Source organism: Diadema antillarum, unplaced genomic scaffold (genome assembly GCF_040938485.1).
Source record: "Diadema antillarum isolate AM-2024a unplaced genomic scaffold, OU_Dant_1.0 seq00000622_RagTag, whole genome shotgun sequence".
Taxonomy (NCBI): Eukaryota; Metazoa; Echinodermata; class Echinoidea; order Diadematoida; family Diadematidae; genus Diadema; species Diadema antillarum.
In genome coordinates this window covers 20,953-270,938 of record NW_027271545.1, presented here as the reverse complement: position 1 = coordinate 270,938, position 249,986 = coordinate 20,953, and the positions used below count along the sequence as shown (strand labels likewise).

At 39.5% G+C, this 249,986-nt stretch overlaps 2 protein-coding genes across 4 annotated transcripts; both read left to right on the top strand.

Annotated features, from left to right (window-relative positions):
• The first annotated feature begins 50,914 nt into the window (after positions 1–50,914).
• LOC139736118 (uncharacterized) lies at positions 50,915–161,889 on the top strand. Its single transcript, XM_071646850.1, has 10 exons — positions 50,915–51,214; positions 67,237–67,370; positions 74,581–74,666; positions 76,458–76,544; positions 105,097–105,245; positions 132,311–132,404; positions 146,080–146,173; positions 151,517–151,609; positions 154,920–154,998; positions 159,879–161,889. The coding sequence occupies exons 1-10, from the start codon at positions 51,212–51,214 to the stop codon at positions 159,966–159,968; spliced, it is 909 nt and encodes a 302-aa protein (XP_071502951.1). The 5' UTR covers positions 50,915–51,211; the 3' UTR covers positions 159,969–161,889.
• A 40,512-nt stretch (positions 161,890–202,401) lies between these two features.
• On the top strand, positions 202,402–244,620 carry LOC139736117 (ras-related protein Rab-9A-like). 3 transcript variants are annotated; one of them, XM_071646849.1, is made up of 2 exons: positions 202,402–202,454; positions 240,179–244,620. In XM_071646849.1, the coding sequence occupies exon 2, from the start codon at positions 240,357–240,359 to the stop codon at positions 240,978–240,980; it is 624 nt and encodes a 207-aa protein (XP_071502950.1). In that variant the 5' UTR covers positions 202,402–202,454; positions 240,179–240,356; the 3' UTR covers positions 240,981–244,620. The 3 variants fall into 3 exon arrangements, with proteins under 3 accessions (XP_071502950.1, XP_071502948.1, XP_071502949.1); XM_071646847.1 differs by lacking the exon at positions 202,402–202,454 and adding an exon at positions 202,676–202,740; XM_071646848.1 differs by lacking the exon at positions 202,402–202,454 and adding an exon at positions 222,827–223,169.
• The last annotated feature ends 5,366 nt before the right edge of the window (positions 244,621–249,986 follow it).

The following is a 249,986-nucleotide window of genomic DNA, read 5'->3' as shown; positions in this document are numbered from 1 at the left end:
GAGGAGCTCCCCCCACCCCCACACACACACTAAAATGTTCCACTCTTTTCCATGCAAAGTGGGAGGGAAGTGTTAGCAAAAACATGAAGATTTTTGTTCTTTTTTTTCGTTTGTTTCTTTCTTTGTTTTTTGCTTGTCAGCCAACTTTCGGTGGAAAATCAGACCTTAAAAGTATGAAGACTTTTTTGTTGTTGTTTCTCTTGTCTTTTGGTGTTTTTTCTTCTTGACTGACAAGCGATTTTGACACCCCTCCCCCTTTCAAAAACGTAGCGCAGCCCTGATTAATGTCCAAATAAATTAAATAAAATGCTAATAAGAATATCCATTTCTTTGTATGGAATAACGTAGTAGATATTTTCCTGTAGCTATTAATTGTATTTTCAATCAATATCAATTTTCTTGATTTAAGTCAGTAAAGCAATCATCCCAGGGGCATCGTTCCGTTTTAATGATGGGGGGTAGGGGAGGGACTTTGAGTTTGAGTATCTGTGCGAGGGAGCGGAGCGGCCTCGCGGGGGGAGGGTGTGGGAGGGGGGTATCCCCCTCCCACACGAGAAAAATTTGACATTTTCAGACCTGAAATTCAGCGATCTGGTGCACACTTTTGGTGAAATTTGGGTTTTTTTTCCTATCAAAAAACAAGTGATACAAAGAAATATTCATAGATAATTGAATGACTACATCGTGGTATTTCAGCTCTTGCTCCGCCTGTGCGACATCACTGTGAAGGCCTATATACTAAATAGTGGGGTCGATATCACCGGCGTAGCCAGGATTTGATCTTAGGGGGAGCGGTTAGATGGGAGAGACCGATGCGAGCGGGGGGGGGGAGGGTATGGGAGGGGGGTTTCCCCCTGCCACAGTGAGAACTTTTTGCATAATGATGTTGTAAATGGTGCAATTTGATGCATTTTTTTGCGTGTTTTATCGACTTGAAACAGTCCAAGATGTTTAAGTTAGCAGTACATTTTATGTAGATAGGGCCTATTGAACAATATTTTGCCTATAAAATGGTATCATTTACAGAAACTTCTTGTATTAATTCTCACACTGAAGATCATGAACGCGATCATGAATTTTGACATTGTACAGTCCAAAAACGGCCGTTTGTAGCTATATGTTTTCGCTTGAGAAATTAAGGGGGGGGGGCGCACCGGGCGCAACTGCTGTCAATTACCCGGCAGCAACATCAGGAGAATGACATGACGATTGAATGCGAGCGAGCTTGAAAATTTTGACATTGTACAGTCCCCAAACGGCTGTGTGTAGCTAATTTTTTTTTTGCTTTGGAAATTAACGGGGTGGGGGGGGGGGGGCGCCGGGCGCAACTGCTGGCAATTACTGGCAGCAACATGAAGCCCCCGTTCCACTATCACGATCTGGACCCCGATCTGTCCCGATATAGCAGATCGGGAGAGAGCGGTAAAATCGTACGGGGATCGGAAGCATATCAGCAGCGTGTGGAGGTCGGGGTTGGAGCGGGCATTTTTTCAGATCGGGAAGAAATTTTGAACTTGTTCAAAATTTCTTCCCGATCTCCCCGATCAAAATTGACCTATTTTTAATCGTACGGCAAGCGGGGAGAGCGTAGTGACAGCGTAAACGCCGCGGGGAGAGCGTAGTGACAGCGTAAACGCAGCGTGATGAGCGTAACAAGGTCTTTCTGAGCGTAGTAACATCGGCACAAGAACGGGAAGAAAACTTGCACAAAAATGTCTGCCAGAAGAAGATCAAGGAGATCGAGAGGCACCACTGTTGAGGAGGAAGAGGGCATTGTTGCTACACCTGTCAGGGCAGAACATGAAGAAGAAGGAGCTCAATTTTTCAAAGAAGGAGAAGAGATGAAGAAAAAGAAGAGAAGAAAGCAGCAAACCAGCTACCCAAAAGGCGAAGAAAGAGAGACTGCACGTGATGCTTAAAGAGGAGGAAGAGGACAAAGCAGAATTTTTAAGAATATGAAATCATCTGCAACTGGAGGAAGACGGACTATAAAAGCAAGGACATCAAGAAAAAAACCTTGGAAAAATCAGCACGTCTTTGTTTATAACAATGCATTGCTGCAAAAGAACCGTGAGTTGAGGAGCCTCTTCGAGGTCCACAGTATATTTCTTCGTCGGTTCTGCATGCTAATAAGTTGACTGACTGCAGATTGACAGTCGAATCGGGGTACATCGGTGCACATCGGGCACTTTTCAGCTCTCTGAACGGTGACAGCGTGATAAGATCGTATAGATCGTTCAGAGCGTAGATACAGCGTGCATCAATCGGATAACATCGGCAACATCGCACTGACAGCGTAGCTACATTGTTCTAGAGCGTAGCTGCAGCGGCAGGGATCGTATAAATGCCTCATTCCCGATCATCGTAGTAAGAGCGTAGCAAGCACGTGGTAATCGTAACTGCAGCGTACTTAGAGCGTTCTAACATCGTACTGTGTCCATCGGCTCAGGTTTTACCCGATCCTTCCCGATCTGAGAAAATTGTCAAATCGTAGCGAGAACGGCATAGTGGAACAGGGACTTGAGGAAAATGACATAACGATTAAATGCGAGCGAGCGAAGCGAGCGAGCTCGAAAATTTTGACATTTTACAGTCCAAAAACTGCCGTTTGTAGCTATATTTTTTTCGCTTAGGAAATTAAGGGGAGTGGGGGCGCACCGGGCGCAGCTGCTGGCAATTACTGGCAGCAACATCAGGAGAATGACACGACGATTAAATGCGAGCGAGCTTGAAAATTTTGACATTGTACAGTCTAAAAACGGCTCTTTGTAGCTATTTTTTATTTTTTTTAATTTTTTTTTGCTTTGGAAATTAAGGGGGGTGGGGCGCACCGGGCGCAACTGCTGGGAATTACTGGCAGCAACATCAGGAGAATGACATAACGATTAAATGCGAGCGAGCAAAGCGAGCGAGCTTGAAAATTTTGACATTTTACAGTAAAAAAAACTGCCGTTTGTAGCTATATTTTTTCGCTTTGAAAATTAACCCATTCCATACTGAATTCTGAAATCTGCATAGACTTAATACACAGGCCACCAGGTTCCCGCATGGAACGGGTTAAGGGGGGGGGGGGGGGGGGCACCGGGCGCAACTGCTGGCAATTACCCGGCAGTAACATCAAGAGAATGGCATGACGATTAAATGCGAGCGAGCGAAGCAAGCGAGCTTGAAAATTTTGACATTGTATATACAGTCCCAAAACGGCCGTTTGTAGCTATATTTTTTTTTCGCTTAGGAAATTAGAGGGAGTGGGGGCGCACCGGGCGCAGCTGCTGGCAATTACTGGCAGCTACATCAAGAGAATGACATAACGATTAAATGCGAGCGAGAGGAGCGAGCAAGCTTTAAAATTTTGACATTTTACAGTCCAAAAACTGCCGTTTGTAGCTGTACTTTTTCGCTTTGGAAATTAAGGGATGGGGGCGCACCGGGCGCAACTGCTGGCAATTGCTGGCAGCAACAAATATCTCGTAAACACATTTATGATGTAATCTGAGGAAATTTCAATCCCGGAAGTGTATACTATTTTTTTAGGGGGGGGGACCCTCCGTTAATTGAAAGTATCTAGATATCTCCTCCCATCCAAGGAACATTTGCATTTCTTTAAACTGAAATAACAGACCTGGTGCACACTTTAGATGAAACATTTTGAAATCTGTCAATCTAAAGTGTATTAAGTAGAAATGACTGAACGGGGAGGGTATTGGAGGGGTTAGGCCTATCCCCCTATTATACGCGCGAGGGAGATTTTGTATTTTCAGAATTGAAATTCAGCCATCTTTGGGTGAAATATTTAGACAGTTTTCTATCAAAAAAGTAAGAACATTTCCACATCTCGGGAGTTACGAGGAGGAGCAAAATGATCTGTTTGTCCCCAATACTTTTATGGGGGAACCATCCCCCCCCCCCTCCATCGACGCCTCTGCATATGAGGGAGCTTTTGTAAGTGAAAGATCTGCTGCATACTCTTTGATAAATAATTATAAGGAAATAAAACGTCAATCTCAAAAGTGTACAGAGTCTATCGAAAGGGACCCAGTATAATATAGCGGAGCTTTTGCATATTTATGATTGCAATTCAGCGATCCGGTGCATAATTCTGGCGGTAGTTGTCCAATTTTCCATAAAGAAAGTTCGAGATTTGTCCTCATCTCGGGAATTGCTTGGGGGACAAATGATTTGTCTGCCCCCAACATTTCCGTAGGGGAGGGGCAAATGCCCCTTCCCCCCCCCCCCCCCCCTGAGATAGATTCGACGCCCCTGATCATCCCTGGGTATGCCCATGTATCAGAGTCATCATCGTTTCAGCTTATTCAGGAAATGGAGGGGGTTCAATTATGGCGGTATAGTTTTTGTTATTGTTTGTTTGTTTTCGTACATAATTTGCAGATGGTCCCGAGTTGGTCGCTTCATAGCATGTTTACATGTAAGCCTATGCTATTTTACGTTGTGTCACAAAAATGTACACATCAGGCCCGTAGCCAGGGGGGGGGGGGGGTGCGTCGGGTGCGTACGCACCCCCCCCCCCCCCCAATTCTGAAAGGTCCACTTTTTCATAATAACGGTTTTTAGCAATTCTCAAGATAACAATCCAAATAAATATAAAGACACATTATATGCTACGTAAATGTGGAAGAGTACGTTTAACAATGTTAAAAATAATTGTACGAAACCCTTTTGTTGTATGAACCATCGGATCGTCCCCATGCACACAAACACAAATTTATGTTATGTATCAATCTGTGCGAGCTATTATTATATTGGCACTGCATGCCATGGCCCTTGGCGCGTGTGACCGGTGTTTTTTTTCCACTGGCCGCCCGAGTACGTGCGATTCGTGGATGACATTGAGGTTGACACTTGCATTTTTTTCACAGGAACAGAGGTAAGTGGATGAAAATCTAATAGCCTCAAGTTTACATATATGATAAAAATTAAAGAAATTTCCTCGAAATTACTATAATCGAAAACCTGAGACATTTTATATCTACGTCTCACAAAGATATAGTACATGTATATATAAGTACATGTTGGCATGATAATGCCTGGGGATAGATTATTATGTCAACTATTTTCCATTATGAATGCATGCTCCAATCAAATTGTGGAAAGGTGGTCATGAATTAGCATTTCTTACGAACGATCAGGAGAGACAAAACAAAATGAAAGGCCTGTCTTAAAAACAAGACGTATTAGTACAAACGATTTCTTGAGCCTGCACCGTTTCAGGCTCTGTTCTGGATACGGCGGTAGAAACTCATTCTTTTTTTTCTTTTTTTTTTGTTTATTTTATCATTATTTACTAATCTCTTTTCTAACTTACAGGTAGCGGATTTCTTTGCAGGACAAATTCGGAAATGTACTGTTGATTATTACTTATACATTTTCTCATGTTGTGACAGTTCTATTGGTTCTCATTTTAAAGTGAGCCAAAACCTAAGAACATTCTCACTTATAATTTCCAAAGAGTATTATGCAGGCACGCAAACTCATTTTAGTTGTATTTCATTTAAATGTAATGGGTAAGAGGGGAGAGAATGGAAAGTGCTGAGCTATGAAGTAAAATGGTAAAGTAAAAAGTTTATCAGATAGTATTACAAAAGAAACTCATTCTTTTTTGTTTGTTTATTTTATCATTATTTACTTATCTCTCTTCTAACTTAAAGGTAGTGGATCTCTTTGCAGCCCAAATTCGAAAATGCCTAGAGACAGCTAGTAACCAAATATGCTACTATAATTTAAGAAATAACCATTCCAGTATGTATCTTAGTGTGCACAGTAAGACAAATCAAATCAAATAGGAAAACATCTGAGCACTAAGCCTGAGGTCTGAATTTGCACTCAACTTCTTCCAATGGCTAACGGATGTTTAATTTTTGAATTTCACTGACCTCCAAATTTCACAAAGAAATCCTTCTTAGCATGATGGTTAGTTAATATGACATTTGACTGATATTGGAGATGTTTGCGAATCGGATCTACTACCTTTAATATTATTAATTCTAAAATGATTATTTGAAAGTTCGGAAATGCTGGAAATATCCTACCACAAGGAGGCAAAATATAAATGGTTCACATTTATAATTCATTTTGTTTTAAAAATTTTCTTATTTATTTTCGTTTTTGACAAACTCGCATACCAACGGCTGATATACTGTATAGTAAAGTGAATGTTTCATCTTCCAAACAGCATCCAATGGGATGGAAAACTCCACCTGAAAGGTGGACACCGTGACCATACTCGCTAAAGAAAACGCGTAATAGGGGTCGTTTTTTCTCACGGATTAGATGGAAAGTGTGATGTACGAGCGTATATAATCAAAGGGTATCAAAAAGGCCGAAATTTGGGAAAATGGTATATTGTTCAATCACGATGAAGTACTTCTTTAGGGTGCAGGAAACATTTAAGGAATACTTGTTTTTAAGGCCCGAAAAAATCATATGATCATTACTCGTTTAGGGGCCATTTTGAAAGTCCATGTATGAGCATGGTGTCCACCTTTTAATTGTCGCTACCCCTCCTGGGACAGTATCAAAGGACCGTTTTGTTAATTAACGCAATCCCCCCTTCCTTTAAAAATCCTGGCTTCAGGCCTGCTAACGCGGGTATACAATAGAAAAAATAAAAGTTAAAACAACGCCAGGAAAATCACTATTCTCAATTTTGCGGCGCGCTACGCGCGCAGAGTCTCGAACACAATTAAACTTTGCAACTTCCTGGCAAAATGAGTTTTTACTATTTCCTAGATGAAATACCGTAACGCGATTGCATGCAACAGACAAAAATACAAATTTCCTCGAGACTTTAAAACGTCATTAAAACAGTCAAAATTCACAATTTGCGGCGCGCTTCGCGCGCAAATTCTTGTACAACATTTGTAGTTCGGTCGTCCAAAGAATATATATATATATAATTGTGTGTGTGTGTGTGTGTGTGTGTAGTGTGTGTCATCATTGGTATTGGTACCGAAGGTCCGTTTTTTTAGTGACCGCACCCCCCCCCCCTTGAAAAATCCTGGCTACGGGCCTGCACATTAGTAGTTATGTACGTATGATGTACTGCATGCATGGTTGTTTTAATGTGTATGAACACAGGTTGACCAGGTTAATGGAGAACATTCTATTTGGTATAGTTATAGTACATACAGGCTGACCAGATCAGTGGAGAATTTTCTACGTGGTATACAATGTAGCTACAGTAGCCTACATGCATGTAACAGGAAATACATTACAGCTCATTCAGTTTAGAAAGGTATTTCACTCAATCCAGAATGTTCTAGGAAGTGCTTACATATTTGGCTGAGTCATGCACTGTCCCTGTAGCCCAATGTGATTGGTAGATAATTTTGGCAAAGATGTTATGCACAAAGTTAGGCAGTGAGTCATCCAGGATTCCTGGAACTTGAACTTGCTAGTATGTTCAGGTATGTGGCCCCAGGTTGGAGAGAGTTACAGAATGTGCTAGAAAGGGGTGAATGGATATAAAAGCCGGAGAAATTCTGCAGTATGCAGAGTACTCAACACCTCTGCTCTGAGAGTTACGTCACTTCTGGCTCTGAAGCGACTTGTTATAGTCAGTCCTGTGTTACCTGCTGACCTGTTATGTTTGTGGAGATACTTGGCCTGGGAGACATTTTGCCTGCAGATAATTAATTTGCCTACATTGGAGAGAGACTCCATTTTTGTAACAATGGACATTGCTACGGCAAAGCTGTGACGGGCTGGATTTCTATCTGAACATTATTGAGCGAATCATCATTCACCGCATCGACTGGACGTGGTCATCATAACGTTGGATTCTGCACATTTTGCTGTGAACATCATACCGTGGACCTATAACGTGGACATATACCCTGGATCTATACCGTGGAGTATTGTAACCTGCGCCTCTGGATTTACATCGGAGGTCTCATTCATCGGTGCATCGCGGATCATTCATCTGTGCATCGAGCATCGTATTTGGACTTTTCCAGGGATATTGCATGTAATGCGTGTAAGTGATTCTATTACTGATTTATAATTGTTTTTATTGATCATTATTGTACTGATGTGAAAACCGATTACGAGTCTGTACCCACAATATCACTGTTAATAAACCGCCTGAACATTAGTTGATTGTTTCTTTTGTGCGATCATTCTCGGAGTGATTTTGGTCGTAACAGTTGTCGTGCGTCTGGACCATACATTATGTCGATATTACTTTCTTCGCGAGCGAGCGAAGCGAGCGAGCGCTTGAGAAAATTATGTATACATTATCCTACAAGATAGAATACTGTTCAGCTCTGTTACCTACGGAAGCTTATAAGTGCCAACCAAATGACGAGATAAGAAGACGAGAAGACGAGTTAAATACCGAGAAGCCGAGTTATTGGAACTCGGCATGTCGACTTGTTTGGGTCAAGAAGACAAGAAGCCGAGTTATTGAAACTCGACACGTTGATTTGTTTTGGACGAGAAGACAAGATGATAAGTTGTCGAAACTCAGCAAGTCGATTTGTTGGGGAAAATAAGACAATATGATGGGTTGTTGGATCTCGGAAAGTTGACTTGTTTTCGACATGAAGACAAGATGACGAGTTTTTAGAACTTGGCTTGTCTACTTGTTTTGGACAAGAAGACAAGATGATGAGTTGTTTGAACTCGACAAGTAGACTTATTTGAGACAAAATGACAAGATGACGAATTGTCGGAACTTGGCAAATCGGTTTGTTAAGGCAAGAAGACAAGAAAATGAGTTGTAGGAACGCAGCAAGTCGACTTGTTTTGGATAAGAAGTAAAAAAAAAGGTCCTTTAACATTTATTTATTTTTTATTCATTTTATTTTTTCAACATATTTTTACAGGATTACAAGATCAGCAGGTGAGTGCTGTTTTACATCAAGGTCCTGTACATTCCAACTATATAAATATAAGCATAAAAACCACTACAAACAAGCAATCAGAGTTGAAAGGAGCAAAACGTCTAGTTAAAATCAGTAGTAACCAGATCAATGTACGATATATGACAAAACAATTTGATAGAAAAGGATATATCAAAACAGCGAATAAAATTATGCAAGATTATATACACAATCAAACCATTAGGTGTACAAAAGGAGTTTAAAAAAAGTACAACGAAAGTTAACATTCGTTAACTTTGTTTGTACTTTCGCGGTGAATTAAAAATTGCTCCGTTCTGGTGGTTCTTTAACGCTTAATTGTGTGTGATTCTAAGCTTTTCTTGTAACCATTGCCTTCTTTTGTGCAAGGAAGGAATGATGGAACTATTATGGGGGGGGGGAGGAAAGTGATATGTTTGTCGGTTGTTGATGTGTTGGCCTTTTCCGCGCAAAACCCGTGTCGAAATTGCCCTGTTTTAGTTGTGTTTTAATGCTAGATTAGTTTTAATCTTTTTGTAATTCTAAGCATTGCTTTGTAAATATTGCTATAATTCTCATTTTGGAGGGAATTACTGGGGGCCGTGGACAATATTTTCCCCAACATTTTCATTGCCAACTTCCCCCATCCATCCCCCACCCTTCACGAGGAAAAATCAGGCGATTTATCATGAACACATATCTATCTCTAAAACCTGCGGGGGATGATTGTACATACCACCCCCCCCCCCTGCTATCTACGCCCCTGCTTGGTGGGGAGGGGTGCTCTGGGGATGGGAACAATATGTTTGCGAAATATGGTATTGCTGTAGAAGTAAAGGAACGACCATAATATAAATAAATGACAGGTTTATGAACTGAGCTGCCTTCTCCCCTCCACCTCCGTAAATCGATAATCTTGACTCTGTTATCTTTTTTTCCTAGTTCTTGCAGCTTGTCAAAAAAAAGTTAGTGCAAGTGGCCGTAGATAAATATGCCCTCTCCCAAGTCCGCCCTTGGTAAATCAATGCTATGTGTTAATATCACATTGTGTTGAGAAATGCTTATGATATTACTTTTGTCAATTGTTTGTAGGTTGAATAACTCACAAACGCTTATTTAATAATTCTATCTGAAATTTCTAGAGTGAGTGGCTAAATAGTGCATGTCTTTGACTTGATTTTAATCCCAATTAGTTGCATAATTTATTTTCAGTTTTTCCCCAAAATTTCAAAATCTCTAATGAAGAGGCTTGAAGAGAAAGGGATATAGGTACTCGTACGTATCATTTACTGTCGCAATTTATTCCTAGTTTGATATAATTTTAGATAGTTTCATTTTTAGATAGATTCTTTAAAGAGCGAGTTGATGCCTTCTGTCTGTCAAATACGTATTCCAGTACTATTCTTTTCCATGAAAACAATTTGTGGAATATGGCAAATAGCTTAAAAATCAGGAAGGATATCGTGTGGAAGAGAAACTCAGTATGCAAATCCACGACGCAGTGAGGTTGCAAATGTCGCAAAGAAATCTGTATATTGACTTGCCGAGTTTCAACAACACGGCTTCTTGTCCCGTTGTCCACACAACTTGTCATCTTGATTTCTAAACAACTTCTTTCTTGAGTCCTAAACATGTCGACTTGGAGAGTTCCAACAGCTCATCATCTTGCTTTTATCCCCCCAAAAGTCAATTTCCGAGTTTCAACAACTCGTTATCCTGTCTTTACGTACCAAATAAGTCGACTTGCTGATTTTCAACTCGGCCTCTTGTCCCAAACAACTTGTCATCTTGAAATCCTGTCCCAAACAAGTCTACTTGCTGAATTCTAACAGCTTGTCATCTTGTCTTCTTGTTCCAAACAGGTCGACTTGCCGAGTTTCAATAACTCGGCTTCTTGTCCTCTTGACTTCTTGTCCCAACAACTTGTAATCTTGACTTTTTGTCCTTAACAAGTTGACTTGCCGCGTTCCAACAACTCATCATCAAAACTTCTTGTCCCAAACAATCCAACTTTTCGAATTTCAACAAAAGGTAATCTTGTCTTCTTGTCATAAGCTAGTCGACTTTCTGAGTTCTTACAACTCTTCACCTTGTCTTCTTGTTCTAAACAACTCGACTTGCCCAGTTTCAACAACTGGTCAGCTTGACTACTTGCCCCAAACAAGTCGACTCTCCGAGTTTCAACAACTCGTCATCTTGTCTTTTTGTCCCAAACAAGTCGACTTGCCGAGTTCCAACAACCCGCCATCTTGTATTTTTGTCCAAAGCAACTCGACTTGCCGAGTTTCGACAGCTCATCATCTTGTCTTCTCGCCCCAAACAAATCGACTCAACAACTCGGCTTCTTGTCTTCTTGACCCAAACAAGTCGACTTGCCGAGTTCCAATAACTCGGCTTCTCGGTATTTAACTTGTCTTCTCGTCTTCTTGTCGCGTCATCTGGTTGGCACTTATAAGCTTCCGTAGTTACCTGTCTGAAGGCGGGCGTACGAACGTCATGCAATATGCCAAAATTGATACAATCACATTTCTGCTTTCTCCATTTTTCTTTCCTCAAATTTCAGGGAGGGGGGGGATGATTGTATCGGCCATCCCCCCACCCCCCACCCCCGAATTTACGCCCATGGTGCGGACGCTCGCAAAAATAAAAAAAAATAAAAAAAAAAAACTCGAGATATGGATCGCGATCGTCATCCCGCTATTTTGTACGTGTGAACCCGGCTTATGTGTGTGTGTGTGTATGTGTGTGTGTGTGTGCGCGCGCGCACGATGTATGTATATGCGCTCGGGCTCAGGCAACTGCAACTAAGAGCTCCACGTAAACAACAAGAACAACACTCCACTACGGTGACTCTGGTCGACAGCTAGCTCAACTTTGGCTTCGATTTTGTTTACACAACGAGATACGGTGTAACTGTTGCATTAATGAATAGCATATAAATCAATAATGATAATCACTTTGCACACATTAGTTCTTTGGGGCTCTCTATTTTGTATTATAATAATATTATTATTCCATACTAATCCATTGTATAGGCCTACATCGCTGAGTAATTTATCTAATGATACCATGGGAGCGCATGATCATTCGGGTGCACGTCACGAGACGTCGAGACCGACACCCACGAGTCATACAGCCCACAAGTCATACAGCTCACAAGTCATACAGCCCACGAGTCATACAGCTCACAAGTCATACAGCCCGCTAGTTATACAGCCCACGAGTTCGACACTGAGTAAATAAAGCCCACACGTTCGACATCAAGTAAAATAAGCCCACGAGTTATACAGCCCATGAGTTTGACACTATGCAAACAAAGCCCACGAGACCGACACTACGCTCAAAAGGCTCACGAGACCGACACTAGGCAAACAAAGCTCACGAGACCGACACAAGGCAAAGAAGGCCCACTAGCCCACGAGACCGACACAGTGCCGTATACTGGACCGACAGGATGAACAGCGCCACCTATAGACCAATTAATTGTATAGGGTGTCCAGATAATGGCATTGGATTTTAAGGAAGATATGAGAGATGGAAAAGGAGAGTTGCTAGGGGATTACCCCGTCAACTGCCCTCCCTCGCCCCTGAACTGTTCAAGATTTTTAATTGTGTTTGCGTGTTTGACTGTTTGTGAAAAGATAAATTAGATTCATGAAAAGTGCATAAGATATTTCAACATTAATTTCGAAAATGTCCAAACACCCTCGTTTCCCTTTCCGCAAAAATATTATACCAGTATACACCTGCTTAGAAATAAAATGAAATAAAATGATGTGGACATTCAGATCAACTAAATAGAATAATACCCAGGTGTGAAATGAAGCTTACAAGAAAATATTTCACAAAATGGTTAATGTTGCAGTGCATATTTGCTTTGCATGATATGGAAGGGGAGTATAGTCATCTGCAAAGCTGCTGATTTAGTATAAATTCGCAGAAATAGAATGTTATCATCTATAATATCAAGGTATCGTTCTGGATTCGGAAAAAGAACGTGCATCCATGAAAACAGCCATTCTATACATGAAAAATAAACCGTTTTGAGAAGAATGATTTTACAAATACAAGCCACAAATCGAGGTGAATCGCTGCGATATAAAACGTTTTCATCCCTTGAAATGTCATATATACATTATAGTTACAGAAAAATTACAAACTGAACTCTAAACAGGCGGGTATGAGCAGGACGATAGGTTATCTAATAAGGAATACTTAACTAGAGAGGCGAGAAAGAAAAGGGCGAAAAAAAACCCCAACTTACAGCCTGTCCACCGTCTATCTATAAATTTTAAGGCCTATTGAAAATAGCACGGTGGCATCTAAAATCAAACCATACATCGTTCTTGTCCTCTATTATTTTTTCATACATTTTTTTGGAGGGGGTCCCTTGAAGAAGACAATTTTATTTTTTTTTAAGAGATAAATTGGTAACAATTTCTCTCCCTGTAGCGTGACAGACCTGCCCTCTAAAAGCCACACGTGTAGAAATACAAAGTTACTTGATGTCGTTCATATGTAGATGGTGCTGTTCAATTAGTTATAATCTCTCGCTCGATAGTGTGACGAAATTGCACCCGCCCGTATGTAATTTTCCCCTTAATGGTACACCCTGTACAGGTAATTGACACGTAGATGGCGCTGTTCATCCTGTCGGTCCAGTGCCGTATATTAACCCGTTGAGGACGGACTGATTTTGCTACAACACGCATTTCCCATAGACCCCTGCCCGAGTATACTCGGGACTCGTCCTCAACGGGTTAAGAGAGTCTGGCCAACTCATGAATTGGACGCCATGTCGTTACCCAGCGGACAGTGCGCTTAAGGTTTTAGCGCGTGCGCTTGGGGAACTAGCGTGTACGCGCAGGCGTCCCAAAGGCGCAAGGGACATACTGTCTGCAATGCTTAACTTTTTTTTTTTCTTAGAGAGGGAGAGAGAGAAAGGGGGGGGGGTAGGTTGGGGGAGGGACATTCTTTCATTGCAACCATGTTGAACAAAGCCAACTGTCATGGCAATCATTCTTACACATTCATATGGACACAAACACAAAGGTACATAAACTTGATGAATAATAGGCATAATTCCTTTATAGGAATATCATGATAAATTGCTGTAAATAAAAAGGAAGTTACAATGGCGGGGTCATTATCTGTCACCAGACTGTATGCTATAAATATATTGTATTTAGCAAGTTGTCCAGGTAACAAGATTGTTGTATAACAAAATGATATATAAATTTACAATTCTAGCTGTGCACAGACGATAGACGAATTCCACAATTGTTAATGATTCGCACGTACATAACCATCAATTACCATCCTATTTACTCCCATATGTATGAAACTGGCATGAAGGCCTACTAGTACACATTAGTATGTAATTCAAAAGGAATACACTTATGTACAATGTACAACATGGCAACGTCATCGATAAGTGCGTATTAAGGTATGTAAAATGATCTCAAATTGTTTAAAAATAATTTAAAGAGAAAGATCTGAAATTGAACTAAGCACAAGACAGTACCTGGATTATGTTATGAGGGATATCCTCGGTGGCATCCGCACCAAATTAGAACTACACTGCCATGATCATTGAATAGATATGTAGTAAGTAAAAAAAACAAATGAAAATGTCCTATACAAGATAACGGCGACTGGTATACCTCCGCCATATTGTTCTCTTAACAGGTCTGGAGTACGTCTTTCCAATGTTACACGAAAGTTTCACATACCTGGTAGAAAAAAAAATGGCGTGTTTGTCACAAAATTTAATGCGTCGAGTGTTTACTTTCCTTAAACTAGGTGTGAATGGATGGAATTTTATTGTTAAAGACTCGCAGACTGAGCAAGTATTAAGGAATTTGAGCATTTTTACTTTGACTAATCTATCTTTATGACAATTCAAATACTTTGAGCGGTCATGTTAGTATTTCACTTGACCTTTGACCACCATAGCCAAAACCTTTCCGTACGTGTCAATTTGGAGTGATGGTGGCATGCCAATACTGTTTTTTTTTTAATATACATTGGGTAATCCCCAAGGTATGGAGGAACTATGTAATAATATTTCAACAATAGATCACACCTGTAGATAGTAGAATTTCAACATTTTCCTAACTTTGATCCTTTGACCTGTAAAATGAATCTCATCTGGAACAGAAACGAGTTGCTACTCGATGACCAGATTTCTGGTCGCACTCTCATTTCCCACTTTTTCCTTCCTTTTGTGTTTGGATCTGCTTTCTCGTCGCACTCCGATTTCCCACTTTTTCCTTCCTTTTAGATCTGTCGGAAAGCGGTGTGCAATTACGCTTGTGCCAGGTTCTTTCATGCAACGCCATGCTGCGCAGGAAGGCATGACGAATCTTCAGTTTATCCAGGGAGTCACCTCCCTAGTTTATCGCGGTAAGATAATAATATCAAAATATCTTTCGTGTATACCTTCTACTTCAATAAAGTAGACAACGGCAATGACAATTATTATACCCACTGCACCGTGACCAATATTGGGGACGTCCTAAAGGCAAGCAACATTAGCGCGTAGCTGCGCGAAATGAACAATGGGCACTGCGTGTGAGCTATGCTCGCGCCCGCGTAATTGACTTTGGTAACGACATGGCGCCTGTAGATCATGGGACCAGCTTTTGACCAATCACAGGCTTCAAATCTCATATGCCGAAAACCGAGTTGGCCAGACTCTCTTTATATACGGCACTGTGTCGGTCTCGTGAGCCTTCTTTACCTAGTGTCGGTCTCGTGGGCTTTCTTTGCCTAGTGTCGGTCTCGTGCGCTTTCTTTGCCTAGTGTCGGTCTCGTGAGCCTTCTTCGCCTAGTGTCGGTCTCGTGAGCCTCTTTTGGGTACTGTCGGTGTCGTGAGCCTTTATGTGTAGGCCTACTGTCGGTCTCGTGGGCTTTCTTTGCTTAGTGTCGGTCTCGTGAGCCTTTTGTGCATAGTATCGAACTCATGGTCTGTATGACTCGTGAGCCGTATGTAACTCATGGGCTGTATGACTCATGGACCTATTTTTGATGTCGGTCTCGTGGACCGTATGACTCGTGGGTGTCGGTCTCGTGGACCGTATGACTCGTGGGTGTCGGTCTCGTGGGATGACCCCGATCATTCATGTATCTCAAATTGCCACACCATGATTTTTACTCGACGAGACTTTCAATTTCTATAGTTTTCTACGCGAGGGACCAATTCAGTTCTTACTGTGCTATTAGAACAAGTATCTCTAGAACGTTGAATATCATTAATGAGGTGATTCAACCTTTGAACGGGTCGGGTGAACAATAAATAGAAAGTCTTGTTATAATTTGTCTTAGGATCGTTTTGAAAATATCGGTATAATGCAGAGATAAGAATAATGGCGTCGTGAGGTCATTTTATATAATGTAACCATTAAAAGTAGGGAAAGCAAGCGGGCCAGACGGAATTTCTGCTCGTATAATCAGAGAGTTTGCAGTTGAATTTGCCGAGCCGCTGTGTAAAATTCTCAACGCGTCTTACCATGCTGATGTTGTCCCTGTGCAGTGGGAAAATGCCGTTATAGCCCCCATCCCCAAAGTATCAGGATCCCGTAGCATTGAGAATTTACGACCCATCTCACTAACTGACCATTTCGCGAAGGTGTCCGAATTCTTCATATCAAAGGCCCTCCTCGCTGATATCAACGGAAATTTAGACATGAAACAATACGGCAGTCGTCCATGTCTTTCAACAGTCCACTACATGGTAGATCTTATCAATTACCTCGTCAAAAACGCTGAAGTGCCCCGCAATGTTTCAACGGTAGTTTGCACGGACTTTTCAAAAGGGTATGATCGGGTTAATCATACTATTGCTGTTCAAAAACTTGTCTTCCTTGGCGCCCGTCCGTCTATCATCCCGTGGATATGCGACTTTTTGACAAATCGCATGAGCTGTGTACGTTACCAAGGGACGCTCTCATCTTGGCAACGTATGAAAGCAGGTGTGCCACAAGGAACGCTATTGGGCTCACACCTGTAAATAAAATGGACTGTCCCAGACCCCTTCACAAATTCGTACCAAAGATACCAAAATAAATGAAGAAAAAAATTAATTAAAAATCAATGATGTAGTTTGGCAAAAAACTGAATAGCTGTAGATATTGAGTATGAATTCCTCTACAAACTGCATTTTGGTTGGAAGATGAAAGCTTTTCTGATGGAATTTGAGGGGACTATATTTCATTGGGTATACGTGTACGGAAAATAGGTGATTTTTTGAGTGACAAGAACTCGTAGTCTGGCTTTGCGGACCCCTGGACAGAATTAGAGCAGAACAACCCACCCTGGTAATCTGATGGATGAAAGGTAATATCTCACTTATTCAGGTTAGTGAAGATGAAACACCTGATTTCTCCCAGCTATTTTACAGAATTTTTTGAAATTTGAATTTTAACACACGTCTCTATGGGGAATTATTTACCCGTGTGAGCCCTATTAGGACCGTTGATTTTTTTATCACTTGTTGATGACGCCCTCCGCGACCAACCTGTTATGCGATGGAAATATGTAGATGATATGTCAGTTGCCGACAGCCGCAAGGCTCCGACCGAAATTAGTAGGGATTTGCTTGATTCTCTACAAATCCTCGAAAATTGGTGTGATGACAATTATGTCAAATTGAATCCGAAGAAATGTTCTGTACTCCAAATTTCTTTCTCTAAAGTACATGTTCCCGAACCAAATGTTTCTTTGTGTGGCCAAAAACTCAGTAATGTGAAACACATAAAAATTCTTGGTGTTGTTGTCCAGGATGACTTAAAATGGGATTCTTAAGTAGCCTCTATGGTTTCCCGAGCCAATCAACGTTTGTTTATGTTGCGAACTCTCAAGACCTTTAAATTTGCCAGGAAAGATTTGTTAACTGTTTATGCAATTTTTGTTCGACCTTTGCTTGAATATGCCTGCCCTGTCTGGCACAGTGCTTTAACTCAGTCTCAACGAAATAAAATAGAGAAAGTACAAAAACGTTCACTCCGAATAATTCTGTCGTACAATTATCTCTCTTATTCCCAAGCATTAGAACTCGCAGGACTTCAGTCACTTGAGGAAAGACGTCAGTACTTTTGTTTAGAGTTTGCCCGGAAGGTTTTCAAATTAAATATGTCAAATCAATGGTTTTTGCCTGCAAATCTATCGAGGAGTCTAAGAAACAATCGATTGTGTTTTGAACCAAAGTGTAAAACTGACCGCTATCGAAACAGCTATGTCCCATATCTCACGAGATTGTTGAATATGCACGGTGTATAATTGAATAATTTGTTGTTCATGATGTAATTATTGTCGTTTGTTCGTCGTCGTCGTCGTCGCAGCATACTCTTGTCAGAGCGTAGCTTCCCTCACGGCAGCATGATACAAACGTCTATTTTGAGCCATTCTAGTTGCTTCTTCCGTAGAACCAAATGTCTCCCTCACCGTTCTGTCCCATCTATATCTGGGTCTCCCTCTACTACGCTTTCCAGGGAATTGGGCCATAAGGACTCTCTTTTCCGTCCCACTGTGTCTCATTTATGCCCAAAGTATCCCAGCTTCTGTTTCTTTACATACTTCAGTAGCCAGTCACTAGGTACATTGAGTACCTTTCTGATGTCTTCATTTGTTCGTCGTTCCACCCACGGGACTCTCAAAATTCTGCGATAACATTTATTTTCAAATGCACAGATTCTTTTCTCAGCTGCCTTCCGTAGAACCCAAGCTTCGGATGCGTAGGTTGCAATTGGGAAAATGCAGGCTCTGAGAACTTTGAGTTTTGTCTCCTTGTCTTGTCCTTGCCACAGTTTCTTCATGGCATTCAATGCCTTCAAACCCATAGCTAGTCGGCTTTTAATTTCCCTGCTGTTATCACCATTTTGCTGCATTCTCACCCCAAGATATTTGAAGTTGTCAACAGGCGCGCCGGAAGCAGTTTTGGATTGGGGGGCAAACATTGGAGCGGCTCAAGATTAGACCATGCATATGTTACACAATATACACATACACACACACACACACACACACACACACATCTATTATATATATACATATATATATATATATATATATATATATATATATATATGTAAAGTGGCGTACGGTGGGTCGAAACATGGGGGGAACCATCATAAAAAGTAATTTTGACGGTCTGTGTGATTGTGCGTGTGTGCGTGAGCAATAATGGGACTACAATACATTACGGAATGTGATACATTCAACAACGCAGTCATTGAGGAACATTGTAAGTTTTCCTTACATGGATTATGGAATGACGGTGTGAACCGATCAACAAATTATATACTGTCAGCAACATAAGGTGAATGGCATAACAATAAAATGCGAGCGAGCGAAGCGAGCGAGCTTGAAAATTTTGATGTTCTACAGTTCCAAAACTGGAGTTTTAATTGTAGCTACATATTTCGCTTTGAAATAAATGGAGGCGCATCGGGCGCAACTGCTGGCAATTATTGACAGCAACATTAGGAGAATGGCACAACGATTCAATGCGAGCGAGCGAAGCGAGCAAGCTTGAAAATTTTGACATTCTACAGTCCCAAAACTGGGGTTTGTAGCTTTATCTTTCACTTTGGAAATTAATGGGGCGGCGCATCGGGCGCAACTGCTGGCAATTACTGGCAGCAACATTAGGAGAATGGCATAACGATTCAATGCGAGCGAGCAAAGCGAGCGAGCTTGAGAATTTTGACATTTTACAGTCCCCAAACTCCCGTTTGTAGCTATATTTATCTTTCGCTTTGGAAATTAAGGGGTGGGGGCATCAGGCGCAACTACTGGCAATTACTGTCAGCAACATTAGGAGAATGGCATAACGATTCAATGCGAGCGAGCGAAGCGAGCGAGCTTGAAAATTTTGACATTCTAGAGTCCAACAACTGCCGTCGTAGCTATGTTTTTCGCTTTAGAAATTAAGGGAGAGGCGCACCGGGCTCAACTGCTGGATGCGAGCGAGCGAAGCGAGCGAGCTTGAAAATTTTGACATTTTACAGTCCAAAAGCTGCCGTTTGTAGCCATATTTTTTTCCCTTTTATTCATATGTATACATATTTATTTTCTTTTCTTTGTTTATTCATTTATTTTTATTATCATTATTATTATTTTTTTTTTTTTTGGGGGGGGGGGCTTTTTGGGGGGGCAAAAATGCGTTTTGCCCCCCCCCCCACTTTTTGGATGGGGGGGGGGGGCGGCCCCCCCCCCCCCTGCCCCCCACTTCCGGCGCCTATGGTTGTCAACCTCCTCCAGTATTGAACGATCAATGCTAACTCAATGCTAATGTTGTTTGTTAATGCCATTTTTTTTAGTTCTTATCAATTATGTTATATCTTATTGCCAGTATATGTTCACGTTAATGCTCATTTTATGAATTTATGCCTTTACTGTTTTATGTGAATTAGATAGTGGTATTTTGTTGAGATATAATGTGTTTCGTAGTTATGGGATTGGATTGTACATGGAGTTGTATTGCGGAGGAGATAGTAGGGATTATGAAATAGGCGTTTATATGGGGGAAATAGGTGAAATATAGTTATTGTGAGATGAGGTTTTGTGATATGATATGTAGATTTACAGATTGGGTATGCTGTTAACATTACATCATAACAAAAACACAGGTGATCAGCGTTTGGTATTCACACTCTCTCTTTCAATACCTCACTTGCACTCCTTCCCCCTCTTTCCCTTTTTGTCATTTTCACTTGCTTTTTCTGTCATGTTTTTTTCATACACACCATTACGCCCACTCAACATACTGGTGCATTATTAGTCCTGCTGATTTCCCACTTTGCTACCCACCAGTGATCACCCTTTATAATGTAAGATAGAGATCGCATTTTGCCATTAAATGTACAGGTACCTCATGTGTAGTATACTCACCCTCATGAATTTATATTATACGGTGCTTGTGCAATAAGAAATAATTTATTAGTTTGTGTATTTGTATTGTAAAGTATTCTTTGTTTTGTATTTTCTGTAATAATTGATATGAGTAATTGGATTTGGGGAATTGACGTTAAGTTCAGTTAAAAATGAATGTAAACACAGTTATTTGAGTATCAAAGTGTTAATGGTTAATGAGGGGTTTTTTGTTTTTTTAAACAGATGATATGCATAATATATCTATTGAATTTTTATATTGCATTGAATCAATCATAGGAAAATGTGGTGTATTTGTTATTGTTAAAATGTCTATATAATGTCTGTTGTTTGATGTAATTTATACGTTTTTCATGTGATGCATTATAATTTAGCCTTCGGACTATTACTTTGCATGTTTGTTCCAATAAACCATTATCAATCAATCAATTAAAAGGTGTGATTTATTTCAAATATTCATAAACCATGTCATTAGTCACGGATAGTAGATCTTCATGTCGTCAGTAAGTGAACCTCGTCGACCATGCATGCACTCCGTCTCTGAATAACTCGCAAAACCTCGGGTGCGGAGAAGGACATGCGCAAAAACCTGCGCGAACGATAAATTTTTGATTTCTTCTTCTTCGTCTTCGTGTGTATACTGTCCAACACCCCTTAGTAGGGGCCAACCGGACAGGGGATGCGATGGTGTTAAATTAGTAGGCTTGCTAAGGGCGAAAAAAGGGGTGATCGTTGCATTTTATAGTACAAATATCCTATTTGGCACACATGTTCCTCTGTACAATTTGAATTTTTTCATCTAACGAGACAATTTGTATCTATGCAAATAAGCCTTAATTCGCATAATTTGTGCAAAAATACGGAAATACGTAATTTGGTAGAAGTATTCTATAGAGTAGGGGGAAACAATTCTTGCAAAAATTGATTTCATACCTATGTAAATAAACATAAAATTTGCATAATTACGCAAGTTCTTGTGCAAAAATCTGCATTTTTAAAGAATTTCTAAACTATTAAGCACTGGATCTTGCAGTACAAAGTTTGAACCTGGGATGGATGTTCCTTGGGTCAAAAGTAAATGATTCATCTGAAGAGATAAACTGTCTCTATGCAAACAACCTGTTATTTGCATAATATGCATATCAATACCTACACATCTATAGATAATCAGAACAAACAAAAAGCCTTAATGTGACATGTCTTAAATCGCTTTGAACTTGATATCCGAAAAGCTAAAAGAATAAGACAATATTCTCACAACAACATTTTTCAGTTGCATAAATTGTTTCCATATTATTTAATTAACTTAGGCATTTTATGCATAAATTATGTAATTAAGTAAACAACCTGTTATTTGCATAATGTGCATATCAATACCTACACATCTATAGATAATCAGAACAAACAAAAAGCCTTAATGAAGCCTTAATGAAACTCCCCTTAAATCTCATCCTAGATAGATATAACCCGTTAGAAACACTTTATGAAACAAAATGAGAAAAAGAATTTGAGTAATTGAACCATCATTACCAGCTAATTTACATAATTACTAAAGAAAGTAAAGTAAAAACATTATTTTCAGAGTTTTTCTTACAGTCTAAGAACTGCATTTTATGATGAAAACTTTGAAGTAGTATGCATTTCCTTTGGTCAAAAGGAAATGGTTTATAATATCAAAACACTATTTGTCTATGCAAATACCACCTAATTAGCATATTGTGCATATTAATACCCGAATGTACCAGAAGTCAATGGTCAAGGTCGACTTAAGAAATTGTATCAGTTTACGCGATAACTCAAGACTTGATTATGCAAATTTCACCAGACCTGGTCCAAAGATGACGTATGATGGGGCAAGTGATTAAGCAGTTTTTAAGTAAAATCGGCAAGAGGTCAAAGATCAAAAAGTTCAAGGTCAATGCTAAAATTTCATTATTTTCCCCATATTCTATGCAATGTCCGAAGGTACTTTCTTCAAACTTAGTGACTGCATACAATGTACTACCAAAATATGATTCGCCAGAGAGTTTCAGGTCAAGAGGTCAAAGGTCAAAGTTCAGGTGAAAATGTTAAAATTTCACTTTTTTTCTCTGTATCTCGCAAATGGTTCAAGGTGTCTTCATGGAACTTGGTACTGGCAGGGATTTTCTAGGGAATTTAGGGGTCATTTGTCAAAGGTTAGGGGTCCAAGATCAAGGTAAAATTGGGCCCTCAAAATTTCACTATTTCCCTCATGTTTTTGCAATGCTTGTAGGATTTTTCTTGAAACTTAATAATTATATACATGTATTACCTAATGGATATTCTCTGTGAAATTTCATGCCAAAATGTCAAAGCTCTGATGAAAGTGCTATATTTCACTTTTTCTTTCATATCTTGAATTTGAATCAAGGTAAGATATATAACTTAGTAAGATATATATTTGTGCATGTTCTACCTGACAGTGATACTTTTGTTGATTATCGAAAAAATGTTAAGCCCTCCCCTCTCAAGTGTTTTTGTTTCCTCTTGATAAGTAGGAAAGGACATGGAATTCAGTGACATGGTATAGCCATCACAATCATTACATTTAATGTATGGGTCGCATGGAAGTTAATTTTGAGGCACACATGTATAACCTCTGACATCCGCCTTTTACATTTTTACCTGTGTATTTCTTTTAATTTAACCTCTGACATCTTAACACTAAACCAGTTAACATACTTATTTTTTGGAAAAAGCTTCAAGATCATGTAGGTCATGATCATCTACACAGATATTAGCTGATATGTGGTGGAATATAACATTCTTTGGACCGCCAGGGAGTTACATTATCCAAAGGGAAAACAATCACAACCAGGGAGAATATGACATTTACGATCCTCGTAAACAGTAGCCCGTGACGATCTGTTGACAAATCACATCCTAGTAATTGTAAGAGCCATCGAATATACTCTTTTATGGCTATGAACATATATTTCTGCTTTGATTTATGGTTGAAATTAACTGATTTTTAGTCAGAGACTGAGATTATCCCCTATATTGTTCACATGACAATTTTTGCATATTATTGCCTTATCAAAATGTTGTTGTGTATAAATTTCTTAGCATAGTTTCCATGCCATAGTAGCTCATAGTATACTGAGTTAACTTTTTTTTTTCCAGAAACAGACTTTGTTTTTAACTCAAGCTTGTAAGTTCTTAATGTGTGCAGATACCCCTGCATCCACATACTTTGCACAAGTTTATAATAAGTTTGATGTAAAAAGCCTCTTATTTGCTTGATTGCCTACAAAATACAATGAAAATCAGAATTCACACTTTCACTATGGTAGTGTTTTTTGTAATGATTTTCTGACCATAACCTCAGTTATGTACTGTTTGCAAGGGAAAAAACAGTCCTTTTGTTCCGATTTGCATCTGTTCATATGTAGGCCCTACTCTCAAATTTGCATAATCATATTTAAAGAGTGTCACTATCGATTACTATTTTTTCCACCCTGCAAAGCATTTATGTAATGAGGGAAAATTGATGGCTAAAATAATTTCAAAGATCAATATGTTTCGAAATTTCACGCCTGGTGTACTTATTTACATAATTTATGCATAAAATGCCTAAGTTAATTAAATAATATGGAAACAATTTATGCAACTGAAAAATGTTGTTGTGAGAATATTGTCTTATTCTTTTAGCTTTTTGGATATTAAGTTCAAAGCGATTTAAGACATGTCACATTAAGGCTTTTTGTTTGTTCTGATTATCTATAGATGTGTAGGTATTGATATGCATATTATGCAAATAACAGGTTGTTTGCATAGAGACAGTTTGTCTCTTCAGATGAATCATTTACTTAGTTATGACCCAAGGAACATCCATCCCAGGTTCAAACTTTGTACTACAAGATCCAGTGCTTAATAGTTTAGAAATTCTCTCAAAAATGCAAGTTTTGCACAATAACTTGCGTAATTATGCAAATTTTATGTATATTTACATAGGTATGAAATCAATTTTTGCAGGAATTGTTTCCACTTACTCTATAGAATACTTCTACCAAATTAGGTATTTCTGCTGGATGCACATATATATTTTTAATAATTTTCATAATGTATTTCTGCATAAATTATGCAAATTAAGGCTTATTTGCAGAGATACAGATTGTCTCTTTAGATGAAAATTTTTCAATTGCCCTAGGGAACATTTGTGCCAAGTAGGTCATTTGTACTAAAAAATGCAGCGTTTACCCCTTAGCAAGTCTACTAAATTGCGCGGAGAGAGAAGTGTGGGGTCTAGTTGCTTTGCTCCTGGATGTATTGTAGGGTTGCTGCCTTAAAAGGGTCCTTGTTTGTGATGTTGGAAACTGTTGATAGGAGTGAGTTCCAGTCTATGATTGTTCTTGGAATAAACGAGTATTTATAGCAGTTTTTGTTCGTGGCGATTGCGAACTCATTAACAGCCGCGCTGCGGTCTGACTGTGATTAACTGCGACCAGCCCCAACGCTATAGCTCCCCGGGGTTACTCTCTGATGAGAGGCTCCTCTTTGCTCGTGCAAATTAAGTCAAAACTTGTGATCAGAGGCTACTAACTCTGCACGAGCAGAGAAAAACCTCTGATTAGTAGTTTTAACTCTAAAGGCCGTGTCACACCATAACGCGGGCTTGTGGCGAGGAGGTAGTTTCCAGCACGTAGAAGATTTTCAGCGGGCGAACAAGAATGTTTGCAATTTTCATTCATGCCTTGTCATACCGTACGGGGGAACTTCTGCGGCTTGACTTGCGGGGAAACAAATTTACTCCAAGGAGCTCTCCGCAGTTGGTCCGCACCTGGCAGTATCTAGCGCGTAGTTGCCCGGAGGTGCTCACGCAAGTCCGATTTAACCGCAGCCAAGTTTTGAGCATGACCAAAACTTTTTCCGGGTGAGTCGCGGGAATGCCCGTAGAGGTCCACGCAGAACGCCAGTAGGAGACCCTTAGCGGCAGTACTTCCCAGGCAATTCCCACGCAGGTACTTCGCAGTCCCGTATGCAGCCAAGATAATGAAATTCTGTGAGATTTCAGCCATTCCATTAGAGGAATTCCTTCACTAAGTTGTCAGCCCCCACGCGACTGGTACGAAGGTCACACAGTATACTCGCAAGTATAACGCGTCCAGCAAGTAAGACACATGCGCTGACTCGCACAAATCCTTTTCCGCCCTCAGGAATGTCCGGTATGCTAGAAAATCCCTACACGTAACAAGCCCGAGTAGCTTGCCCGGAAAGGTGTGACAGGGCCTAAACACGATTGCGGGTAAAAAAAAAAAAAATATGCGTGCGCACCTCCGGGCGACTACGGTTGAGATACATGCTAGGTACTGTCATGTGCGGATCATCTACGGGGACCTCCGGGTAGTCAAAATTGTTCTTTGCAAGTCGCACGCAAACCTTGCCCGGAAAGGTGTGACACGGCCTTAAAGGCACAGCGCGAAATCTGCGATCAGTAGTTTTGAACTTCAATGATCAGAAGTTTGCAATGCACGCACACCTCGAAACCTTTAATCAGTAGTTTTAACTTTGCATGCACAGCTCGAAACACGTGGTCAGTAGTTTTATTTCTTCAGGTGCGAAGAAAACATATGTTTGAGACAGATGCGTCTTATCATGGCCGGCGCCACGTTTTTAAAAGTGGGGGTGGGGGCAGTTTATATAATTATTTCTGATGCCAGCTGACAAGGAAAAACAAACAAGCAAACAAACAAGCATTACTTTTCTTCGCTTCTTTTTTTTTTTTTATTCATCTGCGCACAGCTAATTTTGTGTAGCTGTTCACATTTAAAGGTGCATGGTCCCCGTGTTTTAGTCAAATGCGTACGCGGGCGCACGGCGCAAGTTTCCTATAGAGACCTACGCTATCGACTTCTTTTGGCGCTTACGCTTTGGCCCACTTTCCCGAGTCCGAAGAAGTCCGATTCTCTGTAGTCAGTGGTCCGATCACACTTCGGCTCATGATTCGGCTGAGGGGGATGACAGCTTTAGCAAACTTCTTTTGTGATGTCATAATAAGAAGCACATATGCACGCACCCTGGCATTACTACAGACTGCGCGATGCGCAGAGAAGACAACAAAGGCAACGTTACTTAGCAACACCTACGCACTTTACTCTTGATGACAGCTCTACTTCGGTAATCTTCGGCAGTATCATCAACAGCGCCATCTACACTACCGGGACTATGCCCCTTTAAATGATCGTTTCCCAACAGAAGCGTTGATTCTGTTCAGTTTTAGCGTACGGGTACCCCCTTGAATTACGAACATACCGGCCTCATATTTTGAAAAAAAAAAGTGCTTGCATCGTTATAGATTGCAGTAGAGAAGAGAGTCACGTCCTCTTAACCGCGAATATATTAATCTTCTAGAATATCTTACATTAACATTATAAGGATTATCAAATTTGTATATGACAATTTCTCTTCTAAATTTGTCAGAATATGCATTTTTTGCTCTTGATGGATCTCTTTGCTCCGCTGAATAATTTCAAGTGCTGTACAAATTCCCGGCTTCTTAAACCACGCCTCCTTTTGTTTTTGCCCCCCTCCCCCCCCCCCCCCCCCCCCCCACTTCCCCTCTATAATAGTCGTCACTCCTTTTGGAAAAGAAAAAAAATTGAAGTGTTGCTAGTCTTCCAATAGATCTACTTGAAGAATATGGCTATCTATATGTATGGCGCAGGCATTATATGCAGTCTCCAGGCTGCAAGTATATATGCCTGCGCCATGAATAGACATTCAAGTTCAAGTTGATTTATTTCACTTCCAACAAACAATGAATAAGAAATACAAAGAAACGCTCATATACACAGGCGTCATGAAATCGGTACCACAATGCGATGAACAGAATAACATTGTAAATTATCAACAGAGATACAAACTGTTACGTCAGTGTGGTAAATGCATAAACAATATTGCTGGAAATGGAGGGGACTGCTAAAAAGCAGAGCTTGTAGAATGCAGTCCCCTCATAGAGAAAAAAAATATATAATTGCAAAACAACAACAACAACAAATTTCCCTAAGCGGTAGCAAAAAAAAAAAAAGACAGAGTAATACACACATACATGCACCCATACGGACGCACATTAACAAACACATGGCGGCTCTCTTGTAAGGAAAAAATTGATGAGAGGATAGAAAGATATAGTAGTGAAGAAGGTAGTAAGTCCGAGGTGGACAAGGGGGGGGGGAGGAGGGGAGAGGAGAGGGAAATGGTAGGTCATAACCAGGGCACTGGAGGCACAGAAGCACGGGCTCGCTGATGAAGAAAGAGTAGTGAGAATAACGAAGCAATAACAACTTTGAAAATCAAAGGTAAAAAAAGAAGAATGAATTATTACGCTGCGTACGAAGTTTTTAGATGATTCTTTAACTTTAAAGAAAATGTATAAAAACTTAAAGCTTCTTTTATATTATTATCCAGAGAATTCCAGAATTTTGGTCCAGAAAAGGAGAATAAAGATTTTGCAAAAACCGTCCTAGTCAAAGGCAAATGATATTCATATAGGATTGACGGGTTGGATATGCATGAACAGTTTCATTCTTTAAAAACATGGAAACAAACACAAGGGGGAGAGAATGGTTGGTGAGTTTACACATGAATTGTCCTAATTGCAAACGATAAAGGTCATTAATTTTCAAATATTATTTTCGTGGAATAAATTATTAGTATGACTTCTCCACAATTCGTGACAAATGATACGAAGAGCTTTTTTCTGTAATAATAATATTCTTTCTGTATAAGTAGAAAAAGCGTTTCCCCATGCGAGTATCCCATAATTTAAGTAAGGTATAGTATCAAAGTAGAATATAACATAAAAAGTGCATTTTTGCGAAGATGAAATTTAATTTTGTTTATAACACCTATATTCCTTGAAATAACACGACATACAGAATCAATATGCGAACCCCAGGTAAGTTTATTGTCCAAGATCAAACCTAAGAATTTGATGGAGGAAACTTCTTCTATGACCGTGTCTTCCAGGAAAATATTTCTCGGTAAATTTTCCAGCGAATTACTGAACAACATGCATTTGGTTTTTTGCAAATTTATTGATAATTTGTTCGCTCTTATCCACTGAAGTACCTTCATTAACTCACTATTTAGAATATCAATTAATCGATCAGAATCAGAATCAGATAAAAACACATTGGTATCACCCGCAAATAATAAGAAAGAGAGGATGTTTGAAGAATTTGACATAATCATTAACATAGAGAATAAATAAAAGGGGACCTAAGCTTCCTTGAGGAACACCACAGTTAACATTTTGTGTAGTCGATGCATGTCCGTTGATAAATACAAATTGTTTTCGATTAGTAAGGTAACTCCTGAACCACTCCAAGGCCTTTCCTCTGATAACATAATGTGATAATTTGTGAAGTAGTATGCTGTGGTCTATGGTGTCAAAGGCCTGGGAGAGGTCCAGGAAGACTCCAATAGTATGATGAAATGTATCTATCGCTTTTGAAACCCTATCAAGGAAGGTAAGGATTGCATGAGATGTGCAAAGCTTTTGCCAAAATCCGAATTGATGATCAGAAATAATTTTATGGGTGTCTAAGAACTTTAAAAGCCTGGTGTAAACAACCCTTTCTAATATTTTCGAAACAGAGGTTAGCAGGGATATTGGTCTATAATTGGAGACATCTTCCCTTTCCCCTTTTCTATGGACGGGAATTACTTTGGAGACTTTCATAGCCTCAGGGACAACACCATTACTTATAGACAAATTAAATACAAGTGGATCAACAATATAATCAATAATACTTTTTAAAAGGACATTATCAATGCCGTCATATTCAGAGCTTTTTTTATTTTTCAAATTCTGAACTATATCTAATAATTCATTTCTATGCAAAGGCGCGAAAAACAATGAGCTTGGATTGGGGACTTACTAATGATCTCGAAAATTCAGATGACTATGTGGAATATTTTGGGCAAGATTACTTCCTATTTGTGAAAAATACTGGTTGAAAATATCAACTATTGAGGAAACATCATCAACAAATACATCACCATGTTTGATTGATGTAATACGGGGTTTGTCCTTATATTTGTTGATAGCCATATTGATAACTTTCAAAGTATTTTGAATATCATGTCTAAACAAACTTATCTGAGTAGTGACATATTTCCGTTTCTCATAACGTAATATTTGTGTGAGGTCGTTTTTATATGAAGTGTATTTATGATGAGATTGCTGGGTACGTTTAATTTTGTCAGCATAATACAAATTATTCTTTCGATTGATTGATCGCGGTAAGGACTTAGATACCCATGGAAGTCTAGGGGATCTTTTATAATTTCTGGATTTCTTTTTAACAACAGGAACATGCTTATCCATAACTGAAATTAAAGTACTCATAAACAAGTCATAAGCCTCATTTGTATTTTCGGTATTATATACAAAAGACCAATCCACATTACCGAGGTCATTTTGCAACCTCTCTATATTTCCAGGTGTCACCTTCCGGAAAGTTGACACCGGGTCGTTTATGGTGATTTTTTCCTAAAGGGGTATGTGAGTGAAAATAAGGTAATGATCTGATAAATCTGAAAAGAATGATACCAGAGACCGGTAAGGGGTTAATATTACAAAATATATTATCAATAAGAGTTGCCGAGTGATTAGTTACACGAGTTGGTTTGGTTATAAGGGGTAAAAAAGATGTGGACATCATAATATCAAGAAAAGATTGAGCAGTATTCATTGTTTGAAACTTAGATAAATCTATATTGAAATCTCCCATAATATAACAGTCTTTATTATGAAATATTGGATTATGGAATAGAAATTGCAAATAATCCAAAAAATCTTGGGTGTTAGAATTAGGAGGTCTATACATTATAAATACAAGTATGTTTTTGGCATGGGCGACCTTAATTTCAACACATAATGACTCAACGACTCCGTTCATACAAATTAAATATTTTTGTATAACGTAATCAAGGTTTTGTTTAACGTATAAACCAACACCTCCGCCCATTCTATCGCGTCTACTATTCTCTATAAAATCATAGCCTGGAAGAGAATATGCGGAAGCAGAATCCTGAGTAATCCATGTTTCAGTAAGACCTATCATAGAAAAAGATAAGTCATGAGTATTGTCCAGAAAACAACAGAATTTATCAAAATTCTTGTTCAAACTCCTTATGTTCAAATGCAATAATGAAAAACAATCGGTGAGTCCGGTTAAAGATTTGAATTGATTCATAGTATAACACTTGGAGCTTAAATATTGTTCATTATTCATTGTTATTATCCTCATCAAATTCTACATCTGTTTCACAGAAATCGAAATCATAAACAGCAGGATACTCATCATTTTGGGAATCATTAATTGTGTATGATACTGGATCTTGATGAAACATTTCAAAAAATTCGTCGTTATTTAGTGAACTGAAAGCGAAGTTTTCAATTCGCATCATCTAAAATATAAAGGATGAATGGCAAGACCGAACTCGAGTTTCAGCGAGAACCATGCAGAGTGTGTTCGAGTGCACAAGGCAATGACCCAAGGAACAGAAGAAAAGGGATAACGGAAGAATGCGAGCAACGCTGCGAAAAGAATGGAATAGTAGAAGGGGGAGAGGGAAGCAGGAGAAGACAAGGTGCATGGGTTACAAGAGAGCAGAGTACCGACGATAAACAAGGACAACACAAAGACAAGAAAAAAATACAGCTTGTTACACATAATTCTATAGCTCATATTCATGAGTAGTGAACAACATGCAATAAAGAGAGCCCTTCCCACCCCATCAAGGTTTGCCGAACCCAAACTATAAATTCAATAAAAATCAAATTACACATATGTATTCGCCAACTCAGAGTTGAACAAGAATTCTCCTAACAAAGGAGAAGGGACGAATTAAACCAATCCTCGGGGAAAAAACGCAACAAAATAGCAAACATCCATTACATTATAATATAATAGAATCTGGAAGCACCTCATCTTAAATGAAACAAGGCCTGCAGTTTGGTTACCCTAATTTCAAAAGGAAAATGAAAGTAAAACCGAATTCGTGGCGTGCCATTGCATCTTAAACAAAAGCATTAAGTCAATGCAATTCAAATTCAATTTGTTGAGAGGAAAGAGGGAAAATAAGTAACACCCAGTATAAAGACATGACACCTTTCCAATTGAACTCGAGATTACAATACGCAACACTGCTACCTTCCATTCTGTAGGATTCGTATTATACGTGACATAGTTACGCTACATTCACAGTTCACTGAACTGACAGGCGATTTCACGCCACCTTTTCAGAGGATGAACAAAGAAAAAAAAATCCTATCTCATGTCACAAGTAACCGTCACGAAGATCAGTGATCATGGTCATAACAAGGTGCAAAAGAACCATTCAGATTGTCAGCTATTTCTTCATGAAAAGGAAGAGAGGGAGAACGAGAGAAAGAAAGCACGAACATAGCACGCTACATTGTGAATATCGTCTTGAAAAAAAAGGCAACGAAATGAACAAACAGAGGTATTTGGGTTATCATGCATGACACATTGCTGGGCAAACACGAAAATAAGGTCCAAGTGTAATTGACCCATCAAAATAACAGAACTGCAGATCATCTGTCAAATATACGACGTGCTTCAAGTCGAATTAACACATTCTAACAACAAATAATGCCATGCAAATCAGATACGTTGTGCCGGGAGTAAAAGTAACACCTAGCAACAGACAAAGCAAAACAGGATCAGTCAGAGCGATACCCCGCTCCATCAGGCTCGGGATTACATAACGTGTTAATTGAGTCAAACCTAGACATAATATATTCTTCCAATAGATCTACCTTATTCATTTTCCGATGATAGTCACGATTTTTGTAAACTGAAAACGACAAATCAGTCAGCCATTTCGTTTCTTATTCTGATATGACGATCTGCTTTGAATGATTGGTTTTGATGCATTCATCAACCACAAAATGAAAAATATTGTTGATAGATCTCGAAGTTCAGCATTTGTTACACATAAAGGGGCAGCTCTATTGGTCTTCTAATATAGTTTGGCAAAAAAGAACTGACAATAGCATGAAGGCTAGTCGAGGCCAGTCCTTTCAATGATATAGATTATAACGTAGTTACAATATTCACAGAAGAATTGTTATATGTACATAATACATGTTTTCATAGGGGATCATTATCATATTGATAACAGATAATTTAGCAATGATATCCAAAAAACATTATGGGTGTTTATCTTTTTGACATAATGAGGAAATCCTCTCCAAATTATACTGCCTTCATATGACTAGGCGTGTTAACCTGTTTCAGATCTGATTCTTATTGATTTATAATTCACATTATTTTTAAGCCTTGTATCATAATTATGGTCAATTTCAAAGCAATAATCAGAGATATCGTGCGGTAAAGTATGATGGATTAGGTCAAACATTACAGTTCCAATTACAAATTGGTATAGTCTGTAAACATCTAGCATTTGTCAACGATGAAATAAAGGGCCAGTATGTTCCCTAGGTCCTTTGAAACAGATTGCACGCACTAATTTCTTTTGTAACAAAAATATAGATTGAAGATATGAGTGGTACGTACATCCCCAAACTTCTAGTCCATAAGACATACGCGGAAGGATATAGGGTGTTATATAATAATTGTAAGATTTGTCTAGGCACAAGTTGTCTAATTCTAAATATGATTCCAATTGTTTTCCTCATTGAGGAAGAGACACACTCAATGTTTTCGCCATGATAAGTTTTCGTCTATATTATTAACTCCTAGAAACAAAGTCGAATATACCTGCTCTATCATGTCTGTGCGTACCATAATAGACCGGGGGCCCAGAAGATTTATTCAGCTGAAAAGGGTCACACTTTTTAATGGTCTCATCGTATAAGGATGTGGCCAAGGGTCAATAAAATGAATTGCTGGCAAGTCACATCCTGTACCGTAAGCCTAGGGACCACAAAAAGGGACCCCGAAAAATGGATTTATTCAGCCGAAGGGGGTCACGGACAAAAGTTGGTGGATATTGTTCCTTTGGGTGTACTTATCATGAAAACAGCAATGCCAGCTATTCTATCCTGTACGGGGCCACAGACAGTAGCCCCAAAGGGCCCCACAAATATGGTGTTATTCAGCTGAAAAGGGTCACGGCTAATTTCTTTTGCAATGGAAGTAGTTCCCATCAGAGATATCCAAAACACCAATGCCAGCTATTTCATCCTGTACGGGGCCCCAGACAGTAGCCCCAAAGAGCCCCACCCCATAGGCCCTACGTACAAACACACACAAACAGTGATTTTATTCAGTTGAAAAGAGTCGCGGCTAATTTCTTTTGCAATGGAAGTAGTTCCCATCAGAGATATCCAAAACACCAATGCCAGCTATTTTATCCTATACGGGGCCCCAGACAGTAGCCCCAAAGTGCCCCACCCCCATAGGCCATACGTACAAACACACACAAACATTGATTTTATTCGTGCAACTGAGAAGAGTCACGGCTAATTTCTTTTGCAATGGAAGGAGTACCCATCAGAGATATCAAAAACACCAAAGCCAGCTATTCTATCCAGTACGGGGCCCCGGACAGTAGCCCCAAAGAAGTCCTCCCCCCCCCCCCCCCCCCCGGCACACAAACACACACATTAGTTTCATTCAGCTGAAAAGGGTCACGGCTAATTTCTTTTGCAATGGAAGTAGTACCACCCATCAGAGATATCCAAAATACCAAACCCAGCTATTTTATCCTGCACGGGGCCCCAGTCAGTAGCCCAAATTGCTCCCTCCCCCCCCCCCCACACACACACACATTGATTTTATTCAACTGAAAAGGGACATGGCTACTTTCTTTTGCAATCGGAAATAGTAGGCATACTCATCAGAGATATCCAAAACACTAAAGCCAGTTATTACGGGGCCCCAGACAGTAGCCCCAAAGTGCACCCCTACAGACACACACACACACACACACACACACACAAACACACACACACACACACACACACATATTAGTTTCATTCAGCCAAAAAGGGTCACGGCTAATTTCTTTTGTAATGGAAGTATAATACCCATCAGAGATATCCAAAGCACCAAAGCCAGTCATTTTATCCTGTACGGGGCCCAAGACAGTATAGCCCCAAACACGGGTAATTTCTTTTGCACTGGAAAAAGTACCTATCAGAGATATTCAACACACCAAGGCCAGTTATTTTATCCTGTACAGAGCCCCAGACAGTAGCTCCACAGTGTCCCATCCATTATACATGTACTGTGAATCAGCTGAAAATAGTCTTAAAAATTCTTTTGTAATGCCTGAATATCAGGGCCTATACTGAACAGAGATATCACAAACACCAAAGCAAGTCATCTTATCCTGTATCGGGGTCCTATTAGGTTACAGTATATAGCAAAACACCCAAGAAATTTGCAAAGGAAGCATACTTATGTATAGTGCACAACCGAGATGACCATATTACGAAAACCAGTCATTTCATCCTGTACTGGGCCCAGTACAGTAGCCATAAAGTGCTCCTCCCCCACATAATTATTATGACATCATTTAGCTGAAAAGAGTCATAGTTGTTTTTCTTTTACAATCTAAGTAGGCCTTAGTTTACATCATAGATACCCAAAACATTAAAGCCAGTTAGGTTTTCCCAGCCAATTTCGCACTTTTGTCGGTTCATTTGATAGAAGGTTCGAATTCGTAAAATGGGTATTCAAATTGGCTGGTACCCTACGTTCATTCAAATTCGCCTTGACTTGCCGAAAAGGGTATTTCAGTCATTAAATTTCGCGAAAGACAGTCAAATTCCAAACGTGTTCATTCAAATTCAAATCATGCTATTTCTTTGTTTCAGATCATTTTAACGTACCTTTCTATAAATTACTGTTATAAAGCAGTAAAAGTATCATATTTCTTATCTAGTATAACTGGATTTGGTTGTTCTGTAACGCTCCTTCTCTTTCATATGCATGTCATTATAGGCCTATACGTGTACCAGTAATGCAGATTAACTTCATTTTTTATAGTCATGACAGCACAATAGATACAGACGTATATCTCTAGAAGACATAGAAAGAATTATTTTAAAAAAAGATTTGAGGATCATAACCTTGAGTCCTTGATTTCCTGGAACTGGCCGACCGCTCGTAATAAAGCGCTCGTAACGGCCAGATAATTTGTGGCTTCTACTTCTTCGGAATCAAAAAGCACGTTAACAAAAACTGGTGTCAAAGTCTCTTAAACGAATACGAAAACATGAAATGTTATGATGCTTACAAAACAATAACTACGATGAAAGAAAAGAAGGAAAGAGGTCAAGCATGAACATATCTGTTTAATTGACTGCAGAACATGTTAAATTAGATGGCCAGAAATCAATTTGAATGAACGAGCGCAGCATGTGATCACGTGACTATATCATTATGAATTTATGAATGAACGGATAGTGGAATGGTGCTTGTCTTATACATGGATTTCAGTTGAAAAAGTGTTATTTAGAATAAGGTTAGAGGTAATGTGAATGTTTCAAAATGAATTTGAATGAAGAGATTATGACATTGAACTACCATGTCATCTAGGCGAAATTTCTGTTAAATTCAATTCAACATTAAAGAATTCGATTAAAAGAGGTGCGAAATTGGCCCGGATGCAGGGCCCTTGACAGGTATAGCCCCAAGGTATTCCCACCCCATATGAATCAAGTGTTTTTAGGTGAAAAGAGTCACGTATGCCTATTTTCCTTGGCAGTGGAATTAACAGCTGAGATACGTAAAACACAAACCCATCTAGTCATTTTTATTCTTTAAGGGGCCCCCAGCCAGTAGCTGGAAAATGCTCCCGTACTATTTTATTCTAAGTGAAAAGAATCACTGCTATAATTTCTTTTGTAATGGAAGTAGTACTCAACGAGGTATCAAAAACACCGAAACCAGTTATATAGCTGTACGGGGCCCCACGGAGTGTCCCTAAAGTGTCCCCACATGTAATTCCACTAACAAGATCTGCATCCCGATCTATTCAATCTGTCAGAGCGGGAGATAGCGGCAAATTAGTGTACGGGGATCGAGAGCATCGTAGCAGCAGCGTTTGGGTGATGGGGTTGGATCTGGCAATTTTACAGATCGGGAAGAAATTTTGAACTGGTTCAAAATTTCTTCCCCATCTCCCCATCAACATTGACCTATTTTGAATCGTAGCTCAAACGGGGAGAGAGCAGTGACAGTGTAAATACCGCGGGATGAGCGTAACAATTCCAGGTTTTTCTGACTGTATAGTAACAGCGGCACAAGAACGGGAAGTAGTCTGAAACTAGACACCGACGACATGGTCCCGCTGCTGCGCCGCTTTCTTGATCAAAGTACGACCTTCCCGCTTCAACGACGCTCTCACTAAGTTCTCTACTCTCGTATAAAATCAAGACCTGTTCCTACGACGCTTCATTCCTGCTTCGATAACGCTGTTGGCCGCTTTAGCTACGCTGTTCCTACGCTTTCCCAGACTCAATTACGCATGTCTTCCGCTCTCGCCGCTCTAAAATCGAACGTAGCCGATACGCTGGAAAATGTTTGCCAGAACAGCAAAACTGATGATGATGAGGAGGACGTTGTCGTTGTCGCAAAAATGAAGACGAAGGAGCGCATATTATTCAAGAAGAAGAAGAGATGAAAACAATAAAGAGAATAAAGCAAAACACTTTGGAGCTACTGTCTGGGGCCCCGTGCAGGATAAAATACCGTATCTGACTTTGGTATTTTGGATATCCGATGGGTACTACTTCCATTGCAAAAAACATTAGCCATGACCCTTTTCGGCTGAATGAAACCAATATGTGTGTGTGTGTGGGGTTTTTTTTTGTGTGTGGGGGGGGGGCACTTTGGGGCTACTGTCTGGGGCCCCGTACAGGATAAAATAACTGGCTTTAGTGCTTTGGATATCTATGATGAGTACTACTTTCGATTGCAAAAGAAAGTAGCCGTGACCCTTTTCAGCTGAATAAAATCAATGTGTGTGTGGGGGGGGGGGAGGGGGGAGGGGGTAAGGGGGCAATTTGGGGCAACTGTCTGGGGCCCCATGCAGGATAAAATAACTGGCTTTGGTATTTTGGATTTCTCTGATGGGTACTACTTCCATTGCAAAAGAAATTAGCCGTGACTCTTTTCAGCTGAATGAAACTATTGTGTGAGTATGTGTTCGGGGGGGGGGGGGCACTTTGGGGCTATTGCTGGGGCCCCGTACAGGATAAAATAGCTGGCTTTGGTGTTTTGTATATCTCTGATGGGTACTACTTCCATTGCAAATGAAATTAGCCGTTACTCTATCAGCTGAATAAAGTCAATGTGTGTGTGTGTGTGTTTGTACGTAGGACTTATAGGGGGTGGGGCACTTTGGGGCTACTGTCTGGGGCCCCGTGCGGGATAAAATAGCTGGCTTTGGTGTTTTGGATATCTCTGATTGGTACTCCTTCCATTGCAAAAGAAATTAGCCGTGGCTCTTTTCAACTGAATAAAATCACTGTTTGTGTGTGTTTGTACGTAGGGCCTATGGGGGTGGGGCCCTTTGGGGCTACTGTCTGGGGCCCCGTACAGGATAAAATAGCTGGCATTTGTGTTTTGGTTATCTCCGATGGGAACTATTTCCATTGCAAAAGAAATTAGCCGTGACCCTTTTCAGCTGAATAACACCATAATTTTGTGGGGCCCTTTGGGGCTACTGTCTGGGGCCCCGTACAGGATAAAATAGCTGGCATTGCTGTTTTTATGATAAGTACACCCAAAGGAACAAAATCCACCAACTTTTGTCTGTGACCCCCTTCGGCTGAATAAATCAATTTTTCGGGGTCCCTTTTTGTGGTCCCTAGGCTTACGGTACAGGATGTGACTTGCCAGCAATTCATTTTATTGACCCTTGGCCATATCCTTATATGATGAGACCATCAAAAAGTGTGACCCTTTTCAGCTGAATTAATGCTCTGGGCCCCCGGTCTATAATATTTCCATTTATCTCCACATGTCTACGTTTACTTTTAAAAACTATATACTTTGTTTTGGACGTGTTGATTGTTAGTTTGTTAGCATTACACCATTTCATAACGTCTAAGAAATAATGTAATTTGGAACGAAATATAATGTCCCATGCAATTGGTTCATGTGTGATAAGCAACTTTCAGTAATTTATTTCTGTAGGGCCTAATACGGTTGCAGATATTCCGCATCACCACAGTACAAACTATGCGTAGTCATCATGCATGGAAACTACATTATATAAACAAATTTTGTGATCATAAATAGGCTGGTCTACTGATTATAATCGTTTGACTTGACTCAACACCACTTTGTGCTTTCTATGTCACTTGAAATAGTGTATAATATCGATAATAATCATGTTTATTCACTCAACTGAAATGCAGATTATCAACTAGCAAATAGCTTATGTGTAAATGGCTAGCAAGTGTATAAAACATGACCGTATACAGTACGTGACTCCCATTATAACGAAGTCCTCGTGGGACCGGCAGTTTTCTTTCGTTATATCGAAATTTCGTTATATAACCGAACAAATAAACAATAAAATGAGATTCTAATGGGCATATATAGAGGATAAGACTCCCAACTCCCAATCGGAGGACCCGAGTTCGATTCCCGCCCAGTGCTTACGTCCCTGCATGGACGAGATGAGATGTATTACCTACAGTGTCCCTCTCGACCCAGGTGTATGGGTACCTGGCGACGCTATGCTATCTAATAATGGCAGGGCCCTCTGGTACAACAGTGACACCCTGAAAAGGCTACCCTGGATTAATTTAAAAGGGTGCACGTCACAAGACCGACACCCATGAGTCATACAGCCCCCGAGTCATACAGATCACAAGTCATACAGCCCACTAGCTAAACAGCCCACGAGTTCACGACACTTATATAGGCAAAAGAGGCTCACGAGACCGATCACTAGGCAAAAAAGGCCCATGAGACAGACAGGATGAACAGCGCCACCTATAGACCAATTAATTGTATAGGTGCCCAGTAACGGCAAGGAAGATATGAAATGGAAAAGGAGAGTTAAGGGTATTACCCCGTCAGTCGCCCTCCCTCACCCCTGAACTGTTCAAAATCTTTAATTGTGTTTCCGTATGTGAGTGTTTGTGACAATTAAACAAAATTCAGTAAAATGTGCATGAGGTCTTTCCACATTAATTTTGAAAATGCCAAAACACCCTTGTTTCCCTTTCTGCATAACATATATCGGTAAACACCTTAACTTAGAAAAAATAAAATAAAATGATGTGGATTACAACCAAATAGAAAATCCCCAGCTGTGAAATACAGTTTACAAGAAAATATTTCACAAAATGGTCAATGTTGCAGTTTACACCTGCTTTACATGATATGGAGAGGGAGCAGTCATCTGCAAAGGTGTTGATTTAGTATAAATTCACAGAAAATAATGTAATCGTCTATAGTATAAAGGTAACATTAAGGATTCGGAAAATGAAGACGCATGCATGAAAACAGCTATTCTATTTCATGAAAAATGTACGCGTTTTGAGAACGATTTTACAAACACAAGCCACAAATAGAGGTGAATCGCTGCGATATAGAACATTTTCATCCGTTGAATGTCATACATTATAGTAACAGAGATAAATAAAAATTGAACTCTAAGCAGGCGGGTATGAGCACGCGGATAGGATAATAATAAGGACTACTTAACTAGTGAAGCCAGAAAAGGGCGAAAAAAAAACAACACTTACATCCTGTCCACCGTCTAGCTAGAAATTGGGAAAGCCTATTAAAAATAGCACGATGGCATAAAATGAAGCTATATGAGTCGTTCTTGTCCTGCTACTTAGTGTCGGTCTCGTGAGCCGTCTTTGCCTATAGTGTCGGTCTCGTGGGCCTTTATTACGTATAGTGTCGGTCTCATGAGCTTTCTTTGCTTAGTGTCGGTCTCGTGAGCCTTTTGTGCGCAGTGTCGAACTTATGAGCTGTATGACTCGTGAGCAGTATACTAAGTCACGGGCTGTAGGCCTATGGCTCATGGACCTATTTTTGATGTCGGTCTCGTGACCGTATGACTCGTGGGTGTAGGTCTCGTGGATGACCCGGTGCACATCACGAGACCGACACCCATACAGCCCATGAGTCAAGGCCCATGAGTTATACGGCCCACGAGCAGTGGCGGATCCGGGAGTTTTGTAAAGGGGGGGGGGTGCAACTAATATTCTGGTGCCACTTCCGGGTTTCATTCTTTTTTTTTTCTTTTTTTTTTCTTTTGTTTTTAGCGAAAAATAAAGGGGGGGGGGCATGCGCCAGTTGCGCTCCCCTCTGCATCTGCCACTGCATGAGTTATACAGTTCATGAGTTCGACGCTAAGCAAACAAAGCCCACGAGACCGGCACAATTAAGCCCCGTGTTGTATCTGTCGAACTCGTGGGCTGTTTTTACCTAAAGTGTCGAACTCATGGGCTTTATCTGGGGTCATCCCACGAGACCGACACCCACGAGTCATACGGTCCACGAGACCGACATCAAAAATAGGTCCAAGAGTCACACAGCAGATGAGTTATGCGGCTCACGAGTCATACAGCCCAAGAGTTCGACACTAGGCACAAAAGGCTCACGAGACCGACACAAAGCAAAGAAAGCCCACGAGACCGACACTACACAATTAAGGTTCACGAGACCGACAGTACGCAAAAGAGGCTCACGAGACCGACACTAAGCAAAGAAGGTTCACGAGACCGACACTAGGCAAAGAAAGCCCACGAGACCGACACTAGGCAAAGAAGGCTCACGAGACCGACAGGATGAACAGCGCCATCTACATGTCAATTACAAATATGTACCTGTATAGGGTGTTCCATTAAGGGGGAAATTACATACTGGCGGGTGCAAATTCGTTACGCTATCCAGCGAAAGATTGTTACTAACTAATAACAGCACCACACCTACATATCAACGACATTAATTATGTATTTCTACACGTGAAGCTTTTATGGGGCAGTTCTGTCACGCTACGGGGAGCGACATTGTTACCATTTTTTCTTTTTATCTTAATATAGAATTGTCCTCTTCATAGGACCCCCCCCCCCCCCCCCCAAAAAAAAAGAAGAATGAAAAAGTGATAGAGGACAAGAACAATGAATGATTTACTTTCAGATGCCATCATGCTATATTTGATAGGCTTTCCTAATTTCTACTTAGACGGTGGACAGGATCTAAGTTTTTTCACCCTTTTCTTTCTCGCTTCACAAGTTAACTAGGCCTTATTAAATATCCTTTCTGCCTGCTTTTACCCGCCTGCTTAGACTTCAATTTGTAATTTTCTCTTTAACTTTAATGTATGAAATTCAACGGATGAAAACGTTTTTTTCTTTTTTTTATCGCAGCGATTCACTTCGATTTCAGTAGCTTGGTTTGTAAAATTATTCTTCTCAAAATAGTACGTTTTTCATGAAATAGGAAAGTTACTTTCATGGATCCATCTTCTTTTTCCGAATTCTTAATGCTGCCTTAATTGACGATTACATGATTTTCTGTGATTGTTTATTATTTCAACACCTTTGCAGATGACTAGCCCCCCCCCCCCCCCCATATCATATAAAGCAGGTGTGCACTACAACATTGACCATTTTGTGAATATTTTTTTTTAATTGAACTTCCTTTCATACCTGGGTATTTTTCTAGTTGGTTGATCTGAATGTCGACATTTTTTTTTTCTAAGTAGGTATACCGGTATGGGCTTTGCAGATAGGGAAACGAGGGTGTTTGGGCATTTTCGAAAGTAATGTTGAAACATCTTATGACACTTTACTGAATTTTGTTTATTTTTTCACAAACACTCACATATGCAAACACAATTAAAGATCTTGAACCGTCCAGGGGTGAGGGAGGGCAATTGACGGGGTAATACCCTAGCAACTCTCCTTTTCCATCTCTTATACCTTCTTTATGCCATTATCTGGACACCCTATACAATTAATTGGTCTATAGGAGGCGCTGTTCATCCTGTCGGTCTCGTGTGCCTTCTTTGCGTAGTGTCGGTCTCGTGAGCCTCTTTTGCCTTGTGTCGGTCTCGTGAACCTCTTTTGCCTAGTGTCGGTCTCGTGAATCTCTTTTGCCTAGTGTAGGTCTCGTGAGCCTTTTAAGTGTAGTGTCGGTCTCATGGGCTTTCTTTGCTTAATGTCGGTCTCGTGAGCCTTTTGTGCGTAATGTCGAACTCATGGGCTGTATAACTCGTGGGCTTATTTTACTTGATGTCGAACTCATGGGCTTAATTTACTCAGTGTCGAACTCGTGGACTGTATAACTGCATGGTGGGCTGTATGATTTGTGAGCTGTATGACTCGTGGGCTGTATGACTTGTGGGCTGTATGACTCGTGAGTGTCGGTCTCGTGAGCGTGCACCCGCTTTATTTGCCTAGTAGGCTCATTGGGCTGTATGACTCGTGAGCTGTACGACTCAGTCATGGACCTGTTTTCAATGTCACACTCGTGGGTGTCTGTCTCGTGGAATGACCCCATTTTAGTCACCTCCCTGGTGAAATATACGTGCATGGTCTCCATCACCCTCGTGGAGTGTCCCCCTTTAGGTCTCTCTCTTCCACCTCCCATACTGTTTTTCGTACGTACAGCAGAGATCCAGGGCAGAGATAAAACTGCATGCTTTTTTTTGCGCGCAGAGTTGAAATTACTGTTTGGCGGCTTCGAATTGCGTGCAGAGATGAAACTACTGAGCAGAGGTTTCGAGCTGTGCTTGCGGAGTAATAAACTACCGGGTACTAATCAGAGGTATCAGGTTTTCTTTGCTTTCCTATATAGAGCTAAGGGGGCAAAACCCCATTTTTGGGGGAAACCAGACATGGGCTGTTGTAAAAGGTTGTTTGGTGTCAAAATGTTCAGGGGATCTTCCCGAATAACTTCTGGGTGGACTACCTGAAAATTACGCTGCTGGGTGAAAATGGCGGCCATTTTTTTTTCAAAATGGCCGCCCAATGTAACTAATATTGATATTTTTGCAAATAACTTTTGCATATTATCTTTAATAACCATGTGTGTAGTACCATATCAAAGAAAATTAAATTTCCTACAAGGTGATACCACATTTGAGTGGTTTAAAGGTAATTTGTAGAATGATATTGGGCCAAAAAGGTATTTTTTAAATAAATTTTTCACATTATGCAAATTTTCCTTAAAAACATTTTTGTCATATTTCAAAAATTATAGCAACTACACAAATCAAAGTTTCTAGAAAACTGTCTTCATATATGGTGAACATTGTGTGAAAATTACAAATCCATTGCTTTTCCAATAGAAAATCTATGATGTTCCAAAGTTGACACTTTGATATTAGCTCAATCGCCAATTTTCTAGGTTTTTCTGTCGCACGGGCTTGCCTGCGCATTTTATGTACGTATAACTTTCGTTGGCTTTCGGATGTTGAATAAAACTTGCCTGCAGTACGCGAGTGTTTGGTATCAAATTAAAGTACATTATACAATCTATGAGTTGATACCACACTGTTTGGTAGAAGGAGGGAGTCCAGCCTTCAGTTAACTTGTGTTTTTTCATGTCAGGAATCATAAAACGAAATCAGGTGCCCTCCCTGGCATGAAGAGGTAAAGTGGGAAGGAAACCCCCCACACATCCATTTGACTGTTTTGGGGAATGGTATGACCTAAACGGCTTGTGCCGAAAGGGTGGGTTGGGTGGTGGCGCGTCGCGTTAATGGGAACACCACCCTTCGTCCAAAGCCCCCCCCCCCCCCCGATTTTGCCGAAAGGGTGCGTTGGGAGCGTTGGGTCGCGTCGCGTTGACTGGAACCCCACCCTTCGTCCAAAGCCCCCCCCCCCCCCCCCCCCCCCCGGTTTTGCCGAAAGGGTGCGTTGGTACTTTTTCTCATGTAATATTAAAAGACGAGTTTTGAATTTATAATTAACCTTCAAACAACCATTTCAAAGAGGCTATCGTCCGGATCGGTTTACACTCTATTACAACTTGGTCTACAGCCAGTTGGTCTAATAGCCTGTTTAATATCAGTTGGTCTAATATATACCAGTTGGTCTAGTCATCATTTCGTCCAAGTACTGTTTGGTCTAATTGCTATTTGTTGTTTAATATCAGTTGGTTAAATATGAATTCAAAACTCGTCTTTTAACCCTATAAAGCAGAAGGGGCGGGCACATTGTGCCCCCTACCAGAATTTCATTCGCCACTCCTTCGCCCTTAATCCAGTTTTAACCAAATTTGGTGACTTTTCCAAAAATCTTATTCCGAACATTTTTATATATCATTTAGCTATATTTGATATTGCTGGTTGCCATGGCAACAATAAAACTGACAACCATGTCAGTCAGATTTTGCATATTTTTCTGTTCCAATTCCAATTAACCACATTATAATGTATAAAATGGGCGTTTCTTGGCTGAAATTTGCTGAAGGAGCAAAATGTGAAGTAATTATGGCCCTGAAATGTTTTTCCTATTATTTCCTTTGTTTTTCTGTGACAATGCCATAAAACAGTAGATATGATAGAGATACTTGAAAATAACAGTATTTTCCAAAGATTGCCATTCTATTTTGTGTCATTTTGATTCCTCCACCCAAGTTATACCTCTAATATCATTTGTTTATCACATTATCAATCTGCAAACTTAACTATGCATGTACCTATCCCTAACAATACATCACAGGTCTCATAATGTATTTCTTTATTTTGTTATGAATAGCGCCCCCATGTAGTGACCTTGAGAAATTTCAACCATAAAAAATAATGAGCTTTGACTTGCAGATCATTTGTGGCAAATATGAAAAATATTGGTCTATGGTAAGACATACTGGGGATAAAGAAATCATACAGAAAAATCATGTTTTTAGCATATTTCCTATGTATTTCTTTATATTTTGGTAAATAGCGCCCTCTATGTGTCACCATGAAAAAAATCAAGTATGCGGTCATGTAGACTATGAGTTGCTCTACCCATGTGCCAAATGTGACGATGAAACATCAAACAATAACATCAAAATAGCTTGGGCTTTATAGGGTTACATGAGAAAAAGAGAAAAAGAGAAAAAGTACCAACGCACCCTTTCGGCAAAACCAGGGGGGGGGGGGGGGCTTTGGACGAAGGGTGGGGTTCCAGTCAACGCGACGCGATCCAACGCTCCCAACGCACCCTTTCGGCAAAAACCGGGGGGGGGGGGGCTTTGGACGAAGGGTGGTGTTCCCATTAACGCGACGCGCCACCACCCAACCCACCCTTTCGGCACAAGCCGACCTAAACAGGCATGCACGATATTTGTTCTTCATTGGTCATTAAGGCGTGTTCTTCCTTCCTTCCTTCTGGGAAAGGCCGAAATGGACATACACTGGATCCAGTCATCCTTGCCTTAAACATGTTGACATTAACAGTACCAAAAGGAGCCAAACTGTCTCCCTAGTTCTTGGGTTCTTTACATTTTCCTTATTCTAAAAAATCTGGATCATTAATATCCGGCCCACACCTCATTAGGTTTTGACACAAGCGAGGATTCCAAACATTTCCAAGTTTTTTTTAGAACAATAAAGTTTTCATCACAGTGAGCCTTGCCAGTCAATGACTGAGGATCCATGTCCCAACAATTAAGTTGTTACTTTTAGTGTGTGAGTGACCAACATGCTAAATTGAATGGGTAGTTTACATTTGAAATAAGAGCGACTGGGTGCAGTTTATGGCGCTCAGTGAATAGTAATTTCTTAGTGCTGTGGCTCACCCTGGACTCGGTAGATTATTGAAAAATTGAGAATCTAACGTCCAGCTTGACACTCGTACCATGAGTGCAATGAATAAAGTCTGGGAGTCTGGCCAGTGCTGATTTTTCTGCCGTCTGTGCTGGTCTCCATCCAAAAAGAACATCGAGCACCATTGGATATCTACCTTTGATCCCATCTTCGGCGACAGTTCCTGCTGTTCTAAAAAAGGAAATGATGCGACTTGTCAAGACATCGCATGCTCTCGGTGACAAACATACAATTATCATGTGTATAGGAGATCAGGCTACATATGAGCTCGCAATCGCCATCAGAGACAAGCAACATGGCGATTTCAACAACGTAATCTTGCTACTGGGCGGCTTTCATCTCGTTCACAACTACATGAAAGCAGTTTGCAAGATAATCAGGGAAGCAGGTGCAGAAGATCTTCTCGTTGCTGCTGGTCTGTGCCATGAAGGGACTGCCAAGAAGATGTTTGGAGAGAAAGCCGATTATTACCAGACCATACATGCCCTGAGAATCCTGAGTGAAGCTATGTGACGCTTGTACTGGGAAGCATTCGAAGCTTGGATACCTGATAGTGAAACCAGTCAGTGGCAGCCACAGGTGGAATCTGTTATGAAGATGCTGTTTGACAAAGACATCGCTGCCTTCAAGAAGTTAGAGATGATTCAGAAATCCCAAGAGCAGTTATCAGCCCAGCTGCAAGAACAGATGATGATTTTTGAAGAATCACTGATTGAGCAACCAACTGCAATCTTTTTGACCAACTTCTTGGAGATGTCAGACATTCTTCATAGGTTTATCTACTACCAGCGAGAGGCTGACTGGGTAGGACATCTCTGTGAATCATCGCGAATGCTACCTTACCTCACAGCAGCAGGGCACTACAAATATGGGCAACAGTCTCTGCCACTCTATCTGGCTGAGATGAGGAAACTACCTGAAACAGCCCCAGATGTACATAAAGCACTGATGACAGGTGCCTTTGTAGGAAGGAGAACAGATGGCAGTCGCAATAGTGTGTCTCCTGACATGCTTCTGGAACAGACCTACAATGCAGATGCCAAGTAAGGAAGTGGTCTGGATGGCATTACACTAAACACTGCCGCACGGATGAAATGGGTTTACACAAAACCAATCACTGCTGCTGTCTCTGCGGAGCTAAAATCTATGTTACATCTTCATTCGTCTAATCCCCACCATGAATCTGGTGCAAATCGAGTCACAAGGGACAAAGAGCTGGTGATTAAGGTAGTGGCAGCAGTCGAGACAAATCCATTCAGTGCAATTACAACGTCCCTTATAATAAACATAGCAACTGGACAATGCGCCGATTGCAGCATAAAGGACAATCTGATCAGAGTGAAACAAATTGGTCTCGAGGGACTGTCTCTATCACTGAATAGCGATCAGAAGAAAACAAGAACTGTGAAGCTGAACACATTCCACGCACAGAACAAGAAACCAAAGAAGACTGTGGCTAAAACAGCAGCATTGGGTAAGAGTAATGAAATAAGTGCCCTTCTGCGTATGACTCAAATTATTGCCAGTGGTGGAGAATTAGACATCGTTGACTTCATCGGCAATCATGAATGCAGTGACTACCCACCATCTCTCTTTCAGGATGATAGCAGAATGAGAGCGGGTAATCTCTTTCAGGATGATAGCAGAATGAGAACAGGTACCAAGTCCAGCATTGTGAAAGTCCTGAAAGAGGAGACTAAAGTGGCCAGCACTCCTGCACTTCCTCATTTCGACAGAAAGACAGCAGTAGTAGTTGATGGCAGGTATGCCATTCGACGCTGGTCTTTTCACAAAGGGGAACGATTCGGGACCATTGCAGAACGATACAAATTCCTTCTGCTGAATGATGTACCTGCTGGTACTGAATTCATACACTTCTGCTGTGGCAGATACAGTGGGCCGAGTCTAAAGTCTGCTGAGCAAGAACAAAGGTATGCCCGATCAAAACCTGTCAAGGAATATGAAATAAACGATCAGTAAACAGCTCCTGACCCACAAGAATTCTTTGCGGTGGCAGCAAATAAGGCTAAGCTCCTAAACTTCCTCTGTGAGAAATGGTGTGAGAATAAACATCTACACTCTGCTGCTAGCCCGACTCATCTCTACCTAGGTGGTGGCTTCACAGGAAGAAACGAAGAGCGTGTTAATCACAAAAGAGTCTGTCGTAGATGTTCCTGCCCTGGAATCAACACAAAAGGAGAATGATACAATTTAAGGGTAATCCTGCACACTTTGTATAGTGTCCAGAATGATGGAGTTGACAGAGTTGTTATGCATGCGAATGATACAGACATTATTTCTATGTGTCTACACTATGGAGCTAAACACCTAAAAGATACCTGAACTATGGGTTAGGACATCCCAGGATGCGTTACCAATCAATGAACTGGTGATGGCGCTTGGAACTTCACAGTGTCGTGCAATGCCTTTCATCCACAGCCTGAGTGGCAGAGACACTACGAGTTATCCTTACTTCACTGGCGAGAAGGCATGGCTCAAGCGCAGCTTAGATCTTAACATACCAATGATTGAAGAGTTTGGCGAGAACCCCACTGATTTTGTATCAGAAGACCTCATCAAGCAGGCAAGGACCATCACCACAGCCATATACTTAGTACACGTCAGCAGCTGATGATTTCGAGGGATCTGACCTAGGAAAGCTCAGGACATACAAGCTTTTGAACATCAGATCTACTCTCCTGAAGCTCCTGCCCCCCACAGAAAATGCATTCCTTCTGCACGTAAAGAGGGCTGCCCTTGCAACAATGATCGATAAGACAGTGCACATTGCTAAGCCCCAACTCCCATCCTGGACAGAGTTTGGGTTGTCTCTAGATGGTCAGCATGCTGTACCAATTCCAAGTACTCGTCCAGCTTGGCCGGAGTCAATGAAGAAGGCAATATCATGTGGATGTACCAAGGGATGCAAGAAGAACTTCTCATGTGCTAAGAACTCAATCCCATGCTACATAGGGTGCCGATGCCAAGGACTTTCAGACAAATGCAGCAGGATGCAGGACATTGAACAAATTGAGCTAAGTGATAGTAGCAGCTCAGACTCAGATAGTGATTAGGAAGCAGAGATCAATCTGTTTTCACTGGAGGTTTGGGTTTTAATATTATCTCACTCCCTTTTTCAGTTGTTGATACAAAGGCGATAGTTTGATTTGATATACTATCTGATATATCAGTGTTCTTATTATCTGCATGACAATCTAATGTCTGTATATACCTGTCAAATCACATTTCAGTGCACAATATGTGTTGAAATATGATATACAAGTGGCTGTGCATAGCAGCCACTTTGAGAAAAATATAGCCACTGAGAAGTCGTATATTCTATATCAGGCCTATGGCAACATTATAGTTCATTATAACTTTAAGGAGATGTAGTCTGCGTACTATGCACAATTCAAGACTTAGTGATAAAGACATCCTTAATTGCATATTATGAGGACCATAGCAAAGCAAAACATGATATCTGCTGCTAAGTTTTACCCCTAATTGATGCATATGGAGTAAGGTTAGCCTGAAATTTTTTTTTTTTGTCTTCAAAAATATATGGGATATATAGAGATGCCTGTGTGTCTATTACAAACTGCCCTTTCGGCTGATATGAAAGTGCAAACTTTGGAGCACTATAACTTTTTTATTGGAAATTCAATGAACCTGTGATTTTCACAGAATACTGCCCATATGTATGGACTATTTTCCACGAAGTTTTAATTCTCTAGAAAAGATAATTTTTGAAATATGAAAAATCGCAATTTTACAGAATTAAAATTTATGGTAAAAAGTGTAATAAAAAATCTTATTTTTGCCTAAAATTGTTATGTAAACTATTACCAAACCAGTCAAGTGAGGTATCATTCTGTAGTAAATTTAATTTTCTTTAATATGATACCACACACATTCTGATTAAAGGCCCTGTACGACACAAAAGTTATTTGGAAAAATGTAAATATTATTTAAACATGCATGGCGGCCATTTTGAAAAAAAAATGGCCGCCATTTTTTTCCAGTAGCTTATTGTCAAGGTAGTCCACCTAGAAGTTGTTCAGGAGGGTCTTCTGAACACGTTGATACCAAACAACCTTTTACAACAGCCCATGTCTGGTAAACCTGTCTTGCCCCCTACTAGAAATCTCGAACGTCAATGGTTTTAAAACTCTGATCAGCGGGTTTTCCCGGCTTTTGCAACACATGGCGTTCCATACGAGGCGACGTATCGCAAGCATCATACTACAAAACAACAACAACAACGGTAACTAACTCGACTCGGTCATCAGTGCGCGCACATGTTGTTACCACGGCCGCGCCGTTGTACGGGATCGTGACGGTGCCTTTTGTATAGCACTAGATTCGTGTAGCAGCATCAATACGATCTTTGGCAACATCACCGATTGTACGGTCTGATGGACGTCTAGCTGGATCTAGGTCTACTAATCCTAACCAGTCCTGAGTTGACGTTAATAATAATAGATCTACTATCTAGGTCTCCCACAACAATGATCTGTAGCTGCTGGATGCTGCATACTACAAGCTGATGATCCATCTTGAGCTAATTTACCTTCCAGAGAAGTCAACGTTGTCGTTGGTTCAGCAGCGCCAGCGGTGTTGCCGTTGGTTCTGGTAACGGCCTTGATAGTGTTAGAAGTTTATCTCGGCCTAGGCCTACCCGAAGGATATCGACAAGAACGATGGTAGGCCTAATGACGTACTGTAACTCGTAGAAACGTATTCGCCCATCAAGCAGTTTATCGATCCCTATTTGGTAGGTGTCCAACGCATCGACACTTACTGTAGGCCCATTCTCAGTAAAAGCGTTCAAATACGGAATTTTGGTGTCGCCGACATTCCATGACAGTTTGCGGTTCCCTGAAACCTATTAGATACTATTTAAATGTTTATAATATATCACGAGGACTTTATTTGTTAAAAATAAACACGATCAAATGCGGTTGTCTGCCTTTTTGTATAAAATTTTGCTGTTAAACTTCGTTAAGACCCCCAAAACGCAGTGTCGCCGGCTATTTCAGAATTATGTTTTATTGCTCCTCTCCGTCCACAAACATACTTTCCAAATATCATTTTCATGGACGATGAGCATATCATATGTGCTAATCACAATACTCAAAAAGTTCCAAAACTTTTATTGACTTCTTTTTTTATAGCCTTTTGAAACCTGTCGCCAAATTCACCGCCAGATACGTTACCAGTTTCTTTAGTGTTACAGCATTGCGAAAATAACAAGACTATGCAATGACCCTGTGTATATGAAACCCTGAGGATATACTTCATACACTGCAAGTACTTAGATTTTTTTGTGCAACAGCTCTTTATTGAGAATACGGTACAATGTTTGAAATATCGGTTTTCTACACTTTTATTTGGACAGATACGTTACATACTTTTCACGCCACCCACGGCGACAGATATTGCAATATCAAACAAATTGTATATTATACATTACTCCTCGGAATGACGCATCGATTCAACATTAAAGTTTAGTACAAGTGAGAAATATTTGGTAGATATCGCTCTCATGATAATATGATCGACCATATACGTTACCACAGATACGTTACCCCAGATACGTGACCGAATTTTGCTCATTGGTCTTGTGCTTTCTGGGGATCAAATCTGGTCAAAATTCATCCCTACGCATTACATGCTTCGTTTTGTTGGACCTCAGGATTATATTCTTACACCAAAAGGACAGAGAGGTGAAAAAGAGCAACACTTCCACATGAGTTTTCTTTGTGCGTCAGTGTCTCACAACTTAATGCCAAGTTTTCCGACAGATACGTTACCACATAATCAAAATGCTGAAAAGAAATTGTAAATGGTTTTACAAACAAATCGTTGTGTGCTCATAAACTCCAAAGTTCTATTCTATAAAACCCAGCCACTTTCATATTCTATGCAACAACTTTGAACGTTTATTTTACAAGACGAAGCTAAGATTCAGCATATCAGTTTTTTGCTTTTCAGATTTAGCAGATACGTTACGTATAATTCAGGGCACCCACGGTGACAAATAATGTTATGTAAAACAAAGTGTTTATAAAATGATTCTGCATAGAATGACGCTTCCATAAAAAATTAAAGTTATGTTCAAATGAAGAATATTCAGTAGATATTGCTCTGTAACTTCACCGACAGATTCATTTACAATACGCCAGATACGTTACCAAACTTTGAAAGAGTAAAAAGTAGTTTATGAAACGCTTCCGAGAAAAGTTCCAGTGTTCTGTTGCATATTTATTCTAGTGTTTTTCAACATATGAAGAACTACTCAAGATTCATTGATAAGTTGAACAATTATTTATTCATTTTCATTAAAAGGAATGAGCCAAATACGTTACCATAGGTCAAACAACTGTTTAGCACATCGAGTTCATAGAGACTGTACCTACTTCCTTCTAAGTGCCTGCAAAAATATATATTTTAAACCTTGTTTGCATTATCCATCAAAACTTAATGAATATTTATAGTCAGATGTATAAATACATTCAGACGTAAGATGAGAATATTCTGTGAATGAAGAACTCAGCTTTCACATTTAGGGCTCTTTTCCACTACATTTCATAGTTTAAATATTACGTACAATGTTTAAAATGGTTAATTTGGGCTTACATTATTCATTTTTACATCAATTCATGAGGTAAATAATTAAACAGGTGATATTTATTAATTCATACACAACTAAAATTATTACTTATATCTTACCAGATACGTTACCAAAGGTGATTCGATGTTTTTCAATAGTTATTTCCCCGGGAAAGCAATTCATATTTGTTTCCTGTGGAAATTCCAGATCGGATCGTTCCCTTTGCATGATTTGTGGGATTCGAAACTTTATTTGTAAGCGAAATTTGCAAAAAATACAAAGTGAATCTTAAGGTTATATTTCATTTCAGCAAAAAGCATATTTCAACCTACCACACAGAAATAATTTCTACCAATTAGCAAGGGATGACAACATCTTTCCCTCTTGAAAAATCCCAATATCTTTAGGGGGGACAGATGTCTTTTCCTGAACAGAAATTGGATCAAAACAATAAATTTAATTCAGAGTTAGGAGTCCATTACAACATGTAAATTTGCGGTAACGTATCTGATTGGTGATCAAAAATCATATATGATGCTCTATTTCAATTCATTTTTACTCAATGAATGGCCATCATTTAGAATGTTCCACTTTTTGTTTCGTATTTGACCGGTTTTGAAGTTTCCGAAAACACATCTTTGAATGTATTACTTTGTGGTTGATTTTTCGGTTTTACTCACATGGAATTGAACACTTAATCTGAGAATGGCCCTGTAGTGTATGTACTCAGTTAACTGCGACAGTCGCCACACGCAGTGTGGCGGCTGCGCCGTGCTCCCATAAAAGATCTTCATGTTGAACAAACGGGTGCCTTTGCGGCGCTATATTTCCTTAATTTTTCAACAGAAACTACTAGGAATACTTACATGGGTCGATGAAACCTAAATGACTATCATCGGCGACTGTTTGATGCATTTCATTGCTTGTGATGCACAAAATGATGTCTTATAAGCAGCTCACCGATGTTCACAGAATTCACAATCACTTGCACAAGCGCACAGAATACTTGGGAATAACTGCGACAGCCGCCACACGCAGTGTGGCGGCTGTGCCGTGCTCCCATAAAAGATCTTCATGTTGAACAAACGGGTGCCTTTGCGGCGCTATATTTCCTTAATTTTTCAACAGAAACCACTAGGAATACTTACATGGGTCGATGAAACCTAAATGACTATCATCGGCGACTGTTTGATGCATTTCATTGCTTGTGATGCACAAAATGATGTCTTATAAGCAGCTCACCGATGTTCACAGAATTCACAATCACTTGCACAAGCGCACAGAATACTTGAACTATAACATAAGCGAAACTGCGGGGAAGCCGCCAGGACCGCGCCTGGCGGCGCGGTCTCCGGGGCTAACTTGGGAACTAACATAAGCGAAACTGCGGGAAGCCGCCTGGCGGCGCGGTCTCCGGGGCTAGTACTCAGTAAGATTTAATGATAGTTGATACTGACACCTCTCGAAATAGAGCATTGCGCTTTCATTCACGCATGAGACTAATACGCGCAGTGGTTTTGCATTCTTCATCATTGCTCTGGGCATTTGATGATGTCCAAATATTGGGTAAATTACAGAATACCAGCAGCCAATCACAGATAGCGCAACTCGCTCTGAAGAGAGCGTAATTGTAATTACGCTTGCGGATAGCAATCGTCAAAAATATCAATCCCATTTGGCATTTGCAATACCAGTCCGGGAAACCCGCTCATGAGGACCGCTCCCGCGTACGAGGACTGCCCCGCCTCATGAGGACCGCCCCCACGCCTCATGAGGCCCGGGGGGGAACACCTCATGAGGCCCCCTATTCACTTCTTCTTCATCTCACATCTGACGTATAAATTGTCGCAACTTTGCACGGTGATTTTTTGTTATTTGTTACACCCACATGTCCACTATCCTGTATCCATGATGAAAAGAAGAAAAAATCCTATCTGTTTTTTTTTTTTCAAAAATCGAGTTTTAATCAACCGATGCAGAGCGCCCATCAAAACACGGGCGCCAGCGTGTTCGCACAATGCAAGACTGCCGTACCTAGCGGCCTGATCCGACTATGATCCGACTAGTCGGATCAGGCCGCTAGGTGCGGCAGTCTTGCATTGTGCGAACACGCTGGCGCCTGTGTTTTGATGGGCGCTCTGCATCGGTTGATTAAAACTCGATTTTTGAAAAAAAAACAGATAGGATTTTTTCTTCTTTTCATCATGGATAGTGGACATGTGTGTGTAACAAAAAATCACCGTGCAAAGTTGCGACAATTTATACGTCAGATGTGAGATGAAAAGAAGTGAATAGGGGGCCTCATGAGGCGTGGGGCGGTCCTCATGAGGCGTGGGGGCGGTCCTCATGAGGCGGGGCAGTCCTCGTACGCGGGAGCGGTCCTCATGAGTGGGTTTCCCGGACTGATACAGTCGGTGATTCAACTGTCGATGATTGTATTTGTTTACATGTATTTTCTTCGATCTGTGCAGTGAGAGTGTGATTACCGGTACTCGTACGTGGTTCTTGGGGGGTTTCGGGGGTGTACCCCGATAGCGACAATAATGTAGTTCTTTTAATCGTACGATCCTAGTCTAGACTAGCCGTTAACTCTTTATGTGCCACGTTCGCACGTCCGGCTCAGGCGATGGCGTGCCAACTTCGCATATTCTGCTCAACAAACAAAGCCGCCAAAACCGATCGATAAATCGCTAATCCCGCGGTAACAATCAAAGCGTTTCTCACGCTTTTGTTCCTCTCACATTCGGCTTGCATTCTATGTGGTGATTGACTATCAAGCGGTGTTCCCAACTAGATTTGCGTGTACATTCTAAGTTTCTGTCATTATTAATGTGCCAAAGACATGCCTTTACAGTAATGTAGCAACTGGTAGTTCAAAAGAAAAATTGAAAATAGAATCATTATACATTGTAAATGGAAAGCAAAGTTTGGCATTCCTCTTTAACTTTGCTCACTATTATGTACAGCTTAACAGAAAAATTTGTAGAAGTTATACAAATTGGAAAAACAGAATTCTTTCTCAAAGCATGACTACTTTTGTGTCTCGGAATAACGTGGCACACAGGGGGTTTCCACCATAGCACATAAAGAGTTAAGATTTCCCCAAATTCACAATGTAGGTTTCTATACCGGTACTCGCATTTTTAGGAGCTGAGGATAGTCCGTATTCATGTAAATTTAGATCTATTTTCTAATGTTAGACAACTAGAATAGTAGAAAATGATGCCAATTTAGGTGAGACTAGAAAAAGTCACTTAACTAACAGTAAAGTTAATTGACTGTGCCGGTGCATTTGACAGCCCACCATGTTGACTCAATATACAGCATATCCTGTAGACGTGTGTGTGACAGTGGTAGCGCGTATTGAGTGTGCAGATCATGCGCATGTTTACTAGTATTTGTACTAGTAATATGTGTACAGGCATAGTGGTTGAGCGTGCAATTGTGTCTTGACAATATGCGTATGCGCGTTGCCTTACCAAGTTACTGTGATTGATCGTGAATGACTTGTGTCGAAAAGAGTGAAAGAAGAAGGATGCCAGCTATGATGACGTCATCACATCACCTTTAAAAATAGCTCCGTCAAACTTGGCTCGATTTTCTTTATTGACGATTTACTGGAGTTATCTCGATTTAGGACAGTTTTCCTCCATAACAACTCAATTTTTATAAAAATTGTATGGTCAACCTATTTCTTGACGGCCGTTCCATTTCTGGGCTTTTTGGGGGCCCCAGACGACAGGAAAGATAAATTTCAGCCCTCTGGGCTGAAATTTGTCTCTAATTTCTAAAGGAATGCCGCGGGAGGCCTCCGGTGGCTCTTGTGTAGTCTTAAAGGGAAGGTAAACCCAAAGAGCGATGTGGATTGAGTGAAAGCAGCAACATTAGTAGAACACATCAGTGAAAGTTTGAGGAAAATCGGACAATCGATGCAAAAGTTATGAATTTTTAAAGTTTTGGTGTTGGAACCGCTGGATGAGGAGACTACTAGAGGATATGACGTATGAGTGGACAACAATACAAAGAAAATATAAAGGAAATTCAACAAAAATTCACTTTTCTAGAATTATGAAAGAGCAGTGGACCAACCGCTTTCAGAAAGCAGGGGGAGTAATTGCTACCCTTAACATATGTCAATATCAAGTTGATGGAATTTGTAATTTTCATGAAAAATGGATTTTTGTAGTATTTTCTTTATATTTTCTTGGTATTGTTGTCCACTCATACGTCATAACCTCTAGTAGTCTCCTCATCCAGCGGTTCCAACACCAAAACTTTAAAAATTCATAACTTTTGCATCGATTGTCCGATTTTCTTCAAACTTTCACTGATGTGTTCTACTAATGTTGCTGCTTTCACTCAATCCACATTGTTCTTGGGGTTTATCTTCCCTTTAACAATAGGCCTATACGCATAAGTATGCTAATTTATATGACACAAAACTGGTGTTCTGTAATTTCCTTCAAATTTTACTGAAACACCCGATAATAAACAAGATCAATTAGCAAAACAATGATCCTATAAATGCACCATTGGAAAAGCATTAGACTCTGAGTCTGGAAACTACATAGAATCTACATGCATTTCACACGTATTGTCAATAGAGGGTAGACAGTATACCTGTGGTGCAACTGAGTGCATCAAAACAACCCACACAGCATGTACCGCAAATGGGCAATTCCATGAGATTGGTGTCATGGGGTGAAAAAATAAATTATTAAGTTGAAACTTGCCACTTATTTTATTTTGGTCAGTATACTTCTGGGCATGTGAAACAGCCATTTTTTACACTAATTTACCTCCAGAATGGCAGATATTACACTTTAAAGTTAACTAACATTTTCATGGAGAATTACTTTGAAAATGTACTTGAATGTTTGAGTTGAATTCGTAGAATATAAAAGAATGGTTAGTAATTGATTTGTTAATTTTTATGATGTATTGGGTATTAGTTACTAGTTGTCAGTAAGGAAAAAATGATCCGTATTCCCATGAATTGGTAGAATGCATACTTTTAAACTGCTAAAACTAATGTAACGTGAGTAACGAAAATACTGAAATAGTTTCATATCTTAATATTCCCTTGGATTTAAAATGTGCCAGTGGAAATTCTCTTCATACTGCCTCTACCTAATATGAAAAATGGTGAAAGAGTTGTGTACATGCAATTGTATTATAATGACAGAGGTTCAAAAATTGTAACGTGAGTGACAATGTAACGTGAGTAACAAGGGTGTACCGTGTGTAACAACAAAAAATCATGAAATACAAATATATATTTCTGCACCAATGACAGCAAATATTTTTTGTGTGACTTGAGTAAGCTGAGGGAGCATTAAGAGAGTATGGGCTTTTAAATAACCTTACATGACCTTGCTTTAATTGGTTGTTATCTAATAGGCTAAACACACTTGCTATCCAACGAAAAGCTCGATTGGCAAACTAGACAAACCAGATGTGGCCAATGATCCTGGACATTCTGAATTTTTTTTTTTTGTTAAGTTCTAGGCCTTACATTACATATCTTTTCAGATGTCAGCTGTTGATGACTTTAAATCTTTTTTAGAGGCAGCTTGATCTTTTTTTCTTTTCTTTTTTTAATGCTCAAGGATGTGACTTGTACAGTTTTGGTAATTGATTAGTGGAGCAATCTCAAGACAGATGGGAATGTAACATTGCATCTCGATACAATTTACAAATGAATTGTAAGCATAATAAACAAAAATCTGTATGTATATATCTGATGTAACTTTGAGCAAGAGTTGGCATTCTCTTTGCAATGCTATCTTTTTTTTTTTGGGGGGGGGGGGGTTAACAATCATTTTCTGTCAGCTGGTAAAACATCTGTGTTTAAGACATTTACAAGAATTGTCAGTGTCACAGCTCTTGATACATTATTCTTAAGGATTATCAACCGAAAATAATGACGCTTTCAGATTGCCAACCTCCAGACGTCATCCCAGACTGCAGTCTGGGGTGAACACGGAGTGACATTCCTCCCTAACAGTTAAAATGCAAACACGGGGTAAGGTCACGCTACCCTTTCACATACAGCTTCCCGTCTGGGATGATCTCGGCATGCGTTTCCGTGGCAACTCGTCCTGGATGATCTCGTACATGTACGTGTACCGAGCAGCGAAAACTGTACAAGAATTGTTATGTACTGTAAACTTTTTTTAGTTAAGTAAACACTAAATTAAATATTTATTAAGTTTAAGAAATAAAAAATAACTTTTCTAAAATTAAATATTTAGATAGAAATATTTCAAAAGGTGGTTGTATCAATGCTTTTGCTTCGTCAATCTTACAAATTGACCCCATGTGTAGTTATCCCGTACCATGTCTCATACACAACTGTAGTTCCGTACAATGCTCAAAACAAAGCACGTGCTCGCATGCGGCGACTGGGATTTCCGGTTCGGTTTGTCACCCCGTGTCGTGCCGATACATTTCACATTGCCGGCGAACAAGGGTGAACACGGGATGTCCTCCGGAGGTCACCCCAGAGTCGTGCTAGACGGTCTAGCGTGAATGTTCACCTCGTGTTCGCGCCGTGTTCGTGCCGTGTTCACCCGGAGGACATTACCTCGGTATCTTTCAAATCAACAGTGGACGACGGTAGACACGGCACGACGTCCGGACGTCATCCCCTGTTTTCAGCCCAAACTGAAAGGGGTTTTAGTTAAATTAGGTTAAGAGGTGGGTCACTGTATACATCTGTACATAGCAGGGCTGCCAAACTAGAGTGAGAGTTTGGAGTGTAGTGTCAGTAAGTACTGTAAGCGACTAATCAAAGTGACGGTGGTTGGGAGGTACAGTGTATGCTATATTGCACGAGAGTTGGCAGCCCTGACATAGAGTGGAAAGTCCACACTGGTAACAGTAGCTGGATGTAATTTGTAGACATGTACTGTCTGTTATTTCTAAAGTAGTTTACAATTTATGAAATCAAGTGTTTCACTCATGATTAAAACTACTTACATTTCAGTTCCTGTGAAAGGGAATAGAAGTAAAATATTTTATCACACTGCATTAACTAGGTAGTGTCTAGAACTACTTTATATTTTCTTGCATTCGGTTTATAGTTGTTACTTGGATTCTGTAAAGTAAAATGTGTGGCATATGACTGTATGACAGTGGAAAAAGTATGAAAGAGTGCCAATATTGTTTTATTTTAGGGACAAAATATCTGTAGAGGTTAGATACATCAAAAGCATTTAGTTTCCAGCTAATTCTCATGGTCAGTTATGTGGTAGTGATTATGAGCTTATATGTAACATGAGTAACGTGTAAGGTGAGTAACAAAGATTTTGCTATTGCTGTCAAATATTTCCAATGCTCTCAAAATTTTACCCCCTATTATTTGAGTACCACAACATGAGTTATATAAATCATACAACAGTTGTTTGAAATGCTACCCAGTATGAGGACACTTTTTGAATAAAGACATGTTGGCTTTTTATGTCATCCCAAAAAATGTAACGTGAGTAACGAAAGTATTTTGTCTTTATTTCCTGTATAGATGTGGTTAGTAAAATTCTATCAATATTGCATGGTACACTAAGGTCTTGTGCATCTATTGTAGAACAGAGAGTAGGGCCTATGTCAAACCTTCCTGTACAAAAACTATGACAATTACAATATGCAGGGATGCCTAAAAAGTGTAACGTGAGTAACATGGAATTGCCCAAATCACATTTTTAATGTGTGTTTGTAAATTCAGAATCTTTACATGTGAGTGAAACTTCAGACAAACTGTGAGATATTTTAAGTATCTATTGATAGAAAAACAGGGTGTCAGTGTGTTGGACACCCAACTATACTGCCACTGCCAGTAGGCTTACTTAATTGAACAGTTAATTTTATAGTTACGCGGAGGTGATTGACCTCTCTCCGGCCTACGCTATACTAGGACTAGTACTAGGTGTTTCAAAAAACATTTCCCACTTTTGATCATTAATAGCTCAGAGACTATTCATCCGATGAAATTGTCATTGATATAAATAATAGCTGAATAGTGTACAATTTGGTTGAAGGTAATTTAAATGTGAAAGCATGAATCAGTTTCATTAAATCTAAGATTGATTTTGAAGTAAGGTTTCAGATTTTGGTCAATTTTTAACCCTCTGTACAAAAATTGAACCTTGCACAGGAACCAATGATGTGTATGTGAGTGTGTGCTGACAATGGCCCTTAACAATGGACATGCCTGAACCACCTGTTGACTAGGCGTCAGTCCCAGGCACATGAATGATTAATCAATAATTCATGTGGATCGCCCTGGGCACTGCTAGTCTGGATTCATGCACGGTAAAGGGTAAACTGCATGCGCATGGAAAAAGGAAGCACACTTTTCCATGTGCTTGCAAACACCACATTCCATTCCAGCTGGCAATCATTTTCAATTTTTGCTTCACATAATTTTTAATCACTAAATTTGGGATATAAATAAGCATAAATGATCTAAAGTTCCTCATTTTAATACAACTGTCTACTAATTAAATAGTCTGACAAATATTTCGCTTTTTGATAAAAAGAAATCATTTTTGGTTAAGAGTTCAGCAGCATTTAGCATTGGGGCGATATGTTTCACAGTAGATTTATTTAAGGCTCCATTTACACAAGAGTGTATACTCTAATTGATTTTCTTTGCTTCCTGTCACCATGTTTACGATAGAACAGAAGGTATTCATTGTAATTTCGTTTTTCAGAAGTAGGGAGAGCACTGTCGAGACCCAACGACAGTATCGGCAGGCGTTTGACTTTACACAGATACTGCCAGAGGCTGAATAAAGACTAGTTGTGATAGTGGAATTTCTCATGAATAAATAATGAAGCATTCAAATCCTTTTTAAACCATTGTTTAGGACCATTGTCAGGGTGTTAACCACACACTCCCATACACACCCATTGACCCCTGTGCAAAGTGAAATTTTGTACAGAGGGTTGAAAATAGAGCAAAATCTGGAACCTAACTGTGAAATTAATCATGGATTTCATGAAACTGATTTATGTTTTCATATTCAAACCACCTTCAACCAAATTGTACACTATTCAGCTATTACTCACATCAATTACGGTGTTATCTGATATATAGTTTATGAATTATTAAGAATCAAAAGTGGGAAATGTTTTTTGAAACACCTAGTAGTAGCTCAGAGTATCTTCTCCTTCTTTTGTTGACTTCCTCCAGTCCTGGAGAACTGCGTTTGATGCGTTCGCACCACAGGGTAGTATCACCCCGAAATTCCAACATAAGTACTAAAAATTACTAGGCGCGAGTGTACTTTCGCACCTGTTTGTCAAGTGATCTCCAAACACGCACAAACTCAGTTTTGTTATTCAATAACCTAAAATACTTGCATCTAAGTCTCCAAAGTCAAATAGAAGTTAAGTTTTATCACTTTTAGAATTTACAAATGTCAGAATATCATTGGAAGTCTTGATCACTTGAAAAACTGTTCTGTACACTAGCACAGTAAGAATACGTTCAGCGCATGCACTAAGGGTCGATCATTTGGTCTGAATGTAGCCACACAGCGGATTTTTCAATTGTGTCGTTGAAAAGCTAAAATTTGTTTTTCTCTTTTCTTCAGCCAAGTCTTGTGCTGGCGGTTGTAGCTTCAATTTAAAGCGGTTGAGCGCATGCGCGAGTGTGTGCTGCCACTTATATCTTTCTCTTTCTTTTCTTCTTTCATTTTCAGGTAGAATCTATACCTAAATTTCCCTCTCCTTCCTATCTATCATTTCTTTGTAGTTTTCGTCTTGTCTAACTTTCTCAATTTCTCATTTAACTGAAAAGGCTTCAGTATCACACACTTGACTGTGTTCATAGGCTAGCATACTCATTATTGATGAGGCATAAATATGATTTTCCATGACACCACACAAGCATGAAATTATTATATTCAACATAAGGGTCATACATTTTATCAATGGATTCATAGAATTTGACCGTGAAATTTGGAAGTGAGAAAAAAACAGTAAAGCTGATTTCAGCTGTAAAATAGGCTATGTTTGGCAATAATCAATGGTGATCTGGCAACCATGGTTGCAGTAGCTTTATAGCTGAAATGCGTGCAGTTTTCAAGCACTGAGCTGCGAGTTATTCTCCCCATATTCTAGATGAGAAAAACACATTTAGTCCAAGAGTATTAGTTTTAACCTGGACATTTTTGGTAGCAAGCTGATTTTTTCAGGATAGGTCCAGAAAATTGTCTAGAATAACATACTAAAAGTCCTCATAAATCCTCTTTGAGCGTTTTCCACAATCCAAGATGGCGTCCAAAATGGCCGCCATTTTCAGAAATTCTAATAACTTTTCAACTAGAGGAACAAAATACAAAATGTAAATGTCTAAATATATGTTTTGAAGCATGAAGAAGTCAATAAAAACATATCAAGAGATGTTGATGCACGCAAGTACCGAAATCCAAGATGGCGTCCAAAATGGCCGCCATTTTCAGAAATTCTTATAGCTTATCAGCCAGGTAGGCCCTTACCCAAATACAAAATTCAGATATCTAAATATATGTTTTGAAGCATGAAGAACTCAATAAAAGACATATTAAGAGATGTTGATTCACGCTAGTACCGCAATCCTAGATGGCGTCCAAAATGGCCGCCATTTTTTGAAATTCTTAAAACTTTTCAGCCAGGTAACCTAAATACAAAATTTGAATGTCAAAATATATGTTTTGAAGGGTGAAGAACTCAATAAAGTGCATATTAAGAGTTATTGAAGCACGCAAGTACCGTAATCCAAGATGGCGTCCAAAATGGCCGCCATTTCCTAATTTTTTTTTCTCATAATTTTGCAAGTAGATTTCAACTGTACACACTTAGAATGTCGATATATACATTTTGAGTCACAAGGAACCAAATATAAGACTTATTTAGAGATTTTGGAACACAAACAAAGCACTTAAGCACTTTCAGATATCCAAAATGGTGTCCAAAATGGCTGCCCATAACTCTGCAACTACATGTAGGTAACCGCGATAAGCACTTAAATTTAATTTTGAGACAATAAGGAACCCAACGAAGTACTTATTCAGAGATCATGAAGCACGACCTGTACAGTCATAATTTTCCAAATATTCAACCTGAAGTATTTGCACTTTGACATTGAATGGCAATCATAAAAATGCTAAATGTCACTCGCTCGGCCCCTTTCCATAGACTTTGTACATCTTTTAAATTAACAAATTTCCGAATATGTCATCAAAAAGTGTACACTAAATAATTCATTTACAAATTGCAAAAGTTAGTTCCCTCATATTGAAGGGTAATTTGCTCTTCCTAACCCTTCCACCGCTCACTTCCCCAATATGAATTAAATACCCCTTTGATTAACAATTCCCAAATATTCCATCAAATGTGTGTAAATGATATAATCATTTTCATTTCAATTCAAGTGTAAAAGCGCCCTCGTGTTGGAGGGGATTGGGATATTGAGACTATGAATTAGGTACTTTTTGAGGATGGACAATCAATATAACACCAAGGGTGCACTAGGCCAGTTAATGACGATCAAAGAAATGCAAAACTCCCTCCAGCCGAAAGTGACTCCCCCCCACATCTTCTACTAGCTCATTGCCTTTAATATACTAGTCTTTATTCTACTTACACTTTTTAATAGAAACAAAAATCTAATATTTTACCAATAGTGCGCACCATATTCCGGAACAAAAAAAAAACTCCAAAAAACACTCCATTTTGTGGGAGGGTGCATCACCTCATACACCACCCCCCGCATATTTCCATAAATATATTTTCTTACTTTTAGGACAAAAACAAATCTCAGATATTTCACCAAAAGAGTGCGCTATATCTCTGAATTTCAAATTGGAAAATGCCAAAATCTACATTGTATGGGAAGGAGTATTCTCCTCTCACACTTCCCCCTCCCCGACACTTTCCTGAATACATATTTTTTGTAACGTTTTCAAATAGAAAACAAATATCGGATATTTCACCAAATGGGTGCAACAGATGTGTGAATTTCAGTCTGAAAATACGAAATTTTCCCTCGTGTGGGAGCGGGCAACCCTATGACCGCGCACTGCCACGATTCTATATCTTTTTTTTTTTTTTTTGCTTTTTCGATGGAAACGTAAATGTAATATTTCACCAATAGGGTGCATCAGATGTCTAAATATCAAGTCTAAAAAGGCAAAATCTCCCTCGTGTTTTGGGGGGGGAGGGGGAGGGCATTCCCCTTCCACACCCTCCCGTATATTGCCCATTTCCCTGAATACTACTTTATGTATTTCCTACTCTTTGATGGAAATAATTCAATATGTTACCAAACGTTTGCACTATATGTTCTACTTTCGAGTAAAAGAAAATGAAAATGATTCCTTGTGTGGGAGAGGAGTATCCCTCCATGTACCAATAACTATGACTGCCATTTTCTCTTATTTTTATCTATTATATAATTTTACCAAGTCTACACCAAGGATGTACTAGGCTCGCCTAGTACCTCCTTGATCTACACGAAATGAAAAAGATGATTTAGACACTATAATATGTTTAGGTGGAGCAATATACTATACCAAAGAAATTAACTGTCATGTGATGAATTACACATTATTTTGTAGCACCTGTAGATACTAATTTTGAACATTTATGTAGCACAAATATCAAAAAGAATTGTTTTTACTTCTCAAGTGATAACTGACAGTTTTGACTAGAACTCATCTCATGGTAGACATCAAATGCGTTGGTAATAAAAAGGGGCTAGCTCCAAATTTTTATCTCATGTTTGAGGTGACGAAAATAAACGATGTGGTAAAAAGATACTAGTATTACTTTCTAGTAGGCTCTCTGTTTAGCAACAAATCTGATGGTGAAATGTTTCTCTCGTAACAAGGACACACTCCTTAAATTTAACATACAAATGTTGTTTTATTTGTATACGTTACACATTTAAGAATTATTTTTTTTTAAGTTAAAAGTTTCTTATAAACTATACTGACATTTACTTACATAATTGTGAGATAGAATTGTGACTGCAGGCCATTTTGCATGCCATTTTGCATTTTAAGAAGAGTTTCAAGCGGTTTAATCGGTACATGATGCGTGCATCAAAATCTCTTAAAATATGTAGTTTATTGAGTTCTTCTTGTTCGAAACATTTAAGACACTTTAACTGTGTATTGGGTTTCCTAGTTGAAAGGTTATACAAATTTCAGGAAATGGCGGCCATTTTGGATGCCATCTTGGATTACGGTACTTGTCAGCTTCACATCTCTTAATATGTATTTATTGAGCTCTTCATCCTTTAAAACATATCTAGACATTTAAATTTTGTATTTGGGTTACCTGGCTGAAAAGCTATTAAAAAAACAAAATCAGAAAATGGCCGGCCATTTTGAACGCCATCTTGGATTTCGGTACTTGCGTGCATCAACATCTTTTGATATGTGTTTTTTTTTTAGTTCTTCATGCTTCAAAACATATATTTAGACATTTAAATTTTGTATTTTGGTTCTCTAGTTGAAAAGTTATAAGAATTTCTGGAAATGGCGGCATTTTGGACGCCATCTTGGATTGCGGAAAACGCTCAAAGAGGATTTATGAGGACTTTTAGTATGTTATTCAAGACATTTTTCAGGATCTATCCTGAAAAAATCAGCTTGTTACCAAAAATGTCGAGGTTTTGGACTTTTTTGACCTAATGCTCTTGGACTAATTATAAAAACAATGTATTATAACCAAAAAAACAAAAAACAAAAATGGCCTAATCGGGCCACCAAATTATATAATTTCTTAAAAAGTGGTGACCAAACACCGACATATACAATGTATATCTGTGGGCCCCGAGCTACCACTGATGTTGAGCCTTGAATAGCATGTTTCAAGGAACATCTATACTGATTTAAATTGTGATTATTAGAAGGAAGCTTTGCTCCAATATTTGAAGTTGAAATTCAGCATGAAATATAGTTATACAATATTGAAGATCATAGACGCAAAATGCCCGTACACTGATGCAGGTCATTTCATGTGCTAAACAAGGTATTTTTTCTGGGTAATGCAATCTATGATATGTAGTCATTAGCTCTATCCAGACATTACTAGTACAACTATTTGCTTTCTTCCTTACAGTATAGTGTTGTGTACAAGCAAGAACAGGCCCATGAAGACAGCATCTGGTGTGTGGCATGGATGAAGAGTGACAGAGATGGAGTGGAAAACATTGTAACTGGCTCTGTTGATGACTTCGTCAAGTGCTGGAATTGGTATGAATTAATCTACGGGCCTGTAGGACCCTTGCAATACTTCACAATCACTTGGATTAACCCATTGAGGATGGGCTGATTTTTCTACAACATGCATTTCCCATGGACATACAGTATGTCCATGTATACTCAAGAGTAGTCTTCAGCGGGATAATAAGCATGATACTTCTGCACATAACCTCAGCCAAGAGCCAGTGAAGCAATAATTTTTTTGAGTACAGGAGGATCCTGTTATAACAAGATTTGGGGTCTGGCTAATTTTCCATGTTATGTTAGGGCCCTGATTGTACATGTATCTGTGCACTTGGAACACACCTATAAACATACACTGTATGAACTTAGGGCCCCCCCCCCCCCCCCCCCCCACTCAGGTGGTCAACAATACACATATGCTCGTTCCAGATTCTTAGAAATACCCCCTATTCGGAGGGAAAGGGGTTAGGATTTTGACCCCCTTTCGCGGGCTTTTGGAAGGGGAGCCAACAGAATTACCCCCCTATTTTAGGGTTTTGGAAGGGAGGCCACATAATTACCCCCCTATCACATGCTTTAGGAAGGGAAGCTACCAAAATTACCCCCTAAGTGAAGGAAGAGTGCTGAGGTGAAGAGTGTCCACAATTTCAGCACCTGGACGGACAGGAATACATTTAGGGACATAGGTAAAGAGTTCTCTAAACACATCCAAAAGTTGTATATACTTGTGACAGTTTCGACGACGGGCTGTCATCTTTCTCAAACGATGGCTAATTGGCAACTGATGATTTGTCGCCAATCAGCAATTACCCAGGTGTGACATCCAAGTGATAGCGCCATCATAAATGTCAGTTGGTATGCATCCCCATCCCGGTTCATATTGTGGGGGGTTCTTTAAATCCAAATGGCCTCCTTGATGCATCTGTTCAGGTCCTGGCTCTCTCTCACTACTAACTGCGACCCCTCCCAGTTGATGACATGATTTTCCTTCCCAGCATGGTCAGTTATGGCAGACTTGTTGTATGTTTGGCTTGCAGATGCCCTTTGTGATCATGTGTATGATTGTTAGGGGTTAGGGGGTGGTTCACACTCTCTTCCACCGCTGTGAAACAGTAATATCTGACCCCAAAGACAATTAGGAAGAGACCACCACCATCTCTACTGCTCTGTTACAATGTGGCTATCCCTGATGGATGTTGAAACAAAAAGACAAGAACAACAGAACGACCACCAAACAACAAAAGAAAGATGTAACCACTCCAAGAAGTATCCGGTAGTCATCCCCTACATCAAAGGCTTATCAGAGGCAATCAGCAGGATTTTCAAGAAACGTATATCTACAGCAATGAAGCCTTGCAACAAGCTTTAGAGACATACTGGTTCACCCAAAGGACAAAATCAAAGAAATGGACAAAGCACGAGGAGTGTATGTCATCCCTTGCCGTTCTGCCAAGCCCAATATATCGGGGAAACCAGTTGCAAATTAAGTACCTGAATTGATGAACACAAAAAGGATTGCCAAAAATTGGATGGACAATCATACACACGATCACAGAGGGCATCTGCAAGCCAAACATACAAGTATGCTATAAATGACCATGCTGGGAAGGAAAATCATAGCATATGCTCGGTTTTCGGTTCACCATGAGTGAGTCCTTAAAAGGACTGTTAGAATGACAGGAGGAAAGAGAAGGTAAGATAAGAAGCAAGAAATTGAGCGAGAGTATTCTTTCTGGAGTGTGTGTAGTCCTGGAAAGGACTGTGAGCTCCCACCACCACCCATCCGTTCGACAATCCGTTCGACAATCTGTGCCCACCACCCTCATCAGATGGGCCTACCAACTCGGCGACCAGGAACAGACGACATCAAAGTCAGACATCGCTTCTCCCACAAGCTACATTCCATCCTCCACTCTCACGAAGACAAGAACCCGGCCAACAAGCAACCAGGCGTCTACAGCATACCATGCGAGTGCGGCAAATTATACATCGGGGAGACAGGCCACAACTTCAACATCAGACTGAAAGAACACACGACCTGCCAACAACTTTGCAACTGGGAGAAATCAGCCATCGTGAAACATGCACAACAAGAAGACCACTGCATCAACTGGAACAACAGCCACCTCATCTCTTCCATCCCACAATGGCACTCCAGAAGAATCAGAGAAGCCATAGAAATCCACGGACACAACACCATTCCCCAAGACACTGGCCTCCACATCAACAACATCTGGTTTCCGGTTTTACACAATGAGACCATCTCAACACGCCTGCTGCCCAACACAGCTCCCAACAACGCCAATTCACCCGACACCCGGCCTGCTACTCTCCCGACACGCATCACTACCTCCCTCTACAACCTCCGCCCACTCACATGTGCCCATGACACGTACTACCCCATAGTCCACACCCACGTCCGCATACACACCGCCGCCGCCACGCCGGCTTGGATCACCCACGTCTGCATCGTACCTACTTAATCCCCTGCATCTCCAGCTTTCTCTCACTCCTGAGGATGGACAGTGAACTGTCTGAAACGTTGAGTCTTTCTCCTAGCTCTTCTATCCCTCTTCGGTTCACAGTCCTTTTCAGGACTACACAAACTCCAGAAAGAATACTCTCGCTTAATTTCTTGTTTCTTATCTTACCTTCTCTTTCCTTCTGTCATTCTAACAGTCCGTTTAAAGACCTAATAAAATGGTTTAGACATTTTTTTCTTAATGATGTAATAATATTAAATATTAAATTCTAAGTAATTCTATGGTCGTGCGGGATTTTTTACTGTTCTGAATTTTGTTCTATATTTGTTAACATAATGGATGAATTTCCTCGGTTTTGGAAAACTTTCTATACTTTCGCCGCATGCAGCGCACTATCACTTCTAAATTGTGATGCCGTCTAAGATCGGAGTTGTCGATATTGATTGTCTGACCAGCCTCGCCTAGCCATAGCCAGCGAGCTAGCAAGGCTATGCTAGCGCAGCGCAGCGACAGCCGGCCGGCGGCGTCTAGCGCTGGCGGGGGAGCGGCTAGCGAGCGCATAGCAGGTGCTGTGCTGCACTATTGTCATTGGCTAAGCCTTTAGACAAAAGAATATTTAATGAATTGTATCAGATTTAATACTGCCAATAATACAGATTACAACTGTGGTACGCTTGGATATCCATTATTTTCGGCAAACTCGTGAAATAGGCCCCACCACTGTGTGTCTGTACTAATACTACGGCGACTTGCCTGTTTAAATACTTGTGAATTCATCCCCACCGTGTGGCGTTCATCGGTAGGTTAGCACGGCAGTGGGGCTGCCTTCCGCAGTCAATACTCATTAATACGGCGAAAATGACTTCCTAATATGTCCCTCGACTAATTTAACGGCCAATTTAACCATAAATACAACCCTACCTAACCCTAAACCCTAGGACCTACCCTTGCTTGCTATAAACACACGGGTACGGTGCAGGCGCACTGCAGTGGGGCCTATTTCACGGTAGCCCCACCACCACTGCGTGTCTGTACTAATACTACGGCGACTCGCCTGCTTTATAGGCCTAGACCTACTCGTGAATTCAGCCCCACCGTGGCGTTCATCGGTAGATAAGCACGGCGGTGGGGCTTCCTTCCACAGTATGATTTGTAGCATAAAACAAAAACTACTCGACCAAAATTGACGATCATTCTTGGTATTGTTTTTCTTAGAAAATGGCGCATCTAAATTACTGATAACAAATACCTGACAAATATTGCAGACAAACTGGTTAGGCCTTTTTTTTTTCTTCTTTTTTTTTTTTTGAGCCACGACCCACCCTGTAACATATCCCCCTAGCACTGAGTGTAGCCTCTGTACTACTACCAAAGATTCTGCTATTACTGCTTACTAGTCTACTAGACCTAGTGGTAATAGTACTACTACTAGTAGTAGTACTAGTAGGCTACTACTACTAGTAGACTACTACTACTAGTAGACTGCTACTACTACTAGACTACTACTGGTAGTTTAACTTGTTAGCGCCGGCCGACGGGCCAGGCCACGGCCGGGACGCTCCCGCTTGCGGCGGCCGGGTGGCCGCTCACTTTGTGAGCAAGCTGGGTCTGTTCTTCTACTACTTACCAGACAAACAGTTACAACTTACAATGTCAATCATGTAGAATACAGTATATCCTTTATAACGTTAAAATATATGAGGGCATATCACACATACCACTCTGTATTTCCCAGGCGATTGTTTCCGTGAGGTCTATTCTCGGACTTAGTGCCATGTTCATTTGCTCTTGCACTGGCAGCAGGGCATGACGCAAATCTCTCGTTTGAAGAGGCTACACCCCAGTAAATAATGCCAGTGCATATCTTGGCAATCAATGACTTAAAGTCAAAGATATAAAACACCTGTTTCTTGACCCTGGCCTAATCTAAACATCAGTCATCGCCACAGCGCCACAGGAGGGGGGGGGGGGCACCGCGAGAGGAGGAGATTGTTTTGGTTTTGGCATGGGCCATGTAGCTCCATGGTGCGTGTGTGTGTATACGTGTGTGTGTGTGAGTGTAGACATTCAGCGTATGCAGACAGAGCATGCCTGTACTGTAGTGACCGGAACTATTGTCATTCCATTTTGCTCTCCCCTTCTCCCTCCCCCATCTCTCCCCCCTCTCCCTCCCTCTCTCCCCTCGCTCTCCCTCTCTCTCTCTCTCTCTCTCTCTCTCTCCCTCTCTCTCTCTTTCTCAATGATCCAGTCAGCAGGCTGATTGTAACCAGGGAGGTAGTCTCACCTCCCCGTTGTAACTCACTGCCAAATAGCACATTGTCAGCACCGGCAAACTGGCAATGCTCTCCTTCTTATTCCTGTATTTTCGTTATTTACGGGTCGATTTTTTTCGTTCGAAATGTAAAATGGATGACCATAGAATTTCTCAATAGAATATAAAATTGAAAACTTTAGATAGGATAGAGAAAATTGAGTTCACTTTGAATGGTCTGCCACAGGCAGATATCCTTATCATGCTCTTATGTAATACGACAGCTGCTTTCTCAACGATCCAGTCAGCAGGCTGATATTAACCAGGGAGTAGTCTCACCTCCCCGTTGTAACTCACTGCCAAATGGCACCGGCAAACTGGCAATGCTCTCCTTCTTATTCCTGTATTTTCGTTATTTACGGGTCAATTTTTTTCGTTCGAAATGTAAAATGGATGACCATAGAATTTCTCAATAGAATATAAAATTGAAAACTTTAAAAAGGATAGAGAAAATTGAGTTCACTTTGAATGGTCTGCCACAGGCAGATATCCTTATCATGCTCTTACGTAATACGACAGCTGCTTTCTCAATGATCCAGTCAGCAGGCTTGTAACCAGGGAGGTAGTCTCACCTCCCCGTTGTAACTCACTGCCAAATAGCACATTGTCAGCACCGGCAAACTGGCAATTCTCTCCTTCTTATTCCTGTATTTTCGTTATTTACGGGTCGATTTTTTTCGTTTGAAATGTAAAATGGATGACCATAGAATTTCTCAATAGGATATAAAATTGAAAACTTTAGAAAGGATAGAGAAAATTGAGTTCACTTTGAATGGTCTGTCACAGGCAGATATCCTTATCATGCTCTTATGTAATACGACAGCTGCTTTCTCAACGATCCAGTCAGCAGGCTGATATTAACCAGGGAGTAGTCTCACCTCCCCGTTGTAACTCACTGCCAAATAGCACCGGCAAACTGGCAATGCTCTCCTTCTTATTCCTGTATTTTCGTTATTTACGGGTCAATTTTTTTCGTTCGAAATGTAAAATGGATGACCATAGAATTTCTCAATAGAATATAAAATTGAAAACTTTAAAAAGGATAGAGAAAATTGAGTTCACTTTGAATGGTCTGCCACAGGCAGATATCCTTATCATGCTCTTACGTAATACGACAGCTGCTGGAGTCATCAAACCCTGGCTTGGCCTCCAGGTTTGTCACGCTGAGCAGAAAGTTTATTTGTAATGGACAAGTACTTCGACTCCCAACTCTCAAACGACAGATAAACGCACCCCACTTTGGAAAAATTCGGCTGGGGTCTCGCCTCAAACGAGAGATTGACGGCATGGGAGATGCAGCTGGTTCATATCGATAAGGTGCAGCCCCACAATAACGTTCTGGTTCATCGGCTGCCTCTCCCTCCCCATCTTCCCCTTCAACTTCATGTGCCTCCTCTTCTCCGCTATCATCAGAGCTCCAGTCTTCATCATCATCATCATCATCAATGTCGAAGTTTACCCATATAGGGGAAGACATTATGCTCTAGGTACCAGGTACAATGTATTTGTGCAAGCTAACTTAGTGATAATGTACGTGGTACTAATGTGTACATGTTGACAGTCAGTGGGTCGACTGGGAGCGCACATCCCACGGGGCCCGGGTCTGGCCGGGCTAGCTAACGTGTATGCGCGTGTACCAAGCTAGTAATTGTAAGTGCTCGTGCTGAGCGGCGTCTGCTAACTGAGCACAACTCCATGCTTATACGTCATCAATCGGTTCAGGGGTGTTGGTCACGTGACGTATCTTTTTCGCAAAAGCTGCAACGAGGTCCTCCAAAAATGTGATATTTTGGGGAGTTTCTAGAAGTGATAAAAACCGGAACGTCACTGACAACATATTTACATTGATAATCATGACATATATTTTACATTTCTTTTGCATATTAAAACATTTTGCACGCATTTTATTAGGTCTTTAAGGACTCACACATGGTGAACTGAAAACCGAGCATACTAACATTTCTTTAGCTTGTAACTGACATATGCTGAATATTATTCCCCCTGCCCTCTGAAAGAGGCAAGTCATGTGCTGTTTTATTATGTGAGAAAAACGAAAATATGTTGATTTTTCTTTTATATTTTCTTTATATTGTTCTACATGGTGTGACATCACAAGCTGTAGTAGTCTTCACATCCAGCAGTCCCGGAACTAAAACTTCAAAAATTCATAACTTTTGAACGGATTGCCCAATTTTACTTAAACTTTCACCAATGTGTTCTACTAATATTGCCGCAATGTCTCAATTTAATTGTTTATGAAGGTGGACTTGTCCTTTAATAGTATTAATAATGATAATAATAAAACTATTTACATCACTAAAAGCAGATTCTTGTATCTGAACTAGCTATATAGTAGGACTCCCTTGTACATGTGAATAAGCAATCCTGGTCTTGCATAATCACTTTAAAATCAAGTTTGTGTGCTTGTTATGTTTCATCACAGGGAAAATGATGAACTGAAGCTGAAATGGACCCTGGAAGGACACCAGCTTGGTGTTGTATCTGTTGACATCAACCCTACAGGAACAAGTAAGGGGGCATCTTGCACAATGGCTTACTGCATCATGCACCTGTATGTATACAGATATTTGATGATTTGCAGGCCTGTGATACAGTTTTACTCAGCAAGGAGCATTGCCGTCAATTCGGGGGGGGGGGGGGGGGGGGGGGGCAAGGGGGCAGTTGCCCTCCCCCATAAGAATGGGGGAAGGGGGCAAATATATCATTTTGCTGCTCGATGCCTTTCCATATACATTTAGTACACTTATCATCAAAAGTGTGTGCTTGTGATCAAGTGCATCAAACCTTTACATCATGCCTCAAGATTCCTTAAGTGTCTAAGTATAAAAGGATGTAGACACAACATTTTGGCAATGAGATGGTGCACTTACAACCTCCCCCACCATTTATTTTAAATTCTGGCCCTCCTGCAATGGAATGAAAGCAATGGCAAGGACTTTTCCAAACTTTCTTGCGAGTGGTGCAAATAAATTTGCAGATGATTGCTGTAGGGCTTCGTGCGTTGATTACAGATTATGTATTGAGTCAGGTGGACTGTTCTGATGGGTGGCCGAATTAGCGAGCACGATGATAGAGTTTCTCTTTCGCAGACAATTCAATTGTGATTCCTGAGAATACAATCAATTGTGATTCCTGTGAATTAATAATGTTGACTTGCCATGATGCTGCTGTGTGATGTGATTGCTGTGAGACCGATTAAAAAGTCCTCGACCATTACCCCCAAAAGATCCCAAACAACTACTGGAGAAATTCAGTGTATTAGATATCTTAAACACTACACAATGGCCCAAGCTGATACTTTTGCCATGTAGGGATTGCACTTTCATGACTATAAACACAAGATAGTGTTTATTGAAAATCGGCCAAGGCACAATCAGAAATTTAAAATAAAAAAAAATCAGTCTATCTTGAGTCTGATTTCAAGCCGTGTTCGTATCTCTTTTGTTATCCCATCATATTTCGTATATTGTGCACTCATATCAAGTTCTTGCAAAACTTCGAAAGCTCGGAAGGTTTCAAGGCATAACTCTAGCGAATCAATGCAACTGGAGGGTAAAACATTTGACTTTCACTGGCCACATTTACAGACAATCATAAAAATCCATTTGTAATTCAAACAGAGTGGACAGATAAAGAGATGCAAATTAGGGTGGCCCACTGCACCTGTTGAGTAAATTACTGACCAGGAGAGATTGTTGTGTGGAAAACTGCACAACTCTTCTACATTTATTATATCAACAGGTGTAGTAAAAACACAAACAAACAAATAAATAATGATTGAGGTGCTTGAATAAGAATGTTCAAACTAGACTGTAGTCTCAGAACCTTCCTGTCATGTACAGTGTACCAAAATTAATACTTGTTAAGATTTGCGTGGGAAATTGTGTGATTATAATCATATCAAATTGTATCTCAAGAGCTAAATCATCGACACATGCATAGTGATTAGTGTATCACTGTTTGTGTGTGTGTATGTGTGTAGGTATGTTGGTAGTGTGTGTTGTGCTGGTGCAAAGGTTCGTACAAGGCATGCATAAATCAGGGCGTCTACTTGTACCAGTGTTACAGCAAATCGAAAAGGAAATTTTGGCATTTAAGTGAACCTTTTTGGATTTGCTACCCGTTTTCATTTGAAGATTATTATTATTTTTATGCCTCTGCCACGAAATGTCGCTGTTCTTTGTTTTTCTTTATTTTGGTTCTGTTTATGTTGTATATGTTTATGCAGCAGGCACTTCCTGTTTATATGAATATCCTGTATCCAATGTCTTGTAAAAATACTCTTTCACACTTGTACAGTTGCGGCATCAAGCTCCCTGGACAGTCACATCAGGTTATGGGATCTGGAAGTTGGCAAACAGATGCGATCAATTGATGCTGGACCAGGTAGGCACACGGTCAATTCTGTGGGAGATGTAGTTAACTTTGAAGAAGTGTTCTCCTTCCCAACACAGAGATATTAATAGTTAAATACTTTTCCCCCAAGTAGTTTATGGTAAATATGCAGGCTCTTGAGCTCTATTGCTTTCAAGTTTTGTCCATTATTTTTTTAAAATTTTGCCTTGTTCTGTATGGTCCAATTCTGCTTTAATCTAACAGGAGGAAGTAACAAGCCACGGTGGGGGCCCCAATAGCTGGAAATGAAACTTGCCATTTTCTCCAAAATGCATATGTTCAGATTTTCACCAAACTTGGCGGAGATTATTCTTAAAGGTGCATGGTCCCGGTGTTTTAGTCAAATGCGTACGTGGGCGCACGGCGCAAGTTTCCTATAGAGACCTATGCTATTGACTCCTCTTTGGCGCTTACGCTGTGGCCCACTTCCCCGAGTCCGAAGAAGTCCGATCCACTGTAGTCAGTGGTTCAATCATAATTCGGCTCATGATTCGGCTGAGGGGGATGACAACTTCAGCAAACTTCTTTTGTGATGTCATAATAAGAAGCACATATGCACGCACCCTGGCATTACTACAGACATGCGTGATGCGCAGAGAAGACAACGAAGGCAACGTTACAGTGCCGACCGCGGGAAACGTCACGCAAACCCCTAGGGCAAATGCGGGAAGCCCTTTCGTCCGGGCGTACTAGTTTATACGTGGGCGTTTGGACGCGTACAGACGAGGGAAGTCGCCCGCACTTTCACGCTCGTCTAAACACCCGCATTTGCCCGAGCGCTCCAGCGCGGAATTAATAATATGAAAATCAAACTCTCCCGTCAACCATCGGCTACATGAAGGAAATTAGCTGAAATCGATCCGCGAAAATCTTTTGAAAAGTATCAGTAATTTGCCGGATGTTTGCTTTTACGTTCGAAAGTAAAATAATAACCATAACATTCAGCCCCCAAATATGCTAAAGCAAATGTCGAATGATCCCTTTGACGTTTGGAAATGAATAACAATAATACTCCGTACGATGATTAAATAAATGTCGGATGTTTGCTTTTACTTTCGGAAGTAAATAGCAATAACATTCATCTCCGGAAGATGCTAAAATAAATGTCGGATCTTTGCTTTGACGTTCGGAAATGAATAACAATAATATTCAACTCTGTACGATGATAAAAATAAATGCAGGATGTTTGCTTTTACGTTCAAAAGTAAATAACAATAACATTCAGCTCCGGAAGATGCTAAAATAAATGTTGAATGATCCCTTTGATGTTCGGAAATTAATAACACTAATATTCAACTCCGTATGATGATTAAACAGATGTCGGGTGTTTGCTTTTACTTTCGAAAGTAAATAGCAATAACATTTGGCTCCGGAAGATGCCCAAAAAATGGCAGATGATTGCTTTTTACGTTTGGAAGTGAATAGCAGTAACAGTCTGCTCCATATAATAAAATAAATGTCGGATATTTGCTATTACATTTCGAAATGAAGAACAGTAACATTCAGCTGCGTTTGATGGTAAAGTAAATGTCTGATGTCTGCCTTGACGTTCAAAATGAAAAACAGTAACATTCGGCTCCGTACGATGCTAAAATGATTGTCGGATGTTTGCTTTTATATTTGGAAATGAATAACGGTAATGTTCTGCTCCGAACGATGCTAAAATAAATAACAGATTGTTGCTTTTACATTTGGAAATGATTAACGGTATCAATCGGCTCAGTTAGATGCTAAAATAAATAGCGGATGTTTGCTTTCACGTTTGGAAATGAAAAAGGATAACATTCAGCTCCGTAAGATGCTAAAATGAATGTCGGTTGTTTGCTTTAACATTTGAAAATGATTAACGGTAACATTCGGCTCCGTAAGGTGTCAAAATACTAGTAAATGTTGGATGATTGCTTTTACGATCAGAAATGAATAACGGTAACTTTAGCCTCTTTACAATGCTAAAACAAATGTCGGATAAATCAGATAATTTTGCTTAACATTCGACGTCGTGCGATACCAAGTTGATTGCATAAACCTTCGACACTTCGTTGCTGCTCAATTTTATTTGATCTCGACATTATGGACGCTATACCTATTTGATTTAATTGTCCTTATTTTATCAACCTTCGACATCAGCCGCTACTTTATAGTTTTCTCGATCACTCACGTCGAACGGTATGACCTAATCAACTTTGGACATTGGTCGCTATTTAATAATTTCATCAACCTTACACATCGGTAGCTATTATTCCGATGTTCCTTATTCCGAAGGCTCTCTAGTCCGAAGATTCGTTATTCAGAAGGTATATTGTTCCGTTAATTTCATTTTCGGATTCATGAATCTTCGGAATAACGAACCTTCGGAATAACGCCACAAACGTTCGAATTAACGAACCTGTAGGTTTAGGGAATTTGTGTGTTTCGAATTTAACGACCCTTCGGAATTACGAACCTTCGGAATATTACGAACAGCACCCATCCGATTATCAACCTTCGACATCGATCGCTGCTTACTGATTTTATCAACCTTCGACGTCGACCGTAAATAACGTATTTGATTGACACTTTCGACGTCGATCGCTGCACATTAGATTGGCAAACCGTCGAAGTGTCGATCGCTGCCTATTTATTTACTGGTTCCCCAATATCTGACTTAGTTACTGATTTAATCTACCTTCAACATCGGTCGGTCATTATATTGTAAGTGGCCACTTATTGTCTCGAGCTTGATATTTCCCAATGGCGTCCACGTCCACACACACACACACAAAAAAAAAAAAAGCAGAAAAAGATCTGAGTCTTAAAGGTCTAACGAGGCGTGAAAGTCCTTGTGTGATGCTTTTAATTGTGTCATTCACAATAGTGTCACGGTCCCTAAGATGGATGAAAGAGGCGCAGATCTTGAGTTGAAGTTTAACACCGTCTGTCTATTCTTAAAGTACACGATTTGTAGGGAAAAAAGAAAAAGACAAAGAGAGGGAGAAAACAAAGAAAACGTAGGAGAGAGAGAAGGGTATGGCGAAACCACCAGAGTGGCATTATGTAATCAACAAAGCTGCGTTTAACTTCACTCGAGTCCCCGAGAAGTGGTACTACACGTGCATGCATAATGTTTATCTTGGATACATGTACTGTAGGTACCCTTCTCTCCTTTCATGATAAATTGTTTATACGTATCACATAACTATATCAATGCATGTTTACGTCGCAATTTGTCCAATCGGGGTTTTCCCATTTTAAGGAGTGCTTGCTTTCCAAGAAAAAAAAAAAGAAGGATGAAATTAATGATTATGAGCAAAACTGAATGCATTTAAGCAGCGGAATCGCGCTACATCAATAGCACTCCAAAATCTTCGAGTGATCCCGGAGGTCACTCCGAGTGAAAATGAACATTTTCACTCAAAATTCACTCCAATTTCACTCTAAATTGACTCCGTTTTAAATGTATCCACCCCTTCAAGTGTGAATGTTTTCATTTTTTTTTTTAGAGAGAGAGAGAGAGAGTAGGCCTACTGTGCATTGGAATACGAATCTCTGCTGTGCAGCGATATTATGATCGCTATAAAAATGATCAGTTCGATGAGCAAAGCACGTTCTTGCCCTGCCAGCAGTGAGTGCGCCATGTGGTTCCAACATACTCATCTTGTGTGCCCAGCGTGTTTTTATCACAGAACTCTTGTGTGTAGAGTTCTGTCGTTTTTACGTTATGGTCAATTCATGACGTGTGAGTGCTTCGACTTGACGCCTGTGAGATTGACAGGTGCCGTTTACGAGAATAAAAACTGTTAGTAGTGACTATCAATCCCAAAATCAGTTGCTATAATAATCAGACTAATTACTTAAATGTAGAGTTACATGTAGTTACATGTATTTCGAATGACAATGCGCACATCCCCTTTATCATCACACTTTTGATACGGCGGACAGAAGGCCGTTAAATTTCATTGCTCTCAATGATTCGATACAATCATAGCTTTTAAAAGGTCCAATTAAACAAATCGGATATGAAATCACGGTTACAGCTCGTTATTCCGAAGGTTCGTTAGTAAGGTTCTTTAGTCCGAAGGTTTGTTAATCCGAAAATGAATTTAAGGTTCGTTATTCCGAAGGTTCGTTAATCCAAAAATGAAACAAAGCTCGACTTACTTCGAAGGTTCGTTACGGACCCTATATCATTTCGGATCCTATATCATTTCGGATCAACGAACCTTCGAGATAACGAACCCTATTTCATTTTCGGATTAACGAACCTTCGGAATGACGAACCCTATGTCATTTTTGGATTAACGAACCTTCGAAATAACGTCGCAAATGTTCGAATTAACGAACCTTTTTTCGTTTTCGGATTAACGAACCTCTATGGTTTAGGGAATTTGTGTGTTTCGGATAAACGAACCTTCGGAATAACGAACAGCACCCGAAATCACAACGTCTTTATCTTGTAAGATATAAGACAAAAAAAAGGTCTTTATATGGCAGTGTCAAACATTCTTTACGAGACGCTGTTGCCCCGATTTCGTTGCTGTTCCCACGGCCCTCAGTTCATGAACTTGCGATGTTTCTTTATTGCGTGTGTTTCTAGCTTGTATTTGGCACTCACGGAATGAATGCGCGTACAGTATGGTAGGCTATATACTCGTGCTCTTGTTGTTGCTGAACATTTCCCCTTCACAGTGATTGTGTGGCATGATCGTTGAGTATGTTCAGATGGTGTTAGTGCGTTGATTAAAATGTTACCACAATAGATGCACGTGTGCTATAACAACGATCTGAGGTCTTTGCTCCGCGCTGCTTTCTTGTTTACAAACATTGAATCTTGGTGAACTTAATTCACTATCGTCCCCATGCTAACATGCAAAAGAAGAAAACGCTTTTGTTCTTGTTTATGTGTACCATGCAGTGAACAGAAGGTAGACCTGTAAACTGTGCCGCTAGGCTCTATGTTATAGCTGTAGTTTGCACTTTGACGGATTGTCACTGCTCGTCTACTATTCGAAGCGAAATGAAAATCAAACTAGAGATCTCGTGCTGTATACTTTCTCGTGCTGTGTACTATATACCATATTTAAAATGCAATTTGTGGTAGTACTTGTCAACGCTGTGTTTTTGGCTCAAACTTTTCTCTCTCAAACTTACTTGGTTACGCAGGGGCGGATCCAGGGAGGACCGCAACCGGCGCCCACCCCCCCCCCCCTTTATTATTTTTTTTTGTTGAAACAAAAGAAATGTAAAAAAAAAAAAAATGGGGGAGGGGTGTGTGCGCCCCCCTTTAATTTTGTAAACGCGCCCCCACTTTACGGAATTCCTGGATCCGCCCCTGTTACGGGATAATACCTATCAGAATCTTCATGTAGTATTTCTTGTGATTTTGGTGCAAGCTGCATGGCAGTATTGATTTTGAGACACTTCTATGGTCCGTCAGCACCTGATTCTCTTTATGTGACGATGTGCACGTGAAAAGCATTCAAACTTTCCCATGTTTTTGCTCTTGCATTAAAGGCGTATTAATTCACCACGTACATGAAACAAAACCCCCATAGTTCTGAAATGTGAGTTATAGGGATAGAAACAACCGCTGGAAAAAAAAAAAATGAATCCGTATGATCGAAAATACAGTACACAATGTGCTATTCCGAAGGTTCGTTAATCCGAAAATATGAGGTTTGTAACTTGCTATTCCAAAGGTTCATTTATCAAAAAATGAAATAAGGTTCGTTAATCCGAAAATGAAACAAAGGTCCTAATTCCGAAGGTTCTTTACAATCTATAAGAGAAATACTGATATCTCCTTATATTCTAGGCTTTATTGGGCAAGTCCAAGATAAGGTCCCCTCAGAAGACAAAATTTCATCTTTGCTCAATATTGACATGTTTGGTATCATTTTGAAGCTTATGAGTTGAAGTTTTGATTTCCATGGAAGAAAAAATTATATTACGTAAATTTATGCAAATTTCAAGGGCTTCATTTGCATAAATGTGAAACACAGCGTTACGTATGGGACATTTATAAAAATTCATATTAATTCAAAGGAAAGCAAATGATAATTGATTAATATGTGGACATAAGAAGTTCATCAAATAGTTTAACTTGGTATGAAAATTTAGGGATTATGCAAAGGATTATGCAAATTAGCTCGTGTCCTATCATGAGATGTCCCATACGTAACAAATTGAGGTCATTTTTTTAGGTTTTTTCTGAAATTGCTAAGGTTATATTAATGCCCTTTTCGAAAGTTCTAATTTATTGTTTAGAGAAATTAAATACCACAGAAAAAAGAAAAAACAGTAAAAGGAATATTTTTTATAAGGCATTGAAATAATGTTACGTATGGGACAAATGCGTTACGTATGGGACATCCTCATACATAATGCATGTGAAGGCATGTAGCTAGCTGGGAAGGTCTCTCAGTACACAAATGGTCAATCATCCTGAAGAAAGCATCCCAACATTGTCGCTACTTTTTGAGTTATAGACACTTTAAACAATACATGTACTTGACTGAACAATTTTCAGAAAGGGGGAGGGGAAAATGGCAAAATACACAATGAAAAAACTGTGCATTAAAGGGATGGTATAGTTTTTTGTAGAAATGGGGATTCAGTTTTCAACATTTAATGAGGTGATCGGAAACCAATTATATGAATTACTAAAGAGCATACAATCCTAAGACTAGAGGAATTCAAAGTTTAGTGATGGAGATCCAATTTGAAATGGTTGTGATATAAATATTTAAAAAGAATATAAAGTAAAATGATTTTTTTTTTCATTGCAAGTGATACACAAATTGTCCTTATTCAGGTTTCAATAATAGCCACGACAAAATTCATGGGTATACATACTGAGGTGTGACTCGAATCAATGACCTGACTGCTAGACAGACATCATATATCTACTCGATCACTGGGGTTCCACGCGGCAGGTATTGCTTATTTATAAAAATTAATATTTCTTGTGTCAAGTTGTTTTTTATTGAAACAAAATGGCAAACTGCCCAATCAATGGAAGTAAACACTTTAAACTATTCAATTTTTCAGTAGTAACTATCCTGATAAAATTAGGGCATACCCCATACTCAGGTTGGTCATGAAAATATAGAATATGATTAAATATGATTATGATGGTAAATATTTGGGGAATATTGTTCCCTTATCAATCTGGATCAGTATTTGAGTAGTTTCAACTGATTCCATTTCAATAATTATGCAAAAATTTGTTTATGGGTATTTTGCAAAATTATTTTGCAAAATACCCATAAATGTGTCTCTCCACACACTAAATGAATGGGGGACAAAGGGCATGCATACTCAGGTTGGTCATAAAAATATAAAAATATGATTGAATATGATTAGGATGGTGAATATTTGGGGAATATTGTTTCCTTGACAATCTGGATCAGTATTTGAGTAGTTTCAACTGATTTTACTTCAATAATTGTGCAAAATACCCATAGACATGGTTCTTCACACACTAAATGAATGGGGGACAAACTGTCCCATACGTAACTGTCCCATACGTAACACGTCATGTCTGTCTTTAATTAGAACCTGTAATTAGAGCTTTTTACCTAATGACACGAAACTTACCTATGATAATCTTGAGTGTTGTGACTTTCATCACAGTGAGTTACAAGTTGTAGAATGAAATACTTTCAGAGAGTTTTGAGGTTGAAAAAAATGTTCAAAAAAACAAAATTTTTCTGGTCCCATACGTAACGGCACATATTTTCTCTTCTAGAATATAATTGTGAAGGTCATTTTTCTCAATTTTTTGCATGATTATACTTCTCCTAGATATCAATCACCATGATAAAGTTTGATATGATCAAAAGCCATTAACACTATTTTTCAGGTCATAAAAGTCTCTGAATGTCCCATACGTAATGCGCGTGTTATCTTGGACTTGCCCTATTACAAAAAATTATGTAGGATGCTTTGCACAACGGACCTATTTATTATGCATCACATGTGATATCTAAAACATCTTTTAAATCACTGCTCCCAAAGGTAAACATATGACCTTTGTGTATCTACTCGTTTGTGTGTATGTGTGTGCGTGTGTGGGGGGGGGGGGGAATAGTTTCCTTCTTCTTCTTCTTTTTTGTTAGAGTTTATCTTAGTTGATCTTGATACAGTGTACCTCTTTCGGTGCGCCCTTTCTCTTGTTATGTCACTTCATCTGTTTCTACATTTTGAAGCAAAGTAATTTGTTCAAGCATTGTGTATGTCCTCGTAACCGTAATGTGTCATTTTGCGGCGATGAGTCGGTTCTAGTAGGCCCTATTATCGCTGTGAGATGTAATTTTTGTAATAACGTGTTGAGAATAACAGATTTTTGTTTCTGAACGAAAGGAAAATGACGGAATTGTTTTGATAACCAATGTGGATGACGTGTTGAGAATTCTGATTCCTGTTTCAGAACGAAAGGAAAATGACGGAATTATTATTTTGATAACCAATGTGGATGACTACCTTCTATAAGTGATTTTGGTGTGAAAAGAGAGTTTGCTCAAAGAAACGCTTCTCATGAATGGTCAACGAAACAAAATACATCATACAATGCAACGTGACTCGCGTGCATTTAGCAAACGAAATGTCTAGACCTCCTTTAAGTTCAAGTAAAATGCATAAAACACAGAATAAGAAAGCAGACAAACTAACAAATATGGAATTAATGACCGCAGACGTAATGTAGGAAAACCTGACACCTATGCTTGAAGAAATTCCCACAAAAGCAGAGCGCAAGATAAAAGAATACATGTGCGTAGTCCATACAGGTCGTGATGCGCTCGGTCGAAATGCGTATGTCGCAGTAAACGAAATTTTAGGCATGTCTACACATGTATATAATACTTGAATTCTACATACATTGTTTAGTTTTATCTTTACAATAATATATAAAACAACCCCTTTCCGCATCCCTAGAAGTCATAAAAGAAAAAAAGAAAAAAGAAAATCGCCCTTAAAGTTCAGGTTATGTTCAAGCTCACAACCCGTCCCCCCCCCCCCCCCCCCATGATGCAACAGTCCTGCTTAGCGACGGCGTTAACGCTTCATCGCACAACACATAAATGGCGACAGCTTTGGTGTGTGAGAAAATTCATTCTTAAATGGATGCACCCCCAATGCACTCAGGATTATCACTGACCCTCCTATGCCTTTTGTCTATCCACCCTCCTGCTTTAATCCCCCTCCCTTCACCTGTTGGCCTCCTTGCCCATGACCTCCCATCCTCTCATTTTGTTTTCTTTGTTCCGTGTCCCTAGCCTGTCCCTGCACTGTTCGTGTTGTGTGAACTTCTTTATAATGTGATTGCTTTCCCTGCCTGATTATCATTTTGCCTCTGACGAATATTCTTCTGGAATCAAAAGCTCAGGCCCCTTTAGAGTATAGACTCCATTTTACTCCTTTGGCACGCCACTGATATTCGATAAGCAGTTTTCAGCATTTTTGTGTTTGTTTGTTTTTGTTTTTGTTTTGTTTTGTTTTGTTTTTGCTACAGATAATTAGCCAATCACAAGACAGATATAATTCGATTCTAACCAATACCAAAATACGGTTGCCTGAATGTAAACTTTGGTGTGTTTGTGTGTGTGTCGGCTGCAGTGTAGTTTGAAACAACAGAAACAGAAAAAAGAAAGAGGCACGCAATGTGTGCTATACGAAAAACCTCATTTACCGAGAAAGTTGATCGCTTCCATTCTCCTCCCATGTTGTTGTCAATGGAAGCTAAAGAGAATGCTTTTAGCAAGTATACCAGTACCTAAAGAGGACCTGAGGAACCCGTTGTTTTGAATGCTGTGCTCGGTACGAATTCAAAACGCAGTCGAAGTTATCAGAATGCCATTATAATAGAACTGATAGCTCTATAGAAAACTTGTTTAGGTCAGTAAAGGTTGCCGTAATGCAATCTTTGTGGAATTGACTCATTACATCTGAGCATTTTGAAAAACGTGTAGAGTACTTTCGTTTTGCATATAAATGTTAAGAAATAGTTTGAACTATGAAAATAAAAAAGTATGGTTACTTCAACGATGTTGAATAGTTCGATTAGCCGTGATGCATAAAGTAGAATTCATGAATTCATCTGACTAATCCTTACCGATTGATGATCACTTCTATAAGCCAACAGTTCAGCTGAACTGCTTTGGAGTGGTAAGACGCCAACTAACGAACAAAATGCCACATAATCGCGCGATTTTCAAACATTTTTGTGAGCGTCACCCGACCAATTTCAAGTGACGAATGTAACACTATTATATTACTGTATAATAGCAGACCGCTTTACAATTTATAAATATTACGATCAACTGTTAATAAAAAAATAAATAAAACGATGAGGCAAAGATGAGGCAAAGTACGGGTAATTGCGAAAGGGTGTATTCCCGCCTTTTCTAGACAGGTAAACGATGAAAACTTGGTACATGTTGTATGCTATTATAATTATTATAAAATCCTGTAGCCAGAGGAGTAAAAACTCCTCCCAGTTAGAATAGGGTTAAGCCAGCTGGACAGAGCGATCAATGGGCGCGATTATCACCACGCGTGGTTAACCTAAACAATGCTCGGCCGGCTTGTTCGGTTTCAGTGTTGTTTTTTGTTTTTATTTCCCCCTTTTAAAAACGAAGGTTCCTTAGTCCAGCCATTGTTTTCGCTTCCTGCTCAAGACATTGAACAGTTCAGCAAAGCTGAAGTTTAGATCACTAAACAGCGACATGAACTCATGATGATAATAGGACTTAGATCACAGCCGAAAGTGCGCTCCTTCATTACTCTAGAATGAGAAAGAATACCCTGTCTGTGTTCAAAGTTGGGTTACGGACGATGAAAAAAAAAAGGTTTGAATCATGAATTGTCGGATGACGTCGACAGGTTGATGATATAAATATTAGCGTATCATGGGAAAGATTAAGTAATGATGAGCCCAATGATATCGCAGGGCTCCAAACTAATTTTTATTTTTTGACCACCAAAATCATTGATTTCTATTTTTTTTTTGTGGCCAAAAAAAAAAATCAAGAAAAACATAGGAAAAACTAAATCGGTCCTGCTAAAAACAATTAAGCATTACTGACGTGACAGGTACCCGTGTCTAAAATAAATGAATACAAAAGTAGATCATCTTATCACCATTATTCTGAATTCTAAGATTTAGCAAATAGGCTTATAGATAATTATAAAAGTCGATGCCTATTAGGTGGTCATAGCTTACTTTTGGGATGAGAAAGTGGGAGCATTTCCAGATTGTTTGTTTTAGCATTGTAAAGAGCCGAAAGTTACCGCTATTCATTTCTGATTGTAAAAGCAATCATCCAACATTTACTATAGTATGTTAGAACCTTACGGAGCCGAATATTACCGTTAATCATTTTCAAATACACTGTATAAAAGCAAACAACCGACATTCATTTTAGCATCTTATGGAGCTGAATGTTACCCTTATTGATTTCCGAATGTGAAGCAAACGTCCTCTATTTATTTAAGCATCATACTGAGCCTATTTATACCATTAATCATTTTCAAATGTGAAAGCAATACTAGTAATCTGTTATTTATGTTAGCATTGTACCAGAGCTGCCAACCGTTCCGAAAAATTCGTATACGAAAAATCGAAGGGAATACGACAATATGAAAACGTCCTTAGAAAGTACGAATTCACAGTGGGGAAAATTAATGGGTAAAAATATAGCAAACGCACGTCGCATTGTGCCATGTTATCTGTATTCAGCTGGGATATCGATGCAACGCGTACGCACCGTATGAGGAAAGCGCTGAATAGAAAAATGTGCGCACACGCATATCGCTGCTTGCGTACTGTGTACACCGAACAGAACTTCGCGCGCGTGAATCCCTGTCGCCTACGGACCCTGGATGTTTACATGGATCGCCGTGGTATCCCCATGTGTGGCCGGCCGGCTGGGGAGTCTCTACACACTGTAGCTAGCTGCCACTACAGTACCGTATGAGGCGGGGTGAAAGCGTCCCGTTGTGCAATGTCTGCTTCGTTTTCTCTTCTTTTCATCCTCTTGTCCCTTGCCTCCCAAGTACGAAATGATTTTTAGAGTGTTGTGTGTTTTTCTTATAACGCTATTGCATCATTTTCTGCGAGGAAGTTGTAGAGGTGAGTTTCTGTTCGTGTATTGATGACTGATGTGCACTGCCCTCTGCAGTATATGTGCAGGTGAAAAGCGTTCGAACTTTCTTTCCCGAGTATCGTGGAAACTCGATTATTTCTAGGCCTATTAAAGGAGATCTCATATAACAATACTTATAACAAGCTATTTTCCGGTCAAAATGAATCAATTTCCTTTGTTTTGTATCGTTTATTGACTTGATCCCATAGGATCTCGTCGCAATACCGAGTTTTATATGTGTGTTTATTTTCGCGTAGCTTTCGGTGCTGCAAAACTTTTGCTAGGGCCTAAGCTTACTACTAAACTTCGTTTTATTTCCGTCGTTTCTCACACCTCGTTTAGTACGATTTCTTCCATTTTATATCACTTTATCCGTTCCCTTTATACTTTGAAGTATTTAAACGTAATTCTCTTAGTGTCTCGCACTGTTATTTTCGTAACGGCGATTTCTCCGCTTCGCTGCAATCGAAGCGACGGAGTTTGATCCCAGCCGCTTCGATGTGCTATTTGTTGTCTTTTCTAAATGTTTGTGTTGTTGGGAGGTGATGATACTTTGTATTTATTATTGAGTTTCCTAGGTATTTATCTCGAGGGATTATGCGTGTTTCTTAATGTTGATCATAGGAAAAGGCTAAAATGATCTTGAGTGATGTCTGATAGTGATGATAACTATGCTGGTGACTGGTGTAAAAAGACAGCTTCCTGTGAATGCTTGGCGTACGTGACGTTTGTTTTATTTCCCTTTCCCTCTAGTCTTCTTTCCCCCTTACTCTTCTTTCCCCTCTCAAGAATGATTAAAAAAAAAGAAATTACGTACACCTCACAACAAAACGAACCATGTGCTATAGCAACTTTCGTAAAGTTAAATCTAAATGTTCAATATCAGCAAAGAATAAGGCGAAAACACGAATGACAATAAATAAAAGCGAAGAGATTGTGTATGCAGTCTCTTCGGCTCGAAGAAACTTGACACCCCACCCCTCTCCCTTGTGGAAATTTCCACAAAAGCAGGTGCCACACCCAGGTGCGTGCCAGACGAAAGAATGCGCGCATTGGAATAAACAGCGTGTAAGTATCCTGGAAATATCGATCGAAGAACCAGCTCATTAGTTGAATTAAAGGAATAATTCCAAAGATATCATGATTCTATATATGTCTATAGCCTTTCTTTTGGCGCATAGTAGGGAACATCGAACAGTCGATTATAGTGTACTTGATCGAATATCTAATGTTCCCTGAACAATAAAAAAAGATTGATTATTCAGTCAATTAAAAATGCAATCACAGAAATACATGAAAGGTCTCGTATGCCCAGACAAATTCACTACGAGAAGGTCCAATGAGATGCAGTCATCACCTGGTTAGACAGCAAAATACAACGTGTAATGACAATTAATTTCAGTTCACGCGCAACTGCTTATTACTTTTCAAAGTTTTGGCTATCAACATTCGTTCGTGGGTGTATTTTGTTTGTTTGTTTGTTTGTTTTGTGTGTTTTTCCCTCGTGAAAGACGTAATGATTTCTTCATATCGAACGTAAACTGCATGTTTACCGTAAACAAGCCATTCAGCTCAGCTCAGCTATGGCACATTCGATCCATCGAACTTGCAGTAACCTCTTATAGGCAGGAGCACATGGCGCATTCATTTAAACTTGAAAATGAAGCCACGTGTTTGCACCACATCGGCGCTTCCACACACAGCGCGGCATTTTGCGATCATCGTTATAGCAGACTTTCCGATTCCAGTCAGGGGAAAAGGAATTGGAATACTTCGAAAAATACTGATGTTTAAAATCCAATAAAATGAAAAAAAGCCTGAAAACAACGCATGATTATGTTTTGATAGTACATAATTGGAAACACAGAACAGAGTTTTGCATCCGCTCACACAGAAGCTCTCTTGAGAAGATCAAGCATTCCCCGTCCCCTGCTAGAAAGTGGAAGCTTCCATAATCAGCCCAGAAAGTTTTTGGAGGTACAAACTTGCACTTGTACACATTGCGAGAAAGCAATAAATCAACGCTGAACATTGCGTAGTTTAGAATCTTTATCGTGCTGGTGACCAGATGGATGCTTCGGCATGTGTCATAACGTTATGTTTAGAGCCTGTAGGCCTCATAGCAAAAAGAGGGAGATTGAAAAAATACGAATTCTGGTGGAAAATACGAATTTTGGAGCTGCTGAGTACTAATTTGTGTTTCGAAAGATTGGCAGCTCTGTCGTATACGGAGCAGAATTTAACAGTTAGTCATTTCCAAATATAAAAGCAAACATCCAACATCTATTTTATCATCGTACGGAGCCGAATGTCACTGTTGTCCACTTGCGAAAGTGAAATGAGTCATCTGACAATTATTCCATCATATCGTACGGGACCGAATTTTGAACGTCAAGGCAGACATCAGACAGTTTTTTTTTTGTGTGTGTGTTTTGTTTTGTTTTGTTTTTGTTTTGTTTTTTACCATCAAACGCAGCCGAATGTTACTATTCATTTCGAAATGTAATACACATGTAGCAAATATTCGACATTTATTTTAGCATAGTACGGAGCAGAATGTAACTGCTATTCACTTCCAAACGTAAAAGCAATCATGTGACATTAATCATTTTGGCATCTTCCGGAGCCGAATGTTATTGCTATTTATTTGCGAAAGTACATAGCAATATAAATTATAAGCAAGCATCCGACATTTATTTAAACATCGTACGGAGTTGAATATTATTATCATTCATTTCCGAAAGTCGAAGGGAGCTGATTGTTATTGTTATATTTCGAACGTAAAACCGAATATCAGACATTTATTTTATCATCGTATATACGGAGTTATTTTGGTTATTCATTTCCGAACGTCACAACAAACATGCGTTATTTATTTTAGCATCTTCCGGAGCTGAATGTTATTGCTATTTACTCTTGAACATAAAAGCAAACATCAGACATTTATGTTATCATCGTATACACGGAGTTGAATATTATTGTGTTCATTTCCGAACCATCGAACGCAGGTGAATGTTACTATTATTCATTTCGAAATTTAAAAGCGAACATCCGACAGTTACTTTAGCATCGTATGGAGCAGAATATTACTGCTATTCACTTCCGAACGTAAAATCGTATATACGGAGTTGAATACTTTTGTTATTCATTTCCGAACGTCATAGCAAACATTCGACATTTTATTTTAGCATCTTCCGGAGCTGAATGTTATTGCCATTTATGTTATCATCGTATACACGGAGTTGAATATTATTGTGTTCATTTCCGAACCATCGAACGCAGCTGAATGCATACTGTTATTCATTTCGAAATTTAAAAGCGAACATATGACAGGTACTATAAGCATCGTATGGAGGAGAATATTACTGCTATTCACTTCCGAACGCAAAATCGTATATACGGAGTTGGATATTTTTGTTATTAATTTCCGAACGTCACAGCAAACATTCGACATTTATTTTAGCATCTTCCGGAGCTGAATGTTATTGCCATTTACTCTTGAACATGAAAGCAAACATCAGACATTTATGTTATCATCGTATACACGGAGTTGAATATTATTGTGTTCATTTCCGAACCATCGAACGCAGCGGTGAATGTTACTGTTATTCATTTCGAAATTTAAAAGCGAACATCCGACAGTTATTTTAGCATCGTATAATGGAGCAGAATATTACTGCTATTCACTTCCGAACGTAAAAGCAATCATCTGACATCTATTTTGTCATCTTCCGGAGCCGAATGCTATTGCTATTTACTTTCGAAAGTACAGGCAATCATCCGTCATTCATTTTATTATCGTAAGAAGTTGAATATTTTTGTTATTTATTTCCAAACGTCAAAGGGATCATTCGACATTTACTTTAGCATCTTCGGGAGCTGAATGTTATTGCTATTTACTTCCGAACGTAAAAGCAAACATCAGATATACATTGTATATTTTATCAACGTATATACGGAGTTGAATGTCATTGTTATTCATTTCCGAACATCAAAGCAATCATTGAACATTAATTTTACCACCGAACGCACCTGAATGTTACAGTTATTCATTTCGAAATCTAAAAGCAAACATCCAACAGTTATTTTAGCATCGTATGGAGCAGAATATTACTGCTATTCACTTCCGAACGTAAAAGCAATCATCTGACATTTATGTTATCATTTTCCGGAGCCGAATGTTATTGCTATTTATTTTCGAAAGTAAAAGCAAATATCCGTCTTTTATTTTATCATCGTACGGAGTTGAATATTTTTGTTATTCATTTCCGAACGTCAAAGGGATCATTCGACATATAGCCTACTCAAGCATCTTCCGGAGCTGAATGTTATTGCTGTTTACTTTCGAACGTAAGAGCAAACATCCAGCATTTATCTTATCGTCTTACGGAGTTGAATATTAACATTCACTTCCGAACGCCAAAGCAAACATTCGGTATTTATTCCAGTATCATACGGAGTCAAATGTCACCGTGATTCATTTCTAAAATCAAAAGTAAACATGCGACATTCATTTTTGCGTCTTACGGAGCCGACTGTACTAGTTACCGCTGTTCATTTCCAAAAGTAAAGGCAAACATCCGACTTTTTTTGTAGCCCGATTGGGTCACCGAATTTTCAGCAATGAAATTTTGGTGGCGCAGGTCGTTAAAAGTCGTGAATAGCGAGATGATCGTAACCGATGTCGATATGTTCTAATAATTATTGATACTTGAGTGATGAACGCATGTGCACAACTTCCGCAGGTGTACTTCTTTAGAAAGTAGCGAACAATCAAGGCAGTGGACATCAGAGTGTGATTAAATCGAAAAGAAGCCCCTGAAATCGGAATTTGATGAAAATGGGCAAAGTCGGAACTCCATGAAATGTATTTTGATTGAGCGGTCAAAATAAAGCTTAACGGGAATGTGCCCTTGAATACCCTCGTCCACCCTCGTCCACCCTCGTCCAACCCGCGTCAATCGAGACGCAAATTCCCGAGGATGGATTTTCCGTGCGGGCGGATGGACTCGTCCACTGAACGCGTATACCCGCGGGTACCCGCGGGGATACGCGTCAGTGGCCTCGTCCAGATCTCGGAAAAGCGTGACGTTTCCCGCGGTCGGCACTGTACAGTACTTAGCAACACATACGTGCTTTACTCTTGATGACAGCTCAACTTCGGCAATCTTCGTATCAATGCTAACGGTGATCGGCAGTATCATCAACAGCGCCCTCTACACTACCGGGACTATGCACCTTTAAAAGATAAGGGATAAAAAGCCATTTACATAGTTGAGGGTACAGCCCAAATGTAACAAGGTCTGACAGTTAAAGGTGGAAGTCGCACAGGGTCACTTCATAATTGGTACAAAAATAGTGGAATGGCTTTAAAAAAGGCACAAGATTTTTTTTCTGCATTTTTGAGTTCTTTAACATATTCTCTTTGATATATATTATTCTGTTAGAAAATTTCATATCGCCAATGCTTGATATGTATTTTCTAAAGCCATCTCTCAGCAATTTTTTTGCCCTGTTTCTCCCTTTTGCCCACTGTGGGTTGTGGGTTTTGCACACAGCACACTTTTGCTAGGGCTGGAGCAATGAAGTCACTTAACTAGCATGGAGCTATCAAGTAAATGCATTGGGCTTTATGCATAAAAACTAACAATTGCTTGCAAGCAATTGCTTCAAGCAAAAGCACAAGTTTGTCAAGCAAAAGATCAAGCTCAAGCAATTGCTTAAATCCATATGCATGACCTTTTGCTTGTGCTTAAAGCTTTTGTTGCCCTGCATGAGCAATTGCTTACAATTGCTTGCGATTTCTACAAAAGGAACATCATGCCTGTGCAAACATAAGAACATAGGCGGATTTGATGTGATGTATTTGAAAAGGCATGTGTGTGCTGAAATATTTCCTGACATACATAGCAGTAGAACTATCAAATTACACTCACAAATGCACACACACAAACACACAGAGCTACACACACACACATACTGGCTGATTCCCATCACTTCCACGACTGATGCTTAATAGCTGAGATCTGCCAGGTCGCACGTTAGAGAGAAGTCTCCATGTTTTCCACAAATGTCAAACATCCTTCCCGGTTCTTGTCACATTTTGTGTGCCAACTACTGGACATTCCCCTTGTTGAAACAAAAGAAGTTTTTATAGAATGGGTAGTGAGAATCCTGCAATCTCATTGGTCGAGAGCTATGTGTTTATAGATACTGGCCGCACGCTGAGTCACAGTGGTGAACATGTTATCGCGCACTTGTAGCACGAGTACGCGCACTTGTAACAAAGGATCGCGCATTAAGCACGCGCACTCAGTACGAGACGCCTATTGGCTAAAACAACCATGCATCAGTTTTTACTGATGCATGGTTCTGAAGAGAAACCATGTGTCCAGTAAAAACTGATGCATGGTTTTCGGGCTCTCGTCTATGGCAAGCCAAAAGGAAATGCATCCAGTAAATTTGTTATCGGGTAACACGATAGAAAAATGATTTTTTGGCAAGTAAATTACCCATTCTATAAAACAGATGACGCACATGTCTTTTCGTGCATCAGTCAGGATATAGTGTGCGTGCGGTAACTATGGAATTTAGCCTAAACTCACTCGGCTTCGCCTCATGGGTTAAGCATTCCATAGTTACCTTATGCACACAAATCCGACTGACGCGCTCAGACCTGTGCGTCATTTGTATACTGATACGTACATCTCAGAAGAAATTTCTTGTTGATTTATACCACTCCTGCTTAACTTTGGCCTTTCTTTTACAAATATGAAAATGATGCTTAAAAGTGTCCTAGTTAGCAAAAGCACAAACTCGTTATACAGAGCTTGGAAAAACAAGTATTTACAATCAAGAACAAGTAAAAAGCCTAATTCATTCATACATTTTTAAGCAAATACTTTGTCTCTAAACACTTGCTCATGGGCAGCAAGTAATGGGCCATATGCATAAAAACTAGCAATTGCTTGTGCTAGCCTTTTGCTTGAATCCATATATGCATAAAAACAAGCATTTGCTTGGGAGCAAAAGCTTTTGCTAGCTAGCACAAGCAATTGCTTAGAGACCAAGCATTTGCTTAAAGGGTGTGTACAGTTCTGGTCGAGGTGTAGATTTAGCTTTTAACATTTTGCGAGATATTCAGAAACCACTCTATGAGATGTCAAAGAGCATGCACTTCTAAGGGGTATCAAAAGTTAATTCGATGAAAATCGGTTTTGAAATGGCTGAGATATGCAAAAACAAGGTGAAACAAAGAGATCCTAATAAAGTTGGGGCATGTCGCCTTTTATTATTAGCACTTTTTTGGATATCTCAGCCATTTGAAAACCAATTTTCATCAAATAAACGTTGAATCCTTCTTAAAATTACATGCTCTTTCATATTTCATTAGAGGTTTTTCATTATCTCACTTAGGAATGTTCAAAACATGAATCCCTACCTCAACCAGTACTGTACAGTCCCTTTAAAAACATGTGCATAAAATGGACCTTTTGCTTGTTCTTGCGAGCAATTGCTTACGATTTTCCAAGCTCTATAAAATGAGCTTGAGCTTTTTCTTAAACAGAATTTTTATTTTTAAGCATCATTTTCATATTCATAAAAGACAAACCAAAGCTGTGCAGAAATGTTATAGATCTACAAGAAATTTCTCCTAATATGTATTTTTTTTTTTAAATGTTTCAACAAGGGGAATGTCCAGTGGTTAGCACCCAACATGTGAAGAGAAATGGGTAGGATGTCTGACATCTGTGGACAGCAAGGAGACCTTTCTCCACTTGGGTACCTGGCAGATCCAGGCTTCTATAAGTTAAGCAGCAGTTGGGGAAGTGATTGGAATCAGCCAGTACAGTACCTGTTTGTGTGTGGAAAGGCATATCTCTCTCTCTCTCTCTCTCTCTCTCTCTCTCTCTCTCTGTGCATTTGAGAGTGTCATCTTGTAGCACTATTATGTCAGGAAATGTTCCTGCACACACAAGCCCTTTCAAATACATCCTATTAAACCCACCTTTGTTCTTGTGACATCCCTTTTGTTGAAATTGCAAGCAAAAGGTTTCAGTACAAGCAAAAGATTATTAGATGCAAAATGGATTTAAGCAATTACTTGAGTGTGATCTTTTACTTGACAAGCTTGTGCTTGAAGCAATTGCTTGCAAGCAATTGGTACCTATATGCATATGGTCAAATGGCTTGTGCTTGCTAGCAAAAGCTTTTGCTTGCAAGCAATTTTCTAAAGATCTGTCTTGCACAATGTAACTAGGCTTATGTAGGGCCTAGAGAACTCTAAAATTCTCTATCATTTTCCTAATATAAATGTCGGGCTTCTTTTTAGGACTCTGAGTGAGAACGGCAGTATATATTAAACTTGGATTGATGAGTCTGTGCGAAAAAAAGACCGAAATGAAAAATATCCTGCAGAGTTCTTGAAACAAACGCCGTAGTTTGTCTCCTTATATCGTGGCAATGTTACAAACTGTTCATCATACAAACTTACCGCATGAATTAAATGTGTGGTGCTCTGTAGGCCTACTTGTATCCAAGTAAATGTCTCAAATTCACCTTACCGAAATGCATCAGAATCACAGGAAATACTTCATAGCTTATAGATATATCAATGCCTTGTATTCAATCACTCTTTATACAATTTTACACTGAATCAGTTAGTGGGAAGCACTGATATCGACATTGACTTGCTTGTCATTGCGAGCTTCACGGTATGTGCTTTGCGGTTGTGTGGTTGTTCTTGTGTGCGGGTACAGTGCGTGCACTGCACCCTGGTGCTGAACTAGCTGCCCACACAATTTAAGATTTTAATTGAGCTATCTTATTTTACATAAATATGTACGAGATGTTGTGTGTTGTCGCTCTAAACAACTTACACATCGTGAGCTTTGCGGCGTCTGTTGACCATACAATCTGAAAGTGAAGTTAGTCATCTAATTTTATGCGACTGAGTGTATCAAAATGAGACAATTAACTTCAGTTTCAGTTAGACGACATGAAAGTTGGTGTCGATCTTAAACGTTTGGACCCAGTGACTGATTTGGGTTAAATTTTACATGAATAATTGAAGATACTCTATTGTCTATTTTCGGTGATTTTGGTGCAATTTGGTCAAATGGGATTTGAAATAGCGACATGAAAACAAAAGTACATTCACGTCAAAGCACCATTGATGATGATAATAGGCTCGTACAATTTCATAGAAATGTTATTTAGTGCAGAAAATTAAGTGCAACTTGCAATCAATCGCAAAGTTCTTTATAAAATGCAAATTTGCAATTGATCGCAAGTTGCGATCAATCACAAATGGATTGAGAGTGAGGTACTTACGCTCAATTTTTATGATGCAGGCCTCAGTTTGTGTGTCTTTTTGTTGGTTTTGTGATCTACAGTCACATATGATCTTTTAAACTCTTTAATGAGAGATAATTTTGCCTCAAAATTGCTTCAAACAAGCAGTCCATGAGAATTTATGCCAATTTAAAGTTTTTAGGCGATTGTACAGTTTATACTAGTATGTAATATTGGACTGACATCCATACGGTACAGTACTCTCCGCGTAATCGGGTATCGCTTAAACGGGTACTCCATTTATTTGGGTAGAAATGTCAAAATCAGTTCCAGTGCACGTTAAAATTACCTGATAATCGGGTTGCCTCTCCGCATAAACGGGTAAATAATTTTCGTCTAATCTAATTTCTACCCACATTTTATCGCAGATATAATACTTTAAGAAACCATGAATGTCAATATTTCCACGGCTAATCGCATTCTCTGCTTAATTTGCAAAGAAGACCGATCATTTTGCGAGTGATTAAACATGAAAACACATGTACCAGTACTGACTTGCCACATGTAAACGAACATTATGTAGCTGGCACTCACAATTGCATGGTCAGTCAGGAGTTGTACACACTTGCGCTCCTCCCTTGCTCCGCAACAACATTTCACAATACGAGAAGTTTGCAACGAAAATCAGGTCATGCACCAGCTCCATTTTTGCTTTTCACCAGTCACTTCTCGAAAAGTAACCGGACGTTCTACGTGACAGAATTGTTCATTTCGGAAAACGCCTGCTTGTTTGCGAGGAGTCCATATTCAAACGACAAAGTTTTCTGAAAACATATTTGTCCATAAAAAGAGTGTAGATTTTTGCTCGTGATTGAGCAAATGTAAGCTATAAGTATAATGTGCCGTGCAAGCACGCGTGTCAAGCATACAGTGTAGGTGTTTGGAGCAGGTGCAGTGTACAATGCATTATGTACATACACAGTGTGTGTGTCAATGATTTTGAATGAGACGTGTTCTTCTGTTAATCGGGTACTCCGCTTAATTGGGTAAGAAACGCTCTGCTAGAGCCTACCCTATTATGCGGAGAGTACTGTACTAACATATAAAGGTCCAGTGATATTCTTTGAAAATTTGTTGTTTTTCAACTGAATGTTATGATATTGACTAGTCAGAAAAAATAACAGCCCTTAAATTCTATTGACCACTGTCTATGCCCATGTCTAGATTGGTGGTGAAACATGTATGTTATATTCATGGCCAAACTATCACATTTTCAACTAGGAATGTGCATTGATGATATATGATGATATGGCTAGAAATGATTAAGCAGTTTAACAGTTGGGTTAAATGGCAGATAATGACATTTCAATCATCACGTGTAATGTCACCAAAATTTAGCTTAATTTCTTATTCTGGCCATAATTCCACCAGGTATAAGTCCAGAAATAGTGGTGTTTTTTTTGTTTGTGTGTGTGTGTGTGTAAGGTTACAAATATTAAGTTAGAAGCTGTTTCCATGTAAACCCTTGGTCAGTAGTCCTGATCATTGAGCTTCATCAAAATTTATGTAAAGAAAGGGCAATGCACTTTCATGCCATCCACATTTATCATTTATGCCATGTCTACTGAAATACAAATTAGAAGAAACTTGAATCTACAGATGAATAAAATAAGGTACCTTACTCCTAAGGTTTGTTAATGGTCCAAAAATAAAACTAGAAAAACACTTGGAGTGCATACATTGTACCTCTGCCAAGTAGAATCCACCCAAAGACACATATATATACGGATTCATTAAATTAGATAAACAGACACATAAATTATGCTGAAAATTGTCCTTTTTAGTGTTTTAACCTCCCTGCTGTGCCTTGAGCGTGCCGTCAGTGCACATATGCACACCTCAAATACCTGCAATTTGAATTCCCCCGTCTTTTTGGCCCTACGTGTATGTCCCAATGATGAAGAATCGTTCAGAAAAACATATAGAATTCATGGATCCAGGTCACCTAGATCACTTCAAGCAGGTAATCATCTGTTTTTTGTGTCATCATCAACTTTCCTGAAAATTTCAATTTCAACTGATTCTCAAAAATATCTCAACTGATTCACAACTGAGCTTATATATCAAGATTACATGAATCACAAATTTCATCGAAATCCATTCATAAATTTTTGAGTTTTTTGCAAACAGAAGGACAGACAAACCGATGCCGACAAAACCATAATCTCCTTGGCAACGGTAATAAGGTTTGTAATTCCAAAAATGAAATAAACTTCTTGTAGTGACAAAATGTGGGGTTGCAATTAAAAAATGGTAGGATATTGCGCATTGAAAATTGAATGAAAACATATTCACATATGTGTATACACACACACACACATATACACACATATACACACACACAAACATGCACACAGATGTGTAAAGAAATACATTGTTGAACTGGAATACAGTCATTCAAGACTGTAGTTATTGTATAATTGATTAAAAAGGAAGTATTTGCTCTTCCTCTCTGTAGCCCACCCCCACTTCATCATCATCATCATCATCAGCTGGATGGTGTGTGCATGATGTAGGAACAATTACATCATGTACAAGAGGCCAGTCGCAGGCAGAAAAAAACAAAACAAAACAATCACACATGCTTTTACTGATCATCCTCTTTGAAAGAATCCAGGGTATGTCCCTGGTCATGACAGATTAGCACCTTTCCACCCTCAAAATTATTCAACAGAAATGGTGATTCCCCCTCCTTCATTTCTCCTGACTTCGCCACGCATTATTTGATTTTCAGTTTAATGAACCCTATCTATGTGTGGAACAAGGGACCTTATTTTATATTTGGAATAAAGAACCTTTGGAATATGTAACCTCTCATTTACAGACAGTTTAACCTTCAGAATAATGACCCTTATTTCATTTTTGGAATAACAAACCTTTGGTATAATGAACCTTATTTCATTTTCAGATTAACAAACCTTGAGAATAATTAATTTTTGGAATAACACCACAAATGTTCAGATTAATAGAAAATCTTGATGAGCAGAATTTGTGTGTTTTGGAATGACATATCTCATTTTGTTTTTGTATTAACAAACCTTTGGAATGATAAACATCACCCATTTCACATGTTACCCAATTGCAGCATTACCAAATTGCAGCCACCAGCCTTGATACAGGCTTGTATAGTTAATAGCTAGGGATCATTCATCGTTAAGTGTCAGTTGTGCGTAAACTTTTTAGCTCATCTGAGTCGAAGGCTCAAGTGAGCTATTGCGATCGCTGTTCGTCCGGCGTCCGTCGTTTGTCGTGCGTAAACTTTTACATTTTCATCTTCTTCTTGAGAACCCCTTGATCAATTTTCACCAAACTTGGCAGGTAGCATCCCTAGGGGGAGAGGATCTCAATTTGTTCAAGTGGGCACCATACCCCACCTGGGGGGCCCCCAGAGGGGCCCAACCCCCCCCCCCCCCCAAATAAAGGAATCTTAAAAAATCTTCTTCTCTAGAACCAAAAGTGATTGAGCTATTAGTTAATACTACGAATTAGTACATTGATGACTGTAGTTTCAAGTTTGTTCATGGGGGAATCAGGAGTGCCCCCCTTCGGACCCAGCGGATGGGGAGGGGTCCTAATGGGGCCCAAATTGTACATTTTCATCTTTTTCTTGAAAATGCCACTATGAATTTTCACCAAAGTTGGCAGGTAGCATCCCTAGGGGGATAGAATCTCAATTCCATCAAATTGGCACCATGCCCCACCTGGGGGCCCCATGGGTCCCCCCCCCCCCCCCCCCTGTAAGGAATCTTTACAGATTTTCTCTAGAACTTGAAGTGATTGAGCTTAGTTGATACAATGAGTCAGTATATTGATGACTGTTGTTTCAAGTTTGTTCATGGGAGAATCAGGGGTGCCCTCCCCAACCCCCCCCCCCCACCCCCTTGGGACCCAAGGAAGTGGGATTGGATTAGGGAGGGGGGTCCAAATGCTTCTTCAGCTTCTTCTTGAAAACCCCACTACAAGTTTCCATCAAACTTGGCAGGTACCATCCTTAGAGTTATAGGATTTTAATTTGTATAAAATGGTGCCATAACACCCCACCCCCTTGTGGGCCTTCAGGAGGCTCATCCCCCATTGAAGGTATCTCTAAAGATCATCTCTAGAAGCAGAGATGATAGAGCTCACAATATGGGGGGGGGGGGGGGGAGCAGTGGGCCCAAAGCCTCCAAATGACAGAATAAAAATCTCTTCTAGAACTAGAAGTGGTGGTGCTGTGCTATGAGTATTAAAGTGCATGGTGATTGCAGTTTTGAGTTCAAAATGGATCTTGGGATGGATCACGTTAGATCAGGTTAGGGCCCATTGGAGTCGTAACCAAATTGGGGGCCAGTTTTCTCATTTTGATCTCCCATTGGAAAATGCATGGTCCCATTTTCTTCAAGCTTGGCATACGTATGATTGCCAGTGTGATAGAATGTGCAATTGGACACCCTCCCCTCCTGGAGGTCCCCCAAAGCTCCCAAAGTTTTGCTATGTTCTTTTTGGTATACTCTGCAAAAATGTATGGAAGATGAACTTCCAATACTGCAGTGAGTATGAGACCCTCAGTTCTCGTGTTCATTTTTGAAGTCCATCTTTTTCCCATTTTTACCTCTTTTAACTGTAAGGTGGTAATAGAAATCTCTGCATGATCGGTTGGTCAGGCAGTCTGCAGTTTGGTAGATATGTCACTCCATTGCAAAATCTTGGCTTTTAAACTACATTTTTTTTTTGTGATTGACTTGAAATGTTTCACATATGCCCACATTGATAGATATGTGCAAGACACCAAAGGCTCAGGTGAGCTATTGCAATTGCAATTGGTCCGGCGTCCTGCGTGCATCATCCATTGTCCTTCATGTGTAAACTTTGTACATTTTCTTCTTCTTCTTGAAAACTCCATGACAGATTTTCACCCAACTTGGCAGGTACCATCCTAGGGGGATAGGATCTCAGTTTTTAGAAATGGACACCATGGCCCCCTTCGGGGGCCCTTCTAAACCTTCTAGATTAAAGGAATTTAAAAAAAATTTCTATAGAACCAAAAGTGATAGAGCTAAAGAAGTTAATAGTATGATATTGATATAAACTGTCTTTTTGACTGCTTAGTAAACTTCATATCATCCTACTTATGACCCTATGCATATGTTTTTATCAATAACAAAAGGTAACTCAAGATACTGCTAACACTGTGTCAAGATACAAAAGTTGACGCTCAATTAAGTCAAGGCATTTTTATTGGTTCTGTGTATGTCAGATTCTGGAAGGTTTATCGAAGGCTTTTCTTGAATTCATATCAGAAGAGGAAATTTAGTGAGGAATCATGTGCAAGCTGATGGGAGCTTGTGAAACCATGACTTTATTACTGTGCACTATTATACAAATAGGGCATGCTCTACGATGCACTATACTGGATTGTAGAACGACAAATACTAAATTATCTCGAGTGCTGTTTTGTTTCACTGAAGCTGCAGGCCGAGGTGAATAGAACTGTATGAGGGATAATTTAGTATTTGGGAGTTTTATAGTCCAGTACCAGTGCATCAATAGAGCATGCCCTAATTGTTATAGTAAATACGTAGATCCCTTGATCTACATGTATTTCCGTAGGTCTAGGCCCTAGATCTAACATTAGACTCGCCTTAGGCCTACTGCGATTTCTTGCACGTGGAGTTAACCGTAACCTTGTTTACGTACAGCTACAGCCGCATTAATGCGTATTGCAGAACAGACTTGCGTATAATAAACTGTTACATTCTGCATCCAGTGCTCTACACACGCATGTGCTTTGAGATGCTTGGCCTTGTCCTACTACATCCCTTGCTGTGCGAATCTCTGCGTAGATAAAGCATACTGTAGGCGCGCTGTAAGTGTTTGGTATAGCGGCATGACTGTCTACTATACAGAAGTTTTTCCACAATCACATGATGCAATCTAACCAATCACAATGCATATTTTACTCTACCTATTTACTATAAGCTGTTATTTTCCCGAGAGTTTAATTATAGTAAATTTTGCACATCACAGTTGGATCGCAAATTTAACAACACACAAAAATGTTGCCATGCACTAGGGTAACAGTGCATTTTAGATAGCGTCTGTGTCAGTGTTGTTGCCAGTTTGCGAAAACAACATCTTGCAAAAATGTCTGTGACCTCCTAATTCATGAAAATAACAGCTTATGCAGTACCACTTATTTGGCATGTACGTGACTATGACTGATGCATCTGATCTGGAAAATAATATAAAATGTCAAATTTGAAAATGCTATGACTTTGTCATGGTTTTGTCCAATTTTGTTGAAACTTAAGAACTTACAAGGCTTGTAACTTGACCATGGAGTGGAGTTTTAAGCAAATTTCATTGACTATATGTGTTGTCTTGTATAGCAGCAATGGCATTCTTGCAGTTAAGTTGAAAAGAAAACTTGAGCTTAAGTCAGTAATTATCATTTATTCCATATCATCAGCTTTCAAGGAAAGTTTCACTAACCGTGGATGCATGAATTTTGACTTGGGAAAAAGCATTATGGGCAAAACTTCTTCTAGAATGGATGACTGTATTGTACAATACCTTCCCATCATTCATCAAGCTTACATTTTCAATTAGTTGAGTACAAATAAAGTTGTCATGCACCTTCAAACGGCTGCTCATGGGGGATTGTTTGTGCAATCAACAGTTTGGTCATTAATATATCATCATGGGACAGACTTATTTGAAATTTTGCTTTATAGCAGCAGCAAAAGTCTTGCACTTATGTCACTAAACAACATTTAGCGATTTCTTTTTTGTCATTGTTGTTGGAGCTTTTAGAAAGTGATAAATTGTATCCTGACCAATTTTATTAGACAAACGTGCCAAGTAAAATCTAAAGCAAGCTTAAGACACATCAGATATGAAAGTGGTCATAGAGACCAATCATTGAAAGAGAAACAGGGCCCCATTTTATCAAAAGATATGTAATCGATTATGAATTTCCTTGCCACACAGGCTGCCATAGACTTATAGAAATCATAATTAATTATACCTCTTCATAAAACATGGCCCTGATATATTTGCTAAGTGTTGTTTGACCTCTTCTTCCCCAGTTGATGCCTGGACAATTGCCTTTTCCCCTGATGGCAAGTACCTTGCTTCTGGAAGCCATGTTGGAAAGATTAATCTGTTTGGAGTGGAGAGTGCCAAGAAAGAATCACAGCTGGACACTACTGGGAAGTTCACACTCAGCATAGCCTATGTAAGTCTTTTTCCTCCCTTCTGAATCATGCAGAAACAAGGGATTTAATCTCTAGATCTCAAGGCAAATGGTCAGACAACCACTTTATTTCCTGTGAGAAATTGCAAGGATAGCATGTTTATGTCATAGTCTGGTTCACCATGTAATGTAGCCATTTTTTGTTGTTGAGAGTATCAAAACTATACATATTTGGAAACGTTATTGTGTAAGCAATCAGAAAAGCAATGTTTCCATTTGCCTTTATACCTGTATGGCCACCATCTTCAAATTTTACAAAGTGACTACCATAGAACAGGCTTTCTTTAATATCTTGGCTTTTGAATAACCTAGAAATTTGATTTTGACAGCTTAAAGGCCCCACATGGAAAAAAAAATAGCTTGATATTCATATATAAAGTGAATTACACATTTTTTGAAACTTAAGTCTCTAGGAATACGAATAATTAAGTTTCAGAATGTGTAAATTTCTCTTGAACAATAGAGAGATGGTGTTTTGACACACTTTTCTGAACGCCAGAACCTGATTTGACAGCAAAATTTTTGGGGGGCCCAAATTATGACGTCACGCAAGGGACAAATTATCAGCCCTGCACTGATTCACTGATGATACGCAGCATCATGATTCAAAGCATGAATTCCACAATATCCGTTGGCAAATTTCAGCGAGGTATCTTCCTAAAAGAATCAGGTACATGAACATTGTTTGCATTATCTTTTGTAGATTTTTAGCTCACTTGTCCAAAGGCTCAAGTGAGCTACTGCGATCGCTCCTCGTCCGGCGTTTGGCATCCATCATCCAGCATGCATAAACTTTTTACAGTTCATCTTCTTCTTGAAATCCCCAAGACCGATTTTCACCAAACTTGGCGGGTAGCATCCCTGGGGAGATAGGATCTCAATTTGTTCAAATGGGCGCCATGCCCCACCTGGGGAACAGGGGGCCCAAACCCCCCAAAATAAAGGAATCTTAAAAAATCTTTAACCCCCCCCCCCCCCCCCCCAAAAAAAAAAAAAGGAATCTTAAAAAATATTTTTCTCTAGAACCTAAAGCGATAAAGCGAAGTTAATACAGTATTCATCGCATAATCGGGCATCTGATAATCGGGAACTTCGCTTAAATGACATACGCTTCCCAGAAACATTTCCAATGCATGTTATTTTCACTGGATAATCGGGCGGGGACCTCTGATAAACGGGACAATTTTTCTTCAAGCGATCTTTGATTTTGTTGATATTTTACACAAAAAATCTACCAAAATACCACAACAATATTTCAAAGATTCCCTATCAGTTGTCATTTACATCGAACTTACAAAGCAAGCTTCGGACTGGTGTGTTTTGACCTCCGTCCATCCAGTACACGTACATGCATAGCCACGAAAGCGCCATGTAAGTATCCATGCCATTGCGAAACACATGCTTTCGCGAACATTCTTCCCCCCTACATAAGCAAAGCCATGTGCTCGCTTGCAATTCCTATTCACATCCAATAAAAAATATGCCTCGCTCACACAGCTCAGGCTGTGTACGTTGTTTAATCTCAGTCATACACTTTGAGGGCAAAGTCCAAATTCCTCGTCTCTAGTGTTTCAACTTTCAATACACTGTGATCTGTGTGTATGTCACAATCTTCCTCAGTTGTGAATGAGCTAGAGGGTCGCTCCGAGGGGTAGCGTGGTTGTGTATTCATGTACATGTACAGTACGTCAGTATGCATGTGTGTGTGTGTGTGCACTACATGTACATGTCGTATGCCGTTAGTGTATGGTGAGTGCTCATCGCGAAATCGGGCACTCTGCTTAAAGGGGCTGTGTTTGCTACTCCCAACCTGTCCCGATTATGCGATGAATACTGTACCATGAGGTAGTACACATATTGGTGACTGTAGTTTCAAGTTTGTTCATTGCAGATCCATTGCAGGCCTTAATTGTACATTTTCATCTTCTTGAATGCAACATAATGGATTTTCTCCAAACTTCCAAACTTCGCAAATAGCGTTCCTAGGGGATAAGATCTCAACGTGATCAAATAGGCTCCATGAAACTCTTTGGGGCCCCAGGGGGACCAAACCTCCTAAATTAAGGAATCTATAGTCAGTTATATTCATGTCTAGAATCAGAAGTGATAGAGCTTTTTTTAAGTCTTTTTTTTTTCAAAACTGCATGTAGACCAACTTAAAGTACAGTGTTCTTGGCAGGTACAATGTATTTTTACCAATGTGATGGAAATGCAAATGGACACCATGCCCTCAGCTCTCAAAGCTGCCCCCACCACAAGTTTCAAATGTTCTCAGGTAAGATTCTGCAAGAATGCATGGAAGGTGAACTTACAATACTCAGGTGAGCGGGAGACCCCCGGGTCTCTTGTTACTTATTGAATCTGTCTTCCTTAGAACTAAGAATGCAGATGTTATCTTTGTAAACTTTTACTTGTGCTGTTGTGCCTCGGTCTTGACTCTTAATGCCCCAGTCACATAAGTTACGTTCAGACGGCAGGCCCTAACCTCGAGGTTAGGAAACCTCGAGGTTTCGCTCTTGCCCCCTAACTACGACGTGTGTCCACACGACGAATCTTAACCTCGAGGTTACGAAACTTCGAGGTTAAGCTTCTGCCCCCCGTAACTTAGTCTGGGCTCCGTCCCCTTTTCCTTGGTGCCAAGAGAGGGCGCAAACTTTCTGATTGCGATATTCGAGAGACTGCGCGCCCATTACGAAAAAGGGTCCGGGAAGAAAGTTTCAGTTTTACGACTTTCCGATCGGATTTTGACTGAACGCGATATATCATTCGCTCTGACAGGTCCCGCCCACCGAGTATGGTAGTAGTCTGTTTATCAAACCAATGTAAATGAAATTTGCGTCTATCTGACTTCGTATGTGATCTATATTAATGACATGTAGATTCATATAGGTCACAAATTGGTTTCAGAGTATTCAATTCTTCTGAAGAAAAGACACAGTACCTTTTTATTCATAGTAGGCCTAATACGAACACATAATGCTGAATTTACTGCTGAATTTGGATTAGACTAGTCATCGACCGTTATAGGCATTACACAGTTCAGTACCTTTCTCCCAACACCCTGCAGATCTGTCCTTGGTCTCTCTACACCCCCTGGTCCCACCATGGGCGGATGGAGTACTGCATGCATGCATTGCATAATTATGTACCTTACCCAGTATAAAATGTTTAGTTTGGCCATGGAGCTAAAAACGAATGGCGATCTACGATCGTTTATCTCTCTAGTGATTTCTCTCTATTTTTTTTTCAACTTTGTACAAAAGAATAGGGCCCAATAGTAGCCATGACTATTCGTATCATAATTAGAAATGTTCTTGATTTTGCGATCTTGTTTGTGGCAGTGCAACAGGATTTGGTAAGAGAGAGGTATTTCAGTCGGCTGCTCTGTGTCCGAGTGAATCCATAAACACTTTGAAGAAGGCACTGATTCTAAATATCAAATTGATATTATATGCAAATTGACTGGGTATACTACGACTGCAGTCGACTGTATGTTGTACTTGTGTGCCAATCCTATAAGATGAAGCCTTGAACTTCTGGAATCCCCCCCCCCCCTTTTTTTTTTTAGCCAAGTATAAACGTTAAGTAGGTTTACAATCGGATTTCTATATCTGGAGAACAATAATTCACAACACAACCACAATAGTAAAACTGTCAGCATAGGACCTAAATACCACGCAATTTCAAATAAAAACATCCACAAATCTTTCTGAGTGTGGGATCTGACGCTGAAATTACTAGTAATAAGTGATTTCATCGATAAAATATGTAGCCATCAAAGCTTTATGTGTTATAAAATATAACAGGTTAGAATACAAAAACACGCTTTGATTACGCGAGCATAAAAGGTTTCCCGCGTTGAGCTTCACAAGCTTAGGAATAGTATTTTATCAGTTTTGATTTTAAAAAAATAAGCTGGTATTTTCTTCAGACCTAATTTACCAAAGGAAGATAAAGATATCACATGTTTGATGGAGAAATTACGTGGCAAACCTTATACACGCTATGTATCCAAAATTGAATAGGCATTGTTTTCAGAGAAACTTTATTATTTTGAAGGTTTGATAGCCCCCCACCCCCACCCCAAAAAACAAACAAACAAACAAACAAACAAACAAACATCAAACAAACAAACATATGAAACAAGGTTCGTAAATCCAACATATGGAAAAATTGCATACTTAATAACCAAACATTCGGAATTACTAACCAATATCGTTTTATATTAACGAACCTTCGGGATTGCAAACTTTTTTTCTTTATATGTCTTTTAGGAGCTATACAAACGAACATTCGGAAGACCAATCCTTTAGTATTTTAAACGAACCTTATTTAGTTTTGGATTACTGAACCATCGTAATAATAAACCCTGAAAATGAACCTTCAGAAAAACAAACTGTAACCAGAAATGAGAAGTTTCTGACTCCAGAATTATTCAGCATTTAACAATCCCAGCGGATCGATTATTATACAATTCTGATATTCACATTGCATTATAAAGATGATGCCATGTAACCATCAGGAGGTAAACTAGCTATAATCATCAAGAAGGCAAGAGAGCCTCCTTGATATAACAGACAAACTCCACAACACCATGCTCAAGGGCAGACACTTGCTTATATCGTATAGTGCAAAATAGATTTATTAATTATTCATTTAAACTTTATGATACCACAGTCTACGGGGTTCACCCCTCAGAACAACACGACATGATAACAACATGGTATGGTCTCCTATAAAGTTTATCTAGCTGCCCTAGATTTTTAATCCTTCATTGTTGGACGATTTTTAAAGATGTTCATTAACAGCATGATTAAAGGAGAAATATCTAGTATTTCCAATGAAACATAATACTAGTATGAACGTTACCGTTAAGACAAAATTGCAATATGTCGATCGTGTCCCACACTGCGCATCATCAATTTTTATACTATCCACGCAGCTGATGTTCAATGCATATAAATGCAATTTTACTAATAGCTGGGCTCGAAAGTTATATCATCTTAGTGTTAGATGCACCCTATCATACCCCTGTTCAAATTATGTTAGATTCTTTGAAATTACAATCCGTTAAACATAGACTGGAATATAATTATAATGTATTTATGTACAAGATTTTGAAAGGCCTTGCTCCCGAATATCTAAGACGAGTTTCACCTTAGCGAATTAATCCATACTCTATACGAGATCAGTCTCCATGCACCAACTATATCTAGTTAAACCCAAGTCCGAGTATAAAAAGCAGTCTTTTTCATACACAGCAACGAAGCTATTTAACTCTCTACCCGTGTTTGTTAAAGGACAAGTTCACCTTCATAGACATGTGGGTTTAGTGAATGCAGCAATATTAGTAGAACACATCAGAGAGAGTTTGAGCAAAATCGGACAATCCGTTAAAAAGTTATGAATTTTTGAAGTTCCTGCTCAGTCACGGCTGAATGAAAAGACTACTATAGCTTGTGATGTCACATGAGTACAACGATATAAAGAAAGAATAAAGAAAATTTAACAAATTTCCATTTTTCTCGCATAACAAAAGAACACTCGACTTCTCTCTTTCAGAAGGCAGGGGGAATAATATTACCCTTAACGTATGTCAGTAGCAAGTCGAAGAAATGTGCACTTTACTCAAAAAGTAAGGTTTTGTGAAATTCTCTTTTCATTTTCTTTATAGTTGTACGCATGTGACATCATACACTGTAGTAGTCTTCTCTTCCAGCAGTGACTGCACAGATACTTAAAATATTCGTAACTTTTGAACGGATTGTCCAATTTTCCTCAAACTTTCACTGATGTGTTCTACTAATATTGCTGCATTCTCTCAAGCCTTATGTATATGAAGGTGGACTTGTCCTTTAAATCCTCCGCCTCACTGCCCCTTTTTAAACGCAATGTCCGCAACATCCAGGTGATTACCAGCAGTAGTTAATTTCTCGTTTCTTTGAAAGTTGTACACATGTATTCTTCCTGTCACCTTTCTTTCTCACCCTCTCTTTCTCTCCCCCCTCCCCCCCCCCCCCTCTCTCTCGCTCTATCTATCTACAGAGGCTCTCCATTTTTATGAAATGTAGGATTGTGTGTGTTTGTATATTATTATTATGTATATATTTTATTGTATCATAAATGTGATTTGTTCCAGCAGGGCTCCCTTGGAAAGCAGGCCTTGCGGCTTGAATGGGACTACCCTGCTTTTATAAAGAAGACAATAAATAATTTTTTTTTAAAAATCATCTGTGATGTGCAAATATTTGCTAAACCATTTACTTCCGGGTATTGCTTTCCAATAGGTGATCTTCAACCATACATACAAGAGAAAGTCCACTCCCATTAAAAAAAGAGAAGTAAAATGCATGTCTTTTCAACAGTATGGTTTTGCGGGAGGTAATTTGCTAGTCGTATCTTATTCAATTTTGCCCCCATTTTTTTTTTTTGGGGGGGGGGGTGTGTGTGTATAAATGAGAATGACCTGTAGGCCTCCTGCATTCACATTGATGAGCACCCATTAAAAAGAAGTGTTCGCTTTCAAAGTCATAAGACAATTTGAGTCGCTGTAATGATGAGAAGCATTCTGCTTCTCATCATTACAATGTCATGCTGTATTATCATCCTTCGATCAACGCGGCTTAATGTGTAGCATTACAAGTTTGTTTCCTTTTGCTCTGTTTTGCTTTACTGCTATATAGGTTAGCACTAACACCTTTTCAGGGAAAATAGATGTGTGTAACACTCCTGTTACCGGTAGGCCTACTTCAAAATCCATTCAATTAATAAAATTAAAAGGATTGGCATATTGTTATCGCCACGTATCAGCACATGCCATGTGAACATAACAGCGAGTATTGTTGTGATGGTTAAGTGTGCTATTTACAAGTACATAACTATATACAAACCCTTAAATCTTTTAAGTTTCGGCTAATGAAAATTATTTCATTATCAGAAAAAAAAATAGTGAGCAATAGTTTATTGCGAATAAATGAACCTTCGGAATAACAGGCATAGCTTTCTGATTAAAGAGCCTATCAGTTTGGAAGAACGCACCGTTTTAACCAGCACCATATTCCTCACGAATATAGCACTTTCAGCATAATCTGTTTTAAAGACAAGCCACAAGTGTTTTGGTAAAAGGACGCATGGAACAATGTTGCTTTTACGTTTAGATGAAATAGTTTGACTATGAAAGTTCTTACTATGAATAAATTCCCTCAGAGCGTTTGTATAAGTTTATAATTGGATGAATCCTGCGAGTTATGTTGGTCAGGGAGTGAGTTTTCGTAACGTATACGTTTCCCACCTGCACTTTTTCCATGGAAATGAGATAATAAAGTTACTTTAATGTGTTCTATAGTGAGATATGGGAGGAGTTGCTTGTAGTTGAGCTATAAGGCTGTCATAATCCTTGAGGAGAAATCTCATAGCAGGGTATCACGTATGTTTCGTTGAATCTTGAAATACCTTATGGAATTCGTCAGTGAAATCCGTCTGTATTTGACTCGATCTACTGAGTATATAAAAAAATAACAAAAACACGAACCTCTTCGTTATCCTATATACCCGCAGGCGCAATCCAATGAATTTCACGTGCCTTTGTTGACCATGACAATTTTGTTTTTATTCCTATCTACAATCAGGCTTAAAGGACAAGTCCACCTTCATAAATACATAAGGATTAAGATAATGCAGCAATATTAGTAGAACACACCAGTGAAAGTTTGAGAAAAATTGGACAATCCGTTCAAAAGTTACGAATATTTTAAATATCTGCGCAGCCACTGCTGGAAGAGAAGACTTCTACAGTGTATGATGTCACATGCGTACAACTATATAAGGAAAATAAAAAGAGAATTTCACAAAACTTTACTTTTTGAATAAAGTGCACAGTTCTTCGACTTGCTACTGACGTATGTTAAGGGTAATATTATTCCCCCTGCCTCTGAAAGAGAGAAGTCGAGTGTTCTTTTGTTATGCGAGAAAAATAGAAATATGTTGAATTTTCTTTATTCTTTCTTTACATCGTTGTACTCATGTGACATCACAAGCTATAGTAGTCTTTTCATCCAGCCGTAACTGAGCAAAAACTTCAAAAATTCATAACTTTTTAACGGATTGTCCGATTTTGCTCAAACTCTCACTGGTGTGTTCTACTAATATTGCTGCATTCCCTCAACCCACATGTCTATGAAGGTGAACTTGTCCTTTAAGCCTGATTGTAGAGACAGAAATATATTTTGGCACGATCGACTATTTGAGTCTGGTTCCTACATTGGATATTTTGTAATGATAATGATGTTATTACTATTATTTATTATCATTACCATTTTTTTTTTTGGGGGGGGGGTCTGGTTTTAAATATCTTTGGTAGAGTTGCTTTACCAAAAATATGACTTCTGTGGCACGGGATCCCTTAAATCTATTTGAATTTTTTCCAGAATGGATAATATTGTTGAATCATTATTTTTAGAAATTTACATCCCAGGGATTAGGAATATTGTGGTCGGCATTATGTACAGACCTCCAAACTCCAATATCAAAGATTTTTTTAACTTACCTTTCAGATTTGATAAAATCCCCAGTTTTTAAAAATAAGGATTGATTCTTCCTCGGCGACTTCAATATTGACTTACTCAAGTTGGAAAATGATACTGCAGCACACGAGTTTCTTCAAACATTTTTGTCCTCTTCTTTTCTTCCGCTTATTTCGAAACCTACGCGTGTCACTGATCACTCTGCTACTCTGATCGACAATATGTTTTTTAATACCCTACCCCTTATTAATTCTTATATAATTCTTTCAGTTCTGTCTTGTCTATGAGTCCCCCTTTAGTAGTTTCGTCGTCCCAGTTTCGTTTTATGTTTACTCACCTGAGTATGTATGTCTGTTTGATACTCTATCTTCCTAGTGGGCTTCCAGACTTTTTTCGTTTTTACTTTATTCCCAGTCTTTCTTCCCCTTTTTGCATCAGTTCAATTTCTATTGACATTCTTTACTTGAGGGGCCCACATTCTACAAGCATTGTCTTTTTAGTGGGTCCCTCCATTTTTCGATGTCTTACGTATTATATCGTCTTTATCACTTCAGTCAATTTTCATTACAACGTATTTCTTATCCCAAGGTTCCTCGTTTATATTTTTCTCAATTTACTTTGTTTTGACTATGCAACCTTATTCTCTGTTACCAAAGAAAGTGAAATGTTTATGTTCTTTTCGAAAAATGAAATAAAGCATGAATTGAATTGAATATTGATCAAAAGTCATGTATATGAAGATCACATTAGTTTAGCGGATATAGTGGTATTGACCCTTTTACGGAGGTCACTCTGTTATTCTCGGAGGAATCAATCTAAAATAAAGTCTGTAATCTTCAATAAGCCTATAATGTCCAATGAAACATTTTTTTTTTCATCGTATTATAAAATTGTGGAGATATACAGCTCCCATATTTGGATGGAGGCTACGTTTCATGAAAAAACTTCTCTCTCATAAGACACACAGACTTTACTTCTCTTGTATACATAATATAGCTTCATAATAATAAATGAGAGTATTTGGAATTTCCTTGATTTTATGTGACAACTTTTATATGATGACTTCATGAAATCATGGAATTGGCAGCTTGTCTCTCATCATGCATAAAGAAAGCATAGGCCTACATAATGCAGTATGAGCAGGCGGTCGAAGTGGGCTTAACTTCACAACAAAACCCTCTATTTGGTGGACATTGCTGTAGTGTATAGTCAGGGAGGTGCTATAGCACCTCCCTGGTATAGTGGAGGTGGGTAGTACTACCACACACTACCAGTGGGAGTGCGATCAGCTGGTATTCTCATTAACAAGTAGTAAAACTGTCTGATTGACTGCGAGTCATGAATATTCATGACCACTCTAGCGTGAACTCTTGACCCTGCTCGATCCGGCGAAAGTATTTTACTGGACTCTTTTTTCTCGGGTATCGCAGTTCTCGGCGTATCGCAATCCTCGGGTGTCACGCCCTCATACGGCTTGACGTGTACACGATCACTGCTACGAGTAAAAAGAGTCCAGAAGCTAGACTACCCGTAACTACGAGTGGGTCCTACTCGATGTTAAAACCACAAAACCGGAAGTTTCAGCCCACACTGCTAACAAGGCGTCTATTTATTCTTTAGTCGAACCCTGTCGGACTCACTTACGGGTACTCTTTTTCTCTGTCATGGTATGCAGAGATAGCACTGCACTGATGACTTTATGCCTTTATGAAGATATTCGTCGAAAACATTTTTTTTTAGCGTCGGAGAAGAATATAGAATACAGTTTGATAGCGAGTAAATGTTAATTCGACGTGTTCAGTTTCAGAGATCAAGCGCATGGGAAGAAAAGATGATGTTGTTGTGTCATGCGTCATAGGTTTTTCACGTGTGGTGTATTTGTGGTGTACGTTTGGGAGGTTGACCCGGAAGCAGAGGGAAATTGTGGGGGCCGGAGTTTACGGCGAGGTCACTCTTAACTTCGAGTTCGTTGTGTTTTGTGTCCACACGGTGCTTAACTACGAGTGGGGACCCCCCGCGGCTCGTGGTTAGAGCGCTAACCATAAGATTTCTCGTGGCTCGAAACTTCGAGCAAACCTCGAGGTTTGCTAACTACGAGTGCGTCTTCACGGTCCCTAACTACAAGCTCTAACCTCGAAGTTTCCTAACTTCGAGGTTAAGGGCTCCCGTCTGAACGTAACTATAGACATCCCGGATCACCCCGGACCACCCCGGATCTGATCCGGGGAGAGATCCGTGTTGACGCTGGGAGGCCAACACGCCAACTTTTGGAGGTCAAAAACATCCGGCGTCATCCGGGGATTGCCGTGTTGGCAGAGCAATCCGGGGTGGTCCGTGTGGCTGCCGTGTAGATGCCGTGTTGATCCGTGTAGACGCCGCGCTCTTCCGGCCATATCCGTGTATGTACCTGCCGTGTTGATACCGTGTGTACAGTCATACCAAAATCCCGGATCTCCCCGGACGTCCCCGGATTTTCCCGGATCACCGTGTAGATCCTTGAGCATCCGTGTTTATATGTGACTGGAGCATAAGCAGTTGGTAACTCATGCTAGAAGTAGAAGCTACATTGTAGTAGCAGAGCCCTACTTGTCAATTAGACTTTTAACCGGACATCAGGTAGGCTTACATTGAATAAAGACCTAACGTTAGATATAGGTGAATGTTTTAGTTGTCCCCGCCGAACGAGTTCGAGCAGGGGACTATGAAAGGGGCTCCGTACGTGTGTGTGTCCGTGTGTCCGTCCGTGCGTCCGTCCGTGCGTCCGTCCGTGCGTCCGTCCGTGCGTCCGTCCGTGTGTGCGTCCGTGTGTGATCAAAATCTTCAATTTGCTACTTCTCTGTCATTTACGAGCCAATTTTGATTCTGTTTGCTTTATATGATAGCACTACATGGGAGCTTTGAAACTTCTACACAGAATTTCAGTCGTGACCTTTGACCTTGACCTTTGACCTATATTGTACATTTTGCTACAAAATGCTACTCCTTCGCCATTTCTAACCGGATTTTGATTCCGTTTGCTTTATGTGATGGCACTAGGTGAGGGCTTCAAAACTTCTACACAGAATTTTGACCTTTAACTTCTTTGACCTTTGACCTTGATTTTTGACCTGTATTGTACATTTTGCTACAAAATGCTACTCCTTCGCCATTTCTTACCCGATTTCGATTCCGTTTGCTTTATGTGATGGCACTAGGTGAGGGCTTCAAAACTTCTACACAGAATTTTGACCTTTGACTTCTTTGACCTTTGACCTTGATTTTTGACCTGTATTGTACATTTTGCTACAAAATGCTACTCCTTCGCCATTTCTTACCCGATTTCGATTCCGTTTGCTTTATGTGATGGCACTAGGTGAGGGCTTCAAAACTTCTACACAGAATTTTGACCTTTGACTTCTTTGACCTTTGACCTTGATTTTTGACCTACCTGTTTTGTACATTTTGCTACAAAATGCTACTCCTTCGCCATTCCTTACCTGATTTCGATTCCGTTTGCTTTATGTGATGGCACTAGGTGAGGGCTTCAAAACTTCTACACAGAATTTTGACCCTTGACTTCTTTGACCTTTGACCTTGATTTTTGACCTGTTTTGTACATTTTGCTACAAAATGCTACTCCTTCGCCATTTCTTACCCGATTTCGATTCTGTTTGCTTTATGTGATGGCACTAGGTGAGGGCTTCAAAACTTCTACACAGAATTTTGACCTTTGACTTCTTTGACCTTAATTTTTGACCTACATTTTTTGTAAATTTTGCTACAAAATGCTACTCCCTCGCCATTTCTTACCCGATTTTGATTCCGTTTGCTTTATGTGATGGCACTAGGTGAGCGCTTCAAAACTTCTACACAGAATTTTGACCTTTGACTTCTTTGACCTTTGACCTTGATTTTTGACCTATATTGTACATTTTGCTACGAAATGCTACTTCCGGCGGGGACATTATTACGCACCGCGTAATTTCTACTTTTCCTTGTTTCATTTTTTTTTTAGTTTCATTACATTTCCTAAAAAATTCAGAAGAAGACAACTATTACACATACATGTATGTGAGTTATAGTTTTGGGCGTTTAGCATGCGTGAATGAAATGAGGCTTTGGCTTGGCAAAATCAACCATTCTTTGTCGTAATTTGTCAGTAAACTTGTTTGTGGTTATCAGAAATGTAGAAATGGACCATGTTTTATGCTTGCATAGAATTTCAAAAAGTGCATTACAGAAGTAGAATGGATAATTTCCTCTCAAAAGTGCTTACGTCAATGTGACCTGTGTTTGGTTTCATTCACTCCAGCCACCGCTCTCTGTTACCCATGTTACATTATTTTGTAATTACACAAATGTCCGCCCGCTAAAATAGAAAGCATGACAAAATTGCATCAGTTTTGAATGTTGTGAGGGACATAAACAAAGCACAGTTTTAATGTAAGCTTGTGAACTAGACAGCTTAGATCTACAATAGATTAATCTAGTTCTAGATCCCAACGACACGTGACATATTGGGTAATCTTTTGAAAGTTTGTACACCTACTGTATCTTCATTAGATCTGGGCAAGTCCAAGATAACACGCGCATTCCGTATGGGACATTCAGAGACTTTTATGACTTGAAAAATAGTGTTAATGGCCTTTGATCATATTGAACTTTATCATGGTGATTGATATCTAGAAGTATAATCATGTAAAAAATTGAGAAAAATGACCTTGACAATTATATTCTAGAAGAGAAAATATGTGCCATTACGTATGGAACCAGAAAAATTTTGTTTTTTTGAACATTTTTTTCAGCCTCAAAACTCGCTGAAAGTATTTCATTCTACAACTTGTAACTCATTGTGATGAAAGTCACAACACTCAAGATTATCACAGGTAAGTTTCATGTCATTAGGCAAAAAGCTGTAATTACAGGTTCTAATTAAAGACAGACATGACTTGTTACGTATGGGACAGTTACGTATGGGACACTTTGTCCCCCATTCATTTAGTGTGTGAAGAACCATTTTAATATGGGTATTTTGCATAATTATTGAAGTAAAACCAGTTGAAACTACTCAAATACTGATCCAGATTGTCAAGGAAACAATATTCCCCAAATATTCACCATCATAGTCATATTCAATCATATTTTTATATTTTTATGACCAACCTTAGTATGCATGCCCTTTGTCCCCCATTCGTTTAGTGTGTGGAGAACCATGTTTATGGGTATTTTGCAAAATAATTTCGCAAAATACCCATAAGGGTCATTCCATGGGGTTGGGCCTGCTCTAGATTTTCATGTTGTGCAGGGAATAAAAGTCGTATTCTGAAAATTTTATCAAATAATTGCTTGTGGTTTGTGGTTATTCTTGGAGAGAGATGTGTGAAGAATTATTTGATGAATAAAAAACAAGCCTGTGTACAAATTTATTTTGTCTGTGACTGTTTCATTGTTGATGTCTCATGGTTTTTTTGTGGTACCAGTTGTGACAAAAATATATGCCATTTTCATGGCAATGTAATACAGAAATACACAACCTTTCAGCATTATGCCTATCATAATTAAGAGAGGCAAGGTGACTTCTACAAAGACTATAAGGCACATAAACATGTGTCACAAAATAAGAACACCAGAGCATCTTGAAGCAACCTCATACCGATGTTACAAACGAAGTCCGCGGCGATTTTTGCTGTAACATCGGTATTGCATGGTTTTACATACACTTATAATCATAATATGATCAGAAACTTGATTTCTATAATTAGACTCATATTTTAGGAGTATTATTGTCCAAAAATTAGCATCAAAAAGCTCCAAATAAAAGAGAAAACACAGAACATATTACCGTACTTCCGTCCGAAGTCCGGCCTCTTCGTGTAACATCGGATAAGAAAGTCGCGCTCGCGACAAAAAGAAGAGCTACTAACTTCAGCAATCGTATTTACGTCACTGGCAGTACTTCCCCAACGGCGGGAAGACCACTTACAGCCCGTTCACACCTACCTGGACGGCGCAAGACCCGTTTTTCTGCTGTAGTCCGTGATACATCGGTACGTGAATTTCGATGTTTCCGATCGGGAATTTCAATGTTTCCGATGTCAATCAGTAAGCTTGTACGCTATTTTACGAAGTAAATAACTTTTGTCACATTTTGTAAACTGTATTGGAGGAAAAAAACGATATTAAAACCACTAAACTGGCCAAATATACGGTGGACGATGATGCTGTTAACACGCTGTAGTCCCACATACTGAGATATTTGTTACTTGTTCATGTGATCGCCAAATTTCCCCTTTTATGCCCGTCTCTCCAAAAGGAGCATGTGTTCCTCTCTTAGAAAACCGTACAAAAGTATGTCCAGTGTATCTTCACGGCAATATAACATTATTTTACCTCCCGATTCTTGTGAATTTTGGACCTTACTTATGTCATTCGTATCTACCAAGTAGATGTGCTGAACGTTAGTACGGTACTATGAAGTTGGAATACGTAGACGTCCAGACTGCGTCTGAGCTAAAGAAAGAGTTTGCCCAATTTTGTTGTTGATATTTTGGGAATTAAGAGCTGTTAGATTCTTTCTCTTGAACAGATTTACAATGTCACTGTTTTCCTTTCAAGATTTCACTGACATGTTAATAGTGTTAGATGGCTTTACGGTGCTCTGATGAAGCAGTACATGGGTTCACTGTTTCCAATCCACGTTCACCCACTGTAAAGTCTCAAAGCTAAAATGCCAGTTTCGTATTCATTTTGGGTAGGTAATTGGTAGGAAATAGTTCAATGTGTACCGCAATCAAAATTGGCATAATATTGGTCTATCCTATCCTAAAAAGAGGGCAAAAATTTTGAATTTGATGGGGATTGAGTACCGTAAAAAAAGGGGGGGGGGGGCCTAGTATTTTGTTTGAGGTCTATTTGGAATAGGACCGTAACCGTAAACCTAACGCTATCCCTAACCCTAGCCATGACACTGGGGGCAGCGCCCTGCCCTTGGCCTTGCTAGCTTACATAGATGTGAAAAAAAAAATAGCGTAGAATATGAAAATGATTTTTTACATGCTATATTATTATTAATATTATTAACATTACTGCTGTACATCATTTTAAGCGTAACCCATATTTTTTTGTTTTTTTTTTGGTGGATGGTACACATGGAACTGTAGCCAACTGGTATGACAAGAGGTAGAAAGGTAAGCAAAATTGTCCAAATTATTTAATTCCATTCATATACACAGATACATCAACAGGAATATAAAGAGTACACAGACACAAATTTTCTGTTAATTCTTTCATTTTATTTCTCTTCACACCTTTTGTCCAGTTTGTCGATGAATCTGCCATGGATCCTCCCGTGCCGCCGCTACGTGATTAAACTACCTGAAAGAGTGAAAAGGGCACAGCCACAGCACTCCACAAACAGAGAGAGGAAGCTGACAAAGCAACACCAAAGAAGAGCGAACATAACAAACTAGACAAAAAGAAAACTGCACGGAGGGAAAATGGACATTGTAGAAAAGAGCAGAAATTAACTTCAAACAAAGAACATGGAGAAGACAAGAAAACTTGTATGATTTCTCTTTATTAGTTTTCATAGTTGAGTTGACAGTTGATGAAGTTGTTAGTCAGAGTATATGAGGTCAAATTGTGTAAGGCTTGACATCATTCTTCTTCTTATTATTAAGTCTACCTTCTTTCATACCAGAGTTACAAAGAATTGAAGTCTGTGTAACATAGGTGTTGTTCCAAAGGTATACAGCAGGTATAATTCCAAAGAACTGTTACATTAGTGTTATTCATGGGAACATACATAAAGTCTATGTGTGTAGGTTTTAACATCTGACACCACAACAAAGGAAATCAGTTGATATGTCGTAATGTACCTATGTTACGAAGACATACTGTCCGTGTAACATAGGTAGTATACTGTGGACAAGGTTGTAGTACGAAAACCCCTGATGATAACAATAAAATCATGTTTTCACTTGAATGTCCATACAACTCACTTGCCTCGACTGTAGTTTTCTAAAGAATATTGTTATTGTGTCACTCTTGAGGAAAAAGTTAAACCTTTGGTTAAAATTGTAAATGGTTTGTAGAAAAAACATGTTAATAAAAGTGTCTTGCAGTTGATATCAGAATGGACAATCTTACTAATAATGATCTCGTGTGCCTGTCAGATAACATGTTGATGTGTTATGGTGGAAAAAAACTGGGATATGTTCATTGTTATCATTTCAGAACACAAAATTATTGAGGATGTCACAAAATGAAGTCCATGTAACGTAGGTATTTGTCATACCTGTTTACCCATGCTGACTGAAAGTGTGCGAAGTAATAAACAGATTTCTAGTAGAATAAGTTGAAGAATGGGAGTAACAAATCAGGGGGAAAAAGAAAATTTCAATTTACCCAACTTGAATTTTCAACTTGTATGTCACAATTTCAGTCCCAACCCCATGGAATTACCCATAAACAAATCTTTGCATAATTATTGAGGTGGAATCAGTTGAAATTACTCAAATACTGATCCAGATTGTCAAGGGAACAATATCCCCCAAATATTTACCATCATAATCATATTCAATCATATTCTACATTTCTCATGAATTCTCCTCTTTCTTTATCAGGATAGTTACTACTAAAAAATTGAATAGTTTAAAGTGTTTACTTCCATTGATGAAGGGCAGTTTGCCATTTAGTTGTCCCCGCCGAACGAGTTCGAGCAGGGGACTATGAAACGGGCTCCGTACGTGTGTGTGTCTGTGCGTCCGTCTGTGCGTCCGTGCGTCCGTCTGTGCGTGCGTCCGTGTGTGATCAAAATGTTCAATTTGCTACTTCTCTGTCATTTATGAGCCAATTTTGATTCTGTTTGCTTTATATGATAGCACTACATGGGAGCTTTAAAACTTGTACACAGAATTTCAGTTGTGACCTTTGACCTTGACCTTTGACCTATATTGTACATTTTGCTACAAAATGCTACTCCTTCGCCATTTCTAACCCAATTTCGATTCCGTTTGCTTTATGTGATGGCACTAGGTGAGGGCTTCAAAACTTCTACACAGAATTTTGACCTTTGACCTTGATTTTTGACCTAAATTGTACATTTTGCTACAAAATGTTACTCCTTCGCCATTTCTAACCCGATTTCGATTCCGTTTGCTTTATATGATGGCACTAGTTGAGGGCTTCAAAACTTCTACACAGAATTTTGACCTTTGACTTCTTTGACCTCTGACCTTGATTTTTGACCTATATTGTGCATTTTGCTACAAAATGCTACTCCTTCGCCATTTCTAACCCGATTTTGATTCCGTTTGCTTTATGTGATAGCACTAGGTGAGGGCTTCAAAACTTCTACACAGAATTTTGACCTTTGACTTCTTTGACCTTTGACCTTGATTTTTTACCTATATTGCACATTTTGTTACAAAATGCTACTTCCGGCGGGGACATATATTACGCACTGCGTAATTTCTACTTTTCCTTGTTTCAATAAAAAACAACTTGACACAAGAAATATTAATTTCAATAAATAAGCAATACCTGCTGCGTGGAATTCCAGTAATTGAGTAGATGTATGATGTCTGTCTAGCAGTCAGGTCATTGATTTGAGTCACACCTCAGTATGTATACCCATGAATTTTGTTGTGGCTACTATTGAAAACTGAATAAGGACAATTTGTGTATCACTTGCAATTTAAAAAAAAAAAATCATCTTACTTTATATATATATATATATATAGTATATATAATTATATATTTTTTTTTTTTATCACAACCGTTTCAATTGGATCTCCATCAAATTAACTTGGAATTCCTCTAGTCTTAGAATTGTATGCTCTTTAGTAATTCATGTTATTGGTTTCCAGTCATCTCATAAAATGTTGAAAACTGAATCCCCATTTCTACAGAAACTATACCATCCCTTTAATGCTGATTTTCATTGTGTATTTTGCCATCTTCCCCTCCCCCTTTGTGAAAATTGTTCAGCCAAGTACATGTATTGTTTCAAGTGTCTATAATTCAAAAAGTAGCTACAAAGTTGGGATGCTTTCTTCAGGATGATTGACCATTTGTGTACTGAGAGACCTTCCCAGCTAGCCACATGCATTCACATGCAATATGTATGAGGATGTCCCATACGTAACGCATTTGTCCCATACGTGACATTATTTGATGGCCTAATAAAAGATATTTCTTTTACTATTTTTTCTTCTTTCTGTGGTATTTAATTTCTCTAAACAATAAATTAGAACTTTCCAAAAGGGCATTCAAATAACCTTAGCAATTTCAGAAAAAACATTAAAAAATGACCTCAATTTGTTACGTATGGGACATCTCATGATAGGACAAGAGCTAATTTGCATAATCATTTGCATAATCCCTAAATTTTCATACCAAGTTTAACTATTTGATGAACATCTTATGTCCACATATCAATCAAATATTTGCTTTCCTTTGAATAAATATGAAATTTTATAAATGTCCCATACGTAACACTATGTTTTACATTTATGCAAATGAAGCCCTTGAAATTTGCATAAATTTACCTAATATCATTTTTTCCTCCATGGAAATCAAAACTTCAACTCATAAGCTTCAAAATGATACCAAATACGTCAATATTGAGCAAAGATGAAATTTTGCCTTCTGAGGGGACCTTATGGGTTGTTTTACAATCAGGGTACGCACTTCAGATTTGGACATTATCAGCGTCCAGCAAAAAACAGTGTACATTAATACAAAATCTGGTATGGCATGTTATTAGGCCTAGTTACCTCAAACTTAAACAGCGAAAAAAATTTTGATAAAGCTTACAAAATTTTCAAAATATGTCAAAATGAGCCAATTTGGGCAGTTTTTACAGTCTCATTTGATTTTTTCAAAATTTGAGAATGTACATCTATGAAACCAATGACCATAACACAGAAATACAATATCAGAATGAGCAAATGAAATGTGGATATTAAAAACTCTGTGTGTCATGATATCTAGGACGCAATTAAAAAAATTGGGTTTGAAGCATGATTAATATGCATATTCCGTCCAAAAATGTCCTCTCCGAAAACAGTTTAATAACTTTTTTGAAGACTTCAGAACTCAAACAATTACATACCCTCTGCAAAGTCTCACTCATACCCTACACATACAGGGTATTTGTGTAACCCACACTCATTTAATTTTCAGGCAGTGCACATTTGAATTTTGATCGTTTCAATTCCGTCCAAAAGCGTCCTCTCCGAAAAATGACATATTTGTTCAGTACTCCACAGGAATATGTACGTTTTAAATCCTAGTTATGTTATTATCAGTGCTAATAGTTATCTATCATTTACATGTATCAAGACTTATTCATATATATATACTGCTTTTCTTCATTCATTTAACTCATGTCAAACAAAAAATGTCCTCTCCGAATGGTAGTTGCACATCAATGAAAATGAGAATTAAAGGTAACAAACTTACAAAATGTTACTAAAAAGTGAGTTATGATTTATTGAAAACATTTTGCAATCATATTGCCCCCATATTTCATAATATGAATGCTTTTGAATGAAAATGCCCCTTTGACTTATAATATCATTTCAAACTCCCATTGATGAAACTGCAAATAAAAAAAAAAAGAAGTGAGGAACATTCAGCATTCTTTGTTTTCTATTAGTACGTATATATTTAATGATGTTCATCACACACTGAACATAACCAGAGTCCTTCGGTTCGCTGTACAGACATTTATATTCACAGAATCAATTATTTCGGAGAGGACAATTACTTTGACACATTCACCATATGAATGGAATATGAACAAGAAAAATGAATGAAAAGACACAGTCACCAAGATTTATGCACAAGCACACAGAAAACACATTACAATGGTTATGGTTTAATTACCCTATCCCCCCCCCCCCCCAACAAAACAGATGAATCATAAATAAACTCCACATGTATAAATGCATAATACTCTGCATTACAGCACAATGTAGTGTGCTCCCAAAAACGAAAATGTACTGAGTATGATCCATGCGATGTAAAATCTGAAAGAAAAGCTCCTGTAATAGGTTATAGTATTTCACATTGCAAACAACTTGAATTGAGAATTCTGCCCTCATAGTGCATTAGGAGCCCTTCTGCCTTAACAACCATAAAACTTTTAGAAGTAAAATGTTATTCTGTAGCAACTGGTCCAAAACATTTTGGATTTTAGACCTGTTTGATTATTCTTATTTGTAGTACATGCTGATTTAATTCAAAGACTTACAAAATGTACTAATTAGACATGATAAAGAATGCTTTTATCATACGTGTACACACACATAAAACAAGAATGCCTAGATAATGAAACAAATATGCCTTCACCTTTTACTTGTTCATGCAGGCATCTCAAATAATTGATATATCAAGAGTATTACAAGTTGCTTGTTCATGTAAAAAACTGTTTGGATTTCAAAAAGTATAAGAGAAGTCAGATATGGCTGATCAATCTTGTCACATCATGCTTGGAACACACCATACAATGTAAATTTACACTATGTGAACATGTTTTACCATGATAGGGTTTAATTTGTAACATGATGCAATACTGATAATCAAGAAAGTCATAAGCATCACTTTTTACTGACACTTTGTACACAGCAGATAACAATGAAGAGCCACATTTGCACCCATTCTATATGTATGCATACAGTGTACATGTATCTGGAGTGCAATTTTTGTGAATGTCAATAATATGTCCTCTTTGAGAAGAGGTACTCTCTCCAAAGTGACATTTTAAATGCTTGCCCATTAGTAGGGCAGATATGTAGCAAAAATTGGTCGAAATGCTCACATCCGGCGGAAAGTATGAAATTTTGCATATAGGGGAATTTTGGGGCGCTGATTTCAAATATTGCCGGATCCAAGAGATCTGACCACGGGGTCGGCCGCTATTTTGAATTCCAATATGGCCGCCATCACAAAACAAATTCAAAGATCCCTATCTTCAGTTCTGCATGACCTGTGGCACCAAAATTTGGTACACAAGAGCATTTTGACACATTAAATTTGATGACAGATTGATTTTGGAGTGTCTGACAAACATCGAATGGCCGCCATTTTGAATTCCAATATGGCCGCCTCGACGAAATATTCAAAATCCCTATCTCGATTTCTAAGTGATGAGTGACCCTGAAATTCGGTGTAAACAAGTATTTTACCATACTGAGTTAAAATATAAACTGATGTGATGTGTCTGACAAACGCAATGCCTGCCATTTTGAATTCCAATGTGGCTACGAAGACAAACATCACGACTAACATTCACGGGCATGTCAAAAAGTGCAGCAAGGAGGAAGCATTATGCACCTTTCACTGACATCACAATGTCAATACAGCAGCGCGCACTCTATCAGTGACAAACGCGCGCTCAATCAGGTAGCCTAATTTACAAACCCGAGATAGAGATTTTCAACACTCCAACATGGCAAATATGTATAAAAATTCAAATTGGCTGCCGTGCAGCTTGTCAGACATATCAAATAAGTCTGTTATTGAAGTCATCATAAACCATGCTTTTATATATCAAATTCCAATGGCTAATGTCATTCAGAACTGAAGATAGGGGTCTTTGACGGCGGCCATATTGGAATTCAAAATGGCGGCCGACCCCATGGCCAGATCTCTTGGATCCAGCAATTTTCGAAATCAGCGCCTCAAAATACCCCTATATGCAAAATTTCATACTTTCCGCCGGATGTGAGCATCTTTTTCACATATCTGCCCCACTACATCAGAGCATATGTTAAGCAAAGTTGATTATCAGTCATGTCATGTCAACATTGGTAGCACTTGCATTACTCTGTCGAAAACAGCCCGTAATTTAGGTGTCATATTTGATCAGGAAATGTCATTTCGAAGTCATGTAACTCATATTCAGCGGAATGTTCGATATCAGTTGCGTAATTTGAGTTTCATAAGGAAATGTTTGTCTAAATCTGCTGCTGAGATACTTATTCATGCTTTGATTTCTTCTCGGTTTGATTTTTCGAATTCATTGTTGTGTAATCTAAAAAAAAGATGTCACAAAACTTCAACGGTTGCAAAATTCTGCTGCCCGATTGTTAACTTTTACTAATAAGTTTGATTCCTTGTCACCAGTTCTCCGTTCCTTACATTGGTTACCTGTAGAAAAAAGGATTATTTTCAAGATTCTGTTATTAGTACATCATTCAGTTCATTCTTTTTCCCCAATATACATAAGTAATTCTGTTCAAAAATACAATCCGACACGAAGGCTGGGTTCATCATCAGATGCATTCTTACTCCAAACACCCAGAGTAAAACATGGGTATGGTGATCGTGCTTTTTCCGTTATGGGACCAAAATTGTGGAATCAGTTACCTCTTCAGTTAAGGGAACTGTCATCGACAGAGTCATTCAAATCCAAACTTAAAACTTATCTGTTCCTTTCATACTGAGGACTGTAATTGCTGTATGTCATTAATATTGGATCATTATTGTATTTTTAATTGGTATATGTTGTATTCTTTATTTGGTACCGTATATATTTGTTTTTGTTTACCATTTTCTTATTTGTTGAAATGTTTGAATATGTTTATGCATGTATATGATATCTTTTCATTTTTGAAGCGCCATGAGCACTGAAAAGTGGACTTGTGCGCTATACAAGTAGCCACTATTATTATAATTATTATTACATCTGTAGATCTCTCAATCTAGAGATCTAGACTAGCCCTACTCCTATAGAGTCCTACATAAAAATGTGCTCCCAAAACACCCTCTGAACCATGGAAAGTTCAGGAATCTAGCTATTGCACATTCCGATTCTGGATATGGATAACATACCTTGGCTCAGTGTATCTGTATGGGGATCTGTACTGTACGTAAACAGTTCTGATACTTTCCGGAGACGTAGGCCCTTCGTCTAATCTGCTCACCACAAGTTTTCTAACGGCTTCTGCTGCTTCTGCTTTGGCTAGCTAGAATGCATGCACTGCATAATGTCTGTAAAAATTCCTTGTTTTATTAATGATGTTACATCCATCATGGTCAAACTAATAAAATGTTTTTGCTACATTCATTAATGCAATCAGCAATTTTTTTCCTATCATGTGGTAAAGGACTTCTCTGGTAACTCCATACTATAACAAAGATTGTTGTTGTTTAATAGAGCACTGATAAAGTGGATAAACTGAGAGTAAGTTATGTGTCAATGCAGAAACCTTGAAGTGCCCTCCCCCCCCCCCCCCCCACACACACACACACTTTTGAAAATGTGGCACTGGCCATGCAATGCACTCTTTCTTACCATGATTTTAGGGCAAGTAAAAAAAAAGGAAGTAGTTTCTCATCCAGATTTTTTGGGAGAGGTGATGTGAGAGGTCCTTACTATTCTTATTCTGAAGCCACTGCACAGCGTAAAGGCGCTAGCGTACTGTAAACGTCAAATATTTTACAAGGTTTTTATTTTCGGGAATTTTGTGACTCGGGTGCTATTCATGAATTAAAGACACATAAATATATTGACTCTGATCCCAATATGAATGTGATGTACACGTATACATATTCTCCCTTCAGTGGAGGACTCCAGGAACGCAAATTTAATCACTCGCAATATTGTCGGGAAGTCCCAATTTGCAAAAATTTAGACTCACTAAATATATGGCATAAACAGTATTTTTGCATACCCTGATATAATGATTTCTAAACATACACAAACTAACCCTAGACATTTCACAACCTTAATTACTTTCATCTGAGTCTCCAAAGTTGGGTGAAAGTTGTATATTTGCTGTTTATTTTGACACTTTCTCCACATTTCAAAATGACTTTATGGCGCTGATATGTGCATGTAGACCTCATACCAGTGGCTGCACTACTTGTCGTAGCGCGACTGACTACTGACTGGGCAAGTATGGCGCAGAGCATCAATTCAAGCAATTGAGTTACTCCATAATGTTTTTAAAGTCCCTTAAAAGTGTCTTCTACTATACTCTAGAGACTCAAATTCAAATGTGTCTAGGTTGTGATTTATTTAGGTTGTGATTTATTTAGGTTGTGAGTATATTCATGTTTGAAAGTCATTCGTGGTGCAAAGCGGCACTAGCATCCTAGTGCGATTGCAGTACACAAGTGCATACTTAGTTGAAACTACATGTAATCACAACCCCAGCTCATAATATGTGTACTATTTACATGAAAACAAGTGTGTGCATGGTGAAGTCCTGTCCATTCATGATGTATATATACATTCTGATGTTCTCCAACAGCACGTCCAAGCCGACAGTATTACATAGCGGCTGGTTTGTAAGTGTACTTCGCTAGCGGAACGACAGTGAATATGCACTATCAGAGATTCTTATGCAATGCGTGCATGACATCATAATCAGTAGAATAATTTCCTGAGATGATTTTTCGGCCACTTAAAAGTAGAAAATATTGAAAAAAAAACACAAGTAAGAAATATTACAGAGCATACAATTCTAAGAGGAATTCAAAGTTTATTTGAGGAGTATTGGTTTTGAAAGGGCTGAAATATCCAAAAACAAAACAAAACAAAACAAAGCAATCCCATAAAAAAGTGGGTCCCCCTATTAGTAGGATCCTTTTGGTATGGATATATCAGCCATTTCAAGACCAATTTTGATCAAGTAAACTTTGAATTCCTCTTAGAATTACATGCTCTTTCATATTTCATGAGAGGTTTTCCATTATCTCACGAAAAAAGTTGGAAACCTGAAGTGCCATTTCAAACGAAACTAGACTGACATCCCTTTAACACTTCAACTCAAGTATTGTTTGAATACATTAGGTGTTTGAAACAACTATCGTTTTTTCATCTGGAGTACAGTAGCGATCATGACCAATCATCATCAAAATCCCACATTTGGTGCAAGGGATCATGCTGGATGAGAGGGAAACCATGTCAGCAAGGCCTAGATTGTAGAAATTTCCATGAAAGAAGAGTTGATAATAAGTGTTGCGTGCCAGGCAAAGGAATGCGCATAAGCATTCCTTCACTCCCCACTAGGTCATAAACTGCATGTAAATTGCATCTGGCCCCCATCTTGGAGATTAGGGGAAGGGAAACCATGTGGTACAAGTCTTGTTGAGGAATAACCCCCTCACTTGTTCTGTCTTAACCCATTGATTATGCTATAACACATTTCCCATAGACATCTGGCCGAGTATATACTCTGGACTCGTCCTCAACAGGTTAATGGAGTAAAATCTTTGTCAGATGCAAAGTGACCAAAATTTTTACTCAAGTTTTATACTGATGTTTAGTAATCATATATTCAAATCTGATGATATTTGGTGATGCTGCCCCCAACCTTCTCTCTTTTACAGGTAAAAAGTCACCACCATGTTATATTTTTTGCATGTGTTTGACCATCTACATTTCTTTATAGATTTTCTTCAAAACTCATTTTCTTCAAAACTCATTGGACATTTTAATGGCTCAGCCGAGAAAGCCGATGCGAAGAAAGATAGGCCAGATATTACATCTGCTCGCCTGGAAATACGTGCTTTATGAATGATGGCCCCAATGTTCCGCTGCACTCGTAAAAGGTTTTGAGCCTTTCGTGATGTCATAATTCAGGGCTAAAAAAAAACGGCTGTTCCAGGGCAAAAATCGGTGAAGTGAATTGAACGGTTTTAACTCGCGATTTCTCAATAGCGCGAATATCTTTTAATAAGTCATAATGATAATCTGCTTCAGGAGATATTTCTCTCTGCTTTGATACCTTTTTTCATAAGCCCCCTCCCCATTTACTCTTTCTTGAATTTCATCCCGTTTTTTTTTTTCTTTTTCTCTTCGTTCCCCCCCCCCCTTCTCTTAACATAGTCTCATCTCTCTTTCCTCCGCGGGATTATTCATCCTTTCTCCATTGATTCCGCATTCCATAGCCCACATTGTTCGCCGACTTCGTTCTTCTCTTGGTTTCATGAATCTTCACTTCTCTCTCCTATCGCCATGATTTTTCAACCTTCAACTCCTCCCCTTCCCTTCTATTTCATCTTTCTCCTCCTAACGATGTCCAAATATCTTACTTGATTGGCACTCTATTCTTCCTTACCACTCCCTCTGTTCCCTTCTATACCATCTCCACTAGTGCAACTTCAACTCCCAGACCATTACTGTCCCCCACTCTTCACTTTTTGCCTTCCCTAAAACCCCCATATGTCGCTTCCTTCTTCAATTCTCCTCTTTTTAGGCTCTTTTTCTGCCAAGCAACAATCCGGTTTAAGGACTACATACACATGGTGTCATCGCAAACCTTTCTCCCTCATTTACTTCACCATGCAAACCTTCAAGCAACACAAAACTGTCTACAGTTATGGTTTATTGAGAAATATAGTGATATCTCCTTAATAAACTTTACGGCAACATTTGTATGTGGTAGGATGTTTTATGATACAACTGACCTATATACATATGCATCACGTGATATCTCGAACATCTTTTAAATCACTGCTCCCAACGGTTAACTGTACCTTTAAGTATCAGGCCCCTTGGGCTCTTGTTTCCTTTTTTCTGTCAAACAGAGTCCTGATGGCAGGTTCCTCGCCAGTGGGGCCATTGATGGTATTGTGAATATTTTTGACATTCAGTCAAGCAAGCTGCTTCACACATTGGAAGGTGAGTTAAAGATGAGATTGGAAATACTACTGATAATAATAATAATAGTAAGCATGAAAAGGAACTATGCTTGTACAAGTTTCTTATGACCTCAAATAGGCATATTGATTTCTTTTTGTTTTTTGGGTGTTTTTTTTTTTTTGGGGGGGGAGGGTGGAGCAGGGTTAGGTTGCTGCTCCCTTTTTTTTTATTGTGAAGTTTGTTTTTTAAATTGTTTTCTTTTAGGGGGGATGAAAAGTAGGGGTTGTTGTACTTTCATCCGGTTGATTTGCTCCGAAATATATAGTCCAGGCTAGAAGGCACCCAACCTTGTTTTTCGATATATACAATGTTTTTTGATGGTTTCTTGTCAATTCGAGGGTGCTGATTCCAAATCCGATTGATGCCACTCGCGTAACCTTGAGCATTTTCGGCAAAATGCAAAAATCCAAAATGGCCGCCAGATATGCTAATTCGGCCGTGATAAACATAATAATGTGCATTATATGACCAATTATTCCACCAAACTTTGTACATTTCTGTTCCTAGAGTTACTCCATCTGCATTAGCAAGAGAATTTTCATTCATATAGGTTCATTTAGTATTTAAAGCTCATTTTTTATTCAAAATGGCTGCCATTCCTATGCTTATGTGCTATATGAATGGCAAAACATATGCATGGAAAAATAGAACAAATTTACTGTATTTCCAGTCCCGTACCTACGCTGTCATGAAGTGTTGCATGTGTAATACAAATATTTTGGGTGTCACTTGCAATATAGAGGGCCTACATGTATATTTGAGCATTTAATATTCATAAACATTATACGATGTTTAACACAATTTCTTGTATATTTCATTTTGTCTCAACAACGAATATAAGTTCACTAAACGTCTCGCAAGAAATGAATATACTATCATATTCTACATGCAGGTTGAATATAGAAATGTAATAATAACACAATATATTAAGCCTAGATGAATGGCATTTATCAAATAATGTTGAAAATGGAGGGAAAAGCTAGAAAGCAAAGCTTCTGATATGCATTCCCCTAAAACCATATCAACAATGTACAGAAAAATCCTATACAGTAAGTGCAGAGATACATGGTTGCAGACAAAAACACATCGGACATTAATAACCCAACTAAAAACCCGTTACATTGTAGATTTTTTTTTTTTACCAGCAAGGAGTTGAGGGGGAGGGAGGGAGGAGTCCTGAGGCGAGTTTGAAATGGATCATAACCTCCATCACTCTGATATGATATAATTTAGAAGTACCGCCGTGATATTATCGAGCAAACTTGATTTTCTTCTTGAATTAAAACAACAAAAACTTGTGAAGGCATAAAAGAAACTGTCCAAATGCAATACCGTACAAATAATTCATTAAACATCAACCAAGGAGCAATGTGAGATACCTCTTTCAGTTCTCTCACAGTTCCAAGGTGTTGATAATATACACTTTGACATCATGATCTCATTCAGTCTTGTCTTAAAACTAAAACTTTCATTTTTATCGTCTTTGTTTGGCAGCAGGCGACATCAGCCCCAAATTTGAAGAATTCTCAGGCTAAAGATACATATTAGTCCTTCAATTGCTTTATTTGCAACCACATCTGGTGATGTTCAGCACTTCCTCAGGGGTCAGAGGGCGATTATTTGCCATAGAAACAGAATGAAGACATGAAGACTTGCTTGATCACTACCCGTTGAAGCCCTATGGCTTTGTTGCCAGGCCCGAGACAGTTGTAGGTAACTTGGGTGGTATCAGAGATGACATGAGACCAGCATCTGCACCAACCTGTTTTGGGGTCAAAGCTTTCAAGTTACGGGAGGGAAATCTAGGCTTGTGTGATTTCAGACGTATTGATGGAAGGTTGTTCAAGGGGGCATTCCACGAAGCGCTTTGTCAGATCTTTTCTTTTTGACAGCTGTTATAAGCTACTAAAATCCTTGCATCTGATTGGCTGAGAGCACATTTGTCAGACAAATTTGTCAGACAAAACGCTTCATGAAATGCCCCCATGCTATCGTGTTTAGAAGGTCAGGGTATGCCTTGACGGCACTGGTGACACTTGCCATCCTTTCCTCCCAGCGTGAGGGAGAGTGATCGAGTGCCAGTGAAGGAGGGTAGACTTCCCTAGCCTATGGTTGGAAGGTTTGCCACAGAGGGCTACCTTGAACATAGTGTTGGCAAGATGGTTATTAAGATGGGAGGCATGGGTCTCATGATAATCTTATAACCGTTGGGGCAAAGTCTCCAGAAGGTGAAGTACTCTTCTATTGTCTTGAGATGGGTCAGTACTCGACTGATGTCATCCAAGGACTTTCTATGAGACGTAAAGGCGAGATCATCCGCAAACTTCCTACGTGAAGTGAATGTTATGTCACCATGTAAATGTTAAAAAGAGCTCTAGTGGAGTTAGTTTACAGCCACCATTTAGGAGGCCATCATTCAGAGTCCTAACACAGCTGGGGGTGTTTCATAAAGCTGTTCGTAAAGTTACGAACAACTTACGAGCGACTGGTGATCAGTTCTTGTGCTGAATTATGGAAATTCTGATAAGTATAGCACATCAGAACTGATCACCAGTCGCTCGTAAGTTGTTCGTAACTTTACGAACAGCTTTATGAAACAGGGCCCTGGTCTGGTTACCTAGAGCAATCCTAAATCTGCAAGTGCTGAAGATTAAAGACAAGCAGTGTGAAGTTGTTATATTACTGCTTTCAGAATGAGGCAGCACTGTACAGATCTCAGAGTCTTCCTTGACATCATATACTAGTACGCAAACACATTCACTCTATCATATATAATTCATCTGGGTTAACATGAAAAACTTTGGGGTATTATTTTCATTTCAGAGATTTGACGACAGGAAGTAAGGTGGTCCGTTTTTTCCCTTTTTCCCCTGACTCATTCTTTCTCGGATGAGGGGACTGAAAAGTTTGTATAATATCGCTTTTAGATAATGTAGAACGGGACAGGTAATTGGAAATTTCATTTGTGTCATCATCTAGGATTCAGCCTTTTAATTCAGCAAATCAGAGTGAATATTATGATGTTAGACATCTCAAGGAAAGTAAGTATCAAATGTTCATATCTAATAATTCCTGATAAACAATCTTGCTGTTGGCGTCGATTCAAGCTTTGGTGGATTTTTCCACATTCCTAGGGAAAAAAAAATCAGATTGAGGTAAGTAGCAAATTCGGATGTTTGCATCAACAATAAAACAGCTTTTGTTACTAACAACCTTCTGATTTATAATCAGCACACAAATTGATAAACAGAGTACCTGAGTGACAAAAAAAGAAAAGAAAATTCGTTTATTTCCATGTACACTTTGCCGTTCATATTGTGCAGGAGTATATGAGTGGCATCCATTTTGAAGTTGTGTATTAAGAAGAATATAATAAGCCTAAAAACAATAATTTTTTTGTTTGTTTGCTTGTTTGTTTGCTTGTTTTGCTATTGGCACTCATCAGATTTGCATTGCACATGCAAAACTTGATAAAAGTGTAGGTATGTGACTGAAAATTGGTCTTCTATTTCTATGCATATTTTTTGCCCTTCATATAACACACGAGTATAGGAGTGGCGGCCATTTTGAATTGAAAATAAGCTTAAAATGCTAAATGTACCTCTTCAAATGAAAAATTACTTGCATGTGCAAGTAGAATTACACAAGGAACAAAAATGTAAAAAACTTTGATGGAATAATTGGTCATAAAATTGACATAACTGGGATTATCATGGCCAAATTAGCATATCTGGCGGCCATTTTGGATTTTTGCATTTTGCCGAAAATGCTCAAGGTTACGCGAGTGGCATCAATCGGATTTGGAATCCGCACCCTCGAAATGACAAGAAACCATCAAAAAACATTGTATATATCAAAAAACAAGGTTAGGTGCACTTTCTATGGAGCCTAGCCTGGACTAATAGGGATGACTAGTGTATTTCATAGGCTGCTGCTAATTGAAAGATTTAAACCCTTTACTTAGATTTTTGTGTTGATGTATGTAACAAGTAACTAATGAGATTTTATACCGTCTCTCAACTATGTGAATAATACCCTTTGAATTCTCCCTATCGCATATAGCTCTCCGAATCTGAACACATATGGCGCTCTAATTTTTTTACCTTTAATTCTTGGGATATAAACTTCCGGTCATGGATGCGCGATGTGTAAATGTACGCTTTTATGTACATTGAATGCCGAAGTACTAGTATTCATAGATGGCATCAAATTTATAGTCTTATAATCTCGCGAATAATAGTTATTTTCTAATCTGTAGCTTTACATTTGATAAATGGGATTCTTCTGCAAAGCGGCCCAATGCTGGGCCGATGATGCCAAACGACGAAATTATGGAAAATATCTATAGATGAAGGATGGACATGGGTGAAGTTCCCAACAGACAAAGTTCAGCGGAGAACGTGGAAAAATCTGCTTCGTAGGAAAGATCACTTCGACCTGAAGTCAAGCTTGCGTATTTGTTCGACACATTTCCAGAAAGGGGCAATTTTAGCAGATGACACTGCAAATGCCCCACTGAAATAATTTTACTGGAACAATTTCGGACAAGATGAAGCACGAAGGAAGAGAAGTGCTCCATCCGAGTGCCGACAGATCTGGGCCGGTTCGCGATCATCACCCAGACCCAGGCCCAGCCTAGCCGCACTGGACGTGGACCCGAATGCGAAGCGGGAGGGAGTCTGTCATGCCCAGCCCTTCGTTTACCGTTTGTAGAAACATTTCTTTCACTAAGAAAGTCCTTTAATTGCGACACAGACATTCTCTGAAATTGGTCATCATCTTGATCCATGCTTGCTTGTGCATGACGAGATCTGTGCGTTTTGAATGAACGATCAAAGATCCTACACTATGTAGGATCTTTGGTACGATTTTCCAGAACCGCAAAACTGGAAGTTTACGTCCCACCCCCCTCCCCCCCCCCCCAAAAAAAAAAAAAAAAAATATATATATATATATATATATATATATATATATATATATATGTCTTTAAAAATCCTCTTCTCTAGAACCAGATGACAGTAGTTTCATGTTTGTTTATAGCAAATCCAGGGGTGCTCACCTTGGTGCCCAAGGAAGGGGGATGGGAGGGGTCCAAATTGGGGCCTAAATTGAACATTTTCATCTTCATGAAAACCACATGCTGGTTTTCACCAAACTTGGCTGGAAGCATTCCTAGGGGGAATATAGGATCTCAATTTGTTCAAATGGGCACCATGCCCCACCTAGGGTCCCCCAGGGGGCCCAAACCCCCAAGATTAAGGAATATTTTAAAAGTCATCTTCTCTAGGACCAGAAGTAATAGAGTTAAGTTAATACTTTGTGTTAATACACTACATTGATGACTGTAGTTTGTTCATGGCAGATCCAGGGGTGTTGCCCTTGGAGCCTGGAGAAGGAAGGGGGAGGGGTCCAAATGGGGGCAAGGGAGAGAAAGCACCCAAATTTAAGAAATCATATGTATCTTCTGTCTAGAGATAAGCTACGTAAGTGCTGTAAGGTAGTAGATTGGTGACTGCAGTTTCTACTGTGTTCGTGGCAGATTGAAGGGTAGGCTGGGGGAGGGTCATTTTCTTCTTCTTGAAAACATGGTCAAATTTGTCACCAAACCCAGTGTGTTATCACAAAGATGACAATTTATATACTTAATACATGGACCCCAGAACCCACTATTTCCACACAAAAAAAAACAAACAAAAAACAAACAAAAAATAATAATAATAATAATTATAATGATAGTAAATGAATACAAAAATTTGAAAAAAAAATAAAACTGGAAAATCTCTGAGTGAATACATTGGTGAGTAGACTTTCAAGGTCATTCATAGTAGCTCAAGGGGTTGGGCGGGGATCAAATTCAGGGAGGCAGTTTTTACATACAAAGTGTTGTTGTTTTTATTAAATTGCATAATCAAATTTTATAGATACAGTGTACTTGGCAAGTATTTTTACCAGTGTGATAGAATATATATGCCAATGGACACCATGCCCACATGAAATTCTCAGAGATGCCCCCACCCCACCCTCCCCCCAAGTTTGCAATGTTCTCGGGTGAGAGTCTGCAAGAATGCACGGAAGGTGTAATTCCGATAATCAGGTGAGCATGAGATCTCCATGTTTTTAACAGTTATAAAAATCTTACACACCATCAAAGGCAATCATGCACTGTCTGTAATGTTTGCCCATCCCATCATCCCGCATTGTGTCACATCCATCCCATTTCGTCCATGGTGGCCTGAAACATGATTGCTGTGACCACTTGGAACATGGTATAAACATAGCATTACAATGAAGTGGTCTCGAGATTTAGGCTCAGTGAGATCAGCTGACCAATGTTGTGTGTTGTCTAAGCTGTCCCAACTTTAAAGAAGTGTAGCGATATGTTTCCCAGCAAGATTGCAAAATAGAGGTCTTGTGTGACTTGGTTACAGAGTGCAAACAATCCCACTTTGCTTCTCACTCACAGAAGAGCAAAACCCTGGTGAAGTGGCCCATCCCCAAACACATTGGAAAATGGTTTCTGATTCTATCACATGTGATACAGGCCAAGTAAAGAGCAATAGTCAAATCAAATAGTGAAATCAACCAGATACATTGTGCTTCTTGGAAGGTGGATGTAATGAAAACATCACGTTCAAGAAGTACACACAATATCCACAAGGCACATCCATCAAATATGTAACATCATCGTGTAGAATGAATAATATCAATTAGTACACTAGTTCAAATCTCTGATGGGAACACTTGCCCTCTGAAAGACAATTACATCAGATTAAAGCAATCACTCCACCTGCATTGGTTATTGACCAAAGCTGGCTGTTAGTGTGGAGAGCCTAGCTTGTCATTCTGCACATGCAATGTTTCTTCTTGCAGAAGCAAACTTCCACACTTTGATTCTAGTTTTGGTAGGTTAAGCTAGACGCAAAGTTCCCGGAACGCCGAAGGCGCCCCCATTCGTCGAAAACTCTATCGGAACACTGCAAATGCTTTTGTAAGGAAATGACTGGTTGCGACTTGGCCTGATTTGATGACGTTATCGGCAATTTATAAGCAATGTATAAGCCATTGTCTATTTATAAGCCATTATCCCGAGTGTGATTTTTTGGCGAGTTATATCCCAAATAATATTTCTCTCAAGCATTTGGTGTGATTTGATGACGTCATTGGCGATTTATAAGCGACTTATAAGCCATTGGCTATTCATAAACCGTTATCCTTTGTGCGATTTTTTGGCGATTTATAACGCAAACGAACAACTTGAACGCCATCGATGCATCGGTGTTACTAAGTAATTGTCATCGCATGTGTTACATTCGACAGGCATCCATCAAAGACAAAGTTCATGAGAAGTGAGAAATGAAAGTAAACTGAATTTTTTTATTATTATTTGTAATGTCACGCTGTCGCACATACAGTACAAAATCAACGGCGATTTTGTGGTTTAGGTCCCCACTCGCTGAAAGTGAGAGCGCGCATATTCCTTTACAATTTGTGCTGCGTACTACTACTGGATTGTTGTCCCACACATAAACATTTGTGTTGCCTAGTTAACGTTCAACTCTTTCAACCTGTACTGCTGTGGTTCTAGACCTAACTGTATTATCAACTCTTCTTCGTGAAGCATGGCTAACGCAAAGTCATTGGAGGTGGATCGAAGTCCCCATTGCGTGCACTGAATAAAGCGATAGTGTTAGTGTTACGTGTGCGAGGTGAATGAGGGCGACCCAAGGCCTAAACCACGATTAAGCCATATCAACATGTTCATTATAATAATAGCCTCTATTTCTACTTCACTCTAAAGTTATACTGAAGAAAGACTAAGGCTGACCAATTTGAAAAAAAGAAGAGAGGAGACATAGTCCAATCATACAGAACATCGAACATGCAGAACATGGCAGAATATTCAAAAACATTGTCATTGACAATTCAAAACCTGAGATTGAGAACTACAGTCAACTTCGGATACCTCAACGTCGGATAAGCCGAATATCACTTACCTTGGGGGCAAAATGAAAGTCCCGATTGTTCCTATGGAGTTTCCGTGTATTAAAATTTGCGTAGCTCAAAGAAAATAACTCGAAGTTCGGTTACCTCGAAGTGAAATCTACTGTCCCGATCTTAATTAACTTATTGTTTTTCCCAGCATGTAGCTCGAATCGAAATTGCAAACATCACTCAGCATCTCTGATTATTTAAAGCGCGCGTAGACAGCGAAGAAGACATGTCACAAATCTTTTCACACTCGACTGTAAATATTCCCGACCAGAACGATCGCGCGCCCAAAGAAATACCCCATACACGGCTGACAAGAAAAATCCCCAACACCTACCTACATCCGTACACGGTATGCACATAGCACCCTTGCCAATGGAGTGCTTACGATAGCACTACGCTCTGCCCCATCATCTTCATTTCTTTAACCACTGTGTTTTAATTCTTGATCAGGCTAGTCATACTGCGTGCGTAGATTTCTTAACAGTTGTGGCGCACCTGCGTAGGTGTCGACAGTTATATCTTTGGCATTAATCACGGTCCACTGTCCAAACATCAATCTCCTGCGTAGTGCCTTTTTAAACTTTTTTTTTTGCCTTTCACGAAGTATGTTTCATTTATTCTTCCCCGAGAACGCAAGCACTGATTTTTTTTTTTTTTTCAGCAATGCGATTATAAAAATACTGTGGAATATGATGTGGAAGTATAGGCCGAGCATAATAAAGAATAGAATAGACAGGGCTCCACACTAACTTTTATTGGGCCACCAGTATCACTGATTTTTATTTTTTGGTGGTCAAATTTACTCGAAATTAAAATCTGGCGACACACAAAAAAAAAATGGAGAAAAACATTAGAAAAACTAAATCGGTCCTACTAAACATAGAAAAATGAATATTAAGCATTATTAAAGTGATACAGATGCCCATGTCTAAAACAAATGAATAGAAAATACAATCATCTTATTCTGTGTTTTAAGATTTAGCAAATAGGCGTATAGATTATTATAAAAGTTGATGCCTATATATTTAGGAGGTCAAAACTTACGTTTGAAATGAAAAAGTGGGAGCATTTGCTGACATGTGTTAGCATCCGACATTTGTTTTAGCATTGTAAAGAGCCGAAAGTTAACGATATTCATTTCTTATTGTAAAAGCAATCATCCAACATTTATAAGTCTTTTAGCACCTTACGGAGCCGAATATTATCCTTAATCTTTTTTAAATGTAAAAGCAAACAACCGACATTCAATTTAGCATCTTACGGAGCTGAATGCTATCCTTATCCATTTCCAAACGTGAAAGCAAACATCCGCTATTTGTTTCAGCATCTAACTGAGCGGATTAATACCGTTAATCATTTCCAAATGTAAAAGCAACAATCTGTCATTTATTTTTGCATCGTACGAAGCAGAATATTACCGTTATTCATTTCAAACATACGACATTTATTTCATCATCGTACGGAGCCGAATGTTACTGCTGTCCACTTCCGAAAGTGAAATGAATCATCTGACAATTATTTTATCATCGTACGGAGCCGAATGTTACTGTTTTTCATTTTTGAACATCGAAGCTGACATCAGACATTTATTTTACTATCAAACGTAGCTGAATGTTACTGTTATACATTTGGAAATGTAATAGCAAATATCCAATATTTTTTTTAGCATCATATGGGGCAGAATGTTACTGCTATTCACTTCCAAACATGCCAAACGTATAAGCAATCATTCGAGATGTATTTTAGCATCTGCCGGAGCTGAATGTTATTGCCATTTACTTTCGAACGTAAAAGCAAACATCCAGCATTTATTTTATCATCGTAAGGACTTGAATGTTATTGTTACTCATTTCCGAACGTCAAAGCAAACATCAAACATTAATTTTACCATTGAACGCAGCTGAATGTTACTGTTATTCATTTCGAAATTTAAAAGCAAACATCAGACAGTTATTTAAGCATCGTATGGAGCAGAATATTACTGCAACTTCTGAACATAAAAGCGATCATCTGACATTTATTTTAGCATCTTCCGGAGCTGAATGTTATTGCTATTTCCTTTCGAAAGTATAAGGAAACATCCGACACTTATCTAACCATCGTACGGAGTTGAATATTGTTTTTCATTTCCGAACGTCAAAGCAAATATTCGACATTTATTTCAGCGTCTTCCGGAACCGAATGTTATCCTTATTCATTTCCGAATGCAAAATCAAATATCTGACATTAGTTTTAGCACCATACAGAGCTGAGTCTTATCGTTTTTCATTTCCAAAAGTATGAGCAAACATCCGACATTTATTTTAGTATCTGACGGAGCCGATTGTTACCGCTGTTTATTTTCAAAAGTAAAGGCAAACATCCGACTTTTTTTGGTGGCGCGATAGGGCCACCAAAATCTTAATTTCTGAAATTTTTATTTCAATTCCGATTTTCATTTAATTCATTCATATAAAAGTCGATTCAATTCCAATTGACAAGCATGTAAACAATCAGTAGGCACTATAACAGATACCATGTTGAACATCGATAAACGTCGGATAAGTCGAAGAAAATTCGACGTACGTATGCGTACCTCGAATTTCGCTTACCTCGAATTTCGCGTACCTCGAACTATTTTCTTCAGTCCCGACAAATTCGAGGTATCTGAAGTTGACTGTATTTTGAACTTGCCACTCGTGATTATCATAGAACAAGAGGCCATTCCATGAAACTAGCCAAAGCAAGGAGTCGCCTGGACATCAGGAAAAACTTTTGTAGCCAAAGTATAGGCCTAGTAAATGAGTGGAACAAGCTTCCACAATCAGCTGTTGATGCCCTCACACATTAACCTCAAGAAGCAACTATCCAACTTGGGTTTTTAAATGGGCTCCATGGGACCCCCTTAACCCTGCCACACCGTGCTACAGTTAGTGTTTATAGATGATATCCTATTGCCAAGAACGACTACATGTAGGTGTGGCCTTCAATAAAATTCAAGTTAAAAATTTGTGTCATGTCGTAGCTGTAGCCGCTCTGCACCACTTGCACTGTTTACCTCCCTCGCGAAGGCTTGGGCCAGGCTTGGGAAGGAGTTGCGTACACATGTATTTTCTTCAGCATTACTGCAGATGGTACCTTTAAATGGATTTTGGGGTTCCTTGAAACTGTATAAATATCTCCAGTTCAGTTAGGGGGCATAAATGGTACGAGTTCAAAATATTTCTTCAGATTAAAAAAAAAATAAGTTTAACTTCACTGGAAACAAACGTCAATCTAAAAATTAAAATACTTAATTAGGGGGCCCAAAATAAATGCCTGTTGGTAGGGAGGACAGTGAAATCTGGTTATTTTGAAATTATATCTGTCAGTACACAAAAATGTCCTATTGAACATTTTTCTAGTTTTTGTCAAATTTGGAATGGGATATGAAGGACTTAAAAAAAAAAAAAAAACATATGGAAGTGGTATCACATAAAAGCTTGAAGCATGGGGATCATTTTCCAATCATTTATTTTACTGCTAGTCTTGTTTTAGAGGGTCCGATTTTGCAGCAGAATTTTTAAATGTAATTTGTAAGTTCCAAGATGGTAACTTCACCAATTTTTTATCGATTTAGCTGATTTTAACACCATTGTCTTTCTCTTGGCAGGACCTTTCCAGTGATACCAAACTTGTCTGGTTTTTGTAAAAGAATCCAAAAGTCATTGGCCTCCCTACTGTTGGCTTTTTGCTTCCTGCCACCCCATGGGCCATAGATTGCCATAAGAAAAACTTTTTAAAATGTCCAGGAATACACTATTTCTAATCAAAAACATGATAGGTATGAATACGAAAAAGATATCTTTTTTTTAATGAGTTCCTTATGTGGGAGCCTTCTCTGATGCTCAAAAATGTTAAATAGATATTCAGGTCCCTTCAAACTCATCCCTCTCGTCCACACTATATTCTAATCATCTCCACATTAGAATTTCACATTGAACTTAAGAATATTTCTGGGTGGCTCCCACAAAAGGAATTTGTGCTGTTGCTGTATTATTTTTTACCAGAATCTGGTAACTCTTAAAAAATACCCTAAAGAACAATGTGTCCACATCCACCTATAATCGCAGTTTTACTGTTTCCAATAATTTCAAGTTTCCAAGTCAATAGGTGAGAGGATGCATTTCCTTTGGGCAGCATTTACAATGCTCATGTACACATTTGCAAATATCCAATCATTTCAAATTTAAAGTCAATAGGTGAGAGGGTGCATTTCCCTTAGGTAATGCATCCTCTCACCTCCAAACAACCTGGAACATAGTCATCCCCATGTTTCCAATTTTCATATTGTCGAAAAGAAACATTCCCACATTCTGTGTAATTTTTAACTACATCATAGCAAGTTTCACTCTACCTCAAAGTCCACTGCAACATTCATCTTGTGCACCCATAACATACATTCATTTGAAGCCAATACCTCAATTTAAATTCAATTTGTTCACTTTTATAATTGCGTGATTCTGGCATACAACTCGTCAATTGCCCTGCAGAAGGGCCTTACCTGATGCGTTATACACACAAAAAAGTACTTTTTTAGATAATCAAATTTTTGATGTTCGAATGTCTCTGTAAAATGGAGTTCTTAATTTTCTGGGCTAGAAATTTATCTCCATTTAGTCAATATTGTTGTACACTGTTCTTCAGAATTTGAATTAATAATCTTTGATAGTTTTTACGCTACACTCTTATGCTAAGACCTTTCTGCCGGGAACATTTACCTAAGCTAAGGCCCTTCTGCAGGGCAACCGACAAACTGTGCACGTCTCATGTAAAGTGCTCATTCAGAGCATACATGCTTTTCTCAGAGCTACCAAGTCTCACGCATTCTGCGTGAGACTGGAGCATTTAGGGGCCGTCTCACGATCTCACGCATGGCACCCATTTTTCTCACGCATCGGGCGAAGTCTGCAACTTGGTCCTATAATAATGAGCATACCGCATGGTAGCTCAAAAGATTGAAGTGATAGTTGCAATTGAAGGTTTATTCTCCTGTTGTCTTCCAAAATAAGTAAAAAAAAGTCACGTATGCCCCTGATCGCACCATTAAGAGCTAAAAATCGAAAAAGCTCCCTACCGTGGGAAGCCACAGGGGGGAAAACCCCCTCCCACACCCTCGCTCACGGGCACATTCGCTCGCCGAGATGCCGAGTCATGAAAATCTCACTCATAAATTTGTTTTGAACTTGGCATCCCTGTTTTCTTAGACAGCATAAAGAAATGACAGCATCTATGACCACCAAAGACAGGAGATTTCTCACTGGCATTTGATTATATTAAACTCATTTCCACAAGAGATATATTATTACCTTTCACTTTCTAGCAATATCAGGATGGAACTTCACTAATGCAATTCAACTGTCTGTATCTTTGGCCCAATAATCATTCTCATGAAATTTCATAGTCATTTAAACACTTAACTCAAAATTATTGTGCAATAATTGAGCAAGAACCAAGACGCAAACTGATGCGGTGTACTCGAAGCACTTTGTCGGAAACTTGAAAGCATATCTTATCAGTCCACCAATCTACTCTCTGCTATACCAATACCTAACCCTAGTTCCGACACCTCTGGGTCAACAAAATGAGGCCAATTCAGTAGGTGGTGACTGTGTTACTGTATAATCTTGTCTTTGTTTTGTAGGTCATGCCATGCCCATCAGGTCACTCTGCTTCTCGCCAGACTCGCAGCTCTTAGCAACTGCATCTGATGATGGACAAATCAAGATCTATGATGTGTAAGTTCTCCGGCACCAGTGTCATTCACTAAAATACATTTTTCTGCTGCTATTTACGACAAAGTTTTTTTGCGCCTCCCTTGCGGTGCTTACTTACCAAGTTATGATTGGTCTTTGTCAACATTCTGATTTTTTTTGTCGAGCCCACCGGAGGTGTGGGGAGACCAAGGGATCACCTGCGGCGTCTGTCCATCCGTCCGTCCGTCCGTCGTCCGTCCGTCCGTCCGTCGTCCGTCCGTCCGCCGTCCGTCCATCCGTCGTCCGTCCGTCCGTCCGTCGTCTGTCGGTAACGCTACAAAAACTTGAATAACTCTCTACTGAGGTTTTCAATTTCAATCAACTTGGAGAGAAGAGTGGTTATACAAAGTTACACATTTTACCAAACATGAAGGGCACCTCAAGGTCAAAGGTCACAGGCAGAGGTCAATGAACTTTGGGGCCAAATGTTAAGTCTTTAGGGCACGTTTTGTTTATGGCTCGTAACTTTTGATGTATCTGCCTGTTTGTGACCAAACTTAGATGGTAGATGTCCCTTGGGAAGTTGAAGGTTACCACAAGGTCAAAGGTCACAGACAGGGGTCAACGAATTTTTAGGGCCCAATGTTCAGTTTTTATGGCGCGTTTTGATTATGGCTCGTAACTTTTGACCCCTTCGTCCGTTTGTGACCAAACTTGGATGGTAGATGTCCCTTGGGGAGGTGAAGGTCATCACAAGGTCAAAGGTCACAGACAGGGGTCAACGAACTTTAAGGGCCCAATGTTAAGTTTTTATGGCGCGTTTCGATTGTGGCTCATAACTTTTGATCCTTAAGTCTGTTTGTGACCAAACTTGGACGGTAGATGTCCCTTGGGGAATTAAAGGTCATCACAAGGTCAAAGGTCACAGACAGGGGTCAACAAATATTTAGGGCCCATTCAGTTTTTATGGCATGTTTCGATAATGGCTCATAATCATAATCAAGTCATGTAACTCATATTCAGCGGAATGTTCGATATCAGTTGTGTAATTTAAGTTTCATAAGGAAATATTTGTCTAAATCTGCAGCTGAGATACTTATTCATGCTTTGATTTCTTCTCGGTTGGATTTTTCGAATTCATTGTTGTGTAATCTTTCAAAAAAAGATGTCACAAAACTTCAACGGTTGCAAAATTCTGCCGCCCGATTGTTAACTTTTACTAATAAGTTTGATTCTATGTCACCAGTTCTCCGTTCCTTACATTGGTTACCTGTAGAAAAAAGGATTATTTTCAAGATTCTGGTATTAGTACATAATTCAGTTCATTCTTTTTCCCCAATATAAATAAGTAATTCTGTTCAAAAATACAATCCGACACGAAGGCTACGTTCATCATCAGATGCATTCTTACTCCAAACACCCAGAGTAAAACATGGGTATGGTGATCGTGCTTTTTCCGTTATGGGACCAAAATTGTGGAATCAGTTACCTCTTCAGTTAAGGGAACTGTCATCGACAGAGTCATTCAAATCCAAACTTAAAACTTATCTGTTCCTTTCATACTGAGGACTGTAATTGCTGTATGTCATTGATATTGGATCAATATTGTATTTTTAATTGGTATATGTTGTATTCTTTATTTGGTATATATTTGTTTTTGTTTACCATTTTCTTATTTGTTGAAATGTTTGAATATGTATATGCATGTAAATATATGATATCTTTTCATTTTTGAAGCGCCATGAGCACTGAAAAGTGGACCTGTGCGCTATACAAGTAGCCACTACTATTATTATTATTATAACTTTTGATCCCTTTGTCCGTTTGTGACCAAACTTGGATGATAAATGTCCCTTGGGGAGTTGAAGGTCACCATAAGGTCAAAGGCCATAGGCGGGTCAATGAACTTCTGGGAGTTAGAAAAGTATTAATTTCTTGTACGCGAATGGGCGAGACACAATTTGGCACTTGTTTTTCATTTGATTTGTTTTTGTTACTGATATTATTCAAAAGAGTATATGACAAAGTTCTCAAACGAATTGATCAGGTAACAATAATTGATGTCACAACTTTCCCTCTGACAAGTTTTGTACAGTGGCACCAAAGATTACATTAAAGCAGAGCCCTGCCATGACAAGTTATTTTTGCCAAACTTCAGCCTTTCAGGTACATTGGTAACAACCTCATGGCTCTACTCAGGGTTCACTTTACATGGCTAGACCTATTCCAGGCAATCTTTACCTGGGTATTAGCTGTAATTTTAAAAGATAGTTTGAGGAAAATCAGCAAGCCTAGAGACCTACCACATGGAAGGAGGTCATTGCTTGCAATACAAGCCTTTGTGTTGCATCTACTTCGGTGTTTCCTTTAGTCATGAATTTAGCGGTGATGGCCACCAATACAAAACTTGCTATCATGGCGCTCTGGTCCTTCCTCGCAACAATACCTGGTATTTCCTACTCCAGAAAGAAATGTTTGTCCATAGGGGCCTCATCCAAACACTAGAATTCCATATGATGCATACCAACATAGAAACTACATGGCCTGTGCACATTTCAACCAAGTAACATGAACGGGCAAATCAGTACCCCATTACAATGATTTCTGAGCAGGAGGCAAGTTTTGGAAATGTCTGTTTTGTGCTAAACAAACAGAAAAGTAGCATAGAGTCAGTCTAAGGAAGACCCATCAGTACCATCCATCATCTCAGTGAATGTGTGATCTCTTCGTAATAATGCAGATGAACTCTTGAGGATGTAAGGCACTCACTTTTGAGTTGCTCATTGCGAGGATCAAACTTGTATTTGTGTTTGGCTATGTTTTGGTTACTCAGCACTCAAAATTCAAACAACTTCACATACCCCCAAGCATCCTGTAATTCTGTGAAGAGAGCTATGATTTAGCCAACATACTCAGAAGTAAATGAACTTCACACAAAAGTACATTATATTTGAATTATTTATTACATCTGGATAATTTCTGCTAGTTTTATCACTTCACGATACCATTTAGGTAAATAAACATGAGCAGAAGTTAACAGTGTGTTATGTGGAACGTATAGAAAATAAGACTTTAATAACAAATATTGTCTTCATAACCATACTACTTGATTACTTAATATATAAGTATAGGATTGACTCATGAACACAACAAAAATAACTGCAGACCCTTAACATTTGCGTCAAACTCCAGTATTTCTGAACTATACTTTAAGAGTTTCAAATATAGGTAAACTTTCCTGAACTGATTGAGGACTGAAGTTCATTTGGCAATTAAAAATGATCAATATGGAAGATCTGGCGATAAAGCTAGGTAGAATGATGGCAATGTGAAGTCATTGAAGCGACATAAATGATGACGGCAACCCAAAAGGAAAATTAGAAGTTCACAAGGCAGCGTGCATACTGCATCCCTAGTGTGAGCAGGTACTGCAATGCTTGTCTATCGATGCTGCTTAAACTGCACCACAACCTAGAGACACCACTCTCTCTCTATGATCTGGAGTGCGAACTCAAAGTACAAACTCAGAGTGAAGTATGAAGTCGGAGTGGAAACTCGGGATAGGAGTATGAACTCCTCAGAACACAACTTGCCAAAATGGAAAGTGACTCTCTCCTTCATTGTTACAGCCTGTAACTTTGGACGGGTCTTGGTATTCCAAGTATCCCTGACATTCAGCCTTGGCTGGAAGCGATTACATAATACTGCCTGTCTCCCCTCTCTAGGTGGATTTAACACATTTCCACAAAGTTTATTTTTCTTCATTGTGAGTACAACTCTGCATAAAAACATGCTAACTTGGAGATGTCACCACATCAAAGCTGACATAAAAAAATTAAAGAAAATTTCTTTTGCAGATTTTAAATGCTGCAGTGGACCCTAAATAAACAGTGCTTTAGAAATTTGTTTGTCAATTTCAGAATTTGCAATCGGGAAAAGGAACTATCTGTGACACTCATCTTATTGCAGCTACAGAAACATGGTTTTCTGTCAAAAAGCCTCCCATAGCATGCCTTCATCTTGAAAGTGAATTGTTACATCTTGATCACTAGTGATGGCCACACTGATGGAAGAGTACTTACAACATGTACTTATGTATACAATGGTACAGGACTGCTTCTAGGTTGGACACCAACATGTGTTACCCTATTTGGAAACCAGCTTTTTTCATATTCACTGCAAAGTGCAAGTTGTTTGCATATGTATTTGCAGGGAATTAAATCTGAAAATGATGTGTAGTTATTTAATAGAAATAAGTGGTCAAACTGTCTTCTCCCTACATGCTGTGAGTGCATGTCTCACTTTGGGTGTCAAAAAATTGGCCATATTTGCTGTATTATGTACCACAGCAAAGTAAATCATTGAGATTTTGACCCAATTTTACATTTACTACATTGTATGCTATCTCTTCAACCTGTACAGAAGATTGTTTGGAAAAAAATACCACAGCTGAATATGAAACAGTGATATATGACATATTTTGTCGAGCCCACCGGAGGTGAGGGGAGACTAAGGGATCACCTGTGGCGTCTGACCGTCCGTCCCTCGTCCGTCCTTAACGCTACAAAAACTTGAATAACTCTCTACTGAGGACTTGAATTTCAATCAAACTTGGAGGGAAGAGTGTTTATACAAAGTTACACATTCTATCAAATATGAAGGTCATCTCAAGGTCAAAGGTCACAGACGGGGCAACAAACTTTTAGGGCCCAATGTTAAGTTTTTATGGCACGTTTCGATTATGGCTCGTAACTTTTGATCCCTATGTCTGTTTGTGACCAAATTTGGATGGTAGATGTCCCTTGGGGAGTTGAAGTTCATCACAAGGTCAGGGGTCACAGAAAGAGGTCAACAAACTTTTAGGGCCCAATGGTAAGTGTTTACGGTGCGTTTCGATTATGGCTCATAACTTTTGATCCATACAAATGTATGTCGGTTTGTGACCAAACTTGGCTGGTAAATGTCCCTTGGGGAGTTGAAGGTCACCTCAAGGTCAAAGGTCATAGGCAGGGTCAATTAACATCCGGGAGTTAGAAAAACATTTTAATTTCTTCTACGCAAATGGGCGAGACATTTTGGCACTTGCCTTGTTTTTATATTCTGTGCCAAAATCTCTGCAGCATTATAAACTTACACTTATTGTAGTGATGTCATAGTGATGCAGTTATGGTTATGATTATGACGATGATGATAATAATGGTGCAGAGTTTGGTGATGGAGGAATGTAACAAGTTATCTACAGGTATCTCTCAGTTTCCTTGCTTCCTGTAAATGATGTGTAAAATTTTGTGAAATAAGTGGCAGCAACATTGAGAATAATAATGTTAACAAAATAGTATACAAATCTCTTTTTCTTCTTAAAAAAAATGTTGTTAAAACATCCAGCCAACAAGCCAACTTGGCAGGAACACTGTCGGGCCACAGCTCCTGGGTGACTAGTGTCCACTTCTGTCCAGACAATGTACACTTTGTCTCAAGGTCAGTTTTGTGCTCTAGTCCGTAATTTATTCCAGTAAGTGGGCATTGAAAGTTGTTGAAGTGAGTGATATGAGCAAGACACTTGTGAGTCATACTGACAGTCCATGAGCTAGACACTATGTAAACAATGCCCACAAGCTTGATATCAAGTAAACTAGACCTACGAGCTTGACACTAGGCAATTGAGGCCCAGAAGCTTCACTGCTTGATACTAGGCAAATAAGTTCAAAGAGCTCAACGCCAGGCAAAAAGACCCACGAGCTCAGCATCATACTTGTGGGCTTAATTTACATATTGTCAAGCTCATGGACATTTTTTTAGCCCTGTGTCAAGCCAGGGAGGTGTAGAAAAAGGGAGAGACAACTCTTCGTAATTCATGGAAACACATGTTTGGGTTCAAAGCGTTACAATGGGATATCTAGCATTCCACTATGCGCTTTGAAGTCATGCTCTGCACCGCTCTAGTTGCAAGGCAAAGTTCGGAGACGAAGAACGCATTTCACCTTTCGTTGAATTACAAGCTTTATTTCCCCGTAAAATTCTAAATGAAATACTCGAATTGATTAAGAGTAGTTTAGGAAAGAATTCAATATTATAAACATGTATTTCCAGTTTCTTCATAATGCGCAAATCGAAATGATATGAAAATTAGGCCCTCTTAAAAACCTAATATTTTTCTATAATGCGCACATTTCCGCATGTTAGTTTTCTATCCTTTAATCTGGGATATTTTGATCTTTCAAATAAAGTACTCCACTAAAGCGTGCTCCAGCGTGCTTTTAAACTATTTGCTGTTAAAATTGTCAGTTTTACACTGCATTTTGATTCGCTGCCCCAATTCAAGGTACACAAATTCATTGTTGCCATCACATTGAAAGAGAGAGCGAAATGCAGTAGGGGCAAGTATTTCTAGATGTGAGAGCGCTAGTCCCGATTATTGATGCTCTCTTTTGTCAAAGCACCTGATTTCCACGTGTAGTTAAGCGCATACATGTAACTTCTCGGCGGTGCTGCGCATCCTTCAAAGGAGAGCAGGAGTTGTCTCTCCTTTTCTTACACCTCCCTGGTCAAGCTCATGGGCCATACTTGCCTAGTGTCAATTTTGTAGACCTCATTTGCATAGTGTGTAGCCTGTGTTCCTGATTTACTTAGTGTCTATCTCATGCAGGGGGTTGTTTTACTTGGTGTCTACCTCATGGGCTGTAAGACTCATAGTTGTAGGTAGAGTTTTACAGCATAAGCCAGTTCAGAGTTAGCTCATGGGCACATTTGTCTGAATGACCTTTCTTTTTCCTCAGTCGGTTAGGGGCACTTCACTCGTTTTAGAGCGACATAACGCATAAGCTTTACATAACACTTCATGGAATTCATTGATCCTGCTCAAACAAAGAATGAACTTGCGTAGACCATATGACCAGAATGATCCATCAATTAACACTTGGGGAAAGCATCCATTTCATTATTTTGCATTGGAGGTATTAACAATCTCTTTCTCCTGATTATTGCCAAGTAAGCTAAGTTACAGTTCCACTAGCGCATGAGCAGAAAAAGGTCATTTGTACAATCAGGCGTGCTTGTCTTTGAATTCACTGAGATAAGCGTCCCCGATGTATTGATTAATCATGTAACCCTTGTAAATGGTGCTTACTAGCACATCCACCTGACAGCAAGCGTGGTAGCACATTGTTTATGCATTCAACACGAAACTATGAAATGAATGCCTGCTGAAGTGTCAATTGACAGACCATTCTTGTCACCTGCTCTGTGCAAGTTCATTCTTTGTTTGAACGTGAAGTCATAAATTGTGGGCATACTTATGCATCATGCTGCTTTGAAAACGAGTGAAGTGCCTAACCAACTAAGAAAAAAGAAAGGTCATTTGTACTAATGTGCCCGTGAGCTAACTGTGAACTGGCTTATACCACTTTTGCTGTCAGGTGGATGTGCTGGCAAGCAGCATTTATAAAGATTACATGAATAATCATTACAACACAGATGCTTATCCCAGTGAATTTAAAAGCCAACATCCCTGTTGGTATGAATGACCTTTCTTCTGCTCATGCGAGAAGTGGAAATGCTAACTGGCTTATTCGTTTAACTTGTGATTCCCCATTCGAGAATTGAACTGTATCATGACCGTGCTAAATGACAAAATCAGTGAATGCCATTTGGTACCAGTTTGAAACTAGTGGTAGATAAAACCCTATGGTTTCCAATTAGCCAAAAATCAAAATTTCAATTTATCGGTACCTCAACTAAAATCAGATTTTTCTCAGTTTTGATGTCAGCGACTTATAATAGCTACTTTTGACGTGATGGGTCACAAATATGCATATGCAGCCAAATGCTGCAACAAATTCGGCTGGGTTCCTATGTGTTTCATGGCGACCATAATTTTTTCAGTTAACAGCCTGAAGAAAGGTTAAGATCTCAATGGAGTTAGTTTATTCTTCATTTTTCTTGAGAGCTAGCCATAGCTCATTGGCACATGTATAGTGATTAGTGTGTCACTGTGCGTGTGTGTGTGTGTGTGTGGTACTGGTGCAGTTCGTACACGGCATAGTACGTCTACTTGTGCCAGTGATGAGGCCAATCATTTGTACACTTCAGATTTAGCATGTTAAAATGTCAACCCAAGCCCTCTATTGGCTTTCAGCACCTCAGAGTTTCTTGATTAATATTTACACAAATTCTAAGCCTTTCTGCGAGAAAAAGAGAGTCCAACACTGTCATCTTTTAAACGTAAATACAAAATGTTTTTAATCCAAAGTGCAATTGAGTAATTAATGTAATAATTTTGCCACTTTTTCCCCTTTTTTATTGTTGTGATGTTTCTTTGTTGTTTTTGTTCATTAATGTATATTTGATGGAAATTGTGTTCTATTTATTGTTTGTAAGGGAATCGGCCTCGATAGGCTTCATACAGCCTTTACTGACACCTCACGTGCTATGTTTGTATATACTTTTCTCTTCTGTTTTATTGTGAACATGATGTTTTCTTTTTAGCATGTGAAATAAATTGTGGAAGTAAATCAGGATAATCTGGAAAATTCCTTCCCGTTTATTCGGAATGCCAACCCAATTATCCAGTAAATATAATGCGCATCAGGAACTTTTTTTTATCTCCTGTTTTTATTTGTTTAAGAGGAGTAAGTATACCCTATTATCAAGCGGTACTCGATTAAGTGAAGAGTACTGTAATAATCAAATGTTATTATCCATTATACTGGAAATTCAAGTTGTACAGAGATATAATGTACATAATTTAAAATTGTTGATCACTTGATATTCTTGACCCTCTTTTCCCCAGCTCGTCAGATAAGACAGTGAAGGTATGGGACAGCACCACAAGACAGTGTGTAGCAACTTTTTATGATCATTACGATCAGGTGAGGCAACCTCTTGATGTGAAAAAGTTTCTGATAGAATTCATATGGTGTTTCATGTCTTCTCTACAGTGTGGTTAAAAGAAGGGTTACTCTCAGAAAATTGCAGTTTACTTTAAAAGCCAGCCATTAATACATGTTTCGAAAGAATGTTTTATTCTTCATCATTCGTCTTCATTTTTCTATGATATGTAAAATGTCCATGCTTGGATGAACAGGAGGCATTGTATGAGAATGCAAAAATGGACTTGCACAAAAGTATTCGAGTATGCAATGAATGTATCAAATGAGATGCAATGCATAATTTCATGCTTTTTTCAGGAGCAAATTTGCACTTGTATGCACACACACACTCATGTCACATAGCACACCAAAGATGGACAGTGACTGAGTCCTTTGGGGGGAAACGATTCATCGTTATGTTAATGCACTTGACTTTCAACATGGCAATATGATTGAATGTGAATTTCCTTTTTATGTTTAATGTGAAATTTGGGATTTTACAGAAAGTTTCTTTATGTAATGATGACTTGGTTTCAAATACACATGTAGGTAACCACTATTTTGCATGTAGTCATGCACCATCTCAAAATGAAACAGAGAGAGGATAAGTGGCTGCTTCTTTTTTTTCCATAAAGAGTGGCAGCATTCAACAGGTTATAGATGTGAGCTTGTGCTCAAGGGCCTTGCCTAACTTAGCAGACATCACATAGGCACTGAATAGGGCTATTATTTACAACAACAAAAAAATGGTAGCTTTCAATTGGCCTTTGTCCTTATGTGTATGAACTTGAATGGGCAAGCATGGTGCATTCTCAGCTCGCCTTCAAGGCTGATCTTTCTTGGTGACAGAAAGTGCACAGTATCAATGCAATGTGACCCAGGTCTTGAGACAATTTCGGCAACAAACATCAGATGTCCTGGTAGGCTTATCGTAAATTGCATATGAAAACTTTTAGAAGTACCGCAGAAAGGGAACAAACTGTAACTTCAACAAAGGACATCCAGGCTGTCGAAGATCAGCTAGGTTTGTGTGTGTGTTTGTGTCTGACTGAGTGTGAATGTGTGTGTGTATTGGTGATGTGTGTGGCATGGTTAATTTTGTTAGAGATGTCATTTGCATCTGCTAATAAGGGTGGGATTTCACGGAGCACGCGAACGATTTGCGAAGGACGCGAATGGCAAAATCCAGTATTCGTATTTTAGTCTGCAAAAGTTCGCCAAACGAACGTGAGGGTTCAGAAGCGTCATCAATTGTTCGCGAATGTCGTTTTTACTTCGGCGATAATTTCAAAAGAGTTTGAAATTTTTTGTGAACTTTTTCCGCACACTTGGTCGTGATTTGCTCGTGAATTGTTCTCGAAAGTGTCTTTAAAGCCTCGTCATATGCGCAAGACCTTCGCAAGACACGCACGATGTTCGCAAAATGTTCGTGAAACCCCAAACAGACTCCGAAACTTTGGAGAATGTCTTGCGTATGTTACGCGAAATCTGCAAAGTTTTTCTGATCATTTTACGACGTAATCGCAAACTGTTCGCGTACCTTTTGAGACATTCTCGCGAACGTTTAGCGCACGTTTGGGGGATGTATGACCTACTGTATATGTTTTCTACAAATAAAAATCGTAGCATACATCTAAACATCAAACAATTATTAACAACTATAGTAACAAAAGAAATTAAAGACTAGCAAAGAGAAAGAAATGTTTGATATACAAAAAATCGCAGAATACACTTAAAATTAATCTTAAGTATGTAAAATTTCATTTGAACTATAGAGATTATGTGTTGGAGGAACTGCAAAAAAAAAAAGATCAAATGCTTTACTAGTGGAGATACGTCCTAGGAAAAAAAAATGTAGGCAAGCGCACGATAGAGAAATGAGAGAAAAAGAAAGGAGAAATAGAGGAAAGAAAAAAAATTCAACTCAAGACAGCTCCACCTCTCCTTGGGTACATTTTCTCCCATGATTATTGAAAATTTTTCGTTGTTCGCATTTCCGTCGCGTGTTCTTCGTGTACGTAACATGCTGTACTTTAGCAATGATACACATGACATTCGCACATACGTCATGGAAACTTCGCACAAATTGCGCAAGAATAGTTTTCGGCTTCATTGTCGGAACACATTCGGAGAAAAACTTTTCCGAATGTTGGATTTTGTCATTCGCGTCCTTCGCAAATCGTTCGCGTGCTCCGTGAAATCCCACCCTAAGGAATGAATAGGCATCACCATACTTTTGCACAAGTTGAATTTTGCACTCTCTCAAATATCTCCTGTTCAACCAAGGGACTAGAGCACAGTACAGTGAAGAGGAGGACGTCCAAAGGATGTTCGGGATGTTATTTGGGTCTGCAAAGAATGAGTGAATAGTTACCCAAATCCCAATTTTTTTTTCAAACACCACATAAGTATTAGTATACTTTCACTTGAGTTTGCCCTCTATGACCCCGTTTACAGTGCGGGGCTGGGCCACGGCTCGGCCGCGGCCCAGCCCGCCTTCATTTCATTGTAAACGCGCAAAAAGCCAAATGCGGGGCCAAAATTGGCCGCGCATTTGGCCACACTCTGGAGGTAGTCTCGACCGAGCCCGGCCTTTTCTCAGTGTAAACACAAACTGGGTCAAATGCGCAGCCAATTTTAGTCTAGCTTCCAGACCCTCTGCCCGTATTATTTCGCTTTTCAGGATATTAACCCCCTCAACGTCGAAAACTAGTTTAGTTTAAGGTGGTTTTGTCCTGCAAAGGATTTTTCCTTCGGCAAAGGCCTTTGCCCGAACGGCGATTTCCTCGCCACCGAATCCAATTGGCAAAGGGTCTGAAAACCAGACTATACCAAATTGAGTTTGTTTACAAGCAGAGCGCCACAACAACAAGATATTGAAAGGTTTGAAGGAAAAGCCTGGGCCGAGCCTCGCACTGTAAACGGACAGAATTGTGGGGCTTGGCCCCGCAATTGAGACCAGGCTCGGCCGCCTCTCGGTCCAGCCCCGCACTGTAAATGGGGTCTATTACACAATCAATGTCTCCTGTTCATCCAAGCATGAACACATACCACACACATAAAAAAAGAATGATATCTAATGATTCTGGATAAAACACTCTTTAAAAACATATATGGTGGCCTTTTGTTTCTGGTTGGTTTTTACATGAATGTCCATTTTAAAAGTGTAAACGTTATTATACCTCAGCCACAAAGATGTTGTGTTTTCAGGTTATCCATCCTTCCGTGTTTCTGTCCGCAATTGATTTTGTGGATAGCATAACTTTAGAACTATTTGGGGTATCTGAATGAAACATGGCATAATCCAATGTATTTATGAGTGGATGAAGCTGTGCCTATCAAATTTTGGAGGCACATGCTCGAGGTCAAAGGTCAGGGTCAAATTCTCCAAATTTTACTAGTTCCCTCATATTTCTTCAATGCCTAAAGGAATTTTCATGAAACTTTAATAGTGTATACATCCACCAGATAAAGATTCTTAGAGGAAAAGTTTTAGGCCATTGGGTTAAAAGTCAAGTGAAAATGCTACAAACTAGCTTTTTTCCATATCTTGGAAATGGCTGAAGGTTTCTCCATGAAAACTGAATTCATATGCTTGTACTGCCTGACAATGATTCTCTGTTGAATTTTGGGGTCCATGGTCAAGGAGTCAAAGGGCAGGTTGAAATGCCATAATTCCATTTAATGCTGAAATTCCACTATCTTTTCCATACCTTTGAATTTACTCAATGCATCCACTTAGATCTACTAGGCATTTACATGCAGTACTGCACAATGATTGTGTAGGAAAAGATTTGGTCCGTGGTTCAAAGTTCAAGTGAGAATGTTTAAGTGTCAGTCACTTTCCCCACATTTTGAAAATAGCTCAAAGGATTGTGAAAATTGGATGTTACCAGTTATTACTGGTTGTGATTATTTGAAGAAAGTTTGGGTCATGGGGTCAAAGGTCCAGTGAAAATAATGTGATGTTTACACCATGCTCCTGGTGGCCACAGAAGTTCTGTTTCAGGGCAGCATGGACAAAATCTGAAATGGATGTGAGGTAACGTGGGGGACAGGATTGCCAAACTTAACAGGCTGTAATTGCTGTGGATGCCATATTATTATTTATTTTTTTATTTTAATTTTTTTTTGGTCAAAGAATTTGTCATGGCATTCATGGTGCTGATGAGAAACCTAGTAGGGTGTAGTGAAACAGGATGTACACAAGAAAATGTGACAGCACGTAATAGGCCGTAACAAAACTTTTGAAGCGGTTCTTAATTGGACGTAACAGGAAATATGGTGTAGTCTAGTCTGACCAGACGCTGTGAGGATGGCATTTGATAGCGACATGATCACCGAAGCGATGACTGGAATGAACAAGACTAGAATACTGAGAGGAAATAAGAATGAGAATGTCCCACCTACCCACAGTGCACTCCGTTTCAGGCAAATGGGGCTGCAGTGGTTGCCAGAACATAGTGTAAATGTAGCATAATCAAATTCCTGAATACTTGCTATCTGAAACAATTTAGCCATCCAAATAAAACCTGGTTCAAGGAATGCATAAACTCTCAACACATTTGGGTTGTGCTCTCAAAGTTTCAAACATGTCATTTAGTTTTCTTGCCAGTCATGTGAAACTGTCCTCTTGCCTTGTCAAGATGTACTGGAGAAGTACATGTATGTAAAGAATATGGAAGGTGGCGGAGGCATACCAGTTGCCACAGCAACATTTCTACTTTGACTCACCCAGTAGTATATTTTCACGTGGAAGTTTCGATTTATTTTGCAATCAAATATTGACTGCTCCTTTTAAAAGAGAGAGAGAGAGAACATTCACAATAAAGATCAAGATTGATAACAAATGAATACTTTCATCTTTTCTTGTTTTGCAGGTTTGGCAGACTAAATACAGTGGAAATGGAGCTAAAATGGTATCTGTATCAGACGACAAGGCAATCCATATTTATGACTGCCCCATCTAGATAAATCTTCACATTTTTGTTCTCCGTGTTTTCATTTGAATGCACCTCTTTTAAACTACAGTATGACTGCAAATTTGATATGTTTTCCTTTCAGAGTTTGTAAGTAGAAGTCTGCAATTACAAAGAAAGGAGGGGAGAAAATCTTCAATGGGTTGAAAAGTATAATGTCTAAAAGATGTTCTGTTTAGAATCAGAAGGGCACTGACACCAAAGTATGTATGTAGCATTAATGTCTTTCTGCTTCTTAACTTGGACTGTTCTGGTTTAGCATGCAGGATTGTAACTTGTGGTGGACATCGATTACATATTCACACATGTCTCATGAATGAAATTTTGTATGAAGTGACTGGACAAGGTTGTGCACTTTCAAAAGAAATACCAAATGAAGAATTATATAATGCTCTTGAGTCAGCTGATCTGTGGTCAGGTTTGAACTAAAGAAAGTGCAGTATTTCTGGTGTGAAATGCCATCTTTGAATGGAATGTAGCTGAAATTATGAATCTCTGTCAAATGCGTTACAACTGACACATGATACCAAAGTTCATAGGTGCAAGAGGCCCTTTAAAAGTGTAACAGACAGAATAATTATAATTTCTGTTCATTTCTCAAGGCTGAAAGAAGCCAGTGTTAAGATGTATGAAATTGGTGAAGAGTTTGACAGTGACATAGGTCCTCCCTGTGCCATCATAGATGCTGGAGCACCAAGGCATAAGTTTCATCCAAGAAAACTGACTGAAATGTAGTGAATACTCAGTTGGTAGTGATTAAGCAATAGATAAGTGAGAACTTTGTAATAAAGTCACTTTTTATACAGCAAAAGCATACAGGGGACAGACTAGTTACAGATTCAGATTTATATTGTGTTAACATATTGACATACAATTAAATTGAAGAAGTAAAATAAACTACAGGGGAATCCCATAATAGCGAGATCAGGTACAAGGAGGCCACTTGTAACAAGATATTAAATCTTCCAATCCCAACTATAAACTTTGCATGTTAACCTATGGGAATTCGAAGTTTCTTTTACATTTGTATTTCATTAAAATTTTCAGAACAAAAACAAAAACAAAGAAGAATTTGTACAGATATAGTTAATAGATAATTATATAATTGTTTTTTGTTTGCCAAGCCAAGACAAAATCACACATGTCAAAACCAGAGACTACTGTTGAATATAACCATTCTGCTTTACCATTTGTGTGCTTGCAGTGACTATACCACCATTGCCCAACATAATGCAAACATGAAGCATTGCAAGTTCATGAAAATACAGCATTATTTTGCTTGAAATTATTTTTAATGTCAAAAAGTTCAACAACATCCAATGAAATGATTACCTTCTGTTCATGAATAAACGTAGGGCCTATATTTAATTATCACTCGGAGACAGATTGAGTCACTTTCATACTATCATAGATTAACTAAACGAAGAAAGTCATCATGGGACAAAAAGTCAGCTCCATTCATATGTCACAGTTTCATGTTTGATTAAGTAAATCATGTTGTAAATAGTGTTGACCATTAGCTGAAACAAACTTCAAATATCATTGATGTTGCGGCCACAGCAGTGAATGAAATGTTTCCAACAATTCTGGTACTCAGTGTTCCTATTTAAAAAACAAAACAAAACAAAACAACAAAACTATCCCATGTAGCAGACCATTGTTCCAGTAAACATAAAAAAGTACAAAACCACTGTTTTGTTTGAAGAAAAATAAAATCTTGTTACTACAAAATTGAGAAAAATATTACTTTGTATCCCTGGACAGAGTTACAAATAAATTAATTGTTGGGAAAATCAATATTGGCAAATACGGTATGGATAGTTAGTTCAATCCAGGAGCCAGTTTCAAGTTACATGTTTGTTTGTATAGTTTGATGGTGGACTCTCTTACAATATGACAAACTCCTCAGACCCAGTAAAATACTGTTGTATAATGGAGAATGAAAAGGCAATGAAATAACATAAAAAATCTAAATGTTGGGACCAAGAAAATTGTTATGTTATGTCAAGGTTTGGTTAATCAACATTATGTACAAGAGTCTACCTTAGTAATCAGTTTCAATTAAAAATAAAGACATCAAGACTTAACTATTCTCTCATTTCTTGTGTGCTTTTGAAAGAGATATAATGGATATCAAGTAAAATATATGGTAATGATATTCTGTGTAAGAAAATTGTAATAGCCTTAATGCAATGACTGAGATTAGGGCCAGTGACATTTTTGCCTTCGCCAAACTAAAACAAAAAAGTTTCTCATGAAGATCAAAATAATAAGGAAAGGAAAGTCCAAGATATTTGACATTATTAATTTCCAGCCATTTGTGCAAACACATGACACAAATATCAAAATTAAGTTTATATATCAGACATGACTGTTATTTGTCTTTAACAACAAAGACTCAAAAATTCTCAAGAAAAAAAAAAATCAATGAATTTTTAATCTTTTCTTCCTAACTTCCAACATTTCTTGAAGTTTTGCTTGTTAGTTTCATATCTAAAAATTATAATACTATATGAATTGCTTTGTACTATATTTGGCAAGATGGGCCAGACCTTGTGAGGCAAGTTGAGCCATGGCTCAACTTGCCCTTTGGTCTTGCTCAATTCCCCTTTCCCCTGCAATTATTAGATTGGAAGAAAAAAAAATCTGGCGGAGATCGCATCCAGATAATAGAGAGATCCAGATAGAGGGAGGCCAGGTAGGAGAGGTCGCACTGTAAAGTACATTGAAACTTTGTTCATGGTGGATCCAGGGGTGCCCGCCATGGAGCTCGGGAGGGGAGGGGATCATCCAAATTTTGACCGAAATTATACATTTTCATCTTCTTGAAAATGCATTTTCAGATTTTTACCAAAGTTGGCAAGGATTATCGCCAGGGGTGTAAAATATGTATCTATGCAAATGGGCACCATTCCATACCTGGGGGCTCTATGGGGCACAGTGCAGTGGGTGGGAGAGGCAAAGTTCACAAATTCAAGAAATCTTTACAAGTCTTCTATCTAGAACCAGAAGATATATGCTAAGTTAGTGCTATGGTTAAGTAGATTGCTGTAGTTTCTACTTTGTTCATGACAGATCCAGGGGTGGGCAGGGGGAGGGGGAGTTAAAGTGGGAGGTGGTACCAACACATTTTCTTCTTCTTCAAAACTCATGGTCACATTTGTCACCAAACCCAGTGGTTGTCTCAAGGATGACAATTTACATACTTGCCACAACATAAAAAAGACACAAAGAAATGTTTAAAACTGGAAATACTCTGAGTAAATACACTGTACATTAGTGAGAGCACTTTCAGGGTTATTCATAGTACATTGTAGCTCCAGGGGTTTGGTGGGGATCAAATGGGGGGAGGGGGGCAGTTTTCACAATTATGTCTTTTTTCTTTTCCACTGCATAGTCAAATTTTCTGAATACAGTGTAGGTACATGGCAGGTATTTTTACCAGTGTGATGGAATATGCAAATGGACACCATACCCTCATAGAAGCTCTCATAGCTGCCCCCTGCCCCCTGCCCCTCAAATTTGCACAATTTTCAGGTAGAAGTCTGCAAGAATGCATGGAAGGTGAACTTAAGATACTCGGGTGAACGCGGGACTCCTAGATCTCTTGTCTGTTTTTATACATTGTACATTTTCATATGGGGGGGGGGGGGGTTCAAAGTGTTCAGGTACAACAAGAGTCCAGATATAACAAGATTGATCACCCAAGACCAACGATATTGTTATAATGAGATTCTCCTGTATGTTAGACAATGGAAGACTCAATCTGCTTCTTCCTAGTTTTCACTGCTTTTCTGGTAGGTTTGTTCTTTATTGATAAAGTAGCTACGTATGTTAATTCACATGCATGCTCTTTGTAAAGGCATTCACAAAGTTTGTTGAATTTTTAATCACATCTTGAGAAGTGATCTAGCTGATAGTGATATGACATGTTTGTAAATGAAGTGTTTTTTTGTGGAAGCATAGTATTGGTACATCTTAATGCACTACACATGAAATCAAGAGACATCTAAAACCAAACAATGCAAAGGCTTCACTTGAATTTAGTGTGGGGGGGGGGGGGGGGATCTCACTGAACTGCAGTCAAACCCCTGTACTGACCACCTGTGGCTGCAGTCACCTGCTGTATATAACTGCCACAGTCTCACAGAGAGAAACAACTTGTTGAAGGCCTTGCATGTGGCAGCTGCCTAATATTTATCCTCAGGCATTATTTCACTGTGTATGCCAACATTTTTTTAACCAGCACACTTATGTCCAGCAGATGTTTTTCAGACCCAAGAATGCCGTTTAAGCACAAGGTTGTTTGTTGTTGGTGGTGGTTGTGATGGCGGTGATGGTTCATGTTCTAAATGGGTATTGAATTAAATTCAGCATGGTTGCCACTTTGGCTACCATGGGCAACTTTTTAATCATACCCCGCTTACACAAAGTGTATAATGGGGTGTATAGGAATCAGCGTGTGGTCAGTCGGTCGGGCGGTCTGACGGTCAAGCGGTACATTGCAAATCTTACAGTTTTGAAGCAATTTTGGTGAAACTTGGGTTACATGATGACATTGAGGTGTAGATGTGCAAGACATTTTTTTGTGTGTGTGTGTGTTTGTTGGAGAAAGCATTGCCATGGTAACCAAAATTTTCCCAAAACATTGTGGAGTGAACTACTTCCACAGTATTTGAGCAATTTATTTCAAATTTGGTATGTATAATGATCTATAGGTGTAGTTATGCAAGACACACTTTGTGTTTGTACCTGACAAGGTATTGCCATGGTAACGGCATATTTTCGTGAAAATCTTGTGGAGTGAATTTCTTCAACAATTTTGAAGCAATTGAACTCAAATTTGGTGTACATGATGACATTGAGGTGTAGATGTGCAAGACATGTAAAAAACTATTTTATGTTTATCAGAGAAAGTGTTGCCGTGGTAACTACAAATTTCCCAAAACCTTGTGGAGTAAACTACTTCCACAGTATTTAAGCAATTTATTTCAAATTCGGTATGTATAATGATTTATAGGTGTAGTTATGCAAGACACACTTTGTGTTTGTACCTGACAATGCATTGTCATGGTAACAGTTTATTTTCGTGACAATCTTGTGATATGAACTACTTCCACAATTTTGAAGCAGTCAAACTCACCAGGTATTCTTTTTCATAGGAATCTGAGATGTGGGAGCGATGGTATTAATCACCTTTAGTGATACTTCAAGTTAGCCTAGTCATTGTAACATAATCTTCTTATCAGCATATCGTTGCTGGGGCGACAAGACCTCGTATCTACAAAATGTCAAATGTTCAGGAGAGCCAAAAAACATGGCGGCCAAAGCACTATAGCGAATGGGATAGCCTTTCCTTTGACATGCCATGGTGGCTTCATTTTTGGAGCAAGACACTTGGGATTTGGCCAGGACGTCACTTAACCCATTATTTGACCATTAATCAAAAAAGTCATTTTCACCAATATTTCAGATACAAGGTCTTGTCACCCCAGCGACGATATGTAAAATGTGCTATACACTAGTTTTAAGCTAGATAGCCCCAAAACACAGATAATGGGCCGAATGCATAAAACAAGCAATTGCTTGTAAGCAATTGCTTCAAGCAAAAGCACAAGCTCGTCTAGCAAAAGGTCTAGCTCGAGCAATTACTTAAATCCATACACGTTGTATGTATAACCTTTTGCTTATGCTAATACCTTTTGCTTGTCCCGCACAAGCAATTGCCTGCGTTTTCAACAAAAGGGACGTCACGCCTGTGCGAACACAAGAACAAAGGCGAGTGTGGCAGCATGTATTTGAAAGGGCATGTCTGTGTGGAAACATTTCCTGACATAGCAGAAGAGCTATGAAATGCACACACAGACACAATCACACACAGCTATGCACACACACACGTATTACTGGCTGATTCCCATCACTGCAGCTTACAGTAGCCCGGATCTGCCAGATCGCACGCGGAGAGAGGTCTCCTTGCTCTCCACCGAAGTCAAGACATCCTACCTGTTTTTCATCACATTTTGCGTGCTAACCACTGGAAATTCCTGTTGTTGAAATGAAAAAGTTTCTTACACTACTTATGAGTAATTTCTTGTAGATTTATACCACTCCTTCACAAGTGTGGTCTTTCTTTCATAAATATGAAAAGGATGCTTAAAAGGGTACGTTCCGGTTAAGCAAAAGCTCAAGCTCATTTTACAGAGCTTGGAAAATCGTAAGCAATTGCTAGCAAGAACTAGCAAAAGGTATGTTTTATGCATACGTTTTTAAGCAAATGCTTGGTCTCTAAGCAATTGCTTGCGGGCAGCAAGCAATTGCTTGTGCTTGCTAGCAAAAGCTTCTGCTCGCAAGCAATATTAATTGCTCGTTTTTATGCATACGGATTCGAGTAAAAGGCTAGCACAAGCAATTGCTAGCATTTATGCATTCGGCCCATTACCATAATTTCAAGGTTTTCTATGATGAAGAATCTTTCTACAACACTAGTTTCTTATTTTAAATAGTGTAAGTGTCTTAGATATCATAATTAGCATAATGAGCTAATTTCCATGTGCACAACAGTCCATTAGGTATTAGACCATACTACATGTATATACTGGTGTTACAAATAGATTCCTCACCACAGGAAACCCTTGAAAAGTCATGTTATCCATATTTTTTGGATTCCTAGATTAGAATTAGCAACATATTATATTGTGCACATATATGCTAATTTGGTGATTTAGTTCAATACCCATCTCCAACAAGAATCAGAGGGGAAAAAAATAACTGGGCAACTTTTTCACGTAGAAAGTTGCCCTACGTGGTATATAGACCATCTACTGGACTACTAATGAGCAGCTGTTGTGGCGTTTGCTATTTTATTCTTTTATGCCTCCACCACAAAGTGTCACCATAAAACTTATCGTTGAATTTCAATGGTAACTACCGTCAGAATTAGGCGTCACAGCCAATCAGCATCAAGGATTATAACATTTACCGTTAATTTGAAGACTTACTGCTAGGAAGGAGCGGTAAGTCCAGCGGTAAGGGTTTTATTCAACAGGGCACAGATGCATTATGATATTGTGTTGTCCGTCTGTCTGTGCTGTCCATAATTGATTTTATGGAAGACATAAGTTGAGAAGAACTTTTTGAGATATCCAAATCAAACTTGGCATATGCATCTTCTTTTGTATGAGATAGCTAGACAGTGTCGGAAGTCTGTCACAGACAGCTTACTGTGTCAGGGTTCGGATTTTCAAGGTCAAGGTTGTTGGTTAGGGCAAGAGTGGAGCATATAACAATGTATGAGTTGAGGATGCTGCTCCCAAAACACGTCAAAAAGTGGTCTCCTGTGAAGCAGACGATGTTGTTCGCATTGATGTCGAGTTTAAAGGGAAGCAGTCCTGAGATTTTCACCGTACTGATAATTAAGAAGAGTAAAAAATATAATCTTTCACCAATTTATACGCGTGGACATCAAAAATTGTCTCCGTACGCAATTTTTAAAAAATAATTCCTGCAAGCGATCGTGTAAGAGCCTGCCAAAAGGTGCAACGTCATTGATGCCCTACTCTCAAGTTGACAGCCGTGCCTCAGAAAACCAATTTAAGTGTTCAAAATGATCATATCTGATTTTTTCATAAAATGTGACAATATGTGGTTTTATTATTTCAAACAAAATATTTCAAGGTTATTTATATATACAATTAATATAAAAATAAATAGTAAACATGTATTTATAAATAACTAGGGAGCGTACGCATGAGGAGCAGAACACCGCTGGAAAGAGTTGTGCATCGATGACGTATGACTCTCCGCCAAGACTTGCTCATTAGCATATTCACCATGCAGAGTCACACTTTTTCAACCAAAATGTACGAGCTTATTTGGTGATTTGAAAGTTTGTTTTTGGTGTAAGTAGTTCATTGGAGGTACCAACAACAACATATTTTTTTTAATTTCGTGAGGACTGCGTCCCTTTAAGATGAGCTACAGTTGATTTATAGACGTGGCAGGACGTGGGGAAAAATCTGAACGGCGTCGGACGCAGTAAAAAGTTTTGAACTGCTCAAAATTTTATTCCGTGGACAACCACGGGCGGCATACGTGATAAAGACGTGCAACACACGTGAAACACACGTGATAATCCGTGTTCTGGCAGTGATTAAAACTTGGGGAGACGCGAAAGTTTAGCGGTCTGTCACGGGCAAAGCACGGTCATCTGACGCGTGTTACGCGTTGGTATCACGGGAAATAGTGTGTGTGTAGCGGCTTATCGCTGACAAATGGATTTTTCCGCGTACACACACGTGGCTGGACGTGGTTAGCAGTGCTAAGGCAGTGCTTCAGCAGTGGAACAGCCGCCAACGGCCATATCCCGTACAAAGCACGGCCAAACCAAAATTGACCAAAAAATTACCACTTATGACCACGTCCACCAGATTTTCATAACTTTTTGTATGTGATTTAGACGTGGAGTGCTGTGTGACCAGGGCTTTACAAGTTGTGTACATCCTTCTGGTTTATGTCAGGTTAATGTGAGTGTATGTGTGTGTGTGTGTGTGTGTGTGTGTCACACACATATACAAACACACCCTCTCCAATAGCTTCTGACCAGATGAGCATTGAGAATTTACTCTTTATGTGCCACGTTCGCACATCCGACTCATTAGACAGTGTGCCAACTATGCATATTCTCCTCAAACGCACAAACCCGAGACAATTAAAGGAGACCCAGTAAGGGTAATAAGATTAAGGTATAACATGATACAATATGTTGAAAATGTGTCATGATCTCTAAAAGCATGGAAGGGAGGTGTGTAAAATCATTTTATTTACAATTTTAACATGAATGATAAAGTTGAAAAATGCACCCATTAATCTAAAAAGTTGATTGTAAGAGTGATGTCAGTTGTTACACATTGGCTGGGTACGGGAGAATGAAAAACTAACCTTCAGACCCAACTTTTGTGTGTTGATCTTCTGCATTTGTTTCAGTTAACGTGTGTATGTGTGTGTATATTAAGGCTCAACATTAACAGTGGCTTGTGACCATCAGAAATAGATGTTGGACCTCCATTATTTCAGAAATTTTATGTTTTGATGGCTCTATTGGGCTTGAGTGTATGTTGTTTCTATGCATTTTCCTCATCCAGAAAAGGAGAGAATAATTAACTCGTGGCTCAGTGCTTGATGACTGCACACATTTCAGCAAGCTGCTGCGATCAGAATTAACCAATCCTTGCTAATCTTCACAGGCCAAACTCTGTTTTATGACCAAATTTAGTACAATTTTTTGGCAATATTATTTCTGAATATAGGCAAACCCTTTCGTTTAATACCGAGTATGAAAGAACCATGTTTATGTCTCAGTTTGATATTGACTACTATTAGTATGTCACTCGTCACTCTCAAAGGAAGATACACTGTATGTCTTTATGATGGTAATTGCTTTTCGCCGTCCCTTCTTAGAAAACAAGCGGCACATTAATAGTACAGGCAGTCAGGACTTTGGAAAGGGCTCTCGAAAGGGCTATTGAAAGGGCTATCGAAAGGGCTATCGAAAGCCGTTTAAACAGCTCACAGAGGAAAGTTGATAAACGCAGCCAAAGACAAGTTTATGAGAAGTGAGAAATGAAAGTAATCTAAATTATCTGGTGTGTTTGTAAGTAAACTGAAGTTTTTTATTCATTATTTGTAATGTCACGCTGTCGCACATACAATACAAAATCAACGGCGGTTTCGTGGTTTAGGTCCCCACTCGCTGAAAGTGTGAGCGCAAGCATTCCTTTACAATTTGTGCCGCGTACTACTATACTACTGGATTGTTGTCCCACACATAAACATCTGTGTTGCCTAGACTAGTTAGCGTTCAACTCTTTCAACCTGTACCGTATACCGCTGTGGTTCTAGACCTAACTGTATTATCAACTCTTCTTCGTGAAGCATGGCTAACGCAAAGTCAGTGGAGGTGGATTGAAGTCCACATTGCGTACACTGAATTAAGCGATAATGCGATAGTGTTACGTGTGCGAGGTGAATGAGGGCGACCCACTAAGGCCTAAACCACGATTAAGCCAAATCAATATCAACATGTTCATCATAATAATAGCCTAGACTAGTAACTTCAGTCTTCACTCTAAAGTTATACCGAAGAAAGACTAAGGCTGACCACTTTGGAAAAAAGAAGAGAGGAGACATAGTTTACTCCAATCATACAGAACATCGAACATGCAGAACATGGCAGAATATTCAAAAAAATTGTCACTGACAATTCAAAACCTGAGATTGAGAACTATTTTGAACTTGCCACTGGTGGTTATCATAGAACAAGAGGCCATTCCATGAAACTAGCCAAATTAAAAGCAAGGAGTCGCCTGGACATCAGGAAAAACTTTTATAGCCAAAGAATATAGGCCTAGTAAATGAGTGGAACAAGCTTCCACAATCAGCTGTTGATGCCCTGCCACACTCGTTAACCCTCAAGAAGCAATTATCCAACTTGGGTTTTTAAATGGGCCCCATGGGACCCCCTTAGCCCTGCCACACCGTGCTACATTTAGTGTTTATAGATGATATCCTATCGCCAAGAACGACTACATGTAGGTGTGGCCTTCAATAAAATTCAAGGCAAAAATTTGTGTCATGTCGGGTCGTAGCTATAGCCGCTCTGCACCACCTGCACTGTTTACCTCCCTCGCGAAGGCTTGGGCCAGGCTTGGGAAAGAGTAGCGTACACGTGTATTTTCTTCAGCATTACTGCAGTTAGTACTTTTAAATGGATTTTGGGGTTCCTTCAAACTATATAAATATCTCCAGTTTAGTTAGGGGGCATAAATGGTATGAGTTCCAAATATTCGTCAGGTTAAAAAAAAATTAAGTTTAACTTCACAGGAAACAAATGTCAATTTAAAAATTAAAATACTTAATAAGGGGGCCAAAAATAAATGCCTGTTGGTAGGGAGGACAGTGAAATCTGGTTATTTTGAAATTATATCTGTCAGTACACAAAAATGTCCCATTGAACATTTTTCTAGTTTTTATCAAATTTGGAATGGGATATGAAGGACTTAAAAAAAAAACCCATATGGAAGTGGTATCATATGAAAGCTTGAAGTATGGTGCTCATTTTCCAATCATTTATTTTACTGCTAGTCTTGTTTTAGAGGGTCCAATGTTGCAGCAGAATTTTTAAATATAATCTTTAAGTTAAAAGATCGTAACTTTACCAATTTTTTATCGATTTAGCTGATCCATTGTCTTTCTCTTGGCAGGACCTTTCCAGTGATACCAAACTTGTCTGGTTTTTATAAAAGAATCCAAGCAAAAGTCATTGGCCTCCCTACTGTTGGCTTTTTGCTTTCCTGCCACCCTGTGGGCCATATATTGCCATAAGAAAAACTTTTTAAAATGTCCAGGAAAACACTTTTTCTAATCAAAAACATGATAGGTATGAATACGAAAAAGATGTTTGTTTTTTCAATGAGTTCTTTACGCGGGAGCCTTCTCTGCTGCTCAAAAATGTTAAATGGATATTCAGGTCCGTTCAAACTCATCCCTCTCGTCCGCACTATGTTCTAATCATCTCCTCATTAGAATTTCACATTGAACTTAAGAATATTTCTGGGTGGCTCCCACAAAAGGAATTTGTGCTGTTGCTGTATTATTTTTTACCAGAACCTGGTAACTCTTAAAAGATACCCTAAAGGACAATGTGTCCACATCCGCCTATAATCGCAGTTTTACTGTTTCCAATAATTTCAAGTTTCAAGTCAATAGGTGAGAGGATGCATTTCCTTTGGGTAGCATTTACAATGCTCATGTACACATTTGCAAATATCCAATCATTTCAAATTTGAAGTCAATAGGTGAGAGGGTGCATTTCCCTTAGGTAATGCATCCTCTCACCTCCAAACAACCAGGAACATAGTCATCCCCATGTTTCCAATTTTCATATTGTCGAAAAGAAACATTCCCACATTCTGTGTAATTTTTAACTACATCATAGCAAGTTTCACTCTTCCTCAAAGTCCACTGCAACATTCATCTTGTACACCCATAACATACATTCATTTGAAGCCGATACCTCAATTTAAATTCAATTTGTTCACTTTATACACTCAGCAAAAAAAAAAAAAGGGAGTAAACACTTTTTCGAGGTCATATTTTTCATAAAAGATTTTAATGAAAATCAATGTATTATATATCATATTAAAGGTAATTTAATTGGCTATCAAGCTCATAGGTTGATTAAAATGAAAACTTTATGCATGAGTGAGCACATTCTTTTTTGTCCTCCAAGGCACAAAATCAAAAATTGCAAAAAAATTGACATGTTCTCTTACTTTGCAAATGCGCTTTACGATAACAATGGCAACAAAAGACCAGTTTAACACAATGAGAGACATGAATGAAATAGGAAAAATCAGTTTTGTTCTTTTTATCTCTTTATTACCTCTAAGAAAAACAAAGTGGGAAACTAAAGGGGAAAATAAGAATTTTCTGTCAAGTCAAACTTTAAAGGACAAGTTCACCTTCATAAACATAAGGATTGAGAAAATGTAGCAATATTAGTAGAACACATCTTTGAAAGTTTGAGGAAAATCGGTCAATCCGTTCAAAAGTTATGAATTTTTGAAGTTTTTGTGCAGTAACCGCTGGATGAGAAGACTACTGCAGTGCACGATGTCACATGCGTACAACAATATAAGGAAAATAAAAAGAGAATTTCACAAAATTTCATCTTTTGAAAAAAGTACACATTCCCTTGACTCGTTACCGACATATGTCATGGGTAATATTATTCCCCCTACCTTTAGAAAGAGGCAAGTCACATGCTCTTTTATTATGCGAAAAAAATGAAAATATGTTGAATTTTCTTTACATTTTCTTTATACTGTTGTACTCATATGACATCACAAGCTGTAGTAGTCTCCTCGTCCAGCAGTTCCAACACAAAAATTTTAAAAATTCATAACTTTTGCATCTATTGTCCAATTTTCCTCAAACTTTCACTGATGTGTTCTACTAATATTGCTGCATTTTCTAAATCCTTATGTTTATGAAGGTGAACTTGTCCTTTAAATGACATAGGGAATAAAAAGCATAAAGATGGTTAAATGAGCAGTATTTCTTTATTTATTTCTTTTAAACTAGTGATTTAAAATCCATGTGACAATTTCAAGAACCAAACATTATTAGCAATTTCCTAATTGAAAAAAAAACCTCAAATTTGTAACATTTTTATTAATTGTTACTTCTCTTATTTCATTTGAATTTAGTTTTGACATAAGATGCTTTATTTTCCTCCATTATTTTTAGCCTTCATTGCTCTTTTAGGCTTTAAAGATATAATAGAGATCAAAGGTTTGTTTTTGCAACTTAGTTCATGTTTCTTTTTGTGTGAAATTTGTTGTTTGTTCTTATTGATCTATGGAAGAGCGCATACGCATGAATGACAACTTGTTCGGTTTTGCAATTTTTGCTTTTGTGCCCTGGAAGAGAAAAACAATGGTGTTTACTCATGCGTTAAGTTTCCCTTTTTGTTGACCTACCAGGTTGATAGCCAATTAAATTACCGTCAATATGGTATATATTACATTAGCTTTCAGCCAAATATTCTATGAGAAATCTAAACTTGAAAAAGCGTTTACTTTCTTTCTTTTTTTTTGCTGAGTGTAATTGCATCATTCTGGCATACAACTCGTCAATTGCCCTGCAGAAGGGCCTTACCTGATGAGTTGTACACACACAAAAAAAGTACTTTTTTAGATAATCACATTTTTTATGTTCGAATGTCTCTGTAAATTGGAGTTCTTAATTTTCTGGGCTAGCAATTTATCTCCATTTAGTCAATATTGTTGTACACTGTTCTTCAGAATTTGAATTGATAATCTTTGATAGTTTTTATGCTACACTCACTTTTATGCTAAGACCTTTCTGCCAGGAACATTTACCTAAGCTAATGCCCTTCTGCAGGGCAACCGACGAACTGTGCACGTTTCATGTAAAGTGCTCATTCAGAGCATACATGATTTTTTTAGACGACATAAAAAAATGACGGCATCTATGACCACCAAAGAGAGGAGATTTCTCATTGGCATTTGATTATATTAAACTCATTTCCACAAGAGATATATTATTACCTTTCACTTTCTAGCAATATCAGGATGGAACTTCACTAATGCAATTCAACTGTCTGTACCTTTGGCCCAATAATCATTCTCATGAAATTTCATAGTCATTGAAACACTTAACTCAAAATTATTGTGCCATAATTGAGCAAGAACCAAGACGCAAACTAATGCGGTGTACTCGAAGCACTTTGTCGGAAACTTGAAAGCATATCTTCTTATCAGTCCACCAATCTACTTTCTGCTATACCAATACCCAACCCTAGTTCCGACATCTCTGGATTTGTCCTCATCTCGGGAATTGTTTGGGGGAGACAAATGATTTGTTTGCCCCCAACATTTCCATGAGGGGCGCGGCAAATGGCCCTTTGCTCCCCCCCCCCCCCCCCATAGGATCGACGCCCCAGATCATCCCTGTATATGTCCATAGATGTATCCTGACTGAGTCATCAGAGTCATCATCGTTCGCTGAATGATTCAGGAAATGGAGGGGGTTCAATTATGGCGGGTATATACTGTAGTTTTTGTTTTTGTTTTGTTTTTTTTTTTGCTCGTTTGTTTGTTTTGTACATAATTTGCAGATGGTCCTGAGTTGGGGCGGTCAGCGTGTGTTTACATGTAGGCCTATACTTTTTGACGTTGTCAACGTCTGGACCATACCTTATGTCGATACCACCTTTTTCCGCGAGCGACGAAGCGAGCGAGCGCCTAAGAAAATTTTGTAGGGCCTATACATATCCTACAAGATAGAATACTGTTAAACTCTCTGAAGGCGGGTGTAAGAACATCATGCAATATGCCAAATTGATACAATCACATTTGTGCTTCTGTTTCTTTTTTATTCCATGGGGGGGGGATGATTGTACAGGCCATCCCCCCTTCTCCATTTCGGGGGGGGGGGGGGGAAGGGGGTTCAATTATGGAATGGAGGGGGTTCAATTATGGCGGTATATACTGTAGTTTTTTTTTTTGCTTGTTTGTTTTGTACATAATTTGCAGATGGTCCTGAGTTGGGCGCGTCATAGCGTGTGTTTACATGTAGGCCTATACTTTTTGACGTTGCAACGTCTGGACCATACCTTATGTCGATACCACCTTTTTCGCGAGCGACGAAGCGAGCGAGCGCCTAAAATTGATACCATCACATATGTGCTTCTTCCATTTCTTTTTTTATTTCATGGGGGGGGGGGATGATTGTACAAGCCATCCCCCCTTCTCCATGTCGGGGGGGGGGGGGGGAATGCATCCCCCATTTCCCCCCATTCCCCCCCCCCCCCCCCCCCGATTTACGCCCATGGATACTTTAAATATTTTTCATAGTTGATACTATTGGAGATTTTCAAGGGCGTTTGATACCTTAGACCATTATAATACTCCGTATAAGTATTGTTCACTTTGTTCACTTACCCCATGGTCTCAACATCCCCAGCCTATCTGACATTTACCGTCATGCAGTCTCAATCTCTCGCTTTCACCAGATCGAGAGTCAAAGCTGATAGTGTTGTTAACCAAGCGATTGACTCCGCCATTGAAAGAGAGTCAAAATGGGCACGTAAGTAGTCCACTGTTGTGCATAGTAACGTAACTCATGGTAAAGTGGAAAACTTATCAGTCAATGTGCAGACAAGCTCATGGAACGCAGTAAAGAAAATGTCAAGCAGGTAATAGACGAGGATACAGTGAAATACTGGACTGATCGAATAGCGCCACTCTTAGTGCAGGGGAAATTCACCTCCTTACTGTTACTGATGGAAAACGAGAATCTAATGTGGAAATCGATCATAATATAATCTCCCCCAAAGAGTTCTCAGTTTCATCATCAATGCGTGTATAGATTCTCTGTCCTCCTACACAAATTTGCACACCTGGGGTAAACGCCTCAGTGATAAATGTGTCTTCTGATCTGCCCGGGCACCACAGGCACTTTGCATCATATACTCTCAAATTGCCCAGTTTTTCTAAATAGATACGAGTGGCGACATAGCAATCTGCTGAGGTATATGTATAAAACATTTCTTGAAAATCTGTCCAACGGGACGATTTACACTGACCTAGAAGGGCACTCAATCGCCGGGGGCACCATACCTCCCCATATTCTCACGTATACAAGTTTGCGCCCAGATTTAATTATTTTAAGGGAAGAAGAACAAGATATCACGATTGTTGAACTAACTGTTCCCTTTGAAATGAACCTCGAGGATGCACATCAAAGGAAAGTATATAGAAAAGTATAATTCATTGTGCGGGCCATCCAGGCTAAGGGCTACTCAGTGTCATTCTATGCGCTAGAAGTCGGTGCAAGGGGAAAGGGTAGCCACAGGTAGAAGATGGGGATAGTAGGTGAAAGTTTATTTTGTCGCTGCGGCTGGCTTGGATTTCGTATAGATTTTTGTGTCATGTTTCTGTTGGGAAGGGAATGGAATCTGAAGTCAAATGATATGTTTGGAAAGTTGAGATGAGATTATTTTTATACACTGTAATATTATGGGTGAATGGGCAATTGAAAAACGTAGAATTTTCTGTTTGTAATTTTTGGTTTTATGTTGAAAAAGGTTTATAATATAGTTGCAAAGATGGGTTTTGATTATTATAATAGGTGGTGGTGGTATGGGGCACAGAGTCAAATAAAGATTTAAGTTGGTGAAGATTTGATGAGATGATGATGATAATAAGGCATATGTATTATATGTTTGTTTTATTTTATCATTTTTTAATGAGGATTATTGTATTAATACTGTGGAAGATAATTACACCACTGTTGTTATTGTAACGCAGATATAGTATTGATATTTGATTGAATAATTAATATTTGACAGTTTGTGTGTGATATTATATGATATGCATATTTTGTGTTGCAGTACTGTAAACTCCAATATTGTTTTTTTTTTTTTTTTGTGGGGGGGGGGGGGACCTCATGTACATGTCTTAACCTGCCATTCGTTTTGAATGAAACGGTGGACCTGGTTCTTTTTTATACATGTTATTCTAACAAGTCCTTGAACTTGAATAAAGTCATGATTAAACAACAACATCATTACGGAGTTCAGAGGGGGTAATTCCACGAGACTGACACCAACGAGTCATACGGCCCACGCGACCGACATTGAGAATAGGTCCATGAGTCATACAGCGCACGAGTCATTCAGCCTATGAATTCGACACTACGCAAAAAAAAAAAAAGGCTCCGAGACCGACACTAGGCTAATAGGCTCACGAGAACGACACTAGGCAAAGAAGGCCCACGAGACCGACTGGATGAACAGCGTCATAATGTCAACTGCTAATAGGCCTATCTATCTGTACAGGGCGTTGCATTAAGGCCTGATTTCACGGAGCACGCGAACGATTTGCGAAGGACGCGAATGGCAAAATCCAACATACGGAAAGGTTTTTCTCCGAATGTGTTCCGACAATAAAGCTGAAAACCATCCTTGCGCAATTTGTGCGAAGTTCTCATGACGTATGTGCGAATGTGGTGTGTATAACATTGCTAAAGTACAGCATGTCACGTACACGAAGAACACGCGACGGAAAAGTGAACGCAATTTTTTCAATAATCATGGGGGAAATGTTTCCAAGGAGAGACGATAGCTGTCTTTAGTTGAAGTTTTTCTCTTTCCTGTATTTCTCCTGTCTTTTCATTTCTCTGTTGTGTGTGTGCCTACACTTTTTTGTCTCGCCCACCGGAGGTGAAGGCGAGACTAAGGGATCCAAATGGCGTCCGTCCGTCGTCCGTCCGTCGTCCGTCCGTCGTCCATCACAAATGTTAAAGTTTACCTGCAAGACTCTCTTATGATGCATAACTTGGCATCTGTAACAGCAATGGCAGCCACACTTGGGTGATAGAAGCACTAGGGGTATCTTCATGTTCTGGTGTTGTCAGAGGTCATTTGAGGTCATATATTAAAGAGTATGTGCAAGACTCTCTTTTCTATGTTAAAGTTTACCTGCAAGACTCTCTTTTGACAAATAACTTCACATAAGTTGCTTGGATTACAACCTAACTTGGGTCATAGATGCACTGGGGGTACCTTCATGTTATGGTGCTGTTGGAGGTCACAGGATAAGGTCAAAGGTCATTTGAGGTCAAACGTTAAAGTTTACTTGCAAGACTCTCTTATCACATGTAACTCGACACATGTTGCTACAATGGCAATCAAACTTGGGTGATGGATGCACTGGGGGTACCTTCATGTTATGGTACCGTAAGAGGTCACATGATAAGGTCAAAGGTCATTTGAGGTCATACGTTAAAGTTTACTTGCAAGACTCTTATCACACGTAACTCAGCACATGTTGCTACAATGGCAATCAAACTTGGGTGATGGTAGATGTCTCTTGGGAAGTTGAAGGTAACCACAAGGTCAAAGGTTACAGACAGGGGTCAACGAACTTTTAGGGCCCAATGTTAAGTTTTTAGGGCGCATTTCGTTTATGGCTCATAACTTTTGATCTCTTTGTCCGTTTGTGACCAAACTTGGATGGAAGATGTCCCTAGGGGAGGTGAAGGTCGTCACAAGGTCAAAGGTCACAGACAGGGGTCAACAAACTTTTAGGGCTCAATATGTTTTTAGGGCGCGTTTTGATTGTGGCTCATAACTTTTGATCCCTATGTCCGTTCGTGACCAAACTTGGACGGTAGATGTCCCTTGGGGAGTTAAAGGTCATCACAAGGTCAAAGGTCACAGAAAGGGGTCAACAAATTTTTAGGGCCCAATGTTAAGTTTTTATGGCGCGTTTCGATTATGGCTCATTACTTTTGATCCCTTTGTCCGTTTGTGACCAAACTTGGATGGTGAATGTCCCTTAGGGTGTTGAAGGTCACCACAAGGTCAAAGGTCATAAGCAGGTCAATTAACTTGTGGGAGTTATAAAAAATATTAATTCCTTGTACGCGAATGGGCGAGACACAATTCGGCGATTGCCTTGTTTTTTCTCTGAGGACCTACCTCCACTAGTAACTCATTTGATTTTTGCAGTTTCTCCCACATAATCTCTAGTTTCAAATGCAATTTTGGCATACTTTAGAATCATTTTAAGTGCATTTTGTGATTTCCTTTTAAGTATCCAAATATCAAGTATTTCGTTCTCTTTGCTGGTCTTTATTTCTTTTTTGTTTTACTATAATTGTCAATAGTTGTTTGATGTGAGGATGTATGCTACGATTTTGATTTGTAGAATACGTAGAGTATTAAAGAGGTCATACATCCAAAAAAACATGCGCCAAACGTTCGAGAGAATGTCTCAAAAGGTACGGGAGCAGTTTGTGGTTATGTCGTAAAATGATCAGAAAAACTTCGCAGATTTAGCGAAACATACGCAAGACATTCTCCAAAGTTTCGGGGTTTGTGAAGGGTTTCACGAAGATTTTCCGAACATCGCGCATGTCTTTCGAAGGTCGTGTGCATAATTTATGACGAGGCTCGTGAACAAATCGCGACCAAATCCCGACCAAGTGTGCGGGAAAGGTTCGCAGAAAATTTCAAAAAATTTTGAAATTCTCGCCGAAGTAAAAACGACATCCGCGAACAATTGGCGACACTTCCGAACCTCCGCGTTCTTTTGGCGATCTTTTGCAGACTAAAATACGAATGCTGGATTTGGCTATTTGGAATGCTGGATTTGGTCCTTCGCAAATCGTTCGCGTGCTCCGTGAAATCCGGCCTTTAATGACATAAAAGGGGTGCACTTTCGTCACACTATCGAGAACGAGATCGTGAATAATTGCAAATAAATATTCTGAGTGAATATAATACACATCGGTACAAAAATTATCACTTTTAGTGAATTTTAGTAATTTTTGCACAAACACTCACACACTCACGCACATATGTAGAGAGTATTCAGAATACCAGAAGGTGAGGAAGGGCGTGGCAACACCTTAGCGACTACCATTTCCCACCACTCATTTCTTCCTTATGCCACTACCGGGACACCCTATACAATTACGCACTCTTAACTGGTTTATAGATGGTGCTGTTCATCGTGTCGGTCTCCTGAGCCTTATAGATTTTTTTCTTCTAATCAGCGGTTGAAGTTTAGAAGCCTATTGATAAATAACAACAATACGGCACAGAATATAACAAAGAATCACAAATGTCAAAAAAAAAAGCTTGTCAAAATTCAAGACAAACAAGTAATTATAACCAGAATACAGTTCCTATATACATGTGTAATTTGAAGAAAACTTGTTTAATCAACACATTGAATAGCACAGCCATGCTTGTTCTGTATTTTCTCAACTACGGAAGTCGTCATAGACTCGATTACAGGACAATTAGTTACCCTTGTGTGTGTGTGTGTGTGTGTGTGTGTGTGTGTGTGGGTGTGTGTGTGTGTGATATGCATGCTTCTACCGAAATATGATATATGTTGTATGTTTCTTGCGCAGATGTGTCGGTAAATTCCCTGAAGATGCAAACCATTCCCCCACCGACTCTGCATACCCAGGTACCATATAACTCATAACAAACGATTCATTCACAAGAAGTATAAAAGTCTGACAGGGTTTATAACCCGTAAGTTTCATCTTGCCCACTGTTAATTTTTGTGTAGAATCAGATACCCATTTTAATTAGATATATTAAAACAACAATTACATGGCAACACAAATGTATCTTGTAGCCTGTGCTCAAACAATCATAGCTATTTCTCACACAATACCGACCCTCTTCATCCCATGATTGTAAATACTTGTACGATATACTCGACAAGCTATATAACCAACCATCCTGGCCGAGAATAAACAGATTGGCATCTCAGACCGGAATGGAGCAAGGCGTGTCCGATGAGTCTCTCTCCAGTAAGTCTCCATCTCAATAGTATACAAAGCACGGCCAAACCAAAATTGACCAAAAAATTACCACTTACGATCACGTCCACCAGATTTTCATAACTTTTTGCACGTGATTTAGACGTGGAGTGCTGTGTGACCGGGGCTTTACAAGTTGTGTACATCTGTTGCGACACGGATTGTCGCCCCTACACGGATTGTCGCCTCCTGCTCGGGGCGACAATCCGTGACGGGCGTTGGCGGCACGGATTGTCGCCCCCTACACGGATTGTCGCCTGGCGACAATCCGTGTAGGGGGCTGGCGGCACGGATTGTCGCCCGCCCTCGAAGCACATTTTGCTGGGTAATATCGTTCTGGACATAATCATTGAAATACTAACACTAATACATGGCTACATCAGGCCCGTAGCCAGGATTTTTCAAGGGGGGGTGCGGTCACTAAAAAAAACGGACCTTCGGTACCAATACCAATGATGACACACACACACACACACACACACACATAATTATATATATATATATATATATATATATTCTTTGGACGACCGAACTACAAAAGTTGTATAAGAATTTGCGCGCGAAGCGCGCCGCAAATTGTGAATTTTGACTGTTTTAATGACGTTTTAAAGTCTCGAGGAAATTTGTATTTTTGTCTGTTGCATGCAATCGCGTTACGGTATTTCATCTAGGACATGTTGTAGGAAATAGTAAAAACTCATTTTGCCAGGAAGTTGCAAAGTTTAATTGTGTTCGAGACTCTGCGCGCGTAGCGCGCCGCAAAATTGAGAATAGTAATTTTCCTGGTGTTGTTTTAACTTTTATTTTTTCTATTGTATACCCGCGTTAGCAGGCCTGAAGCCAGGATTTTTAAAGGAAGGGGGGATTGCTTTAATTAACAAAACGGTCCTTTGATACTGTCCCGGGAGGGGAAGCGACAATTAAAAGGTGGACACCATGCTCATACATGGACTTTCAAAATGGCCCCTAAACGAGTAATGATCATATGATTTTTTCGGGCCTTAAAAACAAGTATTCCTTAAATGTTTCCTGCACCCTAAAGAAGTACTTCATCATGATTGAACAATATACCATTTTCCCAAATTTCGGCCTTTTTGATACCCTTTGATTATATACGCTCGTACATCACACTTTCCATCTAATCCGTGAGAAAAAAACGACCCCTATTACGCGTTTTCTTTAGCGAGCATGGTCATGGTGTCCACCTTTCAGTTGGAGTTTTCCATCCCATTGGATGCTGTTTGGAAGATGAAACATTCACTTTACTATACAGTATATCAGCCGTTGGTATGCGAGTTTGTCAAAAACGAAAATAAATAAGAAAATTTTTAGAACAAAATGAATTGTAAATGTGAACCATTTATATTTTGCCTCCTTGTGGTAGGATATTTCCAGCATTTCCGAACTTTCAAATAATCATTTTAGATTTAATAATATCAAAGGTAGTAGATCCGATTCGCAAACATCTCCAATATCAGTCAAATGTCATATTAACCATCATGCTAAGAAGGTTTTCTTTGTGAAATTTGGAGGTCAGTGAAATTCAAAAATTAAACATCCGTTAGCCATTGGAAGAAGTTGAGTGCAAATTCAGACCTCAGTGCTCAGATGTTTTCCTATTTGATTTGATCTGTCTTACTGTGCACACTAAGATACATACTGGAATGGTTATTTCTTATTTATTAAATTATAGTAGCATATTTGGTTACTAGCTGTCTCTAGGCATTTTTGAATTTGGGCTGCAAAGAGATCCACTACCTTTAAGTTAGAAGAGAGATAAGTAAATAATGATAAAATAAACAAACAAAAAAGAATGAGTTTCTTTTGTAATACTATCTGACAAACTTTTTACTTTACCATTTTACTTCATAGCTCAGCACTTTCCATTCTCTCTCATACCCTCTTACCCATTACATTTAAATGAAATACAACTAAAATGAGTTTGCGTGCCTGCATAATACTCTTTGGAAATTATAAGTGAGAATGTTCTTAGGTTTTGGCTAACTTTAAAGTGAGAACCAATAGAACTGTCACAACATGAGAAAATGTATAAGTAATAATCAACACTACATTTCCGAATTTGGCCTGCAAAGAAATCCGCTACCTGTAAGTTAGAAAAGAGATTAGTAAATAATGATAAAATAAACAACAAAAAAGAATGAGTTTCTACCGCCGTATCCAGAACAGAGCCTGAAACGGTGCAGGCTCAAGAAATCGTTTGTACTATAATACGTCTTGAAGTATACTGTGTGATACTGTTGACTCAGACTTCTACAAAGCTGTAAGTGAGAATTGTAATCCAATCCGACTCATTACCTGAGATATTTATGAAAATATATCAATAAAGAATGTAAATTAAATAACGATGCGTCACAATGCAGTCTAACGCTCTCACAATGCTATCATACATAGGGTTTTTCACTGACTGTTTTTACTCCGGAGCTCTTGCAATATTCAGGCTTTTGTAATACTATCTGACAAACTTTTTACTTTCCCATTTTACTTCATAGCTCAGCACTTTCCATTCTCTCTCATACCCTCTTACCCATTACATTTAAATGAAATACAACTAAAATGAGTTTGCGTGCCTGCATAATACTCTTTGGAAATTATAAGTGAGAATGTTCTTAGGTTTTGGCTCACTTTAAAATGAGAACCAATAGAACTGTCATACTGCTGACAACGGCAGACAGTGAAGGTCAACGGCTCAAATTTTCGTTGGTAGTCTCGTCACGTGATAGTTCTGTATGGATTGTACACGTTCACTATGACAGCAATTGTGAATGGGTAGTCTAGATTTACTGCAAATTTGCGTCAGGACTGCTCAACCAATGGACAAGATTCTTATGTCACAAAAATGGGCAGAACCTCTACTTTCTGAAACCGTGCGCCCCAAGTTTGTGCGATCTTCCGTTCTCGAGATATCCCGTCTGGAAGAATTGGAAGACGGCAAAATATGCTCAAATTCGTCAAATTTGGACTGTTCGCCATAGACAATTCTACTCATAAGGTACTTTTCTGATCTAATTTGCGTCACTGCTACAAATGTTACAATAAAGATATATACACATAAATAATCCCTAAAGTGTCCACTTTCAGAATCCGGGCGCCCCAAGTTTGCTTCTTAAACAGTTTAAAAGTTATGGCAGATTTTGTGGAAAAATGCGTCGATTTTTGACCCGTTTTACGTGTTGTAGCGTTCGCGCAGAAGCGCGGCTTCGCAGATGACCGAAAGTTTTCAATATGTAATAGCTCGCACAAAATTAATTGATACATAACATTAAATTGTGTTTGTGTGCATGGGGACGATCCGATGGTTCATACAACAAAAGGGTTTCGTACAATTATTTTTAACATTGTTAAACGTACTCTTCCACATTTACGTAGCATATAATGTGTCTTTATATTTATTTGGATTGTTATCTTGAGAATTGCTAAAAACCTTTCTTATGAAAAAGTGGACCTTTCAGAATTTGGGGGGGGGGGGGTGCGTACGCACCCGACGCACCCCCCCCCCCCCCCCTGGCTACGGGCCTGTACATCCATGCAAACATGCCATGCAAAAAGTCATGGTGAGGTTTCAAGGAAGTGTGTATGTGCGCGTGCACATGATAATTATTTTAGTGTCCGTTTGTGCGTGTGCGTGTGTGTGTGTGTGTGTGTGTGTGGTGGAAGAATGTGTTTATTATGTCAGTTTTTTGCGTATGTGTTTTTTAGCTGCGCGTGGGGAGGGATACCTAGTAAGCTGTTGCTGGCATAAACATTGATATTGATTTTATCAGCAGCTTTGAATTTGATGAGTTTGTTTGGCAGATTTGTATATGAATTCGGAGTGGAGCTTGCGTGCGGGCGGATGCTGCTTTTCTGCATACGGTCCATTATGTCTTATTTGGGTCTAGGGCAATTACCCCCTGGGCAATTACCCCAGACCTTTCACCTGACCCTAACCTTAATCGTAATCCTGAACTTAATCCTATCCCTAACCACAACTCTATACCCTAAACCTAACCCTAACCCTAATCTTTACTCAAACCTTATCACTAACCAGTATTCAGCCGGGGGGTAATTGCCCTCGAGGGGTAATTACCCTGATACGGTCTCATTTATCAACATTGGGAAATCGTTCCATCAGGAAGGATGTGGTATCGGTTCGGGTGTGCGTTCGGTTTGTGGGAAGGGGGTTACATTTCGTTATTGCAAAAGTTTGTTATTCTGAAGGCTCATTCGTCCGAAGGGTCATTATTCCGAAGGTTCGTTATTCCGAATTTCATTTTTGGATCAACGAACCACTAGGTATAGGGAATTGTGTGTTTCGGATAAATGAAGCCTCGGAAAAAACGAAACTTCGGAATAACGAACCTTCGTGTGTGTGTGTGTGTGTGTGTGTGTGTGTGTGTATGTATGTATTTGGGTCGGTGAATGTGGGTGTGGGATGATTTAGATTTTGTTTAATCAGGGGTTGGTGGGTTGGTGATTGGATTTGAAGAAGGATAGTTATAAATGGTATGACGGATGTTGGTAGGATTTAATATTTAGGATAAATGTAGGCCTTAGATTTGTTTCGGTTTGGGAGGGGAGGGGGTGGTGGGGTTTTTTATGACTTATTTCATTCTAGATTTGTGTAATATATTTGTGTGTGTGTTTTTTATGTATATGCCCTTGTAAGTAAGAAGGTGTTACATGATCCAAACCAATATATTCAAGGAATATAGGTTTGGTAGGGCCCTATACATGTCAAAACTTTCCCGTGAAGAAATTATTAGTAGGGTTGGTCTATAATCGAGTTATCTATGTTGAAGTGAGATTATTTGTGGTATAAATTGACAAATGGATTTGCTTTTGTTTCGAATTGCCATTTGTAACTTTTTTTGTTCATGTTGCACCCAGAATGGGTCGATTTATGAATGATTTGAATGAAATCAATAAATATCAAGGAAAAAAGTGTTGAGTTGGTTTGTTTGCATTATGAGGTTTGTTTGAGTGTTTGTTGGTGTTTGTTTGTATTACGTATGCATTAGCGGTGTGCAATGGCAGTTCGTTTGTGCTAAAATCAAGTAACGATTGACAAATTTTTTTACGGCGTGTGGAAATTATTCGCTCATGCATAAAGCATGCCAAACCTATTCTGGGACAAAGAATAGTGGTATGGACGTTCTAGTTTATAAGACTGATGGAAGAAAATGACTGCAGGGAAAAATGAACAAAGACAAATAACATTTGGGGAGGGTACCTCCCTCGTATGTATTTTCTCTCGGTCTCTCTCTCGCCTAGCCCGCCTCCCCGCTGATATTTGGTTGACACACCCATACTATTTTTAGATCAACGCTGGTGTGAATTCTTTAAACACGTGCTCATACACTCTGAAGGCGTTTGTATTGCCACAGTAGCGCCACTATATTCCACATACACACGTAAGCACGTATACACACAGACAAACAAACCACTACCACTATACAACCACCACACATGCACAATTTCTACATTATTGTATTAATTATACTCCAAACACACACACAAACACACACACACACACAACAAATCATACACATCACATATCATGCAGCTCACAACACACACACGCACACACACACACATACGCATAACTTACCAGTCATACCCATCCCACCAAAGCTTAAAGGTAGGGGATACCTTTTACAGACCTCCCAAAATGCAGCAAAACATTAAATATGAACCTCAGGGGACTTGTTTAGGCCACTGCTGAGAAATTTGGAAGTCAACAGTTATCTACAATTTGAATAATGCACAAAACTCAACTAATCAGTAGTTCTGTGTGTCAGCCACACTTAAGCCTTTTTGTTGCAGTCTTCTGTATTTTTTATCTATAAACACAAATCTAAATGTATAAGAGCTGATGTAATAACATATAGAGTGTGTGACAAGAATGTATATAGAAATGTTTGTAAGTTTTGATGAACTTTCTTCACAAAATATACATGATGGACACACATGCAGTGCATGGGTCTGCAAAGGTAGCCTAGTAATGTACTGGAATTTACGGTGAGCCCCGAAAAAAATTCAATTCAAAATCTAACGGTCAAAAAAGTGTACTAAATGTTACCTTCCACTTTCAATACTTTATGGGAGTTTCTAAAATGATACTGTCTTCAACATACCACTGTATTTATACAACTCTTCATTTAAGGCATGCAAATGGGATTCCCTACCTTTAACACCGGAGGAACCACCCCGAGCCCGGGGCGACAATCCGTGACGGAGCGACAATTCGTGTCGCAGCAAATTTTTGCCAACACGGATTGTCGCCTTCGAGGTCAAAAACTGGGAACTGCACAAGCGTCACGGATTGTCGCCAGGCGACAATCCGTGCCGCCAGCGCCCGTCACGGATTGTCGCCCCGAGCAGGAGGCGACAATCCGTGTAGGGGCGACAATCCGTGTCGCAACATACATCCTTCTGGTTATGTCAGGTTAATGCGAGTGTATGTACGACGAGGATACAGTCGATGTAACCATGGCGACATCGATGACGCTTCCACCTTCCTACGACCTACTAATCAACGTACGCTAACAACATAGAACACATACTTAAATAAGAATTATAGGTTGATAGAGTGACCAAAGCAGTGATGGTGGAATGAGAACATGTGATGGTACAATTCAGCTTCTTGGTATAAGCCTAACACATTTATATACATGTGCAAACACAATATCCCTCCCCTTGTTGAAAGAAAAAGTGCATAGTGTATCAGATCGAAGAGTCAAGGAGTCTAGAGGAAGAGTGAGTTAGAAATTAGGACAGTCAGAGATCAAGACAGAAGAAATCAGGGAGGTTTACATAACAATAATAAAACACAGCATGATTACAGTTCTCAAGTTCGTAACCAGGGCAGCATGTAAATGAGTAATAGACACTTGACAAGACAAGAATTAGCAAATATTCGTCGTCGCTTTTTTTTTTTCGAGAGCAGAAGAGAAGGGAGAAGGTAGGAGCGAGTAAGAGTGAATTGGATAGTAATCAGGGTGAATTGGATAGTAACCAAAGGCTATGAAATGGAACGCCGAGCAGAGAACATGATAAAATGACACTTTTTAAACCACACAACTTCGAACGATCTCAGAGCTTCGTAATTTAACACGGAGTAGAGCTTCATACTATACATATCATACATATAAACACTTTCCCTTTTCTTTTCCTTTATTTTCAGAGAAAAAGGTTGCAATTCGAACAGGCAGATAAGCTATAGGAAACACAAGAGTGAGAAGTGAGAAGTGGAGATAAGGAATAGTATGAAACAAGAAGAAACAAAGCAGCCATATATACAAGGCATGAACATACAACGCATGTACACATACAAGACATGGCATAATGAACATGAGTTTCACGTTAACTTTTGCTTCATTGTTGTTCAGTTTGTTCAGTTTTTTTGTGTGTGTGTTTTTTGTTTTTTTTTTTTGTTCGCTGCTTCTTTTTACAGTCCAGCTAGTCATTATATTATATTTCACTGTTTCTTATTACAGTTCACAGTTCGACACATCTCGAATTTCCGCGTTCCAGTTACGCAATTATCAGCACATATTTACATCAGCGGATATTACATTGCTGGTCCTTCGCGGTATTACGTTAGTCTGTTTGGTTTCCGTCGCATTCGGTTTGAGCGGCGAGCGCTTGGGGGTGCGACATCGGCGCTGTCGTCGTATGTGTTTCTCCCATGCGACCTGTGTCGTTTTCTTTCGACGACAGTCCATGGTTGCGGTTGTGGGTCGAACTCTGTCGCGAACTTGTCCGGTCGAGGTCGAGTGATGACCGTGTCACCACGCGTTGTTGATCTCTCGCGTCTTCTCGCGCGTCGATCTACTCTCCGTTTCCTTTGTCGTTTGTATGTCGCGTCGCGTCGAAGAGCTTCGCGGTACGCGGTGGTTTTCGAAGGCGTTGTCGCTGATGGCACCTTGGTTCGTAGTTCGCGACCGAGGAAAAGTTTGGCAGGGGTCGCATTCATCGCGGGATGGATTGTACTCCGATAGGTGAGCAATATATTCGGAAGAGAGTGGTGCCAATCGCGGCCGTCGTTGATCGCGGCTCTGATTCCTGCCATAATCTTAGCGTTGACCCGTTCAACCTCTGCGTTCGCTTAATTGTGGTGTCGCTTGTCGGTGAGCGATGTCATGATTGCGGGTGTAGGCCTCGAATTAGGCAGACGCGCGAATAGAGGATTGTTGCAGGTTACTATGGAGACAGGAAATCCTTGAGTAGCGAAGATGCGGTCAAGCTTTGAAGCTACGCTGGTCGCGGTTGGGGATTTCAAGACTGCTATTTCTGGCCAACGACTCACATGGTCGACGACCACCAGGAGAGTTTCTCCGCTTGGTAAGGGGCCATATAGTTACTTGTAACACTATCATCAAAATCCGTAACAGTATATGGGTCATTCTTTGCTAAGTGTATAGTTCTGTGTCCCACCAGTTTAAAGGTACTATGTATACAAAAATAAAAGGTCATTTCATTATTTTTTGTTCTGTTTACGTAAGATATACCAACATCAAACGATCTAAGAAAAAATTGAAATAAATAATTCAAAATTGTGTGTCCCGCCATTTTGAGTCATCTCCGTCACGAACATTTAGGGCGCCATTAACGAAAAATGTCGGGTACCCTAAGTATCGATTTTAGTGCTACATGACAGTTATACATGCTGAAGTTGAAGAACTCACCACGTTTTCCCCTTATTTCAATCAAGAAAGTTATGATTTTTTTTGAAATTTGTGACAAAGGCCAGGTCGCACCTTTATTCAGCGTCATCTCCGAACGCTTAAGATTACATATCAAATCAAATTAATTTATCATTTTGGTGGCATAACGGGAGAGAAGATCATACTCTCTACCAGTACACACGGTTCTTACCGCAGGTGAATGGATTAGGAAGATGATATGAGGCCATTAAAAGGAAGCAGTCCTCACAAAATTTAAAAAAATATGTTGTTGGTACCTCCAATGAACTACTTTCACCGAAAACAAACTTTCAAATCACCAAATAAGCTCGTAAATTTTGGTTGAAAAAGTGTGAATCTGCATGGTGAATATGCTAATGAGCAAGTCCTGGCGGAGAGTCAGACGCCACCGAGGCACAACTCTTCCCAGCCGTGTTCTGCTCGTTATCCGTACGCTGCCTAGTTACCCGGATGCATGAAGACGTCGGTGGCTACTAGTAGTAGTATTTGACATTGTTTCTACGTTGTGTGTGTGTGTGTATTTGGCGACAGACAAGAACTTGTTCTTGAATACTGGGATGGCATCCAGCGTCATACCTGTGCCCCTCCCATGAGTGCTGGGGGTCATCTGGGTCATGTTCGGCTGCCCTAAGGTTAGAGTTCTTGTGAATCATGTTCCGGCTGGGGTGAAGATCCCTCAAACTGCTGGAGAACAGAACAACTGAAGGGCTAGGCGGGCTGATTCTTGGTGACTGTCTAGTGCTCAATGGGAATCAATGGAGTGGGGCCCCTTAGGCGGTTGGCTGGCATACTTGTCACCTTCCGGCAGCTCCTGCATCCTGTCTCGCCTCCAGCCGTCTCGACTTCGTCTTGCCACTGGACCTGGCGTCTCAGGACGAGAGAGTGAGGCTGATCCTGCGCAAGTCTCCTTCACTTTAATCAAAGTTTAGCGCAAGTCATGACGTCGCCAACTTGGCAACCTTCAAGTTCTGTGGCGATAGGGGAGCGGTGAAGCAGCAGGTGCAGATACACTGGATGCTGTAGTCGCAAACCTACACACAGGCGGCTTAGGACATGTGGTCACTCTTCAATGGACCGAGGCAGCAGAGTTCGGCAGCCTTCTGAGCGACCGAGCAGCCCTCTTGAGGATCGCTCTGCTCGCCTCCTCAGCAAGAGGACGGGGCTAGAAAAGGTGCCCTAAACATAGCCTGCCTCATCTTACCCTGGCCAGCATACCGCGGCTGGCGGGGATCCCCCTCTAGCGGTCGAAATACAAGGAAAATGAAAACAAAAGCGCTCACGTTAGCATCATGGAATGTGAGAACTCTACTTGATGACAAGAAAGCAAACAGGCCAGAGAGACGCACTGCACTGGTCGCCAGAGAACTGGCTCGCTACAATGTTGACATAGCTGCTCTTAGCGAAACACGGTTAGCAGAGAGATGTCAGCTAACTGAAATTGGTGGTGGCTACACATTCTTCTGGAGTGGACGTAGCAGTAAAGAGAGAAGAGAGGCTGGTGTTGGTTTTGCTGTCAAATCCACCCACGTGCAGAAACTAGCAAGCATCCCTGTGGGACTCAATGACCGTCTGATGTCAATGCATCTCCCACTTGGAAAGAAGACAAGTGCAACCATCATTAGTGCCTATGCTCCGACCATGACAAACCCTGATGAGGTCAAGGACAAATTTTATGAGGAACTTGATTCTCTCATCGCTTCTTCAAAGTCTGAGAAGCTCATCATCCTTGGCGATTTCAATGCTCGAGTAGGGGCCGACTATCATGCCTGGCACAATGTAGTAGGAAAACATGGCATTGGAAACTGTAACAGTAACGGGCACCTCCTCCTCAGATATTGCTCCTCTCATAACCTAGTAATCACCAACACCATGTTTCGACTTTCGACTCGGACAAGACCTCATGGATGCACCCTCGTTCGAAGCATTGGCATCTTATTGACTATGTGATCGTCAGGGCGAGGGACAGGCAGGACGTGAGAGTGACTATTTCAAAGGCCATGTGTGGTGCTGACTGCTGGACGGATCATCGCCTGATCATTTCAAAGATGAAACTCCTAATCCAGCCCAAGAGAAGGCCACAGGGCCAGAAAGTAAAAAAGAGACTGAATGTCAACAATCTCAAAGACCCCAAGAAGCTGCAAGACTTCCAAGAACACATGCATAACCACCTAGCAGACCTTCAGCTAAACCAGTCTAGCATCGAGGATCAGTGGGCAACCTTTAGGGATGCTGTTCACTCTGTCGCCCTTGAATGCCTTGGTCCAGCCACTAGGTACCATCAAGACTGGTTTGATGAAAACGACACAGAAATTGAGGAGCTCTTAGATACTAAACACAACCTTCTACGTCTACATCAGAATGATCCCTCCAGCATGGCAAAGAAAGCTGCATTCATCAAGGCCTGCAGCAAGGTCCAAACAAAACTACGCCACATGAAAGACTCCTGACTTAGTGCCAAGGCCGATGAGATCCAAAGCTTTGCCAACAGAAACGACATGAAGAACTTCTATGACGCCCTGAAAGCAGTCTATGGGCCAAAACCGTCCGGATCATCCCCAATTCTCAGTGCTGATGGTTCTACGCTGCTCACAGAGAAGAAGCTGATTCTAGAAAGATGGGCTGAACACTTCAACAGCGTACTAAATCGACCTGCCCAGATCAACAATGAAGCCATCAATCGCCTCCCCCAGGTGCCCATAAATCACAAGCTTGATGTGCCCCCTTCAAAGAAGGAAATCGACACAGCCATCACACAGCTGTCTAGTGGGAAAGCCCCAGGCTCTGATTCCATCCCTGCTGAAGTGTACAAAAAGGGTGGCCCAATCACCCTCATTAAGCTCACCAAGCTGTACCAGTCCATGTGGAGCAAAGAACAGTTACCACAAGAATTCAGAGATGCTACGGTTGTTCACATCTACAAACGGAAAGGAAATCGCCAGGCTTGTGACAACCATCGAGGCATCTCCCTCCTGTCTATAGCAGGCAAGATTCTGGCCCGAGTACTCCTCAATCGCTTACTGGAACATCTAGAGCAGGGTCATCTCCCTGAAAGTCAATGCGGCTTCCGTGCAGGTCGACGGACCACTGACATGATATTTGCTGCCCGCCAGCTTCAGGAGAAGTGCATTGAGCAGCATCGCGACCTATACACAACCTTTGTCAATCTGATCAAAGGCCTTCGACACAGTTAGTCATGAGGGACTCTGGAAAATTATGGGAAAGTTTGGCTGCCCACGGAAGTTCATCACAATTGTCCGCCAGTTTCACGATGGGATGACTGCCAAAGTTCTTGATAATGGTGAACCCTCCAATGCCTTTCCAGTGACAAATGGAGTCAAGCAGGGTTGTGTCCTGGCCCCGACACTATTCAGCATGACGTTCTCGGCAATGCTCTTAGACGCCTTCAAAGACTGCAAACCTGGCATCAACATTAGGTACAGGTCGGATGGAAAGCCCTTTAATCTTAGGCGCTTGAAGGCCATCAAGAAGGTGAAGGAGACCGTCATCAGAGACTTCTTGTTTGCTGCGAACTGCGCACTCAATGCCAATGGTGAGGACGAGATGCAGATGCAGATGGACAGATTCTCCTCAGCCTGTGACAACTTCGGCCTTACCATCAGCACCAAGAAGACTGAGGTGATGTTCCAGCCTGCTCCAGGGAACCAGTACCACAAACCACAAATCCAGGTGAATGGACAGACTCTCCAGGCAGCAAAGACCTTCACCTATCTGGGCAGCACCCTCTCCAACTGTGTCACAATTGATGCTGAGCTCAACAACAGGATCTCTAAAGCCAGCAGTGCTTTTGGGAGACTCAGGAAGAATGTTTGGGAGAGGAGAGGAATCAGCCTTTCGACAAAGCTGAAAGTCTACTGTGCAGTTGTTCTCACCACGCTTCTCTATGGCTGCGAAACTTGGACTTTGTACCGGAGACATGAGAGGCAAATCAACCACTTCCATATGCGATGCCTCCGCAACCTCCTTCGCATCCGCTGGGAGGATAAAGTTCCGGACACAGAGGTACTGAAGCGGGCATCAGTACCAAAATCCGCAAGGCCCAGGTGAGATGGGCAGGCCATGTCACCCGCATGTCTGACGACCGCATCCCGAAAAAGCTCTTCTACGGAGAACTCGCTGATGGGAATAAGCGTAAGGTGGGAGGACAAAAGAAGCGCTTCAAAGACAACCTGAAGTTCTACCTAAAAGACTTCTCCATCAACACCGACTCCTGGGAGACACTTGCGCAGATCGCCCTTCCTGGCGCCACGCTATTGCTGTAGGGGCCCGTAGAGCAGAGGAGCAGCGCGTCAAGCAGGCAGAGCACAAACGCCAGATGCGAAAAGCTAGAGCAGCCAACCCCAACAGTGTAGCCCCTACCCACTTCTGCCCTACCTGTGGGAGAGGCTTTCTTGCCCAGATTGGCCTCATCAGCCACCTCCGAACCCATCGAGCCAATTGATGTCATTGGTCATCCTCGAGAACGAGGGACGAACACACACATACACGTGTGTGTGTGTATATTGCGTATTATATTTGCACAGTACACGTGTGGACGGTACAACTAGATCTACGGTAGATACCCCGTACGCGGTTTGCCCTTCACACTTTTCCAGTCTATCACAAGCGCAGCTGCTGCCCTGTCGCCGCTCATGCATGTTCTAGTACGGTACGGGCATACAGATTGTATGTAGAAACGGTTCTACACAGCTACAGGCCTGCTAGTACACTATAGGGGCGACCGCATTCAGCGTCGTCTGGTCAGGCCTCTGGTCTTACATCAGTTATTTTGCTCGAATCATGCAGAAAGTTACCCAGGAAAATCTTTATTTCCGTCCCAGACCCACAAAAGTATCGTGAAAGGTGAGTTGTATAGCTGGGAAATCTCGGTACAACGATGCCGAACATAAGAAACTTAGGGCCTACAAAATCTTGATATCGTGTTGTGACCTACCTCCCTGTGCGTGGACCATTTGAGAAGCGATGTTTTTACGTGGACCGGCAGTCTGTGGCCCTCGGTTATAAACTGAGAAAACTCCTGAAGCCAGATGCAATCCCGACCGTTTGCTCACATGAGTTATAAAACAGAAACTCCTCGAGCATCGACTTCGAAGAGAACCGAGGGGAAAAAGTGTAGAGAGGTAAGGAAAGTGGCTAGCTATGTTTCATTTACTGTGGGGCTGCAGCCGGGGTTGGACTGCAGTACAGTGCCACTGAGCTAGCTGCTGCAAGTGCCGACTGGACATGCACGGCAAAGTGGAGCGAAATCATATCCCTACGACCCCCTGTGTTTACCCTTCCCGGCTCACGTCGAGGAAAGGCGATATCTGACTACTGACAGAAATATTGAGATACAAACAATATTTTCTTTGAAGAATTCGACTCTCTCATGCACAGGTTATCTTCGGCAAAATCAGCTAGACGGAGTACTGTTTACATTAGTATGGTAAGAATTCGCGCGCGAGAGTGGTTTCTACGCTAAGAAGTATGCAACACGGACGGAAGCTAGAAAAGGACCGTGCCTGTTTGATGTCAAGTTCATGGTATATTTGGTTTAAAAATACATATAAATTTATGTTAACAATATCAATTTTTCATGAATTATATATATCTAAGCTTGAAATATTTTGTTTGAAATAATAAAACCACAAACTTTCACATTATATGATAAAATTGCAACTAATCATTTCAACACTTGAATTGGTTTTTAGAGGCACGGCTGTCAACTTAATGAGTAGGGCATGCATGACCTACCATCTTTTTGCCGGCTCTTACACGATCGCTTGCAGGAATTATTTTTTCAAAAATCGCGTACGGAGACAGTTTTTCATTTCCACGCGTATAAACTGGTGGAAGGTTATGTTTTTTACTCTGCTTAATTATCATTACAGTGAAAATCTCAGGACTGCTTCCCTTTAATTGTTAAACCCGTTATCTCCGTCACGAAAAGTGACGGAGATGACGTTGATGGAGTTTTTTCTTTAGTACAAAATAACAGTAAAGTGATAGTAAAAATGCATGGAGTTTATCATACTGGAAGTCCTTTAACCACTGCTATTATTTTTTGTTCAGTTGCATTAAATCTCTATCCTTAAATTTGTTTATGCCATATTATATTACCAAATGTCATCTCCGTCACGTCACATTTTGCATATATTTGTTACTGCAGCACTAAAAATTGAAAGTTATTTTAGGTGGGGAAACACTTCATAAAGATTGCGCCCGTATTAAATGAAGTCAACATTCATCGTGATTTTCCATTTCTGAGACACTTTTTCTTTCAATAATTTGTAATGCCGAAAATATACACTTAGCGAAGAATGACCCATATACCCCCTTATGCACTTTGTGCATGCGGGGGTACAATATCATATTCTTAGCATTATTCTCCAAAGTATATTCTACATTGATTGCTCCTCAAGTATCTCAATTATGGGATTCTTGCTTGGTGAAATGCTACTAAAATTCAAATCGGTTCACTCTTTTTTATGCAAAAAGATGCCAACACAATTGTGAATCATACGGAATATTCGTCTCAAGTGAATGAACTTTTTATGAATAACAAAACTTTGAAAATAACTGGATTATCTGATTACAACATTGGCATGTTCATGTTTCAATATTCAACAGGCCAACTACCATAAATTTTCTCGGAAATGTTACCAAGATAACACATTTCATAATTATCCTTCTCGTCAGCGTGATGCCTACAACTTTCCTCATACAGTACTCAAAAAAAATTATTGCAATCCCCGTTTTTTATACTGTACGTATATGCAATGTATATGCCACTTGTGTGTGTGCGGTGTGTGTGTGTGTGTGTATGTGTTTTTTTTTCTTTATCTGAAGACGGATATAAAAACAAGCAATCACACTATTTTCTTTCAAATGAAATCCAAATCAATATCTCTCGAGCAGTACCGACATACGTTGTATACTAATACAGCATACTTCTTGCCCCCCCCCCCCCAAAAAAAAAATATATATATATATATTTGTACTCCGTCAGGGTACCTGGCCAGGAACTCTGCAGGGTGATAGACCTGTCGCGCTCTACAAGACTTTCCACTAGCTTGGCAGCTTGTCGTCACCATGTTCACGCCGCTTGGTTTGAAAGCCCTGCTGGAATGCGGCTCCTGAACTTTAATTCTCTTCACAAGCCCCGGAAGGGTTGCGGAAGCAAATTTGTTATTTCGGCATCCTGTCCGCGACAGACGCGGAATAACTTTGTGAATCGGCTTGTCCTGGGACATTCCTAGGACTGTCCGCGGACTGACTGCGGACATTCCTAGGAATCACTCCGGAAGAGCGCGAAATAGCTCGGAATATGCTAATCGTAGCCGGGCAGCGCGGAAACATCTAGGATTACACCAGGAATGAACGCGGACAATCAGGATGCCTTCCGGACAACACAAGTTAGGTATGCGGACAAACTGCGGACAATATCAGGAAAATGGAAAGGTATAAATTTGGCGCTGACTTTGACTTTTCCTCATTTGACTGCTAGCCGTCACTGATGCTCCTTGTTGTGCTTCCGCAGTAGCGGCTGATATTATATTAATACGATTGGTCAATATTATTTGATAAATGTGACCACCAAAAGTCGAAGAATAGGATCGTCTGCATGTCGGCTGGCGACTCATTTTTTTTTTTTTTAATTTGTCTCATCTGGGAGAACAATTTTTTCTCTACCTACAGTCACATGGATGATATTCGCAAACTTTTTGAACCATATATATACATTGTATACATATATATATATATATATATATAATATACATAAAAATGTAAATGTATATACATATATATATATGTATATATGTATATATAATCATGTTGATAAGGTAGTCCACGTGTGGGCAAGATAAAAAGATAAGTAACAAAACTGCAACAAAGTTCATGCTGTATTCACCAACGATTTATTTCTTCACCAGAAATAAACCGTTGGTGAATACAGCATGAACTTTGTAAATTCATGCTGTATTCACCAACGGTTTATTTCTTCACAAGAAATAAACCGTTGGTGAATACAGCATGAACTTTGTTGCAGTTTTGTTACTTATATATATGAGGTATATATATATATATATATATATATATATATTCTTTATTCCCTTTTTTTAGACCTGTGCTTTATCCATCGTGATATGCATGTTTTGTCTGATACTTCTGTAGAGCATGCCAAAATGATCCTAATCATTAATTTTTTTCTTTCTCTCATTTACCCTTGTGCATCTCTAACCCTCTCTTATTTTGATCACTTTTGAACATTTTCAAGTCCGAGAATTTTTTTTTCACGCTTAGAGCTTACTAGCCTATTGTCAATGAAGTGTAAAAATGGGGAAATATTTTTAACCTACTTTAATTTACTTTTTTTTAGGGGGGGTTCAGCTGGGCTGTCAAATTAGACAATCGAGTTTATTTGTAACTAAAACAAAAAGAAGAAAAAATTATTAGGTAATAACAACTACGAAAATCATTAAGGTAAAGAATATTTCTGAAATGATTTGTGATGCTTAATGTGTACTTAAATATATACACTCGGCAAAAAAACAAAAGAAAGACAGAAATTTAACACTTTTTCGAGTTCATGATTTATTGCTTTTTCTCTCATTTCACTTGAATTTTGAAGTGACAGAAAATTCTTCATTTTCCTCCATCATCTTAGCTTTCATTCTTATTTTGGGCTTCAAAGATATTACATTGTAATGAGATCACAGGTATATCTTTGCAATTGAATTCATGCTTTGTAGTGTGATGAATTTGTCTTTTGTTCTAATATGTTGCATCATTAGAAAGCATTTACGTAGAATAACAACTTGTTCATGTTTATATAATACATTAACATTTAGCCCAAAATTATATGCTTTTTTTTCTGAGTGTACTTCCACCTACTTTTGTGATTTTTCAGCTGGGCTGTCACATAGGGCAACCTAGTTTGTTTGCAAATAAAATACGAAAACAACATAAAGGAAAATGTACTATAGTAAGTAATATGAAACAGGAAAGTCACACAGATGAAAAATAATTTCTGAAACGATCAAATCAAAACAAACTTACTAGGAAGTTAGGGGGCTGATTTCACTTCTTTCTGGTTGCTTTTGGCACAGTCTCTACGACCTTCTTCTTTGCCTTCTGGGACCGGAAATTCCTTAGATTTACCTGTTTTTCATCACTAGACGAAAGATGTGCCTGTGATGGGGATATTTGCATGGGGGCCTCGCCTCCCTTCTTGCTTATTTTGCGTTTCATTGGCATGACGCTCGCGGAAAGTGTTGACATTTTCGTGTCTGGATCACAAAATTTCCACATCGGTTCCGGACACTTGCATATATAGATCCGCATCGGCTCCGCGCTGTCCTAAAACATTCCTGGTGTCTTCCGCTTTCATTCGGGAAGCTTCCCCACACCGCGGGATTCTTTCCGGAGCGTGTGCGGAAGGAGTGGAAGGGTTCCGGACAAGCGGGACATCCTCAGGACATCGTCAGGACAAGTCGCCGAAGGTGTCAGGAAGTTCATTTCCGCGTCCAAATTTTGGTCTCGATCAAAATTTGGACGCGGAAATTTTTCTCTCTCCCGAAGGTGCGGAAACGCCCGGACATGTTTAGGACAGTGAGCGGACACGTTCAGGAACGTGCGGACAGGATCCCGAAGGAGTGCGGAATACCAAATTTGCATTCCGGGGCTTGTCCGCGTCTTGTCCGCGCCCTAGTGGACGCCTGGTCTTAACGTCTCCGATAAATTTCTAAATTTCTTATCATTCCACATTCTAAATTATGCATTTATGCCACCATGACATGCTAAAAAAAAATAAAAAAATAAAAAATTGCGTCCACATCCATTTAAATCATAACCTCAGTCGTTTCCTTCAATGTCTTTACTTGTTAGTAACGTATTACTGATACTGTTGCATCATGTGACTTCTGCGTCTTCTGTAGTAACATTAATTTGTTTGTTTGTGTGTGTGTTTTTTTCAAATCATATCCCCCTCAAACACATACAGTTAACAACAAAACTATTCATACCCCTCGGAAATTTTTAGTTTTGAGCAGATTTCTTACAAATGAAGGATGGAGTGATGGTGATTGGGTGTTAACTTTTTACTCATATTTGTCCTCTATAAATTGACATTAATTCAAGTTTCACCTTATTTGCATAACAATAGAAACGTTACGATATTTAGATTTGGGCCTTTACGGAATTATTCATACCCTTAAAACACACTGTCAATGTCATTAGATTTTTTCAGAGGACAGACAGGGAAGTATTCTTGTGTTTGGTCACTGAGTTTGTATAGGTCTCCACCAATGCAGTTGTTGTTCTTTCTGCCAAGAGGACCTCCATTAGCAAAAGATTTTAGAGTGTCCATGGCAACATGTGATATCTAGTTCCCAACTCATATTTAAGATTGCTTCAAGAATGTAGAAATTGATTATACATTGGAGTACATTTGCTGTAAATGCCCCATAAACATTACTTTCAACATCAAACCCACATATTTTGCACCTGGGTTAGGCCACGTGACTCTGAACTGGCTGTTCTCCTTGAAGGCATTGCTCTAATGACATCCTTGTTGAAGTCTTCTCCCAATAGTCTGACTCTATTATCCTTGAGCTTGTTCTGGATAGCTTTGATTGTGATCTTTGGGATGGCATTGTTCCAATGTAGTCATAAAAAGCTTCACCCTTTATAGAGCTCTAGACACATCTAAAGAGATTCGTCACAATGTGAAACTGTCCATTCTTGAAACAGTAGTTGATATCGAAATGACAGACACTTATGACAAAGGGTATTCACATTCCTTTCTCACTGAACAGGCTAATTGGTTAGCAGTAGTACACTGCATCTCCCAGCAAAGATGAAAGACCTTTAAAGACATGTCTGTAGTGATATGAGGTAGTCAAGAGTCAGGAACGGCTTTTAAAACAGCATACATCCAAGGTGTGCGTTTTGTTCAGTACAGAGCAGAAGATGTGTTCGGACATCAAATTTGTCACCTTATTTGCCATAGAGAGATGCTAAAGAGTGACAATGACCTGAATATCACATCAGACATTCCAAGTGCATCTTGGGCAGGAATAGATCCAACTTATACTGAGACAAACTCCTTGAAGCATTTCAGTGTTCAGGATTCCATGGACAATAACCAGAAAAGAGCCTCTCCTCCAGCAGAGACACAAAATAGTCTGGTACGGTATTTACAAGTAATGGTCACAGGATTTACTGTTGATGTTTTGGGGTAGACAAACTATTTCCAAGGTATTGAATGAATATCTAATATGCATTGTATAGCTATAGAGATCACATGACGGCATGGACACTCTGAAACCTCAAGTTACTGGAGTACTGGAGGTCCCCTTTAACAGAACGTGGACCAATTGAATGTCTTTTGAAGACCTGCACAAACCCAATGGCAAAGCAAAATGACTCTTAAAAGTTGCACAAATGAATAAATCAATGACAATGACAGTGTTTTCATAAGGGTATGAGTAATTCTGTGAAGGCCCAAATTCAAATATCTCAACATTTCTATTGTTATGCAAATGAGGTGAAACTGGAATTAATGTCAATTAGTGAAGGACAACTAAAACTAAAGTTAACACCCAATCACCACCACTCCATCCTTCACTTGTAAGAAATCTGCTCAAAACTAACAGGGAAAAGTAGAAATTACGTGGTGCATAATATATGTCCCCGCCGGAAGTAGCATTTTGTAGCAAAATGTACAATATAGGTCAAAAATCAAGGGCAAAGGTCAAAGAAGTCAAAGATCAAAATTCTGTGAAGAAGTTTTGAAGCCCTCACCTAGTGCAGAGAAAAGATTGTTCTCCCAGGTGAGACAAATAAAAAAAAAAAAAATGAGTCGTCACCCGACATGCAGACAGTCCTATTCTTCGACTTTTGGTGGTCACATTTGTAAAATAATATTGACCAATCATATCAATATAATATCAGCAGCTACTGTGGAAGCACAACAAGGAGCATCAATGACGTCTAGCAGTCAAATGAGGAAAAGTCAAAGTCAGCGCCAAATTTATACCTTTCCATTTTCCTGGTATTGTCCGCATCAGTTGTCCGCATGCCTAACTTATGTTGTCCGAAAGGCATCCTGATTGTCCGCGTTCATTCCTGATGTAATCCTAGATGTTTCCGCGCTGCCCGGCTACGATTAGCATATTCCGAGGTATTTCGCGCTCTTCCGGAGTAGTCCGCGGACAGTCCGCGGACATTCCTATGAATGTCCCAGGACAAGCCGATTCACACACTTATACCGCGTCTGACGCGGACAGGATGCCGAAATGACAGAATTTGCTTCCGCAACCCTTCCTGGGCTTGTCCGCGCCCAAGTGGACGTCCGCCCTACTATAAAAAACAAAACAAAAACAAAGGCCTAACCGCCTTACCGCGCTCAAAGGTTTCTTTCTACTTTCATTCAATTCTTTTTTCTACTACCACTTTCGGAGTAATATTTGAAAAAAAAGCCCCCCCCCCCCCCCCCCCCCGGTCCCCGCAGCCGTTCCGCCGGCCCTGGTATATTTACTAGTAACAAGAAGGTACTAGGCTCGCCTAGTACCTCCTTGCTAGTAATAGACCTACTATTTTTGTGAGTGGAAGCAAGGCCCCATATCTGCAAGGCCTGATACACCAGTACCAGATGAAATCTCCCGTTTTGTTTTTTTAAGTGAAAGACTATACAATCATACAAATTGAGAAAAGGATAGATCGGAGACCCGCGCGGCACTATATCGAACAAATGTTTTTGCATAATATTAGAATTTCCAGTTTGTGGTCAAAATCATGGTTCTCGGTGCCTTTGAAAGTACTGTTCCCTGTGCCTTAATGACAGGTAGGTCTACCGGTAGTATCATTCTGAGTTGCATCGCCATCTCTGCCCTTATAGGCCCTAGTTCCAAATCAAAAATACAAAATGTTCTCATAAAAAGGCAGTTGTTAAGATGCTGCCGTTTCATGTTTTAGTGTCTTTTCTGTTCGTCAGGCACGGCAGTGTCAGGTGACTGATACTTCTAATTTTAGAATTCTATGCACCCATATCCCATAGCCACATGACTAATGAGGAGCGACAACGTCTGTAACGTCGTGCGGCTCTGTTTTTAGGCGATTAGACTCCAGAGGTATGATTATGATATGCGTTTTGTAGCAGCTGTCAATCTAATCTATGTTGAAGACACATGTTGTCACACATCATCAAAGAAATATGTGGTAACGGCGAAGCATTTTGATCTCTCCCGATACTATGCTAGTCGGTGGTGGTAGTAGGCGTTTCTCACTTAGGAGAGTAGTCCCGTATACTTGTATTCATGTTATTTCTAAAATCGCGATTCGTCTACGTTTTCACCTAGCACCTTGGTGCTGGGAGATCCAAACAGGTGGGATCCCACCTCGCTCTTTTCACCGAGAATCTTGACGATAAGCTTGCCCTTTCATTGACCGTTTGCTTACTAACGACTTTTGATATGTGCAATATGGAATAAATTTACGTGGTCGTGGATATAAATTGGCATAATCGTGATATAGTCCCCACCGCGCGCTGCGTGTCCGCCATAGGTTCTACACAGCCCAGTGGCGTCTGGTCGGGCTAGCGCTAGTCATGCATCACTCATCAGACTCGGAGATGACATGTTGGCAATCCTGCACTTTAGGGCCTTGACCGAAAGATATCGGTCTGTAAAAGTTTATCTGGTCGTCGGGACGTCGGGGAAATGTTCCGCAGAGACTGCATGTGCGTCTGGCTTCACGGATCCCTTCCTGACGGAGGAGAGCGATAACGTCAAAAAAATAAAAGACTCCTCCGGACAGACGGATCTTTCTGTCTACTTAGGGCCCTACTGTAGATATATTATCGGTGCGAGATTTTACCCTTATCAAGCAGTGCATGCGAATTTGAGTAGCTGGTTCCATATCACTCAGTCTTAGACACCATGGCTTCGACAGCATGTGTTCCAGTACCGACACGTGTGTGCATGTATCTTGTGTGTGGGATTTCGCTTGGCATTGGGATTCAGTGTGTGTATTAATGTCGATGTATTAAACTGCGACCAGCCTGACCGCTTTGCACTTTAATAGGGTGGGAATGGTAGGATTTTGGGGGTCTATACGGCGTAGTATCGCCCCTAAAATCCCACTTAAGCACTAAAAATTGCTTCAATTTGAATACATACCGATGTAGAAATACTAGAATGTCTAGTCCAATTGTTGACAACACGTACCTGGTACCTGGGAACATTTGGTTCCTCTAATACTTATTACTACATAGGACTTCTCTTCCTGTCAAAATTCATGACTTTTAGTTTAAATGATTCAGTCAAGAGGAACTGTGAGCAGTGGCGGATCCAGAGGGGGGCGCAACCGGCGCACGCCCCCCCCCCCCTTTATTTTTCGTTAAAAACAAAAGAAATAAAAAGAAAAAAATGGAAATTAAACCCGGAAGTGGCACCAGAAATATCAGTCATGCCCCCCCCCCCCCCCCCCCCTTACAGAATTCCTGGATCCACCCCTGGTGAGAATGACAATTTCTCCATTTGACAGATTTGAAACCTGTGCGCCTGCGCTAGCTAAGCGATTGAGCCACACGGCTGTCCCGAGTGCTGTGTAGTTGTTGTATTTGAGGCGCGTCATTCAGATAAGAATATTTGCGCCTTTATCTTTATAATATCATTATTTAAGTTCTCAAAAAAGAAAAAGAAAAAAAAGGCTCCTCGGTCGCGCACACAGACCTAGATCCCTCATTTGCCGCACTCGGGACCCTCTGCCTAACGCATTTATATGGTGCACAAGCAGACTCCAGAATGCGATATATAAGGCCAAGTAAAAAAAGAGACCAGTTTCTCGTCCTCGCGCGCATCGATTTTGGCCGCTGCATCGATTTTTTTACTATTTACTATTTTCAAAATGGCGCTGAAAATACCAAGAAATTCATAATTCTCGTCCCAGCCCGCTCCCCGCCCGCATCGATTTTCAGTTGCCGCATCGACTTTTTTGATATTTACTTTTTTTTCGGCCGCCGAAAAAAAAAAAATCAACAATTCACCTACCAATCGTGATGTCTTATTTCTAATTACGCCTTGCGTCCTCTACTTAGCTGAAGTACAGCTGTAGCTTCTGTATAGTGCGTATGTAACAACGCATGCATTTCACACTGCGAGCTCGGCAAGAAGGAATGACCCACAAGGCAGTTGAACTGTAGTTGGATGGGCGGCGGGCCTGGGCTGTGATGTACGCAGCGCACTCGGTATGTCGTGATGTAGACAGGACGTTGAGCACCTTCTGTACATTTCTCTCGTGCTGTTGCCCGCTTCGTGTGCTGCTAGATTGATTGCGCAATGTAACCACAAACCCCGTTATTACGAGATCCGTGGGACCGGCGATATTACCTCGTTATAACCGGTACCTCGTTATAACCATACTCATTAAAAACAAAGAAAAACATAAGCATGACGTCATATACCCATCCATGAAACTTAAACATATCCTTTGCGTTATTATTACACAATTATTGAGCGTTATTATTGAGAGAATAAAGGGAGATTATTTGTGAATTAGATGAAAGAAATAGAGGCTGAAATGATAAGTTAATTCTTTATTGTAATTCTTGTTTGTTAAGCTTTTTCTAAACACCAGCGCAAATATGGGGGCAAACATATACTGTAGAGTAACATACAGGCCTTGTTTACCGTAACTTGCTAGGTATTTTTACGCTGTTGGTGCCCAGCGGGAATGCGACGATTTCATGAATCATTTCGGCTGTATCTAGTACTGTACATGTACAATGTACGATCGTTGCGCCCAAATGGATTAAAAATGCGTTCTTTATTTTCTTCCGAAAATCTCTTCGCGTTTTGTACGACCGTTCTTGAAAATATGTGACAGGATTGAATGTGGGAGGTTGTCATCCTGTTTACGCAAATCTGTACCAGATCTATTCAAACTAATAAATGCGTTTGTTTCTTTTTCTGATTTAGGTTAACATGCGTCATTCAACTTTTTTTACGCTACTGTCACCTGGCGAGATCGCGATGATTTCAGAGTAACATACGTGCGTTGTTTACCGCTAACTTGCGAGGTATTTTACGCTGTTGGTGCCCAGCGGGAATTCGATAATTTCATGAATCATTTGGCTGTAATTTTATGTAATGTATGATCGTTGCGCTCGAAGGGATTAAAAATGCGTTCTTTATTTTCTTCCGAAAATCTCTTCGCGTTTTGTACATCCGTTCTTGAACTGTTGAATGCGTTTGTTTCTATTTCCGAGCACCGATTAAGTAGGTTAACATGCGTTATTCAACAATTTTTACGCTACTATGTTACCCGGCGAGATCGCAATGATTTCATTTATTATTTCGGCTTTAATCATACACACTCATATTCAAATTATCATTCGTTAAATGATGATGAACACATCCAGATCTATTCAAACTAATACATGCGTTTGTTTCTTTTTCCGAGCACCGATTAAGTAGGTTAACATGCGTTATTCAACTATTTTTACTCTACTGTCACCTGGCAGGATCGCGATGATTTCACTAATTATTTCTGCTTTGATCATACACACTCATATTTAAATTATCATTTGTTAAAATAAATGATAATGAACAAATCCAGATCTGTTCAAACTAATAAATGCGTTTGCTTCTTTTTCTGAACACCGATTAAGTACAGGTTAACATGCGTTACTCAACTATTTTAACGCTACTGTCACCCGGCGGGATCGGGGCGATGATTTTATTATTTCGGCTTTAATCATCCAAACTCATATTTGCTCAAAACCAGCAAAAGAACTGGAAGTCGGAACTAAAATTGGAAAGGATATAATGATGAGTTGCACACGCATTCCAATTGTCCATTTTTGGTCAAATTTTATTGTCGCTACATGAAAAGTTTTTGAATGCGTTATCTATTTTTTTTTTCTCGTTGCGCTGTGGTCTGACCTCATATCACGCACGCGTTTCTCGCGAAAAAGAAAACCGAATGATTATGTTTAATAATTAGTAGGAACATCGGAAGGTGTTCCTGTGTCTTACCGCGTGATTAAGAAGAAAACATGGAAGGAACGGTTCTCTGCAAAACGGGAAAAGACGTGGATAGCGAGATTTCAGTTTCCAATGTTTCATTTGTCGCGTGTTTGAAAGCGGCAATTTGGTCAAGAAATGGAACCTCGTTATATCCGATCAAATTGTTTATGTTTTTCTTTATCATTTAGCGAAATTGTCCTCGTTATAACCGGAATCTCGTTATGACCGAACACGTTATAACCGATTCGTTCTGCCATTACACGCAAAGGAAAACGGGACCGACGCGATCACCTCGTTATAAGCGGTTCCTCGTTATAACCGAACTCGTTATAACGGGGTTTCCCTGTAGTAGAGGGGACCAGCCAGCCAGCATAGCATGCGTTCTGGGGGGCGTTTCATCAACGAGTTCGTCGGATGTTTTCACCAACAAATTTGCTATCAGCCAATCAGACGCAAGGATTTACACTGACAACTGTTAAAAACTAATGAAATCCTTGCGTCTGATTGGCTGATAGCAAATTTGTCGGTGAAAACTCCGACAAACTCGTTGATGAAACGCCCCCCTGGAGCTGGAAAAAAATCGTGGAGTGATGGAGAGAACCGACTCAAGCGCACGTGTGCACAGCGAACGGCTTTAAATAGTGAATATAGTATTCAACTGGTTCGTATTGTCTTTCAGTAAAAAGGAAATCAGGTGGTTGTTTCACAGGGTTGACAATTGGCAGCACTGTCTGCGACATTTTAAATCCTTGAGCGAATAAGTTTCCATATGAGAAAAGATCTAACTCAGTAAGTTTGTGTTGTGTTGAAAGGCAAAAATAATGCTATGCATTTCCAGAGATAATGGTTGGATTCGTAGGTTCAACAAGTGATGCATAAATGTGTATATTTTATGTTCAAAAAACGTGTTTTTTTTTCCATACCCTTGATATGACTGAATGAATACAGTCACAGTGTAGTTAAATTGGTATACTTGTTATGCATAAACATACGCAGATTTGGTGCATCACTCAAATGATAAGTGGTTTATATCACACATATAAACACATATTACTTTCATTTTGACAATCCTCGAAAAAATAGTAAGATATCAAATAGTAAGGACCTTCTTCATCGCCTTGCTCAAAAAACCCGGACGAGAAACTACTTTCTTTTTTTACTTGGCCTAAACATCAAAAATAATTATTTCATATGTACTTTCCAATAAATAAACCTATAATTTACAAATACATGTAATTCAAAATTTTACATTATGTAACAAGCAAACATCCGATTGTGCAGTGTGCAAATCTAAATTAAACAAAACTCAAAAAGATAATTACCTGCATAACTCTATAAGACTTATATAAGTCTTTTGGAAAACCTTCTTGTTCTCTTCACATATGAAATTAATGCCTTCGAATAGTTAACATTTTCTGTGGATAGTACTTTCCTTATATCCCGTTGATCTTTGCCTCCAATGTCTGCGATCAACATGGCTCTCTCTATCAAATATTTCAGACAATCATATACAAGAAAAAAATGACTTAAATTTTCCTTTTCTGGGCAGTGGGGGCAGTTGACTGTTTCATGCAAATTTACTTTCCACTTATCATAATTCAGTCCAATATTACCCATACGGACTTGATGAATAAGGATTTGTTCTTCCCTGTTTTTTAATCTGCATTCATATTTTCCAAATACATACTTCTGTACTTCTTTTAAAGGGGACTGTGTTTCTTCCCATCTTTTTTGCCACTTATTAAAATGACTACTTAAAACATATTTAACTTCCATCTTATTGAGTCCATTATTGATTCCGATATGTTTCTCTTGTAGGGCTGTTTTTGCCGCTTTATCTGCTGTCTCATTGCCCGTGATGCCACAGAGGCCGGGCACCCATTGAAAATGCACTATCATACCCCTGAATAGCAAGTCCCATCGAAAGAATGTGTATTTCTTTCACAAAAGCATCCTCAAATTCACATGTTTCAAGGGCCCGGAGAGCACTTAATCTGTCAGTGAAAATTACAACTCCTGTATACACATTACTAAGTTGTCTCAACCAGGTTAATGCCATAAGAATTGCAGCAAGTTCCGACCTATATGATGACGTGAAATCCTGCAGTCTTTTCGATTCAATATATTTGTAATAGGGAGCGAAAAAAGCAGCTCCCACTATGCCTGTTTGACTTCTGGATCCGTTATGTATACATGCAAGTATTGACTCCACTTCTTTTGTGTAATTTCTAAACTCATTTGATTTTGAAACATTGGATTATCTGACTTCGATATTAACCTACTTAACTCATTTGAGACATTCACTTTGGGGATATGCCAAAGTGGGATAGTTAAAGGTGTTACCGGCTCAACAGGCATATCGAGGTAGACTTCCTCTTTCAACTGCATTACCCTGTTTCCAAAGGAGTTACTTGAACAAGTTTTGTTATCATAAAATCTATATTGCCAACAGTCCCTGACATCTTCCAGAGAAGGGTGGTCGGGAGTGGTTTCAATTCTTTTGATATACCTTGCACTCAGCAATTTTCTCCGTATATCTAAGGGCATCTCTCCTGACTCTCTTTGGAGAGTTCTCAGGGAGGTTCTGACTTTGCTACCCAAACAAATTGACAAAGCCTGATATTGAACTGAGTTGAGTATATTTTTGACAAAATCAGATGCCGAGTCGTATGCTTCGCATGCATAACCCAGTAAAGAAAGAATAAGGGATTTATATACTGTTATCAAATCCTTTGTTCCGCCACTCCATTTTACATATGCCAAACATTTAAGGATTATTTATTTTCTTTTTACTTCTACATGCTAAGTCTTGTATAGATTTCCATGTTAACCTCTTGTCTAAAATAACTCCGAGATATCGGTGTTCTTTTCTCTGAATAAGTGGTTGTTGGTCTAGATAGAGTAGAGGGGGCTCTTCTTTGTTTGATCGTGAAAACAGTATTGGAACTGTTTTTGGGGATGAGATGAGCATGCCCCATCTTTTGAACCACTCATTAAGTATATATTCAAGTATCCTTGTAAGCATGTGGTAACCTCTGTGATGTCATTGCCTGATTGCCATATTACGCAATCGTGGGCGTATAATAGGACTTTAGGTTTGGGCCTAACTGGAATATCCCTGAGCATCAGGTTGAACAAAATGGGGCTGAAAGGGCTTCCTTGTGGTAATCCGTTAACCATCTCCATTGTTTCAGATAGTGCATTGCCCACACGCACCTGAAAGGTGCGCTTTGACAGCATGTTTGCTATAAAATGTAGCAAATTCCCGCGAATGTTTGCGTTCCACAGTGTGACTAGGATGGCTTTGGGCCACAGTCTATCATATGCTTTAACTAAATCAATAAATACTGCGTAATGCACGTAAACAAGCTTTAATAGCCAGTATGGTCTGTTTGGTAAGCCGTGACATGGAATATGCTAGTACTGAAATATTCGTATCATCAAGGCAAGGGATTCATTTTGGAAGGTAATATTTTCACGTGTTGTTAATTTTGCGAATAGCTCCCGACTCGCGAAATTCGCAAAAATAAAACCCCCGCGAAATATATAGCGTATACAGTAGCTCACTCGATTGGGAAGAGGAGTTTCCTGTGTCCTTTCTTTTGTTTGTTCTTCTTTTGCCCAATACGTTCTTGCGGCCTCAGCGTGTGACAAACTATGTACCGTCTTAAACTTTTGTATTTCTTTCGCTCTCTTTATCATCTTACATCCATTGTAAGCCGCCGAGTGGTCGTTGCCACAGTTAACACATTTGGGATTTTCTTTTCTGGGACATTCCTCAAAAGAGTGAGATTCCCCACATCTGACGCATCGAATCTTTGAACGGCAGTTGGCTGCCGTATGACGTGACGCTGACACTTAAAGCATCTTACAACCGGTGGAATCCACTGTTTAACATTAAATGATTGGAAACAGAGGATTACCTCTTCAGGGATTTGTTTTGAGTCAAATGTTAGAATGACACTGCGGGTTGGGGTGTAGAGAGTACTTATCTTTCTTTTCCTGGTTGTAGGTTTTCCTAGTTATTCTCTTTGCATTGATCACTTTTTGTCTTCATGCCTCCGCCACGAAGTGTCACCGGAGGCATTATGTTTTCGGGTTGTCCGTCCGTCCTTCTGTCCGTCCTTCCATCCGTAATCAATTTTTGTGGAGAGCGTAGCTAAAAAACGCTTTGAGGTATCCTAATGAAACTTGACATGTGTATGTTTGAGTGGGCGAAGTTGTGCCTATCAACTTTTGGGTGCACATGATCGAGGTCAAAGGTCAAAATCACACTAATTTCCCCCATATCTATGCAATGCCTGAAGGTATTTTCTTGAAACTTAAGCGTATACATGAACTACCAAATAAAGATTCACCTGAGAGAGTTTTGGGTCATGAGATCAGAGTTCAAAGGTCAAGTGAAAATGCTAGAATTTTACTTTTTCTCCATATCTTGCAAATCTTTTAAGTTATCTTAAATGGAACTTAGTACATATGCATGTACTAACTGGCAGTGATCATCTAGGGAATTTAGGGGTCATGGGTCAAAGGTCAAGGGGGTCAAAGGTCAAGGTCAACTCATCAAAATGTCACTATTTCCCTCTTATCTATGCAATGCCTGCAGGATTTTTGTTGAAACGTTAGTGTACATGTACCAGTATGCATGTATTCCCAAATAGAGATTATTGTGGAAGTTTCTTGTCAAAAGTTCAAAGGTCAAGTGAAAGTGGTAAATTTCACTTCTTCCTTAAACTTATGAAAGGGTCAAAAGTCAGGTACAAATCCTCAAATCCACAAATGCCTGCACTCTTAGACAGTATAGCCATTCATCCAATTAAACCTAGCTCAAGGAAAGTGAACATTCAACACATTTGTGACAAACCTGTCATTTTAATATTTTGCCAATTATGTTATTTAAACTGTCATCACACATTGTCAAGACATTGTGCTGTAGACCTATTAGGAGAACCATGCATTATGGCGGAGGCATACCAGTCACCATAGCGACATTTCTAGTTTTAGTTCCAGAGCTACCAAGTCTCACGCATTCTGCGTGAGACTCAAGCATATAGGGGCCATCTCACGATCTCACGCATGGCACCCATTTTTCTCACGCATTGGGCGAAGTCTGCAACTTGGGCCTATAATAATGAGCATAGCTCAAAAGATTAAAGTGATAGTTGCAAATGAAGGTATATTTCCTTTTGTCTTTCAAAATAAGTAAAAAATAGTCACTTAAGTATGCACCTGATCACACCATTAAGAGCTAAAAATTGAAAAAGCTCCCTACAGGGATGCCAAGTTCAAAACAATTTTATGAGTGAGATTTTCATGACTCTGCATCTCGGCGAGCCAATGTGCGCGCAAGTGAGGGTGTGGGAGGTGTCCCCCCCCCCTGGCCCCCCAAGGTAGGGTTACTAAGGAATTTTTTTCAATATTTTAGCTCTTAATGGTGCGATCAGGTACATACTTAAGTGACTATTTTTAGATTATTTTGAAAGACAAAAGGAAAATATACCTTCAATTGTAAATATCACTTTAATCTTTTGAGCTATGCTCCTTATTATGGGCCCAAATTGTAGACTTTGCCCGATGCGTGAGAAAAAGGGTGCCATGCGTGAGATCGTGAGACGACCCCTAAATGCTTGAGTCTCACTCAGAATGCGTGAGACTTGGTACGTGTAGCTCTGTCCCTAACGTGGGAGGCCACGGGGTGCGGGGGAACCCCTCCCACACCCTCGCTCGCGCGCACATTAGCATGCCGAGATGCCGAGTCTTGAAAATCTCACTCATAAAATTTTTTTGAACTTGGCTTCCCTGTAGTTCTGACTTGATCTTGACCTCTCCCATTTCTATGGGTACCCCTGAGATAACTCCTTCGGTGCTCTGATGCTTAAATTGTGTTTTGACTGGGACATTACCGATTTGCTGAATATCGGAAATTTGTCTGAGTTGTTTTTCATTGCGGCATTTAGCAAAGATTCCTGCGTTCATACTTTTCATGAATTCTGGCGGGCTTCCTGTCGCATTTTGGATTGATTTGGCGATTACCAGTAAACTTATGTTGCGAAGAGATTTGGAAGGTTCGATGGGGGTGATTCTGGAGGATTTGCTTTCGGTGTACGAAAGACGTTTTCGTAATTGTCATAATCAGTTTCGGAATCTTTATACCCCCGCCAAACGAAGCTTGAAGGGGGTATATAGGAATCAGCGGACGGTCGGGCGGTCGGTCGGGCGGTCGGTCGGGCGGTCGGGCGGTCGGTCCGTTGCAAATCTTGCGTCGCGAACTACTTCCTCAGTTTTCAACCGATTCCCATAAAACTTGGCACAGATGTGTGCCTTGGGTTGTAGATGTGCAAGACGTATTTTTTGACAGTACCCAAAAGTACGTTGCCATGGTAACGGCATATTATGGGCAAAAATGGGTACAAATCTTGCGTCGCGAACTCCTCCCACAGTTTTTGATCAATTTTTATGAAATTAGGTACAGATGTTCATCTGAATATGATAATGTGCAAGACACATATTTCCGCAGTGGCAAAAAGTGCGTTGCCATGGTAACGGCATGTTATTGGTAAAATATAGGGCAAAATGCTTCATGGCAAAACTGCTTCATCAGTGTTCTTCCAATTCTCATGGAATTCATATTGAATGTTTGTCTTAGGATATAGGTCAGCATGACACATTTCTTGACAGTGACAAAAAGTATGTTGCCATGGTAACAGTTCACATATTATGAGCCAAAATGATGGAAAATTTTGTGTTGCAAACTACTTCCTCAGTTTTTGCCCAATTTCCATGAAACTTGGTACAGATGTGTGCCTTTGGTTGTAGATGTGCAAGACGCATTTTTTGACAGTACCCGAAAGTACGTTGCCATGGTAACGGCATATTAATGGCAGAAGATCAAGGAAAGATCTTGCGGATTTAACTACTTCCTCAGTTTTTTGACCAAAGCTTATGAAATGTGGCACACACCTTGATCTTGGTGGGAAGATGTGGAAGACATATTTTTCGGACGTGTCGGAAGCTGCGTTGCCATGGTAACGGCATATAAATGGCAGAAGATCAAGGAAAGATCTTGCGGATTGAACTACTTCCTCTGTATTCGACTGAAGCTCATGAAATGTGGCACATACATTGGTCTTGGTGGGAAGATGTGCAAGACATATTTTTTGGATGTGTCGGAAGCTGCGTTGCCATGGTAACGGCATATTAATGGCGGAAGATCAAGGAAAGATCTTGTGGATTGAACTACATTGTACTTCCTCAGTTTTTGACAAAAGCTTATGAAATGTGGCACACACAATAGTCTTGGTGGGAAGATGTGCAAGACATATTTTTCGGACGTGTCGGAAGCTGCGTTGCCATGGTAACGGCATTTAAATGGCAGAAGATCAAGGAAAGATCATTCCTTGGGTAAGACTGTCGTCACGGGGCGGGGGTATTAATCACCTTAAGTGATATTTCTAGTTGGAATTTGACAAAGAGTCCCTTCTGGTGCTTATCTCTTCCACTGTACTTGAGCCTTCTTTGTACTTTTGTTTCTTACGCCTGCCTGAAACAACTGTGTAATCTTCTTCATGAACTTTATCATAGCTAGTGTCGCTGTCAGCCCCCTTGGGGTCCAAAGCCCCTTTGGGGTCTACAGCTCTATCGTAATCTTGTGAGGCGGCAGCCGCCGCCTTGGTTTCACAAGACTCCAATTGGCAGGAAAGTTGAGTTATATCTATATTGGTGCGAAGTGCAAAAATCCGGATGATTGCTTACCTTAAAACTTTTCGGCGGTGTGCTTCTAGAAACGCGTATATTCCATATGCCTCAATTATGGCCCAAAATATGCAAAGTGAGTCCAAAATATCAAAATTATCCAAATAATAGAGATTCCAAGTTCGGAGCTAGAGGTGGACACGTCCGGCGTCCGTGACCAGGACGCTGACAACAGTCAGCTGGAGTGCTGTGTAGCCTTTTGACAAGGCCCTTCTCGCTGTATTGTGTTGCTTTCTGGGCGAGTGAAGAAGTGATCCCAGATCAGATGAGCGCGACATCATGAGAGCAAAAGGGCCTTGTCCAAAGGCTAAAAAACATTGCGCCTTTCATGCCTATTTACATCGCCAGTGCGCAATGTGCCATGCAAAGGTTGTTTCGAAAAGCGAAGGAAAAAACAAGGAGAATGGAGATGGACTCGTAGAAAAACGTCTTTTCTAGACCTTGGGATTAGTCTGGAAATGAGTAAGTGAACGGTAGGAATGAATTAGATAGGAAACATTTGTATAGTATAACAGTAAGCCTTTTGCTGGTGAAATACGTAACTTAAAGGGGGGGCGAAAATTTGCATTTGTCTTTCATCGTACAGAGACAGCACTCTGTTGACTCAGGGCGCTCCCACAGTATAACTGTGTACAAGGAGCGCAGTGTAGTGCTTCTGTGTGTGTGCCATAATGAAAGCACGTATGGTATGCCACACCATTGCTCTAAATAGTGCCCTTCCCTGCGCAGCATGATTGAGTAGAGACAGCAGTCAGAATGCTATACATAGCACACAATGCTATGCAACTTTTGTCCTTCATTTGTGATTTTGAATTGAAATGATTAATGACAGGTGAGTGGATACTGCATTGTTTCTCAAGCAGGGATCACTAAGTAACCAATTAGCGAAATTATAATGTGAAATAATGAAAAAAAAATTCACAAATATCTTATACCCATCCATCAGTCTGTTACCATCTAGAGCTCTACACAGTTACCGATTTGTAGGCAGGCACTACGCGTGTACACACACACACACACATGCAAACCTCGCCTGCTGCATGGGTGGTTTGCACGAATCGTGATGCAGTGGCGGTAGATAGATGAAGGCTCACGGCACAAAAATATTCACGTTATTATTGTGGCTTGTAGCAAAAATGGAAGCTATTGCATAGCACTGGCAGACTTCCTCACACTTTACGTCATGATTTTGGCAATTTTTTGTGATGCAACATTGTAAATGTAAAGCTCGATAATCCTGCAGCGGAGAGCAAAGGTACATGATATCGTGCAGTGTTGCATGTGTCAAAATTGCAGTGTGAGGTGGGCTTTAGTGACCTTATAACTTGTCAAACAGTGTTCCATACAACAAGAGAAGCTCGCCAGCTGCTCAGTGCATGGTGGTTCATGGGATATCACCTTGGCATACGGGGAATGAAGTACCAGTACTATAGGACCCTGAAGTGCATGATTGCCAACAAGTTATCTCTAGAGTAGGGAGTCATAGCGTAGACATTAAACCTTACAGACCGTGCAGACCAAGACGTACCCGTACAGTGTGTATTGAGACTCTGGCAGTAAATTTACTACTAGTAATCAAAACTCAGTCCTCTGTAAGTGTAAGTGCTATACCAAGCACCTCATTTGATAAGCTAGATTGAGATTGGTTGGTGTGGTGGAGTCATGGCCATGGGCCATTATGGAGTGTGACTGTTACAGATATTATATTGTGCATTGACAAGGATTAAATCTGGAGACAGTGAAGAATGAGAGAGAGAATAGAGAGAGAGAAATATGATCTTTTTTCACTATCATGTAAGTTATTTCATACTTTAGTAAGTACTTTAGCCTCCAACAGGTGGATTCTTCAGACTGTGTCGTAGATGGCGGTGTGACGCTGGATGTAAGAGAATGGTATCCTACACAGTACATGCGAAAGATTATATTGGCCCAAGTCTCTGTTCATTGTGTTAGAGGTTTCCTGATGTTAATTGCGTCCCTTATCCATCTTGATGGTTGGTGATCTTCTCTGGCAAGAATAAGACTCTCCTTCCATTGGATGGAAGGGTTATTGATAGCAACATATTCCCAATGGCTGATTTGAGAATAATGTTGTTTGTCAATTGTTTTCTCTAGATCCAGTGAAAGGGGTTTGGCTGATGTGTTTGAGTTCCTCTTTATGCTCCTCTTGTCTTATACCAAATTGTCTGCCTGTCTCCTGACGTATGCAGCTGTACAGTCATTGCTATCTCGTTTACTTTTCATTTGTCTTTTCGGTGGATGAGTGGGCTTCTGATGGTTTTATGGGGCTTGACAGCAGTGGCAACTTCAAACTCAGCACTGATTTCTCATCAGATGTAAGGTTAGGATTATAGACAGGGCAGAGCCAGGCAAAAACTGCCTTTTTTCCAGTCAAGGTTTTCTCACTTGATTCTGGTACTTTAGACCATACTTAACAAAATAAGCTTCTGCGCCATCTTGAAATCTGTCCCAAATCCAAGATGGCCGCCAGAGGACCTAAAAAGTGCCTTCTGTGGTTAAGATTTGTCTGGGGATGGTTTTTTTTACTCTATTTGATGATAAATGGTAAGAGGAATAAGATTCAGTGAATTAAAATTAAAATCAGTTTCTTTTTTATTGCGAAAATCCAACATGGCCGCCAGACGCAGCTCCCGAAATTAATAAATGTCATAATAACGGGAGGGCCAAACCCTAAAAACTTGCTCAATCAACAAGTGAGTTCCACTCTCTCTACAAACTAAGTAGACCATGCTTATTTTCAAATTTCTATTGTAACAAACAACATTCCACTGGCCTACCTCAAAAAATTTGTTGCGAAAGCCTCCAAATCCAAAATGGCGTCCAAGATGGCTGCCATATTTACTGAATTTGCTATTTGAAAGATAGAATTTGATAGAAACATCAGATTTCAACAAATGTGATGTCATATGAAAGAGAATAAAATTTCCTACAAGTTGATACCATTTTTGTGGGCGATAGATAATTGAATTGAGATATAAAGGAAAAACACTAATTTTCTGATATTTTTCTGAAAAAAGGAAAATCATGAAAATGCTTCATTCAGCATAAATCAGAAAAAGACTGAAGGATTATCTTGAAACGTTTTTAAGAATTTTGCTTAACATATAATTAATATTTGGAGAAAATTAGGGGTCAGTACCATTTGCGGTTCAGGAGTTATAATGTCTCAAACTTGAAAACTCACTATGTAAAAATTTCACTTTAGCTGTGCCAAGACCTTGTTGGTCGTAAAGAGAGTCCGCATGCGCCAAGACTACTACACGCACCACTGGCACTGACGCTTGCAGCAGTGCCAGTGGTGCGTGTAGTAGTCTTGGTGCACGCAGACTTTTTTTTTTGACAAACAAGAGTTTGTGCCTGCAAACTAACTTTTCATACCAAGTGGTAGCTCAGGTGACGCTGATCGTTATCATTTCAAAGTAGATTGTTCTGATATGTTTTTATGCCTCCGCCAACGAAGTGGCCGGAGGCATTATGTTTTCGGGTCGTCCGTCCGTCCGTCCGTACGTACGTCCGGACGTCCGTCCCGTTCTGTTTTTGTCTATTCTCTAGAACCGTGTGGTGGTTTTACATCCAACTTGGTATGAGGGTATATCCTGGGGGATAATACTTTGTTTGGATTTTAGGGTCATGTGGTCAAAGGTCAAAGGTCACAGGTTATTTTGTGAAAAAAAGGTTGAAATTTCATGTTTTTCTCCATATCTCGCAAATGGTTAAAGGTATCTTCATGGAACTTAGTATATGTATGCTTGTACTGATGGGCAGTGATTATCTAGGAAAGTTAGGGGTCATGGGTCAAAGGTCAGGGGGTCAAAGGTCAAGGTCAACTCAAAATATCACTACTTATTTTTATGCAATGCCTGAAGGTTTGTTTTTTTAACTTGATGTATGCATGTATTACCAAATATATATTCTGTGGGAGGTTTTTGCCAAAAGGTCTAAAGTCAAAAGGTCAAAGGTCAAGTGAAAGTGCTTAATTGCACTTTTTCCTCCATATCTCGACAGTAACTCAAGGTATCATCATGAAACTTCAATATTTATGCATGTTCGACCTGACAGTGATTCTCTTTGGAACTGTGAGGTCAAAGGTCAAAGGCCAGGTTTAGATAATGCTATTTTACCATTTGATACTGAAATTATACTTTTTCTCAATACCTTGAAAATTACTCAATGCATAAACTTATAAAAGGGTCAAAAGTCAAGTAAAAATCATCAGTTCCCCAAATACCTGCACTCTGACGTTTTAATCATTCATCCAATTGAACCTAGTTCTAGGAAAGTGAACATTCAGCACATTTGTGCCAAACCTGTCATTTTAATATTTTGCCAATTGTGTGAAACTGTCATCACACATTGTCAAGACATTGTACTATAGACCTATTAGGAGAACCATGCATTATGGCGGAGGCATACCAGTCACCGTAGCGACATTTCTAGTTTTTTATACTAAGCTGTCAACAGTTATCAATGTTATGGTTTCTTGAAAAGAAATGGTGATATCTCCGTATGTTTTAGGCTTCATTATATATATATATATATATATATATATATATATTTTTTTTTTTTTTTTTTTTTTACATGGTAGAATGTTTTGTGATACAACTAACCTGCACATATAAATCGAATGTGATACCTCTTCCAATGGTAAATGATACCTTTAGTGTGTTGCGTCAGAGTCAAATCTTGATTAATAATTTGATATATTTTTAGAATTTCTTGTATTGCTGTCTATCATATATATTGTCCTTGTTTAAACCATATTGAGGGTTTATCTTTTTTTTGGGGGGGGGGGGGGGTGGAGCTCATTTTAGTGTTTGGGTAAGGCCCGAAATGCTTCTGTATCAAAGATATGCTTTTGTACTTGTATGTTACTCTGCTGTTGTAGAAACGTGAATGACGATGGCATATGTGTAATAATATCTGATCCGTACATGTCCTTGAAAGCCCTTCTGATCCGAGCACCCCCCGAAAAATCCGACATGGCGGCAAATTCTCAAAGTTGCTTTTAAATGTGTTGTGCGAAATTACTTTTCAGTATTGTTCAAATAACACTGTCCAAAATTATCCACAATGTTTACTTACTTCAAATCACTTGAGTTTTATGATAATCTGTAATGATTGTAAGGTGCTACAATTATTGTATTCTTTTCATCCTACATAGTTTTTAGCACCTGATTTTCTGTTACCAAAAAAGAAGAAGTGATGTTTATATGTTCTTGTCAAAAAATGAAATAAAACATTGAATTGAATTTACAAATAAGCATGCTGAAAGTGTATTCACTGTGAAAAGATTTTTCTTACATCGTTTTAGGCTGATTTCATGTGGGTTATAGTGTCAAAATTGAATTGAACTAATGCCATTGGTAGATGCTTTTACATTTTAGATATCAGGATCACTCGAGAGTGGAGATGTTCATTTTCATTCCTCTCATTCATCTCAGAGATCACTCAAAGAGTGACGAGTGATCCCTAAGGTCACTCTAAAATGAGTGAAAATGAAAATTTTCACTCAAAATTCACTCCAATTTTACTTTAAATTTACTGATTTCCGTTATTAACTCCTTCAAAAATGAAACTTCCACCCGATTTTTTTTCTTTTTCGGAGTAGAATATCACTGGTTTTAAAAATATCTCCATAAAAACCCATGACAGTTTGAAATAGCACTACAATGTTCAAAATATATAAAAACTATAAATAGATAGCACAACAGACAAAATTGTACCAAAATTAAAATAATACATTTAATTTGACGCAATAAACTATGTCAGCTTTGATGGCCTGCAATCTTGAAATTTTTGAGTGAGTGATCCAAATTTTGTTTTAAACTTTCTAACAGCATGGTTGTTTCAAGCTTCTACCTCTATTTGAAAGACATTTTTGCTTCATCTCATCTGCTCCAGAACAATCTACTTTGAAATGATAGCGATCGGCGTCACCTGAGCTACCACTTGGTATGAAAAGTTAGTTTGCAGGCACAAACTCTTGTTTGTCAAAAAAGTCTGCGCGCACCAAGACTACTACACGCACCACTGGCACTGCTACAAGCGTCAGTGCCAGTGGTGCATGTAGTAGTCTTGGCGCGTGCAGACTCTCTTTACGACCAACAAGGTCTTAAGTGCTTAAGTGGAAATTTTTACATAGTGAGTTTTCAAGTTTGAGACATTATAACTCCTGAACCGCATATGGTACTGACCCCTTATTTTCTCCAAATATTAATTATATGTTAAACAAAATTCTTAAAAACGTTTCAAGATAATCCTTCAGTCTTTTTCTGATTTATACTGAATCAAGCATTTTCATGATTTTCCTTTTTTCAGAAAAATATCAAAAAAATGAGTATTTTTCCTTAAAATCTCAATCCAGTTATCACAATCTCCCACAAAAATGGTATCAACTTGTAGGAAATTTTATTGTCCCCGCCGAACGAGTTCGAGCAGGGGACTATGAAACGGGCTCCGTACGTGTGTGTGTCCGTGTGTCCGTCCGTCCGTGTGTCCGTCCGTGTGTCCGTCCGTGTGTCCGTCCGTGTGTGCGTCCGTGTGTGATCAAAATGTTCAAAATGCTACTCCTTCGCCATTTCTAACCCGATTTTGATTCTGTTTGCTTTATATGATAGCACTACATGGGAGCTTTGAAACTTCTATACAGAATTTCAGTTGTGACCTTTGACCTTGACCTTTGACCTATATTGTACATTTTGCTTCAAAATGCTACTCCTTCGCCATTTCTAACCCGATTTTGATTCCGTTTGCTTTATATGATGGCACTAGGTAAGGGCTTCAAAACTTCTACACAGAATTTTGACCTTTGACTTCTTTGACCTTTGACCTTGATTTTTGACCTATATTGTACATTTTGCTACAAAATGCTACTCCTTCGCCATTTCTAACCCGATTTCAATTCCGTTTGCTTTAAGTGATGGCACTAGGTGAGGGCTTCAAAACTTCTACACAAAATTTTGACCTTTGACTTCTTTGACCTTTGACCTTGATTTTTAACCTGTATTGTTCATTTTGCTACCAAATGCTACTCCTTCGCCATTTCTAACCCGATTTTGATTCTGTTTGCTTTATGTGAGGGCACTAGGTGAGGGCTTCAAAACTTCTACACAGAATTTTGACCTTTGACTTCTTTGACCTTTGACCTTGATTTTTTTACCTATATTGTACATTGGCTACAAAATGCTACTCCTTCGCCATTTCTAACCCGATTTCGATTCCGTTTGCTTTATGTGATGGCACTAGGTGAGGGCTTCAGAACTTCTACATAGAATTTTGACCTTTGACTTCTTTGACCTTTGACCTTCATCTTTTTACCTATATTGTACATTTTGCTACTATATGCTACTTCCGGCGGGGACATATATTACGCACCGCGTAATTTCTACTTTTCCTTGTTCTCTTTCATATGACATCACATTTGCTGAAATCTGATGTTTCTATCAAATTCTATCTTTCAAATAGCAAATTCAGTAAATATGGCGGCCATCTTGGACGCCATTTTGGATTTGGAGGCTTTCGCAACAAATTTTTTGAGGTAGACCAGTGGTATGTTGTTTGTTACAATAGAAATTTGAAAATAAGCATGGTCTACTTAGTTTGTAGAGAGAGTGGAACTCACTCGTTAAGTAAGCGAGATTTTAGGGTTTGGCCCTCCGGTTATTATGACATTTATTAATTTCGGGAGCTGCGTCTGGCGGCCATGTTGGATTTTCGCAATTAAAAGAAACTGATTCTAATTTTAATTCACTGAATCTTATTTCTCTTACCATTTATCATCAAATAGAGTAAAAAAAAACCCATCCCCAGACAAATCTTAACCACAGAAGGCACTTTTTAGGTCCTCTGGCGGCCATTTTGGATTTTTGGTGGCCATCTTGGATTCGGGACAGATTTCAAGATGGCGCAGAAGCTTATTTTGTTAAGTATGGTCTAAAGTACCAGAATCAAGTGAGAAAACCTTGACTGGAAAAAAAGGCAGTTTTTGCTTGGCTCTGCCCTGTCTATTAGGAGGTCTGCTCTGATGTATCACACGGACAGCTTTGTGTCAGAACTCTTCTACTTTTAAGCTTGGTTGCCTGCTCAGTTGCAATTATGATCTTCAAAGGGATGTTCTCCAGTGTGACTGTGAAGTTGAATTCCTTAGCAAGTATCGAAGTTTCTGACTTCGTGAGAGTATTGCTAGATTTATTGATAACCCATCTTTTTTCAGCTGGGATCCTGATAAATCAATGGAAAAGGATTTCTCCTCTCCTCTGATTCATTACCGGTAATCTATCCAACTTCTGAATGCGTCTCTCTTTAATAGTAATCAATTTCTGTTCACGCAATCTTTTAACAAGATCTGTAATGCGGTCAAAATGCCCATCATCCACAAATGGTTCTACTTAATTTGAACTGACTCACATTCCTGTTTGATTCCTTGAATACAATGATCCTAGTCCTTTCGCATATATCAGATCTTGTTGTGCTTTCACGATAATGTCCTTTGCATGTTTTGATTTGAAAGGGCGTTTCAGTTGTAAGCTGACTCGAAATACCTCCTCATGCTTGCATCATATGTTGAACGAGAGATAATCATGCTGATGGGCCAACTTTCCCTCTGTATTCTTCCATTCTCTCACTACATGGACTGTGGTATAGAGACTCAGGCCAGTATATTCTCTGGCATATGATACCATTCTCTAACGTCCAGCGTCACTGCCATCTACGACACAGTCTGAAGAAGCCACCAGTTGGTGGCAAAAGTACTCACTAAGGTATGAAATAACTTTCATGATTGTGATAAAAAGAGTGTACATGTATTCCTAAAAAGAATTCACCAATCAGATGAACCTCATTCAGGATTTTTTTTTTTCTTTTTTTTTTTCTTCTTCTTGGTAACAACACAAGAAAGACAAAATTATTCAGCTGCTGCACAGCCATTTGAATGCCTGTGCTTCTCATGCACTCACTATTGGTCTGTGCCTTGCCCAAAAAAAAGTTTCAACCTGTCTAGGGGTGATGTTATGCTTGTAAACAAGTCTTGCCCAATGTGCCACCTGTTGTGCTGGGCACTTTGAATAAACTTCTGTGGTGTGATTATGTACGCTTCATGAAACATGATAATAAGGTGGCACTTAGGATGACCTCTGGTGAATGATGTCTTAAGGAAACAAGAACCTGGAAGAAACGTGTCACAAAGTGTAAGAAATTGTCCATCTTCTTTTTGTTCCTTGTCTCTGTTCTATTCTCTTGTTGTGTTCTGATATAATCACTCACGGCGCCCCTTTATATACTATATAGGCCGAATATTTCGTGAGGTTTTTATTTGCTCGAATTTCGCGAGTCAGCAGCTATTGGCAAAATTAAAGACACGCGAAAATATTGACTCTGATCCCGATGTGGATGTCATGTACGTGTGTACACTTCTCCGTTCAGTGCAAGACTCCACGATCATGAATTTAACCACTCGCGAAATCGTTGGGAATTCCTGATCACAAAAATTTAGACCCGCAAAATATATGGCGTATACAGCAGTCTAGGTAGCCTTCACTTCACAATGAGTTGCCCATTCTGGGCTTGAGGAATTATAGTGCACCGTGTATGTGGAGGTGTGTATGAGTGTGTGTGCGGGTGGGTGCATAAATTATTTATGTGTGACATGCACTAGCACATTGATGGGTGAGGGTTTGCATTGTGCAGCATAGTTGCCAGTTGGAGCCAGGCAGGATATAATCCTATGGGTGAATATACAATTGTATAGTAGTGTCATCGTATGCCATAAACGCTAGAGAATTTCAGTCTCATTTGAAATTAAGTATGGCCAAATTTAAAGCACTCCAGTCCCCAAGTGCAAAATTGATATGAAATTCTATGCTTTCAAATGGGTGTTACTTTCATGATTACGATGTAATGTAACAGCTGATATACTTTTATTAATTCAAGTACTGCAGGGTTTTTTGGGGGGATTTAAATGAGATATATTATGTATCAATACATTGTAAAAGAAAAGAAGAGCTTAGTTCTAGTAAATTTAGTTTCGTGGCAGAACTTTAAATTTGCAACTCGACCATGCACCATACATCTAGTTTTTGTGTCAAGTTGGCAATGTCATTATTGACCAACTACAGCTGTACATCATTGAAATAGACCTTTGACATGAGTGCCAGGTAGTACAATTCTCTTGCAGCAAGATGCATCACTTCTCAGTGTATTCATTTACTCATTCATGCACATTTCCATGTTTCCTCACTACTTTCTTTTATTCAAATTTGCGTCATTGAAAAATTGATTTGGAAATCATCTTAGAATTTTTAATTATATGTTACATAAATCTGTGAGTAGATAAACAAAGAAGTGTATACAAGTGTACACATATATAGTCAACAGGCATGTGTGTGCCTCTCATGCAATCATGTCATTTTTATGTGTTTGCAAAGTCATTTACACAATGTATGCACTTTATTTTCATTTATTGGGAACCCGATTTAGTCAAATTGGCTTTGATGAAATTTCAAGCAAAATATGAATTTGGACAACTTGGATGAACTTGTGAGTAAATAAACAAAGATATGATCTGAAAGTATTCATTTGTGTGTTGAAGGAATTCATTTGAAGCTAAGGCTTTTGAATCTGCAGCTGAACGAGATTTTAATGGTGTTGTCATGTACTGCATCATTTTGCAGTATGTTGCAGAGCTCCTCTGTAAAAGCTTCTGTTTTGGAAGCTCAGACTTTGTCTGAGATGGTCTATGGGGCCAGACTTGTCAACATCTGGGCAAGTCTAGGTAAATGACATTACAATCCAAAATTTTGATGAAATTGTTTACACTGTAGATTTGTTGATTGAAATACCTGGGGCTTTGTCATTCATATAGGTACATGAGTCAATGAGAGTGAAGAAGCAGGTGGAAAGTTTTTCTTTCAAACTGCATTTCTTATACAGCAAGTGAAAATGTGCCTTTGTGTGTGTATGTGTGTGTGTGTGTGTGATCCAAGTGAAACTTTCATTTCACTGGGAGAAAGAAAAGAACAAATAGCAGTTTACATGCATCAATAAAATCATCTAATATATTTTTCTTCTTATTCTGCTGCTTTTTCCTCTTGTTATCTTTTCTTCCTTCCGAGCACATGAAAGGTTGATATTTTTTGTCAGATCTGTGCATCAAGATTTACCTGGAACTTCTTCAAGGCATTCATAGTGCCACTTAACCCACAAATGAAACCTTGATTTCGATCACCAATGAATTTAAATGGATACTGAGAGTGGACTGCACTTCTACAAATTTTATCCATAGTATACTTACACTCAAAAATGTGAACTTTGATCTCACCTTCTCAAGAAATGTATTAAAATCTATAGTTGAAAAGACATTATGAGATGAGATATTGAGATAATAAACAGAAAGATATTAACTCCGCCAATGCCAATGGGTCGTCAGCAGCACACCAGGGATCACCAGTGTTTCTACCATATAAGGATGTTCCTCATTTGTGTTTGTGCGTATCCTCACGCAGGTTGGCAGTGATGTAACTAAGAGCGTAGAAGCGCACACACGAGTGGTGAGCTGAGCTAGCTGAGCTGAGCAGCTGCGAGTAGATCGAGCTAGAGTGTGGTACGTACGGATACCCGACAGCTCACCACCACGGCCGCGCTGGGCGACCTCGCGTGCCGACTGTACAATCTGTACGTACTACGCAAAGTTCAGCGTTCCGAGCCACATATATATGGTCATGGTAGCACAACATTGATAGACGGAATGGGGAAGCTTGGAAGTGGAACTGAGCTGTCTCCATTTTCAATCCATGGATCTGTTTTGTGACATGCAGTTCATTATCTGTTCATCAACTTGGTCAAGTCGAGTGCTAAGGTACCTATACGTAGGGCCTATAGGCCCTAGTCAGGGACTACTAGTCTACTAGACAAGGTGTTAAAAACAACAACAACAACAAAACACACATATGACACACATTTCATCTTTAGGTCTAACAACTAAAACAATCTGAGTATATCTGTTAAAATCTTAATTAGATCTAAACTTGTCATCACTAATACAAAATATTGGTTTTTATGCCTCTGCCACGAAGTGGTGCCGGAGGCATTATGTTTTCGGGTTGTCCGTACGTCCATACGTCTGCACGTCCGCACATACGTCCGTCCGCACGTCCGCACATACGTCCGTCCGCATTCGTTTACACGATAACTTGAGAAATATTAACTCGAATTTTACCAAACTTGGTCCAAGTATAAAGTATGATGAGGCAATTACTTGATTAGATTTTGGGTGAAATCTGCCGAAGATGAAAGTTCAAAGGTCAAGGTCAAATCATGAAATTGTATCCGTTTACGTGATAACTCAAGACTGGATCGAACAAATTTCACTAAACTTTGTCCGACGATGATGTATGATGGGACAATTACATGATTAGTTTTTTAGTGAAATCAGACAGAGGTCAAAGGTCAAAGATCAAGGTCAAATTCTAAAATTTATCTGTTTATGTGATAACTCAAAACTGGATGAAGCAACTTTCACCAAACTTGGTCCGAGGATGATGTATGATAGGGCAATTAGTTGAGGAGATTTTAGTGACATTGGCAAGAGGTAAAAGGTCATAAGGTCAAGGTCAAATGCTAAAAAGTTGCTATTTCCCCATATCTATGCAATGCCTGAAGGTATTTTATTGAAACTTAGTGTAGACATGTACTACTGCGTAAAGACTCTAAAGAGAGTTTCATGTCATAAGGTCAAAGGTCAAAAGGTCAAAGGTTAGGTGAAAATGTTGCAATTTCACTTTTCTCGCAAATGGTTCAATGTATCTTCATGGAACTTGGTACATATGCATGTACTGACTGGCAGGATTTATTTAGGGAATTTAGGGGTCAGGGGTCAAAGGTCAAGGTCAACTCCTCAAAATTTTACTGTTTCCCTCACATACTAGTATATAATGCAATGCTTGCATTAGTTTTAAAACTTAATATATACATGTATTACCTAATGGAGATTCTCTGTGAAATTTCCAGCTGGAAGGTCAAAGGTTAAGGGTCAAAGGTCAAACACCAGGTTTAAATGAAAAAAAAATCTATTTTGTACTGTAATTACACTCTTTCTTCATACCTTGAAAATTACTCAATGCATAAACTTATAACAGGGTCGGTCAGAAGTCAAGTAAAAATCCTCAATTCCCCAAATATGTGTACCTGCACTCTCAGACAATTATAGCAAACCCAGTTTGAGGAACATATTAAAAAGTTTCACCCTAAAACGCGCAGAAAGTATCACATGTAGGCTAAGTGCATTCGTGCATGCACAGATCAAAATGATACATTTTCCCCGATCCATCCATACGCTACACACACAGGCAGCGCCTAGGGTACATCGCGTCTAGCTGCTAGCGCGACCAGACGCCGGGCGGCAGCGACTAGACTGGGCTAGGCTACGGCTTTATGTGCCTATAGCTAGTACACAGTACGTATGGTAGCAACGCAGCAGACGCCGAGACGGTTACGTGATGACTGCTCAGAAAAACACGCTTTGTTGATAATTAGTAGGTACTCTAACACTGAACGTTTTGATACTATATGCATTTCGTTATTCATACGTCTGTCTTACTCATACTGACGAAACAACTACACAAGCTATCTAACTTGATGAGCTCCCTCCAGTAGGTCTGTCGAATTCCCTCTCGCGGATCGAAATCGGTGCATTGTCGCTCAGCAATTGCAACAGCACGCAACTATGCAGCGCACTGCGAGCACTGGCGCGCTGCGGCGTGAACAGGGATAGGAAGATATGCACTTGGTGCAGAGGACGTACAGACCCAACGCTGTAATAATAATAATAATTGCATTTATATGGCGCTTCATACTGACGTTTCTAAGCGCACTTTGCTACTCATACAAATAGACTAGAAAACACAATAACATTAACAAAATTAACGTTAACAGTAACAAAAGAAGAAAGAAAAGAAAAGAAAAGAAAAATACATGTGATACAATGGTACAACAATTGATAACTGTGTGCGCCTCCAGAAAAAAAAAAAAAAAATTACAGCTGATTAAACAGGTGAGTTTTAAGAAGAATTTTAAATGATTCGACAGATGAGGCATTCTGAATATAAAGAGGGAGTTTATTCCAAAGAGTGGGAGCAATGGAAGAGAAGGCTCGGTCACCATAACGGGTTTTTGTACGTGGGCCATGAAGTAATTGGAGAGAGGAAGATGAACGGAGGGGTCTGGCAGAAGAGGAGGAGCGGAGAGAGACTAGGTTTTGAAGATATATGGGTGCAAGATTACGTGTGATTTTGTACGTCAGAAGTAGGATTTTGAAAGTAATACGGGAATGTACTGGAAGCCAATGGAGTGAGCGGAGAACAGGAGATATATGGTCATGTCTCCTACTAAGGGAGACTAATCTAGCGGCTGAATTTTGGATACGTTGGAGAGGGGATATGTGAGAAAGAGGGAGGCCGGCAAGGAGGGAGTTGCAGTAGTCCAGATAGGAGGAGACGAAGGCATGGACGAGCCGCTCAGCTGATGATTGATCAAGCAGACGCCTGATCTTCCCTATTTTGAAAATACCCCATGATGCAGACTTACAAATGTTTGTGATATGGTGTTTAAGAGTTAAGTGTTTGTCCAAAGTAAAGCCAAGGTCTCTAACACAGTCAGAGACCTTAATAATCCCATCCCGAGTAGTTAGATCTGGTAGAGGAACTGTGCTCCTAAACTGTGATGAGAAATGGATGAGTTCAGACTTGTCTTCATTCAGACGGAGTCTGCTGGCAGTGGACCAGGCTTTGATGTCGTTGAGACATTCTCTCAGTGAATTAACAGCAGCAATCCTATCGCCAGGTGACATAGTTATGTAAATTTGAGTGTCGTCAGCATACATAGCGTAGTTGACTCCATGATGACAATTGATGATTCTGGTGAGTGGACCTGTATAGAGGAGAAAAAGAAGGGGGCCGGCAACGGATCCTTGCGGAACTCCACAGCTGATGGGACTAGGACGTGACCAGACTGTGTGCGATCTTGAAGATATGACTTGATCCATTGGATGGCAGTGCCTGTGATGGAATAGTCATTACTAAGTCGTTGTAGTAGCAACGTGTGGTCGAGCGTGTCAAACGCAGCCGAATAGTCAAGAAGAAGAAGAGCAGCCTCATTGCCCTTGTCGACAGCAAGAAGGAGATCGTTGAGCACTTTCAACAAGGAAGTTTCTGTTGAGTGGAGGTTGCGGTATGCTGACTGGTTTGTGGGAAGCAGATGATTACTGTCAACATAAGACATTAACTGTGTAGACACAATCCTTTCAAGAAGCTTACTCACAAATGGCAGATTGGCAATTGGTCGGTAATTGCTCAGGACATCGGGATCTAGGTTCGGTTTCTTCAACAGAGGGGAAACGAGATGTCTTGAAAGGTATTGGAACTATACCTGATGACAATGATGTGTTAATGATGTTTTTTAGAACCGGAAGCAGCTCATCAAGGCACTCTTTGAGCAGCCAAGTTGGAAGAGGGTCCAGACTGCAAGATTTTGGTGGAGATAGCATGATGAGACGTCGAAGCTGTTCATCAGTGACTGGATTAAACTCGCTCAGGTTGCAGTTCAAAGAGTTCTCAGGAGCCTGGACGGATAACTCCAAATGGTTCACGTCAGATACAAAGGAAGACACAATATCATCGATTTTCTTCATGAAGAATATACTGAACCTGTGCGCCAGTTCTGAATCAGATGAGTGTTCAGGATAAATAGAAGAGTCAGAAGGGGTGGACAGTTTCTTCACGAAGTTGAATAGTCGTTTCGAGTCAGCATTGGCGATCTCTTTTCTCAGGTACTGGGACTTTGCATCAGTAATCAGACTGTAGTACAGCTCACATTCTTGACGATACAGGTCCATGTCAGTCTGCATGCCGGACTTCAACATGCGACGTTCAGCACGACGCCGACGCCTCCTGGCCTCCCTAATCTCATCAGAGAACCAAGGGGCATTGGGTCTAATTGTCACAGTCACGGTTTTAACAGGGGCATGCTTGTCCAACAGATTACTCAGCATGTCATTATACATTGAAATTGCTTCTGTAGGACAAGACGTACACTGGAAGTCAATAAAGCCTGTTTAATATCCTGGCGGAAGAGTTGGTGTCAATATTGCGAAGCTTTCTAAAGCTTACTTTCCTTCTAGGATTTGGTGGGCCTTTAAGATTAATGGCGGAAAGAATGGCGGAGTGATCAGATGGCAAAGATGGCAATACAGTGATATGGGAAATATATCTTCAGATTTCTACTAAAGACTAAATCAAGTGTGTGGCCTGCTTGGTGAGTGGCACCCTTAACATGTTGATGAAATCCAAAGGCTTCAACGGCATTGAGAAAAGACTGAGCGAAACTATCAGCAGAATCATCTACATGTATATTAAAGTCACCAAGAAGAATGGTTGATGAGCATCAACAGCAGCACTCTCGAGGAGAGTTAAAAACTCATCAAGAAAGTCGTTGCTGGTAAAGGTGTGACGAGAGAATGGGGTGGGCGATAAATGCAATAAACCCGAACAGTAGATGAAGAAGTGAGATGAATCGTGAAATCTAGCAGTTCAAAAGACATAAATTTGTGTGTGTCATTGACAACACAACGCGCAGCAGACCTATACAGGACGCAGATACCACCTCCTCTAGATGTCTTTCTGGATGATTGATAATATTGAAATTTGGAAGGGATAATTTCAATTCAGCAAGGGTAGGCTCATCCCTCTGGTCACCTGAAAGCCATGACTCAGTGATGACTAACACATCAATATCATTATCTATGATCAGAGTTGACACTGCATCGACTTTATTCGTCAAGGATCTTGCGTTCCATAAACCAAATTGAGACCCACTGGAAGCATCAGAAAGGGACTGTGAGCTTGGAATCCTCCGCCTACGGCGTCCCCTGTGAGTACGCCGCTGCTGCGCAATCCCAAGATCACATACCCTTCTCCAAACAGTCAAAGGAAGTAGATGACTGGGCTTCCCATTAAACTGATGGAGGGCATGTACATCATATGTAATACGATTCGGTTGAAAACTACTGCAATACTCATTAGCATGTTGCATTACATCGACTTCAGTACATGGACCTGGGTTTGTTTGAATGTCACCGGACAGTAGGATGGCTAACTTAAAACATGCACATGTGTTGCTATAGTATGCAACAGGTTTACCACAGTGTCTGACAAGCCTGTGAACAGGAGAAAGTAGACTGTGATTACAGTTACAAGCATCAGTTGGCAGCATGAATACATGGTTCACGTTCAAGAGAGATACAATCAGAGGTATACAAAAGAAGAGATTCCAGAGACGCCAGATCTTAATCCCCTCCATTGCTGTGGAGGTGATGCTATTGACATACACATGTGAACGGTGTGACAACAAAAGGTGCTATTGAAAGTACAAAGCAAGTACACATACAAGATGCATGAAGCAAGTGTGCAACACTGAGCTGGACACTGAAAATGGCAATACAGAGTAGGCAACAGTATCAAGATACAAAATTCATCTGCTTAAATATACAGGTAACTTACCAACAAATTGACTGGAAATGTCTAGCAAGATCCTTGACACAAACAGAATACAACATAAACAACCATACTGCAAAAATGCAGCAAAAACCAGGTAAAAGAGACAATATAATCAGAGCCCTAAATGAGTGGGGCTACCTATGGAGGCGCACACCAAAAAAAAAAAAAAAAAAAATAAAAAATATCTTAGCAAACCGCAATTTTTGATAAAACTACGTCTAGAAAGATAAAAAAAAAAGTCTACCGTTTCCTATTGACGAGTAGGAACCATCGTAACATGAATCTCAAGCTAAAATCTTCTAGTTTCAGAATCCGCCCGAAAAAATTTATACCATCCTCCAGTAAAATTTGACAAACCTTCGATTGTACACCGAGCCCTCAAAATCAGGAAATTTAGCGAAATCTCCATAGGGAAGATGAAAACATGGATATTTGAATGCCAGAAAGTCTACCCTTTCCTCTCATCGAATAATTGCAAATCTGGCATCATTGTACGCAAAACATTTAAAAGTTTCAAAATCCGCCCGAAGGTTTTCGAAAAAAGTGACTTGCTCCTCATAATTACAGTCAATTCATCAAAAAGCGCTAATTTCGATGTCCATTTCCGGTGTTAAACGAGTTCGCGGGGGAGGTGCGGAGCAGATGCGCGCAACTTTTCCATATGGTGAACATTCACGACATTTCTGACAAACCTGTCTTATATCAATATTTTGCCAGTTATGTGAAACTGTCATCCCACATTTTGAATACATTGTACTATACACCTATTGGGAGAATCATGCATTATGGCGGAGGCATCAGTCGCCATCGCGACATTTCTAGTTTTATTTTCGTTTACAAAATAAAAGGTCACGAAAGTATTACCAAACATGTATTTATCATTTTTACCATTCAGATATTAATTTTTGATTACCAAATCTGGTATAACAAAAGGAGAATCAAAGAATTTTTTTTTCGGGGGGGGGGGGGGGGGGGGGGGAGTACTCAAGGTACATCTCCATAGTTCACAACACACACTTTACCAACCACTGCAACAACCAAAACATGCAATCTACAATCAACGTCATATTAAGATTTGTTTTTCCTTTGGAGGATCGTCAGACTAATGCCAAAACTCCCATTGTATTATTCTTCCTCCATTATCACTTTCTGCACATGGTTACAGCAAGTGGGTAAAACAAACAAACAAACAAGCATGTCAATGTGGAGTTTTCCACGCTTGCGTCCACATAATATCATTAAGGCTGTGTAAGGGAAATAATAACAAAAACGCACATGGACCTTCCTTTCTCATTATTTTTCCACCATTTCACTGCAATTGTGACACGTTTTTAAAAAAAGAAAAAAAGAAAATGGGGTTTTGAGTGAACCGTATGAGATTCATGCATCCTAGCAGGGTATATCCCTGCATTGATTCCTGACCAGATTTGGGGGACTTACAATGATTTCTGTCGCAAGGAGGCTCTGCTATCACAAAAGCGAGCACATGAACCCCCATTTTTACAATTGTTTTGGATTAAGTAACCCTTCTACAATTTGACAAAGTTTCATAAAAATGACATCGGGTTTTTAATGTACAGCATGACATTCATGAACCCCACCTAATCAGGGCACCCACGGTAGGTTTATAACCAGATTTTGGGGTCCTAGGATGATTTCTATCATATGGGGGTGCTGCCAGCACAATATCTAGCACATGTACCCCCACTTTTTATTGTTTTTCTGGAATAAGTAAGCCTTCTTCTACAATTTGGTCAAGTTTCCTGAAAATGACATGGGTTTCGAATGTACAGCGTGAGATTTATGAACGCACCCTGCCAGGGCATCCCTGCATGGTTCCCGACCAGATTTTGGGACTTATGATGATATATGTTGCATGGGGGCACTGCTAGCACAAAAATGAGCACATGAACTCCCACTTTGTATTGTTTTTCTGGAATTAGTAAGCCGCCTTCTACAATTTGATCAAGTTTCTTGAAAATAACATGGGTTTTGAATGTACAGCATAAGTTTTATGAACGTTGTCCTTTAGCTCACCCCTAACAGAAAACGTCGATGAGAAGGATTTGAGAGATTTCAGTGTTTTCTGTCGTGTGAGGGCGCTGCTTCCTCAGGAATGAGAGTGTAAACCGTAACTTTAAAACCTTCTTGTTTTGGGTACCTTTTTCTGCCATTCTTGCAAATTTGGAGAAAATATCGTGGATTTTGAAAGAATTATGGGGATTTAAGTTTGTCATTGCAGATTTTGTTGCCAATTATGGTCTTGATCCTGTAACGCTATCATTTTTGTACAGGGCGGCAGATTCGTCATATTCTTCAAAGTCCCGTAGAAGAAAAACAAGCACATGAACCTATGGTTTTATTTACATATTTGGGCTTCGGATGGGTCAAAGTTTAAGTATGGAAAGTTTGAAAAAAATGACATGGACTTCACTTTAACTGAGGAATGTCTTTAAGTGCTGTACACCTCCCCCTGGCTGGCCGGTGCTGCGTTGGGATTCCCTTGACAGCACCCCCATGGCATCTTAAAAAAAACCCAAAACAAACAAAACAAAACAAAACAACACAAAACAAGACACAAAAAAACCCTTGGCATCAATCACCTCTCTTCACTCCAGACCATTAGCACTCTCTCTATACCCCCCCCCCTATTCCCACCACCCCCCAAGCCTTCCCAAGTATCCATGCAGATCCTGTCTCCGCTGCCCCACAAATCCTCCTGATCCACCTTTCCCCGTCCCTACCACCTACTTCCATCCCTCTGACCCACCTCCTTACCGATTGTCCAGCAAATCCCCTGCATCCCACTTCCACAGTATGCACCTCCGCTCTCCATCCCCTTTTCTCACACTCCTCTCTCAACTCAGCATACCTATCCAACTTTCTTTCCCTTGCCTCATCCATCCTTGTTTCCCATGGCACAGTCAGCTCCACCATTGCTAACCTGTGCACAGACCTAGCCACGAGCACCATGTCCGGCCGAAGGGCAGTCACCACCACCTCCTCTGGCACTGTACGGTTCCCCTCATCCACCCGCACCTCCCAATCGTTCCCCGCTGCTGAGATCCCCCCACCATCATCCCTCTGACCCTTCCTTCTCACACTGCATGTCACCCCCTCCTTCACAAACCGGATTCCCCTCACCCTAGGAAGCCCATTACTAGTTTATTCCATGCTCCAAATGATATATTGACTTTCTTTTCCTTTTACAGTGGTACAACATGTCTGTCAGTTAAAAACCTGAAAAACCTGAATTCCTGTTCATATTAAATGTGTTGAAAAAAAAAGATTGACAAATTAAGAACCATTTTTGTGAAGCATCACCTTTCATCTGATCAAAAGCAGTGTTAAGTTTCAAACAGTAATGGCAGTTCATACCTGTATGTACTATAATACAAGATGTGCCATATCAATATAAACAGGAGATTTATAAAACTTTTCCAAGCAGTGGAATATACCCGTTTGTGCATTTGCCATTTAAGTACTGTACATGTAAGAAGCTTCACTAAGCTTCAAGGAAATATAGAAAAATAGGAGCTTGAAGGACAAGTGATTGCTATACAGCCACAATGTCTGTGGTCACAAAACTTTGAACTGATGTAAGATTTATTGTCCCCGCCGAACGAGTTCGAGCAGGGGACTATGAAACGGGCTCCGTACGTGTGTGTGTCCGTGCGTCCGTCCGTGTGTCCGTGTGTGATCAAAATCTTCAATTTGCTACTTCTCTGTCATTTATGAGCCAATTTTGATTCTGTTTGCTTTAAATATGATAGCACTACATGGGAGCTTTGAAACTTCTACACAGAATTTCAATTGTGACCTTTGACCTTGACCTTTGACCTTAATTGTACATTTTGCTACAAAATGCTACTCCTTCGCCATTTCTAACCTGATTTCAATTCCATTTGCTTTATGTGATGGCACTAGGTGAGGGCTTCAAAACTTGTACACAGGATTTTGACCTTTGACTTCTTTGACCTTTGACCTTGATTTTTGACCTATATTGTACATTTTGCTACAAAATGCTACTCCTTCGCCATTTCTAACCCGATTTCGATTCCGTTTGCTTTATGTGATGGCACTAGGTGAGGGCTTCAAAACTTCTACACAGAATTTTGACCTTTGACTTCTTGGACCTTTGACCTTAATTTTTGACCTATATTGTACATTGGCTACAAAATGCTATTCCTTCGTCATTTCTAACCCGATTTCGATTCCGTTTGCTTTATGTGATGGCACTAGGTGAGGGCTTAAAAACTTCTACACAGAATTTAGACATTTGACTTCTTTGACCTTTGACCTTGATTTTTGACCTATATTGTACATTGGCTACAAAATGCTACTCCTTCGTCATTTCTAACCCGATTTCGATTCCGTTTGCTTTATGTGATGGCACTAGGTGAGGGCTTCAAAACTTCTACACAGAATTTTGACCTTTGACTTCTTGGACCTTTGACCTTGATTTTTGACCGACACTTTATTGTACATTGGCTACAAAATGCTACTCCTTTGCCATTTCTAACCTGATTTCGATTCCATTTGCTTTATGTGATGGCACTAGGAAAGGGCTTCAAAACTTCTGCACAGAATTTTGACCTTTGACTTCTTTAACCTTTGACCTTGATTTTTGACCTATATTGTACATTTTGCTACAAAATGCTACTTCCGGCGGGGACATATATTACGCACCGCGTAATTTCTACTTTTCCTTGTTATCCTGTAGGACTATATTATGAAAATGTACTAGATAATGTAAATTATGCATACAAGTGATAGACTTAGACATGTGCATGATTCAACTTAGGATCTATGCCAGGCTAAAAATCAGAAGCACATGCATCCAAGGATATACAGTGCCATGGTGATGACATCATTGTGTAAGAAAAAGTGATTGCTGCTCTCTGTTAATCACTTGCCAGAGGTACTGAAATGGCCTATGGTCAAGACTTTGGGTCATCCCATCAGACCCACACCGATTTGTATACAGGTGCACGAGTTCGTCATTGAAAAAAGGTCCATGAGTCATACAGCCTATGGATGAGTTTGACACTAGACAAATAAGGCCCATGAGTCCACCAACAGACAAGACCCATGCGTCTGACACTAGGCAAAAAAGGTCCATGAGTTTTACAATATGCAAACAAGGCCCATGAGTTTGACATTACATCAGGGGGCCTAATGTGTCGGTTTCAGCCTTTTTCGCTTCATGTCAAACTCATCAGTCTTGTTTGCCCAGGTGTCAGGCTCATGGGCCTAGTTTGCCTAGTGTCAGACTCATTGGTTTTATTTGCCTAGTGTCAGGCTCATAAGCTTTATACCTCATGACTTGTGGGCTATGTGACTTATGGGTATCGAATTCACAATGTTCACCCAAGAATTGCCCTTGCAATTATTGTCATTGTCACTGAATGTTGCTTTATGGTAACGTTAACATTAGTATCTGACATTTCAGTAACTAATGTAACGTAATGATTGTTAAAAAGTGATCTATGCAGCATTTTATTGTTTCTGTAAATATCTTTTCCTGTATCTTTTTTTTTTTAATGCCTCTGCCACAAAGTGGTGCCGGAGGCATTATTTTTTCAGGTTGTCGGTCGGTACGTCTGTCCGTTCATCTTTCCTTCCGTCCATAATCAATTTTGTGGAGAGCGTAACTAAAAACCCATTTGAGGTATCCTAATGAAACTTGGCATGTATATGTATGAGTAGGCTAAGCTGTGCCTATCAACCCTTAGGTGCACATGCTCAAGGTCAAAGGTCAAAAGGTCAAGGTCAAATGTTCAAAATTTTTACTATTTCCCCCAAATTCATGCAGTGCCAGAAGGTATTTCCTTGAAACTTAGTGTATGTACACTGTGTATGAACTACCAAATAAAGATTCTCCAGAAAGAGTTTTTGGTCATGAGGTTAAAGGTGAAGGGTCAAAGGTCAAGTTAAAATGTTGAAATTGTACACTTTTTCCATCTCGCAAAGGGTTCAAGGTATCTTCGTGGAACTTCATAGTATATATGCATGCACTGACTGGCATTGATTATCTAGGGAATTAGGGGGTCATGGGTCAAAGGTCAGGGATCAAATGTCAAGGTCACCTCCTCAAGATGTCACTACTTCCCTCATATTTATACAATGCCTGCAGGATTTTTCTTGAAACTTGATATATACATGTATGTATTACCCATTAGATACTGTAAAACGAGGAATGTCCGCCTGCATTTTAATTTTGAGAATTTCGCGAGAGCCAAAATTCGCAAAATTGAAATGCATGCGAAAGTTTTTGTTTACACGATATGCGTTGAATGTTATAGGCAACTCGTGAAATTTTAATGCCTCGAAAAAAGCTGTTGGCTCCAATTCGAGAAAATTTCATACCATGAAAATATGTTTTACAGTATTCTGTGGGAAGTTTCTTGCCATGTGGTCAAAGGTCAAGTGAAAATGCTCAATTTCCTTCCTCCATATCTCGAAAATAACTCAAGGTATCATCATGAAACCTAACAGTATTCTCTTTAGAACTTTGAAGGGTGTGTACAGTTCTGGTCGAGGTGAAGATTTAGCATGCAATTTTTAAGGGGTATCAAAAGTTTATGTGATGAAAATCAGTTTTGAAATAGCTGAAAAGTGAAAAAAGAGATCCTAATAAAAGGCATGCATGACCTGTCGCCTTTTATTATTATCATTTTTAGCTCACCTGAGCCAAAGGCTCGAGTGAGCTATTGCGATCGCCCTTCGTCCGGCGTCTGTCGTGCATCGTCCGTCGTGCGTCGTGCGTAAACTTTTTACATTTTCATCTTTTTCTTGAAAACCCCAAGACCGATTTTCATCAAACTTGGCAGGAAGCATCCCTAGGGCGTTAGGAACTCAATTTGTTAAAATGGGCACCATGCCCCACCGAGAGGGCCCCCAGCGGGGCCCAAACCCCCCAAAATTAAGGAATCTGTAAAAATCTTCTTCTCTAGAACCAGAAGTGATAGAGCTAAGTTAATACTATGAGTTAGTACATTGATGACTGTAGTTTCAAGTTTGTTCTTTAAAAAATTGGGCCCTTATTGTACATTTTCATCTTCTACTTGAGAATGCCTGGTCAAATTTTGGTAGAGCTGTGAATAATTTAGATTAGTGACTGCGTGAAAGGTGAACTTGCGATACTCGGGTGAGCGCTAGACTCGCGGGTCTCTTGTTTTTTTGATATCTCAGCCATTTGAAAACCAATTTTCATCAAATAAATGTTGAATCCTTTTAAAAATTACATGCTCTTTCATATTTCATATTTCTCATTATCTCACTTAGGAATGTTCAAAACATGAATCCCCACCTCAACCAGTACTGTACAGTTCCTTTAAGGTCAAAGGTCAAGGGGCAAAGGCCAGGTTTAAATACAAATATTTTACCATACTGAAATTACACTTTTTCTCCATACCTTGTGAATTTCTCAGTGCATAAACTTGTAAAAGGGTCAGAAGACAAGTAAAAATCCTCAAATCCCCAAATACCTGTACTCTGACAATATAGTCATTCATCCAAGTAAACCTAGTTCAAGGAAAGTGAAAGTTCAGCACATTTGTGACACACCTGTCCTTTAAATATTTTGCCAATTATGTGAGACTGTCATCACACATTGTCAAGACATTGTACTATAGACCTATTAGGAGAACCATGCATTATGGTGGAGGCATACCAGTCACCATAGTGACATTTCTGGTTCCCCTCTTAAGCCCATCTATAGAAACCTTGCCAAAGGTATTATGCGCTATATAAGAATGGTAATAATAATAATGATAACTTGATAATTTTTGTTGCATTTATCAGTGAAGCCAGAATTCTTTTCTTTTTTCTGTCATGTGGTAGAGGACTTCTCAGGTAGATCCATACATGTTAAAGATTGTTGTTTAGAAAGCTAGTACACTAAAAAAGTGAATTTCCTTCATGTAGTAGTCTCCTTATCCAGCAATGATATGGCACCAAAACTTTTAGAGTTCATAACTTCATAAATGATTTGCCCAATTTTCCTCAAGCTTTCACCAACATGTTCTACTAATTTTACTGCTTTCACTAAATCCCCATTTATATTTGGGCTTTGGTTTCTTTTAAAGCTCTCAGATCTCCAGTATGATAAAATGTTCTGTGAATACATTATCCTATATCAAATGTAGCTTACCAGTCAAGTGCTTTATGCATAGTCAGATGTCTTCATGTTTAAACTTACTTTATTATTCTATCATATTCAGGATTCTCTGTGAGGTTACGCAGCTGATATCTTGGAGATGCCGAGATGGTAGCCTTACAATTGGAATTTCTGTGGCATGAATGGAAGTGGCATGCTAAGGAGACATTGTAAGAGCGTGCAGCAATTCTGTTTGTTTTTCTTTGAATGTGCGATGTAAGTATTGGAAATTTGCTTACAAGATGTCTGCTAGTCGACCCATGCTCCTGAAAGTTGTCATCTTGGGTGATGGTGGAGTTGGTAAGAGCTCTTTGATGAATCGCTTTGTCAGCAACAAGTTTGAACAGGAGTCTTTCCACACCATAGGTGTGGAGTTCCTCAACAAGGATATTGTCGTTGAGGGTGAGACATTCACGGTGCAGATATGGGACACTGCTGGACAGGAGCGCTTCAAGAGTCTGCGAACGCCCTTCTACCGTGGATCTGACTGCTGCATGCTGACATATGGAGTGGATGACCGCCAGAGCTTTCACAACTTGACCATGTGGAAGAAGGAGTTCCTGTACTATGCAGATATTGCTGAAGGGGAGAGCTTCCCCTTTGTTCTCTTGGGCAATAAAGTCGATGTAGAGCCAGAGAAGCGGCAGGTCATGGCTGATGAAGCAAAACAGTGGTGCGCGGACAACGGCAGTGTGCCTTACTACGAGACCAGTGCAAAAACAGCTGTGAATGTTGAGGAAGCCTTCATAGCCGCAGTCCGGAGAGTGGTGGAGCTGGATAGGAAGCATGATGAAAGGGGAGATGTGGGACCAATCAACTTGAACCAAAAGCCTAGCAATGTCCAGAAGAAAGGGGATTGTTGTTAGTTTTCAGTCTCTGTGTCTTGCATTCAGGCTTTCTAGTGCATTGTGAGGTTGTGAAATAGCTCTGTTATCCTACATTTTCTTTCTTAATGAAGCCATTCTTGTACTGATGTTAAAGTTTTTGTTGATGTCAGTGAATATATCATTCATTTTCCAAATGCAAGTCGCAGGCCTTAAATTTACATTCCTCTTGCAAATTGCTGTATAGCAGGCAAGCTGCTAGTGGGGTAGAACCAGTCGCAAAGTGTGTCTTTTCCTTAAATTTATGTTGTAGAAAGTTTGTACTTGCAACATGAATATGAATGCTACATATATTAAAAGATGTAATACTATAAATAAATTGATTCAAAGGAAGAATTCTAGACTTTGTCACAACTTGTGAAATATGTCTATAATACAATTGTTTGTCTCTGGATTTAAATACCTTTTTTAATTGCTACTCTAGACTTGGAATGTGAAGCTTATACCCCCACCCTCACATAGTGTGTATGGGGATGTAGGAATCACTCTGAGGTCGGGTGGCCAGGCGGTCAGTCGGGCAGTTGGACGGGCAGTTGGTCGGTCAGTCAGTTGCAAAACTTGTGGCTCAAACTACTCCCTCATTTTTGAAGCAGTAGACCTAAAATTTGGCATGTGTGACAGCTAACATAGGTAGATGATCATGTGCAAAACACCTTTTCTGTCTTTATTGAGAAATGAGTAACCACGGGAGCGACAATTTTTTATGAATATCATGTGAAATGTTCTGGCTCAAATTCTTCTCATTTTTGTTGAACCGACCGGAGGTGCAGGGAAACTAAGGGATCGCCTGCTGCGTCTGTCCGTCCGTTGTCCGTCCGTCTGTCTGTAACGCTACAAAAACTTGAATAACTCTCTACTGAGGACTTCAATTTCAATCAAACTTGGAGGAAAGAGTGGTTATACAAAGTTACACATTTTACTAAACATGAAGGTCACCTCAAGGTCAAGGGTCACAGGCAGAGGTTGATGAACTCTAGGGCCCAATGTTAAGTTTTTATGGCGCGTTTCAATTATGGCTTATAACTTTTGATCCATATGTCTGTTTGTGACCAAACTTGGCTGGTAGATGTCCCTTGGGGAGTTGAAGGTCACCACAAGGTCAAAAGTCAAACACAGGGGTCAACAAAATTTTAGGGTCCATGTTAAGTTTTTACGGCACATTTCGATTATTGCTCATAACTTTGATCCCTATAAATGCCCATTTGTGACTAAACTTGGATGGTAGATGTCCCTTGGGGAGTTGAAGGTCATCACAAAGTCAAAGGTCACAGACAGGGGTCAATGAACGTCTGGGAGTTAGAAAAACGTTATTTCTTCTATGCACATGGGCAAGACACAATTTGGCACTTGCCTTGCTTGAGCAATTGACTTAAAATTTGGCATGTGGGACTGCTATCATAGGTAGATGTGAAAGATGCCTTTTTTGTCAGCATCCTGTAATGCATTGCCATGTGGCAATGGCAAATTTTTATAAAGATCTGAAAATGTGGTTCGAACTATTCTCAGTTTTAAGGCAATTCAGCTGAAATTTGACACATGCCATCAATGTAATGTGTAGTTGTGCAAGACACATTTATTTTGAGTGTTAAGAATTCTGTTGCCATGGCAACAGTAGTTTTTACAAATCCTACAAAAATATGAGGATTGACTTACACGTAACCCCCTCAGTTTTTGAGCAGTTGACCCCCAATTTAGCATGTATGACCACTGTCATAGGTAGATATGTGCAAGACACCTTTTCGTCAGTATCTCATAATGCGTTGCCATGGAAATGACAGTTTTCATACAAATCACACAAAATGTTGTGAATATTTTAAAGGGATGGTAAAGTATTGGTTGAGGTGAGAACTTGGCTTTTTTGTGAGATACTTAAAAAAGACTTTATGAAATGTTAAAAGTATACAATTCTAATAGGAGTTCAAAGTTTATTTGAGGAAAATCAGTTTTGAAAGGGCAGAGTTTTAAAAAACAAAGTAAAACAAAACAATCCTTATAAAAGGTGGGTCCCACCTTTTATTAGGATCACTTTGTTTGGGTTATCTCTGCCATTTCAGAGGCAATTCTTATCAAATAAACTTTAAATTTCTCTTACAGTATATGTTCTGTTATATTTCATACTAGGTTTCTTATCATCTACAAAAAAAAATCATCAAAATATGTTGGAAATCTCAAACCCCATCTCAACCAAACCTGTAACATCCCTTTAAAGCGTTTGACATGAAAGTTGGCACATGGTAAGGTATGTAGATATTTGTCATGTGTTGCCATGGTAACAGCAATTTTTAAACGAAAATCATATGAAAAATTTGAACATTTTGTTAATTCCCACATTTTTTAACATTTGACTTGAATTTAGCACATGTAACCCCTATAATTGGTAAATGTGCATACTTCATCTCTTTTCATTGTTGAACAATGTGTAGCCCTGGTAACTGCATGTTTCAATGAAAATCGTATAGTGTGTAATTTGCTAATTCCCCAATTTCTTTTGTAGAATTTGACTCTAAATTTGACACATGTAATCGCTGTAGCTTGTAGATGTGCAGACTTCATGTTTTGCCATCATTGGACAATGTGTTGATATGGGGACAGCATTTTATATAAAAATCATGCAAATTATACAAGTGGATATAGCTAACTCCCTCAGTTTTTGTCGAGCCCACCGGAGGTGTGGGGAGACTAAGGGATCGCCTGCGGCGTCTGTCCGTCCGTCATCCATCTGTCCGTCGTCCGTCCGTCCTTCCGTCGTCCGTCTGTCCTTCCGTCGTCCCTCTGTCCTTCCATCGTCCGTCCGTCCTTCCGTTGTCCGTCCGTCGTCCGTCTGTAATGCTACAAAAACTCGTAAATAACTCTTTACTCTGGGCTTCAATTGCAATCAAACTTCGAGGGAAGAGGGGTCATACAAAGTGTCACATTTTACCGTATATGAAGGTCACCTCAAGGTCAAAGCTCACAGGCAGGGGTCAACGAACTTTTAGAGCCCAATGTTAAAGGTGCATGGTCCCCGTGTTTTAGTCAAATGCGTACGCGGGCGCACGGCGCAAGTTTCCTATAGAGACCTACGCTATCGACTTCTCTTTGGCGCTTACGCTTTGGCCCACTTTCCTGAGTCCGAAGAAGTCCGATTCACTGTAGTCAGTGGTCCGATCACAGTTCGGCTCATGATTCGGCTGAGGGGGATGACAGCTTTAGCAAACTTCTTTTGTGATGTCATAATAACAAGCACATATGCACGCACCCTGGCATTATTACGAGACTGCGCGATGCGCAGGGAAGACAACAAAGGCAACGTTACTTAGCAACACCTACGCACTTTACTCTTGATGACAGCTCTACTTCGGTAATCTTCGTATCAGTGCTAACGGTGATTGGCAGTATCATCAACAGCGCCATCTACACTACCGGGACTATGCCCCTTTAAGTTTTTATGGCGCGTTTCTATAATGGATCGTAACTTTTGATCCATAACTCCATTTGTGACTAAACTTGGATGGTAGATGTCCCTTGGGGAGTGGACGATCACAAGGTCAAAGGTCACAAGCAAGGGGTCAACGAACTTTTAGAGCTCAATGTTAAAGGGGATGGCTAGTAACTGATCAGTGGGAATCAGTGGGAATGCTGAAGGATGATTGTTCCAATCCTTGTGGGATTCATATAAGTGGACATTATCTATTGTTCTGTGAAAATTATTTGCTTCAGAATGGTCTCATATTCACGTAATGTGCAGTTTAATGTTTTCAGGTTACCGTGCCTGGTCAGTGACGGGGCATTATTCTGCACATTACTTGATTATGAGACCGTTCTGAAGCAAATAATTTTCACACAACAGTAGATATATAAGGTACTCTTAAATGAATCCCGCAAGGATTGGAACAATCATCCCTCAACATTCCCACTGATTTCCACTAATCAGTTACTAGCCATCCCCTTTAAGTTTTTATGGCGCGTTTCTATTATGGGTCATAACTTTTGATCCATAACTCCATTTGTGACTAAACTTGGATGGTAGATGTCCCTTGGGGAGTGGATGATCACCACAAGGTCAAAGGTCACAAGCAGGGGTCAACGAACTTTTAGAGCCCAATGTTAAGTTTTTATGGCGCGTTTCTATTACGGGTCATAACTTTTGATCAATAACTCCATTTGCGACTAAACTTGGATGGTAGATGTCCCTTGGGGAGTGGATGATCACCACAAGGTCAAAGGTCACAAGCAGGGTCAACGAACTTTTAGAGCCCAATGTTAAGTTTTTATGGCGCGTTTCTATTATGGGTCGTAACTTTTGATCCATAACTCCATTTGTGACTAAACTTGGATGGTAGATGTCCCTTGGGGAGTGGATGGTCACCACAAGGTCAAAGGTCACAGGCAGGGGTCAACAAACTTGAAGGGCCCAATGTTAAGTTTTTATGGTAGGTTTCATTTTTGCCATAAATTTTTACCCTGTTATGTCTCTTTTTATCTGTTATATCCCATTCGCGTACAATTTCTTATACGCGAATGGGCGAGACACATTATGGCACTTCCCTTGTTGATCATTTGAATTGATGTTTCTGCACATTTTACCAATCTGAACTTCAGATGTGCATATTGCATATTTCAGCAGTGCAGACTGATGTGTTACTGTGGTAACAGCCTTTTTTGAATACAAAGCGCTAGCATAAAAAAATATTGTGAATTGAGCTAACTCCTTCAGTTTTTGAGAATTTGGCTTGAAATTTGGCACATACATGTATAACTGAAATAGCATGTGGATGTGCAAACTTTGTTTTCGTCATTGTTGAACAATTTGTAGTCATGATGTGATAACAGCATTTCTTAATGAAAATCATTCAAATTTTTTTGTGGATTTGCTTAATTCCCTTATTTTTTGAAGACTTGACTTTAGATTTGACACATGAGATCCCTATACAGTGAAACCCCGTTATAACGAGGTCCGTGGAACCGGCAATATTACCTCGTTATAACCGGTACCTCGTTATAACCGTACGCATCAAAAACAAAGAAAAACTTATGTTATGACGTCATATGCCCATCAATCAAACTTAAGAGCATCCTTTGCGATGTTATTACACAATTATGGATCATAATTATTGAGAGAATAAAGGGAAATTATTTGTGAATTGATTAAAAGAAAATATGAAAAAAATAGGGGTTGAAATGCTTTAATTCTTTAATTTTTTTCCGAGAATCTCTTTGCATGATAGTTGCACATTATGTTCTTGACAAGTAGGCCTATATTTTATGCATGATTCTTTCTACACATATATCTTCCTCTTGTATTGAACCATCCTGAAAGAATATTTTTCGTTTGTGAAATAAAGTGTAAAATGATAATGAACAAAGTCATATTGTATAAAATGTGTTTGTTAAGTTTTTTCTAAACACCAGCGCAAACAGAGTAACAAACATGCGTTGTTTACCATAACTTTCGAGGTATTTTACGCTGCTGGTGCCCAGCGGGAATGCGATGATTTCATGAATCATTTCGGTTTAATCTTATACAATGTATGATCGTTGCGCCCGAAGGGATTAAATATGCATTCGTTATTTTCTTCCAAAAATCTCTTCGCGTTTTGTATTTTGGAATTTGAAAGACCATGATCCTTTTTATGCAAATCTGCACCTCGTAGACCATTCTGGAAGAAAGGAAAATCTTCATTGTGAAATGCAATGTTAATTGATAATAAACGAACGCAGATCTATTCCAACGTTTGAATGCGTTTGTTTCTTTTTCTGAACACCGACTCAAGTAGAATAACATGCGTTATTCAAGTATTTTTACGCTCCTGTCACCGGGCGGGATCGCGATGATTTCATTAATTATTTCAGCTTTAATCATACACACTCATATTAATTTACATTATCATATATTAAATGATAATGAACAAAGCCAGATCTATTCAACTGTTAAATGCGTTTGTTTCTTTTTCTGAACACCGACTAAATTAAGTAAATTAACATGCGTTATTCAACTATTTTTACGCTCTTGTCACCCAGCGGGATCACGATGATTTCATTGATTATTTTGGCTTTAATCATACACACTCATATTTACTAACCAGCAAAACAACTGTATGTCGGAACTAAAAATTTAAAGGATATAATGATGAGTTACACACGCATTCCAATTGTCCATTTTTGGCCACCAGTGTCGATACATGAAAAGTTTTTGAATGCGTTATTTTTTTTTCTCTCGTTGCGGTGTGGTCTGACCTTCTATCACGCACGCGTATCTCGAGAAAAAGGAAATCAAACGATTATACTTTAGTAGGAACATCGGAAAGTATTCCTGTGTCTTATCGTGTGGGTAAGAAGAAAACATGGAAGAAACGATACTAGGTACTCTGCAAAACGGGCAAGAGACATGGATAGCATGACTTCGGCTTTCAATGTTTCGTTTGTCGCGTGTTTAAAAGCGGCAAGTCAAGAACTTTAATAGTAGGAACATCAGAAGGTATTCCTGTGTCTTATCGCGTGGGTTAGAAGAAAACATGGAATAAACAGTACTCTGCAAAACGGAAAGAGACATGGATAGCATGAATTCGGTTTTCAATGTTTCGTTTGTCACGTGTTTGAAAGCGGCAAGTCAAGAACTTAGTAGGAACATTGGAAGGTATTCCTTTGTCTTATTGCGTGGGTTAGAAGAAAACATGGAAGAAACGGTACCTTGCAAAACGGGAAAGAGACACGGATAGCGTGAATTTGGTTTTCAATGTTTCGTTTGTCACATGTTTGAAAGCAGCAAGTCAAGAAATTGAACCTCGTTATATCCTATCAAATTGCTTATGTTTTTCTTTATCATGATTCACCAAAATTGTCCTCATTATAACAGGAATCTCGTTAAAACCGAACTCGTTATAACCGATTCGTCCTGCCACAGGTTTACACGCAAAGGAAAACGGGACCGACGCGATCACCTCGTTATAAGCGGTTCCTCGTTATAACCGAACTCGTTATAACAGGGTTTCACCATAGTATGTAACTGCAAAATCCATCTCTTTTCACAAATTTTTGAACAATGTGTTGGCCATGGTTCAGCATTTTTTAGTGAAAATCATATACTGTAGATTTTGCCCTGGTTGCCATGGTAACAGCTTTTTTTTTTCTATAAAAACATGCAATATACTGTGGTTTGATATAACTCCCTTTTAAACATTTGTCTTGAAATTTAGTATATACCTGACCTTATGAGTGGAAGTTTTGCAAACTTCATCTTTTATCACTGTCACACAGTGTGTTGTCATGGTAACAATATTTAAAATAAAATTCACAAGATATTGTGGATTGCGCCAACTACCCAGTGTTCGAGCATTTGATGTAAGATTTGGCACATAGACCACTTTACATCCAAGTTTTAGATGAGTAAAACCTACCTTTTGTCAGTGTTGAACAATGCATTGCCATGGTAACCCAATTTTTTGTGTTCAATTAAAAAAAAAGATATTGAGGAATGAGCCAACTCCATCAGGTTTAGGTGGGTGTATTAATCACATTCAGTGATAGTTCTATTTTTTTTTTATCTATAGTTAAATGAAGATATGACAAGAGGATTGCCTGATCATTGGCACTGTGATTCAGTTATTTGGGCTGTTAAATTTTGGCTGTGGATGAACATTTTCCATGCAGGTATACTTCAAGTACAACTGTGGAAGTACATATATGTACTTCATCATATATGATGAAGTGTTTGATCATGTCAAATGCATACTGAAGGTACTTGTATGTTTGAGTTAGTGTGTCTCATGTGTCAATTTGCTGTATGGTCAGCTTGAAGTGAGACTGGAGTGTGGGTAGACTTCTCAAAATTCATATTTTTGTGCCTCCGCCATGAAGTGTCACCAAAGGCATTATGTTTTGGGGTTGTCCGTCTGCCCATCCCTCCTCCATCCTTCTGTCCAACCTTTAATCCATAATCAATTTTGTGGACAGTGTAACATCCACATGAAACTTTGCATATACTAGTATATGTATTATACGTGTGGATGAAGCTGTGTCTATCAGCTGTTGGGGCACACACTCAAATTTAGTGTCAAAGGCAAAGGTCAAAGTTTTGAATTTCACTATTATCCCTGTATCTCTGCAGTGACAAAGTTGTTTTCATGAAATCTAGTGTATACATTACCAGGTAAAGATTCTCTAGGGAACGTTTTGGGCTATGGATCCGACGTTCACAGGTCAAAGGTCACGTGAAAATGCAAAAATGCAAAAAAAATAAAAAGTGAAAATGCTCAGATTCCTGAATACTTGCTCTGAATCAATTTAGCCTTGAAATCTGTACTGGCTGTTAATCCCACAGTGAATGAAGTTCAAGATCCTCCTCATCACATACATCATCCATAACCATTCACCCTTATACTTAACTGACCTGATCTCATTGTACCCAAACTGGCTACATGCATGGACCTCAGATCATCATCTACAGCTCAGCTTAAACTTGGCCCTGACACTCACAACTATTAATGGTGACCGTGCTTTCTCCGTTTGTGCCCCCCTTCTTTCAAACAACCTCCCTACTCATATTCAGTCCTCCACCTCCACTGGCATTTTCAGAAAAAAATTTGAAACTCATTTATTTCATAAACAAAACTGATGATTATGTATTGTTTATTATTTGTATTAGTAGTTGATTTCTATATTTGTTTGTTTTGGGTTTTTTCTATAATTGTAAAGCGCTTTGAAACATGTTTGTATTAGCGCTATATGAATATTTCATATTATTATTAATTTGATGAAATCTGGTTCAAGGAATGGAAACACTTGACACATTTAGGGTTGTGCCATCAAACTTTCAAGCATGTCATTTTACTTTTTTACCAGTCATGTGAAACTGTCATATCACACTGCCAAGATGTACTACAGACCTATTTGGAGAAAAATGTGATATGGCGGAGTCATACCAGTCGCCATAATTACATTTCTAGTTTCATCAGAATCAATACCAGCAAACAATGGCTTTCAGAGAGTTTTTGGTTGAAGTAGGCAATT

What these genes read in the sequence shown, in the direction of transcription:
- LOC139736118 (XM_071646850.1), top strand. An exon ending in TTCGTCAAGTGCTGGAATTG is followed by an intron (nt 67,371 to 74,580) that starts GTATGAATTAAT and finishes GTTTCATCACAG; the next exon opens with GGAAAATGATGAACTGAAGC. An exon ending in CAAATCAAGATCTATGATGT is followed by an intron (nt 146,174 to 151,516) that starts GTAAGTTCTCCG and finishes TAAAACATCCAG; the next exon opens with CCAACAAGCCAACTTGGCAG.
- LOC139736117 (XM_071646849.1), top strand. Translation starts at nt 240,357, where the DNA reads ATGTCTGCTAGTCGACCCATGCTCCTGAAAGTTGTCATCTTGGGTGAT.